The sequence below is a fragment of the Selaginella moellendorffii genome, unplaced genomic scaffold, assembly GCF_000143415.4.
Source record: "Selaginella moellendorffii unplaced genomic scaffold, v1.0 SELMOscaffold_2, whole genome shotgun sequence".
In the NCBI taxonomy this organism is placed as follows: Eukaryota; Viridiplantae; Streptophyta; class Lycopodiopsida; order Selaginellales; family Selaginellaceae; genus Selaginella; species Selaginella moellendorffii.
The window spans coordinates 1,227,878-1,489,991 of record NW_003314263.1 but is presented as its reverse complement, the minus strand read 5'-3'; the positions used below and the strand labels follow the sequence as shown (position 1 = coordinate 1,489,991).

The 262,114-nt window shown below is 44.2% G+C and overlaps 49 protein-coding genes, 4 long non-coding RNA genes, 1 other non-coding gene and 3 pseudogenes across 84 annotated transcripts; 30 read left to right on the top strand and 27 right to left on the bottom strand.

Moving 5' to 3' along the window:
* Positions 1-7: 7 nt before the first annotated feature.
* On the bottom strand, positions 8-570 carry LOC112342529. Its single transcript, XR_002991003.1, has 2 exons — positions 426-570; positions 8-328 (listed from the first exon to the last, which is right to left on the bottom strand). It is a non-coding gene; the product is annotated as an uncharacterized LOC112342529 (long non-coding RNA).
* Positions 571-5,414: 4,844 nt separating this feature from the next.
* LOC112342515 (pentatricopeptide repeat-containing protein At2g34400-like) lies at positions 5,415-8,024 on the top strand. 3 transcript variants are annotated; one of them, XM_024664487.1, is made up of 4 exons: positions 5,415-6,222; positions 6,283-6,456; positions 6,511-6,564; positions 6,630-6,734. In XM_024664487.1, the coding sequence occupies exons 1-4, from the start codon at positions 5,439-5,441 to the stop codon at positions 6,728-6,730; spliced, it is 1,113 nt and encodes a 370-aa protein (XP_024520255.1). In that variant the 5' UTR covers positions 5,415-5,438; the 3' UTR covers positions 6,731-6,734. The 3 variants fall into 3 exon arrangements, with proteins under 3 accessions (XP_024520255.1, XP_024520247.1, XP_024520243.1); XM_024664479.1 differs by having other exon boundaries at positions 6,283-6,564; XM_024664475.1 differs by lacking the exon at positions 5,415-6,222 and having other exon boundaries at positions 6,398-6,564; positions 6,630-8,024.
* A 2,225-nt stretch (positions 8,025-10,249) lies between these two features.
* Positions 10,250-20,179, bottom strand: LOC112351683 (pentatricopeptide repeat-containing protein At3g06920-like). Of its 4 annotated transcripts, none has more exons than XR_002994245.1 (3): positions 11,090-13,071; positions 10,821-11,018; positions 10,250-10,722 (listed from the first exon to the last, which is right to left on the bottom strand). XR_002994245.1 is itself a non-coding variant. In XM_024690032.1 (3 exons), the coding sequence occupies exons 1-2, from the start codon at positions 19,875-19,877 to the stop codon at positions 11,113-11,115; spliced, it is 1,560 nt and encodes a 519-aa protein (XP_024545800.1). In that variant the 5' UTR covers positions 19,878-20,179; the 3' UTR covers positions 10,258-11,018; positions 11,090-11,112. The 4 variants fall into 4 exon arrangements, 2 of the variants coding, with proteins under 2 accessions (XP_024545800.1, XP_024545791.1); XR_002994246.1 differs by having other exon boundaries at positions 10,915-11,018; XM_024690032.1 differs by adding an exon at positions 19,814-20,179 and having other exon boundaries at positions 10,258-11,018; positions 11,090-12,608.
* On the bottom strand, positions 13,145-13,218 carry TRNAI-AAU. Its single transcript has one exon. It is a non-coding gene; the product is annotated as a tRNA-Ile (tRNA).
* Positions 20,180-20,310: 131 nt separating the features above from the next.
* Positions 20,311-21,090, top strand: LOC112351694. Of its 2 annotated transcripts, XM_024690045.1 has the most exons (4): positions 20,311-20,490; positions 20,585-20,707; positions 20,855-20,891; positions 20,957-21,090. In XM_024690045.1, exons 1-4 carry the CDS (start codon positions 20,376-20,378, stop codon positions 20,976-20,978), a joined length of 297 nt encoding a protein of 98 aa, XP_024545813.1. In that variant the 5' UTR covers positions 20,311-20,375; the 3' UTR covers positions 20,979-21,090. The 2 variants fall into 2 exon arrangements, with proteins under 2 accessions (XP_024545813.1, XP_024545807.1); XM_024690039.1 differs by having other exon boundaries at positions 20,585-20,891.
* A 3,001-nt stretch (positions 21,091-24,091) lies between these two features.
* LOC9660932 lies at positions 24,092-27,107 on the top strand (annotated as a pseudogene).
* A 1,542-nt stretch (positions 27,108-28,649) lies between these two features.
* On the bottom strand, positions 28,650-30,357 carry LOC9662016 (shikimate O-hydroxycinnamoyltransferase). 3 transcript variants are annotated; one of them, XM_024661744.1, is made up of 4 exons: positions 29,908-30,357; positions 29,118-29,855; positions 28,876-29,025; positions 28,650-28,809 (listed from the first exon to the last, which is right to left on the bottom strand). In XM_024661744.1, exons 1-3 carry the CDS (start codon positions 30,343-30,345, stop codon positions 28,918-28,920), a joined length of 1,284 nt encoding a protein of 427 aa, XP_024517512.1. In that variant the 5' UTR covers positions 30,346-30,357; the 3' UTR covers positions 28,650-28,809; positions 28,876-28,917. The 3 variants fall into 3 exon arrangements, with proteins under 3 accessions (XP_024517512.1, XP_024517507.1, XP_024517517.1); XM_024661739.1 differs by having other exon boundaries at positions 28,650-29,025; XM_024661749.1 differs by having other exon boundaries at positions 28,650-29,025; positions 29,118-29,840.
* Positions 30,358-56,420: 26,063 nt separating this feature from the next.
* LOC9660931 (carotenoid 9,10(9',10')-cleavage dioxygenase 1) lies at positions 56,421-59,107 on the top strand. Its single transcript, XM_002962831.2, has 14 exons — positions 56,421-56,751; positions 56,814-56,884; positions 56,943-56,957; positions 57,028-57,139; positions 57,199-57,298; positions 57,349-57,411; positions 57,472-57,582; positions 57,651-57,835; positions 57,906-58,041; positions 58,102-58,204; positions 58,266-58,370; positions 58,421-58,675; positions 58,734-58,845; positions 58,908-59,107. Exons 1-14 carry the CDS (start codon positions 56,494-56,496, stop codon positions 58,929-58,931), a joined length of 1,650 nt encoding a protein of 549 aa, XP_002962877.1. The 5' UTR covers positions 56,421-56,493; the 3' UTR covers positions 58,932-59,107.
* A 163-nt stretch (positions 59,108-59,270) lies between these two features.
* On the bottom strand, positions 59,271-61,086 carry LOC9662015 (dynein assembly factor 1, axonemal). Its single transcript, XM_024689565.1, has 11 exons — positions 60,998-61,086; positions 60,889-60,937; positions 60,772-60,838; positions 60,658-60,719; positions 60,508-60,579; positions 60,353-60,451; positions 60,230-60,295; positions 60,083-60,184; positions 59,954-60,031; positions 59,829-59,895; positions 59,271-59,775 (listed from the first exon to the last, which is right to left on the bottom strand). Exons 1-11 carry the CDS (start codon positions 61,051-61,053, stop codon positions 59,309-59,311), a joined length of 1,185 nt encoding a protein of 394 aa, XP_024545333.1. The 5' UTR covers positions 61,054-61,086; the 3' UTR covers positions 59,271-59,308.
* Positions 61,087-61,183: 97 nt separating this feature from the next.
* LOC9662014 (protein FIZZY-RELATED 2) lies at positions 61,184-63,400 on the top strand. Of its 2 annotated transcripts, none has more exons than XM_002962830.2 (10): positions 61,184-61,876; positions 61,935-62,057; positions 62,117-62,221; positions 62,272-62,451; positions 62,519-62,581; positions 62,632-62,826; positions 62,876-62,977; positions 63,025-63,087; positions 63,146-63,214; positions 63,269-63,400. In XM_002962830.2, the coding sequence occupies exons 1-10, from the start codon at positions 61,256-61,258 to the stop codon at positions 63,320-63,322; spliced, it is 1,575 nt and encodes a 524-aa protein (XP_002962876.2). In that variant the 5' UTR covers positions 61,184-61,255; the 3' UTR covers positions 63,323-63,400. The 2 variants fall into 2 exon arrangements, with proteins under 2 accessions (XP_002962876.2, XP_024545322.1); XM_024689554.1 differs by having other exon boundaries at positions 63,266-63,400.
* Positions 63,401-66,803: 3,403 nt separating this feature from the next.
* Positions 66,804-68,272, top strand: LOC9660930 (transmembrane protein 45A). The gene is made up of 2 exons (XM_002962829.2): positions 66,804-67,861; positions 68,015-68,272. Exons 1-2 carry the CDS (start codon positions 66,931-66,933, stop codon positions 68,113-68,115), a joined length of 1,032 nt encoding a protein of 343 aa, XP_002962875.2. The 5' UTR covers positions 66,804-66,930; the 3' UTR covers positions 68,116-68,272.
* Positions 68,273-73,365: 5,093 nt separating this feature from the next.
* LOC112351185 lies at positions 73,366-74,532 on the top strand. Of its 2 annotated transcripts, none has more exons than XM_024688553.1 (2): positions 73,366-73,997; positions 74,060-74,532. In XM_024688553.1, the coding sequence occupies exons 1-2, from the start codon at positions 73,607-73,609 to the stop codon at positions 74,332-74,334; spliced, it is 666 nt and encodes a 221-aa protein (XP_024544321.1). In that variant the 5' UTR covers positions 73,366-73,606; the 3' UTR covers positions 74,335-74,532. The 2 variants fall into 2 exon arrangements, with proteins under 2 accessions (XP_024544321.1, XP_024544323.1); XM_024688555.1 differs by having other exon boundaries at positions 73,372-73,997; positions 74,063-74,532.
* LOC9662013 (protein WHAT'S THIS FACTOR 1 homolog) lies at positions 73,989-76,140 on the bottom strand. 6 transcript variants are annotated; one of them, XM_024688545.1, is made up of 4 exons: positions 74,751-76,140; positions 74,561-74,629; positions 74,137-74,517; positions 73,989-74,077 (listed from the first exon to the last, which is right to left on the bottom strand). In XM_024688545.1, the coding sequence occupies exon 1, from the start codon at positions 76,107-76,109 to the stop codon at positions 74,760-74,762; it is 1,350 nt and encodes a 449-aa protein (XP_024544313.1). In that variant the 5' UTR covers positions 76,110-76,140; the 3' UTR covers positions 73,989-74,077; positions 74,137-74,517; positions 74,561-74,629; positions 74,751-74,759. The 6 variants fall into 6 exon arrangements, with proteins under 6 accessions (XP_024544313.1, XP_024544299.1, XP_024544295.1 ...); XM_024688531.1 differs by having other exon boundaries at positions 73,993-74,077; positions 74,137-74,308; positions 74,370-76,140; XM_024688527.1 differs by having other exon boundaries at positions 73,993-74,077; positions 74,561-76,140.
* Positions 76,141-76,303: 163 nt separating this feature from the next.
* LOC9662012 (pentatricopeptide repeat-containing protein At4g02750) lies at positions 76,304-78,595 on the top strand. The gene has a single exon (XM_024660327.1). The coding sequence runs from the start codon at positions 76,304-76,306 to the stop codon at positions 78,593-78,595; it is 2,292 nt and encodes a 763-aa protein (XP_024516095.1).
* A 151-nt stretch (positions 78,596-78,746) lies between these two features.
* On the top strand, positions 78,747-80,154 carry LOC9662011 (dnaJ homolog subfamily B member 6). 2 transcript variants are annotated; one of them, XM_024688573.1, is made up of 7 exons: positions 78,747-79,105; positions 79,167-79,245; positions 79,294-79,358; positions 79,417-79,470; positions 79,551-79,757; positions 79,829-79,903; positions 79,988-80,154. In XM_024688573.1, exons 1-7 carry the CDS (start codon positions 79,010-79,012, stop codon positions 80,000-80,002), a joined length of 591 nt encoding a protein of 196 aa, XP_024544341.1. In that variant the 5' UTR covers positions 78,747-79,009; the 3' UTR covers positions 80,003-80,154. The 2 variants fall into 2 exon arrangements, with proteins under 2 accessions (XP_024544341.1, XP_002962873.2); XM_002962827.2 differs by having other exon boundaries at positions 79,417-79,487; positions 79,556-79,757.
* Positions 80,155-80,203: 49 nt separating this feature from the next.
* Positions 80,204-81,058, top strand: LOC112351186. The gene is made up of 2 exons (XM_024688561.1): positions 80,204-80,873; positions 80,939-81,058. The coding sequence occupies exons 1-2, from the start codon at positions 80,306-80,308 to the stop codon at positions 80,983-80,985; spliced, it is 615 nt and encodes a 204-aa protein (XP_024544329.1). The 5' UTR covers positions 80,204-80,305; the 3' UTR covers positions 80,986-81,058.
* On the top strand, positions 81,054-81,422 carry LOC9660928 (uncharacterized protein At4g33100). The gene has a single exon (XM_002962826.2). It carries the CDS (start codon positions 81,074-81,076, stop codon positions 81,332-81,334), a length of 261 nt encoding a protein of 86 aa, XP_002962872.2. The 5' UTR covers positions 81,054-81,073; the 3' UTR covers positions 81,335-81,422.
* A 108-nt stretch (positions 81,423-81,530) lies between these two features.
* LOC9660927 (serine/threonine-protein kinase D6PK) lies at positions 81,531-83,730 on the bottom strand. The gene is made up of 2 exons (XM_002962412.2): positions 82,568-83,730; positions 81,531-82,504 (listed from the first exon to the last, which is right to left on the bottom strand). Exons 1-2 carry the CDS (start codon positions 83,224-83,226, stop codon positions 81,655-81,657), a joined length of 1,509 nt encoding a protein of 502 aa, XP_002962458.2. The 5' UTR covers positions 83,227-83,730; the 3' UTR covers positions 81,531-81,654.
* LOC112351194 lies at positions 83,557-84,049 on the top strand. The gene is made up of 2 exons (XR_002994037.1): positions 83,557-83,668; positions 83,747-84,049. It is a non-coding gene; the product is annotated as an uncharacterized LOC112351194 (long non-coding RNA).
* A 14,169-nt stretch (positions 84,050-98,218) lies between these two features.
* On the bottom strand, positions 98,219-99,445 carry LOC9660924 (glycerol-3-phosphate dehydrogenase SDP6, mitochondrial). Its single transcript, XM_002962409.2, has 3 exons — positions 99,255-99,445; positions 98,415-99,053; positions 98,219-98,350 (listed from the first exon to the last, which is right to left on the bottom strand). Exons 2-3 carry the CDS (start codon positions 98,997-98,999, stop codon positions 98,258-98,260), a joined length of 678 nt encoding a protein of 225 aa, XP_002962455.2. The 5' UTR covers positions 99,000-99,053; positions 99,255-99,445; the 3' UTR covers positions 98,219-98,257.
* Positions 99,446-99,527: 82 nt separating this feature from the next.
* LOC9662010 lies at positions 99,528-101,007 on the bottom strand. Its single transcript, XM_002962408.2, has 2 exons — positions 99,929-101,007; positions 99,528-99,841 (listed from the first exon to the last, which is right to left on the bottom strand). Exons 1-2 carry the CDS (start codon positions 100,928-100,930, stop codon positions 99,572-99,574), a joined length of 1,272 nt encoding a protein of 423 aa, XP_002962454.1. The 5' UTR covers positions 100,931-101,007; the 3' UTR covers positions 99,528-99,571.
* A 1,304-nt stretch (positions 101,008-102,311) lies between these two features.
* On the top strand, positions 102,312-103,995 carry LOC9662009 (annotated as a pseudogene).
* A 3,331-nt stretch (positions 103,996-107,326) lies between these two features.
* On the top strand, positions 107,327-107,457 carry LOC112342588 (annotated as a pseudogene).
* Positions 107,458-111,969: 4,512 nt separating this feature from the next.
* Positions 111,970-112,920, top strand: LOC9660921 (calcium/calmodulin-dependent protein kinase type 1G). The gene has a single exon (XM_002962823.2). The coding sequence runs from the start codon at positions 111,970-111,972 to the stop codon at positions 112,918-112,920; it is 951 nt and encodes a 316-aa protein (XP_002962869.2).
* A 178-nt stretch (positions 112,921-113,098) lies between these two features.
* Positions 113,099-118,796, bottom strand: LOC9662006 (putative calcium-transporting ATPase 11, plasma membrane-type). 3 transcript variants are annotated; one of them, XM_024659628.1, is made up of 31 exons: positions 118,219-118,796; positions 117,926-118,158; positions 117,789-117,878; positions 117,654-117,723; positions 117,520-117,590; positions 117,378-117,461; positions 117,249-117,326; positions 117,116-117,190; positions 116,897-117,063; positions 116,731-116,843; positions 116,619-116,674; positions 116,527-116,569; positions 116,388-116,455; positions 116,259-116,339; positions 116,154-116,207; positions 116,034-116,096; positions 115,889-115,984; positions 115,725-115,838; positions 115,434-115,673; positions 115,240-115,386; positions 115,073-115,189; positions 114,914-115,012; positions 114,720-114,857; positions 114,563-114,663; positions 114,458-114,503; positions 114,329-114,403; positions 114,164-114,265; positions 114,002-114,109; positions 113,859-113,950; positions 113,680-113,798; positions 113,099-113,606 (listed from the first exon to the last, which is right to left on the bottom strand). In XM_024659628.1, the coding sequence occupies exons 1-31, from the start codon at positions 118,310-118,312 to the stop codon at positions 113,266-113,268; spliced, it is 3,375 nt and encodes a 1,124-aa protein (XP_024515396.1). In that variant the 5' UTR covers positions 118,313-118,796; the 3' UTR covers positions 113,099-113,265. The 3 variants fall into 3 exon arrangements, with proteins under 3 accessions (XP_024515396.1, XP_024515391.1, XP_024515399.1); XM_024659623.1 differs by having other exon boundaries at positions 116,259-116,455; XM_024659631.1 differs by lacking the exon at positions 118,219-118,796 and having other exon boundaries at positions 116,259-116,455; positions 117,789-117,817; positions 117,926-117,948.
* A 40-nt stretch (positions 118,797-118,836) lies between these two features.
* On the top strand, positions 118,837-120,476 carry LOC9660815 (ALA-interacting subunit 1). Its single transcript, XM_002962822.2, has 7 exons — positions 118,837-118,973; positions 119,032-119,090; positions 119,144-119,341; positions 119,393-119,463; positions 119,524-119,854; positions 119,940-120,229; positions 120,298-120,476. Exons 1-7 carry the CDS (start codon positions 118,910-118,912, stop codon positions 120,359-120,361), a joined length of 1,077 nt encoding a protein of 358 aa, XP_002962868.1. The 5' UTR covers positions 118,837-118,909; the 3' UTR covers positions 120,362-120,476.
* On the bottom strand, positions 120,407-122,576 carry LOC9662005 (NADPH:adrenodoxin oxidoreductase, mitochondrial). The gene is made up of 12 exons (XM_024663030.1): positions 122,410-122,576; positions 122,247-122,351; positions 122,020-122,187; positions 121,850-121,966; positions 121,679-121,788; positions 121,544-121,617; positions 121,433-121,494; positions 121,191-121,380; positions 121,087-121,141; positions 120,970-121,037; positions 120,771-120,910; positions 120,407-120,722 (listed from the first exon to the last, which is right to left on the bottom strand). The coding sequence occupies exons 1-12, from the start codon at positions 122,563-122,565 to the stop codon at positions 120,483-120,485; spliced, it is 1,485 nt and encodes a 494-aa protein (XP_024518798.1). The 5' UTR covers positions 122,566-122,576; the 3' UTR covers positions 120,407-120,482.
* A 10-nt stretch (positions 122,577-122,586) lies between these two features.
* On the top strand, positions 122,587-122,997 carry LOC9662004 (mitochondrial import inner membrane translocase subunit TIM23-1). Its single transcript, XM_002962821.2, has one exon. The coding sequence runs from the start codon at positions 122,587-122,589 to the stop codon at positions 122,995-122,997; it is 411 nt and encodes a 136-aa protein (XP_002962867.2).
* A 14-nt stretch (positions 122,998-123,011) lies between these two features.
* On the top strand, positions 123,012-124,433 carry LOC9662003 (inosine-5'-monophosphate dehydrogenase). Its single transcript, XM_002962820.2, has 4 exons — positions 123,012-123,698; positions 123,750-123,929; positions 123,991-124,248; positions 124,307-124,433. Exons 1-4 carry the CDS (start codon positions 123,039-123,041, stop codon positions 124,376-124,378), a joined length of 1,170 nt encoding a protein of 389 aa, XP_002962866.1. The 5' UTR covers positions 123,012-123,038; the 3' UTR covers positions 124,379-124,433.
* Positions 124,250-124,880, bottom strand: LOC112341985. Its single transcript, XM_024663061.1, has 2 exons — positions 124,594-124,880; positions 124,250-124,534 (listed from the first exon to the last, which is right to left on the bottom strand). Exons 1-2 carry the CDS (start codon positions 124,694-124,696, stop codon positions 124,392-124,394), a joined length of 246 nt encoding a protein of 81 aa, XP_024518829.1. The 5' UTR covers positions 124,697-124,880; the 3' UTR covers positions 124,250-124,391.
* A 1,384-nt stretch (positions 124,881-126,264) lies between these two features.
* On the top strand, positions 126,265-129,851 carry LOC9660814 (probable WRKY transcription factor 14). Of its 3 annotated transcripts, none has more exons than XM_024663025.1 (4): positions 126,265-126,463; positions 127,468-128,200; positions 128,366-128,503; positions 128,709-129,851. In XM_024663025.1, the coding sequence occupies exons 2-4, from the start codon at positions 127,488-127,490 to the stop codon at positions 129,541-129,543; spliced, it is 1,686 nt and encodes a 561-aa protein (XP_024518793.1). In that variant the 5' UTR covers positions 126,265-126,463; positions 127,468-127,487; the 3' UTR covers positions 129,544-129,851. The 3 variants fall into 3 exon arrangements, with proteins under 3 accessions (XP_024518793.1, XP_024518789.1, XP_002962865.2); XM_024663021.1 differs by having other exon boundaries at positions 126,985-128,200; XM_002962819.2 differs by having other exon boundaries at positions 126,265-128,200.
* Positions 129,852-130,372: 521 nt separating this feature from the next.
* LOC9660813 (ribosome biogenesis protein BOP1 homolog) lies at positions 130,373-134,130 on the bottom strand. Of its 3 annotated transcripts, XM_024662991.1 has the most exons (18): positions 133,740-134,130; positions 133,536-133,690; positions 133,363-133,480; positions 133,215-133,316; positions 133,011-133,170; positions 132,853-132,961; positions 132,697-132,799; positions 132,499-132,649; positions 132,317-132,449; positions 132,153-132,256; positions 132,032-132,099; positions 131,918-131,978; positions 131,627-131,854; positions 131,492-131,576; positions 131,274-131,440; positions 131,066-131,216; positions 130,818-130,958; positions 130,373-130,718 (listed from the first exon to the last, which is right to left on the bottom strand). In XM_024662991.1, the coding sequence occupies exons 1-16, from the start codon at positions 134,082-134,084 to the stop codon at positions 131,131-131,133; spliced, it is 2,175 nt and encodes a 724-aa protein (XP_024518759.1). In that variant the 5' UTR covers positions 134,085-134,130; the 3' UTR covers positions 130,373-130,718; positions 130,818-130,958; positions 131,066-131,130. The 3 variants fall into 3 exon arrangements, with proteins under 3 accessions (XP_024518759.1, XP_024518752.1, XP_024518747.1); XM_024662984.1 differs by having other exon boundaries at positions 130,814-130,958; positions 131,066-131,440; XM_024662979.1 differs by having other exon boundaries at positions 131,066-131,440.
* Positions 134,098-135,316, bottom strand: LOC9662002 (oligoribonuclease). The gene is made up of 7 exons (XM_002962402.2): positions 135,097-135,316; positions 134,977-135,053; positions 134,830-134,911; positions 134,700-134,755; positions 134,555-134,641; positions 134,397-134,487; positions 134,098-134,294 (listed from the first exon to the last, which is right to left on the bottom strand). Exons 1-7 carry the CDS (start codon positions 135,299-135,301, stop codon positions 134,182-134,184), a joined length of 711 nt encoding a protein of 236 aa, XP_002962448.1. The 5' UTR covers positions 135,302-135,316; the 3' UTR covers positions 134,098-134,181.
* A 25-nt stretch (positions 135,317-135,341) lies between these two features.
* LOC9660812 (SART-1 family protein DOT2) lies at positions 135,342-140,844 on the top strand. 6 transcript variants are annotated; one of them, XR_002990779.1, is made up of 20 exons: positions 135,342-135,808; positions 135,859-135,910; positions 135,973-136,086; positions 136,133-136,229; positions 136,276-136,342; positions 136,394-136,453; positions 136,510-136,984; positions 137,041-137,393; positions 137,453-137,673; positions 137,734-137,818; positions 137,872-138,003; positions 138,060-138,180; positions 138,236-138,385; positions 138,448-138,502; positions 139,117-139,188; positions 139,254-139,423; positions 139,480-139,532; positions 139,647-139,863; positions 139,945-140,390; positions 140,444-140,844. XR_002990779.1 is itself a non-coding variant. In XM_002962818.2 (11 exons), exons 1-11 carry the CDS (start codon positions 135,383-135,385, stop codon positions 137,947-137,949), a joined length of 2,028 nt encoding a protein of 675 aa, XP_002962864.1. In that variant the 5' UTR covers positions 135,342-135,382; the 3' UTR covers positions 137,950-138,042. The 6 variants fall into 6 exon arrangements, 1 of the variants encoding a protein (XP_002962864.1); XR_002990778.1 differs by having other exon boundaries at positions 138,060-138,385; positions 139,945-140,061; positions 140,122-140,390; XR_002990775.1 differs by having other exon boundaries at positions 138,060-138,385.
* LOC112351623 (G-type lectin S-receptor-like serine/threonine-protein kinase At2g19130) lies at positions 138,109-140,640 on the bottom strand. Its single transcript, XM_024689845.1, has one exon. It carries the CDS (start codon positions 140,638-140,640, stop codon positions 138,109-138,111), a length of 2,532 nt encoding a protein of 843 aa, XP_024545613.1.
* A 2,383-nt stretch (positions 140,845-143,227) lies between the features above and the next one.
* Positions 143,228-144,411, bottom strand: LOC112351621 (putative receptor protein kinase ZmPK1). The gene is made up of 2 exons (XM_024689838.1): positions 143,438-144,411; positions 143,228-143,351 (listed from the first exon to the last, which is right to left on the bottom strand). The coding sequence occupies exons 1-2, from the start codon at positions 144,409-144,411 to the stop codon at positions 143,228-143,230; spliced, it is 1,098 nt and encodes a 365-aa protein (XP_024545606.1).
* Positions 144,412-147,579: 3,168 nt separating this feature from the next.
* Positions 147,580-149,934, bottom strand: LOC9660808 (long chain base biosynthesis protein 1b). The gene is made up of 12 exons (XM_002962398.2): positions 149,849-149,934; positions 149,665-149,759; positions 149,510-149,601; positions 149,315-149,408; positions 149,177-149,249; positions 148,978-149,110; positions 148,745-148,925; positions 148,554-148,694; positions 148,402-148,497; positions 148,206-148,347; positions 148,007-148,134; positions 147,580-147,935 (listed from the first exon to the last, which is right to left on the bottom strand). Exons 1-12 carry the CDS (start codon positions 149,916-149,918, stop codon positions 147,771-147,773), a joined length of 1,410 nt encoding a protein of 469 aa, XP_002962444.1. The 5' UTR covers positions 149,919-149,934; the 3' UTR covers positions 147,580-147,770.
* A 4,712-nt stretch (positions 149,935-154,646) lies between these two features.
* Positions 154,647-157,667, bottom strand: LOC112351620 (G-type lectin S-receptor-like serine/threonine-protein kinase At1g34300). Its single transcript, XM_024689832.1, has 3 exons — positions 157,542-157,667; positions 157,245-157,311; positions 154,647-156,997 (listed from the first exon to the last, which is right to left on the bottom strand). Exons 1-3 carry the CDS (start codon positions 157,665-157,667, stop codon positions 154,647-154,649), a joined length of 2,544 nt encoding a protein of 847 aa, XP_024545600.1.
* Positions 157,668-158,649: 982 nt separating this feature from the next.
* Positions 158,650-161,912, bottom strand: LOC112342545 (G-type lectin S-receptor-like serine/threonine-protein kinase SD2-5). 2 transcript variants are annotated; one of them, XM_024664560.1, is made up of 2 exons: positions 161,114-161,912; positions 158,650-161,056 (listed from the first exon to the last, which is right to left on the bottom strand). In XM_024664560.1, the coding sequence occupies exons 1-2, from the start codon at positions 161,117-161,119 to the stop codon at positions 158,681-158,683; spliced, it is 2,382 nt and encodes a 793-aa protein (XP_024520328.1). In that variant the 5' UTR covers positions 161,120-161,912; the 3' UTR covers positions 158,650-158,680. The 2 variants fall into 2 exon arrangements, with proteins under 2 accessions (XP_024520328.1, XP_024520323.1); XM_024664555.1 differs by having other exon boundaries at positions 158,650-161,273; positions 161,339-161,912.
* An 89-nt stretch (positions 161,913-162,001) lies between these two features.
* LOC9662000 (phosphoglycerate mutase-like protein) lies at positions 162,002-163,449 on the top strand. Its single transcript, XM_002962817.2, has 8 exons — positions 162,002-162,286; positions 162,354-162,433; positions 162,481-162,649; positions 162,719-162,793; positions 162,859-162,947; positions 162,999-163,100; positions 163,157-163,192; positions 163,249-163,449. Exons 1-8 carry the CDS (start codon positions 162,005-162,007, stop codon positions 163,295-163,297), a joined length of 882 nt encoding a protein of 293 aa, XP_002962863.1. The 5' UTR covers positions 162,002-162,004; the 3' UTR covers positions 163,298-163,449.
* An 8,572-nt stretch (positions 163,450-172,021) lies between these two features.
* Positions 172,022-172,789, top strand: LOC112351619 (pentatricopeptide repeat-containing protein At1g31430-like). Its single transcript, XM_024689820.1, has one exon. The coding sequence runs from the start codon at positions 172,022-172,024 to the stop codon at positions 172,787-172,789; it is 768 nt and encodes a 255-aa protein (XP_024545588.1).
* Positions 172,790-178,330: 5,541 nt separating this feature from the next.
* LOC9660806 lies at positions 178,331-180,043 on the top strand. The gene has a single exon (XM_002962816.2). It carries the CDS (start codon positions 178,331-178,333, stop codon positions 180,026-180,028), a length of 1,698 nt encoding a protein of 565 aa, XP_002962862.1. The 3' UTR covers positions 180,029-180,043.
* Positions 180,044-182,792: 2,749 nt separating this feature from the next.
* LOC9661999 (phosphoglycerate mutase-like protein) lies at positions 182,793-184,233 on the bottom strand. The gene is made up of 8 exons (XM_002962395.2): positions 183,910-184,233; positions 183,767-183,846; positions 183,551-183,719; positions 183,407-183,481; positions 183,253-183,341; positions 183,100-183,201; positions 183,008-183,043; positions 182,793-182,951 (listed from the first exon to the last, which is right to left on the bottom strand). The coding sequence occupies exons 1-8, from the start codon at positions 184,189-184,191 to the stop codon at positions 182,903-182,905; spliced, it is 882 nt and encodes a 293-aa protein (XP_002962441.2). The 5' UTR covers positions 184,192-184,233; the 3' UTR covers positions 182,793-182,902.
* A 15,180-nt stretch (positions 184,234-199,413) lies between these two features.
* LOC9660804 (phosphoglycerate mutase-like protein) lies at positions 199,414-201,040 on the top strand. Of its 2 annotated transcripts, XM_024664218.1 has the most exons (9): positions 199,414-199,732; positions 199,796-199,875; positions 199,923-200,091; positions 200,161-200,235; positions 200,301-200,389; positions 200,441-200,542; positions 200,599-200,634; positions 200,691-200,750; positions 200,809-201,040. In XM_024664218.1, exons 1-8 carry the CDS (start codon positions 199,451-199,453, stop codon positions 200,737-200,739), a joined length of 882 nt encoding a protein of 293 aa, XP_024519986.1. In that variant the 5' UTR covers positions 199,414-199,450; the 3' UTR covers positions 200,740-200,750; positions 200,809-201,040. The 2 variants fall into 2 exon arrangements, with proteins under 2 accessions (XP_024519986.1, XP_002962860.2); XM_002962814.2 differs by having other exon boundaries at positions 199,415-199,732; positions 200,691-200,978.
* A 23,449-nt stretch (positions 201,041-224,489) lies between these two features.
* LOC9661997 (phosphoglycerate mutase-like protein) lies at positions 224,490-226,119 on the bottom strand. The gene is made up of 9 exons (XM_002962392.2): positions 225,798-226,119; positions 225,655-225,734; positions 225,439-225,607; positions 225,295-225,369; positions 225,141-225,229; positions 224,988-225,089; positions 224,896-224,931; positions 224,780-224,839; positions 224,490-224,721 (listed from the first exon to the last, which is right to left on the bottom strand). The coding sequence occupies exons 1-8, from the start codon at positions 226,077-226,079 to the stop codon at positions 224,791-224,793; spliced, it is 882 nt and encodes a 293-aa protein (XP_002962438.2). The 5' UTR covers positions 226,080-226,119; the 3' UTR covers positions 224,490-224,721; positions 224,780-224,790.
* Positions 226,120-228,777: 2,658 nt separating this feature from the next.
* On the top strand, positions 228,778-229,830 carry LOC9660802 (ylmG homolog protein 1-2, chloroplastic). The gene has a single exon (XM_002962812.2). It carries the CDS (start codon positions 228,865-228,867, stop codon positions 229,474-229,476), a length of 612 nt encoding a protein of 203 aa, XP_002962858.1. The 5' UTR covers positions 228,778-228,864; the 3' UTR covers positions 229,477-229,830.
* Positions 229,831-229,995: 165 nt separating this feature from the next.
* On the top strand, positions 229,996-230,986 carry LOC112340761. The gene is made up of 4 exons (XR_002990265.1): positions 229,996-230,118; positions 230,437-230,557; positions 230,624-230,763; positions 230,840-230,986. It is a non-coding gene; the product is annotated as an uncharacterized LOC112340761 (long non-coding RNA).
* On the bottom strand, positions 230,249-231,963 carry LOC9660801 (LOB domain-containing protein 15). The gene is made up of 4 exons (XM_002962391.2): positions 231,701-231,963; positions 231,521-231,566; positions 230,992-231,298; positions 230,249-230,728 (listed from the first exon to the last, which is right to left on the bottom strand). The coding sequence occupies exons 1-4, from the start codon at positions 231,786-231,788 to the stop codon at positions 230,411-230,413; spliced, it is 759 nt and encodes a 252-aa protein (XP_002962437.2). The 5' UTR covers positions 231,789-231,963; the 3' UTR covers positions 230,249-230,410.
* On the top strand, positions 231,234-231,507 carry LOC112340764. Its single transcript, XR_002990266.1, has 2 exons — positions 231,234-231,332; positions 231,384-231,507. It is a non-coding gene; the product is annotated as an uncharacterized LOC112340764 (long non-coding RNA).
* A 71-nt stretch (positions 231,964-232,034) lies between the features above and the next one.
* Positions 232,035-235,355, top strand: LOC112340752 (pentatricopeptide repeat-containing protein At2g35030, mitochondrial-like). The gene is made up of 3 exons (XM_024659677.1): positions 232,035-232,143; positions 232,199-232,344; positions 232,452-235,355. The coding sequence occupies exon 3, from the start codon at positions 233,733-233,735 to the stop codon at positions 235,251-235,253; it is 1,521 nt and encodes a 506-aa protein (XP_024515445.1). The 5' UTR covers positions 232,035-232,143; positions 232,199-232,344; positions 232,452-233,732; the 3' UTR covers positions 235,254-235,355.
* On the bottom strand, positions 235,274-236,202 carry LOC9660800 (ras-related protein Rab-21). Its single transcript, XM_024659711.1, has 6 exons — positions 236,166-236,202; positions 236,060-236,119; positions 235,935-235,995; positions 235,682-235,850; positions 235,536-235,624; positions 235,274-235,479 (listed from the first exon to the last, which is right to left on the bottom strand). Exons 4-6 carry the CDS (start codon positions 235,825-235,827, stop codon positions 235,346-235,348), a joined length of 369 nt encoding a protein of 122 aa, XP_024515479.1. The 5' UTR covers positions 235,828-235,850; positions 235,935-235,995; positions 236,060-236,119; positions 236,166-236,202; the 3' UTR covers positions 235,274-235,345.
* LOC9660799 (TIP41-like protein) lies at positions 236,080-237,901 on the bottom strand. Its single transcript, XM_002962389.2, has 10 exons — positions 237,743-237,901; positions 237,488-237,673; positions 237,333-237,414; positions 237,138-237,251; positions 237,017-237,076; positions 236,921-236,962; positions 236,731-236,865; positions 236,566-236,658; positions 236,278-236,506; positions 236,080-236,196 (listed from the first exon to the last, which is right to left on the bottom strand). Exons 1-9 carry the CDS (start codon positions 237,898-237,900, stop codon positions 236,444-236,446), a joined length of 933 nt encoding a protein of 310 aa, XP_002962435.2. The 5' UTR covers position 237,901; the 3' UTR covers positions 236,080-236,196; positions 236,278-236,443.
* Positions 237,902-237,923: 22 nt separating this feature from the next.
* On the bottom strand, positions 237,924-241,477 carry LOC9661995 (protein ACTIVITY OF BC1 COMPLEX KINASE 8, chloroplastic). The gene is made up of 20 exons (XM_002962388.2): positions 240,942-241,477; positions 240,741-240,876; positions 240,512-240,678; positions 240,340-240,460; positions 240,184-240,284; positions 240,026-240,124; positions 239,852-239,962; positions 239,716-239,795; positions 239,591-239,660; positions 239,440-239,513; positions 239,314-239,383; positions 239,173-239,261; positions 238,991-239,115; positions 238,863-238,943; positions 238,751-238,811; positions 238,639-238,693; positions 238,488-238,586; positions 238,343-238,432; positions 238,222-238,281; positions 237,924-238,157 (listed from the first exon to the last, which is right to left on the bottom strand). The coding sequence occupies exons 1-20, from the start codon at positions 241,383-241,385 to the stop codon at positions 238,041-238,043; spliced, it is 2,250 nt and encodes a 749-aa protein (XP_002962434.2). The 5' UTR covers positions 241,386-241,477; the 3' UTR covers positions 237,924-238,040.
* Positions 241,478-241,517: 40 nt separating this feature from the next.
* LOC112351614 (pentatricopeptide repeat-containing protein At4g02750-like) lies at positions 241,518-243,497 on the bottom strand. Its single transcript, XM_024689785.1, has one exon. It carries the CDS (start codon positions 243,495-243,497, stop codon positions 241,518-241,520), a length of 1,980 nt encoding a protein of 659 aa, XP_024545553.1.
* Positions 243,498-243,894: 397 nt separating this feature from the next.
* Positions 243,895-247,393, top strand: LOC9660798. The gene is made up of 3 exons (XM_002962811.2): positions 243,895-244,065; positions 244,748-245,516; positions 245,578-247,393. The coding sequence occupies exons 2-3, from the start codon at positions 244,761-244,763 to the stop codon at positions 247,234-247,236; spliced, it is 2,415 nt and encodes an 804-aa protein (XP_002962857.1). The 5' UTR covers positions 243,895-244,065; positions 244,748-244,760; the 3' UTR covers positions 247,237-247,393.
* LOC9661994 (J domain-containing protein spf31) lies at positions 247,314-248,719 on the bottom strand. Of its 2 annotated transcripts, XR_002990259.1 has the most exons (10): positions 248,585-248,719; positions 248,430-248,520; positions 248,304-248,364; positions 248,165-248,242; positions 248,040-248,113; positions 247,870-247,983; positions 247,703-247,810; positions 247,614-247,652; positions 247,424-247,563; positions 247,314-247,370 (listed from the first exon to the last, which is right to left on the bottom strand). XR_002990259.1 is itself a non-coding variant. In XM_002962387.2 (9 exons), the coding sequence occupies exons 1-9, from the start codon at positions 248,659-248,661 to the stop codon at positions 247,483-247,485; spliced, it is 723 nt and encodes a 240-aa protein (XP_002962433.2). In that variant the 5' UTR covers positions 248,662-248,719; the 3' UTR covers positions 247,318-247,482. The 2 variants fall into 2 exon arrangements, 1 of the variants encoding a protein (XP_002962433.2); XM_002962387.2 differs by having other exon boundaries at positions 247,318-247,563.
* Positions 248,697-252,702, top strand: LOC9660797 (coatomer subunit beta'-1). The gene is made up of 21 exons (XM_024659662.1): positions 248,697-248,804; positions 248,876-248,896; positions 248,942-249,003; positions 249,055-249,146; positions 249,264-249,589; positions 249,642-249,922; positions 249,975-250,043; positions 250,097-250,313; positions 250,375-250,563; positions 250,615-250,755; positions 250,831-250,905; positions 250,957-251,133; positions 251,183-251,274; positions 251,328-251,444; positions 251,489-251,603; positions 251,658-251,729; positions 251,777-251,973; positions 252,020-252,113; positions 252,167-252,273; positions 252,330-252,450; positions 252,498-252,702. The coding sequence occupies exons 1-21, from the start codon at positions 248,802-248,804 to the stop codon at positions 252,612-252,614; spliced, it is 2,685 nt and encodes an 894-aa protein (XP_024515430.1). The 5' UTR covers positions 248,697-248,801; the 3' UTR covers positions 252,615-252,702.
* The last annotated feature ends 9,412 nt before the right edge of the window (positions 252,703-262,114 follow it).

The following is a 262,114-nucleotide window of genomic DNA, read 5'->3' as shown; positions in this document are numbered from 1 at the left end:
CTTATCCTTGCTGTCACAACTCATCACCAAATGATATTATTCATGACATTGCAAGCTATATATTTATGCCAGGAGTCAGTGAAACTGGCAAGAGATCATCCGAGATATCAAGATGTTGAAAATGACTCATCCGATATCAAGACGCTGCCAATGCCTTCGAGACCCTGAACACACATTTTGCTTGAGGCAAGAACCTCTTCACTTTTGCCTTCACAACCTGCATCTGAGAAAAATGTGGCCTTCCATTCCGGATTGTAGTAAAACCTGTACGAAACAGCATCTCCGGGTACCTCAGCGCATTGGCGATCCCATACAACAGTAAAAGATCCTGTACACCACTTTCCCTTGTACAAGTTTAGTTGGCTCGCATTGGCTTGTATCAATGCACATGCGATCACAACCATGATGAGTGACATTTTGAGTACCTTCATGCCGCTTCTTGACTATCCTGTTAGCTCTTCTCAATTGTAGGGTTCTAGAAAACGTTTTCCACTGCTTTCTATAGCAAATTCGAGAACTTTGCGTGCACCTCGTGGGACCTTATCATCTTACATCCTTGCGTGCACCTCGTGGGACCTCCTTGCGTGCACCTCGTGGGAGAGTTTTCCATCTTATCATCTTACATCACCACTCATAATATTCTTTTTAAAACCTTGCGTGTACCTTGCGTGGGAGAGCTTTTTCAGGTTTATTTTGTATATATTCAATGTAAATATAATAAAGATCCTTTTCATAGTATTTAAGCATTAAGGCTCTAAATCTTGGGACAATGGCTCTCATGAGGCTAGTGAGAAGGAGGATGAGCCACCTTGATGAGGAGGTTAGTTAGAAGTGGGCAAGGAGGTTGATGATAAGATTGTGGTTGCACTAGTTTGAGGCAAAGGCATTGAGTGCTGAGATAGAGAGGCATTGCCAAAGAAGGCAATGCCAAGGAGCAATGTTGTGTGTGGTGTAGAGTGCGAGGGTAGAGGCCTTGTGTTTTGGATGCTGCCAATAGAGGCACTAGACAGTGTTGCATTTGCTATCTAGAGGCACTAAGCAGAGCACTAGATACTAACAGAGGCACCAAAGATTGCTAGATGGTGTTGACAAGCTGAGATAACACATGTATTGCATTGGGTGTTCGTATTGTCTAGAGGCAATGCCAGAGAGTAACAAGGCCTGGGGAGTGTAAGGCTCTGTTGAGGTTTGACACTACTAACAGAGACAGGTGAAGGGTGAGTGAGGTGTCTAGGTATTGGGTGGAGGTGTCGGGCACTAGGAGAATGAGGCAGTGCTAGGTGACCAAGGGCATTATGATTCTTGGGTAGGATCTAAAAGTGTTGGCCAAAGAAGAGAGCCTTGTGAGTATAGTGAGATGATGGAGAGATGGTGCAAAGAGCTATTGAGAGCTACACATAAGAGTACTGTCATTTGGTGTAGGCTCATTTTAGGGCAAACATAAGACAAAGGTTTCTTTTCAAGATCCTTGCTCTTGCTTCAATTGGTGTGAATCATAGTGGCATAATCCAAGGCTTCAATATGAGGTAAAGCACCTTGAGAGGGAGCAGTGGAGCAATTAAAGGATGAGAGGGAGACTTCCAATTTTAGGATCTCACTGTGGAGTAGAGGCACAAGTGTGGAGGAAAGGCTGTGCACTAGAAGGCTGGAGTCACTAGCCAGAGATGCTGGAGCAAAGGCATCAAGTGGCACTATGTGTATTCACTAGCTTGGAGAGCTATTATGGCTCAAGATTGGATCAAGGTTTGATCTAGGATAGCAGGAAGAAGAGGTGTGGTCACTAGAGGGTCATGAGTCACGACCCTTGGTTTGTCTCTTTGTTCTAGGTATTTAGTGCAATATATAAAAGATTATCCTTAACCCATCAATTATCACTCATTCTTTTCAACAATTGTGATGTGGAGCCTTCTTCCTTAATTCTTGTAGAGATTCAAAGCCAACTTTCCTTCACTAGTCTTGGAATAACCTAGACTTATATCCCTCCATGAGAGCTAGTCATTGCATTGGATGGCCAGGAAAACTCTACTAGTGTCTTCTATGCTCCCACATTGAGTATAACGAGACTGTTAGTGACTTAAGCATGTAATAGATCATGGGTCATTGATTGAGTAGCTAGAGTATGTATGGTTTTGCTTCTCGACAAACTTGCCACCTTCAACACTTTGCTATTGATAAAAGTGTTTGCTTCACTCTATGCTAAGCATATACAAGCCTTGAGTACAGTGAGAAATGTTATGTTGTTTGGAGCACAAATACCTTCTTCTTGCATCCTAGCAAAAAGATCTAGAGCTTTCTCGCCTTCACCCTCTGCATGGCTGAGAATTATAATGTTCCAGGTAACCAGCAAGCGAGAAGCAAACAGCCCCATTTGGAGTTGAGTGCATTTGCAATGAAGAGTTGCATTTCTTGAGCGTTTCTAGTTGTTTGAGCATGAAGTATCCTTCCTCTTTGCTGCCTTGTCCGAGGTGATTTGGTAACTTTCAGTGCTGTGATAAATCTCAAGTGCCCAAAAATATAATTTTCATTTTATATATGGCTTGTGGTTTGCTTAAGCAAACGTGGATGGTAGTGAATATACCTAAAATATGCTTGGATACTCTACGATATTCTACCATCTAACGGTTATTATTCATTTACATTAATTTTGTATTTATAATTTATAAACATGTTTATAATTTATAAGCATTTTTAAACCTTTTCTAGTATATTCCTTTTTATTCTATCATTTAATGGTTGATATGCAATAAGATTAATCTTGTGTTTATAAATTACAAGTCTGTTTATAATTATAAACTTTATTTGATCAATTTGATTAAGAATAACACTACAATTAAGCAAACCAAACATTGCTACATGCAATGCATAGCAATTTATTGATATAGTCTAATTTTCATGTAGTTTTTAATATCTATAACATTTGATTCTGTCAAGCCTATTATGCAACTAAACAAAAATTTGTTCTTAATATAGATATTCTGAAATTAAAACTTAATGTGGTTTTTAAATGTAGATAACATATGATTTTCTCAAGAATTATTCTGAAATTAGAACACAATATAGTTTTTAATATAAATAATATGATGCATTATATATAGTAAAAAAATGGAATATATGTTTTAATGTAGATAAACTGGAACATAATATTTTTTAATATGGATGATATCTAATTCTCTTAAGAATATTTATGAAACTGGAAAGATAAAGGCTGTGGCTTATTAGATCTTATATAAAACTAACACATAATAGTTTTTTTAATATAGTTGACATATGATTCTCTTAAGCATTATCATAAAATTAAAACACAATTTGGTTTAATATAGATAACGTGTCTTGTATTGTAATCAGCAGCCAAAATAGAAAACAGAAAATAGTTTTAAAATTTAACAGAAAAATATGGCAAAATTATATTAATAAACTATACTTAATCTCTCTTCTTATTCTTACTATAATTTTCAATTGTAATAGAGTTTTTTAAATTGTTCATGTTAAAGTGTTATGCAGTTTATTATATACCAAAGTTACACTAATTCAATTCAATCATAATTACACTACAGGTTATACAGACACTATATACCAATTATTTAGTTCAAATAAATATGTGTTTAGTTTATTAAAATAATTCATCTTTATATGTAGATATTTGTGGTAAAAAATTTGGCAGGGACCAATCCCAACCTCCCCCCTAGCACATAAAGGGCCCATACAGTGATAAAGTGGGTTTGGAGCTGATATGAAACGGGTAGCAAAGTCATAATTTGTGAGATTCACTCCATATTTCACTCTGCCTAGTCCATTAATATAATTGATGTCACTTTCACTAGGATGGCATATTCTGTCCTTATCGAACCAGTTGCCACAGATGAGTTGCTAAGAATTCGTAGTTTTTTTATTTCAAGAAGTATTTTTATTCACAAATGAAAAATGTATATTCAACTTGTCCAACCAGAACATCTACTTTAAAAGTTATATTTCTGTTTTTGGAGCTTAAAAATAAATCAGTTTATAATACATTCCTATAGTTAACAATCCATTATCCAAATAAACAAATCCTTCTTGAAAATAAATATTGCATTCATTCTATATAAAATTATAAGCCTCAACTGTATCTTTGGGTAATATGATTTAGGAGCAAAAGCCACATCTATGTTATGGCTCTAATGCCAAATCTTAAATCTAATATTTAAAATCAACCCCTTATTGTAAATGTTCACATTTATTCCAGATATTTATAAACCATTAAATATTATTAGGAAGATTTTAGATTTTATCAAGCAAAATATTAGCAGAACATTTAATTTTAGGTGGAATATACATGTGAATGTTAGTTAAATCATATTACCCAAGGAGTTTGAGGCTTTTAATAGATAACAGATTGTTGTCGATCAAAATATATGATCAACAACATTTTTTATTAAGCCATGAAAGCAAACAACAGGATAAATTACCACATAGCTTTTATAGTGTAAGTCCCAGATGGGTAAGTTGCAATACACATTTCTCTGAAGTCTATGAAAGCAGTTGCTGTAATTAAAAATGGCTTCACTGCCAATTAAAAACTACAAAAGTATATATGTACAATGTAAATCATCAGTAACACATTGTCCTTGATATAGCCAGTAGTTTTGATGGATTTTCTTGGTCTCATGAGAAGAGTGTACTGCCACAACATTCGTATCACTATTCTTTACCGATGTTTAGAAATTATGGCACAATTCTTCAACAGAATTGTGAGGCACTGGAAGAAAATAAACAATGTATGCAAAGTAGACCCCTCTTCGCGATCTCTACACGTGGATGAAAGAGCCAACAATGCTAGAAGGTGTGAAACCAAAGTACGATGAAGTTAACATGAAATGAGTGTTTCTTAACTTTTACTATCGTACTTAGAATTGTTAAACTTTAGCGTGCTTCATTTCGAATCTTCAAATTTAAATGCGCGATCACTGCTAGCGGCCAAGGTATGCGCGCAGGGAGATTAGGATGGATGTTCTCACCGACGCAAAGACGTGGCTGCCATCCAAACGACCCAACTTTTCCTGGATCTTCTCGGTCAAGGCTAAGGGAAAGAATCCTAGTTCTTTAGCTTTCTTTCAGTGAATGGGAAGTTCTTCGTAAGGAGAGAGTGACATGAAGCTACTCGAGAGAACCATGGCGATCCACGCTCGAGCTGCAAAGGCCTTGGACAACGCAGTACTCTCGTCTGGCAACTTGGATGCTGCGAGAGATTCTCGACGAGTTTTCGATGCGGTTCTGGATTCGCTGGAGCAGCACGACATCGTTTCCTGGACAGGGATCATCACAGGCTATGCTCACGAGAGCAAAGATGGAGAAGAAACTTTGCTTCTGCGATCAAAGCTTGCAAGACTCTCAGCTTGTGAAATGGAAGTTTGATAAGATCTTAGATAAACCCTAGGAAAAATCCAGGTAACAAGCGCTCGATGCGCGGGGCTGGAGAATCAGTGCGCCCGCTCCCTACCCCGGCACGGAATCGTAGCGAGGACAGGGTAGCGCTGAGGATTTACCTTGACACCCAGCGATCGGGAGCCCGGCCGGGCGTGGCTGCCATTGTCGCGGCGCTCAAATGCTGCGGCAGCGCCAAAGATCTCCACAATGGCAGGATGATTCACAGGGATGCGATCCAGGGCGCCGCGGCTTCCAATCTCTTCGTGGCCACGACGCTGGTTCACATGTATGCTCGATGCGGCAGCCTGGGCGAGGCATTCCAGGTTTTCGAGGGGATGGATCGCAGCAAGAACGTAGTGGCGTGGAATTGTATCATTCTGGGATGCGTGGACCGGGGCGAGGATGAATTGGCTCTAGAAGTCTATGGACGCCTCTTCTCCGGCGAACAAGGCCATGGCACCGCTGTCCCAAATCACGTAACGTTCCTGGCAGCGCTCAAGGCGTGCACCAGCCTCGCGAAGAAGAATCATCGAGGCAAGCTAGCTCTTGAGAGAAACTTCCCAGTTCCATGCGAGTTCTTGAGGAGAGGAAGGGAGATCCACGCTTGGGTTGCCAGGCTCGATAGAGAGGTACACATTTACGTTGCGAATGCTTTGATTGATATGTATGCGACGTGCAGGAGCATGGTGGACGCGAGCATTGTTTTCGAGAGAATGGAGGAACTTAGTGTCGTCTCGTGGACCGAGATGATACTGGGATTTGCGGACGCCAGGGATGAGGAGCTAGCTCTCGAGTTCCACTCGCGAATGCAACACGAAGGTATTGCTCCAGACTCGATCACCTTTGTCGCTGCGCTCAAAGCTTGTGTTGGTCTGGCAGAGAAGGAAATCGCCTCGGACAGGTCTGTGAAGATGGAGGCGCTGCGAAGAGGAAGAATCCTTCACGCTCAAGCGGCTAGACACGCTCAAGAAATGCACGTCTTCGTTGCAAACGCGCTCGTGGATTTGTACTCCAAATGCGGCTGCTTGCTTCTCGCTCGCGGGGTGTTTGAAGGTATGAGCAGTCTCGATCTGGTCACCTGGAACTCTATTATTCTCGGCTATGCAGAGGGTGGCGAAGGCGAGAAAGCTCTGGAGCTGTTTGCTAGGATGCGAGAAGAAGGTACCTGTGCTCCAAACCACGTAACCTTTCTCGCAGCACTCAAGGCTTGTGTGTGCTTGGCGCAGAGCGAAGCAGGCACTCTTGTCAACGGGAAAGTGGTGAAGGTGGCGAGCTTGTCAAGAAGCAAAGCCATACACACTCTAGCTACTCAATCAACGAGCCATGATCTACACACTTTCGTCGGAAACTGTCTCGTGCATGCTTATGCTCAGTGTGGGAGCATGGAAGACGCTAGCAGAGTTTTCTCAGCCATCCATCACAAGGACCAGCTCTCGTGGAGTGAGATGATTCTGGGCTATGCTGAGACCGGTGAAGGAAAGCTGGCTTTGGATCTCTACACAAGAATGAAAGAAGAAGGCTGTCCGGTGAATCACGTCACTATACTCGCAGCACTCAAGGCCTGCGTGAGCGTGGCAGAGGGGGACGAGAACAACAGGGCACAGTGCTTGGAGAAAGGCCGGGGCATTCACTTCGATGCTGCCACAACCAGAAACGAACAGCAGATCTTCGTAGCGAGCGCTTTAGTCGACATGTACGCGAGGTGTGGAAGCTTGGCCGAGGCTCGCGGTGTCTTTGAGAAGATGGTGCAGCGAAACACAGTGTCGTGGAACTCTCTCATTCTGGGAAGCACGGAGAATGGCCAGGCCGACGCAGCTCTCGAGCTCTACTCTCGAATGAAACGGGAAGGCTTCACTCCGGATGCTATAACTTACGTCGCGGTGCTCAAGGCTTGCGGAAGCTTGGGAGCTCTAGAGGTCGGCAGGAAAGTGGAGGCAGAGATTTCCAGTGCCGCCATCTGCGAGAAGGATACGATGGTATGCAACAGCTTGGTGGATTTCTACGGGAAGTGTGGAAGCATGGCGGACGCTCGCAGAGTTTTCGAGTGGATCGGAGGCAACAGAAGAGACATCGTTTCCTGGAACGCTCTCATCGATGGGTATAGCCGGCAGGGTGATAGCAAGCAGGCGTTTGAAGCGTTCGATAGGCTTTGCAGCGGTGAAACTCCAATCCGGCCGAATGGAGTGACGTTCCTGGCGATGTTAGTGCTGTGTAGCCACGCTGGCCTGGTTGATCGAGCCAAGGATTACTTCCAGTCCATGGTTTTGGAGCACGGGGTTGCTCCAGACGTGAAGCACTTCACTTGTTTGGTGGATTTGCTAGGAAGAGCTGATCGACTGGACGAGGCAGTGGCTATGGCGAAGAGCATTCCTTGCAAGGCGAACGATCCACTGTGGACGAGCATTCTTAGCTCGTCATGGAAGTGGAAGAATGCATCGACTGGAACCATTGCTTTCCAAGCCATGAAAAATGTAGAGACCAGTCCTTCGGCCTTCGTGTTGATATCAGACATTTACAAGGAACAGAAGAGATGACAAAATAAAAGTAAACGGTCAACAGTCAATGATTCAGGAATTTGTGAACGGCAAAAGTTTGAATGGAAGAGCTCTAATATTTGAAAAGGTGAAATCCATTGGCTTGGCAGCAATAGTATCACTCCAAGGATGGAGCACTACAGCACACTTTAGGCCGCATTATTCTTCTCAACGAAGCAATTTCCATATAATATTATAAGCCTCAATTATGTCATCCAAAATATTTGGGTAATACGATTCAATAGTAAAAGCCACAACTATGTTGTGGTTGAAAATAAATCATCTAATGCCAATATTCTTTTGACGGAAAAATTCTAAAATCTGATATTTAAAATCACAAACCGCTTGTCGTGTGAAATACTGACTTGTATATCCTGTAATACAACCTTTCATGAATTCAGAGCTCATTCCAGATACTTTATTAACCATTAAACAAACTGTTACTATGAATAATTTTGTTATCATTTTTAACACTAAATTCCAGCCTTGCAATATAATATATAAATAGTATTGTTAAGAATACAATTTTGTGACAAATATTGAATTACTACGAATGTAATCTTTACTTTCATGGGGGATTTGTTTCTTTAGATAATGGATTATTAACTATAGGAATATATTATAATAAACCTTGGCATATTGATTTATTATTAAGCTCAAAAAGCAGAAAATATGATAAATTACAACATAGCTTTTACAGTATATGCTCTGGCTGGACAAGTTGCAACATACATTACTCATTTGTAAATAAAAATACTTGTTGAAATTAAGAATTGCTTGACTACTAACTGAAAAGGTTAATTTTCTTGTTTTATCTGACCATCAATCATATTTCCATTAGTGCCATCTCCAGAGCTTCGTAGCACATACCTAAAATAATACCAATTTTTGTTAAGATAATAATTTAGCCAAGAGTTTACAAGAAAAACATTAATACCAAGTCTAATGAAGAAAAACCAGCTCCTTTGCCAACCTTTTGTAAGACATTGACACGCACAAAACATTTCCCTATAAGCCCTTGCATAGTCAAGAATCATTTCGAACTTAAAATTCAAGGTAGAAATAATTCAACTCGGCGAGCTTTTCAACTAAACTGCTAGCGAGCAAAGCAAGTCAACAAGACCAAATGAGTGTATTTCATTGCTTTCTCAATTTTATGTATAGATCGCCTTGTTTCTTCCCAGAACGCTGAAAGAAGCTCGATGATCGGGCTTGGTGGCTGTGATGATCGCAGTCCAGGAAATGATGTGCTGCTCCATTGAATCGAGTTGTCTAGACGTCCACACTTGGCATACAAATCCATCATCCAGTCGTGATCAATTGTGTGATGCGTGTGGACCAAGAGCCGCTAGGAAAACCAGACTCATGGATTTTAATCGCATCGAAAACTCGTCGAGAATCTCTGAGACTCTGCAGCTCGAGCGTGTTCTCTCGAGTAGATGCCATCCTCTCCTTGAAGAACATGACCTAAAACCTTTAATCTCATATATTAGGGTTCTTCCATGGGCTTGATAGTTTAGGGTTCTTGGCGGCGCACCATCGTACTGATTGCAATGCGCGATAAGCGATCCGATCCGCATTGTATGAGTGTGGTGCGACAAGACTGGCGATGGCTCCTTTCTTTCTGCCTTGGCAGCCACCCCTCCAACGCAGATCTGGAGCCCTCACCATAGATTCAAAGCAATGCTTTTTATGTGAGTCGCGATCTTCTCTTCCTTATCAGAGGAATCACATCATTCTCTCGCGGAGAAATTTGTGGCTCTTGATGGAGAGCTCAGGAACCACTGTAGATTCTCTCGATTCCTTTTCTATTCATCGATGCATTGTTTGTTTCGTCTTCCTTGTGTAGAAGATAAGACTCATCATTTTCGTCGCGATTGCTGGCTCCACTGCCGTGATGGATTCCAGCGCTGCGAGCTTGTACCGTGCGGCCCTCGGGCCCTTGGGAGCTCTCGCGATCTTGGCCTACGTTTTGATGATCCTCTACCTTGGGCTTCGTCGAGAGAGAAGCCATGCTTGCTCCTCCATCGCCATGGTCGTGTAGAGAAGGAACTTCGGGGGCGCTGGACGATTCAGTTCTCGGTGACTTTGGTGGATCCAATCGGAGCAGCTCGCTGAAGCAAAAACACTGGAGAGAATGTGAAAGATCCAAACGATGTTCTGATGGTGATGAATATAATGAACTTCTGCTACTGGATGTTTCAAACTTTTCTGAGATTTTGTGACACTGCATAGCAACAAAATCGTTAGATCCAAGATCTAAGCGAAAGTTTGGATCCACCAATCAGAACTTCAGTCAAAGAACTCGAGTATTTGGAAATTTTTCGTTTCAAGCTTAGATCACATAGATTTTTGCGAAGAGCAAACTTTCACAAGACGAAGGAATAGATTTGGATCCTTCTTTGCGAAGAGCAAACTTTGACAAGACAATGAAGTTTTTTTCTTTCATCTGTCTAGAATGCTGAGGACGAGCCAATCCGAGACACTGGGAGATAGTTGTCTTGTAACGCTTGGATCATCTCTGGTTCTTCCTTCTCGATCACTGATATTCCCTGTCTTGTCCTTGTCTCGTTGGGCGAAAGGAGCTCCTTGCAATGATGCTTCCAGCTTTGGATCCCGCAGATTCATCCCAGGATCATGAGCAACAACATCGTCCCACAGCCGTGCCAGAAATCCCATCTCGGATGAACCAGATTGGCCAAAACTTGATTTTTCACACCTTCGCCAGACGAGCACTGGAGCTCAAAAGTGGACTTGTCTCGAGGCTTGAGACGATCGAAAGGGTCTGCAAGAGAGAGAACTAAAGATGTCAAGCTGGAAGGAATCAAACAGCACTAGCGAGGGACGAGGAGAGCTCGGAAAATGAGAGTGGTGAGTTTTCACCTGGCTCCACGACTTTATAGATAGCGTGGCTGCTTTGCTCAGCCGCCAGCGACAGTGGAGGCAGCCGCACTTTCGAGAGAATATTATCCCATACCTGCATTATTGTCGTCGTGTGGGAGATATTCCACGCACAAACTTCGCTCTCCACAGATCAATGCTTCGGATCACTCACAGCAGTGCAAAGTTCTCTCAAAGCCACTGCACAAAACAAAACAAAACAATCAAATCGAGCGAAGTGAAAGGATAAGCATATATAAAGTTCCACTCACATCTTGTCCCAAGTTTTTGCGTCTCACATGTAGATATCTTCCAGCCTCCGTCCATCCTTTTGCAAGACTTTCACCAGAACCTTCCCTTCGATCCCCTTGCCTTTCCCAAACGGTAAAAGCTTTTGCTGCGAAAGCTTGTCGAGGTACGTCCCTGCTGCCTCAAACTTCCCCTTCTCCTTGAGCTTCGTCATGGCTTCCGTGACGGTGCTCGCGTTCATCTTCTCGTCCCTGCTGAGGATCTGCATGAGCAGCTTGTAAGTGATCGCATCAGCCTGGTAGCCTTTGTCCATCATCTCCACAAAGAGCTGATACGCCTCGCCGATCGATCCCGCTCGCACCAGCGCCTCGATCATGCCGTTGTAGCTGCGAGTATCCGGAACACATCCGTTCTGCTTCATGAGGTCGAAGATCTGCTTGCTGCCGTCGGTGGTGCGCAGCTTGAGGATGAAAAGGTTGTAAGTATCCGCCGGCAACTTCTTCCCCGTGCTCAGCACCGACTGAAACAGCTTCCTCGCCAGATCAAGCCTCTCCCTGTCCATAAGTCCCTTGACGAGAGAGTATATGATCTTCTCGTCGAAATCGCAGTCCGGAAGCTTGGGAAGCTCCTTGATGAAGCTCCACACCATCTCGATCTTGCACTTCTTGTAGCTGCTCTCCACCACCGGCAGACAGTCCGCGGGAGAAGCATAGCCGGACTTGATCATCTCCCGGAAGAGCGAGCAAGCCTGCTCGCTTCTCTCGGTGATCACGAGCTCCGTGAGTATGGGAATGCAAGTCGAGGAAACCGGCTTGAGTTTAGCCTCCAGCATCTTCTTGTACTGTGTCAGTGCCACGCCTAGCTTCCCTGCCAGGACCAAGTTCCTCACCAGCGGGTTGTAAACCTCGGCTGAAGGAGTTTCCATCTCTTCCAGCACCTGGATAGCTATGTCCTCTCTACCCGCCTTGCTCAAGCTCTCCACCAAGCTCGCGTAAGCAGCCACGCTCGGCTGGTGCTCCACATCTTTCATCTCCTGGAAAACTTCATACGCGCTCTCGGCGGCGCCAAACCGGCAAACCTTAGCGATGAGAATCTCGTACGTGAGAGCGTTCATCTTCCTCATCATCGTCATCCTCTTGTGTACCATATCGAACTGTAAGTTCCGGCCCGCGTTGAGGAGTAATCGCAAGATACAGTTGAAAGTCGAGGTCTTGGGATACTTCACCCCGAGCTCCTCCATCTTCAAGAAGAGCTTGAGAGCGTCACCGGCCCTGTCCAGCCTCCCGTAAGCCAGCATCACCGTCACAACCATGGAGTCCTCCACGGGAATCCCCCACTTTGGCATCTGGTCGAGGAGCCACTCCATCTCCTCCGGCTTGTCGGTCGAGCTTAGAACCTCGAAGAGCAGCGTAAACATGGAGGAATCCAGACGGATGTGTCGCCTGGCTCTCACCCACATGAAGAAACTAAACACCACCGGCGAATCCTTGGCTCGTTTGATGATCTCTGGGACGTGGTGAGCCTTGACTTGATCACCCAGAACTGCGAGCTTGGTGTAGAGCTGCCGCCACGGCGTTTCTTTCACGACCGCAGTCGCGTACTCGATGAGCTCCTCCTCAGATCCAAAGGGCGGTAGGAGCGGGATCTCCTGGACGATTGGCTCCAGGGACTCCGGCTTGCTATCACTCACCGTTGTTGTTCTTGTTGTAGTCTCGATTTTCGCGAATTGCAAATCCAGTAGATCCAATTCACTCACCTCCTCCTTGTCCTCCTTCTCCTTGCCCGCCTTTGTGGCCTCTCCATCTTCCCTCGCCTTGCCTGGAGCCTTGGTCTTCATCGCATTCTGATCGAAGAGGCTGCTGAAATCGTCGGCCAGGCCCCTGACGATGATGCTGCTGCTCGAAGGCCTGAAAATGCGGCTGGAAGATACCGCATTGCCGGATCCATGGAGCGCTCTTGCGACCGCCCTGGCGATCTGGAATCCGACCCTCATCTCGCAAGAACCCTAGAAAAACCCTCGCATTTAAAAAGAAAAACAAAGCCCTAAGACATTAAGGCATAAAGAAAAAAATGATTAGTGGCCCACACAGGTCTCGAACCTGTGACCTTCGCGTTATTAGCACGACGCTCTGACCAACTGAGCTAGAAGGCCAGTTATAAAACCTCTTCTGCTGGAGCTTTATGATTCGAGATCCCGCCAGGTGCATTAGGTTCTCATGTGAAGAATTAAGGAAAAGAGTTTAGGAATTTATGAAGAAATGGCTAATACTTCATTGCTCATGTAGTGAATAGTTGAAACAAAGTAAAATTAAGTAGAAGTTAATACAATAGAAGTGGATCTTGGCAAGTTAAAAATTAATCAAGCTAAACTAACAAATTGGCAAAGGAAAATTTATAACTTATATAGTGCCCTAAAGTTCTATTTCTCCTTTAACTCTAACATAAGCACCCAATATCATACTTGGCTACATATACTATGAGAAGACTTTACACTTTATGGCATTATATGAGAACACTATAATATAATCATCCATTAATATCCCTAAGCCTGGCCCAAAAAAAAGGAGCTCCATTCCAAAATATGGATTGTTGGTGCTGGAAGTGTAGGAGGTAGGGGTGGCTGTTGATTTTTTGTTGTTGAGTTAGTACAAGTGATATAATAGAAACTTAATGCACTCCTCCTGATTATAAGGGAAATGGATCACCTCTAGCTAAATTGAAATGAGTCACTCTACTCAAATCTCTTGTCTTGGCATCTGCATTTGAGCTAGAAGACTTGCTCACCAAAAGTGCTATATAATATTCTAGTTCACGGTGAAGTTAAAAAAACTTCCCAAGTCACTAAGGACTAGTCTTTGTGAAAAAGGCCAAGTCAAAACTAAATTACTGCAAATGCTAGACTGTGGAATAAGCTTAAACAGAAAGAAATTACCAGAATAGGTAAAACAAAACACTCTCTGAAAAACTCTATACTCACTCAAAGTAAGGATATGTAGTAATTTTTAAATCTTCTCCACTCAACACAAAGAAATGGGTTGAGAACATGAGAGATACTCCAATACAACACTTATAAATTAAGACATGAAACTTAGAACATAAACTTGTGACATAAGAAAAGAAAATCTCCCTAAAATACCCTCATATGCACCAAGTCATGAGTTTGAGTAAAATTTACCTTGTATCACTTCTAAATGTTGGAATTTGATGAAACTTGATGCAAATAAAACATTTAGGCATACTCTTGGCTTCTCTAGAAATAAATCTCAAAAAACACTCTAATTTTCTTGCAAAAAAATATTGAAAGACAAGAGAATCAACCTACGAACCAAAAGCTGGCTAGGAATTCAGTTACCACTTGTTAACCCTTCACTCTTTTATGTGAAATGGTGATCTTTTTCTTTTGTTCTAAAGTGCTACATAGAGAGAGAGAGAGAGAGAGAGAGAGAGAGAGAGAGAGAGAGAGAGAGAGAGAGAGAGAGAGAGAGAGAGAGAGAATATTCTAAGGATCAGAATTCCCAGCATACAGCCAAGGTAAGCCAGGAGCTGAAGGATGGAGAAGAGTGAAGAATCTTGTTGGAAGAAGGACCTAGGGACATGAAGGCTTCAGCATGACATAATCAACTGAACCTAAAGGAGATTATAAGTGGGACTGAGGTGAGTCCATTACAAGGACCAGGCATCAAGGAAGCTCATCAACATCAAGAGGAGGCAAAAGGAGTAAGCAGCAGAGGCAATGAAGTTAAGAAGACTTGAGACTAGAGCCTTTTGGAGGAGGTGGAAAGTGACAGAAGGGGAATTCAAGGGAACCTAGCATCATCAGTAACCAAGAAGGAAGTCTCGATAGCTAAAAAAGAACTAGAACATGTGAAGGAAGTTGTGATAGTAGAGGATGCTGAAAACAAGGATGGAAAGGTTGAAGAAATGCAGGTATGATGAAGGTGCAAAAGAATTTTGCATCCTAGAGGTGGTTAAGGCAGTATAGTTGTACTGGAGAAATGCTAGAAATAGTTGAAGTGTCATTTGATCCATGTGGCATATGGTGATATCTTAAGCTGGGATATGGCAAGCATCATAAATATCAGAAGGATCTCAGCTTTGGAGGATAAAAAGGAAGCTGGAAAGACAATTGTGACCCTTTGGTTTTAGAAACAAGTTTGCATCTTTGTTAGAAAGAGGAGAGTGTTCTTTGAGAGGAATCTCTTTGTAACTGGCAAACTGCACTCCAGCAATGTTCCCAAGCTTATAACAGCAATTTAAGTGTGTTCAAAGAAGTTCTGGAGTGTCTAGAGAGGATTCTAAGCTTGTCCCATCTTTCTAGTATTGCAGAGAGGGGATATTGAACGTTCTGGAAGTCCTAAGAGAATTCTCTACAGAGTTGGATTGATTGGGAGCAAGTCCTGATGCAAGAAAGAGCTTGTCACCTTCTTGGGCAAGTTGGATTTGAGAATCTTGGTGTGCATTGCAAATAGCTGCAAACCAACAGTGTTCCTAGGCACATTTGAGAACAAAGTTGTGTGTGGGAGAGAGATAGAGGCTGTTTCTGTCATGACTGAGAAGCTAGGAGTAAGAAGGATTCACTGAAGAATTTATGTGCAATATCTCCTTAGTGTTGTGAGCTGGTGGGCAGTAATCTTCCTGCAACAAGGCCTTTAGAGCTGAAATTGGCAAGTTCCATGAGCTCAGGAGCAGCCAGGGCAAGAGGAAACACAAATGAAGAGAAAGAAACAGCCCAAGCCAGTCACATGGATGAATTCCATTGTGCTTATGTGGATTAGAACCAACTTGGACTGTTGGCACCCACCCTAGGCAGTACATCGAGGTTGATCTTGGTCATTTAAAGCTTTCAAACGGATGTCACAGGAAGTTTATGCTGTCCATCTCGATGTTTTAGACATGGACGTAAGCATCTGGAATTTTGTTCTTTTATATATTCTTACTGATAGATTTCAGGAGTAAACATGGTAGTCAGAATTGATGGTAAGCTCAAGGTTTACATGTGATCCTTTGCAGAATCTTTTTCAGAAAGTACCTGAAGTGCAAGTTGATGTCCAGGTATAGTTTTCTGGCATTGTGCTTGTGCTTACTTTGAGGTTGTTAAGTGCTAACTTTATCTGGTCATTATCGATTGAGCTTCAACGAATATAAAACGAACCCCTGGAGCTCCTTAACCATTCTTGTGATTACTTCACCAAATTTTAGGTTATTATATGCAGAGCTGGAACTATTTAAAGGTATAGAACTTGAATCTCCTCTCGGTTTCATTTCATTCATTCATTCACTAGCTATTTACAAGGTCTTGTGGCACCCACCAAGAACCATGAGACTAACAGATTATAGTAAACTGTTTTGATGATCTCATGAGCTGTTTATTTGCTGAACTCCTCCAGGTCTTCTGCCACTGAGCCTTCCATTCGAGGCAATTCGAGGTAATTCTACAAAACGTTTCCTTGATTGCTTATACCGACAATTGGTTCTGAAACTAGGTGCACCCTGGTTATCGTTTCGCATGAAAACTGGAAACACAAAGCTCTGGGATCTCCGGCCTGGCACGAATGCGGAGATGAGTGGCTCTATTGCTGATATCGGCCAGCCTTCCCAAAGCGAACATCTTAAGTCTGTAACTTGGCTAAAGATGCTAGTGATGGACTTGCGAATAAAGCCTCACGCTCAAAGTATTGTTGACCTTGGTGGTGAATTTTCTCTTGCAAGTTGTTTTTGTGGATCGGCTGTAGCATCAGCTGACAATCTTTGCAGCTCGCTCATGTCATCCTCCTTGTGAAGTACTTCCAGAGAAAGCTCACTTCCTCCTTCTGGAATCACACAAGCCTTTTGAGAAAATGCTTGGATGGTAGTCACTTTTTTGCATCATATCCAAAGCCATCTTCGGAGCTCCACTCTCCCACGAACAACCAAACACCCAGGGCATTTAATTTTAGGAAATTCAGATAACCCGCATTGTATGTATGAGTGTGGTGCTTGGTTCCTTTCCTTTCTCTCTGCCTTGGAATTCCTCTCTCCAACGCAGATCTGGAGCCCTCACCATAGATCCAAAACAATGCCTTATTTCGTTTTGTGAATCTCGCGATCTTCTCTTCCTTTCCAGGATGCCCATCACGTCCTCGTAGTGGAGGGGAATCATATAAGATGGGACTTATATGATAAGAATCATATAAGATGTCCTGTTCCATCCATTCTCTCGCGGAGAACTTTGTGGCTCTTGCGGCGATGGAGGGCTCAGGAACCACTGTAGGTCCTCGCGATTCCTTTTCTATCCATCGATGCGTTGTTTCTTCCTTTGTGTGTTGATGATGAGATTAGTGGCGTGGGCGATTGGCATTTGCGTCGCATTTGCTGGCGGCTATTTCGTCTCCACAGCCGTGATGGATTCCAGCGCTGCGAGCTTGTACCGTGCGGCGCTCGGGCCCTTGGGAGCTCTCGCGATCTTGGCCTACGTTTTGATGATCCTCTACCTTGGGCTTCGTCTGGAGAGGGAAGCCATGCTCTTGCTCCTCCACTTCCAGGAGGAGGGATCCATCGCCATGGCAGTGTAGAGAAGGAATTCTCGAGGGCGCTGGCATTCAATTCAATTCTCGGCGACTTTCATGAATCCAGTCCAATTCAAAGCGTTCGCTGTCTGGATTCACAGGTCGCTGAAAGAAAGAGATCAAGGTAAGTAAGAACACTGGAGAGAATGTGAAAGACCAAACGATGTTCTCTGAGATGGTGGCGATGAATATAAAGAACTTCCGCTACTGATGGTTGAAATTTCCTGGCGGAACAAAATCATTAGATCCAAGATCGAATCGAAAGTTTGGATCCACCAATCAGAACTTCAGTTTAGAAAATTTTTCTTTTCAAGCTTAGATCACGTAGATTTTGCGAAGAGCAGGACTTTCACAAGACAAAGATCTTTCTTTGCAAAGAGCAAACTTTGAGAAGCTTTCTTGTTTTTATCTGTCTAGAATGCTGAGAACGAGCCAATCCGAGACACTGGGAGATAATTGTCTTGTAATGCTAGGATCTCCGGTTCTTCGTTCTCGATCACTCGTATTCCCTGACTTGTCTTTCTCTCGTTGGGCGAAAGGAGCTCCTTGCGATGATCCTTCAAGCTTTGGATCCCGCAGATTCATCCCAGGATCATGCCCAGAAACAACATCGTCCCACAACCTTGCCAGAAATCCCATCTCGGATCAACCAGATCGGCCAAAGCTTGATCTTTCAAAGACGGACGAGCTAGAGAAGCACTGGAACAGCAAAGTGGACTTTTCTCGAGGCTGGGGAACAGAGACGATCGATTGAAAGCGGTCTGCAAGAAAGATGTCAAGCTGGAAGGAATCAAATAGCACTGAGAGCTCTGAAAATGAGAGTGGCGAGTTATCACCTGGCTCCACGACTTTATATATAGCGTGGCCGCTTTGCGCAGCCGCCAGCGACAGTGGAGGCAGCCGCACTTTCGAGAGAATATTATCCCATACCTGCATTATTGTCGTCGTGTGGGAGATATTCCACACACCGCTCTCCAAACTTCTCTCTCCACAAATCAATGCTTCAGATCACTCACAGCAGTGAAAAGTTCTCTCAAAGCTACTGCACAAAACAAAACAGAACTATCAAATCGAGAGCGCAGTGAAACGAAAAACTCAAGCTTTTGCGAGTAGAACGAAACATGTAGAGATCTTCCAGCCTCCATCCATCCTTTTGGAAGACTTTCACCAGAACCTTCCCTTCGATCCCTTGCCTTTCCCAGACGGCAAAAGTTTTTGCTACGAAAGCTTGTCGAGGCACGTCCCTGCTCCCTCAAACTTTCCCTTCTCCTTGAGCTTCGTCATGGCTTCCGTGACGGTGCTCGCGTTCATCTTCCCGTCCCTGTTGAGGATCTGCACGATTATGTAAGTGATAGCCTGGTAGCCTTTGTCCATCATCTCCACAGAGAGCTGATAGGCCTCGCCGATCGATCCCGCTCGCACCAGCGAGCTGCGCGTGTCTGGAACGCCATCCGTTCTGCTTCATGAGATCAAAGGTCTGCTCGCTGCCGTCAGTCGTGCGCAGCTTGAGGATGAAAAGGTTGTAAGTATCCGCTGGCAACTTCTTCCCCGTGCTCATCACCAATTGAAACAGCTTCCTAGCCAGATCATAAGTCTCTTGACGAGAGAGTATATGATCTTCTCGTCGAAATCGCAGTCCGGAAGCTTGGGAAGCTCCTTGATGAAGCTCCACACCATCTCGATCTTGCACTTCTTGTAGCTGCTCTCCACCACCGGCAGACAGTCCGCGGGAGAAGCATAGCCGGATTTGATCATCTCCCGGAAGAGCGAGCAAGCCTGCTCGCCCGGCAGATCTTGGCGATGAGAATCTCGTACATGAGAGCGTTCATCTTCCTCATCATCGTCATCCTCTTGTGTACCATATCAAACTGTAAGTCGCACATACAGTTGAAAGTCAAGGTCTTCGGATACTTCACCCCGAGCTCCTCCATCTTCAAGAAGAGCTTGAGAGCGTCCCCGGCCCTGTCCAGCCTCCTGTAAGCATGCATCACCGTCACAACAATGGGGAATCCACTTTGGCATCTGGTCGAGCATCTCCTCCGGCTTGTCGGTGGAGCTTAGAACCTCGAAGAGCAGCGTAAAACATGGAGGAATCCAGACGGATGTGTCACCTGGCTCTCACCCACATGAAGAAACTAAACACCACTGGCGAATCCCTGGCTCGTTTGATGATCTCTGGGACGTGGTGAGCCTTGACTAGAACTGCGAGCTTGGTGTAGAGCTGCCGCCACGGCGTTTCTTTCATGACCGCTGTCACGTACTCCATGAGCTCCTCGTCAGATCCAAAGGGCGGTAGGAGCGGGATCTCCTGGACGATTGGCTCCAGGGACTCCGGCTTGCTATTGTTGTTCTTGTTGTAGTCTCGATTTTCGCGAATTGCAAATCCAGTAGATCCAATTCACTCACCTCCTCCTTGTCCTCCTTCTCCTTGCCCGCCTTTGTGGCCTCTCCATCTTCCCTCGCCTTGCCTGGAGCCTTGGTCTTCATCGCATTCTGATCGAAATCGTCGGCCACGCCCCTGACGATGATGCCGCTGTTTGAAGGCCTGAGAATGCGGCTGGAAGATATTGTCCATGGAGTTCGTAAAGAACCCTAGAAAATTTAAAAAGGAGAAAATCAAACGAGATCGCGCCAGGTGTCCAAAGCTTACAGCGCTTACGTGTCGTTCGATGATTGTGACCTAACTGGGCGATAAAACAGCGTCGTAACATTTCGATTCGCGAAGAAGAGGGAAGAAATAGAAGAGAGAGAGAGAGAGAGAGAGATGGGGAGTTGGAGGCGCATTTGGGAGGACGATGGATGTGCGAGGAGTAGCAGCAACGCTGCAGATCGGCACAGGGCGGTGATGGAGCTCGACACCGATGGCGTCTTCGTCAATGGTAGGGCTTTGGGCGGACGCGCGAGCGTGAAGTTTTGGGGATTTTGTTTTTCTTGTTCTTGGTTCGCAATGTGTGATGTTTGATCATCCGCCAGATGATCCGCTGAGGAGGATCAGAGTGGAGGCGTCTGGTAATGGGAGGCAAGATCGGCCGGTTACCAAGAAGATCACGCTGGTTACCAAGCGCAAGGCTGAAATTACCGTTTCCTCTTCCCCAGGTAGGTTTGTTCCTCTCTCGCCACGCCACGATTCAGCCCATGGGGTGTGCTCTCTGTCTCTCTCTCTTCTGCAATATGTTGACATCACCTCTTACATTGATTTTTTGTTTTCTTTCGAGACATTGAGTTTTCCCTCTTGATTTGCAGGATCTGGAGATCAAATTGCGCTTAGCGCTGCTGATATGTGAGTTGTTTGAATCCTGAGAACTTTGTTTCTCTTCTTACTGGTTTTTGTTGTTTTGGTTATAGGATGGGTATTTGCTCCTGTTAGACACAGCATAGCTATTGATCTTGTATATAAAAATAGTGGATTGCTTGGTGATAGATTTTTTATTCATTAGTGTCAACTTCATCAAATGAAGAATAATTAATTTACTTCTTAATCCAAAGAGAAAAAGAACTAAAGAAAATGTGAACATTATAAAATTTATTTTTTGGTTTGCTTAAGCAAAACCTAGAATATGCTTGAATAATTTATCATGCTATATCTGTTAGTTATAATTTATAAACTATCCTAAACACTTTCTAGTATATTCTTATTTATTCTAATGGTTGATATGCAATAAGCTTAATCTTGATTTATAAATTATAAACATGTTTACAATTATTGATCAATTAGATTTCTAAAATACTAGATAAAAATGATGTTACTATTAAGCAACCCAAGCATTGCTGCATGCAATGCGCAGTAAATTATTATTAAATTTAATATTATTTTTATATACATTTGTATTTATAGATAAATAGATGGATAACTAGCACTTAGCCCAGCATATGCTGTCCTATTAGTAAATACTGTTTTGAATGTTGTAGTTATAATACAAACTTTTCAAGGCTTTTTTTATTTATTCATTAAACTTATATTAAGAATTTGTTTCAGTGCTACAAACAATGCATGGAGGATTTAATATAAAACCTCCTTATATATTGTGTTGATGGTGAAAGTAGAAGGACTTAAGGGAATAACTATCTTTTGGAATGATGTGTTTTTTACTTTAATGCCTAGTTCTGCTAGTGATTTGCATCTTGATAAAAGCCATATAAAGTTGGTTATAGCTGAAAACTGGATGTGGCAAATATATTCCAACTTGGTCAAATGTTTGGCCTTGACATTTAGAGATTGTAAAGCAATACCCTAAATGCATTAGAAATTGTCTTCTAGACATTTTAAATGGAATTTCTAAAGTGATTCAAGGGATAAAAGCTTATGTACCTTTGAATTGGCCTAATATAATTTCACAATCTAGAATTGTTGGTAAGGAATGTTTAAGTATGAGGTGTGTACCATTACATAGTCTAGTTGATGGACATATATTCCTTAATAAAATAAGGATAATACCTTCTTTAAGTAAGAGTTTATGTGGTGGAAGACTAGAAAGGAATTTAGGAATTCAATTGAAAAATCTTCTACGTGTTCAATATCAACAAAGTCAACACTTTCATAAATATGTATGTCACTAGGTAAGGAAGAGAATATAACATTATTAATGGGAAAAATATCATCATTAAGTGGGGTAAGTATAACTTTATTAAATGCAACATAGGGGTTTGAAATAACAATAGAGGACATTATTATCTATGTGTAAGGTAATATAATAGATTTTGAAGGCAAATTGGGTAAATTTATATAATTATTACCATTTTCAATCCAAAGAAGCCAATCAGCCAATAAAGAGTTGTTTTCAATTAGTCTCATATTCCTTTTTAGTAAAAGTGTTATAAAAAATTTCTATAACCTATTTATTTTTACTGAATTTGAAATAATCAAATAATCAATAGTGTGGAATAATCAATAGTGTTTATCTAAAGTCACCACTTGTAATAATAACAATTCCTCCAAAAGGTAATTCATTTTTGTAATGCTAAATTAATGGCAAAAAATGCATGTGTGTGAACTATACTAATTTCATCCCATATTAATACATCTGCATTTTTAATTTTTTGGCTTGCTTCACTATTATCTATAATAGCAAAAGCTGACCATTATGCAATAAAATGCTTGTAATATCTATCCAGACCATACTAATTACATTTTTGTTTAAAAGTTGAAATATATATATATATATATATATATATATATATATATATATATATATATAAGAGTGTGAGAAAAATTTTACTAGTACCACTAGGACCATCGATGAAAATATATCAATTTTGCTCGATTGGGTTGTTAATTATGCTAAGGATATCATTAAATATAATTTGTTATTCATCATTAAACTGAAATAGAGATTGCTTGAAGGTTTTCAAGGATGAAGTGGACATGCATCTATTGACAAAACATGTATTATGAACAACTGGTAAACATCAAGAAAGACATATCCTAAAGAAGTTGTTTCCATATATGGATGAGATAGAGTGTAGTTGCTTTTGTATATGGTCCCAAGACGTATTGTGAGGAATTTTCAAAACAATAATTGAGGGTGCAATCTTTAACACATTTTTATCTTTAGTTCTTTGGAGATGGTAGAAAATATGACATAGCATATCCCTATCAAACCATGACAATTTGAGCTCATGATAGACATGGTCCATATCACCTAGCACATGCACTTGCTTTTGAAGTTTACCCAAAAAATCCAGTTAGAATATTATAAATATCTTATAAGTGTTTTTAGCTTCAAGATCATCAACAATGAATATGATGTATGTAGTGTTAGGCATTTGATCCACACTAATGATTGCCACAACAACTATTGCAGAAGTATAAGCAAAATATCCTTTACAAACTAACTTAGTGGAACAATGTTTGATAACTTAACAAAGCTAAACACTGGAGGAGCCTTCTCTAGCCATGCTTGAATATGTGTGGCCATAAAAATTATCTACTGAGAGACAATGGAGTCCCAAATGATATTTCAGATTCTTAGCTCTAACCTTGTAGTGTTGAATACACAGCCAATAGATGGCTTAAAAAGGTGGCTGTATTTATCAGTAGCATTGGCTGCCATCGAAGCTGTTACATGGTGTATATTGTAGTTGTCAGTGAAATTGATATTAAAAAACCTCGATGTTAATGTTATATTTGTTGAGTGGACCTCATATTGGAAATCATACCTACCGTACTGAGATAATACATAGATAAGAAGTGGCTCACCACCCGAATGAAACTGTAAATCTACAATATAAATACATGCATATTTTGTTTCCTCAGAGGAAGCAATTATATTCCAAACACTAGGATCTAGGATGCTATATAATTTGCGCTTATCTAAAAAATCCCGTTACAAACCCATTACTTCAAGAAATGCTCAAATCCTAGAAAAGAAAGTGATTAGATTCTACCTTATCAAAATAAACACAAACCTGGTTCATTGCTCTCTCCACCCATGTTTACATCACCTAGAACTTGTTGCTGCTACTGCAAGACATCATCTAGTGATGACTGGTAATTGTAGTCTATATGGTCTTGAGACCCTACATTAGGATCGCTTGCTGCCACTGCCATTGAAGAGACAAATCTTGAATGAAGCAATTGATTAACTTTGGGTTAATCACAGTTGTTGGCCCAAAGCCCTACTTAATTTTTGTCATGTCATTGGGCATATGCAAAACTTGAAATTGCTTTTTTTCGCAACAAGATAGATGATAAGTGCAATCATGGTTAACACTTTACATGCAACACTTGTCACAATGCCTTCCTCTCTTGCCCCATGTAGTTTGGCTGCCTCCCAACACAGCAAACATCAACACTCCCTCCATCAGCACCCCATTCTCTGCTTGGACATGTGATCCCAACTTGCTTGCTTGCACCGCACAGGATTGGGAAATACCCCTCATCTTTCTTTTGTGGGATGCAGCTTTTGCAGCTCATTATGCAATTGTTGAATTCATCCACCACGTTGTTAAAAAATGTCTTCACATTTGACTTGAAAGTATTCTTGAATCGCAATGATTGATCAATCCAAAAGAAGTTTTACATAAAATTTCGAGACTTACCTAGCACTTGGTCTCATCAAGTCAATTGTTACAAGTTTGCAAGCATGAAGGATCTGCAATGAGCTCCAATCTAGAGGAAAAAAAAAACCTCATCTTTCTTGAAGGACAAAAAGAGAATAAAATTACTAGCATTCTTTCAGAAGACAGGAGCATGTCTTGAGAGCATTGGCTGCAAGTGCAGGAGTTGCAAGAAAAATCATAACCGCAGCTGTGTGTGTTCTCCAGTTCAAATGGTTTCCTAGCAAAAGTTCCCTCTTCTCAAAGGATTTCTTGATGATGGGCTCTCCGCATTGCTTCCTGAAAAGCTCCTGGCGATCCTAGGAGACGATCTTGAGAAGTATAACCTTTTCTTTGGCTGCTTGATCCCTGATCTTTCTACAGCCCTCTTGCTCGAACAATGCAGCTACCGACCTGGAGGAGCGCAAAATGCCCTTGCATTCATTGCCAAAACGGATAAAAAGAAAAAGAGAGAAAGATACCTGGTCACCACATCTAGAACTCTTCCAAACTGGCACACTGTCACGAAATCCAGCACTTGCCCGAAGATCTTAAACATCTCCATGCCGAAGATCCTGTCACCAATGGCTGCCACAGGTGCAATTGGCCTGTGCTCTTATTGGCTTGATAACGGAGGTTTGCAGCAGCTCCAGCAGCTCCAGAATTGTGTAGGTCGCAAGGATTGACTGCATCCATCGAGATTTTGGTAGATTTCCCAGGAAGGCTGTGCTCGTGAGAGCTTGCTCCATTGGTGGAGGAGGAGGAGACGCTCGTCTTCCTCCCAGTCACAGGGCCAAGGCTGCGAGCTTGGCAGCTCTAGAACAGCTCCGAAATGCCGGCACCGACAGTAAGTTTAGCTTTCCTTTTTTTTTTCTCGTTCTTCCATGGGTCGATTGGATTGAGCTGATAAGATTGGATTGGATTGTGTTCTTGGCAGGATATACTAGCGAGAAGAGGATTGAGCGTCCACACAGCTTTGGTGGAGCTACGTTAGAAGTTGGCCGTTCCAGAGGCGGAATGGCCACGCGCAATCGGCAAGCTCGTTGCTCACAACCATATAGAGGAGGCGGCGGTTCTAAGTACGTGTAATCGCATGGAGATTTACGTGGTGGCTCTCTCGTGGTGTTAAGGAGGTGAGCTCTCAAGTTCTTGGTGCTAGAGTCTTAAAAACTTCCTTTTGTATTGGTAGACTAGTGGAGTTCCTCTGGAAGAACACCGGCAGCATTTGTTCATACTACGCGACCGAGACGCGACACAGCATTTGTTCAAGGTGTGTGCTGGGCGAGGGGCAGATTCTCGCGCAAGTCAAGCAGGTGTTCAAGGTCGGGCAGGGTGCCAACGGATTCGGCAGGAACTTGAATGGGCTCTTCAAGCAGGTGATCACGGCTGGCAAGAGAGTCCGGACGGAGACGAGCATTGCGGCCAGGGCGGTGTCGGTGAGCTCTGCGGTGGTGGAGCTAACAGCGATGAAAGTTGCGAGCTATGGAGGGCTCTCCGCGGCTCAAGTCGTGATCGTCGGTGCCGGGAAGATGTCCAAGCTGCTCGTCAAGCACCTCATCTCCAAAGGCTGCACCAAGATGGTGGTGGTCGACAGGACGCAGCAGCACGTGAGCGAGCTCCAGGCCGAGTTTCCAGACTCCACGGTCGAATACCAGTCTCTGGACGAGATGATGAGATGTGCCGGGGAGGCCGACGTTGTCTTCACGAGCACAGCGTCAGACCAGCCACTCTTCTACAAAGGTGACGCTGAGAAGATCCCGGCTGCTCCTTTGGGAACCAGGTTCTTCATCGATATCTCGGTCCCTCGAACGTTGCAGCCTGTGTTGCTGAGGTCCCCGGAGTCAGGCTCTACAATGTGGACGACTTGAAAGAGGTGGTGACCGCCAACCAGGAAGAGAGGAGGAGGAAGGCCATGAAGGCCCAGACCATTATCGAGGAGGAGCTCCGGAGCTTCGAGGCGTGGAGGGAGCTTACGCGGAGAGGATCCGGACCAGCAAGCTGGAGAAGTGCCTGGCGAAGATGGGAGGCGACGAGTTGTCCAAGAAGAACAGGAAGCTCATCGAGGACCTCAGCGGGGGAATCGTCAACAAGCTGCTCCACGGGCCCATGCAAAACTTGAGAAGCGATGGCAGTGAGGCCAGGACGGTGAACGAGACACTGGAAAACATGCACGCTCTAAAGAGGATGTTTGATCTCAAAGCTGAGCTTGGTGGTCCCCTGGAGCTCAGATCCGCCAAGCAGCCCCCACCAGCAGCACCACCTTCCAGCTGACCACCACAGAAAATCCGTTCGCTACGGATGATCGAACGATCTCGGAAAGGTTTGTCTCTTCTTCTTTATGTTTTTGAGAGCTGAGCTGACGGAATAACACGGCACTGATACCAGTGCCTTGGATTACTCCTGGAAATTGTAAGAAAACATTCATATGAAATCAAACGCGGCACATTGTCAGTGTCCAAATCCAATCATACATACTTCTCATACAAGAAATGACCTGTTCTCAATTGTAGCTATAGTCTTTTAAGGTCCGGCTTGGAGCTCGTTTTGGAATAAGTTCTTCATCGCAAGTCTCAGGGACAAGTCGGCTTCTTCCAGCCTCACGTTTGGGAGACGGCCAACGCCTACTTGTTCCCAGCTCCTCCGGAGTCCACCTGGAGGAAGTTGACCGTGCTCGTGCTCAGTGTATCCAATAATAAAGATGACAATACTAACGAAAAACCCTTAAAAGGAGTCCTCAAAAAATATTATTATAATACAAAACAATATAAAGAATGTGAATATATGTTTAATTGATATTGTTTTTGTATGTCATAAGGTATAATTAAAAAAGGAATATGTAATATATGATAATAAGAATATTTGTACATTTTATTTATCAATATACAAACTCGAAGTGAGCATAGGTTTTTTAATCAATTTTTGGATTCTTAGTATCAGGAAATCTACAGAAATTTATAAATACCAACAATATTGTTGCAGTGGATCATCTAACTACACTATATATACTGCATAAGTGAAAGACGCATGAAGAACTTTTGTGTCAAACAAAATTGTTTTTATGTGGAGTCATAAATAACTTTGAGAAATATAATTAACCATAATATTAATTTGGATTATAAATTCCAAAGGGTTCCTCCATGGCTCATTGTGCATTTGTCAAGTGATTGTTGTATTTATGCAGTTAATAATAAATGTTTTTGAGGGTCATGCAGTGCCTAATTGGAAGTATGAGACCACAATGCAATTGATGCAAATGAAATGCCTATCCTTCAAATTTTAATGCATGAGAATATCATACTAATTAAAAGTATCATGAAAATCAATCAGAATAATAATTTGCTATGCATTGCATATAGCACTGCTTGGTTGTAGTGCTTATTATTTATTAATCCAATTGATCAATTAAAAGTTTATAACTAAAATTATATGGTAGAATAAACTAGAATATATTTAAAAAATTAGAATAAATTATAAATTATAAATAAAAAATTAATCTAAATGAACAACAACCACTAGATAGTAGAATATCCCAGAATATTCAAATATGCTTAAGCAAACCAAAAATATATAATATGTTACGAACCAAAAACATGCCAAGATTGGAGGGATGTAACATATTATTGCATTAGCAGCAGGCCACTCACTACTGGACTTCATGCCTTTGTGATGAGCTCCTTGCTATGCTTGGAGCCACACCGTAAACGAAGACTTAGAGATAGGATGGTCCTATGCCCTCATGGCAGAAGGAAAGCTTCTTGTTTGTACTATCAGCTGAGATGCAATACAGCATTTGTTTAAGGCTCTATCAAAAGTAAACATGTGGGCCCGCCCACAGCGGAACTTGAATGGCCTCTTGGTAAGAGAATCTGAATGGAGATTGGAGTGACCTTGCCGATGGTGGAGCTAGTGAGTTGGGCGGTTCAGATCTTGATTGTTGGCGCCAGAAAAATGTCCAGGCTGCTCGTAAAGACCTCCTGCACAAAGATGGTGGTCATCACACCACCAGCCTGCCAGATATTTTAATCCCTGCGACCTAAGCTTGTGAGTACCCAAACAAGGACCCAGTTGATGCAATTCCAGGGAGCGAAGAACACACGAGAAAGTCCAAGCTATTCCCATTTTTTGTCGCATCACTTCCACCTAGCTCTCCAAGCTCCTCCCAGCTTCGACCACCCCATGTACAAAGTTATAAACGTGGCACATCGTCAGTGTCCAATCCAAATACGTACCTCTTAGTCTGTTGTTCTCAATCGTTGTAGTAGCTATAGTCTTTAAGATCGGGCTGGAACCTTCGAAAGAGCTCGTTTCGGAACAAGTTCTTCATCGCAAGTCTCTTCATGTAGATGGGAACAAGTCGGTTTCTTCCACCTTCTGGAGCTGGGAACAAGTAGGCGTGGCCGTCTCCCAAGAGTGGTTGGAACGTGAAGGAGTTGTGAATAGGCCTTCCCCATCCAAAGTCCACATGGAAGATCGGGAAGTTGACCATACTCGTGCTCTGCACGTCGGCTCCAGAGTAGAAGTCGCAGGCAAAACCGATGTCTCTGTCGTTCTTCTGAAGCTCAATCTCCATCCAGTCTATCACCGACTTGAGATACTCCGTCGTTGTGGCTAAGAGGTCGTCGTAGATGAGTTTTGCAGCGTAGGAGACGTGCTTGTTCTTGATGTCCCCGGCTTTCGCTGCTAATGACGAAAGATGAGCCGTGTTTCCAAAGAAGCCGCGAGGAAGAGGTGGTTGCCAGCGCTGTCTGCAGCTTATCGGGTAGACATACCGAGTTGTGGTGTCGTCCGGGAGCTCTCTGGCTTCGGTCATCACCTTCCAGGTGAATGCCGCCATTGCAACGAAGCTGGAGGCTTCGACTTTCCAAGGACCGGTTCTGACCTCCTGGATGATTTCGTCCACCTGTTGAGCTGTGAACCTGAAGGTGATAGCTTGGAATGGCAATGGAGCTCCTTCCTCAAAGATCTGATAGTTGCTGCTGAGAGACCCTTCAACCTTTGGAACTGAAATGTAGTCCTTAATGGGAACACTCACCGCTGGTGGATCTCTGGCTTTCATCAGGTGATTTGCAAACACTGGCGGAGTTGACACTGGAAGATGCATATGAAGTTCCGACCATGATTTCACAAACTCCATCGCAGCCCAGCCATCGTGAATTGCATGGGCCATACTAAATCCCAGAGCGATCCCTCCGCACTTGAAGAGGGTAGCCTGGAAAGAAAATCAGCGAGCTTTACAAGAAGCTTTGAGTCTGTTAATTTACCTGAGTTCGTATGAGTGGAGCGGTGTTGTAGTCCGCTATGATTGTATCTTCAAATGTCAGCTTGGCTTCTATTGTGCAATCCTTGATGTCTTCCCAGTCATCGAATCTTGCCTCGGTAACTGCCTCGCGAAAAATAACTCCCTTGTCATTCAGCTCGACTTCGAACCTGTTATTCTCGTTCTTCACCAGCCTCCCCGCGAGAGCTGGATAGTAAATCAATAACCTCGACAATGAGTCCTTCAATCCTTTGAAAAAAGCATCCTGGTCTTGAATCAAATGACCCGAAGCTGGCTTGAAGTACCACACCGTGTTCATGTACCACTGGCCTGTAAACACTTGATCTAAATTCGAAAGAAAACGTCGTTCCTGAATTGGTGTTGGAGATGCCGGGACGATAACAGAGGTGGACTTCAGATCGACTCCCCACAGAGCTCCCATTCTCTTGGCTATCTCTTGAATTCGCAAAAGGGTTGAATCACGTGTGGGAGTGAACAAAACCGTCCGCACACGCCACGTGAGCGATCCAGACACCGCCACGGATCGTCACGGTAAACCCATACATTTAACCATGTATCAACCGTCATAATAATAACACAACATTTCATAATACAACATGGTATCGGAGCGGCGAACGATCTAATGGCAAGAGGACAGTGGCAGAGGAAGAATCAAAGGGGCCAGGAACCCTTGGCTCAAGAGCGCGCGAGGGCTTTGGCAGTGCTGGCGCGGGTGGAGTGGAAGATCCGTGCCCTTGTTGCGGCCGAGTTTTTCACGATTCCGTCCTTTCTAAATTCCCTTTTAATCTATTCTTAGATTAATAGTAGAATGTCTTCTACTAACGCAGCAGGAAATTCTTGGGACTCTGGGGGCTGTGGGAGAAACTTCTCCAAAAGTTCATGGGACAGAATTTCTCGACTTGGAAAACAAAAGTACAGCTGGCCAAGGATTGCTGGCTTATAGTGGATGGAATGACTCAACGTCCGGCTGCTGCAGATGTAACCCAACGGCTCAACTGGGACTCCAAGAATTGAAAAGCACTCTTTGTCATCGGGTTAGGTCTTGGGGATAAATTCATTCATCTCTTTGATCATACCAAAACAACCCAAAAAAAAGATAAAAATGATGGATAAAAAAGATAGAGATTTTGTTGCTCTAGCTTCCATGGATGTTGTGATTGTGGCGGTCGCGGGTGCTTGTGTTGTAACCACCCCTAAGTTACTGCCACTCCATTGTAAACCCTAGGGTAGGTTAAATCCATTACTCTAACATGCCTTAATATACCCTTGAGCTTGATGTTGACCATGTGGTCAAAGTTGGTGCCTAACAATTTTTCTCCCTAAAAAAGTCCTTGTTCTAAGGACTAGTTGTATCGGTGATTATCTTTTCTAGGGAACCCTGCTCATGCTCCTGGTCCTTCTATAGCCATATACATCAAGGAAGCATTGGGCTTGTCACTTTGAGATAGTACATCTTTCAATTGGCTGACATAAAATATTAAATGAATTTTCACCCTAGTTAGCAAGTGCATCCTATAAGCTGCTTTACCAATGTGCTCTAGCACTTTATATGAACCAGCATATCGATGGGAAAGTTCATCACTCTTCCTTGTCCGTAAAGGCACCAAGGTGTTCTACTGCTCACTTGACAAAAAGATTATTCGCACAAATATGAGATCACCCACCTTATATTCCCGGAATTGGCAATGCTCATTAGTAAACTTCTCTACTTTATCCTAAGTTGCTTGCAAATTCCGTTTGCACACCACCAAAATCTCATCAAGTTCTGTGGCTAGATCAGTTGCCTTAGAATCAAGTTTATCTTGAACATCTTTACTCAAATGCAATCTCAACTCCACCACTATTTGGGAATGCCTTCCAAATATGACAAAGTAAGGACTTAGCTTGGTTCCACTGTGTTGGCTATTGTTGTAAGCAAATTGCACTAATAGAAGATATAGATCCCACTATCTTTGCCTTTAACCATTGCTACAATGTAGCATATCCTCCACCATCTAATTCACACGATCGGTTTGCCCATCCGTCTAAGGATGATCTCCACTCAAGAGTTCAAAGTCACTTGTATAGCCTTTGCAAAGCTCTTCCAAAATCCACTGGTGAACTTTGAATCTTGATCATTAATGATGTCCTTTGGCAAACCAAAATCAAGAAAAACCTTCTCCAAGTAAATTGCAGCCAAGTCTAAGGCAATGATAGTCTTCCGAAAAGCCAACAACCACACATACTTCGTCAACCGAGGAATAGGTAAAGGTTGCAAAAGTCCCCTTGGCTTCTCCCGTAGCACCTTAACCTGTTGACAGAGCTCATATGATTTACAATACTTGAGGATATTAGCCTTTATATTTTTCCAATAAAAATTGCGCTTAATCAACTCATATGTCTTCTTCCCCCCAAAATGACCGGCCTCTGAACAATCATGATAGTGGAATAAAACTTGAGTAATTAACGCATCCACCCGTGGCAAATATACATGGCCATTGTAGTAGAGAATCCTATCCACCAATGAGAAAGGGGCTTCCATTTGGTCTCGCAAAGAGGCCACCTCAGCATCCTGAGCCTGAGCACGCTCAACCAACTGCTCAAACTCGCTGACCACCTTACTCAAATGATGACAAAATTGTGTTTGTAACATTGTCACATGATGAACACGAGATAAAGCATTTGCCACCACATTTAATTTTCCCAGACGATGCTCAATAGGAAACTCCCCAAACTCTATGAGTTCGACCATTCAACGAGCTTGCTTAGTGTTCAACTCCTTCTATGTGAAAAGATACACAAGTGGTTTATGATCTGTCAACACCACGAACACTGCACCATAAAGATAGTGCTACCACGTCCGTAAAGCATGAACAATAAAAAGTAACTCTTGCTTATATGTGGAATAGTGTTGTTCAATGGAATTCAAAGTTTGACTCTTATATGCAATAGGCTGTCCCTCTTGCATGAGAACTCCTCCCAGTGCATAACCACTCGCATCGTATGTCACCTTGTAAGGTTTCGATGGATCAGCAATGCAAAGCACTAGAATCTCACTCAACAATCGTTTAAGCACCACAAAACTCTCCTCTTGTGGCTTCTTCCACTTGAATGGCACATTCTTGCGTAACAACCGTGTCAAAGGAATAACCACCTCCGTCAGTAGTAACTAGCCATACCAAGAAAACTACACAACTCGGCTACTATAATTGGTGTAGGTCAATTTTCCACCATAACCACCTTTCTTGGATCCATCTTGACACCCTTAGATGTTATAATATGGCTTAGATATTCTATCTCCAACTTTGCAAATTCACATTTGCTCTTCTTTGAATAAAGTTTGCTGTCTTGGAGTAACAAAAGAACTTTATGCAAATGCATTTTATGCTCCTCTATATTCTTGCTGAAAACAAAAATATTGTCCAAGAAAATCTCCATAAACTCATGAAGATAACGCCTAAATACCTTCGTCATCAACCGAGTGAATGTGGTTGTCAAACCAAATGGCATAACTGTAAATTCAAAATGCCCAAAGCTTGTGTTGAATGCTGTCTTGGAGATGTAAGTGACTAAAATTTCCATTCTACTTTAGTCACTTAACCACACCTCTAACCACTTGGAGGAGTCTCACTCACAACCTCTATAAGTCCTATTTCGGACTTGGGGACTTGGTAGCCCCAAGAATGGCATCTGTGTCACTCAACCATTGCACTTGGTCCAAGTGCTTCACGTGTTTGGTCCCAAGATTAACACTCCAAGGTACCACCACATATTAGCCTGTTACGGTAAGGCCATGCCCATTCACCTTGGTCACACCGGTGGTCTAACACCACCTACATCACAGTCTTGACTCTCAAAGACTAGGCCATCCATCCAGGAGTGACCATCCAAGGTCCACTCCTTAGCATCTTTAAGATGCCCACAGACATGGGGAATTGCCTTCCCCAATATCCCTTTTATAGTCCCCATTAAGTCTCTTTTCTATCCATGGCTGAGTTTGCCTACATTGCCACTGAGACAAAGCCCACAGGCCAGACCACTAAGTCCCACTATCCTCTCGGACTTTCTCACCACATGACCGCATCATTGGTCACCAAATTAGAGGATTGCTCCTTTTCCATTCTACAGTCTAGGACTTTAGGACAACATTTCGGAACACCATGGCCTTACGCGAGCCTCATGGGTACTCTCCCCGCTTTCCACCTTTGGGTGCTCTAGCCATGGGCTTAGAGCAAGGTTCCGTTGAGCCATGCCAGGTATCCAAGTAGGTAGTGCCACCCACACTTGGATTGGGAGCATTGACCATTCGATTTCCCGGGGGAACTAGAGCCGGCTCTTGAACACTTCACTAAGCTACCCCGCTTGTCGGTCCGTATTCACTCTAATTTTGGACTTCTCAGTGGTTATCCCATCACCCAACACCTGGGTACAGCCTTCCTAGGACAAACTAGCCTTTCCTAGCTAAACTGGCTTTACTGGAGTTCTCCCTCTACTATACTTTTGGAGCTCACCAAACCCCCTAGGGTTTGGGAGACAAATGCTTTGGGTTTTCACCCTCTCAGACTCAAACTCAAACTCGGACTTGGACTCAAACTCGGACTCGGACTTGGACTCGGGCTTGGGCTCGGTCTCGGCCTTGGCCTTAGTCTCGGTCTCTGTCCCGGTCTCGGTCTCGGTCTCGGTCTCGGTCTTGATCTCGATTTCGGACTCCATCTTGGACTCCATCTTGGACTCCATCTCGGGTCCATCTCAGACTCCATCTCGAACTCCATCTCGAGTCCATCTCGGACTCCATCTCGGGTCCATCTCGGACTCCATCTCGGGTCCCTTTTCTAGAGACTCTCTTATGGCTCGCTTCATGCTCGTTCCTTGAGCACTCCGTTGGGAGTTCCACTCCCGCTCTCAACCTTTCAAGTCGGAACTTTTAGTCCAAACGTGTTATGCTCATTTGACTTTCGCTTCGGCCACTACCACGTGGCACCCTTTCGGCTCCACTTTGGGGCCTAGGGATTTTGTGTCTCACAAAAGATAGATGCATCATCCATTGCAATCTGATTATATTCATTCCTCAACTCAATCTTGGTAAACACTTGTGCTTCACCAAGCTTGTCTAGGATATCATCCATACGTGGCATTGGCATCTTATCCTTCATTATTTTCTTGCTTAAGGCATGGTAGTCAATACACATCCACATTAAACTGTCCTTTTTCACAAGCAAGACCGGAGCACCAAATGGAGACTTACTTGGCTGAATAAATTTAAACTCAAGTAACTCCTTGACTTGTCGTTGAACTTCTTGCTCCTCCACATAACTTAACTGAAATGGATGTTAGTAAATTGGCCATGTCCCCAGCTCTAATGTAATCCCATGCTCCACACCTCGTAATGGAGGCAACCTATAAGGGGAAAAATATCAGAAAACTCGTCAAGTATATCCCATACTGCTGCTTCTCCCCCACATGTGCTTTAGTCCCCCAAGTCACGAACAAATAGCAAGTAACTCAAAAGTGTTTTTCTATTATAACAAGCCTGGTTCAAAGATGTAGTCGAGAGCATAACAACTAAATGTTAAACTCCTTCTCCAAACCACACATCTTTAATGCCACCGTACTCCAGCAAGACACGTTTAATACTCCACTGTATCTCTGGATCCATCTTCACCAACCATGGCATCCCAAGAATGAAATCCACATGATGGATATCTGCAAGATAAAAAGTCTCTATAAGTGTGGGTTTGCTAACCAACACTTCTAGCCCCTCGACACAAGCATCAAAATGTTGAGCAAAGGTAGCTGCACCTTCCACTGTGTATGGAAGAACTCCTCATATGACCAAGCCATACTCTACAACTGTCAAGACCCCTGACAAGATCAAGATTGGAAAATGCAAAAAGACAAAGAGAAAAGCTAGTGGAAACAAAGAAGAGGCCTTAGACTGGCGTTGATTCAAATTGTGGAGAAATGGAACAAGGCTAACCTATATATACTATAGGTTGATGAAGCTCCACCACTCTTGGATCGAGGACGGCCTAAATATAGCTAAGGTCGAGGAGGCGCCACATCATCATCAGGAATGTGGCTCGAGACTCAGGAATCGGGAAGTTTCTCGAGAGTCAGGAATAGGAAAGTGTCTCGAGAGTCAAGAATAGGGAAGTGTCTCGAGAGTCAGGAATGTGGTCTGCAGGTCAGGAATCCGGCGAGAGTCAGGAATGTGGCAAGAATTGGGGGATTCTTGACAGCACCCCCTCCTCAAGAACAAGTGGAATGAGGATGTGAACGAGAATGAAGAGGAGGATGAGATGAGCGGCAAGGGATGGGAGATGGAGAAAAAGAATGAGGACTAGGACGAGAAGGATAGCGGTGGTGGAAAACCTGAACAAGGTTAGGAGAATGAAGCAGGTTGTCTGCAGGTTCCCAAGTGCGTTCCTCAGGTCCGTAACCCTTCCAGTCCACCAGATAGTAGAGTTTAGACCGTGAAATCTTGGAATCAAGGATGTCCTGAACCTCGTACTCAGACCCATCCTTGAGCTGCACTGGTGGAGGCGGAGGAATGACCCGATTTGGAATAGGACTGGGAATATAAGGCTCAAGGAGAGAGGAGTGAAAAACAGGGTGAATTTGATATGAGGAGGGAAGTGCAAGGCGATAAGTGACAGGATTAATGATGGCAGTGATAGGGAAAGGACCAAGGCGTTTGAAATCGAGTTTTGGACAGGGCCTGGTGGTGGAGATATTTCGCCTGAGGAGCCAGACTTTATCCCCGATATTGTAAGGGGGACAATCCTGACGATGGACATTGGCAAATGTTTTATGAAATTCCTGAGCACGATGGAGGTGGAAGGAGATGGAGTTGTGGATTTCCTGGAGGTTGGAGATAAATGCCTCAGAGTGGGGATTTGAACGAGAGGATTCAGATGGAGAAGGAAGTGAGAGATTGAATCGGGGATTTCGGCCAGAGTTCGCAAAGAAGGGGGAAACTCGAAGAGAGGAGTGAACAGAGTTGTTATAGGAGAACTCAGCAAGGGGAAGGATATCGAACCAGTTATCCTGATGATAGTTGATGAAGCACCTCAAGAATTGTTCCAACGTCTGAATCGTTCGCTCGGACTGCCCATCAGTTTGAGGATGATATGCCGAAGAGAGGTTGGCCTTCACTCCAAGCAGCTGCAAAAACTGTTGCCAGAAATGAGAGATGAACTGAGGCCCCCGATCCGAAACCACATCTGTAGGAATTCCATGAAGTCGGAAAATTTCCCTGAATACCAGTTTTGCCATGTTCTCGCCCGAAAACTCCTTGGTACATGGCAAGAAGTGCGCCATCTTTGTGAAGCGATCCACCACGACTAAAATGCTGTTGAAACCTCCAGAACTCGGAAGATCACTCAAGAAATCCATGGAGATGGATTCCCAAGGACCTGAAGGGACCGGAAGGGAACGAAGCAAACCTGAAGGAAGGTGGCGAGGTACCTTATTCCGGGCACAAGTGTCACAGGAGGTAACAAAAGCTTTGATGTAGTCGTCCATGTGAGGCCACCAAAAGTCCCGTGCAACTAGCTCATAGGTTTTCGCAATGCCGAAGTGACCAGCAGTCGGGCTATCGTGGCACGCTATCAGGACCAACCTTCGAGCATCACCTTTAGAAACGTAAAGCTGCTCCCCACGGTACAATAAGCCATCTAAGAACTCGAACTCGTCAAATCGCCGGCAGTCGGGAGTCACTGGGTGTCCAGCTTGAAGATGGGGGAAAATGTCGCTAGCGAGATCATCGGATTGAAGATCGTTTCTGATTGCATCCATCAAGGAGGAGTCTTGAGGGGCCAGGGAAATTGCCATAACTTGAAGCCGATCAGGACCGAGGATAACTTGATCCTGTTGATCGAAGGCAGGATTACCAGGCCTGAGACTGAGATAGGAGCACCTTGAAAGAGCATCAGGAAGGCCTTGAAACTTTCCAGGTCTGTACTTGATAACAAAGTCAAACTGACTCAGGAATTGTGCCCACCTTGCTTGACGACGGCTTAAAACTCGGGAAGTGGCAAAGTACTCGAGATTTTTGTGATCCGTCCAGACTGTTGTTTGATGGCTTGCCCCCTCCAAGAAACGGTGCCACTCTCCAAAGGAATCCACGATGGCAAGGAGCTCCTTGTCGTGGATTTCATAATTGATCTCCGCAGGCTGGAATTTCCGAGAATGGAAAGCGACTGGATGAAGTTCGTGATCCGCTCCAAGTTGAGACAGCACAGCACCAATGGCAAAGTCGGAGGCGTCAGCCTCGATGAAGAAAGGTTGTGAGGAATCAGCATGGATCAAGACAGGAGCAGAACTGAAGGCCGCCTTGAGTGTGTCGAAGGCCTGCTAGGCAGCAGCAGACCAAGAGAAGGGAACATCCTTGCGAGTGATATGTGTGAGAGGAAGGACAATGTCAGAGTAGTGATCAATGAATTTGCGGTAGAAGTTGGCGAAGCCAAGGAAAACCTGAACGTCCGACATTGATTGTGGAGGCTCCCATTCGAGAATAGTCTTGACTTTGGCAGGATCCATCGTGATACCCTCAGGAGTGACAATGTACCCAAGGAACTCCACAGACTGCTGATCAAAGGAACATTTCTCAAGCTTCGCGTATAGGCCGTGTTCTCGCAGCTTTGCTAACACCTTGCGAACATGTTCGTCATGCTCCTCCTGAGTTTTTGAGTAGATGAGGATGTCATCGAGATAGACGATCACCATCTGATCAAGAAACTCCCAAAAGACGTCATTCGCCATGTGTTGGAAAACTGTTGGAGCATTTGTCAAGCCAAATGGCATGACAGTGTACTCGAAGTGGCCATAGCGGGTTCGGAATGCAGTCTTCCATTCATCACCAGGCCGGATCCGGATCAGGTTGTATGCTCCACGGAGGTCGATCTTGGTGAAGAAGCGGGCACCGCCGAGGCGTTCCAACAGGTCCGAGATCAGGGGCAGCGGATAACGGTTCCGAACAGTCACCTTGTTCAAACCTTGGTAGTCGATGACTAGCCGCAAGCTCCCATCCTTCTTCTTGACAAAGAAGACAGGCACTCCAGCCGGGGACTACGAATGCTGAATGTAGCCCGAGGCAAGGTTCTCATCCACATACTCTTTGATGCCCTTAAGCTCGGACGGGGATAACCCATAGATAGGCCCCCACGGAGGTGACGCTCCTTCCTATAAATCAATGGGACAATCATAAGGCCGATGAATAGGCAGTACACTAGCTTTTTTCTTGTCAAACACATCCCCAAAATCATGATACTTCTCAGGAAGACTGACAGAAGAAACATGCAAAGCAAAAAGAAAAAGAGGTTCTTCATGAAGGAGTTCTTTCATAGTGATTGTGGAGATAGGAGGAGGCATACGACTAAATGGAATGATGAGACGAGGATAAGGTCCAGTGTAAGATGGAAGAGAGGAAAAAGAAGAGGGTGAAAACTTTATAGAGTCAGGAATAAAACCCCGATTTGAGTTTAGGGAACTTTTCCTGATTCGGACTCGATGAACAGTAGGGGAAGCCGTGGGAGAGATGAGCTGTAATCCCTTCAAACAGATCTGAGGCTGATGTAGTTGGAACCAAGGAAGACCAAGCACCACAGAGGAGGACTTGCTGTTGATGATGTTGAAGGCGATATCGGTGATGGTGGACCCGATGTGTACTCGAACGGGCAACGTTTCCCTAAGTCCAGAAGATGGAGACACAAAATGCCCGCCGATGCCTTCAACCCTCAAATCCCGTATGGTAGGAGAAAGAGGAACGTGATGTCAGGCAGCAAAGTCCGTGTCCATGAAGCAGGAAGTTGCACCCGAGTCCAGTAATGCCAGAGCCTTGAGTCCTGATTGTCCGGTGAAAGAAAGGAGACATGGGACGCGAAAGTTGTGGGAATTGGTGGTGGCTTTGATGAAAGGTGGTGAGGAGCTTGATAAAGAAGAAAAGTGATTTTTATTTGGGGAGTCCAAACAGACAGCTCCTACTCTGTTTGGACAGGGTCGTTTCCCGACTGCAATAGAGGTGGACTTTGAGGCAGAGTGAACTCGAGCAGTCGAGGAGGCTTCTTGGGACATACAGCTGCTTTGTGATTAGGATCAGCACAATAGAGGCAAAGATTATGAGATATTCGACGTTGCTTCTCAGCAGGACTCAACTTCCCTCTAATGAGTTGGGGAGTACCAGAAATATCCATTGGAACCGGAGCAGTAGGTTCAGGAGTATGCCCCGAAGACTCAAGCTGGGATTCTTGAGTCTGGGACGGAAAAACAGCGGCGCGGCGACTTTCCTGACGACGTTCAAAGAGACAATTGTCACATCGAACAGCTTTGTTGATGGCATCTGACAGGTCCTTGGGATCCTCCATGGTGAGCAACAAATCCTTGACACCGTTGTTGAGGCCGAAACGAAATTGGTCAATCAGGGCCCGCTCATCCCACAGAGTGTCCAAAGCAAGGAGTTGGAACTCTACAGCGTAGATCGAGGCAAGACGAGACCCCTGAGAGAGACGTCTCATCTTTGTGGTAGCAGCCCAAACCCGATCCGTCTCGCCAAAACATGCTTCGAGCTTCTCTTTGAACAATTGAAGATCCATCAGCTCTGGAACCACGACCCCTTTCATGCTCTTCTCCAGAAGAGGAGAAAACCATGACAAAGCTGCACCTTCGAGCAACGTCTCAATCGCGCCGATTTGAGACTCGGGAGTAGGGTACTGCCGATGTTGAAGTGCGAAGAACAACTCCATCTGGTTCAGGAATCCGTGAAGCTCCGAACGCTTGCCTGAAAATTTTGCCGGGAAGCTCACCTTCGGTTCAGGAACTTTGCTGGATCCTTGAGCCGAAAGTGAAGCAAGCTCCTGCTGCATGCGAAGAAGGGTCGCTTTCAGCTCGGTATTCTCAGACTGGATTTTTGCAAGGACTTCAGCAAAGAAATCAGGATGGCTTGGAGACTCCATTGGCAAGAAGAAAGGAAAAAGGGGGAAAAAAAGGCAAAGGTAATCAAACAATCAAAACGAGCTAAATCAAAAAACGAAAAAACACAATCTGAATCAAACTGTCAAGACCCCTAACAAGATCAAGATTGGAAAATGCAAAAAGACAAAGAGAAAAGCTAGTGGAAACAAAGAAGAGGCCTTAGACTGGCGTTGATTCAGATTGTGGAGAAATGGAACAAGGCTAACCTATATATACTATAGGTTGATAAAGCTCCACCACTCTTGGATCGAGGACGGCCTAAATATAGCTAAGGTCGAGGAGGCGCCACATCATCATCAGGAATGTGGCTCGAGACTCAGGAATCGGGAAGTTTCTCGAGAGTCAGGAATAGGAAAGTGTCTCGAGAGTCAAGAATAGGGAAGTGTCTCGAGAGTCAGGAATGTGGTCTGTAGGTCAGGAATCCGGCGAGAGTCAGGAATGTGGCAAGAATTGGGGGATTCCTGACAACAACAAACTTTGCTGAAACAAAGTTGTCATTGCTCCCACTATCCAGTAAAATCTGCACTAGATTGCTACAAAAAGCTGATTCACAAGTATCCTCAAGTTTCATCTTGTTCCACACACAGTTGAGTTGACGAGCAATAATCAAAAGTCTTTTCCTCTAACTGGAATGGTCATTCTCATCATCCTCATCCTCATGTTGCAAAGTTTGCAACTTTTTAGTATCTAACTTACCATGAGTAGAAGATTGGCCATTCTTCTTGCCCTGCTACTTAGTCTTCAGATGTGGACAATCAGCCTTGTAGTGTTCAAGTTTACTGCAATGATGACAACTTTGTTTATAATTCTTCACAAAGAACTTCTGCTTCTTGGACCCCTTTGCATCCAAAGTAATCACTGCCGACTTCAACTTGTGATGTTTGTTCCCATCATTGTGGATATCCCTTACACAAATCTTTGCTGCCAAAGCTGCCAATGCTAAGGTGGTGCTAACACAAAAGTTCTTCATGATGAGAATGCAATCTGATGACACCATAGCCACTTACATTGGAAAGTTTAAAGCAATGATCACTGAGCTAAAGGACGCGGAAGCAGCAATCACCATTGATCAAGCTAAGGCATTCCTTCTGAGCTCTGTCTCCCCTGATCTCCAACCTTTCGCATTGATGCTCTTAGCTGTGCTTGGAAAGGACTTGGACTCGCTCTACTCGGACCTGATGTAGTGCACATGGTTTTTACCCTTTATCCTACGGTGATTTACCATAGGATAACACCATGAAATGGAACCTAAACCCTCTTTGTGCCACGTGACAGATGCCACATGTCCAAAGGACAGTCTTGTGGAACCCGAGGTTCAGGGCCTTGGGCCACTGAACGAAGGAACAGTGCCAAACTCCCAAGCATAGAGCCAAGGAGTGAAGAACCGAACCACGGAGCAACTCCTAAGTATACAGCCCAAAGAGCAAAGGGACAGGAGCCTGGAGTGACTTAGAACAGTCCTGGAGCAACCAGCATCCCAATGCCAGGACCAGCATGCAAAACGGAGCCAAACGGAGTCTGGCGCTATTTCAGCATACCGGTAGCCTAACGTGAGGATATGGGTACTCCACCAACTAGCATGGAATGGAACTTGGGCTTAAACCCAAGCCAGACGCAGAACAAGGATAGGCACGCAAGCGGGAGCTAGACTATACCTTAAGTTGGTTGGCCATGCCCGACCTACCCACTATCCCTACTATACATTTGGAACCCCCCACAGCCCCCCCCTTGAGGAACACACGCTTTGGGCTTTCACCCCAAGCCTCCTTTAGTATCAAGAGTTAGTCTCTGGGACAAGCTCGAAACTTACTAAATATGGAATGTCCTTAGATTGCGAATTTGGACACGGGACGAACACCATTGTGTTCAAGACGATCTCTACATTCCATAGATATGGCAAATGAGCAAATCTGGACACTTTCCATAAATAGCATTTAGGACAAATTGAGACTAACACAAAGGGCATGATAGCGAGGGTGTTTGGCAGACACGGTAAGCTATCATCTAGCGATATTGAGGGACCAATCTCAATATCGCGGGTTGATACTAGCAAGTGCAAGCCAATGACAGGAGTTTCTCAAACCAAGCCGAGTATGCTCAGCAAGAAACACATAGGGTCCTACCTTATGTTTATCCGATCTAAGTACACGGTCATTGACCAGTTTCTCAACTAGCTCAAGTGGGAAATTGATAACGGGTCCAGCAATACCGACCTTTTGCCATCGTGGCAGTAAGGAAAGAATATCCGAAAGGATTAGCTGATGGGTAACTTTTGATACCCGAAGTCACATTCGCGACAGAGGAAGAACACAAGCAGAACAAGCAGAGACAAAAGGCACCCTCTCAGGCTGCTCGGTGGAGCAGGCCTTGATCATGGGAAAGCAATCAGGTGGGAAGAGATGAGATGGCCCTGTTCGAGGACAAAAGAGCCCTTTTTGCAGCCCTGGATTTGCAACCAATAAAAAACGCAAGGGCCCATGTAACTACTGCGGCAAAGATGGCCATGTGGAGCGTGAATGCCAGATCAAGAAAGCCGCAGAGAAAGCTCGCGCTAAAAGAAGCTCTTCTTCATGCCACGATGTTGATGATGACGCTCGCTGCATCTTCATCCATTATGTCCGAAGCCGAAGTGCTCTAGATTGGATTCTGGAGCCTCGATGCACCTCACACCATTGAAGAGAGCCTTTCACAAGTACCGGCCACTGGAGCAGGAGAAGCAAGTCTTTGTAGGAGACAAACGCCCCTTAACTGTGGAAGGACAAGGAACAGTCATCATAAAGTTGGAGAGTGGGGTTGAGAAGCTCGTGAACCAGGTCTACTACGTACCAGAAGCAGGACAGACAGTGTTCTCAATTGGTGTAGCAGCAGATCAAGGCTTCTCAACACTCTTCAATGTAGATGGGTGCACCATCTTTGATGAGACTGGCCATCTAGTAGCTTTTGGTAGACGAGCTAAGACTCTCTACAAGCTCAATGCTCAGTTGCTCCTCTCAACTCACGAGCAGGGGCATTTTCTTGCAATTCGCCTCAGCTCCTGGGCTGCCAACTCTCTCTAGCTCTGGCATGCTTGGCTAAGGCATGCTAATTCTCATGGCATTCAGCTACTTGTTAGCCACAAGCTTTCTGATGATTTTACCCTCACCGATGCCGGTCAACTGGGAGTATGTGAGACGTGTCAACTGGGGAAGCAGCCATGACTACCCTTTCCATGCAGAAATCCAGAAGATGGTGCCTCAGGATTTCTTTAGCTGGTACACATGGATGTGTACCATGTGCTTAGTCACAAGCGGTACTTCATTTCGTTCATTGACAACTACTCACGCTATGCGGTGGCTGTTCTCATGGCACACAAGGGAGAGGTCTACCATCACTTCCAGGTCTACAAAAGCTGGGCAGAAAATGCCACTGGCTGTGTGTACCTAAGGGTGTTTGGTTGCATAGCCTACGCCCACATTCCCGATGTTCAGCAGCGGAAGCTGGATCCCAAAAGCGAGAAATGCATCTTCATGGGCTATCATACCCAGGTAAAAGCCTATCAACTCTAGGACATAGACCATACTTGAGCTCACTAGTTGAAGAGTTGAGCTCAATTTTCAATTGTAATTTAGTATAAACATTATAAATTTTAAAATTTTAAGGTTATCGCAAACCTAATTTATTATATAAATAAAAATGTTCTAAAGAACACTTTTTGTTCTAATAATTTAAACATTTACTACATGCAATGATAGGGACATTTGTTAGTAAAATAAAATGTTTGCAAAAAGAGTATTCTTGTCACTTCTTTAATTTTGTACTCTATGTTTTCTGGCTAGTAAATATCAGGTTTGTCAGAATTAAAAAATTATTAAATTTGAAATAAGATTCTATGTAAAGCCATATAACCGTTTGAAAGGAAAAAAAAATAACCGTTTATGTAAGCTTATTGCATATAAAAGAAAGACTTGGTTCTTTTTAGAATACATTCTTGAGGGGTTTGTCATAGCATACTGTCTAGAATTTATAGATCTTCATTCACACTATAACTGCCATCACAGGAAATTGGTGGTGAGCCAAGATATGGTGTTTGATGAAACTCATCTTTATCGAGATACCCTGAGACTCCCTCCTGTTTCTCCACCATCTCTAGTGGATCTTTTTGAGATTTTGGACGATGTTCCACATCTCCACCCAGCACCAGACAATCCAGCTGCTACAAAGCCAGGAGTTGTTGAAGGAGCACCAGAAGGAGGCTATACAGTTTAGTGCTTTAGGTACTTAGCCTATTCCAATATAATGCTTCATAACTTGTGTGTAAGAAGATTTCAAACAACCATTTTCAAAATCCTTTTGCTATTTTAGTAGGTACTGGCACTGTAGAAAAAATTTTACTTCAGTTTAATGATGAACAATAAATTATATATAATAATATCCTCAACACAATTAACAACTCAACCAAGTAAAATCAATATATTTTCATTGATGGTTCTAGTGGTACTAGTAAAACTTTTCTTCTTAACACTCTTATACATACATTTTAACTTCTAAACAAAAATATAATTAATATGGCTTAGACAGGTATTACAAGCATTTTACTGCTTAATAGTTAGACATCATATATGACTTTTAAACTTTATGTTCCAATAAATGAAACTTCTACTTCTACTATTATATATAATAGTGAAGCAGGCCAAAAAATAAAAAATGCAGATGTATTAATATGGGATAAAATTAATATAGTTCACACACATGCATTTTCTACTATTAATTTAGCATTAAAAAATATTTTAAAAATGAATTACCTTTTAGAGGAATAATTATTATTACAAGTGGTGACTTTAGATAAACATTACTAATTATTCCACATAGTCATCAAGCACAAATTATTTCAAATTTAGTAAAAATGAATAGGTTATAGAAATTTTTTAGAACACTTCTACTAAAAAGGAATATAAGACTAATTGAAAACAACTCTTTATAGGCTGATTGGCTTCTTCAAATTGGAATTGGTAATAATTACATAAATTTACCAATTTGCCTTTAGAATTTATTATATTACTTTACACACAAGTAATTATATCCTATATTGTTAATTTTGTTTTTCCATCTTTACAGAATATTTCAGACTCCTACATTACATCTAATAAAGTCATACTTACCCCACTTAATGATGATACTTTTCCCATTAATAATGCTATAGTCTTTTCCTTACCTAGTGACATACATATTTATGAAAGTGTTGACTTTGTTGATGAACACCCAAAAGATTTTCCAATTGAATTCCTAAATTCCATTACTCCTTCTAGTCTTCCACCACATAAACTCCTACTTAAAGAATGTATTATCCTTATTCTATTAAGGGATATATGTCCATCAACTGAACTATATAATGCTGTATGCTTCATACTTAAACATGCCTTACCAACAGTTCTAGACTATGAAATTATATTAGGCTAATTTAAAGGTACAGGAGTTTTCATCCCTCGAATCACACTCACAACTTCAGACACAAAAATTACATTTAAAATATCTAGAAGACAATTTCCAATGCATTTAAGGTATTGTTTTACAATCTCTAAATATCAAGGCCAAACATTTTACTAAGTTGGATTACACTTGCCACATTCAGTTTTCACCCATAGTCAACTTTATGTGGCTTTATCAAGATGCACATCTCCAATAGGACTGGGCATTAAAGTAGAAAACACATCACTCCAAGGATAATTATTCCCTTTAAGTCCTTCTACTTTCACCATCAACACAGTATATAAAAAGGTTTTATATTAAATCCTCCATGCATTGTTTGTAGTGCTAAAACAAATTCTTTATTTTGTAATAGGACAATATATGCTGGGCAAGTGCTAGTAAATGGATAATTATTTGTCAAGGAACAATTCATATTACTTAAATTTTAAAAATCATATATTTATTAAAATAAATATTATTTATAGAAAAATATAGATGTATAACAGCATTGTATAAATAATATATGCCTATAACTATGTTTTTGTTGTTGTGTTGTGATACAACTGTATTAATAATTTTTATAGTGAACTCTAAGAACATAACTTATGGTTGACATTAGTGAGTTTTGTGTGAGAGATATAACCTGGGGTAAATGCCTTATTAGTACAAAATCTAGTAACCAGTTTAACCAATCAATGTATCTTTCAAGTAGCACAAGATCATTCTAGAGCTGTTTGTGTTCCCAGTTGGTGTGGCAATGAGCTTTTAGGATGAGCAAGTCCTAAACTTCTTCTCTACAAGTTGTTTCAAAGTCTACCACCAAAAAATCCATATCAACTAAAATGCCTTTAGCCAAGATGAGAATGCTATGAAAAATGCCCATTGGTAAGATCGAGGACCACAGCTGTGCTCCCAAACATTTGCAGCCATCTTTGATGAGATGATACTTGGCCCAAACCCACTATCTGTCAATGCCTCCACCAGTTTGGAACTTACAAGGGTAATCGGGATGGTGAAAGCTCATGGATCTAAGAGTGTATATGCTTTCATGATTTGGACTGGTGTGTTTAGAAAGGTGTTTAGAAGGGGTGTCAGGCCTAGAAATGGCTAAATGCTCCAATTGCCATGCAAAACTAGAACACTTTGTCAAAAGCTGGTAGAAGAGTGATGGTAACTAGAGCTATCACTAGTTGCTATAAAACAAACACTAGCATAGCTAAAGATGGTTGAACACCATAGGATGAAATGCCAGCAAAATGTGGTGTATGTGAATGCTAGAGGAGAAGACATGGTGGAGGATTTGCTTTGCACTGTAAATGCCAAAGGGAATAGTAACCTTTGTTTGACTACAAGTTGAGGCATTAGTGTAGGTTCTTCTCCTCCAAAATCTTGCTTAGCAACAAAAATTATGTTGATCCTTAATGCTTTTCCTTTTACTTAACAATGAATGTGTGTTAGTTGTTGCTGGTACCTGTCTTGTTTAGGGATGCTGGTACTGTCAGCAAATGGCCATTCCTGGACATACTATGTATGGAGGATGGAGCTTGGGATGCAACTTATGTCATGTGTGGTGACATCACAATGAGAGCAATGTTGACAAGGACAAAAGCTCCTATACTCTATTACCTACAAACAACTTGCCTCCAACTCCTCCATAAGATTGTCCTGCATTTGTTGTTATTGCTAGATGATCTCCTTGTAACTAGCAAGTTTTAATAGTGCTTTCTTGTCGCGAATGTGACTTCGGGTATTGAAAGTTACCTGTCAACCAGTCCTTACGGACACTCTTTCCTTACTGCCACGATGGCAGGAGGTCGGTATTGCTGGGCTTGTTATCAGTCTCTGCCTAAGTTAGTTGAGAAACTGGTCATCACATGTGCACTTAGACCGGAAGGGCACTAAGGAAGGAAATCCTAAGTTGTCATTTAGTCAAGCAGACTTGACACGGTGATGAGAAACTCATGATATTGACTTGCACTTGCTAGTGTTGGGAACCCCCGCGATATTGAGCTTGGTCCCTCAATATCGCTAGATGATAGCTTACCGTGTCTGCCAAACACCCTCGCTATCATGCCCTTTGTGTTAGTCTCATTTCGGTCCCAAATGTTATTTATGGAAAGTGTCTAGATTTGCTCCTTTGGCATATCTACGGAATGTAGAAATCAGCCTGAACACAATGGTGTTCGTCCCGTGTCCAAATTCACATTCTAAGGACATTCCATATTTAGTAAGTTTCAAGCTTGTCCTAGAGACTAACTCCTAATACTAAAGGAGGCTTGGGATGAAAGCCCAAAGCGTGTGTTCCTCAAGGGGGGGAGGGGGGGCTGTGGGGGGTTCCAAATGTATAGTAGGGATAGTGGGTAGGTCGGGCATGGCTGACCAACCTGAGGCATAGTCTAGCTCCCGCTTGCGTGCCTGTCCTTGTTCTGCGTCCGGCTTGGGTCTAAGCCCAAGTTCCATTCCATGCTAGCTGGTGGAGTACCCATATCCTCACGTTAGGCCACCGGTATGCTGAAATAGCGCCAAACTCCGTTTGGCTCCGTTTTGCGTGCTGGTCCTGGCATTGGGATGCTGGTTGCTCCAGGACTGTTCCAAGTCGCTCCGGGCCCCTGTCCTTTCACTCCTTGGGCTGTATGCTCGAGAGTTGCTCCGTGGTTCGGTTCCATCACTCCTTGGCTCCACGCTTAGGAGTTTGGCACCGTTCATTCGTTCAGTGGCCCAAGGCCCTGAACCTCGAGTTCCTATGGACACGTGGCATGGACACGTAGCATGTGACACGTGGCATCTGTCACGTGGCACAAAGAGGGTTTAGGTTCCGCTTCGTGGTGTTATCCTATGGTAAATCACCATAGGATAAAGGTCAAAACCACGTGCGCTACATTTGGTATCAGAGAATGAGTCTCAGCGAGTACTATTCAATGAGATTGGGCAACTAGTCTCGTTGCATACGCAGAGATGAAAACGATGATCCGAGTGGGTACACATTTGGGTGCTAAGACTTCGCATTCGTTCCTTGGGTATGGTTTTTGTTACCTTTTTGTACCTTATGATGTTAGCTTGCATTTGGGCTCATAGGATGGTTTGTGAGATGTTCCATTTGCACGAGTTTATGCTTGGGCTCATGAGAGAGGCATATTAGCAACACACTTTGAGTTGGCAGGATTAATGTTAGCCTATCGATGGTTCTATTGATTCTATGAGTTGTTCCTTGTACCATAGGTTAAAGCAAATCTCCCTGGGTTTGCTATGAGTGGCAAATAGGCTGGTCCGTAGCTGTTTAGCGCGGCACTAGTGGATCCTTCCTAGGCATGATTACAAGTGGATCAATCAAGACTGTAGGGAATAGTTTATTGGTTCAAGTAATCATTGCCGTGCTCTCTCATAAACTTTTCTTCGATTGAACTGAAGACAGTGCAAAAGCAAGCTTGAGGTTTAGTCAAAGATGAGACCGAAAAGAGAGTTGTCAGGGATGGAGGATCAAATACGTAAATCATCTTCTCTTTTGGAGAAATGATTCGCAACGAGGTGTTAACTCATTGCTTGTATTCACATCATGCAATCAAGAGTCCCTATCTTGATGCATGTTGGAGATGGTGGTCTTACAATGGTGAGTTGTGGGATGGATAGTGGTGAAGTGCTATACCATTTTGTCTAAGCTTGCTATTGGAAAACTTGGGTTGCAATGCTCAATTCTTTTCCGGGGAACCTTGCTATTGCTCCTTGAGTAGCTTGGTGTTGGATTAGTGTTGAGTTTGGTCGGAAAGAGAGTGGCATGAGCTTGTCCGTGTTGTGAACAAAAGTTAGTGGTGTTGGGTGTCGTAAACCTCTATTGGTGGAGTGTGGCATTTATGTTGCATTTTGTCGAATCGAGTTGGCATTTGATACTCACATAAACGTTTGAAGTAATGACATAGGCATTGCTCATTGCGTTACTCAATTGATGATCAAGTCATTGTGATGCTTATATCATATCCATGTGATAAAGAGTAATGCGTTTACGAAGTTGCTTGGGTAAATGATGATCAACCCCAAAGTGGTTGATGGAGAAGCTAGTCTACTTGCACAAAGTAGCAGTGTAGTAGCTTTGACTGGATTCTCTATAGCGGTCCATTATGCTAAGCTTAAGTTGGTACCTTGTTTCCTTAAGTTTGCCCACTAAGGTGTTAGAAAAGGGTTGTAGCATTCATTTGCTATAGCTTGTCGGTTGATCCGTTAGCACTTGGAGTAGATTGTTGGATGGAGAAGATGTGGAGTTGGGGCATTGACATCACTAACACTTGTGTTAGTGGAAGTGGCATTGTTATTTCAAGTGATGAGGAATTTTCCTTGGATCTCGATTTTTTTCATGTCATTTTTCTTGTTAATGTTTTTGCTTCACATTGGATCTTGAAGGTGATTGAAGAAAAGTGTTAGTGCAAAATGGATATCCGAAGATGTGGTCTTCGTGATCAAGCCTTGAATGTTCATTTTGCACTTTGCAGATGTCGACGTTGGATATCGGTTAGATGGGCAAAGATGTTCGAGGCTTAAGCATATTATGGGTCATGAGAATTGGTGTTGAAGTGAACCTATATGAAGTTTTTGGTAGGAGGAAGTTGGTTGAGTCTTGAAAGTTTGCAATCCTGGACTAAGAGTTATTCTTTCTCTAGGATGGAAATTTTCCACAAATTTTCTTAGGCTTTTCCAATGGCTGATCTGTTGATCACTTTGCCCGAAAACCATTCCATTTTTGTAAGCCAGTACAAACTAGTGAAGGGTTGGAGTTGACTTCGGTTAGCTTAGACCTTGATAGGTAGTTTGTATAATGCGGCCCGAAAGGGATGCTGACTTTTGGGGCTAAAGCAATTGAGTTGGATAGAGTCTGGAATTGGTGTAGGAAAGTGGCCGTTGCGCTTTTCTAAGAAGGGTGACCCTTGTACCTTTCTTTTGTAGTGTTATGCTTGGTGGTAAGTTGCACCTTGCATTACGTTAGACTCTATGAGAGTAGTGAGCTCTCACTGATCTTGACTTGGTCTTGGTAGCCCTGTGCCTTGGCTGAGGATGGTGATGTCCAACTTAGTTGTTTGAGGTTGAGATGTTGGTACCCGTATTATAGCTTTGTCTATGAGGAGGTTGTGTACCAATATGAGTCCATCTCATGGTCTTCACTTTAGTTTCGACAGAGTGTTGATCATGCATAGCTAGCCTCTTCAAGGCATGCTCAGAGGTATTGGCTAAATGTTTTAGTGAGCTTATTGCGGTTGAGTTGGATTCGAGTGGTCATTTAGTTTGTGCTTGTCTATGAACTTTTATCTCGTACCTGGGGTATTATGTTCATGTTGGACAAGTATGTAACTCGATGACATGAGTTAGTGTTCAGGTCTTGTGAAGGCAAGTTGAGGAGTGATTGTTAGTTGCTTTGCGACTAGTGATTACTTGTAGACTTCGTCAAAGACTGTTGACACTTTCTTTGCTCGGTGATGATTTCGCAGTGATGGGTTTGCTTTACCTAGTGGTGTTCCGGAGGATTGTGTCGTTAGACTTACATGAGTTTTGGCATGTTGACTCTACCTCTGTTGATATCATTTGGTTACATTTAGTCCATAGTGTTGAATTTCATTGAGTCTTGGACGTGGTGAATCACTCCTTGATGATGTGTTATCTGTAACTGAGTATTGTTGGAGGATTGGTCTCGGATACTGACTAAGGTATCTTCGACCTTGGTTAGCTTGGTTGCTAGAGAGCTTTGGGTGGTGATTCATTTGTGCTTTCTTCTAGCTTTGTTCTAGTGTTGATAGCATTGAAGTGATACCTTGTCGTTGACATTGTTGATATTGAGATCTGAGTGAAATGAGATATCCTTCCAAGGATTGATATTGAGTTTCATTAGTCTTGATGAATATAGTGTTGATGATTTGGCTATAGCTTTGTGTTGTTGGCATTCATGCATTTGCTAGTTAGCAACTGTGTTGACGTTCAAACAAACTGCGTGGCAAGTTGAGTTAGTTGTGTTCTAGACGAGATTATTTAGTAGAGGGTTGAGCTTTAGCTTTTCCTTGAAAAGTGATTTAGTCGTGGACTATGCTAACTTTACGAGATGATGTGTTAGTGATTGATATTGACGTGATTGAATCCTTGTTGGGTTTGAATTAAGATATATCAATCATTGATGATTCGTCTTGCACTTGTTACGAAGTGAGTTACGTCTTTTTCTAGATGGATTCATGGAGGATCGTTTGATGATCACTTGTTAAGCATAACTTCATTGTGCTTAGCTTTTGGATTGATGCAGAAATGCTCTTCATTAGTTTTGGCATTATGAAGTTTGGCTTATGGATGTGTTGAAGAAGACATTGTGGGTTGCACCATGATTTCTTCTTTAGCATTGAAGTTAGCTTCTATGAGACTCGTGATCATTATTAAGCAAGACTTGGCTATAGGCTTCTTCGAGCTTTGGTTCTTTGAGTTTTATACTCATTGTTCCATTTTGTTAGAAGTTGTTGGGGAAGGCATTTTGGCTCATTAGCTTCGATGTTGAAGTTAGTATTTGCATCTAGCAATCATTGGTGATGATTGACTATCATCTAGGATAATTGATTATCCATGTCAAAAAGTTTTGCTTGATTATTGTTGGTATAGAATGGTTTGCCGTTCTTCGGGATGGTGGATTCCTTTTTAGACGATGATTATGCATCTCTTTATTGATGGAATGATTGATGATCTTTCATGATGGTTAGTTGTTCTCTTTGATAGCTTATGGCTTTTCGCAATACCACATATTCTTTGTGGTTTGCTCTGGATTGGTCTCTTGGGCTTGAGACATCAGTAGGATGTTGCTAACACTTGCTTAGGCAACTTGAGTTCCTTGGTGTTGTTGGCTGGGATTTATTCGGATTGGCTAGTGTGATAGTTGGCATGAATCAGTGTTTGTTGGTCTTACCGCATTCATTCTGTTTTGTTGATTATTGCTCGAGTTAGTTCTGATCGGTTGGGATGTTATTTCCTTCGGGTGATACATTCGCGAGCTTTGTGCTTGTCAGTCAATGATACTTTGTGTTCTTTGAGTTATCTCTAGTAAATTGTTGGCTTACTGTCTGCTATCTTCGGTAGTTAAGTTTTATCATTGAGTTTACTTGATGATATACTTGCTATTGAATTTTGTTGGATGGTGAATCCTATGTTTTCTAATGATAGTGATCTTAGTGGTTCCTATACTGTAATAATAGTTTATCGGATGATAACTTACTTGGAATACTTTTGTGTTCTAATCTAAGCTTTATTCACTGATAATTAAATCTCTAAAATATCATTGTCTATGACTTTGATATTGTCCATCTATTGATCTTTGAGTTTGGGCTAGTAATGGGCAAACTGGCTTCGGCACTTCGTGTGCATGGTGAAATCTCTAGTCATGGGGTAGCTACTGTCGACTGGTCACATAACCCGCCTCTTTGTCGATGTTCCTTATTCCGTTGAAAGGGCGTGACCGTGTAAACAACTCTAACTGCCTATTTACAGTAGTCTATCTAAACCTTACCGACGGGTTTGGTTTCTTTGCTTAAGAGGGTAGGGGCCTCTAGCTTCTCTCTCTATGTTCCTGCGGGCAGGGGCATATCACACTTTTGTAGCTGGGTGACACCCAGAGCAGCAAGGGTGGCTAACTCCGTTGGTCATTTCATTGTCGGCGACGGCCGGAAGGTGTCTGAGCTGGCAGCGCATCCGCGTTAGACAAAGAGGTTACCCCCTAACTCATTTAAGTTGGTGCATTTCTCACATAGTGTGAGTACCGTGAACTTTTTATGGAGTTGTTTCCTTGGCGGTATTCTAGACTCGAGTATGCATCGACGAGGACGTCGATCTTCCCCAAGGGGGGGAGAGTGTCGCGAATGTGACTTCAGGTATCGAAAGTTACCTGTCGATTAGTCCTTATGGACACTCTTTCCTTACTGCCACGATGGCAGAAGGTCGGTATTGTTGGGCTTGTTATCAGTCTCTGCCTAAGTTAGTTGAGAAACTGGTCATCACATGTGCACTTAGACCGGAAGGGCACTAAGGAAGGAAATCCTAAGTTGTCATTTAGTCAAGCAGACTTGACACGGTGATGAGAAACTCATGATATTGACTTGCACTTGCTAGTGTTGGGAACCCCCGCGATATTGAGCTTGGTCCCTCAATATCGCTAGATGATAGCTTACCGTGTCTGCCAAACACCCTCGCTATCATGCCCTTTGTGTTAGTCTCATTTCGGTCCCAAATGCTATTTATGGAAAGTGTCTAGATTTGCTCATTTGGCATATCTACGGAATGTAGAGATCGGCCTGAACACAATGGTGTTCGTCCCGTGTCCAAATTCACATTCTAAGGACATTCCATATTTAGTAAGTTTCAAGGTTGTCCTAGAGACTAACTCCTGATACTAAGGGAGGCTTGGGGTGAAAGCCCAAAGCGTGTGTTCCTCAAGGGGGGGGGGGGGGGCTGTGGGGGGTTCCAAATGTATAGTAGGGATAGTGGGTAGGTCGGGCATGGCCGACCAACCTGAGGCATCGTCTAGCTCCCGCTTGCGTGCCTGTCCTTGTTCTGCGTCTGGCTTGGGTCTAAACCCAAGTTCCATTCCATGCTAGCTGGTGGAGTACCCATATCCTCACGTTAGGCCACCGGTATGCTAAAATAGCGCCAGACTCCGTTTGGCTCCGTTTTGCGTGCTGGTCCTGGCATTGGGATGCTGGTTGCTCCAGGACTGTTCCAAGTCGCTTCGGGCCCCTGTCCCTTCACTCCTTGGGCTGTATGCTCGAGAGTTGCTCCGTGGTTCGGTTCCATCACTCCTTGGCTCCACGCTTAGGAGTTTGGCACCGTTCGTTCGTTCAGTGGCCCAAGGCCCTGAACCTCGGGTTCCTATGGACATGTGGCATGGACACGTAGCATGTGACACGTGGCATCTGTCACGTGGCACAAAAAGGGTTTAGGTTCCGCTTCGTGGTGTTATCCTATGGTAAATCACCATAGGATAAAGGGTCAAAACCACGTGCACTACATTTCTAGATCATTGGTCGTTGCCAGTGGATATTGTTGGAAGAGCAAAAACATGGGCTACTGAGTAAGAAACACTCTCCAGTGATGGGCAAAAAACTTCTTCCACTCTTTCAGCCCTTGAGCCCTTTCAAGCACAAAGCATCAATTAAATCCACAAAGTAAATGCATTGTAACTTTTGCAATACCTCACCATAGAACACACTTGAGTTTTTATAGAACTTGCTCAAAGATGTGGAAGGACTTGACAAACTCCCCCACTTGGAAGCACTCGATGTGGCCGATAATCAGGCATGCAAAGATTCTTTTTCTTCAATAGAGGCAGTGAAGATTCACGAGGCAATCCAGACCTTTGATCTTCAGTATTATTGCAAAGAAATCCTCTCAGAATTAAAGAGAAATAGATACCAATCCAGTGTACTCTTCGAGGCCTTTAATCTCGACTATACCCTGGAAGCAAAGACGCAAACTAAACAGTGGAAATTGCCCCTACAAGAACCTCGTTAAGCTCAGGCTGGCATACCTAGCTTCCACAAACACAAAGAGAAAATTCCACTGAGAAATGTATTGCTCCTTGGTCGGATCGAAGAACTTACAGCCGCTTCTCTTGACACAGCTTCTTCAACCACGCCCCTAAAATGTGATATTTGGCTTTCTTTCGCGCCGTAGGTCAGGGCGAACTGGCGGGCTGGGCCCGGATCTGAAGATTGCGAGGATTTCTTCGAGAAAGTCAAGGTATTGGAGGCCCAGTCATCGCGATCGCGATCTCCGGCTTCAATGCGGGGAGTGCTGCTGCGATGGCATCCAGTCCCAAGGTGAATCGAACCCGAGTCATTGAATTTCGGAAAAATCTCGAAAAGGACCAAAGTAGCAAGGTCGAAGCTTAGGATATTTTCGATTAAGTGCAATGTACACCAAGACCTCATCAGCAATAGAAAAATCCAAGTGCTGTCGTCCCCGTTCTCATCTCTTGTTGTTGATGTTACGTTTTTAAAACTTATTTTGGCGGGAGTGTTTGCGCTACTCATCCAACGGTGGCAAATCCGGCCACGCGGTGATTCCACAGCCACAGTCACTGGCTTCGAATCTACAAGCGTCCAAATGGACGGCCACTAACTAGTTGGAAGGCCGTGGTTCTTTGCGGCAGGAAAGAAAAAATTTGGGAGGGATGGGAACCGAGAGGCTGCGCAAGGAGAGCCAAGATAAGTTCCTGGGCAGCTTGCCCCTTGGCGTCCGGATCGTCCAGCCAAGAACGCCGGGCATAGGAGCCAGGATTGCTGCCAAGCTTTGCGATGGGATCGAGGCTTTGCTCGTCCAGTTGTTTAGCGGCGCTTCCAGCAAATCCAACCTGTTTCTTCAAGAGAACTTCGCGCCGGTTGGAGAGTCTGGGCCATTGGCGGACTTGCCAGTAACTGGCGCTCTCCCGGTAAGCTTTGTTAATGGATTTGTCTTCGCATTGTCTTGATTTTTTCGTTCTTTTCTTTACAGGAATGCTTGAATGGAGAATTCGTGCGCACTGGACCAAATCCGAGATTCGAGCCTACAGCAGGCTACCACTGGTATGAATGTTTTTTTTTTCGTTTTTTCTTCTCCATTTTATCCCCATCTTACTTGTAGGTTCGACGGAGATGGGTATTTACGTTTTCCTCTTAGTTCTATCATGCGTTGGCTTACACGTATCTTTGTTCTTTGTTTCAACCAGAATGCTGCATGGTCTGCGAATCAAGGACGGGAAAGCAAACTATGTCTCTCGCTACGTGAAGACCTCCAAGTTAAAACAAGAGGAATTCTATGGCACTCCAACTTTCCTGAAGGTGTGTATGGTTTTTCTTCCTTGGTTCTTGGTTTTGTTGAAGCTGAAATCCCTTTGAAGGTGGGAGACTTGAAAGGAATACTTGGGATTTTCTTAGCGAATGTTTTTCGGCTGCGAGTTGCTCTCGGTGTTGTGGACGCAGAGTATGGCATGGGAACTGGTAAAACGAAGACTTTTTTTTTTAATTTCATTTAATCGTGTTCTCCGCAGCCAATACAGCCATGGTGTATCACAACAAGAAACTTTTAGCACTATTAGAGGCTGACAAACCATGTAAGCTCGTTTCCTCTTTGTTTTTATCTTTGTAGGAAACATTATTTTTGTTTTTGTCAGATGCTATTCGAATGCTCGAAGATGGGAACCTTGAGACAATTGGCGTGCTTGACTATGACAAAAGATTGTCTCACGCTGTTACTGCTCATCCCAAAGTTGACCCTGTGACAGGTTAGTTCTTTCATTCTAAAATATGAGCTAAAGTCAAGCTTTTCTTCTTCTTTTTTACTTTTCTTCAGGCGAGATGTTTTTCTTCTGTTACCAACAGCAAACACCATACGTAATCTATCGCGTCATTTCGAAAGATGGAACTTTGCATGATCCGGTAAGCATCAACATCCCCGACCCCGTGATGATGCACGACTTCGCAATCACGGAGAACTACGCAGTTTTCATGGATCTTCCAATGACTTTTAAACCAAAGGTGGGACAATCACACACACAAACAGTCTCTCATCTTTCGTATTTATTTATATATTTATTCTGGTTTACAGAACATGGGTGAAGGAAAAATGATAATCTCGTTTGACAGCACGAAGAAGTCCCGCTTTGGAGTGCTGCCTCGCTATGCTCTCAGCGACAGCCAGATGCGCTGGTTTCATCTTCCAAGTTGTTATATTTTCCACACAGGTTAGAATTCTCACAGTTTTCTCTAAATGTTCTAACATTGGACCTGTTGATTCTAAGCAGCAAATGCGTGGGAAGACGGGGACGAAGTAGTTCTCGTTGCTTGCCGCATGCCAAAGTTCGACATGGAGCTCATGAAAGACACTAACGATCATGTTCTCGAGCTGTAAGTTCTTTTCTTTTTCAAGTCTCTACTTCTCTTTTCCTCACAAAATCCTTGGACACAGCTACGAATTTCGGTTCAACATGAAGAGCGGTGCTGCTTTGCAGCGTCCACTGTCAAAGGGACCAGCGGTGGAGTTTCCTCGCATCAACGAAAACTACATAGGAAGGTTATAGGCTCTCTTGAGAGTTTGCATCCATAAATCTCGTACTTTCACAGGAAGCAACGTTACGTGTATGCTGCCGTTTTCCACGATCAAGTGAGGATCAAAGGAGTGGCGAAGTTTGATCTCCACAAGGATCCCGAGCTCTCCAGGGATGGTGGTAATCCCGTTGGGAGCAATGTGGTCGGGGAGTTCATGTATGGAGGTCGCCGGTTTGGCTCCGAGGCGGTGTTTGTTCCAAAGAGCTCGGACAAGGACGCGGATGAAGACGATGGCTACGTCATCTCTTTTGTTTACGACGAAGGGGCGGGGTAAGATGAGAGTTCATCTTCGTGTGCTCAAGCTTTTTCATGTTTTTTTTTCTTCCAGAAAATCGGAGGCAGTCGTGATTGATGCCAAGACAATGGCAGCCGATCCAGTTGCTGTGGTCTCGATCCCTGTAAGGATTCCTTATGGTTTCCATTCGATTTTTGTGAATGAGGTGAGATTGAGTTTCCTCATTGGTTTTCTCGTCCTAATTCCTTTTTTATTTCCCGAGTTTAGGACCAGCTAGAGAACCAAGCATGAATATTGTTGAGAAACTTATAATTGATCACAAAAAAATACATATACTTGGCAAACGCGATGGTGGATTCTGAATTATTATTATATAAATTGTAAACAACTTATGTTTTGTAGAGAGATCGAAAAGACATTGGTTTGAGTTCCAAACCAGTCCCTGGAATACGAAAGACACTCAATCAGGATCTTGTATAAACGTCTCATGAAGGATGCATTTCCCAAGATTTTGCAAGAAAAACACTAATAAGATTACCAAGAACTAAGAGGAAGAAATCTGAGCTCCTTTTGCAAAGAGAAACTTCGCAACGCTTCCAAAATTTAAAAGATGACACACACTTCCCAGAGGACGAAAATTTTCTTCAACCATTGTTTAGAAAAAATTGTTAAGTAGAGTCGTCTATATTAGTTGCTATTTCCCAGAGACTCTTGTAACCTTTGGTTCCCCAGAGCATAGGCCTTGCGACGTTCTTGTCTTGGGCCACTCGCTCCAAAACGCGCTCCTGGAGCTCCTTCTTAAACTTCCTCTCCTTGTCAGCGCACTCGAGCCGCTCTATAATCCATTCCTCGGACAAGTTCTTCTCGCGCGCAGCAAGCTCCGCGGCTAGCTCCTCCTCCACCGCTACAAGCTCGGCGGCTCTCTTCTCCTCCCTCGCTGCTAGCTCGGCTCTCCGCTGCTCTTGGATCTCTTGTCTCCTCTTTGCTTCCTCTCTCGCAGCAATCTCGGCTCGGCACTGCTCTTCTCTTGCCGCTGCCTCGGCTCGCTCCTCTTGAGCTCTTTCTGCCGCTTCTCTTTGCTTTCGCTCGTTCTCGGCCAGCTCGGCCGTCGCTTCCTCGATCATGGCTTCGAATGCTGCTCTAGAGATGGCTAAAGAACCATCCATCCTTCCAAAACGGTGGCAGTACCTTGACGATGGATCTCTCTCTGATGGGCTTCTTCCTTGCGTATAGTTTCCCGCATTGATGTCTCCTCCTGATCAGCACAAAATGGTTTTTCGTTCGTAGATTTTGATCAGCACCATGGATCTTACCTCGTTTCCACCTTCTGCCCATGCTCTTGCCAAGCGACGCTCGTGCTCAGAGACAGGAGATTCATCCAGGTACGTAAGCTGCGAACTTAAAATCGAAATCTCGCTCTCTAGTGTGAAGGAAAAGTATACCGTGGGCATTTGGACGAGGCAAAGCTTCCGGTAATATGGTATCGTTGATACAATCGGATTTCCAGACATTTTCAAGAGGGTGAGACGAAGCGATTGAATTATCTGAAACCGAGTGATTAGAAAAGACAAGCTTGTATTTTCTTTCACCTGGAGAGACTCTTCGTTGTCAAGTTTGTTCCTGGAGATGTCGAGTGACTGCAAGCTCTTGCATTTCTAGCGAAAGAAAGGACGAGCGAGATTATGTTTTCGAGTGGTTTGTGTGGTCTTTACTGTGAGATGCGCGACGTCCTCCTCCAGGCAAAGCATGTTTCCGGAAAGATTAAGTTGACGCAAGCACTGGCAGCAAGAGAGTCCTTTCAAGCACTTGATCTGCAAAGCAGTGATTAAACTCACAAAGCAAACGAAGAAAAAGAATCCTTGCGTGCCTGATTATCTGCCAGATCGAGTGCTTCCAAGCGGGGGAGTTTATCAAGTCCTTCCACATCTTCGAGCAAGTTCTACAAAAAAAAAAAATTCTCTAGCGTTCTATCGTGAGGTGGTTTCTTACTAGAACTGCGAAAATTATAACGCTCTACCTGGTTTAAATAGAGGCAGCGAAGATTCATGAGGCAATCCAGACCTTTGATCTTCAGTATTGCTGCAAAGAAATCCTCTCAGAATAAAAGAGAAGAAAGAAAGAAGATAGATACCATTCGACTCGAGGTGGAGAGTTTTTAATCCAGTGTACTCTTCGAGGCCTTTAATCTCGACTATGCCCTGGAACAAAGACGTGAAAGCTGTACAAGCAGTGGAAAATGCCTCATTACCCTGTGATGGAGATGAAGAACCTCGTTAAGCTCTGGAAGACTCGCATACCTAGATTCCACACACAAAGAGGGAATCCATGAGAAGAATCCTTGCGATCGAAGATCTTACAGCCGCTTCTCCCGACACAGCTTCTTCAAGCCCGCCGGGCTCATATCAAAGCTCATTTCTTGCTTTTCCCCCCTTTTGGCCCAGGAACCCTAAAATGTGATATTTGGAGAATATTCTTTCTCCGCCACGTCAAAATTATAGCGCGAAAGCCACGTCACTAGCGTTCTTCGCCCCCGTAGGGTTAGGGCGAGCGAAGAGTAAGGGAGGAGCTGGCGCCGCGGGCGCGCCCACAGCGGAGGTGAGACCGCCGGGATCTACATGAAGAGGATCCGTATGGACTCGGAGATGGAAGATTGCGAGGATTTCTCCGAGGAAATCAAGGGATTGGAGGCGGAGTCACCCAGGGCCAAGATCGCGGCGAGGCGATCCCTCGTCTTCTCCAGCTCCGGCTTCAATGCGGGCAAGGTGGAGAGCGCCGCGGCGGTGGCGTCCAGTCCCAAGGTGAATAGAATCACATATAGTGATCGCTTCATCCCCAGCAGGTCGAGCTCCAACCTCACAGGCTTTGCGCTGCTCGATAAGTCGCCCTCTTCCAACGTGAGTAATGTCTCTCACGGCAGCGAGACTAGAGAGGACAGCGCCGCTGCTTACTCGATGCTACTCCGGACGGAGCTCTTTGGCAGCGATCCCGGGGGGCCTATGGTGCCAAACACGCCCGAGAAGCTCTTGGGGGGATCATCCAGGGACTCTGCGAGAACTCCGATGAGCCCGACCAGGAACCTGTTCAGATTTAAGAACGAGCACCGTGGCGGTGCTGGAGCTTGCGCGTCACCCGAGTCACCATTTTCTCTCTCGCCGGTTGGCCTGGATGTTGCTCTTGCTGGAACGGTCACTAGCCCGCGAAAGGCTCCGCGGAAGATCGCCAGGTCTCCTTACAAGGTGGGAGCTTTTTGGGGGAGTTCGCTTGGTTTGATGCTTGGATTTTTCCTCTTTCCAGGTGCTGGACGCGCCTGCTCTTCAAGACGACTTTTACTTAAACTTGGTGGATTGGTCGTCGCTCAATGTTTTAGCTGTGGGACTTGGACCGTGCGTCTATCTCTGGAGCGCATGCACTAGCAAGGTAAAGTTTCAGGCTTTCTCCCACTCCTATCTTGAAGCTTTGTTTTCTTTCTTGTACAGGTTACGAAGCTTTGTGACTTAAGTCCCAACGATGGTGTTTGCTCGGTTGGATGGACGCAACGCGGAACGTATCTAGCAGTAGGAACGAACCTCGGTGAAGTTCAGGTATGGCTTGAATGCTATCTTGTCTTTTTTAAGTTCTGTTTTCTTTCCAGATTTGGGACGCGACACGGTGCAAAAGGGTCAGGACGATGGGAGGTCACCGAACAAGAGTCGGAACCTTGGCTTGGAGCTCAAACGTCCTCTCGTCTGGCAGTCGTGATAGGAACATATTGCAACGAGATATACGAGCCCCGGAGGATTTTGTCAACAGGCTTGTTGGGCATAAGTCTGAGGTGTGACAGATCTTTCTTCTAAAACATGCTTGCTATGATTTCTCTCAATGGTTCCTGTGTTGCCCAGGTTTGCGGTCTCAAGTGGTCTTATGATGACCGTGAGCTTGCGTCTGGTGGTAATGATAATCAGGTTTGGATCCCATGTGATTGTATTGTTTTACTCTCTTCTTGTTTTTCCAGCTTTTTGTTTGGAATCAACTATCTACTCAACCAGTTCTCAAGTTTAGCGAGCACACCGCTGCAGTAAAAGCCATTGCTTGGTCGCCGCATCAGCATGGCTTGCTTGCTTCTGGTGGCGGTACCGCGGATAGATGTATAAGATTTTGGAACACGGGGACGAGTACACATTTAAGCTGTGTTGACACTGGTAGTCAGGTATGATTTGTTATTTGTTTTCTCGTTTCTAGTGCTCTTCTTTTCACAGGTTTGCAACTTGGTATGGTCAAAAAATGTAAATGAACTTGTTAGCACCCACGGGTATTCGCAGAATCAGATTATAGTGTGGAGATACCCGGCCATGTCAAAAGTAAGTTGGTGTTCTTCTGTGACTTTTTAATGTGTTCTTTGCTCCAGCTTTCTACTCTCACGGGACACTCCTACAGAGTTCTATATCTTGCTATTTCTCCCGATGGCCAGGTACGCGGCTGCAGCGAATTTTTTCAAGCTGACTGTGTTTCTTCCTTCACCTTCGTAGACAATTGTCACCGGAGCGGGGGACGAGACATTACGGTTTTGGAATGTTTTTCCTTGTCCAAAGTCTCAGGTACATCAATTGATCTTGATTGAAACGGCTGATTGAGAGTTCTTGTTGCAGCAGAGCGCTGTTCGAAATACAGGAATTTGGTCCTTGGGACGAACTCACATACGGTAGCTGGTGTTTTTATTGCCAAAATTTTGGTAGTGTAAGTATTGTATGTATTTCTTCAAGAAAAAGACGTTTTATTTATCACACTATCTATAAAATGCTAGGGGTTAGTATGGATATGCTTTCAGGTATATTCCTAGATATATTCATCTTCCAACGCTCCAAATACTCTTCCAAAGCTTGTTATATTGTAAGTAACAAAGTATTTGGTAATACTTTTCCTCTTTTTTAATAGAATTTACGGAACGCTCCAAATATTCTTTTTTCTATATTATAAAAAAAAGTTGCCCAATATCTTCCACACATAATGAGGTTGGATTCTAAAGGCCTTTATTGTAAATATTGTATGACCATAAGATGTTATAGAATTTATCATAAACCACTAGATTGCCATCCACTTGCATTCTTAAGAAATAATTTGTTATTTTAGAACTTTTTTTTATCCTAAATCATGGTATTTATTTTATAAAATACAAGATTACAATTTAATTGCATATGTAAAGAATAATTTTGATGGGTGGATATAAATGCTAAAGTAGTATAAATGCTAAAACTGAAAATTCATAAGGCTTCTAATACATGTATATCTCCAAATGAGTTTACTGGCTCTTCAATATAAAAGACATTGCTATTTTCATTCTCTTCAACTGCATAAAAAATACTAAATCTTCCTAAAATATACTTTAAAATTCCGAAAGATAGTATCTCAATATCATTTTGATAAACCTTTTTGAATTGATGTAGATGATGGTCTTAATGCCGTTCCCATATCTGGAACAGAGTAATCAGGAACTGTATTACAAAGTAATTGATAACGTTCTAGAAGTGGACGATTTAAAGAAGTTAAGAAAATTATAAATCCATTATTAATATATGTAATTGTAATTGCAGCATAGGGTCTTAGTACTAATTATATTAATTGCAGATTCTATTGATTCTATAACTAAATCTCTTACTTGTGGTGAAAGATTTCTAGGATTATCTCTTGTTATTTATACAGCTAAGACTTCACTGATATAAATTATAATATCTAAGCAAACCTTCACTTTAAATATTTTAATTTTATAGAAAATTAAAAATATTATTTTCTTTATACTTTATTATAGAATATCCAAATATTATTACCTTTGTATTGTTTAAATTGTCATTATATAAATAAACTATATTATGTAGATCCTCTCAAATTCATCATTTAGAGCTTTCCTGTGGTCTTGGGCCATCCAGTGCTGGAGTGTCTTCGACCTTGTATGTGGATTGTGATGGTTACCACGTGCAAAAGACCCCAAAAATATGTATTATTACTACTACTATTATTATTATACAGATAATACCTAGATAAGCTTATAATGTCATTAGTTGCTAAAAAAATTCTATTTTGGTATAGCTAACCTTTTTGCATGTTCTATAGATTTCAGAATTATTTCTATTTGTATTAAAAAAAATGTGCATATTCATCTATATGTTGTTTTGAAACGCACCTTTGACTCAGCAGAAGGCATCGACACATTCTATGACAGAATGGTTTAGCTCACACTACCAACTTTTATTTCGTGGTGGATGACATCCATGGGGATGCCTGGAAGCTGTGAGTAATCCCATGCCATGAGTAGATCCAAAGCTTGCCTTGCCCGGCTAATGATTCAGAATACTTGGCCATCATATCAGCCTTCAGCTTGCGAAATACCAAGGATTCTACCATGTAAAGTGTGTCAGGAATTCACAGCTCGTTGTTTGCCAACATTCTGGGAGGTTCATAAGCAACATATACATGATCTCTAGCAGCAGGTTATTGAGCTTTGTTGGCACTTTGATCAGGTCAAATTTATTAGTGTCTCCCAGGAAGAGAATTTTTGGGCAGATAACTTATCTTATGAAGCAATCACTTCAATGAGGAAGGCACAAGCTCAGATTTCTGCAATGACTATGGAGGATATGGAAGTTATGGTGGATCCTCCAACCCATTATCATGAGCCTGATTTCCAAGTTTTTCTCTGCAGTAGCATTGATTCAATCTATATTAGTAGTTCCCTTTCGGACAGGTTGCTCTCTCTTCTTCTTAGTTATCATGATGTCTTTGCAAGACGAGTAACATTTTTCTCCTAAGGATCGAGAACCCAAACACCAATCCCAGCTTGCTAAAAGCACGGACACCAAGCTCTATCAAAGAAGGCTGTATAGAAAGGAGTAGTGGCATCCTTGAATAATGGTGCTAAGCTTGGACTTCATCTAAAGGCTCCTCAAGCTTTGTTTTTGTCTCTATGAAAAAGTTGGTTTAGAAGCTATGTTAGGCATTTATCCATCTTGCTAGTCATCCATTTCAAAATATTTCTTGATCAAAGGCAAAGGAGGTCTTATCCAACAATAGAAGCTCCACTGGACTATCACCAAACTCTTGGGCTATTGAAGTGGATAAGATGAGGTACTAGGGGTAAAAGTTAGTGATTTTGGACTTTTGGTTCCAGCCTCAAAATATTTTGGAATGGTGTACATAGTGTTAATATATGAAGTTGGACCTTTGCCTTTGCTAGAAGATGGACTTACCTCGAGACTCTTTTGCTGTAGAAGTTGCTGGTAGCTATCTTGAGTCTTAACCATAGCATTGTTATCTAGAGGCTGCTTGCTGTTGTGGATGAGCTGGCCACTACTTAGGATGAGAATCCAACATCTCTCACTTCTATGTCTGTGGACTTTACAATGAGTGCAAAATGGGGATGGCTCAGCATCTCTGAAGTGTAAGGCCTTCACCTCCTTGAGGATCTTGTCTTGCATCTGCTGCTACTGTTGAACAAACTCTCGATCTGTAAAAGCTTTGTCTTGTGCTGGAGGCAACTTATCCTCCATCTTTAAAGCTTTCACTCAATTCACTGAGACAATCTGAGTTGGTTGAGCGATGCTGACTTGAAGGATCTTGGACTGGAGGCAGGTTAAGCTCTGTTAACATGCCCACTCAACCTACTCAACATACTGAAAAAGATGTTGATAAATAACATACTTCCACTTTTGCCACCTTGTGCTGGAAAGTTGGCTTCAAAATGACCTGGATGACCAAAATTGAAGAATTTCCTTCAGATGGTGGAGAAAATGGATAGGAGCAACCATTAGGGGAGGTTGGCTCAGAGGAAATTGAACTAGAGGGACTTGGATTGGAAGAACTTGAGGTGGATGAGTTGTGCGAGTGTAATCCACAAAATGAGTCTTGCAATCCTTCATGCAACTGCATATATGGATATGTATAGGAAAATGGCCTTTGGTTTGTGGTCATGTCTGAATAGGCATGACGCAACTCATAAAAGAGTTTAATTACATATTACAGGATTCAGACTTGAATACCAATAAAAACATCTAGATCTAGCATCCATGCTTTGATCCAATCACAAACATAAAGCTTTGATGGATCTAGATCATGCTAAAAAACAAAAGAAAACGTAACTAGAATTTGTCATAGATCTTTTGATCTGTCCACATATGCCACAGATTATGACTCAGCTGAAAAGTGTTGACAATCCAATTAAAATGTGTAGTAAATTTTTGATAATTCTATATTAAGGAAAACTAAAGATTGGCAATAAAACAACACATTTTCACTTGAAACCTTGACGAGTTCTTTCGACCAAATGGGGATTGGATTGCCCTCGCACATCGATCAGGGCCTCCTGTTTGGCTCGCTGGGCCTGTGGCATCTCTCTAACACGCTGGTAAGCTTCGCCAAATCCCCCAATGCCTTCAAGCGCCGGACGTGGTTCCCCCTCCCAATCCCATCGCTCCCAGCCGCGCTGCGATGCCTGGAGCTCTGGATCCTCCTCCTCGCCGTGCTCATCTTCCTCGCCACGCAAATCTCCCACATCACCGGCGACCTCCGCCGCGGCCACATCCCATCCGCGCACCTCCAGCGCCTCCAGCACATCACATTTGGGATGTTCTTCCTGGCCTACACGATCACCGGCCTGGCGAGCGAGATCTCCGGCCGCCTCCCCCTGCCCGATGGCGCGCTCCATGGCATCTTCGCGCTAGGGTTCCTGATGGAGCTCTTCGTCTTCCACTTGGGCCATCACCCGGGCGACACACTGGAGAGCTTTGTCCACATGCTCATGCAAGTCGTACTGGCGGGGCTGGTTTTGGCCATGGCGCTGGAGATCGCGCATCCGTACAGCTTCCTCGCCTCCACCGTCCGATGCATGCTCCTGGCGCTCAAGGGCTCGTGGTTCTTCCACATTGGCTTGCTCCTCAATTACCCTAGATTCCTGCCGCTCGGCTGTGGCGCGCACCCGGGCGGGGGATTCCCGGTGTGCGCGAGCGCCGACCTCCTGCGGGCCAAATCGATCCAGGTGCTGGTGTTCGGATGGCACGCGCTGGGGATTCTCGTGGCGACCATCGCTGGGTATGCGTTTCTTGTGGGTTTCCATGGCGGAGGCGTGGCGATGGAGCGCTACCAGCGCATTGGGTCGCGGCCTGGGGTGTTACACACCATCGAGGAGCTGGAGATCAAGAGCGAGGAGGTTGCTACTCCTGCTCCGCGGAGCTTGTCGCGGAGGAGGAGCTACAAAGGTATGGCTACTCCATGAGCGAGAGAACTAGGCGCTAGAATCGCTTGAGGGAGGAGAATTTGTTCATTCTCAGTACTGAAGCTAGTGGAGGTGGCGATGATAATGTTGGCTATCGATCCTTTACATATACTGATGCCCTGATGCCCTGATGCAGAACGCCCTGATGCAAAACGAAAAAAAGAATCTTCTCATCCTTCGTGGCCACCTGTTTGGGCATGCCCCTTTGCTACAGACGTCATGCAAACGTACGTGTAGGGTGACCGAGAGAGCGCGATGGACTACGCAGCGCCCCCCAAACCTGAGGAAAACCATCAGCAGGAGATCTTGTTAGAACACGGGAGACACGAAGAACAATCTAAGCCCATTTATATCACTCTTATTGAAAATGATTAATTTTTCTGGTTTTAATTTAGCGGTAAAAAGAGCAGAAGTCGTGACCGTTGATTTTAAAAACGAGAAATGTTTTTAGGGCTACTTTCTAGCCAAGCATTTGTATGAAGTTCCACTTTCCTGGGCCTTCTTCACTGATTTGCTGAGTCGAGCAGCGTTAGCGTATAGCTCTTCGTTGCCAAACAGCTCGCGCACCGCTCCTTCGACGGCCTCCCTGAGCAACTTCTTATCCTTGTCCTCTGGAATGTCCAAAGGCGATCTTCCAGCGATCCACTGCAAACCGCCGGATTCCAAGTTGGTCTCCCATGATTGGTTTCCCGATCATTGGAACTGCAGCTGAGATGCTTTCCAAGGCGGAGTTCCAGCCAGAGTGAGTGAAACACCCGCCAACTGACGAGTGAAGTAAGACTTTTCTCTGAGCAGCCCAAGGTACGATCATTCCTTTCATCTCACGATTCCCAAGATCTGACTTTGGGCTCTTGTAGCGATCCAGGAACGCGGGCAGAAAAGGAGAAGGATCGCCCGGAACAACATCGGTACGGAACGCTAGCAGGAAGCTCTTGCCGCTCGCCTCGATCCCGAGAAGGATCTCTTCGAGCTCGGACGATGGGAGCTGCAGGCAGGAGGGAGCCGAAGGACGCAAAGAGGACAGATTGGGGTAACTTGATCCTGTCCAGCCACTCCAAGCACTCGGACGTAGCGCCGGAGTCCTGCCACTGCAGTGGAGACAAAGCGACCGGTGGTCCCGCGAGATGGATTGGGAGCTTGTGGATTTCGAGCGCGGTACCGTAGGCCTCTTCTTCGAGCTCGTGGCACGAGTTGACGAGGATGAGCTTGGCCTCTTTGGCTCGCGACATGCATCGCAGGAGCGCGTCCCACTAGCACTGGAGAGCGTCTGGAAACTGCGGGAACCGGGGGATTTCCGATCTGTGAGATTTCTATGACGGTTCTTTCTCTCTTTCTCCGCAAAAAACCAAAGATTGAATGGAGTGTCTTGAAAGCTGGGTACCCAGGCAGCTGGATCAACTTGACATCGAGATCATTGTCGTTGGTTTCTGTTCAACTCACCAGATCGAGCAGGGAAGAAGAAACTTACTAGTGAAAGGACTGTATATCTTCTGGGAGATGAGCCGTGGCATTTGGAGAATGATCCCACACTCCAGGAACACGGTGATGAAGAGAACCACTCTGGGAACTCCCAGCTTGTTTGCGAGATCCTGGCCAAATCCAAAATCCGACAGAAGAAACGAAATTGGAGTGCTGCTCGACTCGAGAGGTCTGGTCGGCAAGCTTTGCGGTGTCACGGCCTAACCGCTGGATCGGAGGCCAGGAGAAAGGAATCGATTCCACAGTGAAGGCTACCTCGGCGCTGAGATCTCCCCCGGCCAGATCTTGACCACTGTCTCGACCGCGTCTTGGTTGATGCGGAGCGTGATCCGTGCGAGCTTGCAGCAGAGGTTTAGCATGGGAGTGATATGGCCGGCGAGCAGGAATGGAAGAATGAGAATGTTCTTCATTTCTGCTGCGTCTGGAAGGCAGCTGAGAGCAGACCACCACCATGCCAAGTGGAGCGGGCTTCCTAGTCAGCTTCGTTTGAATCGTTTCTGTCCAATTTTGTAACCTCAAACACAAGGACCCCATAAAAAACTCTCAGGAATGGATTCTTTATAGCTGCAAAGTTGGAGGTGCGATGGAGTGGGCTTCCTACTTAGCCATGTTTGAATCAATTTTGTAACCTCAATATTTCTCTTCAATTTTGTAACACAAGGATCCCACAAAAAAACTCACACGAATGGATTCTTTATAGTTGACATTGGAAAACTGACTATCATCCATCAAGAATACATGCAATATGAAAATTTTATTCAGAGTTCTGAAAATATTAGATTCATTGTAAACTTTAATTTTTTGAAATTTATAATGTTTGTATTTTATTACAATTAAAAATTGAGCTCAAGAATGGTTTGTGCTTCTAATACATACGGTTTTTACTCTATACCTTTTATGGAGCAAAATTTAATCCTCGGACACGTGTGTTAAAGATAATGGAATGGGATTTGAGTTTCAAAACATTAGGCCACTGAATGAAGGAATAAAGATAAACACTTAAACATGTAACCAAAAAGTGAAGGAATAAGAGCATAAGTAATATAGAAATAAACTTAGGGCATTTAATATCCCAATGTCAAATAAAACAGAGTTAAATAAAGCCAAATAAAATGATGGTATAACATAAGGATATTAATACTCCACTAATTAGTATGGTATGGAACTTGGGCTTAAATTATATGTAAAACAATAACAAATACATCTAGTAGGGAGTTAAACTTTCATTATCCTTACTATACATCTAGAACCCCTTATAAACTATTTTGTTCAAGACAATATTTATATTCTGTAGATATGCTTAATTAAAATATTTAAATGCTTTCCATAAATAGTTAATAAAACCAAACATAAGACATAATAACAAGAGTGTCTTGGTGGACATGATAAGTTATCATTTAAAAACTATTGAGGGACTAAACTCAATATTGCAAGGGTTTTTATCTAGTGTAAGATAAAGCAAAAAAGAATTAAGTATAAACTCCTAAATTTGGACTTCTTAGAAAATCATTTAGTTTAGTATATTTAACCCTTAATATCCCAAAATCCTTAATCAATTGGAGAAAGGGGTGCATTTTTGTTTATAAACCTTTTCTTTTATATATTTGAACTTTAACGGATCATCTTTTGAGTCATTCTTTTTTATTACTCACACTATAGAATCAAATTATAAACCACTTGGGGACATAAGGATAACCTATATGAAAGACATTTAATAGGCTTGACATCACTCCTTCTAGCTCTTATTGTCCAGATTTTACCTATCATTTTATTCTATGACATTAGAGTAGAATTGAGAAACATGGAGTGGAGGAGGTGCCATTTATTACATAAGTAGATCTAATATTAAAGATTGAAATGATTATCACTCATAAGGCAATTTTTCATATCAATTGGGCAATTTAAAGAATTAGTGCCAAGAGCAATATATATTACTCTAGAATGATTGGGAGTCGAAGTCAATATTTCATATTTATGTGCTTAAGCTTGAGTTTTTCAGCAATGCCATGCTTCTAGGGCTATCAAGATTTAAGGGTAAAGGGCCACTAATCAAATTGGATTTACTATTGTGGGATAGATGTTCTCATCTCAATTATTTTGAAGATAAATTCCATGCTAAAGGAGTGGTTAGTTAAGTGAAGTTATAATCTTTTGAAAGAGGAAATTGAAAGTCTAGAGAAAGTAGGTTTCAAATTGAATGCTTTCTCAAATGTTGTTGTTAATATTCTTATACCACTGATATCAACATTAGACTGATATATATGACCAACTAGAAATGAGAAGGTTATATAATATAAGTTTTCCATTTCAAAGGATGCTATAAGGATTGCCTATTGAATATGATGGTCAATCTTAGAATTTTGGTTCAATTCTTATATAAAAATATAATAGATATGCTTATAAGTTTTTCTTCTATTCTCCCTCTATATGAAATCTGGATAGGTATAAGATGGATTTTTGCAAATTTGGACAATATAACTAACACTTTTTGACAACTCAATCACAATAATGAACTCCTTAACCATAACATTGATGTAATTTATCCTTGTGACTATGCACTTCAACTCTTTTACTAATTTGATCTTCTCTTCTATTGTGGAGCTTTAGAAGTGTTTTTAGATTGTTTTTTGTGTTTGGATCTATATTTATATTTATATTTTATTAGTCAAATTTATTTGAAAATATAGATTAAATCAGAATGAAAAAAATCTTAATTCAGGATGAACCAATCTTTTTTCTATGTTTAAGAAGTTGTGACCTTAGCTTGTGAGCTCAAAACTTAGCTTCTGACCAAAGCTACTTTATAAAAAAACTTTTGAGATGAAGTTTATATATATTTTATAAAGAAGATCTAAAAGAAATTTGAGCATGCTACCATACAACTCACTCCTTGGCCACAATCTCTTTTCAAGGGCTAAAAGATAATGAATATAATTGTAACATATGTGATTATGAAATAAGATTTAGATATATTGTCATTGTGGATTTTTAGAACTAAATAGGAATAAAATAGCCATTAAAGGCTCTCTCATTAAATAATTACCCTTTTTCCAATTAGCTTAAAGGAGAAAAATAAGATACATTAGTAGAGATGAAATTTTTTATCCTTCTTTGGAAACACAAACTTATATAGTTTTGAATCTAAATTCTTTTAGCTCAAAATTTTTTCTAAAGGTAGGAGGGCAACTCAATATGCAAAATCTCGCACAAAATTGTGTAGGGATTGGAATATATAAAATTTGGCCATATGGTCCTTCAGATGCATCAAAAGCAAAGATGCCTTAGTTTGAAAGAGTGAAGGAGAAGCAAAGCATGTAAGAATAAAAAATTCAATCAATTAACTTGTTCGGTTTTGAGAGGCAAATTGACTCTGCAGTGGAATTGGGAGGAGCACCAAAATGTTACATACTAATCAAGTGTCTAACTTGATCAATTACTTCTTCTATTGAGTCTCAAAATAGACTAGCAGCCAGTCCAGTGCCTGTAACTTCAAAAGGGCTTTACATCAGGTCATACATCAAGTATTTGGCTGCAAACCACTTGAAATTTTCTTCATTTGGACAAAACTGTTGAGTTGCCATCTATAGGAGCTTATATCTGATTGACTACTTCCATATCTGTATCATGGGTTTAGACACCAAGTGGAGCCAGATAAATCAAGTAACAGTCCTTCCGATTTGCAAGCATAGCCAACACAAGTTTCCACTACTGACAAAGAAGGGTGTCATTTTGTTTTGTCCTCTATGTATTTTCAAGCTTGCCAGACATATCCATAGTTGGTATGCATCTGTCAACTCATACCATTGGCTCTCAATATCAGAATCTTTACTTGTTCTTATGAAAGAGGTCCCGAACTTGCTAACTTTGTTGTATCTCACTGTCCTATGGCTGTTGCTTAGGTTCTCAAACAAGCCAAACCACAAGTTAAAACTTCAAAGTGAACCTTGAAGATTACATTAGCTCCTTTGCTCTGTTCTGCCTGAATAAGTGGAGAAGATGTGTTGAAGTTTTAACTATCTGAACAATTGCCTTCCCTTTCTCAATGCAGTCTTTGATGAAGTCTAGAGTGCCCCATGATTTGAGGACAAGGTTCAATGCATGGCACTGACAGGGTACACTCCAAATTCCCCACTGCATCTTGAGCATTGGAAACATTATCCATCACCATGAAGAAAGGTTGGATCCAGAGCGAACTTATCTCCTATAACTCTCGTTTGTGGAGTATGAAACGGCAACAGTCCATTGACAGATGGGCGGCATCGCGAGCTCAGTGTGCAGATTCACCACTGCTGGAGTGGAGAGGAGATGGAGCTGTGCCATGGATTGGAGGAGACAGATCTATCCTTTCTTATTGCATGAGTTCCTTTTCCGTGTCGATTTGGCAGCAGGAACCATTGCTCTAGGGCTTCTTGCTCGATTCTTCCAGCACCACCTCCACCGTCCGATCCTGGCTTCCACATTGGCTTGCTTCTCAATTGCCCTAGATCGGGCCGCTGGTGTTTCGATTGCACGCGCTGGGGATTCTCATCGCGACCGTCGCTGGGTAATTCCATGGCGGCGATGGAGCGCTACCAGGCCTGGGCGACTGAACACCATCGAGAAGAGCGAGGAGGTTGCTACTCTTGGTCCGCGGAACAAAGGTAAACTAGATTCTGTATTGGGTGATTTTTACAAGAAACTTTGCTACATTTCTTCGTTTCAGCAGGAACAGACTTCCAATCTGCCAGAAAGAATCGAGAGATCAGAGATGGGTTTGACAGAGAAAAGAAAGAAACTTACAGTGATTCGAAAGTAGGCATGGACGCTGCGGATTCTTCCATCTTCTGTAGGACGTCTCGCCAGGACGGGAGAGACAGCGACGAGCTCATTGGCGTGTTCTTCCTGACCAGGATGATCTTCCGGGAAACATTCTCCTTGGGAACTTCCACATTTCTTTCTTTCGCAGCCATCTCTGGCGATACCAAGAAAACCAATTAGCAATCTGGAGAGAGAGAGAGAGAGAGAGAGCTTACCATCACCAGCTTGCTTGGCTCGGGGCCGATCAAGCACACCATCCCAAAACTTTCCCATAAGCCCAACCATTGTCCGCTACTTTGCTTGTGAGCGACGCGATTCTTCTTCGCCGGATGCTTTGCTTAGATCCTGGAACTCGAATGCAAACTATATGGCGCTCAAGAGAGAAGAAAGTCCATTAAATACATACGTGTAAGTGGCGGCTGCGGCCGTGAGTAAACTCGCGGCTTTCATGGCGGCTGGAAAAGTGGGGCCGCAACTACAAGGATAAGAAGAAGAATGCGGTTAGCCACCACAAATTTATATTATCATTCTCTAAGAAAACTCTCGGATAATCTGGAAAGGTTATAGGATCGCTTGACTGCATACCATGGACGTACCTTTAGTGCTTACCAAGGCTCCACTTTGGGTCTCAAGGCGATCATAACTTCTCTCCTCCTCCGGCGCTCCTCGAGGAACTCCCTCGTCTCGGGCGACATATCCTCGTCGTCGGACCAGCTGCCATCGTCGTCTTCGCTGCCGCTCTCGCTCTCGTCGAGCACTTTCATCGCGCTCTTGTCGATCTTAACAAGCGCTGCCAGCTTCTCCTTTGCGAGCACCAGCGGATCCTTCTCCAGGAGCTGGGAGTTCTCGTTGTACGCTTCCCTCAAGAACACCGAGTCGCGCTGGCCCTTGAAGGAGACGTAGAAGATCTCGGGGTGCCGGATGAGCATCCCTCGCAGCCTCTGCGAGAACTTGAAGTCGGACCGGAAGTGCGTGAGGTGATCCACCAGCGTCTTCTTCTCGAGAGTGAGGTGCAGGAGCTCTTGCACCAGCGCCACGGCGCGCTTCTCGGCCTGCTTGGACGCTGGATTCAAGTCCCTCGAATCGTCGTACGGGGATAGGAGAGGCACCTGCTGGAACTTGAGGAGCTTCTCCTTCTCCTTCCGGGGAAGCTTGTAGCCTCTAGGAAGTGTCAGCCTGGGAAACTTTGGAACTCTTCCGCTCACTGTGATCTCCTCGTAGTCTTCCTGCGGTGTCGCCTCCAGCTTCTTCTGCTCGAACGTCACGGCCAGCTCGGGATCCCACTTGTTAACTTCCAGCGCTGGTCCCATGGCGGTTTCAACCAGCTTAAAGTACTCGGGATACTTGGCCGGGAACTGCGTGTGGAAACCATCGGACAAGCCCAAGTCGTGCCGGAGATGGATGATCTTCGACACCAGGATCTTTCTATCCACGGACATCATCAAGAACTTCCGGAGCCTGAAGACCGCGGAATCCTCTAGCTGTTTTCTAAGTTCCATCTCTTCCTTGTACTGAGCCTCGGCGCTGGCGGTAAGCCTACAGTACATACACCCAGCTCCCTCCTCGAAGATGATAAACACCCCCGGAAACTTGCGAAGCAGTGACACGAACCTCCTCTTGGCTTGCAAGCCAATGTAGTGCCTGTATCGCCCAAGATCTCGCAGGGACATCACCTTCCCAGGCTGCTTTACCAGGATGTTCTTCACCTTGTTCACCACTTTCACCTTTTTTTCTCGCTCCACTACCTTGTCCAGGACGTAGTCTTTGGTCCGCTTCACTGTGGCCGTCACAACGGGGAGCCTCTGGACGTGGCGATGAGTGGAAGGAATCGCGATGAAATTCCTGCGGTTCCCGCCAGCGCCGGAGAAGAATGTGGAGCTGGAGCTTGCTCGGAGCTGCTGCTTCTTGCTGTTGAGAAACAGCGTGGATTCTAGCGGCAGCGCCACAGCCAGCATTCTTTCTTTCTTGTTCTTGAGTCTTTCTTGTGTCGATGATGGGAAATCTCCCGAAATCTCCCAGCGAGAAACGATTACCTCACTATGACGACGCTGGAATCCTGGATTGAGGTCGAGGACGCGTGGATTCTTTCGCGATGGAGCGCGCGCCTTCGACCATGGCGCAAGAACCCTAAGCCCTGGAAGAAAATATTATGCGAGAATATGGAATCGTGTGTCTCATAAGAAGCTGTGTTAGTGCCGCGGATTTGCCCAAGCTCCGATCGCTCCACGCGAAGATCCTCCACAGCGATGCGCTCCGCGGCGATCGATTCGTCGCCAACGCGCTCATCCACGCCTACGCCAAATGCGGCCGCGTCGACGAGTGCCAGTGTGTGTTCGACGCGATCCAGGAGCCGAATTCCTTCTCCTGGAACGCGATCGTCACGGCCTATGCGCACAATGGATTCGTGGATGCCGCGAGAGTAATCCTCCCGCGAGCTCCTCGCCAGAGCCTCGTCGCGTGGAATGTGGTGATCTGCGCCTACGCCAGGGCCGGGAGGATCGATCTGGCGAGGGAAGTCTTCGAGAAGATGGAAGATCGCGACGGCGTGACTTGGAACACGATGCTGGCCGCGCACGCCCGGACTGGAGACCTCGCGAGCTCCGAGACCATCTTCGCGAGAATCCCTGCCAAGGACGCCTCGTCGTGGAGCAGCCTGATCAACGCATACATCGGCGCTGGCGATCTGGCCCGCGCGATCGAGGCGTTTGAGCGAATGTCGGCGTTGGATCTCATCTCCTCCACCGCGATGCTGCGAGCGCTCTCCAATTCCAGCGATCTCGCCGGATCCAAGGGACTGTTCGATCGAATGGAGCAGCGAGACGTCGTCTCCTTCAACACGATGATCAACGCCTTTGCCGAGAGAGGGCATCTGGAAGATTCGATTGCCGTGTTTGTGATGATGCCTTCCTGGAACGTAGTCTCTTGGAATTGCCTCTTGCTAGGGCTTTCGCAGGGAGGATTTTACCAAGATGCGTGGAATCGTTTCGAATTTTTACCGCAGCGAACGGAAGTTACTTGGAATACCATGGTATCGGCATTTGCCCAGGCTGGAGAATTCTTAAGGTGTAAATTGGCCTTTACAAGAATGCCTTACTGGGATTCTATAACTTTTACCACGATGATTAGGGCCCATGGCCAGCTGGCGTCCGTGCAAGAATCTAGAAAGCTCTTTGACCAGATGGAGATACGAGATGCCTTTGCCTGGCATATGCTTTTGCATGTCTATGCCCAGTCTGGGCATCTTGAAGATGCTAAAAGCATATACGCCCAGATGCCAGAGCACGGGCTGATGCCTAGAATCTTTATGCTGCAGGCGTTTGGAGATTCCGGGAATGTTCGGGATGCCGAGGAGATATTCCATGCCATCCCCGAGCACAACCAGGTGACATGGAACATTCTTCTCAACGCATATGCCCAGAGCGGGGATATTCCTAGTGCAAAGGCGATGTTTGAGAGAATGCCAGAGAAAGATCCCGTGTCGAGCAATAGCCTCGTCGCAGCCTACTGCCAATTAGGGCTGCTGGAAGACGCAAAAGAGCTCTTTGATAAAACCCCCGACAGGAGCGAGCTCCCTTGGTCCTCGCTGATCAGCGGATATTCCAAGGCAGGAAGAGTAAAAGATGCGAAGATTCTCTTCCAGTTGATTCCATTCCGGAATCTCGTCACCTGGAACTCAATGCTGGCCGTGTATAGCCAGAATAATTTCATGAGCGATGCTAGATTCGTTTTTGATACCATGCCCCAGAGGGACTGTGTGACGTGGACCTCTATGATTGTGGGATATGCCCAAGACGGGCATATTAAGCACGCGAAGGAATCTTTTGAACTCATGTCCGTTCACGATAGAATATCCTGGGTATCGATGATCCAGGGATATGCTCGGTTTGGGCATATGGCCGAGAGCCGGGAACTCTTTCACGCGCTTCCACTCTGCGATGTTTCGCTGTGGAATCTTATAATCACCGCGCATGCCCACTCCGGGCATCACGAGAGCGCGATCGAGCTGTTTGGGCGGATGCTGCTCGAGGGCCTGGCATCGAATTCGATAAGTTTTTTGGGAATTCTCACGGGATTCAGCCACTCGGGTTTGATGGCAGTCGCCAGGGATTTCTTCTTGTCGATGAGATTGGATCACGGGATCGAGCCGGCTGGGGATCACTACTGCTGTTTTGTAGATCTTTTGGGGCGATTGAAACTCCTGGACGAGGCCGAGGAGCTCGTCAATTCCATCCCCACGCCGGTGGATCGCGTGGTGGCGTGGAATTCCTTGCTGGGCGCTTGCAAGGCTCACGGCGATACCGAGCGCGCGACACGCATTGGGCAGGACGTCCTGGGATCGAATCCCACCTCGCCCGGTTCGTACGTCCTAGTATCGGATATTTACAGGGGAATGGGACCCGTCCGTACGCCTGGCGCCGACGGCTGCGATTGGGGAATCTAGGGAAGGTTCGTCATCCGGATTTGAAAATGGACGGTGGATCCTGCCACCATGCCGCCACCGCGCGCGGTGTTTGCGCGCCACCACGGTGGACAAAGATGACATGCTGGCATCATTTTCTTTCTTCTAGAGGCTTCCAACAGCTGCGCGATGCATCATCGCGAAGAGATGGGCGCCAAAAACCCTGGCGGGATAGGGTTGGAGGTTCTCGACGAGGTCGATCGGCTGTTCCAGCTAGCCGGCGCGACAAGGGCGTGTGGATTGGCACGGCTGGAGCATTTGCACTGGCGCGGCGCCTGGCAGCGTGATTTCTAAGTTGCTTTCTCGGATTTTCGGTGGATCTAGAGTCTCGATTGTAGAGTTTCGGTGTAAGATACTATCTACAGGTAAGAACTAGCGGACATAGATAGGTAGATTATGGAGAAGAGGAAAGAGGATCCCTACACTGTTCTTGGTGTCCAAAAGTCGAGTTCTAGCTCGGAAATTCGCTCCGCTTATCGGAAGCTCGCCATGGTATGTGGAATTTTTGTGACCATCTAACTGATTTTGCTCTTTTTCTTTGGATGAATCGCAGAAATGGCATCCAGATAAGCAACACTCTTTAGAGGATCAAGCAAAAGCGAAGTTCCAGGGCATTCAAGAAGCTTATTCAGGTAAGGGCTTCAGAAGATTGGCTTGCTCAATGGACGATATGATCGCAGTGCTATCCGACGACAAAAAAAGAGTTCTTTATGATTCGGGACTTTATGACGAGGGAGATGACGAGGTGAGTTAACGTTGTTTGTTTGTACACGGCTCAATGCGGTCTCTTTTTTTTAAACCAGGGAATGCAAGGCTTTATGAGCGAGATGGTTGCGATGATGTCTACTAGCTCCAAGGTACACACGAACGAGCTGTGAGTTTTTGGTCCAGTTTTACAACGAAGTTGACACCTGTTTGTGCTTTTGTGCTGAATCAGAGTAGCATGAACGAGCTCAAGGATATGTTCGATCAAATGGTCGACAGTTACACACCGCAAAGCTCAAGCTCGGGTTCCGATCCACGTAGCATGTTTGGTGCGCAAGCGTACTCGTCGTCAAGCTGCTCCAATGCGACTTCATTCTACTGCGAGCCTGTTGAGCCGTTCTTCAAGAGTTTTAGCAGCAGCCAAAACTTTTGCATTGGAGTAAGTGTTGCAGCAAATGTTCTAATCTGACGCTTTCCTAACTTGAATGTTTGTTTTTCACTTTTGCGCAGCATCAGGAAGGCGAGTCCGCAAGGCAGAAGCTGCACAAGAAGGGTCACCGGCGACGAAAATGTCCATATGATCAGGTATTTTTGCTCGTGAAGAAAGTCAAACGTGTATTTTACTTTGCTTCTAATCAAACTCACGAGTTGTTCGTGTGACTTATGCAGGGTACTCGCGCCTAGTTGACTTATCAGGTTGATAATTTGTATGAACGCGACGTGGCTGAATCCCAAACGCCGGATGGCTGGGCAATCCGGCTAGAACACGTCGCTGCCACATGTTCTAACGGCAGGGCCGCCGTCGCACATTCTTTGAAGAAAACTTTCTTTTCTCACATCCCGGTTTGCTTTCTATATCAATTTTTCTCGATTTGATGAGCTAGTTGGTTCTTGCAGACGAACAAAGCAAAAGAAAAAAAAAAACGTTCATCTCTCGTCCAGAGGCTCACTTTGCTCCGCTACCGCTACACAGAAGCGCTGGAGAGAATGGCTTCGGGAGGGAACCAACGGGAAGAAGAAGGCGTTGCCAAAGATGGAACGGAGGCCGGCACGAAAGGAGGTGAGCATGGAGGTGAGCATTTGGATTTAGAGGCGGAGCCGCTCAACGTGAGGATTCGACATTCTCTCGAGGACACCTTCAACCAGTCGGTGCAAGCCGTGAAGGACGCAGTGATCGGTGCCGAGGTGGACGACTCTGGTGACAACGAGAAGCAGCAGACCCGGCAGGATTTACCAAAGGAACCCGACTCCAAATCGCTGCTCCAGTCGGTGGAAGACTCCTTCAACCAGTCGGTGCAAGCCGTGAAGGACGCAGTGATCGGTGCCGACGTGGACGACGTTGAGAAGCAGCAGCCACAGCAGGATCTACCAAAGGGGCCCGACTCCAAAACGATGCTCCAGTCGGTGGAAGACACCATCGCCCACTCGGTCCAGTCGGTGGAAGAGACGATCGTTCAGTCGGTCCAGACGGTGAAAGAGGCTGTGAATGCCGCTGCCGAGGCCGCCGCTGCTCCAGCTTCCTCGGATGATCTCAGGAGGAAAAACGCCGTGACAGGTTCGTGTGAGTTCTTCGTTTCGTTTGTTCTTGGTCGAGATCTTTGGTGGTTTTGATCGTTCCAGTGGAAGACGAGGCGGCCATTTTGGTCCATTCTGTAGTCCAGGACTAGGATAAAAACGAAGAAGCAATGCTTTGATATGATAGAAGTTCCTTGTTTGTAAATACGATGGCATTTCTCGTTCCATATTTTAGGGCTAATGGCGAGGCCGCTAGAATCGTCGACGCCCTCGCGGCGATCATCTGGCGATCCATGCAAGGCGGCGCGGAGCGCCTACGATCGATGCTTCAATCGGTGGTATCTTGAGACGTACGTGAAGAAGATGGAGCCGTGGAAGAAGGAGGATTGCGGCGCCGAGTGGGAGGAGTATCAGGCGTGCTTCACCAAGCGGCTGGAGGGGACGAAGATCGAGCAGCTTGTGAAGAAGGAGCGCGATGCGTTGATGCGGCAAAGCGAGTGAGTGATCGATCCATCCAGCATTTCTTTTGGTTCTTGAGCGATCCAGGGTTTAAGTTTCGCATTGCAAGGGCGAGAGTTTTCTTTTGGTTCTTTGTTTTGAGACTTACAAAGCAAGGGTCCAGGGTTTTGCTTGCATGAGAGAAGTGATAGATGAGCATTCGACACGATTTTTTTAATTTTCTTGGTCTTCGCATTCGTTTTTTTTCCTTCGAGCTCGATCTAAGTTTTTCTTATGTCAGTGCGTGAGAGCCGGTCGGTTTCCATCCCTTTTTTTTTCTCTTTGAGCTCGGATTCTAGTTTTTCGTATTTCACACAAAGGTGTTAGAAGCAGTCAAAGCTAGGATCTTTAGCAGCGTCTTGAGGACTTTGTTCTTGAGCTTGGTTTAGTGTAGTGCTCTTGATGAAAGGCTTTGGTACGAGGGGAGGCTGTGACCAGCGGATGAGAGGCCAGTTGATGTCCTCGAAGAAGTGATGCGTTTTGATATCCGCAGCTCCTCTCCCGAAACCAAGCCTCCTTTTGGGGTCCTTGACGAGCAGGCTCTTGATAAGATCCTTTGCAAAGAGGCTGACTTCCACGTCGGATGGGAACAGCAAGCTTTTGGAGAAAGCGTTCATGAGCGTCGCATCGTTGTTGGTGCCTTTGAAGGGGGTGTGGCCGTAGAGAAGCTCGTAGATGAAGATTCCCAAGGTCCACCAGTCTACAGCGCCGCCGTGACCACCACCAGCGATGATCTCCGGTGCCAAGTACTCGTGAGTTCCAACGAAAGACATGGAGCGGAGGTGGGCTGGCTCGACGTTGAGCTGCGGCAGTGATGAGGTACTTCTCTTCAAGTTGCTGCTTTCTGGTTGTTTCCTTGGAGCTGGAAGTGATCCGTGTCTTTTCAGGAACTTTGGTGATGCGAGAGAGGCAGGGACGCAGGAAGGTGTCGCTCGATTCGGAGAAGGATTGGCACAGGATAGAAACGGTGACATGCTCGGGGATCTCAAGCCGTAAAGGCGATGAGGCTTGAGCATGCTTGGAGCGGCATCGAATTCGAGAGACAAGTCGAAGTCTGTGAGCATGATGTGGCCGTCATCTCTTACCAGCACGTTTTCGGGCTTGAGATCTCGGTACACAACTCCCATCATGTGCAAGTACTCGAGCGCCAGGAGCACCTCTGCCGCGTAGAACCTGTGACAGAAAAATCATCAAGCTCAGGGAAAGAGTGTGGAGAAACTTTCGAAGCAGACCAACCTGACAGTCTCCTCGTCGAAACGCTTCTTCGGCTGCCGCTGCCTGAGCTTGTGGAGGTCTCCACCGGGACAAAAATCCATGACGAAGCAGGCGTGCTCGGAGGTCTCGAACGAGCCGTAGAGAGTCGGGAGGAAAGGATGGTCCAGCATTTCCAGGATCCGCCTCTCGGTGGCGATCCTGGACAGCTTGTTCCGCTTCACCAGGTGCTCCTTGTCCATGATCTTCACGGCGAAGCGGTAGCTGCTGCTGCTGTTGACGAGCTCCGCCAGGAAAACGATGCCGATGTCTCCGCCCCCGACTCGCTGCATCAGCTTGAAGTGGCTTATGTCGAGGTTGCCGTCCGGGGACTTCAGAGCCTGGACATAATCCCACGCGGTGTCGTTGGACTTGTGCGGTTTGGTGATCGGGCTTCCGCAAGGGGAGCCGATTGACGGAGAGGGAGATGGAGATGGAGATGGGATCCTGTCGCTGCTGCTACGCTCCGCGTCCGAGGAGGGATACACCGCCGAAGAGCATCCCTTCTGCAAGTTGATGTGGAGCAAGTTCAAGGCGCTGGAAACGCTTTGAGTGTCCGTGGCAGCGGCAGCGGCAGCAGCATAGTCGAGAGGAGACGAGAAGCTGACACTCTTCTTGAGCCTGCGCCGCGGAAGAACTATCATGATGTTTTGGAGAAGAGAGAGACTACAACTTAGCGCCAACACCGAGAGCAAGCTGCCGCTCTTATACCAGTCGGAGATATGGACGACTTGAAAATCTGGAGATCTGGGATCTATGTCCTTGGAGCTCTGTTCTGGGACGCAAGAGCGTGTCGCAGCGAGATCCGGCACTCGAGGTATGCACGCAACCACAAAAAGTTCCGTTTTTACCTGTTTGCTTGTGAATTATGAAGGCGAGCGAGGTACTAGCTTAAGTACACCGGTGGACGGGATTTTCGCGCTCCTGCTGCTGTGTGCTTGCTTGAAGTCAGACGTGTCCTCCATCGCTGGCAATCGAATCGGATAGAGATCCAGAAAGAGGAGCCCAGGAATGAGAGAGGCAGGGGGATGAACAGTGGCTTTTTAGCTCGCTATGATCTAATGCATCGTGATCTCAGCCAAAATGGTAAGCTTCTCGCTCTTTTTTATTCGTTTCTTCTTTCACAGTTTTGAGAGTTCTTCCAAACGCTTTTGTCTCTTACAGGGAGCAAGGGAATCGGTGGCATTATGTAGTCTTCTTCCTCCATTCCGGGGAGTGTGTATTTTACGGACGAGATAGTGAATCCCGCAGTACCGCATCACGGGGCGTAGGATTGGAACGCGCTTTTGACGAACTTGGATTCTTCCACCGGTAAAAATGCAGAGGATTGCGCGAAAGGCTTGATTTTCTTCTTTCTTTTCCCCAAGCAAGCACGATTTTCGCCCCTCACGCAAGAAGTGAGTTTTAAAAACAAAGGATCTCCTTTGGCAAGTTGCTGGTGTCAAAAGAATCCATAGAGTTTGTAAACTTGTAGTGCGGAAAATCCAAACGTGGCGACAAAGGCCGGGTCAAGCAAAAAGAAAAGTAAGAGGTGTTTATTAGGAAGAGGCTGGCTAGCTACAAGAACCTGTTCAACAAAACTGTGCTTTCAATGCATTATGATGTGGCATTTTAGTATGATCAAACAACAAAAACAATATATAGTAGTAATTTCTTTTAAAAGCTTTGCTTTCTAACCTTTAAAAAGCACTACCTCACTAGTAGTGCTTCCAAATGTTGTGATCCTCGGGGACTTTCCAACTCACCTTCTTTATTTGACGAATTTAACTCCTATCGTGAAAGTCCTTGACCTAGGTAGCCTTCTTCTTGGCTAGCCAAATGAAGCATTCTGAAAATCGGTGATGTATATGCAAAACGTCTGGTTGCTAAACTCCTGCATGTACTCAGATCTTAATGGATTTGGTCTATGAGTTTACACAAGACCTTAGATCTTAGCTAAGAAGATAGGAGCACAAATATGTCTCCTGGTAGATATCCATACGTACCTACAGCTGATGATAATTGGTCTCCAGATCCATAATAGCAACATCAAAACAATAGCAAGGGATACAGAAGAGAAAGATGAACCAAAGAACATAAAATCATTGTTCATGGATGGGTTTTTGCTCAAGCTAAAACATTTTAGGCATCAGTAATAGTACGAGTTTCAAATCACAAAGAACCTTTGTTATTTTATGGGTGAGATGATATAAAAATTTAACCTCCCTAGTGAACACATCTTTGTTTGCATTTTCAATAGGAATAGCCAGGAAACACTCTTAATGTATAAATTTCTATTTATTTGAATGAATATTTCACTCAATTCCAACATTTACTTTTATTTAAAAATATATAAGAGTAAGCGTTTCCTCACTTGTCTTTAAACTAGCATATAAAGATAGAAACAAAGATAATATAACAAATAATTCATTAATTTTCATACTAAATTTGATTCTTAAATGTAAATTAAATTATTAGGCTTTAGATTTAAAGCTTTACAATAATAAAACTAATATAACGTATATTTATAATTTAGGATATTTCAAATTGAGCATCTCACATCTTGCCAAGAAAGCCTTTTACTTATTCCTTTAGAATTAGAAAATTTTAAAGTTCTTAAATTACATCATTTATAATCATAGATAATAATAAATAAAAAAGGATGGGATAATCTTATAAATGGAATTCACAACCTGAATTTACACTCAAAAACACTTATAAAAATAAATTAATATATATACGTACTTAATAAAGTTTTTCACCTTTAATTTTCTCTGAACCAATATTGCAAGAAAACACCTTGATTTTTTTAAAGTTTTCCTTTTACTAAAACTACATCAATACTATCAATTTTCATAAACGGTTGAAAGTATAATTAATTTTGTTTATTTGTCAGTATGTTAAATTATATTATTCTCTATATGTAATAATATTTAAACTTATAGTATATATTTTATATTTTCTCAACAACACTATTACTAACTGAAATAAAAGTCTTTTAGTAATAATTATATGTCATAATGTATAAATCTCTAATATATTAGATTTGTTCTTTAACAATCATATGGATATTGCTGTACTACAACAATGAAAACCAGAATGAAAAAATAAAGAAAGCTATACAGCATAGTTGTCTATACACTCAAGCTTTGACACTTGTTATGTTGTCTCCAATTACCATCCTGACCTGTAATATGGTTTTTATAAGCCAAGAATGCATGCACAACACTGCCAGCAATTTGACACTTCTGAACAGCTTCAGGAACACATAGTCTGCATGGATCCTTGATTCCAACGATAGCTATACAAGTGAGGTCCAATAGTCAAATGCTTCTTAGGAGGCCGTGCAAGAAACTCATTCTGAGGAAGCTCCTTACAAGCCAGACACAGCGTTTGCAAGTTGGCATTTGCAAAGGTCTCAATAATTTCTTGTAGCTCTTGCAACTGGGGAAAATAAGATCAGCATAGCGGCATCACCATTACAAACTTTTTCAGGGGTCAAAGGGCTGACATCCCCTTGTTCATCCATAAAGTTTGAACATTGAGCCAATACAACTTCTGAAGCACCTTTCCAATGAATCCATGCTTTTCCATCTTCTGTCTGCAAAGCAACTACTGATACTGCAATATTTATCTACTTTGCAATCACTGCCATGCGCTTTTTGGTTAAATTGAATGCATCAACTTCTGTTACTGTTGCACTTCTCTTTACTTGAAATTCGCACTGAGCTGCTAACAAAGCACTTAAGAAAGGTAAGTCGGGAGACTAGATTACCCTGCAAGAACAGCCACTTCCGTCCAGTTATTTCTGGAGGGGCGCTCTACAAAAGAAAATCAGTAAGTGAGAGAACAGGAATATTGACAATAAACGTACCTCATGCATTTCAACACTTGAAAGCAAATAGCTTTGAACAAAAGCTCTAGAGTTTGTAAACTTGTAGCACAACAAATCCAAACATGGCAACAAAGGCCGGGTCAAGCAAAAACAAAAAAGTAAGAAATATTTATTAGGAAGAGGCTCGCTAGCTACAAGAACTTGTTCAATAAAAGTGTGCTTTCAATGCATTATGATGTGGCATTTTAATATGATCACACTCTAAACTTTGCATTTAAAAAGCACCTCCTCACTGGTACTTCAGGGGACTTTCCAACTCACCTTCTTTTAAGGTGTATTTAACAAATTTTAACTCCTATTGTGAAAGTCCTTGACTTAGGTAGCTTTCCTTTTGGCTAGCTAAATGAAAATTGGTGATGTATAGGTAAAACATCTAGTTGCAAGGTACACTCTTAAGATCAGTAGTGTGAGAAAAAAGGTATATATTTGGCATAGTCATCTTGTTTAATGAATAATAATTAATGCAATAGTGATTACTCACATTCAACTTTATCATAAAATAAGGTTTACATGCCCAAGGACTCTAAGACTTTCAAATAATATTATTCTCTAACATTTCTGTGATATTAGCGTAAAAAAAGTTAATATCCTTTAGTAACTAATGTTGAACAAAAACCTTAATTGGATAAACATCCTTAGTTGGAATAAGATGATGTATTTTAATTTTGGTCCTAGATGATAAAATCAAAGTTGAAGAGATTAACATATTCTTTCTTAAGTGAGTCTACTGTTATGACACAAAAACTATCAAAGGGATCTGAATAAATATTACTATTAAGCAAGCACAATAATTTATTATAAATTCTAAATATATTTATATTAAATAATATGCTAGAATATCTAAGCATAATTACACATAGGTTTGCTCAAAAGTAACATTCAGCATTGTTTACATATCGTTACTTAATAATTATAACAATTTTAACTATTAATATAAAAGATTAAAAATAGTAATTTAATCTTTTAAAATCCTTTTTAAGTCAAACATTACCTTGCATTCTATAAGATATAAGTAATATATTTAGGATTTACAGAGAAATTTTTTTATTTTCTTAAAAAGTCAAACAATTATATAAGATTTACATGGTCCTTTATATAAGTGCAACATTATTTTTTATAAATATTTCTTTATCCACTCATGGTCGAGGACCTTTTCCAGAGTAAACCTCCTTCTGGGATCCAATTCCGTCATGCCTTGGATAAGCTGCCTTGCAGAATGGGATGGAATGCTATCCCAATCCATGGAATTGTGATGGAAGTTCCTTGTACTTCGATCTCTCTTATGTGCATTCTTAAATACCACCTTCAAATCCAGATTTGGGAACGGACAAGTTGCTGTGAGACAAGTGTAAAGCAGCATCCCTAAACCCCACACATCGCTGGCTGTGATATAATGCCCATTGAGCATCGCTTCGAGGGACATATAATCCCACGTCCCAACCCCACGCTCGTTCCACGGATCCTCCATCCAGCAAGCCATCCCAAAGTTGGACAGCTTTGGGACATAGAACTTCCCAGGTCGCAGGTACTTCAGCAAAACATTTGTGGGCTTCAGATCGGAGTGGATGATCTCATTGTCATGAACCCTCTTTAGCATCTTGGCGAGAGCGATGACAATCTTTGCAGCTTCTTGCTCATCAAGCTGCCCCTTGTACTTGATCCGGTCCTGAAGGCTGCAATTGCACAGCTCAAGAACAAGGTGGTACACCTCCCCGTACTGATTGGGCTCTTCTCATATGATGTGCTCGAAGTGGACGAGCCCCTGCTAATCCAAACCCTTGAGTGACACCTTTAGCATAGCCATCACTCAGGCTTCAAACAACCCATCAGGCCCATGGACTATGGACTGTCTTGATCGCAAAAAGCTTCCCATCACTCCTTTGGAATGCCTTGTACACCGTCACTTGCCCTTCACCCCCAATCGACTTCTCTAGTTTATATTTCTCTACCAGCACTGGGTATTCCTCATAGAGTTTTTCATTCAAGATTGAGTATTGATTAAAGTACATAATTCCTCATTTAGGCTTCTTGTGCACATCATTTTCCAAGTTATGCTCACACTCTCACTTACCATCTTGAATGAGCTTTTAAGGCTTGTTTGTAAAGGTGGAATCTTCATTTAGACATCTTTTATTTTTTAAGGTATCATGTTTAAGTGATAACATTTAGGTGTTGTTCCTCCACCATCTTCTGTCACCTGGAAACGATCAAGAGCGAAATCAAACTAGAAAACTACTCGCTGCCAGCGGCGCTCAAGGTATGCGCTAGAACAAAGGATCTAGCACGGGGCAGGGAGATCCATCATGCGCCCTCCAAGAGGAAAAAAACATCTACATCACCAGTGCTCTCGTGGCCATGTACGCGAAATGTGGCTACCTGGAAGAAGCCGCAAGGATTTTCCAGGGGATGGAGCAGCGAGACGTGGTTTGCTGGACTGCACTCATTGCGGGCTACGTCCAGAATGGAGCTCCGGAGATGGCACTGGATTTGTTCTCGCAGATGGAAAGCGGCCCCACTCTCCTGGCCATGTACAACGTGTTGCCACCAGAGGAAGATGCAAGCGCTGGAGAATCACCGAGAGCAGCTCCACCAACAATGGGAGGATGAAGTTGCTCGAGAGAACCATGGCGATCCACGCTCGAGATGCCAAGATCTCGGATAGCATGCTCTCGGGGTACGCTTGTTTGGCAAATTGTCTCGTGGATGCCTACACCAAGCATGAGAGACTCTCGTCGAGTTTGATTCGATGGAGCGGCATGACATCGTTTCCTGGACATTGCTGGAAGACAGTTCTTCCACTTGATCAAGAGCCATCGGACACGCTCCATGCCCTCCCCACGAACTGCAATTACAAGGACAAAGATGGTGATCTCGATTGACAAGGCCCTCGCGGAGTCAGAGACTCAAGAACCGACTCCACAAACTTCCGAAACTCGTGACGATGAGAGGAAAGATGGTAGCATTTTTACGTCTGACAAGCCACTCCCGAACAAGTGGAAGAACTGTCTTCCAGCAAGGTGTTTGATTCGATGGAGCAGCACGACATCGTTTCCTAGACATCGATCATCACAGGCTATGCTCACGAGAGCCAAGATGGAGACGAAGCTTTCTTTCTCTTCTCTTTCATACAAGAACAAGGATTTCAACCCGATCGTTTAGTTTGTCTGGCCGCTATCAAGGCTTGTAGCGTAATCGCCAAGAAGAAACAAAGCAAGAGATAGAATTTAGACGTAGAATCTCTCAAGAAAGCAATGGAAGTCCACTAGAGAGATCCAACGCTTGCTAGCAGTCTGGATATGTATGCCAAGTGTGGAAGCTTGATCCTGGACGCTCGCCGGGTATTTGATAAGATCTTAGATTGCGACATAGTCTTGTGGAACTCTTTCCTTTTTGGATGTGTTTACATTGGTGAGGACGAGCTTGCGTTGGAATGCTATGTGGCCATGGAAGTTGCTCCAAACTCTCAAACCTTTCTTGCGTGGTTGCAAGCTTGCAAGAACTTGGGAGATTTGAAGCTTAGTAAGCTCTTCCACAGACAGATTCTCCAGCAGGGACTGGAAGGGAGTCCTGTGGCGATTTCCCTGCTCGACTTCTACTGTAAATGCGGGAGCGTCGAGGTTGCCGAGCTTGTGTTTGAGAGCTCCATTGTGTCTCCCAACAGTGTGGCATGGAATACTTTGATTGCAGGACATGGCACTCGAGGAGACGCCATCATTGTGTTCCAAGTGTTTTGGAATTTGGACCATGTGAGTGCAAGGCGTGGATCCGGACAGCATCACCTTTGTGGAGATTTTCTCGGCGTCCAGTCACGCTGGGATTCTGGATCGAGGACGGGAGTTCTTGGATGGAATGTGGTCCAAGTTTGGGGTGGCTGCTCACATCAAGCACTTCCACTGCATGATCGATGTTCTTGGCCGTGCCAGTAATGTCGAGGATGCCATTGCTCTATCGAGGAGAATGCCATTCCAGCCAAATAACGTGACATGGACCACATGCATGGAGGGAAAGATACACTTGAAAAAAAAACTTTGGAGGAGTCGCGCAAAACAATCTTTGAAGGGTGATCCCTGTTGGAACTTGGTTTAGCGGTTACCAGCGAGATTACACAGTTGCTGAGCTTGAGAGCGAGGTTGGTGTTGTCAACAAGCTCTCGCCAAGCTCTCACATTGGATGTTTGCCACAAAGGTTTCGCAAAGCCACCACAGATTGCTGTCATTGTATCTCGGGCACCCGTGACTTCAGTAAGCACAAGAGCTTTGCAACTGAAAAGAAACCATACTTTTGGAAAACCGGCATAGTCTCCTGGCTCGGTAAAGTTTAAGGTAACTCCACTTTTCGCTGTGATTGGGACCTGGAGAAAAGAAAGTGATGGAAAGATTGACAACGTCAGGAAGCAGGGCCTTTTTTAAGCGATTTCTATGTGGGGCGCAACATCTGCTTGGCCACCCAGGACTACAATATTACCTAGTCTGCAGCGAAGAAAAAAGAGAAAGATCTCAAGAACAACAAGGTTGTTCTTACTTACGTGCAAGATCTAGCAATTCCCTACTTGTCCACAAATCATACAGTTGCATCCTATGACAACATTGTATCTAATCTACATGCAAAGAAGCCAAGCTTAAGAAAAGAAAAAGTTTCACTTCGTGTTATCCCCAATGACTGTGTCACACTAGCTCATGATCCATCTAGGGCAAAAGAGACTGAAGAAGAACAAGCCACTTTTGTTACTGATGGACAAGACATTCACATTGCTTCCAATCTTTATACACAATTCAAAATTGGTGTGCTTGGTTTGCTTGTTATTATTTATATTATTGTAAATCAGTGCTTATCTAACTCTAGAACTCAGCTTGTATAGCTCCACACTAAAAGGTGAATAAGCAATAATGAGTAATTTTATTTTTCCTATACTTACATGTATGAGTTTACAATTTAAACTTTAGACAAATATATTTAAAATTTATAAATAAAAAAGATTAATTTAAATGAATAGCAACTTAGCTGGTAGAATATCATAGAATATCTAAAAATATTTTTGCAAACAAAAAATTAAATAAATATATGAACTTAGTTTATAATTTTTTTAAAACACTTCCTAGTATATTCTAGTTTATTCTAACATCTTGTGTTTCTAAATTATAAACATTATAAACTCTCATTTGGTTAATTAAACAGAAGTGAGAAGAATGGAAAAAATATAAGAAAGTATAAAAAAAAGGGAGAAGCCTCAAAATCACATTTAGCATAATTGTGTTACAATTAATTCATACCAAGGATGAGGTCAAAAGTTTAACTTAACATCATCTCCAATGATTGAAGTTCAAGATCGAGATCTCTCACATGCACAATTAGGTCTATTTCATCCCATGAATATGTATATGTACAACTGTTACCATAAAGAATGAAAATTACCTCTATTACATGACACAATTATAGATAACAACATATGGCAATAGGTTGAGCAATAGAAAATAAATTCAAACCTATATCAATCAATATGGAGAGAATAATAAGAGACCTTTTGTTATAAAAATAAGTGTAAAAAGTAAATATTTGGTACCAAATAAACCCTTTGATGGTATTCTCGAAAGGATGGAAGGGTTACTAACTTATTCGCTCAAGTAGCATTTATAACTTGTGTGACTCTTTGTTTTTCGAAAGAATCTCTATGTTAAAACTTTCCACTACAGTACCATCAATAGAATATTGTTGACACTAATGCCTCCATTCAGAAAATGGAAGATATCAATTTAAAAAATGCCAACATGTGAGACACAAAATCCCTAGACCCCAAAGGGGAGCCGAAAGGGTGCCATGTGGCAATGGCAAAAGCAAAAGCCAAATGAGTGTAACACATTTAGACTAAAATCTCTGATTTAAAAAGTCAAAAGTGGGAGTGGAACTCCCAATGAAGTGCTCGAGGAATGAGCATGAAGTGAACAATAAGTGAGTCTCTAGAAAAGGGATACAAAAAGACTAACACATGACACGTGGAGGAATCCGAGATGGAATCCAAGATGGAGTTTGAGATGGAGTCCAAGATGAAGTCCGAGATGGACCCAAGATGGACCCGAAATGGAATCCGAGATAGAGTCTGAAATGGACCCAAGATAGAGTCTGAGATGGAGTTCGAGATGAAATCCAAGATGGACCCGAGATGGAGCCCAAGTGTAACCTCCTGAGTTTGGACTTCCCAGGAGGTCACCCAACCCAGTATTATTCAAACCCAAAGACGTTTAACCCCAAATATCCCAAGATCCTTAACTAATTGGAAAAAGGGGTGCATTCTTGTTCATGGGTCCTTTCCCTCTATATTTGAACCCCAACGGATCGTCTCTCAAGTCATTCCCTTTGGTTGCTTACACCGAGATGGACCTAAGATGGGCCCAAGATAGAGTTCGAGATGGACCCGAGATGGAGTCCGAAATGGAACTGGGACCAAGACCGAGTCCGAGTCTGAGACTGAGACCAAGACCAAGACCGAGACCGAGATGGAGATTGAGACTGAGACCGAGTCCGAGTCTGAGACCGAGACCGAGACCGAGACTGAGACCGAGATGGAGATCAAGACTGAGACCGAGTCCAAGTTTGAGACTGAGACCAAGACCGAGACCGAGTCTGAGTTTGAGTCTGAGTCCGAGTCCGAGTCCAAATACTAATATAGGCAGTTGGGTGAAAGCCCAAAGCAATTGTCCCCTAGGGGGGGGGGAGCTGTTGGGGGTTTCAAAAGTATAATAGAGAGAGTGTGGGGATTGGAACTTAGTGGAACCAATTGGGCCAAGAAAGGCTAAATTGGCCTAGGAAGGTTGTACCTAGTTGTTGGGTGATGAACTAACCACTAGGAAGTCCAAGATTAAAGTGAATATAGACTGACAAATGGGGTAGTTTAGTGAAGCCAGCTTTAATTCCCCTGGGAGATCGAATGGTCAATGCTCCTAGTCCAAGTGTGGGTGGCACTACCTACTTGGATATCTGCCATGGCTCAATGGAACTTCGCTCTAAGCCTATGGCTAGAGCATCCAAAAGTAGAAGGCAGGAAGAGTACCTAGGAAACTTGCATATGGCCATAGTGTTCCAAAATGTTATCCCAAAGTCTTAGATTGTGGAAAGGAAGAGGAGTAGTCTTCTAAAGTGGTGACCAAAGATACAGACACATAATGAGGAAGTCCCAGTGGATAGTGGGATTTGGTGGTTAAGCCTGCAAGCCTTGATTTAGTGGCAATATTGGCAAACACAGGTATGAACAGAAAGGGACTTGGTGGGGACCGGAAAATAGATATTGGGGAAGGCTATTCCCCTCTCTACAGGCATCCTAAGGATAGTAAGGAGTGGAACTGAGATGATCACTTATGGATGAATGGTTTAGTCTTTGAGAAATGGGACTGTGATGCAAGTGGTGTTAAACCACCGGTATGACCAAGGTGAATAGGCATGGCCTTAGCGTAACGGGCTGATATATCAATGGTACCTTGGGGTGTCGGTCATGGGATCAGACACGTGGAGCATTTGAACCAAATGTAATGGTTGAGCGGCATAGATGTTATTCTTGGGGCTAGCAAGTCCTTAAGGCCAGAATAAAACTTACGAAGGTTGTGAGTGAAATTACTCCAAGTGGTCGGATTTGTGGTTAAGTGACTAAAGTAAAATGGAAAAATTAATCCCTTACACAACAATACTGATATATATAGCTAACTTTATCATATGCCTAATAATAGATATCATGGCTATGACTATATCCTCACTTTTTGTCTCTGAACACAAGCAGTAACAGTACTTCCATTGCAATAGAACCACCTCCTACATGAAGTGGAGTTGAATGATATGTAGCAAAAAGTGGAAGAGGTGATATTTTCTAGCATTAAGTCAATTGAAGAGCATTATAAAAGGTGACTAGAGTAAGTGAATGCACAACTCACACAAGATCTTGACGAAATACTAGCCATAACATTTATAATATTCACTCTTATATAATATATTTAGCTTTACATGAAGTAAGAAGCTCCAAAAGTAAATGCTAAATTGCATCACTAACTTAGATAGCCTTTGACAAAGATGACACAATTGTTAGAATGCATCATCACAATTGTCACCATATCCAAATGCACATTTGGAGATATTTGAGAGAATGCTCTAATTCACACGAGTGGTTGCAACTACTATAATGTCATCCTTTGGAGACACATAAGAATACCAAACATTATCCCAAAAATAATAAATAACAATCACCATAAAGTGATCAAATTAATAATACACATCATCCTTAAGATTCTAATAGAAGAACTCCAAGTGAACGCAAGGATTGGTAATAAGAGCAAGAGTTGTACCATGCATAATGAATGTTACTATCAACTGAGTTTAGTTATTTAATTGCAATTGCATAGCATTTAGCAATTGCACCAACTATTGTTCTAAATTCAAAGAAAGAGGAGGTTGTTGCTTTGCCATGAAGATAAATGAAAAGTAAAAAATATAAGGGAAGAAATTAAAAAAGTTACAAATGAGATCTAAACAATGCAAAAGTTAGATTTAAATCAAAATCTTAAATTCAAACACTTTTCAAGGATAATTAAAACTTGCCCCTCACCTTCATCAATGTGAATTCATGGAATATAGAATTGGAATATATATATATATATATGTCCACCACTTTTTTCTTGTTGCCCTTTATTAATTAGCTCAAACACCTTTAACTTATATATAAAAGTGAGTGGTCCGGATTGAAATCAATTCAACAGCTATCAAAATCCCACTGTACTAATATTAATATATGATATTGTAGTTAAGTTAATAAATATTTAGAAGTAACATACTTATTTAATAACTATAAATATAAAATTAAAAATATTAAGTTTAAATATTGTCATCCGGTCCCTAAGCAAATCCATTGTGCCACTCCTTGGCCAGCACTGGCTGTGATTTGGCATAGGACACAATTGCAATGCCCTCGATCAAAGCTCCCCACGCCGCACTGTGCCTCAGCATCTGCTTAGCCACCCCATCACTGCTGGCGATGGATGGATCGATTGATCTGATCTCGGTGGCACTGTCACTGCCCAAGAGCAACACCGCCTTAGCTAAACATAGTGAAATTTTGGGATGCAAAAAGGTAGAGTAAAGTTTTAAGGCTTACACAAAACTAAGAATATTCTTAAAGCATTTTATTTTAAATTTTAATAGTCAATACTAGTAAATTCTTTTTTTCCTGGTCTGTGGTACTTAACTGAAAAGCATAAAACTTTGTTACTATAGGTTACCTAACTTCCCTCAAATTATGATCACAGCCATGGCAGCTTTGGAGCCTTGGCTGGAACAACTTCAAATGCGATCAGATAGTAATTCTTGATTGCAGGCCCAGTAGCCTTAGTGGTGATGTTGTAAGCCGTGCCTTTGACTGGCTTGAACGAACTATACTCATCATAATAAACCCTCATGTTGGTGCTGAACTTGTCAAAATTGGTGCTCCAGGCACTTCCCTCTGTGTTGGAATAGTACATCTTCACCCACGGGAAAGACACAATGGGGGATTCCCGCCTGCTGAGGTTGAACTGAAGCTCCTGCAAACCTCCAGGTTACCAACTTTTAGTTGATGAATCAAAGTTTACGTACCCGAGGATTGGAAAGGCTGCTTAGGGTCACCAACACCTGCCAAGAGTCGAGGTCGTCGTGATCAACCATGTAGTACGCCCGGAATTTCATCTCCACGTTGTCCTCCTCGAACGCAAAGCGCGCTACACGAATCTCATGCTCAGGCTTGGTGTAGATGTGGAGTGCCGGACGACCACTGACGAACACCTGCGGCATCGCATAGTAGTTCCTCCCGTCACCGACCCTGCGCCGGAAGTTCAGCTGATAGTGCGCCTTGGTATCCACAAAATCGCAATTCGGATACTCCTTGTGGGTGGTCGCGATCAGGCAAGCTGCACCGTTGTGCCATTCCGTGTGGAAGTTCATCACGCCTGCAGAGATCTTGAAGAGGCTCTTGGCGACGTTGGCCATCCTGGGGTACTTCCATTCGCCCCCTTCCCTCACCAGCTTGGAGAGAGCGTCGAACATGACTTGGTTGAGCGAGGATCTGATCCAATCATTGATGTCTCTCTGGAAATCGGCCACTTCCAGGGTGGTGTAGCCGCAATCCTTGGCGCTTTGGATCATCTCGCGGAGCAGCGTTGTGTACAATGCTAGTGTGGATCCGTAAGAGAGGAGTGTGTGCTTCATGTTGCTGGGATGCGAGAAGAGATTGAGCATTTGGAGGAGTTGGGCCTTGCACTGCTCGAATCGCACCACGATATTGTGCGTGCCGACCGAGTTATTGGCCTGGAAGGCCGCGACGGAGACGTAGTAGTCCTGGCCCAGCTGGGAGATGGTGGCATTCGCAGCTCTTGCTTGATCCGCAATGTTTTCAGCCAGAGCTTGCTCGATCTTCTTACCCACCGCCTCGAACAGCGAATCCATGGCGGCTTGTTTCTGCTGCGCGGTGCGGGGTGCAAGCGCTATGCTCCACAACTGCCCGAACATGGCCTGCGCGAAGGAGCCCACAACTGGGACCATCTTCGGGCCTAGCGAAATGCCCTTCTCGAACCCATCCAGGAGTGCCTGCTCAACAATAGAACCTGCCATCTTTCCTTGAAAGAATGAAAGGATTCGAAGCTCTGGAGCAAGATGAAGGCAAGAGAAGCTGGATGAACTGAAAAAAAGGTGGAGCACTCCCTTATATTTGTGCAGCTCCGCGGCTTGGCTTTTAAAGCATACAAGGAGGATATGCTTTCCACAACTTTGTTGATCGATGTTTTATCAGATACTTACGTGGTCCACAGCGACCAAAACAAGTTTGCGAACAATAACACAACTTGGGAGGACATCACATCCAGTTGAGAGGCACGGCTGACACAAGTTACAAGTTGTGTTTGCACATATGCACGTTTCACTGTGTCACTGATTTCTCGGTATGGATCTGATTCGGAATTTTTAAGATCAGCTATCCTGCACACAGCTTCATTTGCGTCTACGTCCTTGACCAGTCCCAGTACAAGGTGGTAAGCGTGGAACTGGCAGTGGCGGCGGCGAAATCGAGCTGTGCAACGAGGATATGGAAAGGACAGCAGAAGCAACTACACCACAAGTTCTTGCTCTTCTAAGCAAGAACAAGATCAAACAACAGCTAGAGGCTTCTTCAATGTGGATGCAGAGAGCAGCAGTCAGTAAATCAGATCTCTCAAAGTAAACTCCCAAGTACGTTTTTTCCTTTGAAGAATCATGGTAATGTCTCAGATTATACAAAACCGAATCTATGTACAGACTCAGCCTCTCCACTTGCATGGAGGCCAAAAACTGGAGCAAAACCAGACAAGATTCCACTCTGAAAACAAGAAGAAAAAGAAAAAGAAAAGCATACAACCATCTCCCAGTATCTGCAAGAACATATACTTAAGAAACGAGAAACGCTAAAATCCTGCAACATACCTTCTTTATCCGCATTCGATGGTGTCTCGAGCAAAGCAGCAGCACCGAGCTGTCTGGCTCCAAGGAGCACGGATTCACGCAGTGAGTGGATCAAATGTGATAGACGCTTTTGTAAAGACGGACAGCACGAACGGTGCTTCCTGGTGTGGAGCGAACGTTGTTGGAACAACTGTGTAACCCCTTGGATCAGGTTCCAGCACCATCTCTCTCTTAAGTTGACGAAATCTGTGCCCCCAACAGGCTTTAATAGTCTTTTCTATGACCCAAAAGTAAAACTTACCTTCTGTAGGTCGTCCGCTTGTCACCGGTGATTGTCACCATGCCGTGAGGCTCCACGCAGCTTACGTGATCTCTGGAGATGCTTGACGTGTCTCCATTCGCGGACGGATCGGCCTAATGCCGCCCCACGCGGACATAATATCAGAGCGGCGGACCTGAGAGGAAAGAAAAAGTTAGAACAGACCAAAAGAAAGAAAGATCAACTTGTTGTTCCTTTACCTTGACACAAACGTAGTCACTGATGGCGTCCAAGATGAACTGGATCTCCTCTTCCTTCAGCTCCGGAAGCATGGTGATAGGGGAAATAGAATCAGTGGTGCCAGCCACCGTTCTTCCCAGCCATGGCAGCATAAACACCACCCGGCCATCTTTCGTCTTGGGAACAATGAGCCCCATAGACTCGGGCGAGTAGTAGTCGGGAAGAACGACGTGAACGCCACTGCTGGGAGCGATCATCGGCTTGGACTCCTTGTCCGCAAATCTTCTCAGCTCGTCCACAAAAGGTCCCCCGGCATTCACCACGACCTTTGCATGGACGTCAAATTCCGTGCCACTAAGTTTATCCCGGACTCGAGCACCCACAACTTGGCCAGTGGATTCATCCTTGATGATCGCGGTTGCCTCGGCGTGGTTGAGCACCGCTGCTCCCGCCAGCGCCGTCGTGCAAGCCAGAGAAACGTTGACGCGAGCATCGTCCATTTGGCCATCGTAGTAGACCACCGTGCCTTTGAGCATCTTTCCATCGCCCGCTGTCTTTGCAACCGTCGGGAAGAACTCGAAGGACTCGACGGAGGTGTGGAGCATTCTGGATGAGCTGCGCTCGCTCGTCCAGTGCGTACTTCTCGAGATATCTCACACCTGGAGCAAGTTGGAACAACGAGAGAAATGTAAGAACTTTTGACTGGTCGATCCATCGAAAGAAAGCCCATCATCCAGACATCCCAGAGACAAACAATCCAAAAAAAAAAATGTTTGATCGATCCAGGAAAGCCCGAGATACCCAAACAAAGATCTTGACCACTTACTACTTTAAAGAAAGAGAGAGAAACTAGAACTCACCTCCATGGATGAGCTTGGTCGACACGCGAAATCGTCCCTGTAACACGGAGGCTACGAGCAGCGGCGTCCAATGCGACTCCACAGCCGGTGGCGCCATCCCAGACTACCAGGAGATCAAGAGGGCTTGCCGGGCTGGTGCTGCGCAGCCAATCGCGGCGGCACTGTCCAATGCACAGCTGCCATCCTCATTCCCCCGCTCCTTGGCCAGCACTGGCTGCGCTTTGGAGTAGGACACGAGAGCCCTGTCGTTCAAGCCCTTCGTAAGTCTGAGAATGTTCTTAAGGCAATTTTATTTTAGTAGATTCTTAATCTTCATATCACAGCCATGGCAGCTTTGGAGCCTTCGCGGGCACAACTTCAAATGCGATCAAGTAGTAATTCTTGGTTGCAGGCCCAGCAGCCTTAGTGGTGATGTGGTAAGACCTGCTTTTTAATGGCTTAAACGAACTGTACTCGTCATAATAGACGCTCATGTTGGTCCTAAACTTGTCAAACTGGGTGGCCAGAGGATTTCCGGGGTAGTACATCTTCACCCATGGGAAGGATACAATGGAGGATTGACGCTTATTGAGGTTGAACTGAAGCTCCTGCAAGCAAGAAACCAACTTCAGTTTTACCATCTGTGTCCAGAATCTTGAAACATTGAGCAAGTTGATGAATCAAAGTTTACGTACCACAGGTTTGAAACCGCTGCCCACGGTCACCAACACTTGCCAAGAGTCGAAGTCGTCATGATCAACCATGTAGTACGCCCGGAATTTCATTTCCACGTTGTCCTCCTCGAACGCGAAGCGCGCTACATGAATCTCCTGCTCAAGCTTGGTGTAGATATGGAGTGCCGGACGACCACTGACGAACACCTGCGGCATCTCGTGATAGTTCCACCCGTCACCGGGCCTGCGCCGGAAGTTCAGCTGGTAGTGCGCCTTGGTATCCACAAAGTCGCAATCCGAATACACCTGGTGGTTGTTCGCGATCAGGCAAGCTGCACCGTTGTGCCATTCAGTGTGGAAGTTCATCAAGCCTGCAGAGATCTCGAAGAGGCTCTTGGCGACGTTGGCCATACCGGGGTACTTAAATTCGCCCCCTTCCCTTACCAGCTTGGAGAGAGCATCGAACATGACTTGGTTGAGCGAGAATCTGATCCAATCATTGATGTCTCTCTGGAAAGCGGCCACTTCCGAGGCGGTGAAGCCGCAAACCTTGGCGCTTAGGATCATCTCGCGGAGCAGCGTTGTGTACAATGTGAGCGCGGATCCGTAAGAGAGGAGTGTATGCTTCATGTAGCTGGGCTGCGAGAAGAGATTGAGCATTTGGAGGAGTTGGGCCTTGCACTGCTCGAATCGCACCACGATGTTGCGCGTGCCGACCGAGTTATTGGCCTGGAAGGCCGCGACGGAGACGTAGTAGTCCTGGCCCAGCTGGGAGATGGTGGCATTCGCAGCTCTTGCTTGATCCGCAATGTTTTTAGCCAGAGCTTGCTCGATCATCTTCTCCACCGCCTCGAACAGCGAATCCATGGCGGCTTGTTTCTGCTGCGCGGTGCGGGGTGCAAGCGCTATGCTCCACAACTGCCCGAATATGGCCTGCGCGAAGGAGCCCACAACTGGGATCATCTTCAGGCCCAGCGAAATGCCCTTCTCGAACCCATCCAGGAGTGCCTGCTCAACATCCATCTTTCCTTGAAAGAATGAAAGGACTCGAAGCTCTGGAGCAAGATGAAGGCAAGAGAAGCTGGATGAACTGAAAGCAAGGTGGAACACTCTGTTATATTTGTGGAGCTCAGCGGATTGGCTTTTAAAGCATGAGGATCTGTCAATACACATACCTAAGTGATCAACAAACATGGCATCTAATCTAGCATTAGACCAAATGAATGTAAATTAAAACCTTGTCACTCTTTTGGTCATCTAGTTTTCAACAGCAAAAAACAACATGGGAGGACATCACATCTTATCCTTTTGCAGAGCACAGGTGACACAAGTTACACGTTTTATTTGCTGCGCAGGATAGCTGGCTGGACAGAGAAATTTTGCCACATAGCATCAGTACACAGCGTCTATTACTTTACCAGCAGGGCATAAATTTGAAATGCACCTTCAATTGAAAGAATAAAAACAAATTGCCTGGTAAATTTTATTTTAAGGCTAACCTGCAAAACAAAGATTTTGACAATTCTTCTTGTGGCTTTTGCTGGGCAGTGGGGCGGAATGTACCCTAACAATGTCATTTGAAGAGCATTTCAATTTAGATTCTTTTATTCTGGAGAAAAAAGTTGAGTTAGTTAAATTAGTTTAGGTCTTCTTTAGGATTGTCTCTCTCTCTAAGTGAATTTTATGTTCTTGCAATGAATAGTTCTCTTGTTCTAGAACCATTTTCTATCTGCCATTTGGTTTTGAGTGTTTGTCTTAGCACTTCAATGTCACTGAGAGAGCTGGATCCCACTTATGAATGCTTACTATAAGTTCTATTCCATGTTTTGACTACATAAAAAAGAAAAGGTGGGACAATTGGCATTCAAACTTGCTTGCTATGCATTGGATTTGATATAAAAATGAGTATAATTTGCAAAGGGTAAAGGATATGCACAAGAGAGAATCTTTTATATGATTATTAAGTAAGATGTGGTTAAAAAAATAACCCTTTGACAATTACCTCCCTATAGGATGGCTGCCATTGGCTAAATCTAATGGTCCTAAAGGTTGAGTGTTGTAACATTTGTTATGGGATGGGATATGGATATATTGTTACTATGAATTTTTAAAACTTTAGAGGATAAATGAGAATAAAACAATTATACCTCTATTCCAATTGAAAGAGATAAAGTATGTTATATATGGTATTAGGTTTGATTCTAGCAAACCAAACATTGTTGCATGCAACATAGAACAAATTAGCAATGCTTGGTTTGCTTAATAGTAGTATTATTCTTACTAATTAATTCAAAATAAAAAATATTTATAATTTATAAACACAAGATTAATATGGTAAAATAAAAAGAATATACTAGAAAGTGTTTAAATTTTTTTATAAATTATAAATATAAAATTAATCTAAATGAATAACAACCATTACTACTATACAGGTTTACTTCAGCAAACCAAAAATGTAATTAAATATAGTGACAATTTACTTTTGAGCAAACCCAATATGTAATATGTCATATCCAATGTATGTATATTCTAGCATAAATTATTAGGCTTATCTTCGTGAATCATTATTGCAGTTCCTGATGTCAATCACTCTGGATGGAATTCTTGTAGCTCCTGCCATGGAGAGAAGGATGCTGAGCGTTGCTACCTTGTTCTTCCATCGGTAGTGTGAGTATATCACAGCTTCTAAGTTTTGTTCGTGAGCTAAGTTCTTTGGTCTTTCAGTTCTTCTCGAATTTACATTGTGAACACTCTGAAAGATCCGAAAGCTCCAGTGCTTCACAAAGTGATCGAGGCGGAGGATATGTACGAAAAAACTGGGCTCGCGTTTCCTCACACCGTGCCTGCCTTGCTTCTGACGAGATTATGATCTCGTGCCTTGGAGACAAAGAAGGACGAGCAGAAGGAGCTGGATTTTTGCTCTTGAATGGAGAATTCAACATCAAAGGAAGGTAAGTCCTTGTGAGTTCTTGTCGTTCACGTAGATCCCTTTTTTTTTTTGGTCACTGTTGAGCTTTGGATCTTACGACTTAGATGGGAAAAACAAGGACACAGTCCCTCTTTTGGCTACGACTTTTGGTATCAACCTCGTCACAAAATGATGATCAGTGGGCGCCCTCTGCGTTTACCAAAGGTTTTGATTTGGGAGATCTTTCCAAGGCCTGTACGGGAGAGAACTCTTTGTGTACGACTGGCCGGGCGGAACTTTGAAGCAAACCATCGATCTCGGCGACACTGGATTGATCCCACTTGAGGTAGCGCCTTTTTCATTTTCTCTCTTTTTCCCTGGAGTTTTGTTGGTGTAGATTCAATTTCTACACAATCCAGAAAAGGATACTGGCTATGTAACCTGTGCTCTAAGCAGTACTTTGGTCCGGTTCTTCAAGAAAGATGATAGCACTTGGGATCACGAAGTAAGCTTGAATAGATCGTGGAGTTCTAACTCTCTCTCTCGTTTTTTGATCTTAAGGTGGTGGCAGACTGTTTTGCCGCTCACTCAAGGTGAAGAACTGGATCTTACCCGAGATGCCTGGCTTGATCATGGACCTTCTCATCTCCCTGGATGATCGCTTCCTCTACTTTGTGAATTGACTTCACGGCGATTTGAGGCAGTACAACATCGATGATCCATCCAGGTCGGAAGTATTGATTTGGTTGCGTGTTGCTAACCGGGCAGCTCTGGCTGGGAGGCTTGGTTTCCAAAGGCAGCAAAGTTGTGGCGGTCGAGAGCTCTACCGGAGAAGACTGGCAATCCAGCGTTCCTCCAGTCCAGGTAAGTGAAGTTCTCTCTATCCGATCGAGTTCGAACGAGAAAACTTTGGTGTTTCCAGGGGAAGAAACTGAGAGGAGGCCCAAATGCTGCAGCTCAGCCTCGATGGCAAGCATCTCTACGTGACAAACTCGCTGTTTAGCTCCTGGGACAATCAGTTCTATCCGAGCCTCGCGAGCGAAGGCTCTCACATTCTCCAGGTGGAATGCAACACCGAGAAAGGAGGCGTAGCTCTCAATCACGATTTCTTCGTCGATTTCGGCGAGGAGCCAAACCGTGGCGCACGAGATGCGCTTGCACCTCCGATATCTGGGTCTAAAAATTTGGTCTTCAAATTTTAGGGCTCTTGCCATTGTGCGACGCGTGGCAGACGCCAAGTGTCATACAAGTGGCAAGAGTCATTCGACAAGGAAATAATTTTCTAGGGCTTTTTAGACGGGTAAGTCATTCGAAATTTCGCTCATTCCGATCGGAATGCCAAAGAATCCCTGGCATGGCCCCGATCTAGAAACGAAAACGCCAAGAATGGAAAGAAGAGGATCGAGAAGAAGAGGAACGCGAAGAAGATCGAGCGATCTAGAAATCTAGACCAGATGGAGAGAAACTAAGGAGAGATTATATAAGCGGTGTAGAGAAACGATCCCATCGATCGTATGTAGACAACGCATCGCCACGCAAGAGGACAAGAAATCGATCGGTCGCTGTGCGCCGCGGCCAGCATGCAGCGGCAGCGAGCACGAAGCGATGGCCAGCTCCCTCTTCTTGGCGGAGATGGTGAACGATTTCATAGAGGAGTGCCGCTTGAGCGGTTGCTGTAACGGCGATTCCCTCTCCAGTTAATGCCAGTACCAAATCGCAAGATCTCGCCGACGAGCTGCGAGATTTCCTTCTGCATCGGGTAAGCAAGCACAGATCGATCGATCGGAAATTTCCAGAGATTTTCTTGCAGTGGAAACTCGCCGCCGACGTCGAGCGATACAAAGATCGTGCCGGGAAGATCGTGACGCCCGGTTTAAGGAATCTCCAACGGTCTGTTACAAACTATTTCTATCCTTCTCACAGCGTGATTTTCTCCTCTCTTCCAGGAGAGTACGCCTACATTGACGTCCTCCTCGACACCGGCTCCAAGCGAGCGATCATCGACACAGATTTTAGCTCCCAGTTCGTGATCGCGCGCCCCAGCGACGAATACCAAGCGATCCTCGCCGAGATCCCGCCAGTGTTCGTGGGCACCGAGGACGAGCTCCACAAATTCCTCCACCTCATCTCCCTCGCGGTGAAACGCTCGCTCAAGGCGCAAAGTCTCAGGCTCCCTCCCCGGCGGAGACCCGACTACCTCACCGCGAAGTGGTTCTCGCCATACCGGAGAACAACCAATCCTCTTCCAGCCGACGATGCTCCGTTCGTCACGCTGCGTAGAGGAGCGCCGACGGTGGCGCCTCCGCCCTGGAAGACGACATTGCCTTTGCCCGTGGCGTGGCCAACAGAGCAATCACTTCCGTCCATTCGTGATGCCATCTGGACCGCTGAAATTTTGGCGCGGTTCATTTTGCTATGCCAACTTTCCTTTGTGACCAAACCTCTTTTAGAATCTAGAAAATCTAAGAAATTTTTAGTATCCTCCAAGAGTATAAAACCGGAGTTTATCTTTGTGAAGTGCTCAACAATGGCCGCCGAAGTTCTTCCACTCCACTTGGGTGGGAAGAATCGGGCGTGGACAAGCTGCCCGGCATTTACATCTGATCCATAGAGGAGCACCCAAATGCCGTTCATCGCGAGGAAAGCTTCCCAGTCTTGGATCTTGGCGCCGCCTTGAATTCGAGCGAGGCTCGAATTCAGCGCTTGTCCCGTAAATCCGTGAAGCTTGCGTGAAATGGGGCTTCTTCCAGGTGTGCTATTGTTCTTGCTGGCTGTTGGGTGTCCCAAAATCTCTTTGATCCATCACTGGGTCTATGAATTGATCGAGAATTTTGTGATCTTCTCCATACAGGTGATCAATCACGGTGTTCCCCATTTTTTGGTGGATGAAATGCAATCGGTGGCTCGCGAATTCCACGCTCTCCCAAACGAGGAGAAAATGCGCTACTTCTCCACAGACACCGAGTCCCCAATGAGGTATGAAACCACCTTCAATGTTACACAAGACAAGGTCTTTAGCTGGAGAGATTACCTCCGCCATAGCTGCCTCCCACTGGCCGAGATGCAAGATCTCTGGCCTGACAAGCCAGCATCTTACAGGTATAAATACCTTCTCGCCATCCTCCCTTAACATCTCTGGTAAATGATCATCTTATAGGAAAGTTTACTCCACTCGCGTTCGCAACCTCAAAGTTCCTCCTGGAGCTCATCTCCGAGAGCTTGGATCTTCTAAAGGATTACATCGACAAGGCATTCAATGGCTGCTCGCAAGTCATGGTTCTATCCCGCTTGCCCCGAGCCCGATCTGGTGCTGGGAATCGCCCCACACTCGGACCCCGGATCGATGCTTCTCCAAGATCACGTCGAGGGTCTCCAGGTGATGCACGATGACGAGTGGTACTCCGTGAAGCCCATACCTTACTCGTTCGTGGTCAATCTGGGCGACCAGACCCAGGTCAGCGTCTCGTTTACTAATGTTGACTGACTAGTCAAAGTTAATGTTTTCTTTCAGATTTTGAGCAATGACAAGTATAAGAGTCCCGAGCACAGGGCTGTGGTTAATAGCAGTGAAGATCGAATGTCCATTCCCGTAGCAATGGGGAGAGTTTAGTGCGCCCAGCGAGCAAATTGGTGGAGGGCTCTCTAGTGTTTAAGCCTATGTTTTATAAGGATTATATGACGGCTTTGCAAGCTGGGGGACTTGCTCTTGGACACTGAGGAATTAATTTGATTTTGAGAAAGAGTTAATTATCATGGAGCTCCACATGAGGAACTGAGAGGGGAAGGCGCTTTTGTGAGTCATGAAAATCATCTCTTCAAAATATGGGCACTGCTCTTTTAAATATATCATCGACAATTGATGTGATGAAAATCGTTTAACGCTATGGGGATCTTCCGCCATGAAAGCCCCTCCGGGTGATCTTCGAGGCCTAGGTGCATTTGGAGGATGCCAGGCTGATGTTATCATCTCTCCCTCGAGCAAAGTCGTCGTGGTGGATCAGATGATGGCGGCCTACGCCCGCTATGGCAAGGGGGCGGGAGCGAGAAACTGGATGCCGCACAAAAAGGCACTGGGGTGGAGCCTGCTGCTCATTGCATACGCGAGAATCGGGCCAGAGCGTCCCAGCCTCGGATTCCATCACTGCCAGCGTCTTCTTGCCCAGTTTATCAAGGCCGCCAACTTGATGCCCCACGGCATGGTGGCGGAGGCCGTACAGCGTTAGACAATTTGATGACTGTTGAAGCATGCAACACCCTGATCCTGGTGTATACCCAGAACGGGTATCTGGTTCAGGCAAAGGAGCATCCGTGAACAACCGTGCCGGATCAGGTGGTCCTCTTGGCTGTTCTTAACACATTCTCGGTAGGACGCCACGGGGACAGTCCCGGATTATGGCAGAGTGTGGAGCACTACTCCGCAATGCTGATGAGACGATTGAAGCTGTGATCTCGACGGCGACCACTTGACACGTGGCTAGGTCTTTGACCAAAGGATATGCTGCACCAAGCAATAACTTACTTAGACGGGGTTTATTAGTGATCATGAAGGCCAATGGGCCTTCCCATTGCACTTCGGCTTGGCCTTCCTAAAGTGGAAGAGTGGACGTCGTAATTTGAGGGCTCACGTACGCGCGGCCCTCTCCAAATTCTAAGACTCATATGATGGATAAGCGCTAGGGAACGATAATGGGAAGTACGCGTGACTACCAAGACTGATATATCTCCAGCGGCCTCCGTCTCAGCCACATCGATGCCTTGGACCAGATTGAAGACTACAAGGCAAAGCGAGCGAGCGGCTGAGAGAATGAAACGAGAGCTCACTGACGTCTTCCAGGTAGTCATTGTAGTCTCTGAGGGACGCGAAATTGTCCTCGCGCTTGTTGTAGCTGGCACGCACAAGCGATTGACAAAAATGGAGGAGAGATTTGCGATGCTTACATGCTGCATCTCCTTGTTCACACCTGAAGTTTTGCACATTCTCAGTTCTTCTCTTCCCGCGAAGTGATAACAAGCATTTTGTGATCATTGAGGATTTGATAGAATGAATTGAAGAGATTTGAGAATTGATAGAATGATTTCAATTCATGAAACAACAAAAAATATTACAAGTTCGCTCCTTCAAGACAAAAAGGAAAAAATCTTGAATCTTGCAAATCCATGTCACAGCATTGACAATCTGGCTGAAGCAGCAAAGTATGGAACAATTATTGCTTGTTCTTGTTTTCTCTCTTTGATCTTCTCTTCTGGGACTTGGGCATTCTTCTTGGGCTTGATCGTGCTGGTCTTGTTGCTGCTACTCCTCCATCCAAAACAGCCCATGCGCTTGTTAGGACTGAGTTCCTGTTGATTGCCCTTCAACTCCACAGCATGAACTTGAGCCATGGGTTTCCAATCACAAAATAGACAATTGACATTGAAGAATTTGTGCCTGGAGCCTGGAATTATATTTTCTACACTGTGTCGCTACGAGTTCCAGACACTGTTTTATATCCTGGCTTTCCACGAGGCTTTCCTTGCACACCAAGCAAGAGACTCGGCATGCAAATTATGTGTCCTGGAATGTTTTGGGATGTGATGTTATTCTTGACCAGAACATATCTTGAAAGTTTCAAAGGGCAAAATTATCACGTGCAGCAAGTAAGTTCTAATTGGAATTTTAATGTGTTTGAAAAGATTAACGTCCAGTATTCAATCGAGATATCTTAAATTTCCATGCTTTTGGGAGGATCACATCCCTCACACGAAATGGACTACCAAAATTTAGAACAGATTCAGATATTCATGATGACAAATTTTGTTGTCATTACAAAAAATAAAGCCTATTATAGGAGTGGAAGTCTAGGCAAAGCAGAGAAGTGCCAATTGCATCGTTATTCTTTTTCACTGGTTCACTGCTACTTTTCATAGTCTTGCTCAAATTGCTTGCTACTTCTTTCAATTTCCATTGTCTCATTGCAACCTCTTGTTGCTCTTCCGTGTTTCCACCTTGAACTCCTGCTACCATTCCAAAATAAATGATTGTTTTGTATCTGAAAAGAGTCAAAGTCAGTAGACAACACCAAACTACATAAGAAAACCTTTGCTTTGACAATGTGTGCCAGTGCGTCTTTGAGGCAGTCAGCAGCGATTCCTCCATAAGCTCAAACAAGTCCTCCAGTTCCAAGCCTCATTCCACCAAAGCACCTGGATTTCCAATTAGCTTTTGTTCTTTCGTTTGGAAAAACGATGATAGGTACCTCGTGACAACGACCATAACTCCATCGACACCAGAATTTTCTATGGCAGCATAGATTGGCCGTCCTTCTGTTCCTCCAGGCTCCATCATCGCTAAAACGATAGCACTCTTTGATCTAAGTGGAAAGAAAATGAAACAGTCAAGCAAGGAAAGAAGAAGGTGAAATAAAATAACCACCTTGTAAGTCTAGCAATTGTGAGTTGTCCGTGAATCCAAGACCTTGCAAACAAAAGAATGAGTTAAGATCACAATTTTCTTCTTTGCAAAACTAGACCTCAGAGAGAAATGCCAATGGCTTTGTTCATCGTCCACTGTCCAGAGTGGCCATGGTGATGAACTTACTTCGTTTGATCCGGCACTGCGAAGAAACCCTGGTTAGATTAAGCTATTAAGCTTTAGATTTAAAAACTTTTAAATAATAAAACTAATATAATGTATTTCTTAGGATTTATTATATTTTATATTGAACATTTCACAGCCTTTTATTTATTCCTTTAGAACAACAAAATTCTAAAGTTCTTAAACTACATCATTTATAATTACAGATAATAAAAAATCTAAAAGGATGGGATAGTCTTAGAAATGGAATTGCATAAGATGAAAAAAAAATCCTCTCCAAAGGTTTATGTTTTTTGTTCATTTATTTTAAATTTATCTACACTTAAAAAAGACTTATAAAAAATACTAAAGTAATAAATATAAACATTTAACAGATTTTTTCACCTCCTATATACCCTAGTCAATATTGCATAAAAACATGTTGATATTTTTAAAGTTTTCTGTGTTTAAAACCAAATCAATACTATCAATTTGCATAAACTGTTGAAATTATTATTAATTTATTTTAGTAAATTAATAAATACTTCGAAATAGTGTTGTTGAAAACATTTTAAATTATTAAATATTATATTATAGCATATTCTTTAATCTAAACATATTTAGAGTATATAAACATTCCTAAACACCAAGTAAATTTCGTTTAAATAAATATATAAACTTATATTTCTAAAGTTTAAGTATGTTGGCTCGTAAATTTGTATATATACTCTTTTATCTAATATCTTGTTTGAGAAAAATATAAAATATAAAATTACTCATTATTTTTTGTTATCCTTTTGATATATAGTTATATTGTAGTGCATGTGATCATGGGATAAGATTTAAATATACTGTCACCATGAATCTTTGGAACTTTAGGGGATAAATAGGGATAAAATAACCACTAAAAACTCTTTTATTAAGCAATTGCCTTTTTTCCAATTTGTTTAAGGGGAGAAAAATAAGTGTATTATATATGGTATCTGAGTAAATAACACGGGTTCAACTCTTTTAAATTCAAATTATGTATTGAGCATAGATGTATATGTTCTTATTGTGAGACATGATTTGTTGCTTCACATAGAATAATTAATTTATATAATAGAATTGCCCTTCATCTACACCATCAATGTGAATGCATAGAATATGAAAATGGAATATAGTATATATTTACTTAGTAAATATAAATTAAAATTTAAAAATTATAACTTTAAATTTGTCATAAAATCTTGTTTAGGAATTGGATAAATAAAAATACTCATCAGTCCTCATTGACTTGTACCAAATTTTCCAAGAACTTACTTATTATAATATATAAATAATAAAAGCTATACAACTCAAAGCAATTTGTTTTTCTTAGGAATTGCAGGTAAAGATTGTAGATATCAGCCAATTCGTCCATTGACCCTGAGAGGTAACAAAAGTGGCATGTTCTTCTTCTGAAGTCTCATTTGCCCTAGACAGATTATCAGCTGGTGTGACAAACTTGGTCCAGGTTTGAGAAACTTTTTCTTTCCTTAAGTATTGCATACTTACATGTAGGTTGGACATCTTGTCAATCTTTCCATCCAAGTCCAAATCACAGTGAAAAGTGGAGTTATGGAAAATGATGTCATGCTGTTCCATCAAATCAAACACCCTATGAGCATCTTCTAGACTTTCACACTTGGCATACAAGTCCACCATCACGTTTGCCAAGTGTAAATGTTTCCTCGCTTCCAACTTGAAGCCACGAGATGCATGAGAGTGAATCGCCATGGCTCGTTCCAAGCTCTTGATCTTCACAGCCAACGACGCATCAATCTCCTCTCGCACAGCCAAACTAGAGCAAGCTTTGACAGCCGCAAGAAAACTCAAGCTATCCGTATTGATTATAGTAGCTTCCACCTGCGAGAAGAGCTCCAGAGCCAAATCTTCCTGCCAGTTTTGAGCATATCCCATAACATCGTCCAGGAAACAACGTCGGGGTTCTCAATCCCATCGAAAACTTGCCGAGAGTCTCTCATGCTTTCCACACTTGGCATAGGCATCCACAAGACAAAGTTGCCAAACGAGCGTACCGCGAGAGCATGCTATCCGAGCTCTTGGCAGGTCTGGATTGCCATGGTTCTCTCGAGAAACTTCATCCTCCCTGCGAAGAACTTCCCATTATCGTTCCCTGCTCGTTCTCTCTCGTCCAGAATCACGCAAGCCTTGAGAAGGGCCTGGAGAGCGCTGGCCGCTTGGATCTGCGAGAACAAATCCAGTGCCATCTCCGGAGCTCCATTCTGGACGTAGCCTGCGATGAGCGCAGTCCAGAAAACCACATCTCACTGCTCCATCCCCTGGAAAATCCTCTCCAAGCAGCCACATTTTGCGTACATGCTGGCGATGTAGATGTTTTTTTCCTCTCCAAACCTCTTGGAGGCGGCACGATGGATCTCCCTCCCGACCCTTTGTTCTAGCGCATACCTTGAGCGCCGCTAGCAGCGAGTGTATGGACTCTGATCGCACGGAGCTCCATTCCACTAAATGTTATCATTTAAACATGATACCTTCAAAAATAAAAGTGCTTAAATGAAGATTCCACCTTTACAAACAAGCCCTAAGAGCTCATTCGAGATGGTTAAGCGAGAGTGCGAATATAACTTAGAGAGTGATGTGCATAAAAAACTTAGGCAAGGGATGGAATACCACTCGGTCTTGGATGAAAAGCTTTGTGAGGAATACCCAGCGCTGGTAGAGAAATATAGACTAGAGAAGTCGATTGGGGGTGGAGGGCAAGCGACGGTGTACAAGGCATTCCGAAGGAGTGATGGGAAGCTGTTTGCGATCAAGACAGTCCATGGGCCCGATGGGCTGTTTGAAGCTCGAGTGATGGCTATGCTAGAGGTGTCACTCAAGGGTTTGGATGAGCAGGGGCTCGTCCACTTCGAGCACATCATACGAGAAGAGCCCAATCAGTACGGGGAGGTGTACCACCTTGTTCTTGAGCTGTGCAATTGCAGCCTTCAAGACCGGATCAAGTACAAGGGGCAGCTTGATGAGGAAGAATCTGCAAAGATCGTCATAGCTCTCGCCAAGATGCTAAAGAGGGTTCATGACAACGAGATCATCCACTGCGATGTGAAGCCCGCGAATGTTTTGCTGAAGTACCCGCGACCTGGGAAGTTCTATGTCCCAAAGGTGTCCGACTTTGGGATGGCTTGCTGGATGGAGGATCCGTGGAACGAGCGTGGGGTTGGGACGTGGGATTATATGTCCCCCGAAACAATGCTCGATGGGCGCTATATCACAGCCAGCGATGTGTGGGGCTTAGGGATGCTGCTTTACACTTGTCTCACGGCAACTTGCCCGTTCCCAAATATGGATTTGGAGGTGGTATTCAAGAATGCACGCAAGAGAGATCGAAGTACAAGGAATTTCCATCACAATTCCATGGATTGGGATGGCATTCCATCCTATTCTGCAAGGCAGCTTATCCAAGGCATGACGGAATTGGATCCCGGAAGGAGGTTTACTCTGGAAAAGGTCCTCGACCATGAGTGGATAAAGAAATATTTAAAAACATAATGTTGCTATTATATAAAGGACCATGTAAATCTTATATAATGCAAAGCTAATTAAAAAGAAATTAAGAAGATTGCTCTACTTAAGCTAAACAATATCTTTTATCTTTGTTAATAATAGTTATAATTATTTCTTGATAGACATGTAAACATTCTCAATGTAACTGAGAAAAAAAAAAACCTTTAGTAATAATTCTACTTATGTGTAAATCTAGATTTGTTGAAAGTTACTCTTTTTTCTACTTTAACAACCATATGGATATTGCTGTACTACAACAGTGAGGAACTAGAAAGAGAAAAAAAAGAAAGCTGTACAGCAAAGTTGTCTATACGCTCAAACTCACGAAACTCAGGACGTGGGAGCCTCCTCCGCCCATGCCTGACTGTTCCTCCGCAGTGGCGCTTGCTCCGTCGCAGCGCCGGGCTCGGGAGGACTGCCCAGCACTTTCGTCAAAACGCCTCCCTCGGTGGTGGAGGCCGTGGTCACCGTGGGAGCGCTCAGCGCACCCGTAAGCGACTCTTTCCTCCGCTCCGCCGAAGGCCGTCTCGCCAGATCCGAGAGCCGCCGAGGAGGCCCCGCGGGCACGCCTTGCGCATCGATCCCGGCCGTGTCATAAAACTTTTTTGGAGCGGGAGGGGCTCCCGTGGTGGCGCTGGGAGGCCGGTTGAACATAATTCCCTTGATGGATCCTGCTCACGAGAAGAAAGAAAAAACCAAAGACGCTCAGGCCCAGAGAGAAGAGCGAATGGTCACTCAACTTACTTCCACTGCGCGTGAGGAGCTTTTGTTTCCTGTGCTTCTTTCGCCGCCAGAAGATGAGGTACTCGCTGAATGGCCTGTCGGGGATGGGTATTAGCTTGACAAGGGCTGCCAGCGGCAAACTGCAGCAAGCAACGCAAAAGTCTCACGAAGGGAGTCCTTGGCTTCCCGGAGATACTCACCTTATGGCACCTAGAATAATGCACAAAATCCAATGGTTCCACTCGAGGTGAACTGTGCTAACTATAGTTCCACCGTACTCAACGAGCAGCGCCTGTTGAAAGAAGAGGCATGAGTAAAGGCAATGGAGGAAAAGGAGACAAACCTGAACGATGGCTGTAAACAAAATGACACCCATGAACAAACGATTGCTTGTAAAACCCTTGAAAACGTTAAGTTTTTCAGGATTCCTAGCGTTCATCTCGTTAAAAACCTGCGAAACCTGTGTCAGAAACAACACGAAAAGGGATGGAAAATAGCCTCTTACCTGGCAAAAAACGAAGGCGTTAAAAATGATACAAACCAATTTCTCGTGAGCTACACCCTCGGGCTTAGCATGCGCACTGCGTGGTGGAGGCGGTGGTGCATTCTATCAGAAAAAATTAAAAAACGTTAATTACGGAGTAAAAAGTATGTGGTGACCAGAAATTACAGGATCGTCCTTCAGGTTGAGTATTTCAATCCCCTTGAACTTCAAAACTAAGAGCAAACCTAGCTGATAAATGCTCTGGAAGTAAAGTCAAGTCAGAGAAAGATTTGCAGGAAAAGCATATAACCATACCTGACCTAGAAGATTGCGCCACATGATATTGTTAATCAGCGGTGCTCTAAGAAAAACATCGAAGATCAGCGAAAACAATTTTCTGTTCCAAAAATGGTATCATACTCTTTTGAAATCGGAGGCCTATACATGACTGCGTCATTAGGAGGTTCAGTTGCCAATGCAAGAGCCCCTAATGTGTCCATGATCAGGTTCACCCATAGCAGCTGGAATAAAGCTTTGGTAAGTACAGACAATGAGGCATTTCTAGCATCTCACTCACTTGAACGGCTGTCAAAGGAGCTGCACCCTCGGACAGCGCCGATATGAAGTTTAGCATCAAGGCCACAGCATTGACAGTGCACTGGAACTGCACGAATTTTTGAATATTCGCATAAACAGCGCGCCCCCATCTCACGACCTGTTCAAACGAGGGCCGACTTCAGTTAGAACGAAGGGAAGTCTTACAATCTTTACCTTCACTATCGATGCAAAATCGTCGTCCATAATAATAATGTCCGAGCTTTCTTTTGCAACTTCTGTACCAGCAATTCCCATTGAAAGCCCAATGGATGCCTAGTGGCAAATGCCTGTTAGCTCAAACAAACAAACATGTGAGTGTCCCAAGCAGAGTACCTCATGAAGAGCAGGAGCATCATTGGTTCCATCCCCTGTCACTGCTACAATCTCCCCCATTTCCAGTAATCTCTTGACCATAGTATGCTTATCTGTTGGAGATGACCGTGCCATGACCTGGTGAAATTCTGGATTTTGTCAACTGAACGTTGAGCACAACAACTTACTTGTATCGCCGGAAGAATTTCGTATTGTTCGTCTGGCGACATGTTTCTAAAATCCTTGCCCTCAATCGCAGTTCCGTTTGTCAAAATTCCGCACTCTACAGCGATGGCTTTGGCAGTTGTTATGTTGTCTCCAGTTACCATCCTGACCTGTAATATGGTTTTTTCCTAAGCCGGGAATGCATGCACAACCATACCTTAATGCCAGCAATTTGACACTTGTGAACAGCTTCAGGAACACCAGGTCTGCATGGATCCTTGATTCCAACGATAGCTATACAAGTCAGGCCATCTTCTGGGATTGGAGGTCCAATAGTCGAATGCTTCTTAGGAGGCCGTGCAAGAAACTCATTCTGAGGAAACTCCTTACACGCCAGACACAACGTTCGCAAGGCGGCATTTGCAAAGGTGTCGATAATTTCTTGCAGCTCTTGCAACTGGAGAAATAAGATCAGCACAGGGGCATTGGAAACAACACCATTACAAACCTTTTCAGGCGTCAAAGGGCTGACATTCCCTTGCTCATCCATGAAGTTTGAACATTGAGCCAATACAACTTCTGAAGCACCTTTCCAATGAATCCATGCTTTTCCATCTTCTGTCTGCAAAGAAACTATTGAGACTGCAATTTTTTTTATTCTACGCAACTAACCTTCGCAATCACCGCCATGCGCTTTTTGGTTGAATTGAACGCATCAACTTCTGTTACTGTTGCGCTTTTCTTTACTCGATCGAAATTCGCACCGAGCTGTTAACAAAGCAGTTAAGAAAGGTAAGTCGGAGAGTAGATTATGCACCTTTACACCCCATCCAAGAACAGCCACTTCCGTAGGGGTCCCAGTTATTTCTGGAGGAGCGCCCTACAAAAGAAAATCAGTAACTAAGTGAGAGAGCAGGAATATTGACAATAAACATACCTCATGCGTTTCAACGCTTGCATTCGTATTTAAGCAAATAGCTTCAAACAAAAGCTGCCAGAAAGAAGTAAAAACTGAAAGATCTACAAACCAGAGTTGCCATACCTTACGCACACCTTCACTGATATTCTCAAGATCAGTTGGCTCCCTTAATTTGCCACACACCCATGATCTGATGACAGTCATCTGTAGAAAACAAAGCCAAAATCCATATAGGAAACCTTGAAAACAAACCATATTCATTGTCAATGTGCCAGTTTTGTCACTACAGATAGCAGTTGCAGAGCCCATAGTTTCGCAAGCTGACAAATGTCGGACCTAGAATCAAAAGAAAAATTCTAAATCGATCACAAAAAGTGCATGAATTCATTACCAGTGCACGGTCGGTCATCATCTTCTTCATAGAATAAGCAAGCCTGAAAAATAAATGTAAGAAATAAAAGCAACATGGAATTGTTAGCTCACGTCAAGGTGACTGCAAGCGGAAGACCTTCGGGGACAGCTACGACCACAATCGTCACCTGTAAAAGTCGATAACTATGAAAACGTCCTATGAAAAACATTAGCCATTTTATACCTTGATAATCTGTATTATGCATTTCAATAAAACTTACTGCAACAGCAAAGTATTCAACTATTTGTCGACCATCCTCCGAGCTGAAGTGTTTCAAATTTGTCTGGCATAGAAATCTGCACGCTACTCGGTGAGAAACGATCGGAAACACTCGAAAAACGGATCTTACCGTATCACGCAAACAATAAAACACACAACCGCAACGGATAAGCCCACTTTCCCGATTATTGTTGCTAAATTGTTCAGTCGGACTTGAAGGGGAGTTTCCTCGTCATTGTCTTCACTGAGTGTGGCCATAACTCTTCCCCATTCAGTTCGCATTCCAACGGCAGTGACCTGTGATTGGTAAAATGATTATGACGGAAATATGATAGCTCAAGGTACACACCAGCATTGTCCCAAAACCGTCAAGCACTTTGGTGCCTGACATTAAAAATGGTTTTTCCTCTTCATCTTTTGGAAGCTGGTAGACGAGAATCAGATGGAAAGAGTGAAATTTTAGCTCGAAGAGCAATACTAACAGGGTCACTTTCGCCAGTCATGCTTGATTCGTCAACAATCAAAGAATGCCCAACATATACGAGTCCATCGGCTGGAATCTGCAAGCGAGCAAAAAATACTACAGCAGCACAAAGTAAGCTTGCACGAACCTGGTCACCGATTGCAAGATGAACCATGTCACCAACTACAAGCTCAAAAATCGACACTTTAGTCCTGTGACCACCCCTTGTCACCTACACAAGGCGCACGGCAAATTTCAGCAACATGACGAGCCCCCAGTCACTCACTCACATTTATATAAATCTTCCTTTTCTCGGCACTGAGCTTTTGAAACTGGTTGGCTTGATTATAATCACTTAAAGCTGCAGTGACAGAAATCTTCTTTAAGATTTAAGTACACAACAGAACCAAAAATAAAAACTCACAAGCTACCATGACGCAAACAACAATAGCAAAACAAATGCCTCCACCGTCATACCACCCTTCGCTGGGTTTCTACATCCAAAAAATAAAAACTGAATCAGAACCTTTAGATTTCTTTAGTTTGTTTCAAGACTTGCCTCGGTTGTCAGCCCAACAGCCAAGGACACTATGGCGCACAAAATCAATATCATCAGCGTTTCATCTTGCAAAGCTTCCCAAACATACATCTGGAATGGAACAAGCTCTAGAAAAACGAAGGAGAGAACAAGCTTACATAAAATGGCGTTCTTTTCTTGAGCGGGTATGTGTTTGGACCGAAAGCATCTCTCCTGGCTTTGATATCCACCGGGGTGGCATCAATGCCCTTTTGCGGATCGATCTTCAGTGCGCGCGCAATGCCATCAAAACCATCGTATGCCTCCAACTCCTCCGTGTTGCCCTCCCATTTGGCAATCTCCGCAGGCGTGATGCCAAAACCGGCTGTTCTCGCAGTGATGGGAGGAGGAGCTGAGCACCAAAAACACCAAAGAGACTTAGATGAGAATGGCCAGAAAGAAAGCCACTTACGCTCATCGTCGGGCCCGATAAACTCCGAAGGTCGGGGCAACTTGAGCGCAGCTCTTTCTCGCACGTTTTGCGCAGAATCATGATCGAAAAGCATTTTGCGAGCATCAGCTCAGCTCAGCGCGATCTTTCTCCTCATGCTTCCCTTCCCCGCGCGAGAAAACCCTAAGCCTCCTCCAAAACCCTAAAATGCGGCAGCGTCCCGGCCCCTAGCATCCCACCATAGCCTGCTCTCGATCGGCAATGCTGCTGGAGCGCTCGGCGATGTGGATCCCGAAATTTCACCACCGGATCACTGGCGCCACGGGAATCCCAGCCGACGGCAGCTCTGCGCCATCGATCGGAGAATCCGCGCTTCTCCCTCCCTGTCTTGCCCTAAATTCTAGAAAACCTAGCTGCGAGGGAAGAGTAGAAAGGAGCAAAGTGAGGATGATATGGCGGATGATGCAAAGGCGCGCGCAAGCACCTGTTGGCGGTTAAGTTCCCCACCACGAGAAAATCAGATTGAGGGCTGACGTGGCAGCTCAGTCTCCAGCGACGGCCGCGATCGTGCCACGTGTAGACCGCGTTTTTAATCTACTTTTATTCGGTCAAGAGGAATATAGTGTGATTTAGGGTTCTTCGCATTCGCAGCGCGTTGTGCGAGCTGCGATTCCATTCCACTCCGGCTGCTGATAGATTCGAGGCGCGCGCGATGAGCAACGATGCGGCGAGCAGCTCCGCTGGCGCCTCCGCCAAGCCATCACGCAAGCCGAAATGTAAGGGGATTTCTTCTCGTTGCTGGAGTTCTTAGATCGGGATTTTCGGGTTTTGTAGATTCTAAGTTTACACAGCAAGAGCTTCCCGCTTGCAAGCCTCTCTTGACCCCTGGCTGGGTATGTGTTGTCCTGGATCGATCGATTTTGGTTTGATGGTTTCTCTCGCGCAGGTAATCGCCATTTTGATGCTCGTCGGCGCCATTTTTATTCCCATTGGAGCCATTGCGTTGCTTGCGTCCAACAGCGTCGTGGAGATCGTCGAGCAGTACGAAACCTCTTGTCTTCCTGCTAATATCACAACTAAGGAGGCAAGGATACGATATATCCAGGACGATACTACTGAAAAATCCTGTCCGATGACACTCACTGTGAGTTCTTCCAGTCGTTGACAAGTTCTTTGTTAAAGCTGCGTTTTCCAGGTTCCAAAGAAGATGAACAACCCCGTCTATGTGTACTATCAGCTCGATCACTACTATCAAAACCACCGAAGGTATCGTTTCAAACTTTTTTTTCTTCTTCTTTGATGATCCAATCCAATTGCTCGTTCCAGGTATGTGAAGAGTAGAAGTGACAAGCAGCTCTTGGATGGAGCTAGCACCTCCAACAGCGATCTGGATAGCTGCAAGCCGCTAAAGCAGTTTAACAACACGCCTATCATCCCGTGTGGCCTCATCGCGTGGAGTCTTTTCAACGACACTTACTTATTCAGCCGCCAGAACAGTGCGCCAATCCCCGTCAACAAGCGCGGCATCTCCTGGAAGAGTGACCGTGATCACAAGTTTGGGAGCACGGTATTTCCCTCCAACTTTCCCAACAATCTAAACAGGAACGAGAGCAGCAGCGCGTTCATCGGAGGAGCTGCACTAAACGTCTCACAGCCAGTGAGTGAATACTTTGACAAGCTTTTAGCTTTGAAGGCACCTCTAAGCCCTCGTTGTTTATTTTGTGCGTTTCTTTTCTCACCAGTTAAGCGAGGCCGAGGACTTGATCGTGTGGATGAGATCCGCGGCGTTACCAACGTTTCGAAAGCTGTGGGGAAAAATCGAGACAGATCTCCAGGCCGGAGAGATTATAAGCGTAAACATTACGAACGTTTATAACACTTACGAGTTTGGCGGCAAGAAGAAGCTCGTCCTCTCTACGGCAAGCTGGCTCGGTGGCAAGAACAACTTCTTGGGGATTGCTTATCTCACAGTCGGTGTTCTCTGCATCTTTCTCGCGATCGTCTTCTTCCTCATTCACTACAAGACTCCCAGGTAAGCATCCAAACTTCAAAGTTTCTTACTTGAAAGTTTTTTCCTCCTGCTAACGCCATACCTTTCAGGCCTCTTGGAGATACCTCCTACTTGTCCTGGAACAGGAAAGGTAACGTTAATGGCCTCTCATAGAGAACGAGCTTTTTGTTTCTTTGGAATGCCTTATTATATCTTCCATGCTGTAAATCGACCTTGTATTGAAGAGAAACAAAGAATGGTTATCGCAAAATAAGCGAAGTTCTGAGAAGGAATTTTACTCTTTTTCCTTGGCCAAACCAATTGCGAGTGCTTCGTCAATGCCAACGATCTTCTCCCGCGGCTTGCCTTTGACAGCGCCTTTCTCCATCTCGGTCTCGTTCAATCTCTCCCAGCCTTCAAACGTTATGTAGCGCTTGTTTTTCTCGCTTAGAATGGATTCCAGCCCAACGCTTCCGGGAACTTCCTTTAGGTTGCTCACTACTGCTCTGTTCACGTCCTCTTCAATGCTCGTCACCTGGAATGTAGTTCATAAGCTTCCCATGAGAGAAATTAACTTTCATACCACTTCCTGTGCGCAAACTTCGTTCGTTCCAATGATTCCAGTCGGGCCACGCTTGAGCCATCCCGCCACGTACAGCCCACGCTCAGTCTCATTCGTAGCATCGCTTGAGCGCACGCGTCCGAAGTAATTCGGCACCACGCCTGCGAAAGTTACAGACCAGTCGCTTTAAAAGTGGTAAACAAAAAAACGCTTTTCTAACCTTTCTTATGGTCGAAAGGCAAATCAGGCACAGGTAGAGACTTGTATCCAATGCTTTTCAGCACCAGCCTGACGAATTTTAAGTGATCAGTATGGAACTTAAAGGTAACAGGCATACCCGCAATCCAGCTCCTCGAACTCTCCAGTTCCTACAAGCTTTCGCGGATGGCTTCCTGCTAGAAAAGTTTTAAGCATGCGTCTGGAAACATTGCAGCTACTTGCCTTCTAGACGTGTTTTCTGGAGATGAACTCCTCTAACATGGATGCCATCTTCGGCAGCCAACAATGATACCGGTGCTCTGAAGAACACAAATTGCAGCTGCTTATCTCTTCCAGCGCACTTGGTAAATGTCGCGCTTTTGCAAAACAGATCGAAAACACGCTTGTGTATTCTACTACTTTGCAGCTCTTCCTTCAGACATGATGTGTCAGAAAAAACGGAAAGAAAGAGTAAGTTCACGTACCAAGTCGCAATCGGTTGTTTGCAAGTCAGCCTCGTTGATGACGATTTCCACACCTTTCAACCCTGTGGAAGATTTCAGCCGTCATACATATCAGAAGTCTATAAAACCAACCAAGAATTTCTCTCAGCTCCTTGGCCGTGCAAGCTGCCTGCACTGGACCACGCCTACCAACAACGTATACTTTTCTAAGCGTTCCTGCCAAACAGTTCTAATCACCGAAGCCAAAGAAAAAGGGATGAAAGAAACCTGATGCGGCTCGTTCGCAGTGCCTTCACGGCATGCTCGGCAATGTCTGTGCTTGACAGTTCGCTGGGAGAACGAAGTAAGATTCGTGCAACGTCAAGGGCTACGTTTCCCTGGACACGATCAGGCATTCTCTTTAGAAAGCAAAACAAAAGAAAACTTGAAGATCAAAACCTGGCCAAGGACCACAGCAGTTTCCACATCGTTCAGATTGATCGGCAAGTCCTTCCCATCTGGGTGTCCATTATACCACCAGACAAATTGTCTTGCAGAAAAAACTCCTTCCAAGTCCTGTTCCAACGTTAAATTAAAACGAGAAAAAAAAGGAAAGAAAGAACACAAACCTCTCCAGGAATTCCGAGCCTGTGATCGCTCTCAGCTCCATATGCAAGAACTACTACATGATAGTTTTTTCGAAGTTCTTCCAGAGAAACATCCGTTCCCAGGCACACATTACCGAAAAATCGGCATCTTTCGTCCTCTGCCGTGCGGGAAAACTGATTGATCACAACCTGTGGTTCCACGCCACACAAAGCTGAGAACAACACAAACTCGAGACAAGTCTCTTTACCTTTGTTTCCGGATGGTCTGGAGCAACCCCCGATCGCACTAGACCAAACGGCGCTGGCAAGCGCTCCAATATATCCACCCTCGCGAAATCAAAACGCTTGAGAAGCTGCGAAAATGCCGAGCGATTGTCGCTTTCTTGCGCAAACCTTGAGAACCGATCAAACCTTTTTCGCGACATAGAATCCCGCCGGACCGCTCCCCACGACGCAAACGTGCAGAGGCATTCCAAAATCGTCGCTACCAGTGCACAGATCGCGTGATCGGCCAGGGAACCGGAGGCCAAGACGCGACGCTCGTCGCGCCATAGCCAAAACCTTCATTAAACCCTAAAATAAAGAACAATGGAGAGGGATTTTCTAGACGATCTCGTGTTCTTCTCTGGCGCTGGATTTCTCACTGGAGCGTTTGTCGGCGGCGCTACGGCTGTGATGGATTGCTTGCGGTTCGGCGACGCCAGCGACACTCTCAAGCTCCGGATCAATCAAATTCTCAACATGGCCGGGCACAGGGGACGCAAGGCCGGCGCTTCTCTGGGCACTGTAGGGTTCGTCTATGCCTCTCTCCACAATGGCTTGGTTTGCGCGCGGGGAAGGGACGATCCGGCCAGCTTCATCGCCGCGACCGCTGGAACAGGCGCCATTTTCAGATCCGCCGCTGGAATCCGCCCCGCGAGCGTCGCTGGAGCCTCTGGTGGATTGATCGCTGCCGCGATTCTTGTCGGCCGGGAGTTCCTGATAAACCCTAAATCTTGACAATTTTTAGGGTTTATAGCATAAACCCTAGTTTTTCTTCCATGGAGGTCAATGGCAATGCGGGCGAGGAGGACGGCTATGGCGCCGCGCGCTTGTTCAATCAGGGATTCTCCTACACCTACGACGACATCATCTGCCTGCCGCGCTACATCGATTTCCCGGCCGACGCCGTCGATCTCTCGTCGCAGCTCACGCGAAATATCCGAGTCGCGGCGCCCTGCCTCTCCTCCCCGATGGACACCGTCACGGAATCCTCCATGGCGGTGGCGATGGCGCGCGCCGGCGGCATCGGCTTCATCCATTACAACAGCTCGCCAGCGGAGCAAGCATCCCTGGTGAGAGCCGCCAAGAGCGCGAGCTTAGAGGTAGGATCCACGCCATCTCTGGGAAAAGATGGGCGTGTTTTGGTCGGCGCTGCCATAGGGACGAGGGAAGCCGACAAGGAGAGGCTCAAGCTCCTCGTGGAAGCCGGGGTGGACGTGGTTATCCTGGATAGCTCGCAGGGGGACTCGATCTATCAGAGGGAGATGCTTGGCTACGCGAAAAAATGGTTCCCGGAGGTGGACGTGATCGCTGGCAATGTGGTGACGATGCAGCAAGCCCGGAATCTGATCGAGGCCGGTGCCGACGCTCTCAGAGTTGGAATGGGATCGGGTTCTATATGCACAACTCAAGAAGTTTGTGCTGTTGGAAGAGGACAGGTAGTTTTTTCTAGCTTTGTCTCGTGTAGAGATTGATCTTGGTTTCTCTAGGCAACAGCGGTGTATAAGACCTCGTCCATCGCTCGAAAGTTTGGAATTCCTGTGATAGCTGACGGAGGGATTTCCAACTCCGGACATATTGTCAAGGCTCTCACTCTCGGCGCTTCGACCGTGATGATGGGAAGCTTTCTCGCTGGAACCGAAGAAGCTCCCGGCGACTACTTCGACAGGGTAAAGCATTTTCTTCTCCCGTCTTTTAAGTTTAAGTTTTCCCTCGAAACTGTTCTTCCAGGATGGACAGCGTCTCAAAGTTTACCGAGGAATGGGATCTCTGGAAGCCATGGCTAAAGGGAGCGATGCTCGCTACCTCGGTGAGAAAGCCAAGATGAAGATCGCGCAAGGTGTCTCGGGGACTGTCGCGGACAAGGGCTCCGTCTTGCGGCTGATTCCATACACTATGCAAGCCGTGAAGCAAGGATTCCAAGACCTGGGAGTTAAGTCCGTGAAAGAAGCACACAAGGCTTTATACGACGGACACATAAGGCTAGAGGTACTTAACAAACAAAATTCGATTTTTCGATACTAAACCATTGCTTCTCATCAACCAGGTTCGATCAGGAGCTGCCCAAGTCGAGGGCGGTGTTCACGGCCTCGTTTCTTATGAGAAGAAACGCTTCTAGTGCTGTTAGCTGCTTAATCGTTTCCTTGGATGCTAAGCATCGTTTGGAGTTCTTTTATCCTTTGCAGGCCATCGCTGATGAGGTAGCGGATTGCTGCTGGGTCTGTCACTGCGCGATTCTTCTCCATCTCCGCTCGAATGGTGTTCTTGAGCTCATCTAAAGGAAGAACCAAAAAAAAAAGGATCGATTGGAAGCTTTTAAGCGATGGTAAGTACCTCGAGAAGAGCTTGGTGCCCGTTTTGTCAATCTCAGGCCACTCCTATACACGGCTATGGCGCGGGACCGAAGAATGAACGCTCTAAAGTCGAGTGACCCCATTTTAAAGGGTTCTTGGGGGATATTCTGTCCAAAGAGCTATTTGGTAGCAGAATATTCTTAGGTTTGGATATTCTGTCCAAACCCGAATATTGCTTCCTGCTTGCCAGGTCAAATCCTCTTAGAAGTTGCCAAGACCACTGTCTTTATCACAATTCTAATCTAATGCAAATCGCTCGAGTGTTACTGTCAACATTAGAAACTAGACGAAGTATACTATCTATACGTTTGATCCTAATTTCGATGAGATTGACAAAGAGAAGATGTGGGGCGTGATCCATTTGCAGCTGTGGTAGTTAAAAGCTTCACGTGTACACAATGCCGGGATCCATCCCAGGAAACCATTAAACATTTGGAGATCATGAGCACTCCTCAGTCACACCAGGAAATGTTTGATCTTGGTCCATGCCAGCTCCAGCTATGATCGATCCCACTTTTATGTGTGTTGCACGACGATGCCACCACCATAAATTTCCCCGAAAACTTGGTCGTGATGAGCTCCCATTGCTCCCTCAAAACAAATCCAACGTCTTCAAAGACTTTGGTCCCCAAGGAGAGAGTAAACAATGTATCCTTGAAACGCGAACCATCCGTACGCTACGTTTCGCGTGAGCCCTAATTCATACGGAAGGAATCTCCAAAAAAGAAAAGAAAAGAAAGGTACGGACAGAAAGGCCTCCAAAACAAACCACCCCACTCCACTTCCACAACTCAGTGGCTGTACGGCGGGGGGCGTGGACCACGGTGGAATCCCGGGGGTTTTGACATCCGACAGGGGGTATTTGACTTTGGGCGCGCTTTCCGCGTGGCAACGCCTGGAGCGCGTTGACATTGAGTGCGCGCGGCCTTTACCGTACTCCCGTACGGCGGCCGACAATTATGAATCATGGCCATCATGATGCCCATGATGACATCATCCGCATGGGTATAAGCATCAAGCATGCATGGTGAGAGATGCCAGGGAATCTCGGATGGCTATCTATGGCACATGCATGGCCCCCATGGCCCGAACGTGCGCACATTTAATGCACCAAGTCAGACCTTCTCCATATTTTACCTAACCGTCCGCCATTTTGTTTTCACGGGGAGTTACCAACGGGTATATACTTTCGCGGTAAAGGTAAGTTCATACTTCTAAAGAAAGTAACGCCGGACATAAAAGGCCCGCGAATCGATGGTTCATTGTCTCTTGAAACTGTGCGGTAGGATTATCATCTTTTGATCTTGTAAATAGATCTTGTCCATGTCACAAAGAAGACGCAACTATCAAAACATAGTTAGATCAATATAGATCGTTTGGGTCATCTAATTTGGATGAAACTTCTTGGGTAGAGAAAATGTGCTCCATCGTGCTTGGTCTTGCTCATGTGGATCATTCAATGACAATTCTAAATTCCAAAACAAACGAACGTGGTCTAGCCAAAAGCTGACCGCAAATTAGGGTTTCACACGCAACTGAGATGACACCACCCATACATCATCATCATACACATACATGTAGGCATACGGCATAATCTACAGGAACCATGGTCCTACTACTCTTGTTTTCCATGTATTTATTTGAATGGAAGCCCAGTTCTCATCTCTTCTTTTCCTCCTGGAGATGAACACCTGTTGATGGATAGAATTCACAACTTGGGCTGATAAAAAGGCCCTTGTTGAGCTTGAATTCTCTTGGAAAAACTAGGAAAATTACCTTCTCTTCGGCAAAAAGGAGAGAATTTTTGGGAAATCAGATCAAATGCTGGGCAACACAGTTCACACACTTAGGTATTCACAGCTTTCTCAATCTCTCTCACACCCACACAAACACACTTAGTTTCACTGCTTTCTTCTCACACAACCAACGCACACAAGTAGCCACCATGATATACTTGCAGTACTTTGTGTGTGTGTGTGTAAATCCTCCTCTTTCCATGAGCTAGTTTGACAAAAGTGGGGGTTCCAAAAGAGTCAGGATCATCAGCGGGGCTAACGGAGCTCCGGGAAGAAAAAAGAGTGAAGAATTTGGAAGAAAGATGTGAAGCTTTTTTGGGTCGCAATAGTCTTGCTTGATCAGTGAAAGATCTGATCGCCGGCTTGTTTGCTGCCGGATCTCTCTCTCTCTCTCTCTCTCTCTCTCTCTCTCTCTCTCGATTTTTTCGTCGGAGGAGCGGGACTCTTGGGCTCCCACTTTTCCATCGAGCGATTTGATCGTCTCGATCGGGAGTGTCTCAATCCATCCTTTCTCTACCTTTTATTCTTTCGCGATATTCCACACCAGGAATCTAAACTTTCTTCCTTGCTGCCAGTGCTGGAAGAGATCATGGACACGACTATTAAGTCGGCTGGGCTGTGAGGTTTTTTCTTTCTATCTCTCCTGCTGGAATGCTTGCCTCGTTGTCTCTTGGGTGCCAATATGGATTCTTCCGCTAGAGGCGCGGCATTGCTTCTCGCGAGCTACTGCTACTACGCAAGAACAGCTCCACGGTAACAAGTCTTTACTTTTTTCACCAGGTTTCCACCGCCAAGGTGGGATTTTGAGCAGTGATCCGGCGACCCATTGCCGAAATCTCCCGACCAATCTACCAGTTAAACGGGGAAAAAAAGAGAGAGCGAAAAAGTCGCGGTGTTCTTCCGTGAAGAAAGTTTCTTCTTGCTGTTCTTCTTGGAGTTCTTCCAGTCCTTTTTTTTAGCTTTTTTTTCCTCGCTCCCTCCTTTCCTATGATCTTCTGGTTCAGTTCTTAGAGCGAGCTCTCTCCTCATGTGTCAAACTGTTTCCGGGGTTTTGCAAGTTGTGGAGACGCGGAGTAGAATGCAGCAGCAGCACGATGGGGATTTAGGAGCCATTGTTCGCAGCGCCGGGATTTGCAGCAACGCCACCATCGCCGACTCGCCTTCCAGATCTTGCTCCTCGTCGTCGCAGCAGAATTTGCCAGCCATTGGCGCGGAGAGATTGAATAGTTCGTCATCGTCTCCTCCACCACCACCAGTGGCAGCAGTAGGATCGACAGCAAGTTTTCCAGAGGCTAGGATGGGAGCTGGAGGATTCCTGGAGCTCATCAGCGGGAATTTGGTCCCGGCAGCCGATTTGAGCGATTTCCACCACCACCACCACCACCCGGCTCCCTCGAGCTTGTTCCATGGCGGTGGTGGCGGTGGTGGTGGCGGTAGCGCTTCCACCAGCGGCGGCCTCGTCAAGCGCGAGCCTTTGGAGGTGCCAGATTTCGATACCATCTTCTCGAACAGCCGCTCGCTCACCTTCCTGGACGATCTCAAGGCCGACTTCCAGCGGTCGTCTGCGTGCTCGTCGCCAGCGGGGGCGGTGAAGAACGAGTTTGGGAGCTTGGATTTGACGGACGTGAATGTGCCGGCGTCGAGCTTCGACTGCGCGTCGCCGGCCAGCCCGACCATGGCTCCCTCGGCGGGCAAGGATTCATCGCTCGCCACTGCCGACAACAGTAACAGCAACGCAGCTAGCAACAACAGCACTAGCAATTCTTCCAAGCATCAGGGATCCAAGCGCAGGTAAGCGACAACTTTGCATAGATTTCCTTGTCGGTGAGTTTGAGATCTTTTCCTTTCTTGTTGCCTTGTTCTTAACTTCGATGATCGTATGCTTGTGAGATCCGAGAGTTTTGTCAGTTCTTCTTGGGTGATTGATCTCTGATGGCTGGTTCTTGTCTGTGGCAGCCGGAAAATGCAGCAAAAGCGGATCGTGTGCGTTCCCGTGGCTGGCGGCGGCAAGCCGACCGGAGAAGTTCTTCCCTCAGATATGTGGGCGTGGAGAAAGTACGGGCAGAAACCCATCAAAGGATCTCCGTATCCCAGGTATGTGATCATCCTCTCCTCTTCTCTCCCACTTTTTTTCCTGCGAGCTCCTCAAAGATCTTCATATCCATATCTATCTATCAACTGCATGGCATCGTGGGTCTGTCAGAATTTCCCTGCCCCCCATCCCCGCGCGCATTGGGTCTCGTGGGTCTCGCTCGGATTTCGCAATGCTCACGCTGGTTTCTCGTGCTTTTGCTTCCAGGGGATACTACAGATGCAGTAGCTCCAAAGGCTGCTCCGCGAGAAAGCAAGTCGAGCGGAGCCGCAACGACCCGACAATGCTGATCATCACCTACACCTCCGAGCACAACCATCCCTGGCCGGCCCATCGAAACTCCCTGGCTGGAACAACGAGGATCCGTCCCATGGCAGCAGCAGCAGCAGCAGCAGCAGCCGCCGCCGCCGCCGCCGCAGCAACGGCAGCCGCGGCGTCAGGATCAACCACAGCTTCCTCGCCAACTCGGCAGCAAGATTCAAACAATCAGCCACAGCAGGAGAGTCGACCCGGTTCGTCGTCCATGCAGGAGATGCAACAAGCCCATCAAACGGACCCTGCAGCAAATGCCGCGACCGGGCATCTGGAGAACCCGTTCGTTTCCATCGTCAACTTGCCGGATCCAATGCAGGTTGATCACCACCACCCGCAGCAGCAGCCGCACCACCAGCAGCAGCGCCAAGTTCCCAGCCGAGCGCTCCTCCACCACCAGCACCTCCTGGCGGACATCGGATTCGACACAAACACGTCCCGGTCGAGCTCCCAGGACGAGGATTTCTTCTCCGAGCTGGAGGAGCTGCCGGAGCTGTCGTCCATTCTGGAGAAGGGATTCCTCGAGTACAAATCGGATGACGAAGGTGGTGGTGGTGGTGGCGGTGGCGGAGGTGGCGATGGCGGCGGCGGCGGTCCTGGGAACAGTGATCCTTCTCCTGGTGGTCCAAAGAGCAGCGTGGATCCTTTCAACTTGTTTAGCTGGTCGTCTGGATCGAATCAAAACCATCGAGGACAGCAACAGCAGCAGCAGCATCACCATCATCAATGAGATATCGTCGCGCGTCGCGCAGCTCACAGCCGCCGCCGCCGCCGAATCGAATGAATCGATCGCACACGATTTAGATGAACAGCTCTTCCAGAGAATCGAGTGTTCTATTTTGTAAAAAGAGCGAACTTGCCCGGAACAAAGGAAGGAAAAAACATAGAGAGAGAGAGAGAGAGAGAGAGAATGATGTTGTCTTCTACCATTCCATTCTTCCCCCCATTGTTGCTTTCACACACACACACACACACAGCAATCCTTTACAGAATGATTCAAGCCATAGCTTTTCCAGAACTGGAGATTCTGAAGTTAAAGAATGAACATTAAACCAAATAGTTCTTCCAAGTTCATCGCCAGGAATTTGGTTTGATTTGTTTGATCTGGCTGCGTACGGCCGCAACTTGGCATCATCGGTACGGAGACTCTTTGTTTTTGGTGCTTGCTGGTCCAGCTCCATTGCAATGATGAGTTGAGTGACACTCACAGTGGAACCCAAGCACTGTTGTTTAGTCTTTATTAACGTGTTCTTTGCTTAGCTCTCTCTTTCACTGGGAAGATCTGGAAGACAAGGAAAGCAAAAAAAAACTAGCACCGTAAGAAGCGCTTGGAAGTTTCCATACCTCGCAGTCTCGCTCGACTTGGTCCTCCCTCAATTCTGGTCATCAAGGAAGTAAAAACACAAAGGAATCGAAAGCGAAAGTGCGAGAGAGAGAGAGAGAGAGAAACCAAAGCTCTCACCTTCACACTCACTAGTAAGCAATCAAGCCAACATTGGCCTCGAAAGAAAGAAAAAAGAAAAGAAAAGAAAAGAGTAGTGAAAAACACGGGCACCACGTACGCAAAGAAAACTGCTCGTCTGTTTGCAAGCGGGGTGCCGCCTGTAGAGCATGTCCCCAATAAAACTCTTTAAAAAAAACACAAGAGAGAGAGAGAGAGAGAGAGAACTGGGTCGTGAAAACGAAAGAGTCGAAAGCAAAGCGAAACACAAACAGGCCTTGTGAGCTGTAGCGAAGTCTTGTTGCGTTGCTCGTAGTTTTTGTAGTAGTGTAGTAGCACAGCAGCAGCAGCAGCAGCAGCAGCAGCAGTAGAAAACGAAAACGGCCACGTGCAATAATGCCCCCCCGCAAAGTCAAAACGCTGCCCGCGTGGTCCCCAGATTCTGCGCCGTTGTCAGCGTATGACTTCCAAACATAACAGCGGCAAGCACCAAAAAAGTCAGCCCCAACTTGCATCAGCAAATAAAAAGAAAGGAGCGGAAAACGAGTAGAAAACTCACTCACTCTCAATCCTTTTCCCGCTTGTCCAGTTTAATCGTTTCATCGGCGCGAAACAAAACACCACCACCTCCGTCTGCTGCTGCTGCTGCTGTTGCCGCTCCCATTCGAGACTTACGAACACTGACCGATTTTTTCTGCTCCATCCTGCAAGGTCACGTTCTCGGGATTAGCAAACCCGTGGACGAAGCAAGAAAAACAAAGTTGGAAAAGCGTTCCCCCCAGTGCCAGAGATCCTGCTCCGATTGACGTACCGATCTCGTTCTCTGGCGGTTGCTTTCGGTTTTCATGGGTTGATCGATCTGCCTTCCCTACCACTTCAGTTGCAGAAGAGTTTTATAACTGAGTCTGCTCCGGCCGTGAAAAGCCACGGCTGCGTTGGATGGAACTTGATGTCCGATACACCTGGAGATGTGGCGGGGTAAGACTGGAGCATGCTGCTTCCTGAGGGGGATCTCTCACCTTTCTGGTGGCCGTGGAGGATCTTCAATGGAACGATCAAGGGGTTCTGCATGAGATCGGAGTATACCATGCCGTGGAAGACATGCGTTGACAAATCGTCTGAGCATGATGCAAACAGCGGGTATGACTTGTGAAAAGCTACCGCATTGATGTCTTCCTTATGATTCCTAATGTGGAATTTTGTCAGAAATCTGTAAGAGATAACCCAACTACCTTACTTGATGGTTTTGTAAGGTTTCACTGAGAGGTCCATGTCGAACCAGCACAGCTTTGCACCCTTGCTTCCGAGAATTAAATTGTCCCCTGCCAGTGACAGACTTCAAAGCCTGCAAGATTACTCTTTCAAAGCCTACCTCCCGAGTGTAAAGCCATCGACGAAATTTCCTGAAGACCAGTGATCAGCTTCTTCGACAGCTCCTGCTTCGCAAGGTTGTATACACGGACATGCATTTTCGTTGCCACAAACATAAACGGCCTTGCTGGATGGAAAAGCACATCAGCAACACGGCCATGATGCTTGCGGAAAGGGTTTTGACTTTGCTGCTTTGATAGTTGATGTACCAAAACAGCTCTGTTGTTGCGTTTGCTAGCGTTAAGTTCAACAGAAAAGAAAGAAAATAAATAAATAAAAGTAAAAAGGATATCATCTGGAGAAACTGAGACAAAATAATCGCCTTTATTGTGCCATGAAACCCGCACAACGTTCTGTTAAAGAAATAAAATAGTTAATTCATAAACATCAATCAAAATATCAGAACCTGCTGATGAGACAGTTGGATGCCGCGAAGCTTGTCGTGCCTTTTCCAGCCGATCAATGGAGTATTTTCTACTCAGAAGAATAATGAGAAGAGAATAAAACAGTTAAAAAGAAGGGCTCACCCGTAGGTTCCGAAGTACTCGGCTGGACAGCTAACAGCTTGGCAATATTCAATTGGACTTCTTCATCTCCAACTTCTGGATCAAGTAACACCACGTCGTTGCTCCTAAAAGAAAGATAATCAGGACAAAACGAATACGAATGTAAGATGAACTATTGAACTTACACTGCGATCGCGACAACAGGTAACGCTGGATTCGGGTTCCAGGCAACACAAAACACGCTGCCACCCATGTCCCAAACCTTTTTACACCTTCCGGTTTGCACCTCCCAGACTCTAACAGTTCCATCCCGCGATCCTGACATAGAGCTCTGATCGAAACACTTCCATCATCAAAAAACACAAACCTGATAATAGCCACTCTCCAGTAGGATCCGCACTGATGGACGAAACGGCACCCGTATGCCCTTTGTATTCTAGAAAGCACGTTGTTGGATAAGGCTGCAAATCTTTTGGTTTGGGAAGTTTTGGAAGAAGGGAATCCGGATCGATATTCAACTGCAAGGAAAGTATTACAGGCTGACGAATGAAAATATGCACTTTACCCGTTTTTTGCGTGTTCGGGGGCACAGATATAAATCCAAGCAACGCTCAAATATTTCCTTGATAAACTCAGCATAAGCAGGAACATGACGAAGACTATCGAACCTGTAATAAAAAATCCACGATTGACAACATTAGCAATAAAAAAGAGTGCTTACTTCTTTGGAATAAATTTTGGTCGATCCTCTTCATACATAAGCTGATAAGAATTAATTTCCTCTTCAGATGGGATATACTCGACTGGGGGATTGTATGACTCTTCGTGACCTGAAAATACAAAGCATCAACAACCGCTACAACATCATGTGACGAGCACCTGGAAGCTTGGCCTTTGGTGCTGGGATGTAGGCAAGACCGTTGGCTGTTTTCTCGTTAACTTTCAGGTCATCTCCCCACATTAAATAAAATCGAGGTTTCTCTTTCGGTTTGTCCAATTTAATCCATCCTTTTCTCAAAGCACGAACGAGTTTGACAACCTGCAACGGAAACGAGTGACCATAAAGAACCAAGCTGGGCATACCTTTTTAGCTTCCCATTTGGAGGGAATAAAGCGACGTTTAGGCTCAGGAGCATTTGACAATGGATGGCCTTTTCCGTCCCAGTCGAACCAATCCACATAAGGCTGAGAGACAAAATCGTGAAGACGTGAGCGAGTAATCCATTTGTACCTGATATGCATCAACTTCCGCGTGTGGTAGCTTCCCCTGGCGAATTCTCGAGATCATACCCATCTCTTCTTTCGTAAGTTCGACATATTCATCGTTATACTCGTCATAGACTTTATGCCTGTGAAAGAAAAACCATGAACTAAGACCTCACCCGAGCTAAACGTTTACCTTACCAGTCCTTTGGATCATCACTACGATCGAGAAAAGAATCCAGTTGATCCTTCCGTGCTTGCTTCTTCAGCTTGCGGCCAGCTCTATCGTAGCCAATGTGTTCCTCGTCTTTGTAAAACTCTAAGGGAATTTCTCCGACAGTGTTCCGTGGAGGAGCCTGTGGTAAACTAAAAATGAAAGGATCCAATTTTTTTTAAGAGACTGACCTCGTCTTCGGAAGAATCGCTCTCGTCGGCGGCTTCGCGATCATCAGATTCTTCATCACCGTCAGCTCCAGCATTGCCGTTTCCAATGTAATCCAGTAGCGCCTCGCGAATTTCCTCGTGATTCGCCGAGTCGTTGGCCTCCACATTCCCATCCGCAGCCCCGTCCTCCTCATCGGAATCTTCATCCTCTTCATCTTCATCGTCAAAATCTCCCTCTTCTTCATCCAAATCTGCCTCTTCCTCACCAGAATCTGCCTCTTCCTCCTCAAAATCACTGGAATACGCTCCATCGTCTTGATCATCGCCCGAGAGAACCTGGAGCGCATCGTCGTCGGACGCTGCCATTGCGGGAAGAACACGCCCAAACCCTAGCTAGGGTTTTACAATTAACCCTTTACAATTATTAACCCTAATAACCAGGATTTTTAAAATTACATACTGGTTAGCGCTTGTCTTTAAAAATCGTCCTTTTGAAATACTCGAGCTCTTTGATGCTCTCCCTGATATCATCCAGCGCTCGGTGGCTCTTTGCTTTCTTTGGAGCCCTTTCGGCGTCTAGAAGAGTTTGGCAAAAAAAAAAACAAAAGGAAAAACAACAGAGATTTCTGGTAGAAAAAAAGTAAAAAGGTTTTTTTTTTTTTCTTATCACGCACGAACCTCGAGGGTACCAGCGTTTGCACAGCGATTTGATCGAGCTCACGTCGACGATTACGTGGGAGAGATGCGCTGCTAGCGTCGGCATGTACTTCTAGACGAAGAAGAAAAATGGAAGCCTTGTTAAGATCATCTGGAAGTTTTGGGATTGATTCACTCACTCGGAGGAAGTTTAGATCGTTGTAGACCGAATTCCCGGCGAGCTGTGCGTAGCCAGCGATCGTGTACTTCTGGACGAACTTGAGAACCTGGATGACAGACAATGATCTTCAGGGAATCGCAGAAAAAACTTTGGTTGGTTTTTACCAGCATTTCAGCGTGTGCCTCGGTTACTTTGCTATTTTGCACCCTTTCAGTAAGTCCTGGAAGAGAGAAAAAACTAAGAGATTTCATAGAGAGAAAGATAAGAGATTTCATAGAAGCCGAAGAACACTACCACTAGCTGCATGGTGTGTTTGACACCACTCTCCCATGCCTTTCAAAATCTCGTCGGATTGATGGATCACCAAATTCGGTCCCTGGAAGAACCGTTTTTATTTTTTTCAAGCACTGATCACGACGACGAATTCGCAAAAGAAGTTACCTCAATGCTCTTTGTTAGCTTGCCATCAGTGATGATACACGCAATCTCCAAAATCCTATCCTTGCAAACATCCAATCCTACAAAGAGAGACTGCCAAATCGATCGCTTCTAGCCTCTTACCAGTCATTTCGAGATCAATCCACACAAGAGGCCGGCTCACGAACTCCCCGGCGATTGTAGCGAGCGAGGAGCCATTCTTTCTCCCCGCATCGCCGAGCGGGAGAGGAATTCGAGAGCTGCTACTGCCGCCGCCGCCACCGCCGAGCTGACCGAGATCGTCCTCATCGTCAATGAGAGTGAGCGCGGAGAAGAGATTCTCCGTCATGGGTTCCCACGCATTGACAATGTAGCCCTATTTAGGGTTTTAGGTGTTTATTCGGATATTCCGTGCTAGGGCAAAACTCCAATGGAGCGCAGCAAGCGAAGCGAGAAGGAGAAGAGCAGCAGTAGGTCGCGGCGAGAGCGCGATAGGTCTAGGGATGGCGACGCCGCCGATCATCGCGAGGAGAGCGGTAGAAGGGAGAAGAAAGAGCGAGATCACGATCGGAATAAGGAGAATTCGAAGGATAAGGAGAAGGAGAGGGATCGGGAGAGGGATAGGGATGATCGGCGCAGGGACAGGGATGCCGCCGAGGCGGGGGAGCACAAATCCAGAAGGGATAAGGAGAAAGAGAGGGAGAAGGGGGAGGATTTCGACGGCGATGAGCAGGAGAAAGAGGTAGCGGCGACGAAGGAGATTGAGGAATGGGTGAGGAAGTCGAGAAAGATCGAAAAGATTGAGAAGGTCAGGGCCAAGAAGGCAGTGCCGGCAATTCGATCGATCGCTCAACAGGTAGAGACGAAATTTCGAGCACTAGTTTTATTGGTTTTCTTTTATTGCAGGATGAAGAGGTCGTGGATGAAGAAGATGACGAGGAGAGTGCGTATAAATCAAGTAAGTGCTTCCTTTTCCTCGCATTTGTTTAACGTGCTTGTTTTCTTCCTCCTGTTCTTCAGAGGATCTAGCAGGAATGAAGATTCGACATGGACTGGAGAAGATAATAGAAGGTGGTGAGGTAGTTCTTACTCTGAAAGACAGCAACATCCTCGCTGAAGGAGATATAAACGAAGGTACGTTGTTCTCGTAGAGTCCATGATGTTTACATGGCAATTTCAGATGCTGATGAATTGGAGAATGTGAATCTCACTGAGCAGACTGTGCGGAGCAATGCATATCGTGATGCCAAGAAAAAAAAGGGGACTTACGAAGACAAGTAAGAAGTTAAGCAACATGGGCATGGAATAACATTTCTTTTGCAGGTTTCAAAACGACATCAATACTGTGAAATCGCTGTTACCTCAATATGACGATGCTCCAAAGGACGAGGTACTTAATCCTTTTGCTTTATCTGCCATATATGAACTTGGATCTGTGTAGGGAATCCAACTTGACGATTTGGGTGGAGTCAATGAGGAGAGCCAGAAGCGTTTGGAGGAGGTAACCCTCTCCTGTTTTCTTACACCACTGAAGTTCACTGATGTTTTCGATGTCAGGTCCGACTAAAGTTGCAAGGCGCAGCGCTGAAAATGCAATCGTTGCTGGGACCAGAAAACCAGGCATCTGATTTCTATACCAAGGAAGAGATGATGAAGTTTAAGAAGCCGAGAAAACAAAAGAAATTGAGGAAAAAAGACATGCTGGACGTCGATGCGCTTGAAGCCGAAGCAAAAGCTGCCGGTTTAGGTGCTGATGATCTCGGTTCAAGAGCAAATAATTCGAAGCCCAAACAAGAAGCTGAGGCGGAGGAAGAAGACGAGTTGTACAGTCGTTTGCAGAAGTCGCGTGAATTGGCCATTAGGCAGCGCATACAGTCTACGCTCGGGCCTCAAGGAATAGCTGCTCGTTTGAAACTGGAGGCTGCCGACGAAGAACAATCAATGGATGTGGATAGTAAGACTTCAGTGGCCGAGAAAACCGTCGTTATCACGGAGACGGAGGAGTTCTGCTTGAGCCTACAACCTGATGAAGGTAATCATCCTGTTCATCATCCTCTTCCTTGCTGCTAACTATTGTATGGTTTCCAGTTATCAGTCGAAGAGCTGCAACGAATGATGCCTTCGGAGATGATGAGGTGGATGGACAATCTGCGATGGAAATCCATCAAGAAGATGGGCGAACTGACACAAAGGTGAACGACGTCGTCGAAAATGAAGACGATGATGTCTTCGACGAATTGCCAATCAAAGAAGTATCCGTCGGGAAAGGATTAGCGGGTGCCTTGAGTCTCCTCAAAGAAAGGGGGAGCCTGAAGGAATCAGTGGAATGGGGTGGCAGAAACATGGACAAGAAGGCGAGCAAACTTGTCGGTGTTTTGGACGATGACAAAACCTATGAAAGGGATATCCAGTTAGATCGGCGAGACGAGTATGGCCGAACGGTACGTATGTGACTGTTACGTAATTTCCGACCCTCATCTCTGTGTCTTGCCCTGTGCAGTTGACTCCCAAAGAAGCCTTTCGCCTAGTCTCGCACAAATTTCATGGAAAAAATCCTGGAAAGAGAAAGCAAGAAAAGAAGATGAAGCAGCACGAGGAGGAGCTAAAGCAGAAGCAGATGGCAGCCGGTGACACGCCTCTGAGGTCTATGGAGAAAATGCGTGAAGTACAAATGAAGACGAGCACCCCCTACATTGTTATGAGCGGGCACATAAAGCCGGGGTATGTATTTTCTTTGTTTGTTCTTCCCGGGGATCCAGTGTTTCAATTTGCTAATTACAGGCAAACGAGTGATCCAAGGAGTGGTTTTGCAACCGTAGAGAAGGAACCGATTGGCAGCCTTACACCAATGCTTGGTGACAAAAAGGTGAGATAGAAACCTTTTGTGATTTTTAAGTGACTCACGTTCGCGTCTCGCAGGTGGAACATTTCCTGGGAATAAAACGCCCGGCCGGTGACATGGGGCCTCCGCTTTCAAAGAAAAAGGCCAGGACGTAGATCACATCTGGTTAGTTTCGTACAGGCTCTTCAGAAATGAAAGAAGTCTTGAAGGTGTGTCTTTTTACTATAAATCTACCTCGATGTGACGAATTTTTTGTTAAGTTTAGGATGGTATGTCCTTGAGACATTCTCCTTTACATTCCAGATGAGCTTGTATCATTTTGCTGATCTTCTCTCCGTGAGGAGAGGGAGGCATCCCCGCGCCACTCTCGGCCGTGTCATTTGCTGGTTTATCATTTCCATCAAGATGTTGAGAGATAAGCTCGTGTCGACTTTGTTGCAGGCCTCGGGAGGAGGCAGTGGTGGATCCGAGACTTCGGCCGAGCCTTCGAGCATCTTTACGACGTCAACCATTGCAGGCCGCTGCCTGGGATCCGGCTGAATGCACCACACTCCGATGCGAAGCAGCTTCTCGACTTGGACCTTTCTTGAGGTATCGTCCATTTCTTGCTGCAGCTTTTTATCTAACATCTGCACCATTTTCCCCGTTCGAAGGTTGTTAACGATCCATGTGGCCAGGAACCTTGGGCTTGTCCCGCAAGACACACAGGTATGAAGAGCTTGCAGTCCTGTAGCTACCTCCAAAACAACGATCCCAAAGCTGTAAACGTCGAGCTTGTCGCTTACTCTCAGCTGCAACCATTCTGGAGCCATGTATCCGGGTGTTCCTCTCACCATTGTCATGACGTTGCTCATTTCCCCTTTTTCTACCATTCTGGACAGTCCGAAGTCTGCTATCTTCACGCCAAAGTTCTCGTCAAGCAGTATGTTTTGAGGCTTGATGTCCAAGTGAAGCACTCTAGTGGTGCATTCGTCGTGGAGATAGGAGATCCCTTTAGCAATGTCGACAATGATTGCAAACCTTGTGTCCCAGCCTAGCTTTTCCTGCGAGTAGATCCATTTGTCTAGCGACCCGTTTGCAACGTACTCATAAACCAGGAAGTAGCACGCCGAGTGAGAGCAGAAGCCTTTGAGTTGTACCAGGTTTTTGTGATTTATGCTTCCAATAACTCTGACTTCCGCCTTGAACTGCTTGTGACCCTGGTTTGAATTCTCGATGCGCTTGACAGCAACCTTGAATCCATCCTGAAGTACTCCTTCGTATACTACACCGAATCCTCCGCTTCCAATTTTGTTACTAAAACCTTTGGTGGCTGTGTATAGCTCCGAGTACGTGAAATCACGCAGGCCGTCCTCAGCAGATCCAGATGGAAACGACTGCCCGTAGTGCTTGAGGTACGAGTTTATCTGTTTCTTCCAGATGACGATTGCGACGATAATTATCCCGATCGTTGTCGCAGAGAGTACCACCACAATCACTGGCTTGGCCCTTTTATGCGTAGACAAGTATTGAGGAAAGCTGCGCGAGAACGGAAGTTTAGCATGATGCACCTTAAGAGACAGTGACAACGCTGGACTGGCTGGGTTGTGCGTTCTGTTTAGAGCAAAGACTTCGCTCATCTGGAAACAGGTACTCGTTTTCTCGTCGATCAATACCGCCTTACACGTACAGTTGTTGATGCACAGGGCCCTGCACTTTACTGGAGTAACGTTGTGGATGGTGTATAAGTACCCAAAAGGTGCGTGATCGTTGTAGTAGTAGTTTCTGGCTTCTACCATCTCGTGTTGTGAGAAATCATATTTGCCACATTCTTGAGGCTGCTCATCAAACTTGCATATTTTTTTGTCCCCAGATATGCTGGCTCGCATGGAGCTGTTCTCCTCCTCGAGCTCTAGACAGTCGCATTGATCTTCCCTGGGAAGCCAAGCAGGTCCACACGACGGAGGCAAGGTTTTTGCCGTGAACAGGGCGTTCAGACTGGTGGTGTTGCTGGTGTTACTGCTGTATGACTGGGAGGTAAATCGGAGCCCTCCATCCGGATACAGCTTGAGCAACTGGTAGCCGGAAAGGTCAGTCACTGGGCTAAACGTCACTGTGCTAAACGTTGGAGTGTAATAGTCGACAGGATCGTAACCTTTGCGAATCTGCAGGTTGCTGTTGGAGAGGACGACAGTAGATATATCTTTACTGTCAGAGCTCCAAAGCTCTCCATATGCCGGGAGCGTGGAGTACAAAACTACCGAGGAGAGTTTTACCTCAAGAGAGAAGTATCCTGGTTCCTTGTTCTCGTTCGTCTTTGTTGCCACTAACTTCATCCCTGGTTTTAGGATCTGGCCAGGGAGCAACGCGTCGGTGGGATGATCAAAGCTCTGCCACAGCAAAGAACCACTGTCCGTCTGGATGACGAGATTTCCAGAGCTCTCGAGGGTCATCATCTGCGCTCCAGCGTTTGCTGTCCCCGTCGACCACACAAAGCTGCCATCAAAGTCGCGCAGCACCAAGTCGCCATCGATCGTGAAGTTGAGATAGGCACCGAGACGAACAGGCCTTGGAGTAGCTCTCCACACCACTGTCGCGCCTTGGGACTGGCTATCAGGTGAGTCGATCGGCATGGAGATGGACAAGTAATAGAGTGGATCGTTCTTGCAGGAGACGAGAACGCAAGGTGTGCTAAACCCGAGCGTCATGGGCTTCGCGAGAAAGCCGATCGGACCCTTGATAACTATGTTGGAGAGGTAGCCGATCCTCCAGATCGTGTTGGGCATCGCATAGACATCGTGTGGAGTGGCACGAAGTAAAGAGAACGAGAGGAGCAAGACGATGAAGATGAAGAGAAAAGGCTGCATTAGGTGCTTGAAGACAACGAGCAAGCCTGGGAAAGAGGTGATTGCAAGGGATGGGTTGTAAGGTAGCGTGAAATCGATCGGCTCTAGCGCATCGTGGTCTCAGGAGGACAAGAATGGTTTCGTTCTTCTCGAGGCTGTAACGTTGTCCCCGAGAGTCTGACCGCGAGAGTATAAGCCCTAAAGGGCGCCAAAAGCATTTTTAAAGTGCCCTAAATTTTGCCAAGCCACATACACAGTTTAGATTTTACTATAATTTCATAAAGTTTGAAGAATGCTGTCATTTCTCTGTAAAAATCACCTGACGTCTCAGGACCTTAGCCCTCAAAATTTATGGAAAATATTATAAGAGTTATAACTCTACGTGGATTAATAAAATGGCATCTATAGACCTCTTATGACATGAGAGCATATATCTCCAATAGTTGCGTTGAAGGGAGATCAACCAAGTGGAAGAATGGACAACCTAGCCTTTGCATCTGCCACTTACCAAGGAGATGACACGCCTAGAGAGGTACTCATCTGCGCCAAAAAAGCCCCATAATATTACTCCTGGATGAGAACTTTCGAGTGGAGATCTTCGACTTTGGGCTCTCGTGGCAAGGCGAGCTTCAAGCTGTGGACAAGATGATCATCCAGGATACATGGCTCCGGAGTGGCTCCAGTTCCAGATGAGCGACCAGCTTGACACCTACAGCTTTGGAGTGGTGGTGCTCGAGATGGTCACTGGCATGCCCGCTTGCTCTCCTTGCGGATCGAAGCTCCTGGCTGCAGTAGTAGATCATGGACAAGAGGATGAGCTTTTCTTCGCAGCAAAACCAGGACCTGTGTTTCGAGAAGATGGAAAAGCTGCTTGGAATTGGATTGTGGTGTGTCCGGAGTGATCCCGCCCAGAGACCATCGATGGGATATCTCTCGAAAATGCTGGAGGGATCGCTAGAAACAGTGGACGCTCCTCCAATCCTTCCCAAATCTCGCGCCGTCGGGAAGGAGGAGGCCATCGACGTGAGATCGTGAGGCCATCGACGTGAGATCGTGTTCTTTGAGTGAGTTCATGTAGATCAACGGTTGTAGTTCAAATAAGAAAGCGCGCCATATGATCGACGGTTAGGATTCTTTCTTTGAGATGGTTGTTACTGATCTAGGGTTTTAGTCGCCTGTGGTAGAGCGCCCGGATCGGCCATCGCTCGTGGAAGAGGCGCGATCGCATCGCGAGGTGAATGATCTATGCCTGGATCTCTACAGACGAGGAATGCATCCTCTCGCCTCCTTCGGCTTCCTCGCGCCCTGGTTTATCATATCCATGAGGATGTTTAGCGGCAAGCTCGTGTCTGATGTTCCTTTCTTGCAGGCCTGGTCCGGCGGTGGCACTGGCGGATCCATCACTGGCGTCGCTCCTTCCAGCATTTTCACCACTTCCACCATGCGAGGCCGCTGCCTTGGATCCGGCTGGATGCACCACATTCCAATCTTGAGCAGCCGCTCGGCCTGGCTCCTTCTCGAGGTACTCTCGTAGATTTCCTTTCGTAGCTTTGCATCCACCATCTCCACCATCTCTCCCGCTCGTAGCTTCATGTATCCCCATGCCGCTAGAAACCTTGGGCTAGTCTCGCAAGAGACGCAAGTGTGGAGCGCTTGCAGCCCCGTTGCTACCTCCAGAGCAACGATTCCAAAGCTGTAGACGTCCAGTTTGTCGCTCACTCTCAGCTGGAGCCACTCCGGGGCCATGTATCCGGGTGTTCCTCGGATCATGGTCATGACGGTGCTCATCTCTCCCTGTTCCACCATCCTCGAGAGTCCAAAGTCTGCGATCTTCACCCCAAAGCTCTCGTCCAGGAGGATGTTTTGCGGCTTGATGTCCAAGTGGAGGACTTTGGTGCTGCACTCCTCGTGGAGATAGGCCAGGCCTCTCGCGATGTCTTCCACTACCCGGAACCTTGTGTCCCAGTCCAGTGCTGCTGCTGCTGCCTTTGCTTTGAAAATCCATCTGTCTAGCGATCCATTCGCGATGTATTCGTAGACCAGGAAGTAGCAGGGTCTCTGAGAGCAAAAGCCTTTGAGTCGTACCAGGTTCTTGTGGTGGATGCTCCCTATGACTTTCACTTCCACTTTGAATTGCCTGCGTCCTTGGTTTGAGTTTTCTAGACGCTTAACCGCGACTCTTGATCCGTCCGGAAGAACCCCCTCGTACACCGAGCCGAATCCTCCGCTTCCTATTTTCTTACTGAAACCTTTTGTTGCTTCGTGCAGCTCCGGATACGTGAAAACCCGAGGCACTTCTACAGCACCAGAAGGGAATGACTGGCGGAATTCATCCAGGTACGAGTGGAGTATCCTTCTCCAGATCACGACCGCAAAAGTAACGATTATAATGGCTGGTAGAACGACTGCCGCCACGACGATCACTGGCCTGATTCTCCTACTTGGAGCCTTTCGAAAGCCATTAAAAGTTCCGAGAGCCACTTTGGAATGAGAGTGCGATTTGAAGGCCACCATAAAGCTCGAGTTGGCTGCGTTCGGTGTTCTGTAGAGCGTATCTATGTCTGCCATTTGGAAACAGGTACTCGTGTCTCCGTGACTCAATGACGCCTTACATGTACAGTTGTTGATGCACAGGGTCTTGCAAGCCTCTCGAGTGATGTTGTGGATTCCACCGCTCGAAAGATTCGCTGGTGCGTAGTAGTAGAAGTCTTTGGCTTCCAGCATCTGGTATTCTGATGGATCATATTCTAAGCCACCACTGCATTCTGCAGGTTCTTTGTCGATCTTACATCTTCCCTTGTCGCCGGAGGAAACATACTGCATGGAGTTGTTTCCATTCTTCAACTCTGGACAGGAGCACCCGGTGTTTTTGGGAAGCCAGTTTGTACCACACGTCGGAGGCAAGCTTTTCTCCTTGAAACTTGGATTGAGAATAATCATTTCCTTCGTCCTTGATTGTCCAGTGAGAAGACGAAGCTCCCCCTTGGGATAAATCTTAAGCAGCTGGAACCCTGTGGCATCCGTGACTGGACTAAACGCTTGGGAGGACCAAAGAACTGTGCCGTTTTGGCCGTAAATCTTTAGGCTGCTTGCGGAGAGAAGGACGTGGGATATCTCGACCTTGCTGGATCCGGAGCTCCAAAGCTCTCCATACACGGGACTAGCCGAGTACAAGACTACCGAGAACCGATCGACCTCGAGGGAGAAGTATCCTTCCTGCGTGTTCTCGCTTGAGACACTCGCGACTAATTTCATTCCTGGTTTCAACTGCTGCTGAGGGAACAAGGCGTCCGTGGGATGATCGAAGCTCTGCCACACCAAAGTCCCATTCCGGGTGCGAAGGACGAGATTCCCAGGAGCTTCCAGCGCGAGGATCTGTGCTCCAGAGCCAGCCGTTCCCGTGCACCACACCAAGCTTCCATCGCGATCACTCAATTCCAAGTTTCCATCTTCGGTGAAGTTAAGGTACGCACCTTGATGAACTAGTTTCTCTGTAGCTCTCCACACCACTGTTGCAGGCGTTATGACCTGCGCTTTCTCGTCGTTTGGCTGGGCTACCAAGTAGGCGGACAGAGAATACAAGACAGCCCAGGTCATGGAACGCGAGGTAAAGCCAAACGCTGCTTGGATCTCGCCATCTTTTTGTAGTTCCAGGACGTTGCGAGTGATGGGCCTACTGAGTTCCAAGCTGTAGCCCGCCTCGACCGAAGACTGTGAGGAGACGAGGAGAGGGATGGTTACCAGCTGGAGGCCGATGGCGAAGAAGAAGAACTTGGAACAGTGGTCGGGCATCGCTGATGGAAATGGCGGAAGCTTTGCAGATCTCCCCTTTTCTTCGCGTTTGATGATTCTTACGAGACGGACGGAGGGATTTTCCAAGGACCATTCTTTTTTCGTTACGTGCATTTCAAGGGAGTTCGTTCGTCCTGGTGATCTCGTGAGGAACTATGCTAATAGCTGAGTCTCTTATGTGCAATATTTGTTTTCTTTCTTTCTTTCTTTCTTTATTCTTGATGTTTTCAAGGTCAGCCAGCTGTCTTTTAAAATGTCTAAGTTGACCATGGTTGACTATAGTGTGTGCTTAGTCAATTCTACTGTCAAAGATGGTAATTTCATCTCAGGAGAACAAAATCGAGTCTTTCCTGTGAGCACAAGAGAAGTTCCAAGCGGCGCTTCCCACCCAAAGAAGTACGGCAGCATCGCAAACGTGGGAGGACTACGCGAGGCAAATCGCCTCGTCTCCTCCGGCTCCACAAAGCTTCGATCCCTCTTCGCGACCGTCTTTCGCCTGCCAGAAAGCGATGATCAAGAACGCGCATCCAGCTCCATGTTCGTCCCCGGATTCTCTGGAGAAATCTCTCGCTGCCCAGGAATCGTTGTTTCAAGTTTCGACACAGGCTCGCGGTCAATCGTGGTGGCAATGAGATGACCAAGGCTGAGCCGGAGAGGGATGTACCGATTGGTCCCAATCCCCTCCATAACAGGATGGACAAGACAAGTTTCCCATGACAGGATCTTTGTATCCTTCTGTTCAAAGTTTGGCAGGATGGGGCGTCTTACCATTTTGATAGATATCATCGGCAAGGAAGGAAGTACATTTTTCGCCAGAGAACACATACTGCATGGAGTTTCTTATTCTTCAACTCTGGACAGGAGCACTTATGTCGCAGGCATGTTTTCCTCTTTGAAGCTTGAACAGCTCTTAGCCCCAAGGTGGCATTCTTTCTATATTGTGACAAACGTTGCTCTTTCGAATCGCTTATGACTACCAAAGCAGCCACTCAAGTCCGTCCACAAGCACGTCGTCACGTCAAACTCGAGCATCAGCGGCTTCCCGCAGCAAATCACCCATATCTTGTCCTCCTCGTTGCTGCAAAACAAAAACTCGGACTTTGGATCCGACACTTCCCCAAGCTCCCACGAAGACCCGGGCATCCACTGCTCCGTCCCCTCCCAATCGAGGGTGCACACCACGACCTTATCCCCAGGGACAAAAACACCGCATACCTGTTCTCGCAACTGAAGACCGCGCCCTTCGAGCCCTCATGCAGATCAGGATCGTTGTTCCCAGCTATGGAGTCTCCTATCTGTCCTGAGGCATCCTGCGAGAGCCAATACTGGTGGACAGTAGGTTACGCCATAGAATGGCAGCTTCGACACTGGAAAGCTGCAGTGGCATTCGTGAGAGTCCAACGGGCGCATCCAGATACATAACAAAATATCATAGTAAAGGATGTGCTTGGTTGCAGTGTTGGAAACCGCAAGCACGAACCGATCCCCTGTCCAGAAAGGCGTTGACTCATCGAGAGCCATTCCCCAAAACTGGAGATCAGCCGAGATACCGACGATCCAAGAATCGCGTGGCCTCGTCTCGCACTCTTCATACATTACCAGGAAGCACTTGCTGTGGAGCTTGGCGTGCAGCGCCTGCAAACGCTGCGCGTTGGGAAGACATCAAAGCAACAATAATTCTACTAGAACACCAGCCAGAGTCGAGTGCAGAGCGGTGGAAGAGGAAGATTTTCTGGTATTCTAATTAATGTCCGGTTGGAGCCGCGCATGATCAAAGATCATGTGAAAGAGACGAGGACGAAAACATTGGACTTCAAGGCATGCTGCTCTGAGATATGGCATCTCTGCGAACATTTGGAGACCAATGGAGATCCTTAAAGGTATTTGATACTTGTACCTTGGGTTGAAATCCTGCAGGAGGCTCTACTATGCCAACATGGAGAAAAAAATACCTCTCAGCTTCGTTTATAGATTCTTTTATCGGCAACGGAGGACCTATAAAAGGATCTTACTGCTTTTCTGAAATACAAACTGAAATAGCTTGGAGAAAATCACAGATATTCGTTGAGCATTGTCAACTTTTGGGAGCCCTAACCCTCCAAACCCTAAAAGCTCTGTCCAGCTCACACGAGTTCACGAGTTTGCGCTTGAATATTAACTGTGACCTTCAAATTAGAGCGACTGCTCTTTTCTTCTCATGCGCTTTCTGATGATCATGGCTGGAGAAAGAATGGTCGCGACTGTCAGTATCGTCTAAATGTTGCTTCTGGGCGCTTCCATTGCGACCGCTTCCACCGCTGGTGCGTCTCTCAACTTGGTCCCAAGGCAAGTCTTTCAATGATTTCTCTCTTTTCTCTCTTCGAACCAGCAATGGCTTTGCTTGTTTATTACGACTTTGCAGGAGCCAGGAGTGCCCAGAAAGCTGTTTCAAGCCGGCGAGCTTGTCGATCTTAAATCAGGGGAGAGGCTCTATCATCGCTTACCTTGAGCACAAGAGAAGTTCCAAGCGAAAGCAGTACCACGGCAGCATCGCAAAGGCGTGCGGGGACTACGCGATGCAAATCGCCTCGTCTCCGGCTCCGGAAAGCGTGGGTTCCCTTTTCGCCACCGCATCTTGCCAGAAAACGATGATCAGGAACGGGCATCCAGCTCCATCTTCGTCCCCGGATTCTCTGGATGAATCCCTCGCTGCCCGGCCAGACGAGGTCCCGTCGAGTGGTCGGAATCCCATCCATAACAGGATGGACCCCTTCCCATGACAGGATCTTTCTATTCTTCTGTTTTAGACTGAAGTGATTCATCCACGATTCATCTTAGATAAAATGAGATTGCCGAGTTGAGCTTCGTCTTACCATTTTGATGGCGAAAAGAGATGTTACATTTTTCCTTAGTCGCAGGCAAGGTTTTCTCCTTGAAGCTTGGATTGAGAATAAACTCCCATTGTCCAGTGAGCTCCCCACTGGGAGAAATCTTGAGCGTCTGGAGACCGTGACTAAAGAACCGTTCCGCTTGGGCTGTAAATCAAGTTTCTGCTGTTGACCATCTGCGGAACCATTTGCCAAATTGCCGTCTCCATGTTTGAGAAAATACTTTTGCTTTAGTTTCTACATAGCGGACGAGAATTCACTTTGAAGAACTCCTGGAGTGCGGCTTCAAGCTACAAGTGAATTTTGGTTAACGGGAAATTGTTTTATTCAAGTTCTTTATGCCTTCGTGTTTTCTTGCCCATTTAGAGATGTCTCGCAAAATGGCGTTGCGACAAAGCAAACGTCTGCTGACCACATTGACTAGATAGTCAATACAAATTTTGGCTTTTGCAGTGATACTTGCAAAGTTTACCATGTCAGTTGGTTATTTGATTATTGTTTCTTTGAGGTCATAACTTTCTTCAATACCGCAGTCGCAGAAATTATATCCGACTCGGTGTGCCCAGCCGAGATGCACACTCGGATACCAGCAGGGAGCGCGCAGTTATCCAAAGCAGTGCGTTTCTGGACGGACATAAGGACCGAGTGCTCTAACATCTACACAAGAGGAGATGGTTTAGCTTAGCTCCTCAAGCAAGGAAAGGGAACGAAGAAAAAGATTTCTATACCTCGTCCACGATGGCTTGTAAATAGGCAGCGTCCGCGTGAAACGATCCTAGCGAGGGTCTCAAGTGGAGAAGAACAACCGGGGAGCGTGTGTCGCTGCCTATCCTTATGCCGGAGACGTCCGACAAGCCTGTCAAGAAGAAAATCGTGGACAGTAAGATCAGTAAGATCCTTGTGGAAAGAAGAGCTACAGAGGCTTACACTTGTGGAAAAGAGCGATGTTGTTATGTAGTCTGGCGAGGACACTTGGATCGTCCTCGAGCAGCTCTATGGCTGAAATGGACGCGGTCGCGAGGAACGGTGGTAATGACGCCGAGAAGCAGTACCCTGCTCCGCTAAGGCGCTGTTTGTCATGTTTCGGTTGTCCGCATTAATAGAAGCAAAAACATAAAGATACCTGATGATCGACAACTTTTGCACTGCCAGTACAGAATCCCCCGGCCGAAGCGAATGCCGTGCCCATCGCAGCTGTTATAATATCGATCTTTTCAATCTGGGAGAGACGACTGACTGGTAAGCACAATCAAAGTCCGCCGAGGAAAAGCATACCGGAATGTTGAAATGCTCAGAAATGCCTCGTCCTGATTTTCCAAGCACTCCAATAGAGTTACTTTCATCAACGAGTAACCGGAAGAGATACTTCTCCTTCAGGCGTACAATCTCGCCCAACGGTGCCACTTTACCCGAGTTCTGTAGAGCAAATTATCGCAAAATCATCCGACACGAACCAAAAACCTTACTTGGTAAATAGCCTCCACAACGATGAAACGACGATTCAAGGGCTTCTTCTTTCGCTCGTCTTCTTTTCGAACTTCTTTCAAACGGGTTTCCAGGGACCCCATATCATTGTGTCTGAAATACTTGATGGTGCTTCGAGAAAGATGCAGGCCATTCTGGATCCCCCAGCTCACACCGTCGTCACTGCACCACAGAAAACTTTAGAGAAAAGCATCCCACGACATGGACCACTTACGCTATAATTATATCCCCGCGCTTGCAAAACGCAGGAATACAACTCGCAGCAGTTGCGAGGCCATAGGAGTAAAGAATTGACTCGGACGTTCCTAAGAAACTGGAAATTTTTGTCTCCAAGTCTAGGTGCACATCTACACAAAAACACAAACATAATAAGCAACCTTGGACATATAGAGCAAGGTAAATTTCACACTGACCAATGGTGCCATAAAAACCACGCGGACCGCATGCTCCAACGCCATACTTCAGCAAAGTAGCGTTGCAGGATTCCTACAAGTCACACAGTGAAAACAGAAGTAAACATAATACACTTTTGCTTTCTCATTTTGCCATACCTTGATCCTTTCATCGCCAACGAATCCCAGATAGTTGGCTGTGGAGAGATTTATAACTTTCCTGCCATTTATTTGCACAGTTGGACCTGCTGCACTGAACCATGAAGGCATTTAGTTTGGTTCCATTCGGCAAATCGTGTATAAAGAAGAAGAAAGACACAGAAAAAAAAATTCTAGTTTTGCGAAGATGAGTACCTCTCTAGAACCGGATATGGCGGTGTCATCTCTTTGGTAACTGGCGGATGCAAAGGCTCTGGAGTCCATTCTTCCACAAGTTGGTCGATTTCCTTCACCAAAACATTAGTACCGTAGAAAAATAAAAAATAAAAAATCAAGCCTTCTTCTCTTACTTTCTCCGACAATGGCCTGCTTGCCGGCTGATAGCTCTTTTGGAAAAGAAGGAATACGATCACCACAGCAAGTACGACTTCGACGATCAAATGTCCTGTTCAAAGACAGCCATTGCGAATCATAGCTGAAAAACAAGTACCATGACTAAATCTAATCGCCAGAAACACAGATCTGTGCTCATACCTCCAAATCGAACTCCAAAAACCACAGCATCCCCCAATTGCGCCTCCCAAAGCGACTGCCACACCTCCATCGTCGCCCAACCCCTAACAAAAGCCCTAATGTCTCCAAATAAAATTCACCCGTCTATCGCAGCCGTCTATCTCAGAAAATAATCCTAGCGGTCGATCATGTGGCGCGCGCGTCCTTATTTGAATTACGGCCGGTGATCTACATGAACTCTCACAATGCCACTCAAAGAACACGATTTCACGTCCTCCTTCCCAGCGCGAGTTTTGTGAGGGATTGGAGGAGCGTCCACTGTTTCCAAGGATCCCGCCAGCATTTTCGTGACATATTCCATCGATGGTCTCTGGCCGGGATCACTCTGGACGCACCACAATCCAAGTCTCAGCATCTTCTCCATCTTCTTGAAACACGGCTCCTGGTTTTGCTGCGACGAAAAGCTCACTCTCTTGTCCATGTCGTTTCAATATAACACCAAATACTTTACCATAATCTTGTTGCAACAATATAACTAAATGTATCACAATGAAATTCAAAGGGTTTATCAAAATATAAAATCCTAAGAATAATAATCATTGTCTTTCACTTTACAAAAGCATGCTAGCAAGCTAGTGTCTAATGAAATGGTATATTACCTTCGTTAACTCAATCAACATAAGGGCAATACTTGCAAAATTGCAAAACAAATTGCAATAGTATCTTACTAAGCTACAAAAAGAATAAATATTTGATATAGTGATTGAAACTTCCTAAGATTTCATCACTTTTACTTTCTTTGGATCCATTTCAATTACACCACCACTAACCATATGCCTAAAAAAGTTCATATGCAATTTATAAAAAATGCACTTACACTCCTTTATAATTTGTTTTCTTGTACCTTTTAAAACATTAACTCTAAGTGTTTCAAATAATCCTCTAACATTCAACTAAAGATTATGATATTGTCAATATATAGAATAACAAATGTGTCTAAATAATCTCTAAATATTTTATCCATCATCATACTAAAAGTAGCCATAGTATTATATAGCTTGAATGGCATAATCAATAACTCATTGGATCCATAACAAGCCTTAAATATTGTCTTTTCCACATCTCAATCTACCATCCATATCTGATAATACCCAAATTATGTGAAATATTTGGCATTTAAGAGTTAGTCGAACAAGTCATTAATGTGAGGTAATGGATAACTAGTTTTTACTATGATCTTATTGAAAGCTTAATAATTGATATACACCCTCATAATACCATACTTTTTCATAACAAAAATGACTAGTCTCTACAAGGCAATTTGCTTAGTTAAATATAACCTTTGTTAAGAAGTTCCATAAGTTGCTTCTTGAGTTTAGCCATCTCCTTGATGTTCACGCGGTATAGAGCTTATATGTGTGGGAAGATATTTTGATTCCTCGTCATTAACTCTATAATTTTACTTGGTATAGGATTAACCCCATCACTTATCCAAATTTTATCACCATCACTCTCAACATTCATCACTTCAACCTAAAAGGATTTTTGTAATATACTTGTAAAATTCTAAGGATTTATGTCTTACATCTTTATAATTGAAACAATGACACATATTAAGAGTATACTTTGTAAGTTGTTGTTACTTGAGCCCATCAAAAGGAGAAATAGAAGGCTTAAGATCATAAGAAAATAATGGTGGTTGCCAACTATCACTCTTATTAATTATTGTTTGTGAACCTTTGAAATAGAACTTTCCTTCCACTTTGTGTTTTTGTTCACCTTGTTTATTTTAAAAGTTTTAATTCTTATCCACAATATATGTCTATTAATACTATTCCATGAGTGAGTGATTAAATGCAACTTATTGTGCTACTTCTTTGCATTCCAAAAATATCTTTGGTTTAAGAAAGTGAACTTAAACCTTTTAAGAAATAACTCCAAACATCTTCATCACTTATATTTGCAATGATAATACATTTCTGAGCAAATGCATTAATATAGTGTAAAATGTCCCCACATTGTTTTAACCATTGCGGCTCTATGCAAAGTCTAAGACCAAGATTATCTGGTAAGTATTCCTTGCAGTTATAAGATCATATCTTCATCTAACTTTTAATCTACCTTTTTTTAGTGTATATCTAACACCACTAAGTTTTAGCATAATTGGTGAAAAAGGATTACACACTTGTAACTTTTATATGATTATCTATAGCTGCTTCTATGAAATAATTTTTCATATTGTATATCCAATATTCCAAAACCTAATAGTTTTGCATGCCTTTGTTTTGGGGCCTTAAACTTTAAAACTCATATAATTGAGGATCCTTAAAACTTGATGAGGTAGGTTTAGCTTTTTTAGTGGCTTCTTTTTGTTTTCCTTCTTTAATTTATGAATTTACTTTTGCACATTTTCAATCTAATATTTTTAGTCATATGCTATGGTGTAAATTTTGACCTAAGCTATTTCTCTTTAGACTCAACCTTAACATCTTTTACAGCATCTCCACCAAGAGCTTCCTCCTTTTTATTTGCTCGCCTAGAGGTTTCAAATTTCTTAGCATGGTTTCGTTTTGCCATCTCACTAATTACATATATGCTTGTATCAATAAAGGCATATATACAATATTCTTATTGAATGGTTCAATCCAATTAATTTTACATATGTCACTTTGAATCTATTAGGAAAGTCTCTATGTATACAACTAAAGTCAAAAAGTTCTGACAAAATTTAGATAAAAATCGCTGAGACATTTTCTCTTATATTAAATATAGCACACTTAAATTTAGAATTGAATTCCATGCTACAAAATAAGGGTCTAGTATAAACTTAAAAATCCTCTACAAACACTTACTCCCTATATTTAAAGTCAGATGCAAAATAAAGAGTGATATAGCCTAATAGGAAATAAACTAATATTTCAAGTGGTCAACCATGCTTTCAACCATTATCTTTATTATCTTTATTATACATTTTGAATGCCCCCCCCCCCCCCCCCCCCCCGCGCGCTGGATATATAAACAACACTATAATGTTCAAGACTCTATTCCATATATATGCCTCACTAATAGACCTAGACATTTATCATAAACAGCACATAGGACTAAAATGGAATTAACAGACACAATAAACTAGCATATAATGATATTAAAAGATTAAGCTCAATATGCAAGGTTTTTGCCAAAGACAATAGAGCAAAAGAAACTAATAAATTGGTAAAGTCACATTTATAATATATAACACCTATTTGCTTAGTGTGGATGAGCTCCATTTTGCCTAGTGCCAATAGTAGCAATTGTGACAGCAGGCCAGTGCAACCAAGTGTCATATTTCTCTATGTCTTGCAATACATGGCTCATATATTATCTTAGAGGGTGTTATTATTGGGATTTTCAATGATAATTTTGGTGATGTGCAGTTTGAGACATCATGCAAAGTTTCTCTGGGTGGAAAAATGTCATTGTCATTACATTTGCCCAGTGGGGAGATTGTACTAGGGCAAGTGCCACTAAATAAATTGAGTGTCAAGCCTTCCATGAGGGTAACTTTTGAAGCCCTTCATCTTTCCTTGGGCGTTGTGAGATTGCTGCCACTGATTAAACAGCTAGGAGACCTCTCTCTCATGATCTCTCATGAGTTTCTTTAGATAATGGAGGAGAGAATGGGAGATTTAACTATTAATGCTCTTTATTTCCTGGCAAATGGTGTTTTGTGGTGAGTGGGGCATGTGATGATGCCTAATATGCTCGTCAAAGGCATATTTATTACCAGTCTTAAAATGTACATAAACATTGCTGGCATTTGCCAAAATAGTGGCATGTCTTACTCTTCCATACAGCCATGTGATGCTCTTGCAGGCCACTTCTCCACCTGCAAATTGCTAAAACCTTGGAGGATGAAAGGTAGAGAGGTTCTTACCTTTGTTTCAACAGTTAACCTCTTCGGGCATCTATTCTGGACTATGCTTGTTTAAGACACTTGTTTTTCATGGAACGGCATAACATGAGCCTATTTATCCAAACTTTGGCAGGTTACTTCTCTGTTTAGAGGCCACTAGAGGCTCTTATCTTGGGAGAATTGGTTGTATTGCTTGCTATTGTGGCATTTACACAAATAATACTTTCTGCTTTGTTTTCTGAGTATTTATACTAGCACTTTCTCTGTATTTAGTTCTTAACTTTTTAGCTTTTTTTATGAGAGCTTAACATAAGCACAAGCATTTATGCCAAATATGCTTCATTGTTGATGTTTATGGCCAAATGTGGGAGGATATAAATCACCCTAGGACAAGACAAGGCTGTTCAAATAAAGTATCACTTTTGATGTATAGGCCTGAGAGTGGGTGGAAAGCTCTATTGCAACTACATCACCATATGTTTGGCCTTAGAATGCCAATACTATAATTCTGTAGTAGTGTTTTTAGTCTCTCTACATGTCTTTTTCTCTTCGCTTTTACTCTCATCATCCAGAGAGCAAACACTTGCAAGCCATTTTACATCCCCCAACTCAAACTCTCATTACAGAACCACAAAAAACGTTATCAAACAAATCCCATGACCCTTACGCTAGTATTAAATCCCCCTCGCATGCGCATAGGAGTCAATTCAGACGAATTGATTCTACACAAATCTACACAAAAACACAACCCTTGATATGTTAAAGAAAGTAAATTTAACACTGACCAACGGTGCCATAAAAACGATGCGGGCATCCTTCGGTACAATGAAAGTTGAAGTTCACCCTCTCACGTCGATCATGTGCCGCGCGCTTTCTTGTTTGAATTACAGCCGTTGATGTACATGAACTCTCACAAAAAGGACACTATGTCATGTCGATGGCCTCCTTCCCGGCTCGAAAATAAGGAGGGATTGGAGGAGCGTCAACCGTTTCCAAGGATCCCTCCAGCATGTTTGTGACGTATCCCATTGATGGTCTCTGTCCAGGATCACTCTGGACGCACCACAATCCAATTCTCAGCAGCTTTTCCATTTTCTTGAAACATTGATGCGAAGAAAAGCTCATCCTCTTGTCCATGATCTCCGCAACTTGCTTGTTTCGAGACATCTCGAGAACTCCTCCAGCCAGGAACTTCGATCCGCAAGGAGAGGAAGCGGGCTTGCCAGTGACCATCTCCAGCACCACCACTCCAAAGCTGAAGGTGTCGAGCTTGTCGCTCACCTGGGATTGAAGCCACTCCGGAGCCATGTATCCCGGGGTGCCCCGGATGATCATCTCGTCCATCGCTTGAAGCTCGCCTTGCCTCGAGAGCCCAAAGTCAGAGATCTTGGCTCGAAATTTCTCGTCCAGGAGTATGTTCTGGGGCTTGATGTCCAAGTGTAGCACCCTCGTCCGGCATCCGTCGTGGAGGTAGGACAGTCCCCGAGCGATGTCGAGAGCGATCGAGTATCTGGCATCGCAGTCCAGGAACTTGTCGTCATCAAACAGCCAGCGGTCGAGAGAACCATTGGCGACGAACTCGTAGACGAGCAAGTTCGGGCAGCAAAATCCCCGGAGCCGCACCAAGTTCTTGTGGTGGATGCTGATGATGGCCACCACCTCGGCTTCAAACAGCTTGTGCACTTGCTTGGAGTCGCTCACGCGCTTCACGGCCACCCGGCTCCCGTCCGCAAGAACACCTTCGAAGACCGACCCGAATCCCCCGCTCCCGATCTCCCTGCTAAGCTTCTCGGTCGCCACCTCCAGCTCGTGCAGGGAGAAGGGCCGAGGCAGCTCGGACGACAAAGCCTGGCCCTGGTCCACAGCATCGCTTCTCGCTCTCTTCGAGTAGAAAGTGATGAACATCACCGTTGCCGTTGCCATCCCCAAGAGCAGCACGAACACGCCGATGACGATGGCTTGGACGTTGGAGCTCCAGCCGCCGGTATGGTGTCTGACTTGAGGCTTGACGATTATTTCTGGAGCGGATGGCCTCTTCTTTTCAACCTTGAGAAACGCTTTGAACGACGGCGTCGTGTTGTAGCTGCTGCCGAGCAACGTGTAGAACTCGGTCACCCGGAAGCACGTCGTGGACGAGTTGCTGGAGACGAACGCTGCCTTGCAAGCACAGTCCTTCAAGCACGAGCTCACGCACGACTCTTCCTCGTTGGCTGCCATGAACCGCAGCGGCGCATAGTTGTAGAAGCCAGATGCTTGGAGCATGACGTGCTTGGACGAGATATACAGTCCGTCGCACGGGCCCTCCGGCTCCCAAGGCTGGCACCCTTTTGAAGCATCAGCGGGATCAACCTGCTGGAAGTATGATCTCTCGCCTTGCAGCAGCGGACAGCCACATTTTCTGTTTTCCACGTCGAAGACGCTCTTCTTCCCGCAAGCCCCAATGCTTACAGCCTCTAAGTCATTGAAGAGCAAAGCGTTGAGATTCACCGACGCCATCTTGGGCTGGTTGTCGAAGCGCAAACTCCCATCGGCGTGTATCCTCAGCACCTCGAGCGCTGTCGAGTCGGTACAAAAAGGTGGCGTCGTCAAGAAGGGCTCCCAGTCTGTCATGTATATCTTCAGCTGGCAGCCAGAGTCGAGAGACATCTTGATCACGTTGAGGCTACTCGGATTGCTCCACACTTTGTAGATTTGAGGTGACACCGGCGCCTCGGCTGTCATCACTATTCCCGAAGTCCCCACCTCGAGCGTGAAGTAGCCTTGGAATCCCTCTGCCTCTTGGACGCTGTTAGAAACCATGCCCATTCCTGACTTCAGCCCTTGCTGCAGCAGCAGCGAATCGGTCGGGTTCCAGAAGCTCTGCCAGGCAGGGCTAGCATAGTGTATCTTGTTGAGCACCAAGTTACCCGATGACTCTAGCCTCATTTCTAGGACTCCTTTCCTGGCGGTGCCTGTCGACCACACCAGACTCTTCCCTTGGCCATCTCTGTATAGCACCAAGTTTCCATCTGCGGTCAAGCTGAGCATACCACCTTCAGAAACCGGCACGCCTGCTCGCCATACCACCTGTGCGCTCTGGTTGGAGCTCGGATCCTGGAAGAAGACCGAGAAGTAGTATCGGGGCCTGGGGCAGTGGTCGCAAGTGGGGAGAAAGCCGGCGAAAACTGGGAACTGTGCATCGGGCACCGAGAGGACAATGCCCGACCAGGAGCCGTCGAGTATCCATGTCGAGTTGAGAGGCGCTGCGGCTTGATCCTGCGTAAACGATGGAGTAACTGCACGAATCATCAGGAGAATCATGAAAGAGCAAACCGCCATGAGTTGTAAAGTTGCTGAGCAGATACTTTCTTTCGAGCACCTTCAGACAAGGGAGAAGCATCGGTGCTTCAGTCGCGTGATGGAAACATTTCTTTACAACCGAGGCATATAATTCGGATTCCAAAGAGCGCAGAGACTAGCATTTGGCTCGGTATGAAGATTTATATGCTTGTGAAGAAATAGTTATTGGATCATGAAGATTACTTGTTTCACAAAGGAACCCGAAGTTCCAGGGAATGAAGTTCATCGGGCTAAAGTAATACATAGAAAGCTGCTCAGGCCAAAAGAATACATGAGACAAAGATATTTACCTTTTATGTGTTTCTGAAAAGTGTGAAGATATGTTTGAAACCAAGTTACCAACAGGCACACAAAGCTATGAAGGGAAGTACCTTGCCGTCGCTTTCAGAAACCTTGATCGGTGGATCGACAATAGAGAGAAAACATGAGTAAGATTTCCTATTCCAATCAACCAAGAGAAAGGCGGATTATTCATAATACCTCATCCACGATGGTTTGTAAACAAGCAGCGTCAGCGTGAAACGATCCTAGCGAGATTCTGAGGTGAAGAAGAACAATCGGGAGCTTGCGTCGCTGCATGCTGGAGACGTCCGGCAAGCCTGTCATGGAAAATAAAATCCCTGTGGAAAGAAAAGTGCTGCGCCGGCGAACTTGGATCCTCCTCGATCGCGCTGCTCTAGCTAGGAACGGAGGTAACGACGGCCAAAAGCATTATGCTAGGATTGTCCCGCATAAATAGAAAAAGGTACCTAATGATCGAAAACTCTTACAGACGTGCCCATTGCAGTCCTTTCAATCAGGCAGAAACCACTGACTGGTAAGCACAATCAAAGACTGCTGAGAAAATCTTTTCATCAATGAGTGAGTACGAGGAAAAAATTCCCCTCATACAATCTTGTGCAAAGGTGCCAATTTAATTATCAACACAAACCATAAAGCTCCAATATCAAATACTTGATGGTGCTTCAAGAAAGCTGCAGGCCATTTTCGACCCCTCCTCATCACTTAACTACAGAAAACGTTAGAAAGCAAATCCACTTACGCTATGATTAAATCCCCATCGCTTGCAAAAAAACATAAGATTCGATTCAAGAAACTGGCAAGGTAAGTCTTACACAAAAACACAAAACCTACGCTTTTCATTTCCTGACCGACAAATCCCAGATAGTTGGCCGTCGAGAGATTTATAACTTCTTAACCTGGTCCAACTTCCACGGTTGGACCTGCTTTAGTTTTCAGCAAATCATGTATGGAAGGAAAAATAAATAGTTTTTGCAAAGAATGCGACAAGTTGGTCGATTTCCTTCAACCAAACATTAGTATTCCGCTGATAGCTCTTTTCGAAGGAAGGAATACAACCACCACACCGACGGCCATCTGAAAAAAAAAAAAAAGAATTCCAACCGCCCAATGCCAGATCCGTTGGCACCTACGCTCATACAACCAAAAACTCCGCAGATGGACTCCATCGTCAAACAAATGCCGCGCGCTTGTCATCACTTCCCAATGGATTTCCTGCCGCGCCATAAATCCAAATGGCGAGATTATGCCACTACCGGATTGCACCAAGTTCGAGAGCATACAGCCGTCGATAATATGGCGCGCGCTTCCCATTTGAATTACAGCCGTTGATCTACATGAACTCTCACAATGTCACTCAAAGAGCACGATCTCATGTCGATTGCCTCCTCCTTCCCGGCGCGAGATTTGGGAGGGATTGGAGGAGCGTCCACTGTTTCCAAGGATCCCTCCAGCATTTTCGTGACATATCCCATCGATGGTCTCTGGCCGGGATCACTCTGGACGCACCACAATCCAATTCTCAGCAGCTTCTCCATCTTCTTGAAACATTGTGAAGAAAAGTTCATCCTCTTGTCCATGATCTCCACTACTGGCCTTTTTTGAGACATCTCAAGAACTCCTCCAGCCAGGAACTTCGATCCGCAAGGAGAGCACGCAGGCTTGCCAGTGACCATCTCCAGCACCACCACTCCAAAGCTGTAAGTGTCGAGCTTGTCACTAATCTGGAAGTGGAGCCACTCCGGAGCCATGTATCCCGGAGTCCCCCGGATGACCATCTCGTCCACCGCTTGAAGCTCGCCTTGCCGCGAGAGCCCAAAGTCGGAGATCTTTGCTCGAAATTTCTCGTCCAGCAGTATGTTCTGCGGCTTGATGTCCAAGTGTAGCACCCTCGTCCGGCATCCGTCGTGGAGGTAGGACAGTCCCCGAGCGATGTCGAGAGCGATCGAGTATCTGGCATCGCAGTCCAGGAACTTGTCGTCATCAAACAGCCAGCGGTCGAGAGAACCATTGGCGACGAACTCGTAGACGAGCAAGTTCGGGCAGCAAAATCCCCGGAGCCGCACCAAGTTCTTGTGGTGGATGCTGATGATGGCCACCACCTCGGCTTCAAACAACTTGTGGACTTGCTTGGAGTCGCTCACGCGCTTCACGGCCACCCGGCTCCCGTCCGCAAGAACACCTTCGAAGACCGATCCGAATCCCCCGCTCCCGATCTCCCTGCTAAACTTCTCGGTCGCCACCTCCAGCTCGTGCAGCGAGAAGGGCCGAGGTAGCTCGGACGACAAAGCCTGGCCCTGGTCCACAGCGTCGCTAGCTCTCTTCCAGTAGAAAGTGATGAACGTCACCATTGCCGTCGCCATCGCCAAGAGCAGCATGAAGACGCCAATGAGGATGGCTTGGACGTTGGAGCTCCAGCCGCCGGTAGGGGGTCTGACTTGAGGCTTGACGATTATCTCTGGAGCGGATGGTCTCTTCTTTTCAACCTTGAGAAACGCTTTGAACGACGGCGTTGTGTTGTAGCTGCTGCCGCGCAGCGTGTAGAACTCGGTCACTCGGAAGCACGTCGCGGACGAGTTGCTAGAGACAAACGCCGCCTTGCAAGCGCAGTCCTCCAAGCAGGAGCTCACGCACGAGTCTCCCTCGTTGGCTGCCATGAATCGCAGCGGCGCGTAGTTGTAGAAGCCAGCCGCTTGGAGCATGACGTGGTTTGACGAGTTATACAGTCCGTCACACGGGTCCTCCGGCTCCCAAGGCTGGCACCCTTTGGAAGCATCGGCCGGATCAAGCTGCTGGAAGTATGATCTCTCGCCTTGTAGCAGCGGACAGCCACACTTCCTGGTTTCCACGTCGAAGACGCTCTTCTTCCCGCAAGCCCCGATGCTTACAGCCTCTACGTCATCGAAGAGCAACGCGTTGAGATACACCGAGGCTTTTTCGGGCTGGTTGTCATAGCGCAATGTCCCGTCGGGGTGTATCCTCAGCACCTCCAGCGTTGTCGAGTCGATACAAAAAGATGGCGTCGACCAGCAGGGCTGCCCGTCTGTGGTGTAGATCTTGAGCTGGCAGCCAGACTCGAGAGACATGTCACCCACGTCGAGGCTACTCGGATTTCTCCACAGTTTGTAGATTTGAGGCGCCACCGGCGCCTGGGCGGTCATCACTATTTCCGAGACTCTCACCTCGAGCGTGAAGTAGCCTTGGAACCCCTCCGCCTCTTGGACGCTGTTAGAAACCATGCTCGTTCCTGACTCTAGATTTTGCGTCGGCAGCAGCGCGTCGGTCGGGTTCCGGAAGCTCTGCCAGGCGGTGCCATCATATTTGGCCTTGTTGAGCAGCAAGTTGCCGGTATAGTCTAGCCTCATTTCTAGGACTCCTTTCCTGGCGGTGCCTGTCGACCACACTGGACTCTTCGCATGGCCATCTCTGTATAGCACCAAGTTTCCATCTGCGGTCAAGCTGAGCATACCACCTTCGGAAATCGGGAGGCCTGCTCGCCATACAACCTGCGTGCTCTGGTTGGAGCTCGGATCCTGGAAGAAGACCGAGAAGTAATACCGGGGCCTGGGGCAGTGGTCGCAAGTGGGGAGAAAGCCGGCGAAAACTGGGAACTTTGCATCGGGCACTGAGAGGACAATGCGCGACGAGGAGCCGTCGAGTATCCATGTCGAGTTGAGGGGCGCTGCGCCTTGATCCTGCGTAAACGATGGAGTAACGGCACCAATCATCAGGAGAATCACGAAAGAGCAAACCGCCATGGGACGTGAAAAGCGTGCTGAGCAGATACTTTCTTTCTTTCGGGCGCCCCCGGACAAGGGACGAGCATCGGTGCTTCAGTCGCGCTATGAAATATTTCTTCACGACCGAGGCATATAGTTTGGATGTAAATGAGCGCAGCAAGTACCACTTGGCCTGGCATGTGGAGCTCGTTAGCTGTCCCAAAGAAGACATCAGTACTGTAAGATCTATATGCTTACCTCGTCTGTGGAAAGAAATAGTTCTCAAGCACCCAAACGCATTAGGGATCCCCGCAAAAACCAGTGGAAACGTAAGTTCCAGCTATAATAATTGCCACAAGTTCCTCAGCTCACCAGGCAAAAAGAGTGCGTGAGTGAGACATAGAGACGTAGCTGTTTCTCAAGAGAGTAAAAAGCTATTAAAATTGTTGGTACCAACAGGCACACAAATCTACAAAGTACCTCACCATACCTCGCAGATGCCTTGATAACAAAGCTTGTGCGAAGCTCCAAATTACAGTAAATCCGCTGGAAAAGCTAAACAAAGACATCCGAAGGATGAAAATCCATCTAAACACCCTCCACGATATTGTGATGGATTTTCATCGCTCTAATGTCCTTGCGAACTATCCCAGTCACATTGCCCTAAAACACTTCACCTTACGGAATAGAATCAATGCCAGAACAACAAAAGCTCTCTAGCATACCTTGCATGATCACGGCAGTATCTCGTCGGCTCACCATTGCCACATCGAATCCCAAGCTTATCCCCATCGCGCCATCGCCATAGCCATCGCCCCCGAATCGGGGCAATGGCAAAATATCAAACCTAGATTGGCAATTTAAAATTGGCGCCACGGAAAGAGCTAAAATAGTGGACGTTTTTTAGGGTTCTTCGAGAAAAGGATGGATTCGAAGGTGCTACACCTTGTGCGCCATGGCCAAGCCTTCCACAACGTCCAGGGTGAGATTCTACTGCAAATGAGGAGCTCCTGGAAGATTTTCCTGGACGGGAGATGGCGGCGCCTCACGCTCAAGCACTTTTTGAGGGCTTTTCGATGCCTGTGGCTTCTCTTGTGCTGTATCGTTTCCCCAGCGCCTCCTCGTCCCTCCTCATCCCCAGCTGCTGTGATGCCCATTTACTACGAGCACGCCGACGCGAGCCTCACGGCTACTGGCTGGGAACAAGTAAGTCACCATTTCGATTTTCCTTTCCTCCATTCATTTGGTAAATGATTGATCGCTCTCCTTCAAGGCTGAGTTTCTTCACAGGGAATTCAGGATTTCCGGATTGAGAGATCGAGTGGAGCTTGTTGTGGTATCGCCCTTGACTCGGTAGTGTGATTTCTCCTCTCGAGAACTCTTCTAAGTTTGCCTTCCAGGACGCTCCAAACTGCATCTGGGATTTTTGGAGGAGGGAATTTCACTGATACCACTGATCAACTAGCAGCTCCTCTGATGGTAGACAACGTTGGACGGTGTCCACGACCAGCCATCTCCAGTGCAAACTCCCCTCCTTTCGTAGCACTGGAGCTTTGCAGGGAGAAATTGGTATGTTGGCTCTCCCATATTTTTTCTCTCTGTCAATGTAGCTAGTTGACGCAAAGTTTTGATGAACAGGGTACCATGCCATGCGATCAGAGGAGTCCCAGGAGCAAATCCGAAATTCAGTTTCCAGGGATTGACTTTTCGAACGTAAGGATGATTCGACTTGATCGAGTTGTGTGACTTGATCCAACTCTGTTTCTCTTCTCTATCAGATCGAACAGGACCAGGACGAGCTGTGGAAGCCTGACAGAAGAGAACTAGAAGAGGAGCTCGACAAAAGGGCGAGAGCTTTTCTAGAATGGTACGTGGGCAGTCTGCAAAAGCTGTTGTAAGTTTCTGATCAAGCTTGCAGGCTATGGAGTCGTGGAGAGGAGGAGATTGCCGTCGTCTCCCACGCAGGCTTTCTGACCAACCTTGTGACAAAGTTTGGCGACGAAGCTGTGAACAAGACAGTGTAAGTGGCGTGTTTGGATGCTAGATTTGCTTGGTACTTACACTTGTGCGATTTAGGTTTGCGAACTGTGAGCTTCGTAGCGTGAGATTGAGGTGAGTCATCGTGTTTTTGTTCTCGAGACCTTAGATCTTGGCGTTTTTTTGCTCAGGAAAATAGTCACGGGCTCGGACTACGCGTTTGAGTTGACTGCAGCGTGAATTAAGTGAGCCATGGATTCTGAAAGAGTTCTTTTGCTAACTTCAAGCTAGAAGCAATTTTAGATCTTAAAACGTATCTATATTTAGCTAGGGAAAAGTTAATTTATGATGATATATCTAGGCAGAAAATAATTTAAAATATATTTAAGGGAGAGTATAATGTAAAAATAATTAAATAATTTGTAAACATGTTTATAATTTATAAACATTGTAAGATTCAATTGATTTGTTTGACTCTGAAACAATAGTTGGTGCAATTGCTTGATGTTATGTGATTGCAATTGAACAACCAAACTTAGTTGATGGCAGCATTCACAGTACATGGTATAGCTTCTCTTGCTCTTAATACTAATCTTTGAGTTTAGCCGAAGTTCTTTTGTGGGAATCTTAGGGATGATATGTATCATTAGTTTGATCACTTCACAATGATTGCCATATATCATTTTTGGGATGATGCTTGATGTTTACGTGAGTTTTCACGTGTCTCCAAGGGATGGTGCTCAAGTGGTACAATAGTTTGAGTGTAGCCACTCGCGAGAATTGAAGTGTTCTTTCGGATGTCTTTAAATGCACATTTAGACATGCTGACGATAGTGATGATGCCTTCTAACAATTGCATCATTTTCGTCAAGGGCCATTTGAGCCAATAATGCAATTTGGCATTCGTTTTCAAAGCCTCTTACTTCGTGTGAAGCCAAATATATTGGAGCAGATCAAGCTCGGAATTGTAGCACATATGGTTTTGACCATTTATCCTATGGTGATTTACCATAGGACAACACCTTAAAACGGAACCTAATGCCATATAACACATACCACGTGCCACGTATCCAAGGACAATGGTGTGGAACTTGAGTTTTAGAGCTTTGGGCCATTGAATGAAGGTACGGAGCTAAACTCCTAAGCATAGAGCCAAGGAGCGGCAAAACTGGACTATAGAGCAACTTTCAAACATACAACCTAAGGAGTGAAGGGATAGGAGCATGGAGTGACTTGGAACAGCCTTAGAGCAACCAACACCCCAATGCCAGGACTAACACGCAAAACGGAGCTAAACAGAGTTTGTATAAGCAACCAAAGGGAACGACTTGAGAGACGATCTATGGGGTTCAAATATAGAGGGAAAGGGCCCTTGAACAAAAGTGCACCCCCTTTTCCAAACAGTTAAAGGTCTTGGGATACTTGGGATTAAGTGTCATTGGGTTTGAATAGTACTAAGTTGGGTGACTTCCCGGGAAGTCCAAACTCAAGCGTTTACAATTTGGCACTATTTCGGCATACTAGTGGCCTAACGCAAGAACATGGATACTCCACCAACTAACATGGTGTGGAACTTGGGCTTAGACCCAAGCCAGACGCAAAACAAAGATAGGCATGCAAATGGAAGCTAAACTATGCTTCAGGTTGGTCGACCATGCCCGACCTACCCACTATTCCTATTATACATTTAAAACCCCCTATAACCCCCCCCCCCCCCCCTAAGGAACACATGTTTTGGGCTTTCACCCCAAATCTACCTTAGTACCAAGAGTTAGTCTTTAGGACAAACTCAAAACTTACTAAATATAGAATGTCCTTAGATTTCGATATAAAATGAACACCATTATGTTTAAGATAATCTCTACATTCCATAGATATGCCAAATGAGCAAATCTAAACACTTTCCATAAATAACATTTGGGACGAAATGAGACTAACACAAAGGGCATGATAGCGAGGGTGTTTGACAAACATAGTATGCTATCATCTAGCAATATTGAGGGACCAAGCTCAATATTGTAGGGGTTCCCAACATTAGCAAGTGCAAGTCAATATTATGAGTTTCTGTAGTGCATGTGATCATGGAATGAGATTTGGATATATTGTCACCGTGGATCTTTAGAACCTTAGGGGATAAATGGGGATAAAATAGCCACTAAGGGCTTTCTTATCAAGCAATTGCCCCTTTTCCAGTTGGCTTAAGGGGAGAGAGATAGGGTGCACTACATGTGGTATGAGCAAATAGCATGGGTTCAATTCCCATTGATTAGTGGCTACTTAAAAAAAATATAATATACCCTTGAGCAAGGTATATTCCTACCCCTAAAAATTTGAAATCGTACGAATTGGGCATCCATACGTACATCCTTCCTCTTGTGTGGAGTATCCACGGACGAAGGTATCCACTGTGGGACTATGGTACGGTGGATGACTAGTTGCCTCACATGGAATAGCTGGTTTACACAATAGAAGGATTGGATACCTTCGTGGGATTACGGTACGGGTGGATGACTAGTTGCCTCATATGGAATAGCTAGTTTACACAATGGAAGGATTGGTAAATTTAGTGCGTACGAGTTGCCTCACATGGACACAAAAGGAGTATCCACGGACGAAGGTATCCACCGTGGGACTACGGTACGGGTGGATGACTAGTTGCCTTACATGGAATAACTGGTTTACACAATGGAAGGATTGGTAAATTCAGTGCGTACGCCATGGACACAAGAGGAGTATCCATGGACGAAGGTATCCACCGTGGGACTACGGTACGGGTGGATGACTAGTTGCCTCACATGGAATAGCTGGTTTACACAATGGAAGGATTGGTAAATTCAGTGCGTACGCCATGGACACAAGAGGAGTATCCATGGACGAAGGTATCCACCGTGGGACTACGGTACGGGTGGATGACTAGTTGCCTCACATGGAATAGCTGGTTTACACAATGGAAAGATTGGTAGATTTAGTGCATACAGGTGGATGACTAGTTGCCTCACATGGAATAGCTGGTTTACACAATGGAAAGATTGGTAGATTTAGTGCATACAGGTGGATGACTAGTTGCCTCACATGGAATAATTGGTTTACATAATAGAAAGATTGGTAGATTTAGTGCGTGGGACTACAGTACGGGTGGATGAATAGTTGCCTCACATGGAATAGCAAGTGCTAGTTCCCCTTAACTCAGTAGAGGTTATTAATCAATAGTCAATAAGGACATTGACATCTCTAAAGGGGGGTGAGTGTAGTGCACGTGATCATGGGATAAGATTTGGATATACGGTCACTATGGATCCTTAGAACCTTGGGGGAATGGGGATAAAATAGCCATTAAGGGCTCTCTCATCAAGCAATTGCCCCTTTTTCCAGTTGGCTTAAGGGGAGAGAGATAGGGTGCGCTACATGTCAACTGGCTTAGGCGGAAACTAATAACAGGTCCAGCAATACCGACCTCCTATTGTCGTGGTAGTAAGGAAAGAATATCCAAAAGGATTGGCCGACATATAACTTTCGATACCTAAAGTCACATTCGCGACAATTTCTCATCAACGTGTCAAGTTTGCTTGACAAATGACAACTTAGGATTTCTTTCCTTAGTGCCTTTCTGGTCTAAGTGCACATGTGATGACCATTTTTTCAACTAGCTTAGGCAGAGATTAATAAAGGGTCCAGCAATACCGACCTCCTACCATCGCGGCAGTAAGAAAAGAATATCCGAAAGGACTAACCAATAGATAACTTTCGATACCCGAAGTCACATCTGCCATACTCTCCCCCCCTAGGGAAGATTGACGTCCTTGTCGATACATACTCGAGTCTAGACCACCGGCAAAAAAATAGCCCTAGAAAAAGTTCACGGTGACCACATTATATGAAAAATGCACCAACTTAAATGAGTTAAGATAGCCTCTTTGCCTAATGCGGATGCACTACTAACTTAAACACCTTCTAGCCGTCGCCGGCAAGGAAATGACCAACGAAGTTAGCCACCCTTGCTACTCTAAGTGTCATCTAGCTTACAAAAGTGTGATATGCCCTACCTATAGGGACATAGAGAGAGAAGCCAGAGGCTCTAACCCTCATGAGCAAAAATACCAAACCTATAAATAAGGTTTAGATAGACTACTGTAAATAAGTAGTTAGAGTTGTTTACATGGTCACGCCCTTTAAATGTATAGAGAGGCGGTGATGTGACCAGTTGACAGTAGCTACCCCATAACTAGAGATTTCACCATGCACACGAAGTGCCAAAGCCAGTTTGCGTATACTGGCCCAAACTCAAAGATTGTGAGATGGACAATATCAAAGTCAAAGACAATGATAGCTTAGAGTCTTAATTACCAGTGAATAAATCTTAGATTAGAACATAAAAGTATTCTAAGTTATCATCCGATAAACTAAAATTATAATATAGGAGCCACCAAAATCATCATTTTTGGAAACATAGGATTCACCATCTAACAAAATTCAATAGCTATTGTATCATTAAAGATACTTAATGACAAAACTTAACTATCAAAGATTGAAGATAGAATGCCAAAAAACTTATAAAAGATAACTCAAAGAACACAAAGTATTATCGACTGACAAGCAAAATGCTTGCGAATGTATCACCCAAAGGAAATAACATCCCAATCTATTAGAACTAACTTGAACAATAATCAATAGAACAGAATGAATGCGGTAAGACTAACAAACACTTATTCATGCCAACTATCACACACCAATCTAAATAGATCCCAGTCAACAATACGAAGGAACTCAAGTTCTTTAAACAAGTGTTAACAACATCCTACTAATGTCTCAAACCCAAAAGACCAATCCAAAGCAAACTACAAAAAATATGTGATAACGCAAAAAGCCAAAAGCCATTAAAAAGAACCACTAACTATCATGAAAAATCATCAATTATCCCATCAAAAAGAGATATGTATAATTATCGTCAAAGAAGGAATCTACCATCCTGAAGAATAGCGAATCATTATATATTAACAACAATCAAGCAAAACCTTTTAACAAGGATAATCAATTATCCTAGATGACAGTCAATCATCATCAATGATTGTTAGATGCAAATACAAACTTCATCGAAACTAATGAGCTAAAATGCCTTCCCCCAACAATTTCTAACAAATGGAACAATGAGTATAAAAACTTAAAAAAAACCAAGAGCTTCAAGAAGCTTATAGCCAAGTCTTACCTAACAATGATTATAAGTTTTGTATGAACTAACTTCAATGCAAAAGAAGAAATCATAGTACAACCCATAATATTTTCCTCAACACATCCATAAACTAAACTTTATAATGCTAAAGCTAATGAAGAGCATGTTTGTATCAATCCAAAAGCTAATCACAATGGAGCTATACTTAATAAATGATCACTAAATGATCCTTCATGAATCCATTTATAGCAAGACATAACTCACTTTATAACAAGTATAAGAAGAGTCATCAATGATTGATATATCCCAACTCAAATCCAACAAGGATTTAATCACTTCAATATCAATCACTAACTCTTTCACTCGTAAGGCTAGCATAGTCCACGACTAAATCACTTTTCAAAGAAAGCCAAAGCTCAACCCTTACTAAATAATCTTGTCTAGAACACAGCTAACTCAAACTTGCCACTCAGCTTGTTTGAACATCAATACAGTTGCTAACAAGCAATTGTACAAATGTTAATAACATAAAGCTACAACCAAATCATCAACACTATCTTCATCAAGACTAATAAAATTTAATATCAATCATAAGGAGAGACATCTCATTTCACTTGAATCTCATATCAATATTGTCAATGACAAGATGTCACTTCAATGCCATCAACATTGGAATAAAGCTAGAAGAAAGCAAGAGTGAATCACCACTCAAAACTCTTTAGCAACTAAGCTAACTGAAGTCAAAGATACCTTAGTCAATATCTAAGATCAATCCTCCAACAATACTCAGTTACAGATAACACATCATCAAGGAGTGATCCACCACATCCAAGACTTTATGAAATCCAACATTACGGACTAAACGTAACTAAATAATATCGACAGAGGTAGAGTTGACATGCAAACATAGAAAACCCATGTAAGTTTAACAACACGATCCTCTGCAACACCATCCAATAAAACAAGCCCATCATTGTTAAATCATCATCGAGAGAAGTAAGTGTCAAATAGTCCTTGACAAAGTCTATAAGCAATCATTAGTTGCTAAGCAACTAACAATCACTCTTCAACTTGCCATCACAAGACCCAACACTAAACTCATATCATCAAGTCATATACTCATCCAACATGAACGTAATACCTTAAGTATGAGATAAAGGTTCATGGACAAGTATAAACTAAATGACCACTTGAATCCAACTCAACCGCAATAAGTTTATTAATGCATTTAGCCACTAGCTCTAAGCATGTCTTGAAGAGGTTAGCTATGCATGATCAACACTTAGTGGAAACCAAAATGAAGACCATGAGATGAACTCATTGTAAGCAACTAATTTTTCCATTCTACTTTAGTCACTTATCCACACCTCCGACCACTTGGAGGAGTCTCATTCACAACCTCCATAAGTCCCATTCAGGACTTGGGGCTTGCTAGCCCCGAGAATGGCATCCATGCCACTCAACCTTTGCACTTGGTCCAAGTGCTCCACGTGTCCGATCCCATGACCGACACCCAAAGGTACCACTGACATCTCGGCCCATTACGCTAAGGCCATGCCCATTCACCTTTGCTGCGCAAATGGTCCAATACCACTTGCATCACCATCCCGTCTCTCCAAGACTGGGCCATCTGTCTACGAGGGGTCATCCTAGATCCACTCCTTAGCATCCTTAGGATGCCCACAGACCTGGGGAATCGCCTTCCCCAAAGTCCCTTTGTCAGTTCCTATCAAGTCCCTTTCTGCCCCTGGCCGTGTTTGCCAACACTGCCACTGGATCGAGGCCCACAGGCCCGACCACTAAGTCCCACGGTCCTCTGGGACTTCCTCACCACACGACTGTGTCCTTGGTCACTACCCCAGAGGACTGCTCCTCTTCCTTTCCACAGTCTGGGCCTTTGGGACGACATTTCGGAACACCGTGGCCTTACGCGAGCCACCTGGGTACTCTCCCCACCTATCGCCTTTAGGTGCTCTAGCCATGGGCTTAGAGCGAGGTTCCGTTGAGCCACGCCTGGTATCCAAGTAGGTAGTGCCACCCACACTTGGATTGGGAGCATCGGCCAGTCGATCTCCCGGGGGAACTAGAGCCGGCTCTTGAACACTTCACCAAGCTACCCCGCTTGTTGGTCCGTATTCACTCTAGTCTTGGACTTCCCAGTGGTCAATTCATCACCCAACACTGGGTCTGGCCTTCTTGGGCCAAACTGACCTTTCCTGGCCAAACTGGCTCCACTGCAGTCCTCCCCCTACTATACTTTTGGGGCTCACCAAACCCCTCAGGGTCTGGGAGATGAACGCTTTGGGCTTTCACCCTCTCAGACTCGAACTCGGACTCAGACTCGGACTCGGACTCGGGCTCGGGCTCGGTCTCGGCCTCGGCCTCGGTCTCGTTCTCGGTCCCGATCTCGGTCTCGGTCTCGGTCTCGGTCCCGGTCTCGGTCTCGACTTCGGACTCCATCTCGGACTCCATCTCGGACTCCATCTCGGACTCCATCTCAGACTCCATCTCGGGTCCATCTCGGACTCCATCTCGGGTCCATCTCGGGTCCACCTCAGACTCCATCTCGGGTCCATCTCGGACTCCACTTCGGACTCCAACTCGAGTCCATCTCGGACTCCACTTCGGACTCCAACTCGGGTCCATCTCGGACTCCACTTTGGACTCCAACTCGGGTCCATCTCGGACTCCACTTCGGACTCCAACTCGGGTCCATCTCGGACTCCACTTCGGACTCCAACTCGGGTCCCTTTTTGGAACCTCGCTTTTTTCTCGCTTTGTGCTCGTTCCTTGAGCACTTCTTTGGGAGTTCCACTCCCGCTCTTGACTTTTCAAGTCGGAGCTTTTGGTCCAAACGTGTTACACTTGTTTGGCTCTCGCTTCAGCCACTACCACGTGGCACCCTTTCCGGCTCCACTTTGGGGCCTAGGGATTTTGTGTCTCACACTCATATCAGTACACAACCTCCTCATAGACAAAATTATAGTATGGATACCAACATCTCAACCTCAAATAATTAAGTTGAACATCACCATCCTTAACTAAGGCACAGAGCCACCAAGACCAAATCAAGATTAGTGAGAGCTTATTATTCTCATAGAGTTTAACAAAGTGTAAGGTGCAACTTACCACCAAGCATAATACTACAAAAGAAAGACGCAATGGTCACCTTTCTAGAAAAGTGCAATAGCATGGAAGCGTTGTTGAGGCTTGGAAGATTTTCGACAGGATTTCCTCTCCTAATACAGTTTGTTGGAACTGCATCATTCTGGGATATGTCAACAATGGAAAGAGCAAGTTGGCTCTGGAGATTTTCGATCGTATGGGAAATTCTGCTGCTCGGGATGCTAGGACTTATGTTGCTGTGCTCTCAGCTTGCACTTCTTTAGCAGCAGAAGCTTGAGGTGGTGACTGCAGCAGATGGTTTGACAAGGGAAAAATCATTCATGCACAGGCTTGTTTTGATTCTTTCGTTGGAAACACTTTGATCGATCTCTACGGACATTGCGGTGCGATGAAGCTGGCTCGGATGCGAGAACTCTAGTTGCAGCACTGACGGGCTGTGCTGCTTTGGCTGTTGAACAGAGAGGAAACTCCAGGAGATGGTTAGAAAAGGGAGAAGAAATCTATCGGCAAGCACTGGAAAAGAACTGCTCCGACAACTCCTTCGTGCAGAATGCGCTGATTGATCTTTATGCGAGGTGCGGCTGCATGGTAATGCGGTTTCATGGACGATTCTTCTGCAAGGTTACGTTGACAACGGCGAGAGTGCGCTCGCTCTGAGGCTTTTTGACGGTATGAGTTCGACAATCCCCAACGCTAGAACTTTCGTTGCTCCACTGACTGCTTGCACTTCGTTAGCAGCGAGGGCTGTGGGAAGCTGCAACTGGCTGAAAAGAGGAAAGTCGATTCATTCCCGGGTGAGACGTCACGGGCCTGCTGCATTTTGCCAAGCTTGGCATACATATCCACCAGCGTGTTCTGGACGAAAATGTTGTCGCAGCAGCTGCTTGTCACTCGACAAGATGAGCAGCTGCAGCGTGGTTTTCTGGACTGCTCTGATGCAAGGATACGTTGATAACGGGAAGAGCGAAGTCGCACTGAAACTGTTCGAAGGCATGGCCGAAGAAGCTGAAGCTCCTCCGGCTGCTAGAACTTTCGTCACTGCAATCACAGCCTGCACTGCTTTGGCAGCCGAGCAGAAATGCTTGAATCACTGGTTAGAGAAAGGCAAGAGGATTCATCTTCAAGCAGTGAGGAACAGATGCTGGGACGTTTACGTGGAGACTGTAGTGGTGAATCTCCTCGCCAAGTGTGGCAGTATGGCGGAAGCTCAAGAAGTTTTTGACAAGATGGTGAAGCGGAACGTTGTTTCATGGACGTGCTTGATACAGGGATATGTCGACAATGGGAAGAACAAACGAGCTCTGGAGGTGGTGTGTGAGATGGATCTGAACGGGGTGACAATGAACTCTGCGACATTTGTAGCTGCACTCACGGCCTGCGGAAGTTTGATGGCTGCTGGTGAAAGAAAAGCGGAGCAAGAACAATGGATTTCACTTTAACACGCACCTTGATTCATGTATGGCTGTATATATATACAACTTCAATCAAATCGGAAATCACCAGAGATCTGATCGCTATTCGGACTGTTTCTGATATAAATTGTCTTGCTTGTTGTGTTCATCATTATTCTTACACTCCCCCTTCAAGTTGAGGGCGCTTGACACTCCAAGTTGATTCCTCAGCTTGATGAATGTGAACTCTGAAAGTGGCTTGGTTAGAAGGTCTGCCAACTGATACTGTGAAGGAATGTATTCCAGATGAAGATCTCCGGCTGCTACACGTTCTTGAATGAAGTGATGCTGCACATCTATATGTTTTGTACGAGCATGAAACACAGGATTTTTTGACATGGCGATTGCACTTCTGCTGTCGCAATGTAGAATGGTCGCATCTGATTGTTGTTGATTGAGTTCTCCAAGTAATCGAAGAAGCCAGATGATCTCCCTTACTGCTGTATTGGCAGCTACGTACTCTGCTTCTACACTGGAAAGAGCAACCATCATTTGCTTCTTACTTCCCCATGAAACCGCAGCACCAGCAATTACACAGCAAATTCCAGAGGTTGAATGTCGTGTATTCAAGTTGCCAGCCCAATCTACATCGCAATAAGCTTGAAGAACAAGTTTGGACTGACCTGAGCATTTGTAAACCAATCCATGAGCAGCTTGTCCTTTCAAATACCTCAAAACTCTTTTTGCCATTTGCCAATGACAAAAACTTGGAAACTGCATGTATCGGCTGAGGAGACCAACGGCAAAGCAGATGTCGGGGCAAGTCATGTTGATGAGATAGAGTAGTCCTCCAACAAGCAATCGGTAGACCGAGGGCTAATCAAATAAATCATCCATCTTACTTCTGAACTTGATGCCAGTGATGATTGGTGTAGCCACAGATTTGCAACTTGTCATGTTGAACTGGTTGAGAAGCTTCTTCACATATTGGCGTTGTGTGAGGATGATTGTCCTGTCTGCTTCATCCCTGTCAACTTCCATCCTAACAGCTGCCACACAGCTCCTAAATCCTTCATCACAAACCTGTTCATGAGTTTGATCTTCACATCCTTCAAAACAGTGTCATTGTTGTTGACAATCAAATAGTCATCCACATAAACTGCCATCACAACAAAGTGATCACCCTGCTGAAGAAGATATAGATTTCCATCGCTGTTCAACCTCTGCATAATGAGACCCATAAGAAAAGAATTCAAATATTCATACCACTGATGGGAAGCCTGCTTAAGGCCATAAAGAGCCTTGCAAAGCTTGCAGACGAGTTCAGAGCGCTGTGATCCAAAAAGCTCAAAGCCTGGGGGTTGCTGCATAAATATCTCCTCCTTCAAGTTCCCATTAAGAAAGGCTGTTTCATGCTTGTCTACTTCACAATTGGTGAGAACATCTCATCAAAATCCACTCCAAGAATTTGTGAATATCCTTGAGCAACAAGTCTTGCCTTGTAACACTAAACTGATCATTTCTGTGAAGCTTGAACACCCAATGCGATCTGACAACTTCACATCCTTCAGGAGCTTCCACCAAGTCATAAGTCTGGTTCTCATCAAGAGAATTCAAATCATCTTGCATTGCTGAAATCCACTTATCTGCATCAGGACCTTGAATCCCCTGCTTAAAGTTGACTAGTTCAGAAGCTATTTCTATTGCTGCAAAAGACCACTGCTTGGGATGAGGTGCTTTGCTTGATCATCCAGATGATGTTCACCCATAGTTCTCCATGTTGAATGGTAGATCATGTGTGAGCTTGTCGACTTCTCCAGTTTGTGCACGATGAGCAGCATCGCCCTGTTCTTCAGGAAGAAAAGATCCAGAGACTGGTGTTGGATGATTGTCAGCTGAAGGAGATGAGGGATAGATGATTGTTAGATCATCGTCATCTTCATCAACGTCTTCAACACCATCCCAACTCCATTTCACATTTTGATCCGAGCTTCCTTCGCAATCTTTATAGTGTTCCTTCATCAAAACGAACGTCAGTGCTTACAAAAATTTGATGATTACCAGGCTGGTACAGGCAATATCCTTTTGAATTGGAGTCGTATCCAACAAGAAATGCCAGCTTGCTTCTGCTCTCCAACTTACCGAGATGCTCATCAACCCTTTTTGCAAAGCTTAAACAACCAAAACACCTGAGATGCACCACTGATTGTCTTTGACCAGTCCAAAGCTCTTTTGGGATCTTGTTGGGATTGCGAGAATGAGGGAGGAGGTTTTGAACGTGCACAGCTGATCCAACTGCTTCAGCCTAGAGGAATTTTGATAGTCCTGATTCTTGAGGGAAGCACCAAACTGTGTTCATGATTGTCTTGTTCTTGCGCTCAGAGACTCCATTCTGTTGAGGGGTATGAGAGCAAGAGCGTTGATGAAGAATTCCTCGTTCAACACAGAACTGCTGAAAGGACTTGTTGATGTATTCCCCTCCTGAATCAGTACATAAACAACCAACCCTTTGACCAGTTTTCACTTCGGCTTCTGCTACAAATTGCTTGAATTTGCTGAAGACTTCATCTTTGTGACAAAGGAAGAAGACGTCCATGTGCCTGGAGAAATCATCAGTAAACATCATAAAACACTTTGCACCATTCTGAGCAAACAGTCGCATGGGTCCATAAATATCTGAGTGAACGAGCTGCAAGGGACGAGTGCTTCTGATCACAGCAGGTTTGAAAGTACAATGGGTTTGCTTACCAAGAATGCAAGTGTGACATTTCACTGAACTTTGAAGAATGTGGTTGTTAAAGCCATCCACAAGCTCCTGCTTCTGCATACGCCTGATGAGAGGGGGATTGGCATGTGCAAGTCGAGCATGCTAGAGAGAACTATCTACAGTCATGCACATCTCAGGAGCGTTCAAATTTTTTCCAGAAGCTATCTCCTTCTCAAACATATCTAGGAAAATGTAGTAATGGACGACCATTTGCAAGACCTTGACATTGATGTTTGGAGAAATTCACATCCAAACCTTCATCCATAAACCTGGCTATAGAAACCAGATTCTTCACTATCTTTGGAACATACCACGCATTCTTCAAGAGTAGAGACTTTCTTCCCAGTGGAACTCGCACATCCCTAGTTGCGCGAACAGGTAAAATGCTTCCATCTCCCATACGAATGCACTTCACTTTCGCAGCACGCAACTGCATAAAGTTCAACCATCTTTGCATTAGGTGTCTCTCTGAACCTAGTTTTTCAGAAACGTTTGAAATTACTATCTCAGATGATGCTGCAAGTTCCTATATTTCCCCTTCGTGAGCATTTACTGCGAGCCCTATGTTCATGTGCTGCAGCCAAGCTGCAACTGGGCAATCCTTGGAGTAGTGTCCTGGCATCCCACAGGTCCAGCATTCCTGTTTGTTCTTGCCCACAAAATAATCTCAAACTGCTGCTTCTTTACCAGAATTCCTTGAATTGTGCTGCTGCTTCTGCGGATTTCCCCTAAACCTGCGACCTCTGCCATCCTCCTCTTCCGTGGCCTCCTCTGCCTTGATGATTTCCAGCCCACAGAGCTGAATCAATCCCTGACTGATCGCTTGATGCAAAAACATTTGATGTAGATTGTGAGATTAAAACATGAGAAGGCCTCTGATCAAAGTCCACAATCAAACCTCTCGCAGCCAGCTCTGAGCATAAAGTTTGCTCAGCTTGTTCAAAGTTGAGTGACATCATGTGAACGGTAGGGACAAAAGAACTAAAAGAAAAATCTTGTATGCCCTCGCAAAGCACCAAAACTTTCTTGTTTTCGTTGAATGCCACTAAACTGCCTTCAAGCTCCATCCACAGGTCTTGCATCTTGGCGAGGAACTCTTCAAAGTTCTCGCCTGGATGAAAATGGGTCTCACGAATGCAAGTCTCGACCATGCTAATCTTGGAGAGGGAAAGAACAGCATACTTGTTGTGAAAATGAGCCCAAATCTCACAAGCACTCTTATGACGCAAACGCATCATAAGGGCATCTGCAAGCTTAGAAAGAATCAATTCTTTTGCTCGAGATTCCTTCTTCTCCAGCACAGCCTGTTCCCAGGATCAAGCTGTTGTCGAGCTGCTGCAATAGAGGCACGAATTGCCTCTTCATCCACGACTTCTCCTTCCACCGAAGTTGAAGCTCCCAACGCAGCAGGGGTTCGTCGCATATGGGCATCTGCAGTGATTGTCGATGGTGAAACGATTTCCCAGAGTTCTTCCATCTGCAGCACACGCATCACTTTCTCGGACCAGGTGTTGAACCCTCTCCTCCCATCAAAGGCAGTGACTCCCTGTAGCAAGATCAATCCAACTTTGCTGCAGCTCATGATGTGAGACACAAAGAAAGGAGAAGAAAGAATTCAGAAACTGATCTCTAATACCATGAAAGAAAAGCAGAGCAAGAACAACAGATTTCACTTCAACAGCTGGAACTGGTAAGTTCTTCCACAGGGAGATTCAGAGCTGCGGGCTGGAAGAGGATGTTCCGGTGGCAACTTGCTTGGTGGATTTTTACGGGAGATGTGGAAGCATGGAAGCTGCGAAGATGGTTTTCAACTCGATATCTGCGAGGGATTTGTGCAGCTGGAATGCGCTTCTGAGTGGCTACAGCCAAATGGGGGATTGGAAGCAGAGTTTGGAGATGTTTGAGCGTATGAAGGAGAAGTCAGGAGTCGTCCCCAACGAGATCACGCTCACTCATCTTCTTTCGGCTTGCAATCATGGGGCTGACTTGCAAAGGCAAGGATTTCCTGGAGGAGATGCAGAACAAATACGGAGTGATTCCCAACATCATCCACTACAACTGCATTGTGGATCTTCTGGGGCGGGCGAATTTCCTGAGCGAGGCGCTGAGATTGGTGAATTAGATGCCGATCGAGCCTGACTTGGACTGCGATTCTTGGGGCGTGTCACAACTTCACAAGTGGAAGAATGTGGAGGTGGGGAAGATCGCGTAAGAGAGATTGGTGGAGCTGGATGAGAAGGATCCGACGGCTTACGTGCTACATCTTTGGAAGCGTGAGAATGGTGGAAGAACGCGATCGGGTGGTTTGTGGGTGATGGTGATTGTGGACACGAGCGTGTCGGAGCTTGATGCCGTTCTTGAGAAGCAAGGGGAGGCGAGGGGAGGCCGTTGTTGATCCTGTTTGTGGGAGAGATTGTGCCGTCGCTTGGACGCAGCTGGTGCCCAGCTGAAATTTGATTGATTGAATGATTGAATGATTCTGGGATGGATTGAATCAGATTGTGTGCGAGGTGAATCTGTGATCTACGAGGAATTGAGAAGCCGACGACATTGGTGAGAGTGAATGTGGGCGACAAAACGGCATGGCGAGTTTCTGATCATCCTTTGAGGATTGATTCACGGCGTCCACGCTCGTCCGCTGGGAAAGTGGTAAGGTTAGGGATCGATTGGAAGATTACGAGGCTCACTTGCCAGACAAATTCCGTCAGCTTGTAGCTAGCTCGATAAACTAAACGCATCTCACAATTCTGTTATGATTGTGCCTTAAGTCCTAAACTGAAGTTTTATGTAAACTATGTACACCGGGTTCTAGAAGCTAGGAAATGGCGTCTGCAGCGGCGGCTGGGGCAGTCGCAGCGGTGGCTGTTCCGATTGAGCCGTATGCGATCTATGGTAGGGAGGTTGCTGCTGCAGAGGTGGAAAATGGCGTGTTGGACGTACCTTCGGGATTTTTGGGCGATGAATCTTTGCATCCGCTGTGGGTTCATCCAAACTACGACCTTCTGGAGGAGTACATTCAACTGATTATGGCCTCCGGAACAGGTACTCCTGTAGATGCAAACAAGGACACAGCACCCAAGAGGCGGAAACGGGTACGGAGGTTCAGTTTTCACCTTGTGGGGACGCCTGGGATTGGGAAGAGCTACTTTGGACATTACTGGTTGTACAAGCAAGCCAAGCTCAAGAACAAGGTGGTGTGGAGGACCAAAGGCGACAATCCACTCTATCTGTGTTACGACTTCTCCTTGGAGGATCCCCTGGTTTCGGTGTCACTCGCCTATGTGATTCCACCGGCCTGGGTTATGAAGAGCATCTGGCTGATAATCGACGGTGAATCCAGGGGTGTAGCAGGGCATTACGGCCCTCTCCTTCAGTGCGTCTCCCCAGGCAGGCGTGGCTATCACGAGTGTTCCAAGGACACAGGCATCCTTTGTCACCTTGAAGCTTGGAGCTTGGAAGATTTGAAGGCTTGCAGAGATGAGCTGCAGTTGGAATTCAGTGACCGTGACATCGAGCAGCGCTATGAGATCTGCGGGGGCCTGCCGCGTTTAATCTTGGATGAGCAGATGTCTCTGGCCAAGTTGAAAAGTGAAATGGACAACGCGGCGTCAAGTGCTAGTGACTGGAAGGCAGTAATCGGGCATGCAGCTGGGGACGGGGAGAAACGTGCGGACTTGTCAGACTATCTGCTGCATTATAAGCTTCCTAACGTGGTGGATTTGAACGAGAGGTACTGTTACAGGGTGACAAAGAAGGAGCTGTGCTTTGGCTCGGAGTATATTGAGCAGAGGGTGTGCGATCTTTACGAAGAACAAGGTTTTGAAGCAGTCAAGGATTTCTTCGACTTCTGTCAGGAAATTCCTTCTGCCCAGTCGTTAGCAGGCAAGGTTCTCGAGAGGCACTTCCACAAGACGGTCAGAAGTGGAGGTGGAGAGTTCAAGATGAGGCCACTCAATGGCCCAAGCTCAAGCTGCTCTCCATCTATTTCTCTTAAGCCACAGCATTTTAGGCGGTTGCGACGCTGGGAAATCACAAGCGACATCCCGGTTGATGAGAGGGGCACCAGTTCGGGGCGGAGGAAGAAAAAGCAGGTGGACAAAGCTGGTTTCAATATCTACATGGACACAGCTAGCACAGAGGATGCAAGGCGACCAGGGGCCGAGGTAGCCACTGGCCTAGCAAGCCTCCCAGAGGCTTGTTTTGTGGAGCCGTATTCTGCTACTCAGAAGGCCTTCGACTCACTATTCACTCCCGACATCATCTTCCAGGATACCGTCTCCCGGAATCATAAACTCTTCTGGTCGGCAATATGGGAGGTGGTGCAAGAGTATGATATATGGCATGAGAAGAAGCAGCTGCCCATCCCAAGGCTCTACAAGCTCATCTTCGTGGTTCCTGACTCCAAGTTCGACACCTACAGCCTTCAAGAGTATAAGAAAGATGATGGCGACACGTACCAGCAGGCGCTACCGGCGATGTCTCGAGTTCAGCAGTTTGTCATGGCTTTCCCATGGAAGTAGACACGCAAAGTTCGCTTTTGGTTTTTTTTTTTTTTTTCCTTCTCTTTTTTACTTCTAGTTTTGTGTGTTGAGCTCTTGGAGTTTGCTATTGGTGGACGTTGGTTTTATGATTCTGAGAAATCATAACCTCGAGCTATAATGTTTGTTCAAGTGAAAGGAGATAACACTTCGCTCACTTCGGTTTGTCTGCGGATGATGTCTTTGAGGCCAACATGAACGTCACAAGTGATCCGGACAGACTCTTCCCTGGCGATCGGATATACATAGCAGGATGCAAGAAATGCTTGGTTCGTTATGTTAAGCTCAGGACGTTCAAAGCTCGAACTTACACATCAGCTGTGAATCGACTACGAGGTGAGCCTGCGTAAGAAATTCGAACGATAAGGGCAGGAAGAAAAACATTACTTCACACCTGATGCATAGTGTAGGCTGGAATCACTTGGCAAGAGGTCCTGAAGCGGAATCCGGAATGAGTCCGACATTTCTTTGAGCTTGGGCCGAAGTTTTCTAAATATTATTTTGCTAAACACCAAAACCTTCAAGTCTAAAAACGTAAGTTTCAATTTTCGTGTGTGCAGAATATTCTGGGAATTTTAGTCCTCATTAGCTCTAAAAAAGCATATTTTTTCAATTTCAATGTTTCTGTGCTGTGATTTTGTTCATCAAATAAATTCAGAGTATGTGGTACCCTAAACCAACAGGTTTTGCATGGTAATGCTATTTTTTTGGACTGTCCATCTGATCAAGTTTTTTTGCCACTCCATTATTACATCCATTTCGCCTTACTTATTAGGGTTAGATGTTCCATTTGGATTCACTATACTCGACAATCTATATCATTCATCCTCACTTTAGTAGTTAAATCTTACAAGATTTGGTGAAGATCTCAAATTTTCTTATGGGTATGTATAAAATCTAAGCTCTGAGTTTATTTGCAAGTTCTACTGAAATCTTTATGAATCAGCCAGAGTCCATGAGCTTGACACCAAAGACAGAGATTGCTGGAAACACAGGCCCAATTCCGAGTTCATAGTAAGGATCATACGTTTCATCAAAGGCCTCATGAGGTTTCAAAATACTTCGCTGGGAGATTCTATCTCTTGTAGCTTCAGAGGGGTCTTCTGATTTCCCAAACCTGACGTGCAGATTCTAATCAGAGATCTGGAGCAGCTCCAGCTCCACCAGCTACACATTTTTTTCAGCGTCAAAGGAGAGGTGCCTGACTTGCTCGGTGGACTCCATTGACTCCATGGATACCACGCTTCCAGCTCCTGCAATCTCGCATTGTGCTTCATCCTTGCAATGTTTCACTCCCACATTAGGACTGACTGATTGAACAAGGAGAATATTCTACTTGTAGTTTGGCAGGATTTGTAATTTGAATTTTACATTCGGGCTTAGTTGATTGTAAATTTCGGATTCAAAAGAGTTATAATAAATCATTGGTAGCCTATATGAATTTGTAAATGATTCATTCTTGTTACGGATATGTGTCTCAAATGCCCGGCTGGATCGTTATTGTATTAACATAGTTTCTCTAAAAGACACCTAACTAATTATAGTTTGGTGACATGGCAGGAGTCCTCGTTCACTTAATACTTACTTAGTAATACTGGTAATACTAAGGAGCTGCCTTCAAAATATAATTGTAGTCTGAGCTGATGTGGCAGGAGTCCTGCCACATCAGCATGTCACTCCCAGGCCCCTCACAATCTGGAAGCCCCAGTCGTGTGATCCACAGGAAGAGCGTGGGGGGTGTATAGGAAGTAACGGAGGGTATAGGCCTTTGGAAACCAAAAAAAGAGACCTCCTTTTCTGGAAACTGAAAGTGGAATTAGAAGCCTCTGTTGAATAATTGTAGTCTGGAAGGGAGACTGAGTCTTCCTTGGAAACAAATTGTAATATGGGAAGTTGTGGAGAACAATTTTGCTTAAATGAGTTTCATATGAACAAAAGACATGGACCAGGCAGGGTGTGGAGAGCAGCTCTGGCTAAGTGAAGACTTTGTTACCAAATCCCTAAAGTGGGAGGTGGCAACCAAGGAGTTGGTTAGACTATACCGTGAATCTAGGTGAGGTGTGTGGGAAGAGCTGTGATGTCCCTGATAGACCCGATTATCTGATTGTTAACACCTAGGCAATGAAGACACATTGAGGATGGAAACCCGATGCAGACCTTGTTGTATAAGGTTCCCACTTCATGCTCGCTCGGTAGGGAGTTAGCTCTAGCTGCTCATGGTTAGGAAATGTTACGTCATGAGGCCTTCAGTTGGGTGATTTTTTCGGAACCAGTGTCGTGGTTAATACCAAGTTCGTAAGTTGGATTGTCCAGTAGGCTCCAAGGTTATCGTGTGTTCCTAGGATGTGACCCCATGATGGCTCTAGTACAAGGTCTGGACTTAGCATGGTGGCGAGGCCTTAGAGTCGCCTGGGGCTAGATTGACTGGACCAAGCGGCTGGTTGTTACAATTCTTCTGGGTTCATAAAGCAGCTCAATCTAATCTGCAAATGGTCAAGATGTGATGTCTTTTCTTAAAATCAAACTGGTCACTATTCATATCAAGCCAAAAATGTTAGTAGATGCATGTACTATTGATTGGGCAATATGTAGAATGAAATTCAACTTGTCAAAAAAAGTTTAGTCAAATCCATAATATATTAGATTAAATTCCAGAGAATAGAATCTGATGCTTAATAAGGTACTCCAATGATGAATTCGACATTTTTTATAGATTTTTAATATGCAAAAGGTAAATTATTCATGCTTAAATACTGCAACGTTCAAGTTATTTTAATTAATAATCGAATCTGCGAGCTTCTAGCTTGAAGTCAGCAAAAGAACTCTTTCAGAATCCATGGCTCACTTTGGATGGATTCACGCTGCAGTCAACTCAAATGCGTAGTCCGAGCCCGTGACTATTTTCCTGAGCAAAAAAACGCCAAGATCTAAGGTCTCGAGAACAAAACTACGATGACTCACCTCAATCTCACGCTACGAAGCTCACAGTTCGCAAACCTAAATCGCACAAGTGTAAGTACCAAGCAAATCTAGCATCCAAACACGCCGCTTACACTGTCTTGTTCACAGCTTCGTCGCCAAACTTTGTCACAAGGTTGGTCAGAAAGCCTGCGTGGGAGACGACGGCAATCTCCTCCTCTCCACGACTCCATAGCCTGCAAGCTTGATCAGAAACTTACAACAGCTTTCGCAGACTGCCCACGTACCATTCTAGAAAAGCTCTCGCCCTTTTGTCGAGCTCCTCTTCTAGTTCTCTTCTGTCAGGCTTCCACAGCTCGTCCTGGTCCTGTTCGATCTGATAGAGAAGAGAAACAGAGTTGGATCAAGTCACACAACTCGATCGAGTCGAATGATCCTTACGTTCGAAAAGCCAATCCCTGGAAACTGAATTTCGGATTTGCTCCTGGGACTCCTCTGATCGCATGGCATGGTACCCTGTTCATCAAAACTTCGCGTCAACTAGCTACATTGACAGAGAGAAAAAATATGGGAGAGCCAACATACCAATTTCTCCCTGCAAAGCTCCAGTGCTACGAAAGGAGGGGAGTTTGCACTGGAGATGGCTGGTCGTGGACACCGTCCAACGTTGTCTACCATCAGAGGAGCTGCTAGTTGATCAGTGGTATCAGTGAAATTCCCTCCTCCAAAGATCCCAGATGCAGTTTGGAGCGTCCTGGAAGGCAAACTTAGAAGAGTTCTCGAGAGGAGAAATCACACTACCGAGTCAAGGGCGACACCACAACAAGCTCCACTCGGTCTCTCAATCCGGAAATCCTGAATTCCCTGTGAAGAAACTCAGCCTTGAAGGAGAGCGATCGATCATTTACCAAATGAATGGAGCAAAGGGAAAGGAAAGGACTTACTTGTTCCCATCCAGTAGCCGTGAGGCTCGCGTCGGCGTGCTCGTAGTAAATGGGCATCACAGCAGCTGGGGAGGAGGAGGGACGAGGAGGCGCTGGGGAAACGATGCAGCACAAGAGAAGCCACAGGCATCGAAAAGCCCTCAAGATGTGCTTGAGCGTGAGGCGCCGCCATCTCCCGTCCAGGAAAATCTTCCAGGAGCTCCTCATTTGCAGTAGAATCTCACCTTGGACGTTGTGGAAGGCCTGGCCATGGCGCACAAGGTGTAGCACCTTGGAATCCATCCCTCTCTCTCGCGAAGAACCCTAAAAACGTCCACTAATTTTAGCATTGGCCCATTTCCGTACGTTTGGGGTTTTGGCGCTAACTTGTACCATCCATCGTTTGAAATTTGGGTTTTATTTTGCATGCCTTGGTTGCGGAGCGATGGCGCTGGCGATGGTTTGCGCGATGGCGATCGTCTGCGTCGCGATTGCGCCATTCTTGCTCAGCGTCGCATTCGACGCGGCAATGGCCAGGGAGCCTACGCGATACTGTCATGATCCATCGTCTCGGGCGAGGTATGCAAGCTTTCTTGCCGATTCTCTCTCGATTCATGGTGATTATGCATTCTCGACGCTTGTCTCTCCAGAGATTTCGTGTTTCCTGTCCCGATTGCAAGCTTTCTAGTGCTTTCTCGTTTCCTAGACCCCGAGCTGTCCCGATTCATGGTTTCTACTTTGTTTCTCCACAGACTTCTTGCTTCTTATCCCGATTGCAAGCTTTCCAGTGGTTTCTTGCTTCTTATCCCGGTCCTAACGCGGATTCTCGAGATTTAACTCGTCGAGATTGCAAGCTTTCCCGTGATTTCTTATGCCGATCCTATGCGGATTCGTTTCTATGCTGATTGCAGTGGCAACGTCACGGCTGTGTTCCCCAAACAGATCCGCGCGATGAAGCGCCTTCAGAAGAATATCGTGAACGAGAACTCTACCAGCGTACATTTGGTTTGATTTGGAACTTCACTCACTGCTCACTGCTCACGTAAACTTTCGTTTTCAGACTCCCCCACCGCAGTGGCTTCCCGTTCTCACGAAGTACCTTACGCACCAAGTTCCTGGGGACAAGCCAGAGTACTCGTTCGGGGGCATCGATGGATTCGTCAACGTTCTCTTTCCCACACAGTTTCGCACTCTACGGGAAGTTCATGGCTTCAAGGATGACAAGGAGTTTGTTGAAACGTTGAACACCGCACGCCCGAGGACGATGGCCAGCTCTAGGAGTGGAGCGAAGTTTTTCACCACTGCCAGCGAGCGAGTCATCGTGAAGCTGGTTTCTCACCGTGATATGAGTGCGCTGCGACGAATAGCAGAAGATTACTTCCTGTACACCCAGCAGCTGGAGACATCGTTCGCGATAATACTGGGCGCTTACGAGGTATAAACACTTGAAAAAGTTCGAAAGCACTTCTCATATTGCTTTTCGTGTCATAGATCTGGCCCGCACCGATGACCTTCAGCGAGAGCGAACGTTTGAACGTCCTTGTCATTGAGGCCACAGATCCTCCCAGGAGCTTTCTTCAAGCCACAACGATACACCATGATCTCAAGGGGTTCATCAAGTACAGTGTTCCAGAGAGCGATGCCTATTTCACAACGCCTTTGCTGCTGACAAGTTTCTCTCACCGCATGCTGTTTTGTTTGATTGAGCGGGACACGCACTTCCTCCAGGTAAGCTGGAAAACATCCTTGCTTGATTCATTTACGACTGTTTTGCTTGTTTTGCTTGTTTTTTTTTTGCAGAGACAGGGCCTCACGGATTATTCGGTTCTAGTCTTCCAGACCGATGAGGAGCACATCTTTGTTTCCGTAATCGACTACCTTACCACGTTTTCTCGGAGGAATGCCTACAGACACATTCGAATCAACTTTCGGATCATCCGAGGTCTTGTGATGGATTGGATTCGGGAGCTCCTTGGATGCGTCATGACGGAGGAGGACATCAGGAAGCGTGTTCTTGAACACTGTATCATCCATCCACGCAACTACCGCGCCAGGCTTCTGCAAGCTTTGGGGAGGTACTTTCCTTTGTAGCTATGTGTTCCCCTTGGTAACTAGGAACCAGGAAACTTCACGAGATCTTCAGGTAACATAAAAGTTAAATCTCTGTCTCACGTCGCCAGCTTGTTTCTACGAGGAACTGGAACTTACGTTTCGTTCCTAAACTATTTTTTCGACAAGGTTAGCAACAGTATTCGAGTTCCTCATGCCAAGCCAAATGCGTTGGTCGTCATTGCGCGACCGAAAAAGTATCTGCTCACTCTACGCAGAATCTAGCAAAGCGCCCCTCACTCGACATGGATACTCGACTGCTCCTCCTCGGGCATTGTCCTCTGGGCCTCCCGTTAAAACTCGTTCTCATTTGAGTCTCCGTGAGGTCGCGTCATGATCCCTCGCCTGCTCCAGGTCCGCCAGGATCTCGCCTTCAAAGAGAGGGCAATTCTCCCTCCCCAAGGATTTTGCTGGATGGTGCTTGAGCAAAGCGGGATCATCCATGGGAAGCTTTGGCTGGGGGGTGGGGAGTGATGTGATGAGCAACTAGATCACTGTTCGGGAAGTGGAGTGGCCGCGGTAGGGAAATTGGAAGCGGCAGGGGCTGTGGTGGCAGCGGTGGGCGGGCGACAAGGAAATGAACTCCATCCCTGAGCGACCAGAAGATGATCAGGTGATCCGGGCGGAGGGCGTGCCGAACACGTTTTCATACTTTGAAATCTTTTTTGGTTCGGCCACGCTGTCTGGCCACATCATCACATCCTTTTTGCCACGAGGGCCTCCACGTTGCAAATGAGAGTCCCTGCCACATCAGGGAATATTCATGAGATATTCTTTTAATAATACAAAATACTTCTATTTAGAACAACATAATATTTAATTAAGAATGCAAAGGACTTTCATTATTTTAACCACATCTCATTTTGCAGGGATGAGCTTGTTTCTTTGATAAAGCTGCTTATATAATCATTATGTCTATAGAATCCATTTTATACTGATTGAAATACAAGTAGATCAAATGTTTGCATATGGCTTTTGCTTAAGCCTTTCTGAAAGTTTGGATGCGCACAAAAAGGTTCCATTCCTATGGTTACTTTGTAATTACTCTTTTTGTTATTTAGAAGTACTTCTTCCTTATCTTCACTGTTGTATGTGTTGACATTTTCAATGTGTGCATGCATGATAAGTGAGTTGTGCAATGTATGAAAATACAGCATAAAGACTTTCCTTAGTTAAACTCAAATTCCATTTCGTGTAGTTGGAATCTTTTTGTCAGAGATAGGGTTCATTATGGGTGGAGTCTTGTTGTTAGATAAAGGAGTGTCTGTTCATAAGAAAATTAATTATTAGTATCAGAAAATGTTAGCTTACTTGCTGGAGGTGTCAAATTTCCATGCAAGGCAAACATATGAACAAATTCCTCATTTACTAAAATGGGTTCCATTGGCATTTGCAATTGTGTTAGAGGATATTGTTCATCTAAAGCTCTTAGCATAAGCCTTATTGTATTGAGATCGTGAAGCTTTACTAAAGTAATCTTTACACCTTTTATAACTAACCATTTTTCTAGTGCATCACCAAATGCAACAATATCTGTACCTTAACTGTGGAGGATGCTATTACTGTAAAACCAAAATGTTTTGAGTGTTCTATTATCCTTATATATTCTAAAACTTGTGATATATGGTGCCAATGTATTCCTTAGAAGTTCTTTCCCACATTTTCTTTTCTCGCATTCCAAGTAAAAATAGCATATAACCTTCCTATTTTCTACACAATGTAAAGCCCAACATGTCAGGAATCCCCCAATTCTTGCCACATTCCTGACTCTCGCCGGATTCCTGACCTGCAGACCACATTCCTGACTCTCGAGACACTTCTCTATTCCTGACTCTCGAGACACTTCCCGATTCCTGAGTCTCGAGACACTTCCCTATTCCTGACTCTCGAGACACTTCCCGATTCCTGAGTCTCGAGACACTTCCCGATTCCTGAGTCTCGAGCCACATTCCTGATGATGATGTGGCGCCTCCTCGACCTCAGCTGTATTTAGGCCGTCCTCGATCCAAGAGTGGTGGAGCTTCATCAACCTATAGTATATATAGGTTAGCCTTGTTCCCTTTCTCCACAATCTGAATCAACACCAGTCTAAGGCCTCTTCTTTGTTTTCACTAGCTTTTTCTCTTTGTCTTTAGCATTTTCCAGTCTTGATCTTGTTGGGGGTCTTGACAGTTTGATTCAGATTGTGTTTTTTGCTTTTCTTTTAGCTCGTTTTGATTATTTGATTGCCTTTGTCTTTTTTCCCCTTTTCTTTTCTTTCTTCTTGCCAATGGAGTCTCCAAGCCATCCTGATTTCTTTGCCGAAGTCCTTGCAAAAATTCAGTCTGAGAATACCGAGCTGAAGGCGACCCTTCTTCGCATGCAGCAAGAGCTTGCTTCACTTTCGGCTCAAGGATCCAGCAAAGTTCCTGAACTGAAGGTGAGTTTCCCGGCGAAATTTTCAGGCAAGCGTTCGGAGCTTCGTGGATTTTTGAACCAAATGGAGCTGATCTTTGCACTTCAACATCGGCGGTACCCCACTCCCGAGTCTCAAATCGGCGCGATTGGGACGTTGCTCGAGGGTGTAGCTTTGTCATGGTTTTCTCCTCTTCTAGAGAAGAGCATGAAAGGGGTCGTGGTTCCGGAGCTGATGGATCTTCAATTGTTCAAAGAGAAGCTCGAAGCATGTTTTGGCGAGACGGATCGGGTTCGGGCTGCTACCACAAAGATGAGACGTCTCTCTCAGGGGTCTCGTCCTGCCTCGATCTACGCTGCAGAGTTCTAACTCCTTGCCTTGGACACTCAGTGGGATGAGCGGGCCTTGATTGACCAATTTCGTTTCGGCCTCAACAACGGTGTCAAGGATTTGTTGCTCACCATGGAGGATCCCAAGGACCTGTCGGACGCCATCAACAAAGCTGTTCGATGTGACAATCGTCTCTTTGAACGTCGTCAGGAAAGTCGTCGCGCCGCTGTTTTTCCGTCCCAGACTCAGGAATCCCAGCTTGAGTCTTCGGGGCATAGTCCTGAACCTACTGCTCCAGTCCCGATGGATATTTCTGGTACTCCCCGACTCATTAGAGGGAAGTTGAGTCCTGCTGAGAGGCAACGTCGAATATCTCATAATCTTTGCCTCTACTGTGCTGATCCTAATCACAAAGCAGCTATGTGTCCCAGGAAGCCTCCCCGATTGCTCGAGTTCACTCTGCCTCAAAGTCCACTTCTGTTGCAGTCGGGAAACGACCCTGTCCAAACAGAGTAGGAGCTGTCTGTTTGGACTCCCCAAATAAAAATCACTTTTCTTCCTTATCAAGCTCCTCACCACCTTTCATCAAAGCCACCACCAATTCCCGCAACTTCCGCGTCCCATGTCTCCTTTCTTTCACCGGACAATCAGGACTCAAGGCTTTGGCGCTACTGGACTCGGGTGCAACTTCCTGCTTCATGGACACGGACTTTGCTGCCCGACATCACGTTCCTCTTTCTCCTACCATACGGGATCTGAGGGTTGAAGGCATCGGCGGGCATTTTGTGTCTCCATCTTCTGGACTTAGGGAAACGTTGCCCATTCGAGTACACATCGGGTCCACCGTCACTGATATTGCCTTCAACATCATCAACAGCAAGTCCTCCTCTGTGGTGCTCGGTCTTCCTTGGTTCCAACTACATCAGCCTCAGATTTGTTGGAAGGACTTACAGCTCATCTCTCCCCCATCACCATCTCCCACGGCTTCCCCTGGTGTTAATCGAGTCCGAATCAGGAAAAGTTCCCTAAACTCAAGTCGGGGTTCTGTTCCTGACTCTACGAAGTTTTCATCCTCTTCTTTTTCCTCTCTTCCATCTTACACTGGACAGTATCCTCGTCTCGTCATTCCATTTAGTCGTACCCCTTCTCCTATCTCCACAATCACTATGAAAGAACTCCTTCATGAAGAACCTCTTTTTCTTTTTGCTTTGCATGTTTCTCCTGTCAGTCTTCCTGAGAAGTATCATGATTTTGGGGATGTGTTTGACAAGAAAAAAGCTAGTGTATTGCCTGTTCATCGGCCTTATGATTGTCCCATTGATTTACAGGAAGGAGCGTCACCTCCGTGGGGGCCTATCTACGGGTTATCTCCGTCCGAGCTTAAGGCCCTCAAAGAGTACGTGGATGAGAACCTTGCCTCGGGCTACATTCAGCATTCGCAGTCCCCGGCTGGAGCGCCTGTCTTCTTTGTCAAGAAGAAGGATGGGAGCTTGCGGTTAGTCATCGACTACCGAGGTTTGAACAAGGTGACTGTTCGGAACCGTTATCCGCTGCCCCTGATCTCGGACTTGTTGGAACGCCTCGGCGGTGCCCGCTTCTTCACCAAGATTGACCTCCGTGGAGCATACAACCTGATCCGGATCCGGCCTGGTGATGAATGGAAGACTGCGTTCCGAACCCGCTATGGCCACTTCGAGTACACTGTCATGCCATTTGGCTTGACAAATGCTCCAGCGGTTTTCCAACACATGGCGAACAACGTTTTTCGGGAGTTTCTTGATCAGATGGTGATCGTCTACCTCAATGACATCCTCATCTACTCAAAAACTCAGGAGGAGCATGACGAACATGTTCGCAAGGTGCTAGCGAAGCTGTGAGAACACGGTCTATACGCGAAGCTTGAGAAATGTTCCTTTGATCAGCAGTCTGTGGAGTTCCTTGGGTACATTGTCACTCCTGAGGGTATCACAATGGATCCTGCTAAAGTCAAGACTATTCTCGAATGGGAGCCTCCACAATCAATGTCGGACGTTCAGGTTTTCCTTGGCTTCGCCAACTTCTACCGCAAATTCATTGATCACTACTCTGACATTGTCCTTCCTCTCACACATCTCACTCGCAAGGATGTTCCCTTCTCTTGGTCTGCTGCTGCCCAGCATGCCTTTGACACACTCAAGGCGGCCTTCAGTTCTGCTCCTGTCTTGATCCATGCTAATTCCTCACAACCTTTCTTCATCGAGGCTGACGCCTCCGACTTTGCCATTGGTGCTGTACTGTCTCAACTTGGAGCGGATCACGAACTTCATCCGGTCGCTTTCCATTCTCGGAAATTCCAGCCTGCGGAGATCAATTACGAAATCCACGACAAGGAGCTCCTTGCCATCGTGGATTCCTTTGGAGAGTGGCGCCGTTTCTTGGAGGGGGCGAGCCATCAAACAACAGTCTGGACGGATCACAAAAATCTCGAGTACTTTGCCACTTCCCGAGTTTTAAGCCGTCGTCAAGCAAGGTGGGCACAATTCCTGAGTCGGTTTGACTTTGTTATCAAGTACAGACCTGGAAAGTTTCAAGGCCTTCCTGATGCTCTTTCAAGGCGCTCCTATCTCAGTCTCAAGCCTGGTAATCCTGCCTTCGATCAACAGGATCAAGTTATCCTCGGTCCTGATCGGCTTCAAGTTATGGCAATTTCCCTGGCCCCTCAGGACTCCTCCTTGATGGATGCAATCAGAAACAATCTTCAATCCAATGATCTCGCTAGCGACATTTTCCCCCATCTTCAGGCTGGACACCCAGTGACTCCCGACTGCCGGCGATTTGACGAGTTCGAGTTCTTAGATGGCTTATTGTACCGTGGGGAGCAGCTTTACGTTCCGGAAGGTGATACTCGAAGGTTGGTCCTGATGGCGTGCCACGATAGCCCGACTGCTGGTCACTTCGGCATTGCGAAAACCTATGAGCTAGTTGCACGGGACTTTTGGTGGCCTCACATGGATGACTACATCAAAGCTTTTGTTACCTCCTGTGACACTTGTGCCCGAAATAAGGTACCTCGCCACCTTCCTTCAGGTTTGCTTCGTTCCCTTTCGGTCCCTTCAGGTCCTTGGGAATCCATCTCCATGGATTTCTTGAGTGATCTTCCGAGTTCTAGAGGCTTCAACAGCATTTTAGTCGTGGTGGATCGCTTCACAAAGATGGCGCACTTCTTGCCATGTACCAAGGAGTTTTCGGGCGAGGACATGGCAAAACTGGTATTCAGGGAAATTTTCCGACTTCATGGGATTCCTACAGATGTGGTTTCGGATCGGGGGCCTTAGTTCATCTCTCATTTCTGGCAACGGTTTTTGCAGCTGCTTGGAGTGAAGGCCAACCTCTCTTCGGCATATCATCCTCAAACTGATGGGCAGTCCGAGCGAACGATTCAGACGTTGGAACAATTCTTGAGGTGCTTCATCAACTATCATCAGGATAACTGGTTCGATATCCTTCCCCTTGCTGAGTTCTCCTATAACAACTCTGTTCACTCCTCTCTTCGAGTTTCCCCCTTCTTTGCGAACTCTGGCCGAAATCCCCGATTCAATCTCTCACTTCCTTCTCCATCTGAATCCTCTCGTTCAAATCCCCGCTCTGAGGCATTTGTCTCCAACCTCCAGGAAATCCACAACTCCATCTCCTTCCACCTCCATTGTGCTCAGGAATCTCATAAAACATTTGCCAATGTCCATCGTCAGGATTGTCCCCCTTAAAATATCGGGGATAAAGTCTGGCTCCTCAGGCGAAATATCTCCACCACCAGGCCCTGTCCAAAACTCGATTTCAAACGCCTTGGTCCTTTCCCTATCACTGCCATCATTAATCCTGTCACTTATCGCCTTGCACTTCCCTCCTCATATCAAATTCACCCCGTTTTTCACTCCTCTCTCCTTGAGCCTTATATTCCCAGTCCTATTCCAAATCGGGTCATTCCTCCGCCTCCACCAGTGTAGCTCGAGGATGGGTCTGAGTACGAGGTTCAGGACATCCTTGATTCCAAGATTTCACGGTCTAAACTCTACTATCTGGTGGACTGGAAGGGTTACGGACCTGAGGAACGCACTTGGGAACCTGCGGACAACCTGCTTCATTCTCCTGACCTTGTTCAGGACTTCCACCGCCGCTATCCTTCTCGTCCCAGTCCTCATTTTTTTTCTCCCTCTCCCATCCCTCGCCGCTCATCTCATCCTCCTCTTCGTTCTCGTTCACATCCTCGTTCCACTCGTTCTTGAGGAGGGGGTGCTATCAGGAATCCCCCAATTCTTGCCACATTCCTGACTCTCGCCGGATTCCTGACCTGCAGACCACATTCCTGACTCTCGAGACACTTCCCTATTCCTGACTCTCGAGACACTTCCCGATTCCTGAGTCTCGAGACACTTCCCTATTCCTGACTCTCGAGACACTTCCCGATTCCTGAGTCTCGAGACACTTCCCGATTCCTGAGTCTCGAGCCACATTCCTGATGATGATGTGGCGCCTCCTCGACCTCAGCTGTATTTAGGCCGTCCTCGATCCAAGAGTGGTGGAGCTTCATCAACCTATAGTATATATAGGTTAGCCTTGTTCCCTTTCTCCACAATCTGAATCAACACCAGTCTAAGGCCTCTTCTTTGTTTTCACTAGCTTTTTCTCTTTGTCTTTAGCATTTTCCAGTCTTGATCTTGTTGGGGGTCTTGACACAACAAAGTCATGAAGTTCACTACTCATATATGTCGTTATGGTTATTTTGTGTCATCAAAGTTCAAATTCTTTCTTAATGAAAAATCACAAATCGGCACATTATTGTTGATGAATTTTAGCATGTGTTATCATCAATGGCAACAATATATAAATCTGTTGCTTGACTCTTCTTGTAAGTTGTCTTGTAGTCTCCACTGTAGCCACTCTAATCTAACATGATACACTTTTGTTGAAATTTGTTATGTTTGCTACTCATTTTTTAACACTTTTTGGTGTATTATGTTTCCTTGTGTAAAACACCTACAATCTTGGACCCAATCCTATGTATCTTCCCTCTAAACATAATTTATATATAATGCACTAGAGTAGGGCTTCTAATAGGTTATCATAACATGCATTGGTAAAAAAAAATTTGTGGAACACTATTCAAGTCCAAACCTTAAAAAAGAAATTTCTCTATCTTGCCACCATGAAATCCACAAATAAAGGATTTTTTTGTCATTTTGAATTGTCTTTCTTTCTTACCACTGTTAGATCTTATTGAAATAAACTTATGCCTCTTCCTAACTCTCAACCTATTACCACTGTTGACACAAGTTAAAGTATTCTTGTTGATAGTCATGTGTAATGTAATTTTTTTTGTGCATTTAGAGACTTTACTGAAAGTGGAAAACATATAAGTCCTCTTTTTTTAGTTTTTTGTGGCCTCCAAAATATACTTTTTAAACAATATTCCAATTAGTGTCAACCTCATCAGCCATGAAACCATGAAAAGTAGGTACAAAACCTATTATGCGCTTGTACATGTTATTGAGAAGTATTTAAAACAAATGCTGAAACACACAATCCTCCACTTTAAACTCACATGTTGCAATAATCAATAACTTATGCAATTTATAAATGTTTTAATATGATTAATTTTTCATTTTTGAAGAAGTTTCTTTACTTAGTGGTCATATATATAAGTTCCTATTGTTGCCTATTCACGTACACAATAATTAAAGTTGAAATGTATCCAAGATTAGTTGAGAGTTTTTACTTTTTGCATTTGTCAACTAAGTCAACCACACTTTTTAGTCCTTTAGTGGACATCTTTATCACGTAGCAATGTTGGTTGTTGTCATTGTTTACTTGGAATAAAAAAAATAAACCTTGGAAAAAATAAATTTTTGCATATTTTGCAAGGAATTGAATGTTACTTATTTCATCATTGTTTTCTCTTTGAACTTTATACACCCAATGCTTTAGTTTGAAATTGTTACATTTGATTAGTGGAAAGAGTGTTTATTATCTTTGTCAAATTTGGTAAAGAGTTCTTCAGCAATAACTTCTTTTGTGATCATATGTATGATCAATCTAAGACTCTTGAATTTATTAGTCATTTTCCTTTACTATTACATATAACTTCTCTCACTCTCACTTACTCTTTTTTAGTAGAATGTTATTGTTATGGAAACTAATATAAATGGCATGGTGTCATCTAGATAGTAGTAGTACATTTTGCAATTGCAAGTTTACATACAACTTGAAAATTTTTTGCAATCTAAACATTTCAATAATCTTTAATCCCCCTTTCTCCTTCTTAAATCTTTAATCCCTTCTTTCTCCTTCTTTTGTTATTGAACTTTAGCTTTTTCAATTAGTGTTATAGCAATGATTTCAATCCAATCTTATCTATTATATGTTCCTATTGTTTGAAAGAAGATATAAAAGGATTTATCACATTCAATAATTCCAATACAATAGAATGCAAAAATATGTCTTGGGAAATTCTTGATCATTGTATTCTCTTCCCATGTTCAATAGTGATTGCTAAATTGATATTCCATCCTTTTATAATATTTTATTATGTTTTAAAATGATAGATTGTAAACCGTAATCAAATATTACATCTTAAAGCATTATACATTTTTTGTTTCCTTTATTAATGTTTTAAATTATCAAATTTTAATTGGATATATATAGGTAACTTTACTTAGCTAGATATTAGTAACTAAAGAGAACAACTTGAAAGATAATTTATAAAGTTTTAAATATAGAAGGAAAGGGCATTCATTTTCAATCAATAAAAGGTTTTGGGGATACTTTGGGCTAAGTATCTTTAAGTTGGAATACTACTAGGTTGGAATACTATTGGGTTGGATGACTTCCCAAGAAGTTTAAATTTATAAGCTTATAATATTATATATATTACTAATTACTTGGGCAATATGTTAGAAATCTATACATTATCTATTGAGAGCCATTTTAAAGGCACTATTAGTCATGGGATCACTTATATTCATTATGAAATTTGTTCTGTAACATTAATAGCTTACATTGATTCAAATTAGGCTTGTGCAACTAATGACTCTTGTTAATTTACAAGTGGCTTGTGTTTCCTTACAATTTCTTGTGTTGTCATTTAGTTTTCTAAGTGTCAATATTGCATAAAAACATCTTTTATAGAAGTAGAATATATAGTATAGCCACTCAAGAAATTATATGGTTTTTTAGACTACTTATTGACTTGGGACATCCTCCATCACTCCCCATGTTCTTATGTTATGATAATTAATCTACTATTGGTTTGGCTAAAGATCAAACTCTTCACTCAAAGTCTAAATATATTGACAAACATTATACTATGTTCCATTTAAAGTATGAAAGAAGAATATCATTATAGTATCAATTCTACACATGGTGGCTAAAATTTATACAAAGCTTTGTTTGCTACCTTTCCCTCTAAAACATTGTGAAAGTCTTGATTTTGCAATTGTAACTGTTTCCTAAGGCTAGTTAATAATTTAAGTGAGTAGTTACCTGGAAGTTGATTGTGTCTACATTTCTATAAACAAAGGGAGTTTATAGAAAATGTAATATAGTAGTTATTAGAGATTAGGAGATTAACTTATAATAATCTAAGTTAGTATTTTAGTACATATGAACTTAAGGTGTTAGAGTATATAATGATCTAGTCTTATCTAGACATGAATTCCCTATAAATTTATAAACACAAAAGTAATCTAAAACAATATGAACCAGATCATAGAATAAGATAGAATTTCTAGGTATATCCATTACCACCACTACAGGTTTGTGAGACAGTACAGCAAATTCTTTGAATAGAAAAATAATTGGTAGCAAAAAGTATCCATTCTAATATTGTTTTATTTATGCTAGTAATTGTTTTGCTTATTTTGAATATTGTTAGTTTTGTTTTCGCCTATGAGAAAGAAGCTAGGCGGTCCCCCATTGACTTTAAAAAGAATTGTTTAACTATATACTCCATTCTAACAATTATGTGGCTAAAATATGATTTAGATAATCTTATATTAGTTTTCTCTCAAAAACTATCATTCATCATTCAAGCTGGCCAAATGAACCTTCAAACTGTTGCTAGCAAGCTATAGCACTAGTCACACTATATCCCTACTAAGTGTGGTGCTCAAGTAACTCCAACTCTTTTGTGCTCCATACCACCTTGAAATGGCTTTCAATAACTTTTAAGACTAAAACTGCATGCGTGACTGTGTCAAGCAGCTGAAATCTGTGATTTAGTGAGGATGGAGATCACTTTATGAAACTTTGGTATTTTATTTCTTGTGATTTTCTTATTTCTTGTGAGTTTCCTATTCTGGAATTCATAAATTTAAACCATAGTTATTGTGATGCAGCCTCTAAGACGGCATTATACTTTCTGAAATTAGTTTTCATCGTGGAGGTTTTGATTAGTGTTTACAATCAGTTTTATGATAATAACTGGAAGTAAAGTAAATGCAAGAATATGATTAAAAATATTGAGACAAAAGCCATGGCAAAACCAAATAATGATACAACATAATTTCAATTTTTTATTTGCATTGCTACAACATTGGTGTTTTCAATGTTTCCAAATTCTTTTTATTGTTTACAGCTTCCATGTCTGCTGTGTCTAGATCCTGCATTAACGAAGACACTAATTATCAGGATAATCATATGCTTGGGCCTTTTTAGAAGAGGTGAGAAGCAGCAGCCACCGAGGATCATCTTGGAACCGCTCTTCATTCTGAGTGGAAGAAGCATGGCTGTCCAGACTAAGTATACTAGCATTTGGCTACGCGCTATAAAGTATTTCATTGCTCGACTGAAGGAATCGTCCCAACTCCTCGTTTATGTAAGATCTACATGCTAGCTCAAGGAGTACTCGTTAAGTTTCCATCTGTGAGACATCGAGACTTTTATTCTTGAAAAGCCTTGAAGATCACTTGTTCTAGCCACACAAAACTACAAAGGGAAGTACCTTGCCATACCTCTCAACAGTCTCGCTCGGTAGCTACAGGGGTGTATCACACAGTCCTCCTGCATTCTCTTCTTGATGATCTCCTCTGTAATGATGCATCCCATGCGCACGCGAATCCAATCCAGCAAACGGCGCTTGATTATCCTTAGATTGATTTGAGCATGGCCGTAGGCAGTCTTCCAGGAGTAAATCGACAAGTAATCAATCAGGGAAACAAAGATGTGCTCCTCATCGGTCTGGAACACCAACACCGAGTAATCCGTGAGCCCCTGTCTCTGCAAAACGCCAAACAATCGCAACATGAATCAAGCACGGATGTTTTCCAGCCAGATTACCTGGAGGAAGTACGTGTCCCGCTCGACAAGACAGAACAGCTTGCGGTGAGAGAAACTTGTGAGCGAGAATGGCGTGGTGAAGTATGCGTCACTGTCGGGCACCCAGAACTGTACAAACCCCTTGAGATCATGGTGCATCGTTGTGGCTTGAAGAAAGCTCCTGGGAGGATCTGTGGCTTCAATGACAAGGACGTTGGAAAGTTCGCTCTCGCCCTTCCTCGGTGCGGTCCAGATCTATGACACGAAAAGCAATATGAGAATTGCTCTCGAGGTGCTTATAAATTTACCTCGTACGCTCCCAGTATTATCGCGAACGATGTCTCCAGCTGCTGGGTGTACAGGAAGTAATCTTCTGCTATTCGTCGCAGCGCACTCATATCACGGTGAGAAACCAGCTTCACGATGACTCGCTCGCTGGCAGTGGTGAAAAACTTCGCTCCACTCCTAGAGCTGGCCATCGTCCTCGGGCGTGCGGTGTTCAACGTTTCAACAAACTCCTTGTCATCCTTGAAGCCATGAACTTCCCGTAGAGTGCGAAACTGTGTGGGAAAGAGAACGTTGACGAATCCATCGATGCCCCCGAACGAGTACTCTGGCTTGTCCCCAGGAACTTGGTGCGTAAGGTACTTCGTGAGAACGGGAAGCCACTGCGGTGGGGGAGTCTGAAAACGAAAGTTTACGTGAGCAGTGAGCAGTGAGTGAAGTTCCAAATCAAACCAAATGTACGCTGGTAGAGTTCTCGTTCACGATATTCTTCTGAAGGCGCTTCATCGCGCGGATCTGTTTGGGGAACACAGCCGTGACGTTGCCACTGCAATCAGCATAGAAACGAATCCGCATAGGATCGGCATAAGAAATCACGGGAAAGCTTGCAATCTCGACGAGTTAAATCTCGAGAATCCGCGTTAGGACCGGGATAAGAAGCAAGAAACCACTGGAAAGCTTGCAATCGGGATAAGAAGCAAGAAGTCTGTGGAGAAACAAAGTAGAAACCATGAATCGGGACAGCTCGGGGTCTAGGAAACGAGAAAGCACTAGAAAGCTTGCAATCGGGACAGGAAACACGAAATCTCTGGAGAGACAAGCGTCGAGAATGCATAATCACCATGAATCGAGAGAGAATCGGCAAGAAAGCTTGCATACCTCGCCCGAGACGATGGATCATGACAGTATCGCGTAGGCTCCCTGGCCATTGCCGCGTCGAATGCGACGCTGAGCAAGAATGGCGCAATCGCGACGCAGACGATCGCCATCGCGCAAACCATCGCCAGCGCCATCGCTCCGCAACCAAGGCATGCAAAATAAAACCCAAATTTCAAACGATGGATGGTACAAGTTAGCGCCAAAACCCCAAACGTACGGAAATGGGCCAATGCTAAAATTAGTGGACGTTTTTAGGGTTCTTCGCGAGAGAGAGGGATGGATTCCAAGGTGCTACACCTTGTGCGCCATGGCCAGGCCTTCCACAACGTCCAAGGTGAGATTCTACTGCAAATGAGGAGCTCCTGGAAGATTTTCCTGGACGGGAGATGGCGGCGCCTCACGCTCAAGCACATCTTGAGGGCTTTTCGATGCCTGTGGCTTCTCTTGTGCTGCATCGTTTCCCCAGCGCCTCCTCGTCCCTCCTCCTCCCCAGCTGCTGTGATGCCCATTTACTACGAGCACGCCGACGCGAGCCTCACGGCTACTGGATGGGAACAAGTAAGTCCTTTCCTTTCCCTTTGCTCCATTCATTTGGTAAATGATCGATCGCTCTCCTTCAAGGCTGAGTTTCTTCACAGGGAATTCAGGATTTCCGGATTGAGAGACCGAGTGGAGCTTGTTGTGGTGTCGCCCTTGACTCGGTAGTGTGATTTCTCCTCTCGAGAACTCTTCTAAGTTTGCCTTCCAGGACGCTCCAAACTGCATCTGGGATCTTTGGAGGAGGGAATTTCACTGATACCACTGATCAACTAGCAGCTCCTCTGATGGTAGACAACGTTGGACGGTGTCCACGACCAGCCATCTCCAGTGCAAACTCCCCTCCTTTCGTAGCACTGGAGCTTTGCAGGGAGAAATTGGTATGTTGGCTCTCCCATATTTTTTCTCTCTGTCAATGTAGCTAGTTGACGCGAAGTTTTGATGAACAGGGTACCATGCCATGCGATCAGAGGAGTCCCAGGAGCAAATCCGAAATTCAGTTTCCAGGGATTGGCTTTTCGAACGTAAGGATCATTCGACTCGATCGAGTTGTGTGACTTGATCCAACTCTGTTTCTCTTCTCTATCAGATCGAACAGGACCAGGACGAGCTGTGGAAGCCTGACAGAAGAGAACTAGAAGAGGAGCTCGACAAAAGGGCGAGAGCTTTTCTAGAATGGTACGTGGGCAGTCTGCGAAAGCTGTTGTAAGTTTCTGATCAAGCTTGCAGGCTATGGAGTCGTGGAGAGGAGGAGATTGCCGTCGTCTCCCACGCAGGCTTTCTGACCAACCTTGTGACAAAGTTTGGCAACGAAGCTGTGAACAAGACAGTGTAAGCGGCGTGTTTGGATGCTAGATTTGCTTGGTACTTACACTTGTGCGATTTAGGTTTGCGAACTGTGAGCTTCGTAGCGTGAGATTGAGGTGAGTCATCGTAGTTTTGTTCTCGAGACCTTAGATCTTGGCGTTTTTTTGCTCAGGAAAATAGTCACGGGCTCGGACTATGCATTTGAGTTGACCGCAGCGTGAATCCATCCAAAGTGAGCCATGGATTCTAAAAGAAAATCTTCTTTTCCTAACTTTATATTGAGAATCTAGCATCCTCGTCCCGCCAGGAAAATGCTCGGACTATGCATTTGAAGAGACTGCAGCGTGAATCCATCCAAAGCGAGCCATGGATTCTGAAAGAGTTCTTTTGCTAACTTCAAGCTAGAAGCTTGAAGTTATTATTCATGTAGTCAATCTTAAAACGTATCTATATTTAGCTAGGGCAAAGTTAATATAGCGGCAGAAAATAATTTAAAATAAATTTAAGGGAGGGGATATACCTTATCATGTAATAGGTAGAAAATAATTAAATAATTTACTATAACAACGATTGGTTTGTTTAATAGTATTGTTATTCCTACTTATTAATCTAATTGATCAAATAAAAATTTATAATTATAAAGATGTTTATAATTTATAAACACAAGATTAAGATGGTAGAATAAAAAATAATATACTAGAAAGTATTTAAGAAATTTTATAAATTATAAACATAAATACAAGATTAATCTTAATAAATAACAACTGTTAGATGGTAAAATATCCTAGAATATTCAAGAATATTCTAGGTATATTCACTACCATCCCAAAAGCTCTGTTGGGCCAAGATAAATAAATCTTCTTTTCTAATTTTAGAATGTTAGAAATTTTTATTGTATACAAGATTAAAATTATATAAACTTTGCTACTATTCATCTCTAGAGTAATGCACAATAATGCAATTAGAGAATAATGCATATGTTGGGGAAGTTAAAATCATTTTTCATCATCATGAAATTTAAATTTGAATTTGTTTTTATTGCCTTTCCAAAAAGGTACAAAACCCTAAACATATCCACAAGATTGGTGCCAACCTTTTAAAACAATTGAGTTTTCACAAAATCAAAGAATTATACCAAAGAATAATAGGTTTTATAACTGGTTTGGTGAAGTTATAATTTAATTGTGTACTGAGTTAACTTCTTTACTATCTGAATTGTAATGATGCCTTTAACATTCATAGTTTACTAAATAATAATAGAATTTCTATTATGTATACCCTTATTGTCGTAATCTATATGATTACATAGTGTGATAAAATTATTATAAAACTATTGATTTTATATCAAATTATAATATGCAGAAAGATATAGCATACCTAAAATAAATAAATCTTCTTTTCTAATTTTACAATTTTTAAATTTAAATTTTTATTGTATACAAAGTTAAATTTATCTAAACTTTTCTACTATTCATCTCCAAAGAAATGCACAATAATGCAAATAGATAATAATGCAAGTGTTCAGGAAGATAAGATCATTTGTTATCATCATTAAATTTGGATTTGATGTTTTTATTGCTTTTATAAAAATGTTCACAACCCTAAACACATCTACAGGATTGCTGCCATGCTTTAAAAGCAATTGAGTTATCACAAAAACAAAGAATCATAGACTACCAATAATAATAGGTTAGTTTGGAGAAATTATAATTTTAATTTATCTGAGCTGTAATGATGCATAGTTTACCAATATGATCTGAATTTCTTCTGGTTTTACATTTAGAAAACATACATAAGATGAATACATAACCAATTAGAAAAAAATGTGCATTCTTATTTAAAAACCTTTTCCCTTTATATTTGAACTTCTATATAATCATCTTTTGAATTGTTCTTTTTTGTTGCATATAACTCACTATACATTTTTGCAAATTCATGCCCTCATGAATAAAAGTTAATAACCATAACTTTCCTATAGCAAGGATCCATGCTCTGCTGGGAATGTATCTTGGTTGGCAAATTTATTATGGAACTTAAGATGGTTTAGAATATTTGTCATTTGGATATCATGCCATGAGAGATAGCAATGAGTAGTTTATTTCAAAGATAAACAATTATTAAATTTTCCATACATTCTATATATTTTATAGACCAGTTTTAAGTCATTTTAAAATTGTAGTGTGGAGTCAATTAAATATAAGTATGTAGCATCAAGTGTTTTTAATTTACATTTTGCTGTTAATTGTGTCAAACTTTTTTCTTTAGTTGTGTGTGTATAAAGGACCTAATACACCTAGCTTGGCTAGGTAATACACTAATTATAGTACTATAGCATATGGACCATCCATTCTTGTATATAAGTAGGGGTCTAAACCCCAATTAATATACCTATTTCTACATCCTGAGCACTCACAAGATAATTTTAAGGGAGAGGATATACCTTATCATAGAATAGGTAGAAAATAATTAAATAATTTACTATGGTTTGTTTAATAGTAATGTTACTCCTATAAAATTTATAATTATAAATATGTTTATATATTATAAACACAAGATTAATCTTATTGTATATCAACCATTAGATGGTAAAATAAAAAAGAATATACTAGAAAGTGCTGAAGAATGTTTATAAATTATAAATACAAGATTAATTTAAATGAATAACAACCAAAAATATATAAATATAAATTTGAAGGTATAAGGAATATACTTTATATAGTTTGGTATACATATTAATATGTGCGAGTATACTCTCTACAGGTTTCTCTTAAGCAAGTATACTCTCTACAGGTTTCTCTTAAGCAAACCAAAAATATATATTGAAGGTGTAAGGAATATACTTTATATGGTCTGGTATATATTAATTATGTGCAAACTGGATAAAGAGGTTCCTTTTCACATATCACAAAGACCTTTCCACACATGTCTAAATTTGCCTCTATAACCCATCTAAACATCTTGAACAACACCTTCAATATCTCTATCCCTTTATGTAGTTGGTTTAGTATGTAATGAACTTTGTAAGTTCTTCCTTGATTAACCACTCATGTGACTTCTTGCATCCTCTTTTAGATCTTATGTAAGGAACCAACTCTTTAAAATGTTTTAGGCTAAAAGATCTCTTGAAATCACAATCAAAACAATATAGAATTTATCTGATAAAACCGAGTCTAAAACCAAGTTTGAGACCGCATCCGAGTCCTCAAAATCCAAGATTGGGTCCAAGATTAAGTCCAAAATCAAGTCTAAGACCAAGTCCAAGATCAAATTGAAGGCCGAGTCCAAAGACTAATATAGGTTGTAGGGTGAAAGCTCGAAGTGATAATATCCTAAAGAAAAGAGGCACTATAAGGTGTTTTAAAAGTATAATAAAAATAGCAAAGATAAAGACTTAGTCTTGAAAGGAACTTTCTAGTGCCCCTCAAGAAAGTGCTTAAAAGTAACTACCACTCCTAAAAAAGAAACCAGCTTTAGTGCTCTCAACTTAAATGGAGTGGTGCCTCACTTGAGTACCATATGACTCAATTGTCCTCTCCCCTTCTAGGGGATTGAGAAATAGAGGTACCTATATTAGGTTATTATGCCATGGTGTTTCCTTTTGAGATTTTGAACTAGAAGATGCATATGAGGTTTAGGATTTAAAAAGTTTTATGAATAATTCTTGTTGTACCAAGGAATGTTAAGAACCTAGAGGTTTTGTATACTTGGTTACTTGTGTCTATGGGGAGTATAGCCAAACTTTAAGTTAAGTCTAATATGAAAAAGGGGAGAGAGTTTGGGAATCTGTAAAAAGATGTTAATACTTCATTGCTTGTATAATGAATAGTTGAATTTAAGTAAGACCGAGTAGAAGTTGGTACAATAGACAAAAACCTTAGTAAGGGAACTTAATTAAGATCAAGGTAAATGTGGTCAGATATACCTAGATCCCTTAGAGTTGGAAAATATTGGAGCCCAACAATTTCTCCTTTTTCAAAAACCCCAAATCCACACCATGTCATATCAGTAAATTTGATTTATATTTTAAAATTTTATTTTATGCATATTTTTTATGAATGTTAAATTATAATGATATTGTAAGTGTACTTAGCATATATAGCAAAAGTATGCAGAAAATATTTTATAGAACTTGACCTAAATATAATATTAATTTAAGAAATTTGATTATAAATCTATGGAATTAAACATAAAAAATATCATGGTGAAAATTTTTAGGGATTTCCTTCATAGTGGTTTTAGTGTTCTTGAAGTGTTATTACAATTAGTTAGTGAATTTGACTAGTACATTACTGACACTAAATATTATAATGAAATTCTTATCAATTATTTTGATAGGTGTAATTACATTTTGTACATTGCTAATTAATTTTCTTATTTATTTTTCCTTTATTTCTTCATATTTCAAATGACAAAAGTTTTGGAGAAAACCTTATTATTATGATTAAAACTTCAATAGACTAAATGCAAGAGGTATATTTTTTAACATTTTAAATAAATACACATGAAAGAAAAGGAATGTATAATACAAATCCATGAATTCATGTTAGGATTAAAACTTTTCTTTGAAGAAAATTAGGGTTTGTGATTTCTTTGTAGTTGCATCAACCAGCACATTGCACTTATAGTAACAACATATCATACCTTCATTCTCTCCCATAATATAGATATATAGATAAATGGAGTCAAATCATACTAAGTATTAATGTTTTTAAATAATTTGAGAACATAAAATTACTCATAAATGTTCTTCATGTAACCAATTAATAGTTTTAAAATTACTTTCAGCATTAATTAGTAATTTAAGAAAGTTAATCAATACAATAATCACTTCTATTAATATTAATAGTATTACTTTAGTTTTTGTTAAATATTATTAACTTTAACTTAATAGTACTTCTCAATATTATAAATATACTTAGATATAAAATATTAAACTTTTAGTTATAAATATGAACCTCACACATTACTAAACATATTCTATGAATGATAATATATTTATATTAATCCAATAACATTTTCAATATATAATATAAAAGCCTAATTTCTTTTGTATTTTCATTTTAAAAATTTGTATCAAGCTTATCATTTGTGAGTAAAGTGTTATTTTTCATTTTATCCTCTCTACTTTATCATTCTCTTGTATTATAAAATAGATTGCTGAAACCTAGATTTTAAAAAAGATAAAAATAAAAATTATAAAACTAATTTTAGCATACTTCTATGTACATGAATTATTTTATATTGCAAGAACCACTTCTTCCTTCTAAGTGTAAGAAGATTTTGGTTTTATTAAATACAATACAATACAATTATCAAGATATAATTTAAAATATAAAACTGTAGTGTTTACACTCACAAAACATATTTTCATAATAACATTTTAAAAAAACCATATTGAAAATACTAATCTTGAAGACTCAGAAATATAATTTTGATGGTTTATTTTTGTCAATTTATTGAAGCGGTTGAATTTAGTGCCATAATCAATACTCTGTTCCCTTACACAACATTCCTTATACGGCCTTGATTTTGTTTGTAGGAAAATCTGAGATTCCAGATCAATTTGTCTCTACAGAAAAACAACCTTGCTGCTAGAAAAAAATAAAACAAACCAGTAGGGAAATAATAGTTCTTAGCTTCATTAATGCATTGTGTAAAGACAGGAAATCAAAATCAACAATTGATTTTATTATTTGTCTATTTTGTAATATAAACACCAGCAAAATGACTGTCAGACTTGAGTGTAGAAACTTGTCTGGTTGGCTCTTTTGTGCTCATTTGTGTGAGTCTCAAAGAGAGGGAAGTGAGTTTAGAGGTCACTGCACTTTTCTTCTGTCATGCCACATCCATAGAGAGACAAAATTTATGTGGAGATTCAGCAGCCAGACAGGCAAATGAAAGGTACCTTTAAGACACCAACATGGAGGGCATTTTTTGAATAAACAAGAAACAGCTGCAAACTGAATCGTCTTCGTCTATCAACCTTGAGGCATGACTGAATCACCTACATAATGTAGGAAAGACATTGGAAAGGAGACAGGGGCTTGTTAGCCAGGAGACTTTATTGTATGTGCAATGATGGCCAGTTGATAATCTTGTTGGGGATAGGTTCAATGTACTTAGTTTAGCCCTCCAAAACACTCTTGCAAGTTAAGCAAAAACCCAAGTTTCCCATACGAAGATCACACCGAGCACTGAGCAAAGTTAAATTATTATATTATATATAATTAACATTCTTTCTGTATATTTTTTTAATATAGAGAGAGTGCTAAAAATGAATTAAGATTATTATTTTTATATAAATTTACAGCATCATACCAATGTTATTGAGGCTAAAATCTTTCAATGAAAGGTAAGGTTTTACCCTGACATTAAGTTATTGATGATACATAATCTTTTTTTTTCCAAAACCATAATATATTAGAAAATTTCAGAATGGTCCATAGATTAATTTAATAATAGTAAAAGTTTTAAGTGTTAATGCATCACATTTTTTTAGATGGTAGCCTTTTGTATTGTGTCTAATGTTGTCTCAATCATATTTTTACCTATACGTTATTATATTTATTTATATGCTTCCGCCTCCAACAATGAGGCCGTATTTGTCTGCCAGTTTCACCGCTTCTCCCTGCGACGAGTGCTTCGTTTGAGCACGAGGAGGCTATAATCTAAAAAGAGATTTACCTGCAGCGTCATGTAGTGACCACCACGCTTCAGCACGTTACCTCCAAGTGCTTCTGTGGTCTCCACACCGATTGTGTCAAGTACAGCATCGAATCGCCAGGTAAGTTGCTCTCTTGTGTTCTGGAAGCGTAGACGTTATTTGCACAAATTATTAGTGTAAAAAGAAGTATTCTAAATTATGATATCAAATCTTAGACTATATCTGAGCTAAGTAACAACTCAATATGATTAGATTCATAGATGAATGTGTAATAAGTATCATAAGATTATTGATAAAAGTATAACTAATTTACAAGATAAAATGGCTGGAGCTATTCAACTCTTCTATTTTAAGTTATAAAGTATATCATTTTCTATAATCACTAATTTATTTACATTTAACTTTATATTATATCTTTTATTGTGACTACTATATAACATCTTTGTACAACAAAATTATGTTTCATTTTAATAATTTAGTATCAAGTCAATCAAATACTCTTTATTCTATACAACAAGACCTTTATAGAACAAAGAGTATTTGATTGATTCGACACTAAATTATTAAAATTAAACATAATTTTGTTGTAAAAAGATGTTATATAGTAGTCATAATAAAATATATACTATAAAGTTAAAAGTAGATATAATAAAAAAATAGAAATAAAAATAAAAGAAGATATAATAAAAATTAGATTAGAAATAAAATAATCTTGAAAACTAAAAATGATTTGGAAATTTATTCTTACTTATTAAAGTACTAATATTTTGATATATCCACAAATATTTCTATCCTCAAATTAGTAAAAGCTAAATTAATTTCCATTATTAATAATAATATGTATTTCAAAAGAGTAGCAAATCCATTATCTGGTTTTTAATTATTAACCTTTTACAAGCCTAATATTAAATTCTTATATTTTAATAGTCACATTCAATACCTGAGGTTTGCATTATTATTAAACCCAATACAAGTTTAAATAATGGTTTATATGGACTTTTCAATAAAAGTGATTTAGGCTAAAATGTAATAGAGCAGCTCCTAATTAAATATCCATTTTGATAAAAATAATGGTGAAAATAATAAACCATGCTTTATCAAAATTATAATTAGGTAATATCATGCTAGTAAGCTATATATGGAAGGTATGATTTCACAAGCTTTAAGAAATTTTAAAACTTTTAACAATGTTCTACAAGATTGTCTCTAGCCAAAAGATTCAAAATCACATATTGCTAAAAATCTATGAAAGTTAAATTTATAAATACATTAGTTATAAATTATTCAATATTACTTATTATTCAGAAATTATATAGAAAATAACATGATTATAAACATACTTATATCTACCACATTAATAATTTTATAATAATAGTATTATATTTTGTATATGATACTTTATTTAGTGTTATATAATAACTTATCAATATATAGTAAAACATAAGTTCATTTTGTTTTGTATAACATTATTGTATCAAGCTTATCATTTGTGAATAAATTGTTATTATTGAATTTTATCGTCTCTACTTCTTCATTCTCTTGTATTATAAATTAGATTGTTGAAACTTAAATTTTAACGAATTTAAAATAATTATAAAATTAGATCTAACATATTACAATATTCATAAATATATGTTATATATGTTCTTGACATACAATTTTATACCATTATCAACATATAATAAAAAATATAAAAACTCTTTTTAAAAGGAAAACTATCACCTGAGAAACATATGGGACCTATAAAAAACAGGGACATAAGAAGCCATCCTAAAAGTATTTGCCTCCTAAAAATGTTTTAATGTAAAATTGAAAGTGAAAGGGTTCAAAAGATTCAAAATACATAAGAAAAAATTTTGAATCTGTATATATCTCACATCAAAATATGCTCTTATTGTTGTAACATAGAAAACTTACATATGGCTTGTAATCAACATTTTCTGAATAATAAATATTCTACATAGCTTATTTCTGAGTTATACTGCTGCTCTGAGTATTGATTGATTTATTCTTATAGTTATGCCAACTTTTTTATTATGGAGTATAGTGTGCTCAACTGATACACTATTACTTTTTATTTTAATTTAATAGCTATATATTTTTTGTTTAGGATTATTTATGCTAAGGGGTATTAAGTTTTTGTAGTGTTTTTATACAAGGGTCGTGGTGTCTTCGAGGTGTCTTCAAGGTACCTTAGATTATCAACATCAACCAACATTTGTGCTTGCTTCAGCCACCAAAAGAATGCAGTTTTAAATGTCTAAAAGAAGCTCTAGTGGGATAATCACAGTATCCTTTCATTAATTTCCACTATCTATAATTGCACAACTTCTTATAGTCCATATTGTGTTATATCATTTATCTTCAAAATCCACCATGATGATCTTGAAGCAGTTGATAGCCTATAATGTGGCAAAGTATAACTGGCTCATCTTCCTTTGTTTTAATTTAAATCTCTAGCTATACATTTATCTATAATTATATTTATATATGTACTAATTAATTATAGACCACCATTTAAATTTGCAAGTTTTATTCACTACAAAATCTATAATAGCATATGCATTCAAAGCTCATATAATATTATTTGATAATAATGATACATACAAATCCAAACAAAGTTTTCTTACCATAAATCCTTTCATTCACTGAATTTGAGCATACTGGATTAGATACATATGAGTCTTTAATTGTCTGTGTTGAAATTTAAAAAATTTTAAAGTCATAATAATGTTTGAAAACACTCAACACAACATAAATAATAAGTTAAGCTTCCTCTTATTAAAAGCTTGATTTTAGCAACAGATTGCTTTATAGCCAAAATTATAGTCATTTTACTCGTGAACAATGTTGCAGCTTTCGACTTTGACAGCTGCAACATTGTTCACGAGTAAAATGACTCCCGATACATCTTATGCGTCTTCAAAGATGAATACAATCAAAAGCGTTAAATGCAAAACGCAAACCTTGTAGCATGTAGGGAACTGAGATGGCTCAAAGCTGGACAACCTAAGCTGTCAAGTTTCCCTCGGCACGACAGCTTTCCCCTCAGAGACAAATATTTTTACAGCTTACTTCTCCCTGTAGCATATCCTTCATAATAGTTTGATCTGAAGCCACAAATCAGAAAGCTCTCTTATCTCATCGCATTCTGCAAAAAAGTATCAGTCAAGATAACATATGGTGAACTTGTATGATGTATATCCTATTTTGGCTCTTAGCTATTATATATATTTACTTTCAAGCAGCGAAGCCTTTGGCCTTGAGAATGCCCACTACAGGAGCTTGGATCTCCAAAATGCATTTGGAGTGATGCCTTCCGCAAGAAGAAGAAAAGAAAGAAATTGCTAAAAAAAAGAATGGAAAATCTTTACCATTTGGTCATGTCAATTCTGGTGCCCTTGCCAATTGCCCTCCGCAAGTTTGATCTTGCAATGCTTGCATGGCGACCTACCGGATTTCACATACTCAACGACAAAGCCCGCCATCCAAGCATTACATTATATTATAGACTAAATATCTTGTGAAAAATATAAATAACTATATCAAGGACCTAAAGATTCCATTTGCTGCTGCTACTGCTCCATACTTCCTTGGAGATTGCCTTCCTTGTATAATTTCCTATGCTCTACTCTAACAGCTAAGAAGACCTCCCCTAGTGCGCACATGTTTCCTTCGGAAGCTTGTTTTTGTTACTTACCAAAAGGACAAGAAGAGGCTCATAGAAAAGAAAAACAAAAAAAAAAACAATACGAGGCCAAGTGAGCAATGAGGCCGTGGTTGTGAAGTGGAGGTGATAGGCTCTGTAGAAGTGGAAGATCGCTTCCTGTGGTTTTTAAGGCTGCAGAACTTAAGCCTCTAGTTGGAGACGTGATTCTGACTTTCGAACTCTCTTGGGTGGTCAGCTTTATAAATCTGTGAAACAAAGAGCTAAACTTCCACTTTGGAGGAACAATAAAACTGGAAAAACAGGAACTTTAATGAACAGGAAAGCATGAGAGTGAGGCACTCACTACTTAGCACGTCGCTTGGATTAGCTCGTTGAGCTGGGTGTGAAGATATTTGGAATTCACCAGTGGACATCTTGAGCAGAGGCTGCCAGAGCAATGGTAGTCGGGTCTTTGGCAACTGAAGAGCTCAATCAATCTCTTTGGCTGAAGTTACTCTAGACTATTTTTCAGTGACTCCTTGATATCGATATATCAATAAGGTCTTTTGCTGGAAGGATCTCCTCAAGATCTTTGCGGACACAGAGAGGGGTGCTGCTCGGCTGTGATGTGTTACCACCACCACATTCTGCATAAACCCTAGCCTAAACCATTCCAGCCACTCTGGTCTCTGGGACAAAGGATCCAGCTCCCAATCCGTGCTGGAGTCCATTCCATCCTCTTCTGTGACAATTGCCTAGACTCAACAATCATTGTATTAAAACCACGACGTGTCTAATGGCCTCACTCTTGTTGAGACCCATTCTGATGAGTGCATCCAACAAGCTAATCTGATCTATTGTGGATGCAACAGCACAAGGAACTCCCGCTGAATAAAGAGCTGCCAGCCATTCTCGTGGGCCAGCACTTGCAAAGCAAGCACGGTGTTCTCATTCCATTTCATGGCAAACTGTGAACCATGGATAGCTCTTCATAGTATATTTCTGATGGCCGATTCATCAATCACCATATATCATTGCCATACTCCGCCCAAGCTAGCTGGGAAAACAAAGTTACATTTCACTCTAACCTCTTCAGACATTTTTCATTCTACCCACCCTTTCCAGGTCATGCTTGGAGGTACTACAAACGATCAATCGCCGCTTCTCCTTATCCGGATCATCTCCAATAATTTTTTCTGCAAAAATGGTGAAAACAAAAAATCAATATAAAAAAGAGACCTACGATGTCCCAGTCTCTGCACCATTCCTGGGACTTTGTCACCACCAGAGTTGCTTTGCAGTAGGCTCTTGGACGTTCCACTACAGCTGTGAACAGTGTAGGGGAATGAGTTGAGTCGAGTCGGGAGTGGACTTGTACGCATCCATGGCTGCAACGCTTGAAAGCTGATGCCAGTCGGCACTCATGGCAAGAGCTAAAATGAAAGGGACCTCAATAGTAGTGATCTTGTCCAAGAGGGTGCCAAGAGCAGGTCAAGAGTGATCGGCAGCCTGTTATTGCAGCCTGGGAATCTTGTGAGCCAGATTGTGCACAAGAACTACCAATTCAAGGCTTTTATATGGATCTATTACTTCAGTTGCTCTTCTTCGTATGACAGTGTGAGACACAAAATCCCTAGGCCCCAAAGTGGAGCCGGAAAGGGTGCCACGTGGTAGTGGCCGAAGTGAAAGCCCAAACGAGTGTAACACGTTTGGACTAAAAGCTCTGACTTGGAAGGTCGAGAGCAGGAGTGGAACTCCCAACAAAGTGCTCAAGGAGCGAGCACGAAGCGAGCAATAAGCAAGGCTCCAAAAAGGGACCCAAAAAGGACTAACATATAACACGTGGAAGTGTCCGAGATGGAGTCCGAGACGGACCCTAGTTGGAGTCCGAGATGGACCCGAAGTGGAGTCCGAGATGGACCCGAAGTGGAGTCCGATATGGAGTCCGAGATGGACCCGAAGTGGAGTCCGATATGGAGTCCGAGATGGACCCGAAGATGGAGTCCGAGGTGGACCGAGACGGAGTCCAAGATGGACCCGAGATGGAGTCCGAGATGGACCCGAGATGGAGTCCGAGATGGACCCGAGATGGAGTCCGAGATGGAGTCCGAGGTGGACCAAGACGGAGTCCGAGATGGACCCGAGATGGAGTCCGAGATGGAGTCCGAGATGGACCCGAGATAGAGTCCGAGATGGAGTCCGAGGTGGACCGAGACGGAGTCCGAGATGGACCCGAGATGGAGTCTGAGATGGACCGAGACGGAGTCCGAGATGGAGTCCGAGATGGGCCAAGACGGAGTCCGAGAAGGACCCGAGATAGAGTCCGAGGTCGAGACCGAGACCGGGACCGAGACCGAGACCGAGACCGAGACCGGGACCGAGACCGGGACCGAGACCGAGACCGAGGCCAAGGCTGAGACCGAGCCCGAATCCGAGTTCGAGTCCGAGTCCGAGTCCGAGTCCGAGTCCGAGTTCGAGTCTGAGAGGGTGAAAGCCCAAAGCGTTCGTCTCCCAGACCCTGGGGGGTTTGGTGAGCTCCAAAAGTATAGTAAGGGGGGAGGACTGCAGTGGAGCCAGTTTGGCCAGGAAAGGTCAGTTTGGCCCAGGAAGGCCAGACCCAGTGTTGGGTGATGAACTGACCACTGGGAAGTCCAAGACTAGAGTGAATACGGACCGACAAGCGGGGTGGCTTGGTGAAGTGTTCAAGAGCCGGCTCTAGTTCCCCCGGGAGATCGACTGGCCGATGCTCCCAGTCCAAGTGTGGGTGGCACTACCTACTTGGATACCAGGCGTGGCTCAATGGAACCTCGTTCTAAGCCCATGGCTAGAGCACCTAAAGGCGAAAGGCAGGGAGAGTACCCAGGTGGCTTGCGTAAGGCCACGGTGTTCCAAAATGTTGTCCCAAAGGCCTAGATTGTGGAAAGGAAGAGGAGCAGTCCTCTGGGGTAGTGACCAAGGACACAGTCGTGTGGTGAGGAAGTCCCAGAGGACCATGGGACTTAGTGGTCGGGCCTGTGGGCCTCGATCCAGTGGCGGTGTTAGCAAACACGGCCAGGGGCAGAAAGGGACTTGGTAGGAACTGACAAAGGGACTTTGGGGAAGGCGATTCCCTAGGTCTGTGGGCATCCTAAGGATGCTAAGGAGTGGATCTAGGATGACCACTCGTGGACAGAGGGCCCAGTCTTGGAGAGACGGGATGGTGATGCAAGTGGTATTGGACCACTAGTGCAGCAAAGGTGGGCATGGCCTTAGCGTAACGGGCCGAGATGTCAGTGGTACCTTTGGGTGTCGGTCTTGGGACCGGACACGTGGAGCACTTGGACCAGGTGCAAGTGTTGAGTGGCATGGATGCCATTCTTGGGGCTAGCAAGTCCCAAGTCCTGAATTGGACTGATGGAGGTTGTGAATGAGACTCCTCCAAGTGGTCGAAGGTGTGGTTAAGTGACTAAAGTAGAATGGAAAATTTAGTCGCTTACAACTTGGTATCAGAGCTGTTCCTTAGTCCGACTTTTATTGGTGCTCAAGTATATCACCATTGATATTGGCATCGGAAGGTCCTAGGAGTGGGCCTATCCTTGAGGAGTAGCACGGCGAGAGGACATGGCTCTCCACTCGAGTTCATGCATGAACTTGGGCGCGATGTGGTGGATAGAATAGGGACCAGTAATGGAACGACTTTGGGATCTTGGGAACAGTATATGGTTATCCTCATATAGTTGAGGTTAGTGCTCATGAATGTGAGACTTGAAGTGATGACCATGGGAGGTCAAATACGGAAGAGGACTCAAGTCTTTGAAATGGTAGCCGGGGCTACCTTTAATAAATGCTGGAACAACCCAAGGAGTTGGGGGGTGTACTTAGAGACGAGTTGGTATTCTCATCACATGGACAAGTAGTCCTAAGGGGCAAAGGTTGCCCCAGAGAACAAAATCAAGTGTCAGAGTAACACTTGTGAAAATAGTCCTTGTGAGTAGGACGTGAATGCAAGAAGTGTATTCCAGTGAGCAAGTGCCCCACAAGTAAGACCTTACGGGTCTGTGGATTAACCAAGTCCAAAAAGCTGGATGACTCCAATAGAGTCAAGGAATAATCCTAAAGGATTGATAGAAGCATTTGGACTGAGGTGTGTGGTACCCCACGAAGGATGGGGGGGATCATAAAATCCAAGGATGAGAACAGAGGGTATCTCATCGATGGCAAAATGTGCCATGCTAAAGTCGTGGGAAGGGTGTTCCCAAAAGAAAACAACTTTGAAACAAAGTTGTGTGTGACCTCTATGGTGTAATGCTAACAGATGGTTGGCATGAAAAAGAGTGGTATTGGTCTTGGAAAAGACATAGACACAAAGAAGAAGTGTCATAAAGGTAGGCTCGTGGAGCCGATGGTGTGGAGACACCAAATGTGCCAAGGTGTGATACCTTGAGGCTATGTTGGTGGGTTCATGAGAACCCCTTGCCAAAGGAATCCCAATGGAAATGGGAATGGCATAGCCTAAGTTGCAGAGCATGCGGTTGGAGTGTGGTGACCCAGATAATGATGGAGGTGTGGAAGCACCAGCAATGAGTTGTAGGACTTGACAACTATGAGGCAACTAAGCAAGAGGTGCAAAATAATTGGTTAAACGGGTAGAAGGTAGCTACCCAAGCCTTCTTAATGGCATAAGGAAGTTGGATATACCCTTACGGGGGATAAGTTGCTTATGTTGCGATATAGTAAGTCAATGTCATGAAAGGAAATACTCATTGTCAAGGAAGCCATCATTGGACACCCGAACACTTTAGAACACCAGGAGGTGGTGTTTGATGTCGCGAGGGCAATAGATAAGGCCCAAGGGAATAAGTCCCTAGCAAATGATGGATAGAAGGTGCTATCCAAATGTCCAAGGTGGCGGAGACAGGAGAAGACTGTCTACTCGAATTGGACAAAGCCAAAAATGGAATTTTGGCAAGGCTAGCGATGGGCATGTAAAGGCCCATAAGCAACAATGTAATCTTGGTGTGTGGGATTATAGGGTGAGCATACCTGGATTGAGGAACCACTCCCTAGGCTATCGAGTAGGTTCATCCCTAAGAATACTTGCTAAGGCATGATAGAAAGTGCAAAGATATCCTCCTGGTCTGGAGGAGAATGACTAAAGGAAACGTGTGAAGCCAAAAGCAAGAAGTAAAGGGGTAGAACCGAACCATAGGAATCGAAGAGCATAACCAAGGTTGGTTATGCCAGCTGGGAGTGGAGAATCAAGTGGGGGCTCGAGGGTGTTGCCGCTAGCAACCGTGATGCCATGGAGAGTCTAAAATATGGAATTATCCATGTTAGACTATATGGTAATTGGAAAGTTTGCAAAAAGGGAGGCCTTAGCAAGCTAAAGGACAGAGTTCCTTCAAGGTTCCCAAAGATGATTCTAGGTAGCTTAGTACCTAGAAAGGCCAAGCATAAATGGTTCAAGGAATGCGCGAAATCAGAGTGGCGCAACAGAAGCGTGGTCTTGAAGCTTGCCATGAGGCAAGGCTATCAAGGTTAGGGAAGTAGTTCCCGAGTGTTCAAAGAGAGGGCTTTGAATGAAAGTCGATGATCAAGGGCTTTCAAGCTTGTGTAGGAACCATGTTACAGTGGTCGGAGGGCTTGCCAAAGTGAGATTGGCAAGTCAGGGGAACAAATACCCTAGTTGAAGGTGATAACTTCAAAAGGGGTGGGCCATGAGGCCAAGTATGGAGGAGTCCATGCATGATCACAGACTTGTCAAGTGAGAGGACTTGGCAGTGTGGAGGAACTAGGTTCCTAAGCTGTGATCTGTAGCGTGCTTTAAGTATAAGTTGGTGCACCGGCATGGGGAGTCACGCTAGGCATCTTGGGTGATGCCGTCCGTAGATGCATATACGGAGGTTGGGTTCGAGTCCCGACTCTCTAGTGCTTGGGTTCGAGTCCCAATTCACTAGGGCGTGGTGATGGTTTGGAATATGAGGACACTCATTTTTCGGTGGTCATGGACTCTCAGTGTGGAGACTGGTTTGGGCACACCGCCAAGCGAGGGATGCCTCAGAGTCGTGATGCACGGTTAGATTGCTTAGAGTGAAAGCTCGGCATATCTAACTTGAACATTTTGGTGCAAAAGGCACCAAGGACGTGGTGAATGAGATGGGGACACCCAGTCTCAGTTGCTATGGATCCTTGGCCGGAAGGGCTAGCTTGGGCGCACCGCCAAGTGTGGGGGATGCCCCCGGGGTCATAGTCAACAACTTAGTAAGGTCTGGAAGACCTAGTCCCTATTGGTAGACCTATTAAGGGGTCAAGATGAGATCACTAGTTGATCTTGTGGTTGAACACGGACAAGGTCTTTGTTTGGGTTAAAGGATATGATTCCTAGTTCAAAGTGTTGATTTGAACTACTGATAATGGTGTGGCTTGGTCAAGGTGACCAAGTGGGAAGAGCACCTATGGGAAATGAGCTATGTCACGGCTATGGCATAGTAAGTCCGAGGAAAGTGGCCTCTATGAAAGATCCAAGGGAGGGTCTCAAAAGTTGGGCCATGGATAAAGCCCATAGCAGGAAATGCTAAAGTGACGTACTAGGGGTGAGCACCCTTTGGACTTGGCAAAGTAAAGTCTTTGCTATGGAATCAAGAGGATACCTCGAGAATGGAGGTAATGATCCGATGTTGTTAGGTACAACAATCAAGGATAGGAGCAAAAGACTAATGGCTAAGAAAAGAGCCATGGGAATCATGGGAAAGAAACCAAATGGCAAAGTTAAGCCAAGAACACTAACGTGTTGGGTGCTAACGGATTGTGGGAAGGGAAGTGGACTTCCAAGGATAGATTCCCAAGTGCTCCGATTTGGCGAAGAAAAAGCTCCAAGTGAGGAGCGGCAAAGTAGCCAAAAGATAGGGCCGTGGACAGCCCTAGCACAAATAATAATAAATGGAACGTAATGCCAATGGTGGCACAAAAATAGAAAAGAGGATGAGGGTGCCCTCGAGTAGAGAACTTCTTAGGAGAGGAAGTGGAGTTGCACAAAATGTGCAAGGCAAGGTGTCGGAGACACCTAGGAAATTGACTTCAAGAAGTCAAAAGTAAACGTTCCAAAGTGCAAAGGTAGATCAATGGAATCGGTGACTACTCAAGAATGAGTAGTGGAATTGAGTTAGAGAGGGTGTCTCTAACAGGTTTAGCGAGAACTGAACCAATAAAAAGGAGCAACCCACCCTAGGTGGTCAAGTGAGTCTCTAAGTTGGAGAGACTATCCTCCTTATAGGATGGGCAAGGCATGGGGAGCCTTTGGTGTCAAACCATTGACAAATATGGAGAAGGCATAGTGAGCCTTCAATTTCAAACCATTGACAAATGTTGGCTAGGTGCCAAGGATGGAAATGGTAACACATGCGGGTGTTACTTTATAAAATGGTTTACCGTTCGATGAGGACATTGAGCTTCGTCTATGGGTGGTGGAGTTGTGAGACACAAAATCCCTAGGCCCCAAAGTGGAGCCAGAAAGGGTGCCACGTGGTAGTGGCCGAAGCGAAAGCCCAAACGAGTGTAACACATTTGGACTAAAAGCTCTGACTTGGAAGGTCGAGAGCAGGAGTGGAACTCCCAACAAAGTGCTCAAGGAGCGAGCAATAAGCAAGGCTCCAAAAAGGGACCCAAAAAGGACCAACATATGACACGTGGAAGTGTCCGAGATGGAGTCCGAGACGGACCCTAGTTGGAGTCCGAGATGGACCTGAAGTGGAGTCCGATATGGAGTCCGAAGTGGAGTCCGATATGGAGTCCGAGATGGACCCGAAGTGGAGTCCGAGGTGGACCGAGACGGAGTCCGAGATGGACCCGAGATGGAGTCCGAGATGGAGTCCGAGATGGAGTCCGAGATGGAGTCCGAGGTGGACCAAGACGGAGTCCGAGATGGACCCGAGATGGAGTCCGAGATGGAGTCCGAGATGGACCCGAGATGGAGTCCGAGATGGAGTTCGAGGTGGACCGAGACGGAGTCCGAGATGGACCCGAGATGGAGTCTGAGATGGACCGAGACGGAGTCCGAGATGAAGTCCGAGATGGGCCGAGACGGAGTCCGAGAAGGACCCGAGATGGAGTCCGAGGTCGAGACCGAGACCGGGACCGAGACCGAGACCGAGACCGGGACTGAGACCGGGACCGAGACCGGGACCGAGACTGAGACCGAGGCCAAGGCTGAGACCGAGCCCGAGTCCGAGTCCGATTCCGAGTCCGAGTCCGAGTCCGAGTCCGAGTCCGAGTCCGAGTTCGAGTCTGAGAGGGTGAAAGCCCAAAGCGTTCGTCTCCCAGACCCTGGGGGGTTTGGTGAGCTCCAAAAGTATAGTAAGGGGGGAGGACTGCAGTGGAGCCAGTTTGGCCAGGAAAGGCCAGTTTGGCCCAGGAAGGCCAGACCCAGTGTTGGGTGATGAACTGACCACTGGGAAGTCCAAGACTAGAGTGAATACGGACCGACAAGCGGGGTGGCTTGGTGAAGTGTTCAAGAGCCGGCTCTAGTTCCCCCGGGAGATCGACTGGCCGATGCTCCCAGTCCAAGTGTGGGTGGCACTACCTACTTGGATACCAGGCGTGGCTCAATGGAACCTCGCTCTAAGCCCATGGCTAGAGCACCTAAAGGCGAAAGGCAGGGAGAGTACCCAGGTGGCTTGCGTAAGGCCACGGTGTTCCAAAATGTTGTCCCAAAGGCCTAGATTGTGGAAAGGAAGAGGAGCAGTCCTCTGGGGTAGTGACCAAGGACACAGTCGTGTGGTGAGGAAGTCCCAGAGGACCATGGGACTTAGTGGTCGGGCCTGTGGGCCTCGATCCAGTGGCGGTGTTGGCAAACACGGCCAGGGGCAGAAAGGGACTTGGTAGGAACTGACAAAGGGACTTTGGGGAAGGCGATTCCCTAGGTCTGTGGGCATCCTAAGGATGCTAAGGAGTGGATCTAGGATGACCACTCGTGGACAGAGGGCCCAGTCTTGGAGAGACGGGATGGTGATGCAAGTGGTATTGGACCACTAGTGCAGCAAAGGTGGGCATGGCCTTAGCGTAACGGGCCGAGATGTCAGTGGTACCTTTGGGTGTCGGTCTTGGGACCGGACACGTGGAGCACTTGGACCAGGTGCAAGTGTTGAGTGGCATGGATGCCATTCTTGGGGCTAGCAAGTCCCAAGTCCTGAATTGGACTGATGGAGGTTGTGAATGAGACTCCTCCAAGTGGTCGAAGGTGTGGTTAAGTGACTAAAGTAGAATGGAAAATTTAGTCGCTTACAGACAGGTCCTATATGGAACCAATTGGTAAACCAAGCAAAGCTGAGTAAGGAAGAAAATTTTACCTGCAAGTTAATACATACTGCATCTATGTATCCTACACCACATGAAATGCTTTCATGACACTCAATGTTTGGAAAAACATCATTGATATCAGTGTTCATGCTATGCCACCACCCTAATATAGGTTGTGGGGTACAAGCCTGAAGTGATAATATCCTAAAGAAAGGGGGCACTATGGGGTGTGGAGACTAAAAGATCCCTCAAAATCATGATAAAAACCATATAGAATTTATTAGATGAAACCAAGGTTAAGACCAAGTTTGAGACTACGTTCGAGACTCTAATCCGAGATTGGGTCCAAGACCAAGTTTAAAATCAAGTTTGAGACTAAGTCAGAGTCCAAATATTAATATAGGTTGTGGGGTAAAAGCCCAAAGTGATAATATCCTAAAGAAAGGGGGCATTGCAAGATGTTCCAAAAATATAATAAAGATAGTGAAGATAGTCTTTAAAGGAACTCTCTAGTGCCCCTTAAAAAAGTGCTTCCCACTCCCACTCTAGTAGCAAATTTAAATATCCTTGTAATCAACTTGTTGAGTTTAGCCTACTTTACTTGGCTTAAGATTTGAGCCTCCTTAAAAACAAGAGAATAACCCAAAAAATAAATGTAGTCTAAGCTCCTTTACAAGAACTTATTTAATCTACAGCTAAGTGAAATGAAAAATTGAAAAAAATGAAAGAAGCTTACCTATGCCATTGTAGTGCATATGATTATGGGATGAAATTTAAATATATTGTCATTGTAGATCCTTAAAACCTTGGGGAATAAATAGGGCCATTAAAAGATTTTTTATTAAGCAATTGCCTCTTTTCCAATTAGCTTAAGGGGAGAGATAAGATGCATTATATATGGTATTGGAGTGAGCCCGATTCCCATTAATTAGTGGCTATTTAAAATATAATATACCCTTGAACAAGATATATTTTTACCCCTAAAAATTGAATTCATATGGAATATAATGGAAGGATCAATTATGGGACTTCGGTACAAAATACAATGGAAGGATCAATCAATCTTTCTATTCTGGTATTAGTAAATGGAGTGAGAAGAATTTGGTGCTTGTGTACAAGAGTTTGGAGAGACTTCAATCTTGTTTTGGAAAGGTTAATGTGATCTTTACTTGTAAGGTAAAATGTTTTAATATAAATCATTAACAAAATGTAAACCACAAATTTTCCTTTTCCAATTTCCCAAACTCTCTCCCAATTTCCTTTCCTAGAGTAAACTAAACTTAAAGTTCAACTACACTCCCCATAGACACAAACAACTAAGAACACCAAATTTTCAAGTTTTTGACATCCATTAGTACAATAAGATTTATTCATAAAACCTTTTCAATCTCAAATCTCATATGCATTTTTTAGTTTAAGATCCCAAGGGGAAACATTGTGGCTTAATAGCATGGTATGGGTACCCTTATTATTCAATCCCCTAGAAAGGGGCAAAGACCAATGAGCCATATGGTACTCAAATGAGGCACCATTCCACCTAAGTTATGAGCAATGTAGTTGGTTTCCCTTTTGGGAATAAGACTTACTCTTAAGCACTTTTTTGAGGGGCACTAGAGAGTTCATTTCAAAGCTAAGTCTTTATCTTCACTATTTTTATTATACTTTTGGAACATCTATAATGCCCCCTTTCACTCTATAACATATATTAGTATTTAGACTCAATCTTGGATTTAATTTTGGACTTGATCTTGGACCCGATCTCAAGTCTCAGGGTTTCAGACATAGTCTTCAACTCAGTCCTAAACTTGGTTTCATCTAGCAAATTCTTTATCATTTTGATCATGATTTCGAGGGATCATTTAGTTTACAATATCTCAAGGAGTTGATTCTTTACATAGGATCTAAAAGAGGATGCAAAAGGTCACAGAAATGGTTGATCAAGGAAGAGCTTGCAAAATTCACTTTATTAGGATCTTATGTTTTATACCCTAAGCTAACTACATAAAGGGATGGAGAGATTGAAGGTGTTGTTCAAAAGGATAATCATGTTTAGATGGGTTGTAGACAGATTTGATGGAAGTGAGGTGAGATATGTGTGGAAAGGTCTTTGTGATATTTGAAAAGGAACTTTTTTATCTAGTTCGCACATATTAATATATATACCAAACTATACAAAGTATATTCCTTATACCTTCAAATTTATATTTATATAGTTTTGGTTGTTATTCATTTAAATTAATCTTGTATTTATAATTTATAAACATTCTTCAGCACTTTCTAGTATATTCTTTTTTATTTTACCATCTAATGGTTGATATGCAATAAGATTAATCTTGTGTTTATAATATATAAACATATTTATAATTATAAATTTTATAGGAATAACATTACTATTAAACAAACCAATCATTGTTACATGTAAAGCATAGTAAATTATTTAATTATTTTCTACCTATTCCATGATAAGGTATATCCTCTCCCTTAAAATTATCTTGTGAGTGCTCAGGATGTAGAAATAGGTATATTAATTGGGGTTTAGACCCCTACTTATATACAAGAATGGATGGTCCATATGCTATAGTACTATAATTAGTGTATTACCTAGCCAAGCTAGGTGTATTAGGTCCTTTATACACACACAACTAAAGAAAAAAGTTTGACACAATTAACAGCAAAATGTAAATTAAAAACACTTGATGCTACATACTTATATTTAATTGACTCCACACTACAATTTTAAAATGACTTAAAACTGGTCTATAAAATATATAGAATGTATGGAAAATTTAATAATTGTTTATCTTTGAAATAAACTACTCATTGCTATCTCTCATGGCATGATATCCAAATGACAAATATTCTAAACCATCTTAAGTTCCATAATAAATTTGCCAACCAAGATACATTCCCAGCAGAGCATGGATCCTTGCTATAGGAAAGTTATGGTTATTAACTTTTATTCATGAGGGCATGAATTTGCAAAAATGTATAGTGAGTTATATGCAACAAAAAAGAACAATTCAAAAGATGATTATATAGAAGTTCAAATATAAAGGGAAAAGGTTTTTAAATAAGAATGCACATTTTTTTCTAATTGGTTATGTATTCATCTTATGTATGTTTTCTAAATGTAAAACCAGAAGAAATTCAGATCATATTAGTAAACTATGCATCATTACAGTTCAGATAAATTAAAATTATAATTTCTCCAAACTAACCTATTATTATTGGTAGTCTATGATTCTTTGTTTTTGTGATAACTCAATTGCTTTTAAAGCATGGCAGCAATCCTGTAGATGTGTTTAGGGTTGTGAACATTTTTATAAAAGCAATAAAAACATCAAATCCAAATTTAATGATGATAACAAATGATCTTATCTTCCTGAACACTTGCATTATTATCTATTTGCATTATTGTGCATTTATTTGGAGATGAATAGTAGAAAATTTTAGATAAATTTAACTTTGTATACAATAAAAATTAAAATTTAAAAATTGTAAAATTAGAAAAGAAGATTTATTTATTTTAGGTATGCTATATCTTTCTGCATATTATAATTTGATATAAAATCAATAGTTTTATAATAATTTTATCACACTATGTAATCATATAGATTACGACAATAAGGGTATACATAATAGAAATTCTATTATTATTTAGTAAACTATGAATGTTAAAGGCATCATTACAATTCAGATAGTAAAGAAGTTAACTCAGTACACAATTAAATTATAACTTCACCAAACCAGTTATAAAACCTATTATTCTTTGGTATAATTCTTTGATTTTGTGAAAACTCAATTGTTTTAAAAGGTTGGCACCAATCTTGTGGATATGTTTAGGGTTTTGTACCTTTTTGGAAAGGCAATAAAAACAAATTCAAATTTAAATTTCATGATGATGAAAAATGATTTTAACTTCCCCAACATATGCATTATTCTCTAATTGCATTATTGTGCATTACTCTAGAGATGAATAGTAGCAAAGTTTATATAATTTTAATCTTGTATACAATAAAAATTTCTAACATTCTAAAATTAGAAAAGAAGATTTATTTATCTTGGCCCAACAGAGCTTTTGGGATGGTAGTGAATATACCTAGAATATTCTTGAATATTCTAGGATATTTTACCATCTAACAGTTGTTATTTATTAAGATTAATCTTGTATTTATGTTTATAATTTATAAAATTTCTTAAATACTTTCTAGTATATTATTTTTTATTCTACCATCTTAATCTTGTGTTTATAAATTATAAACATCTTTATAATTATAAATTTTTATTTGATCAATTAGATTAATAAGTAGGAATAACAATACTATTAAACAAACCAATCGTTGTTATAGTAAATTATTTAATTATTTTCTACCTATTACATGATAAGGTATATCCCCTCCCTTAAATTTATTTTAAATTATTTTCTGCCGCTATATTAACTTTGCCCTAGCTAAATATAGATACGTTTTAAGATTGACTACATGAATAATAACTTCAAGCTTCTAGCTTGAAGTTAGCAAAAGAACTCTTTCAGAATCCATGGCTCGCTTTGGATGGATTCACGCTGCAGTCTCTTCAAATGCATAGTCCGAGCATTTTCCTGGCGGGACGAGGATGCTAGATTCTCAATATAAAGTTAGGAAAAGAAGATTTTCTTTTAGAATCCATGGCTCACTTTGGATGGATTCACGCTGCGGTCAACTCAAATGCATAGTCCGAGCCCGTGACTATTTTCCTGAGCAAAAAAACGCCAAGATCTAAGGTCTCGAGAACAAAACTACGATGACTCACCTCAATCTCACGCTACGAAGCTCACAGTTCGCAAACCTAAATCGCACAAGTGTAAGTACCAAGCAAATCTAGCATCCAAACACGCCGCTTACACTGTCTTGTTCACAGCTTCGTTGCCAAACTTTGTCACAAGGTTGGTCAGAAAGCCTGCGTGGGAGACGACGGCAATCTCCTCCTCTCCACGACTCCATAGCCTGCAAGCTTGATCAGAAACTTACAACAGCTTTCGCAGACTGCCCACGTACCATTCTAGAAAAGCTCTCGCCCTTTTGTCGAGCTCCTCTTCTAGTTCTCTTCTGTCAGGCTTCCACAGCTCGTCCTGGTCCTGTTCGATCTGATAGAGAAGAGAAACAGAGTTGGATCAAGTCACACAACTCGATCGAGTCGAATGATCCTTACGTTCGAAAAGCCAATCCCTGGAAACTGAATTTCGGATTTGCTCCTGGGACTCCTCTGATCGCATGGCATGGTACCCTGTTCATCAAAACTTCGCGTCAACTAGCTACATTGACAGAGAGAAAAAATATGGGAGAGCCAACATACCAATTTCTCCCTGCAAAGCTCCAGTGCTACGAAAGGAGGGGAGTTTGCACTGGAGATGGCTGGTCGTGGACACCGTCCAACGTTGTCTACCATCAGAGGAGCTGCTAGTTGATCAGTGGTATCAGTGAAATTCCCTCCTCCAAAGATCCCAGATGCAGTTTGGAGCGTCCTGGAAGGCAAACTTAGAAGAGTTCTCGAGAGGAGAAATCACACTACCGAGTCAAGGGCGACACCACAACAAGCTCCACTCGGTCTCTCAATCCGGAAATCCTGAATTCCCTGTGAAGAAACTCAGCCTTGAAGGAGAGCGATCGATCATTTACCAAATGAATGGAGCAAAGGGAAAGGAAAGGACTTACTTGTTCCCATCCAGTAGCCGTGAGGCTCGCGTCGGCGTGCTCGTAGTAAATGGGCATCACAGCAGCTGGGGAGGAGGAGGGACGAGGAGGCGCTGGGGAAACGATGCAGCACAAGAGAAGCCACAGGCATCGAAAAGCCCTCAAGATGTGCTTGAGCGTGAGGCGCCGCCATCTCCCGTCCAGGAAAATCTTCCAGGAGCTCCTCATTTGCAGTAGAATCTCACCTTGGACGTTGTGGAAGGCCTGGCCATGGCGCACAAGGTGTAGCACCTTGGAATCCATCCCTCTCTCTCGCGAAGAACCCTAAAAACGTCCACTAATTTTAGCATTGGCCCATTTCCGTACGTTTGGGGTTTTGGCGCTAACTTGTACCATCCATCGTTTGAAATTTGGGTTTTATTTTGCATGCCTTGGTTGCGGAGCGATGGCGCTGGCGATGGTTTGCGCGATGGCGATCGTCTGCGTCGCGATTGCGCCATTCTTGCTCAGCGTCGCATTCGACGCGGCAATGGCCAGGGAGCCTACGCGATACTGTCATGATCCATCGTCTCGGGCGAGGTATGCAAGCTTTCTTGCCGATTCTCTCTCGATTCATGGTGATTATGCATTCTCGACGCTTGTCTCTCCAGAGATTTCGTGTTTCCTGTCCCGATTGCAAGCTTTCTAGTGCTTTCTCGTTTCCTAGACCCCGAGCTGTCCCGATTCATGGTTTCTACTTTGTTTCTCCACAGACTTCTTGCTTCTTATCCCGATTGCAAGCTTTCCAGTGGTTTCTTGCTTCTTATCCCGGTCCTAACGCGGATTCTCGAGATTTAACTCGTCGAGATTGCAAGCTTTCCCGTGATTTCTTATGCCGATCCTATGCGGATTCGTTTCTATGCTGATTGCAGTGGCAACGTCACGGCTGTGTTCCCCAAACAGATCCGCGCGATGAAGCGCCTTCAGAAGAATATCGTGAACGAGAACTCTACCAGCGTACATTTGGTTTGATTTGGAACTTCACTCACTGCTCACTGCTCACGTAAACTTTCGTTTTCAGACTCCCCCACCGCAGTGGCTTCCCGTTCTCACGAAGTACCTTACGCACCAAGTTCCTGGGGACAAGCCAGAGTACTCGTTCGGGGGCATCGATGGATTCGTCAACGTTCTCTTTCCCACACAGTTTCGCACTCTACGGGAAGTTCATGGCTTCAAGGATGACAAGGAGTTTGTTGAAACGTTGAACACCGCACGCCCGAGGACGATGGCCAGCTCTAGGAGTGGAGCGAAGTTTTTCACCACTGCCAGCGAGCGAGTCATCGTGAAGCTGGTTTCTCACCGTGATATGAGTGCGCTGCGACGAATAGCAGAAGATTACTTCCTGTACACCCAGCAGCTGGAGACATCGTTCGCGATAATACTGGGCGCTTACGAGGTATAAACACTTGAAAAAGTTCGAAAGCACTTCTCATATTGCTTTTCGTGTCATAGATCTGGCCCGCACCGATGACCTTCAGCGAGAGCGAACGTTTGAACGTCCTTGTCATTGAGGCCACAGATCCTCCCAGGAGCTTTCTTCAAGCCACAACGATACACCATGATCTCAAGGGGTTCATCAAGTACAGTGTTCCAGAGAGCGATGCCTATTTCACAACGCCTTTGCTGCTGACAAGTTTCTCTCACCGCATGCTGTTTTGTTTGATTGAGCGGGACACGCACTTCCTCCAGGTAAGCTGGAAAACATCCTTGCTTGATTCATTTACGACTGTTTTGCTTGTTTTGCTTGTTTTTTTTTTGCAGAGACAGGGCCTCACGGATTATTCGGTTCTAGTCTTCCAGACCGATGAGGAGCACATCTTTGTTTCCGTAATCGACTACCTTACCACGTTTTCTCGGAGGAATGCCTACAGACACATTCGAATCAACTTTCGGATCATCCGAGGTCTTGTGATGGATTGGATTCGGGAGCTCCTTGGATGCGTCATGACGGAGGAGGACATCAGGAAGCGTGTTCTTGAACACTGTATCATCCATCCACGCAACTACCGCGCCAGGCTTCTGCAAGCTTTGGGGAGGTACTTTCCTTTGTAGCTTTGTGTTCCCCTTGGTAACTAGGAACCAGGAAACTTCACGAGATCTTCAGGTAACATAAAAGTTAAATCTCTGTCTCACGTCGCCAGCTTGTTTCTACGAGGAACTGGAACTTACGTTTCGTTCCTAAACTATTTTTTCGACAAGGTTAGCAACAGTACTGATGTCTTTGACAGCTAGCGAGCTCCTCAAGCCAAACGCGTTGGTGAAGTATCTGCTCAGCAAACTTTTCAGCTCCACTCCACGCAGAATCTAGACGCAACACCCCTCAACTCGACATGGATACTCGACTGCTCCTCCTCGGGCATTGTCCTCTCGGTAGCCACCTGCAAGCACTGTCTCAAGCACTCTCTCCCAGGACCAGAGCGCGCAGGTTGTATGCCGTGGTATGCTCAGCTTGACCGCAGAGGGAAACTTGGCGCTCTACAGAGATGACCAAGCGGAGAGTCCAGGCTAGAAATGCAACTTGGTGGTAAAGTATGCTGGCTCCGCCTGGCAGAGCTTCCAGAACCCGAGCGATTGCGCTGCTGCCGCTGCAAAGTTTGTAAGTGATTCCATTCCTTTGGTTTTAAAGGGAGCCATGGATTTTAAAATTTCTGAATTTCTATGCTAAAAGATGAAAGCCAACTTAAGGGGACATTAACAAAGTTCAAGGATATTTGATAGGTATTGGTGTTTATTTCTTTCCGAGGCACATAGTTTGCATGCAAACGAAGACTTAGTTATCCTAAAGCAAATAATCAAAACTAAAACATCCACAGCCCAATAAACGTGGCACAAGATACCCAAAGAGACATCCCATCTTTAGCATCAACCATATGACTTCTTGCTTTATTTTGCCCGACAAAACAAAATAGAAAATAAAAAATAAAAGAAAAAGTGGATTCATGTTTTAAGAATATCTTCAAATTTTTTATTTATCAAAATGTCTTAGTGTCTTTATGCCTTAAAATTTAAATTGCCCATTTTCGAAGCATATTCGATTAGGTCAAAAGCAATGGCGATGGCGTCGGCATCCTCCCTCCGCATCCAGGTAGCCTCCCCAGTCCCTCCACAGCTCCAATGGAACAGGCGCCGGCCACACATAATCCCAGCGGCACTCTCTCCAGCGGCAGCGGCAGCGGCAGCATCATCGCTCCTCCACACAGCTCCTCCACCGACACCGCTCGCATTCTTGCCAGTGCTCCTCAAATCCATGGCTCACGCCACCAGCTCGGCTCTCCAAAGCCTCGCCGCCAGCAGCAGCAGCGCCATTAGCAGCAGTAACGCGGCGGCGGTGCCATTCTTTTTGGCGACCAAGGGCGGCCCTCTCTTCTTCGCGTCCATGTCCACAGTCTCTACGCCACTCACAGTGGTGGCGTCGGGCATGGCCAAGTGGCTGGAGCTCTACAGCGCGGTGATGATGATCCGGGTGCTACTCAGCTGGTTTCCAAACATCCCTTGGGAGAAGCAGCCCTTCATGGCGATCAGGGATATGTGTGATCCATACCTCAATCTCTTCCGCAACATCATCCCGCCAGTGTTTAACGCGCTCGACTTGAGTCCCTTGCTGGCTTTCATGGTTCTGGGAACCATGTCCAGCATCTTAAACTCCGCTGCTCAGACTTAGAGAGTCTCGATCGAGGGGGGAGAGGGGAGTGAAAAAAAAGAGAGAGAGAGCGAGAGCTAGAGGAAGAGGAAGAAGAAGAGGATTGGAGCTTCCATAGCCAAGTTCTATACTTTCTTCTTTGGTATAGGGAGCTCGAAAGTTTTCCTTTCTACTATTTTTTTTATTTTGTAGCTTCGTACTATACCTCGTTTTTTTTTTCTCTCGTTTTTTTCTTGGGTCTTTGCGGGAGAGCGTCGTTTTTCTTTCTTTACTTATGGCTTGATAGTGTTGACAGGATGGTGTTAAGAGTTTCTCATGGAGAAACTTCTCGCGAGCCTTTCTTTGATAAGAAAGAAGTAAACTATGTTTTGTCTATCGTTTTTTTTTTTGTTTGCTTGCTTTGTTTATGCTGATGATCGTGGTTATATGACGTGTTTATGTGTTGTTTAATTCTTCATCACTGGTGCAGCTATCAACAGGTCAAAGTGTGACAAACGCGCGCCTTCAGCTACAGTGCTCGTGGACGCATTGGTGGGTATAGTTATATTTCTTTAAGTGTTTTCTTTGCTTTCGCTGTACTTCTTTAAGAGTTCCTGACGAGGACATTTGATGCACAGATGACTGCGTGCCGGATCATGGCCAGGCGCATCAAGCTTTAAAAAGGTGAGCTACGCTCTCTCTCTCTCTCTCTCTCTCTTCCGGATTTTAATAAGCAGCAAAGTCGTGTGAAGTGAAACAAACGATGCCTTTCTCCTTTCTCTCTCGTTTGCACTTTTGCCTGGTTTCTTGTTGATCCTCTTAATGTCTTCTTGCATTTTATGGAGAGTCTCCCTCGGGAGAAAGTGAGAAAGGCCTTATTTTTCCTGATATACAAAAAAATCGAGCATCTTAAAGGAAGAAAATTTACTCTGATCTGTGTCTCTGTGGCTTTGTTCTTGTTGTTCATGGGCTTGTCTCACCAGTAGCGTTCCTTGACGTCAGGATTGTCCACACTGCCGCTCGTTCCTACGACATAGTCTGCCGACGAGCTTCCGGGGTTTGTCCGTGTGGGAAGCCCGGTAGTGACCAAGGTGACCGCGGCTACGGCGTTTTCGTGCACCTGGTATCTCATAATCTGTTCTCTCATGGCATTAACTTCCGCTTGGAGTGACTGAGCTTGCTGCTGCAGTGCAGATATCGTCCCCGTGCAGCCATACACTGGGTCTCTGATCCGAGCGTTTGCCTCGTACACCAGGCTGTTGGCAACGTCCGATCGCTGGGCCTCTGGAACTTCCTGCAAGAACCACACCAGTGACAAGCTCATCAAAGGTTAGAACTTGGAACTTTTAGTGTAACTTATGTTAGCAGGCATCATCTAACTCTGAGCTCCTTTTTGTCCCCACAGTCTGTCTTTTCAGCAATCTAGCAACCATCAAAACGACAAGACGCATCTCAGAAAGCACACTCCGAAAGAGAAAAGAGTACCACTTAGAAAGACAATGGAATAGTGGTGCTCGGATTGCCACGGGAAGAGAAGAGGGATGATTGATCACGTACCGAGAGCATCTTGGAGACGTTGCTGGCGCCGAAAACTTTGTGGACGGCGGCAAACTTTTGAGGCTCGTGTGGCGAGAAGTATGGTGCAAAGGGACACTCTTGAGCGCACCTCCGGCGGAGAAGCTTACATGCAGCACAGGGCGTGATCGTGTTTAGAGGGCCCTGCGACCCCAGCATGCTACTCCTGCCTCGACCGATATCCTGCTGCTGGCTGCTAGTACTGCCGTGGTGGTGATAGCGCTGTAACTCTTGCAGTCTCGGCTTTTGGCGCTGGGGATCTCTTCCTCCGACGTTGCTGATGTTCTCCCTGGAGCACGGCAGTTTAGATCACCATCTCTCGGGTAAAGCTGCTTTCTCTCTCCTGTTCTCTAACTTCTCTCGGGATCTCTCAGGATCTCGCAGCAAAAGAAGAACTTGGAGAGAACTTGGGGAGAGGAAAGCTGTAAGGCTACTCTTGCAAAGTTTGTTCTCTCTCCTCCGCTTTGCAACGAGAAAAGGAAGAGCTACGCTGCTGGATCGAGCGACTTACCACTCTTTTGACATCCAGACATGGGCCCTCTTTGCGATCACAGTCCCTGCACATCCAGAGAGGCGCCGGTGGTGAGAAAAACACGAAATTTGGAGAATTTCTTTTGAAGCACTTCGCAATCAATCGCTTCGTAAGTTCCTGCTGGGAGGGAGAATGAACATGTGAGAAGGAAGTAAGTACCTTTATCAATTCTTTGTAACTGATGCTCCCCTTTACTACAGTGCTTGACGAATTCTTCGCGGAGACTGTGCCTTGCAGTGCAGTGCATTCCTGTCCCGGTGGAGCTTCATCTGTTTTACCAATCCCGCTCCGGATCCTTGCCGAGGTAAAGATCATCAATATATCCTTTTCAGGTAAGAGAGGCGCTTTCGATCTTCCTGCTTCCCAAGCTTCGAGGCTCTTACAGCGAAGAGATGGGAAAACTAGAACTGGATGAAGTATTTGCGGGCAGGTGGGGGGGGGGGGGGGGAGGAATATATACGAGGAGCGGCGATCTAGCAGCAGCGCCGCTCGAGAGAACTCTCTCGCTTTCTCGCTCCTGGAGCTAGATATCCAGACACTGGCTCATCGGAGTCGGCAGCGCCGGTGGGGAAGTGTGCGTGAGGAAGCAAAGTACACAAGAAGTAAAGCACTGCCAAGCTGTTCTAGTTGACCCTCTTGGCTCCTCTCTGCGGACAGGCACAGCGAAGATGGAAAAACCGGAGAGAAGGAGGAGAAGAAGAAAAATATTCTTTACTGGGAATTAAGAAAGTGAAGAAAACTTGGAGATGGGTTGACAATGAGGAGGATAGGCTGCCACTACGCATTTGCTCCACATCGTTAAGGTATTTATGTTGTATATTTCTTAGCACGCATCCCAGCGATGTGGTATTTGTTTAGTATTTCTCTCTTTCGCTTTGGGAGTGACTTGTAAATTGGTTTATGGCCGCAGGAGGGAAGGAGTGGAAAAAAAATAACCAGGGAAGAAAGGTTGGACAGTGGACATGGGCGTGATTTTTACTTGGGAGTTGACCTTTGGAGATGGAGGCCAAGCGAAGCCAGTGTGATGCTGATGCTTCCAGGGTGTGGCGAATGCACGACTGGGACGAAATAATCTATGGACTTTACAAGGTTCCTCTCACATGGTGGAGCTTTGGTTGCGCGTTAGCGAAACATACGCGAGCATCTCACATGGAAACAAACAACACACAAATGGAGACGAGAGAAAAGAGTGGAAGAAGAAGGATTTTGGGATCTGGACGATGAGATGAGCAAACACGCCGAGGAATCTCTTTCCAGGAAAGAAACGAGAGGTATGGATACACCGAAAGATTTGGGGGTATAGATCATGCTTACACCACCTTTCAGCTGGAACCATTCTAAAAAAGAGATTTCCGGGAAGCATTCTAAAGATATGAGAATTTTGAGGATGAGTGCTTGATCCATTCCATGGCCGAGTTGAAAAGAGCGTTTGTCCTTTTTTGTTTTGAGAAGTTCCAGGGCACACGGTTGCTCGAGACTTCGTGCACAAAGATGAAACCTTGGAAGTCATTCGACTAGACAAGCTCTAGACAGGCTACAAGCTTGTCTTGAAGATTCCCAGTTCTAGGGAGCAAGCAACAAGAGTGATTGAGTGTACTGCTGGAATCGATAAGGGAGTTTGCATTGTTGATCGAACGAGTTCTTGGAATTCTTCAAAGGTGGGCCTCCAATATACTCCTGCAAGATTTTATTTTATCTTATTTTATTTTATAGTTTATTTAATACTCTTTTTTTCTCCAAGAACAAGTCTCCCCCCCGCTCTCTCTCACACACACGGAATAGTTTAAAACCAGATCGATCGATCGATCGATCACGTAGAAAAGATGGCGCTTGATTATCATGACTGGTGTGAGTTTCATGACCTTCATGCTTTCGGTGAAGCCAATCAAGTCGTCCAAGAAGATAAGAGATGGAGTTTGAAAAAAAAGAAGATCCAAGATGGAGTTAACACCTCTTCGTCAAGCAAAAACCCTGTCAACTTTCTCAAGCTCGCAAAGCCGTACGGAAAGAAATAGGGGTCTATACCGCGGCTAGATAGAGGGTGACACCACATAAGAATGGCCACACGCAATGTTTCCAGATTCTAGGCCTACCTCGATCTACCTCGATCGGTACAAAAACGTTCGGGTCAAGTACGCAAGGCATAAGATCATGCAAGTAAAACGAGGGACCGTACGATGAAGTTGACGCGATGCCATCTTTGGAACTATGCTACGATCAAGATTGGTTCGCGGAAAAGCTGCGGTCCTGCGCCGAATCACGAGATCTGTCGCAGGGCCGCCGGATCCACGCTCAGATCATCGCCTCCGGCCAGCCCACGAACAGGTTCCTCGCCAACCTTGCCATCGACATGTACGGCAAATGCGGCAGCCTGGGCGACGCTCGCGCGGTGTTTGACTCCCTCCGCCACCGCAACATCTTCACCTGGAACATCATGGCCGCTGCCTACGCCATCAACGGCCAGCTCGAGCAAGCGCGGGAGATCTTTGAAACAATGCCGCAGCGCAACGTTGTCTCGTGGAACACCATGCTCACTGCATATGCCCAGAACGGGCATCTTGTTCTCGCCGAGAAACTCTTCCACCAAATGCCCAAGAAGAACCAGGTCTCCTGGAACGCGTTAATCTCCGCCTACGCAGAACTCGGGGAAGTCTGCAAAGCCCGCCACCTTTTCGAGGCCATGCCCGATAAGAATGTAGTCTCCTGGACAGCCATGCTCGCCGCATTTGCCGAGAGGGGGCATCTTGACGAAGCGAGAGATTTCTTCGTCCGGATACCAAACAAGAACGTCGTCTCCTGGACGACCATGATCCTGGCCTACGTGAAAAACGACCGCTTGTCAGAAGCCCGGGAGATGTTCGATCGAATGCCGCTTAAGAACGTCGTCACCTGGACCACCATGATTGGAGCTTACGGCCGGAGCTCGCATTCGAAGCAAGCTCTTCGTCTCTTCCAGCTCATGGACCTGGACGGGATCCAACCCAACGCCGTAACTTTGATCGCTCTAGCCGATGCCTGTGCGGCGTCCCCGACTCCATCCCTGGCCAAGCTCGTCGATAGCATCGTCCAGGACACCCCTCATCGATCGGATCTTATGGTGGTCACTGCGCTCGTCAACTTGCATGGAAGATCCGGCTGCGTGGACGAAGCTCGGGGCCTGTTTGATCGCATCTCTTGCCGGGACTTGGTCCTCTGGACGGCCATCATCACCGCCTATGCTCACAACGGCCTCCGGGACCAAGCGCTGGAGCTCTTCCAAGAGATGGAGCTTCAAGGCCTGGAACCAAACGAGATCACGTACATCAACGTTCTGGCTGGAGCGGCTTACGCTGGACTGGTCGAGGACGCTTGCTCGTTCTTCGCCTCCATGGTTGGCGACTACAGCATCGCACCGCTGCTGGATCACTATATCGGAATGGCTCACGTACTGGGGCGAGCGGGGCGGCTGGCCCAGGCCCAGGAACTTATCGAGTCAATGCCTTTCATCGCTGATTATGTTGCCTGGATGACGCTGCTCAGTGCCTGCGAGACGCATCTGGATGCCGAGAGAGGTATCCTGGCTGCTGAGAAGGCCTCGGAGCTCAATCCAGAGACGTCTTCGCCGTACGTCGTTCTGGCAAATATCCACGCAGCCACCGGGGACGAGAAGCTTGCTAGAGCACTGGAGGCGCGTAGGAGACGTGCTACCTCTGTGAAAACGGATGATGGATAAGTAGAGCGCGAGAATTTACATGGAAAAAAAAATCCCTGGGAATTTGTAAACACTGGCCTGACCTGTTTGTACAAACCAACAATTTTACCGTGTCAAGAACAACATCTCGACGGAGGAGGGGGAGGGGGCTGATCATCCACAATGACCACGCTTTTTCTCTGAGAGAAAGCCGGCGTGCTGCCATTGCTCGAGGCGGCAGTGCTTTTTCTTCTTTGTTCCAGGCAACCTGCCAAGGAACAAACAGTGAGAGAACGAAAACAAGCAAACTTCTAAAGATCTTACGTGTCGCGATGTCCATGAAGGCCTCGTCTATGCCAGTGTTTAGCTTTGCAGAGGTCACGAAATGGTTTGCTCCAATCGAGGCAGCGTATCTAGAAGCAATCCAACCGAGTGAACACTATCAACTAGGAAACGAAACACTGTCGTACCTCTCAGAATCCTGGAGATCAACTTGTCGCAACTTGTCCATATCGCTCTTGTTGCCAGCAATTGTCAAGACAATGTTCTTGTTGGACGCCATCTTCCGGAGCTCCTTCACCCAATTCTTCACACGAGTAAAGCTATCTCTATCCATTATGTCATAGACTAGCAATGCACCTACAAAGGAAAAAAAAAAACCAAGAACAAAAACCAAGACACTGTAGTTCTCGTACTGGAAAGAGAAAAAAAACTTGTACTCACCATCAGCATCGCGATAGTAAATAGGACCAAGCGCATGAAAGCGTTCCTGGCCTGCTGTGTCCTGGAAGAGAGAAAAAAAATTTTATTTCCACCATCACTCAAATCGTAGCAGCGAAGAACTTTACCCAGATCGATAGCGTTGCTACAGCGCCATCGACGCTCAAGCGCTTGGTCAAGTAGGAAGCCTGTATCGTAGCACTTTGACTATCGGAGAACTGATTATTCACATACCGCAGGACGAGAGACGTCTTCCCGACTCTACCTGGAGAAGAAATTCCACCACGAAATCGCATTAGCGCCAGCTGAATTCGTCACAAAACGCTCAAGAGAAGGAAGAACTCACCGTCTCCGAGAAGAACTACCTTGAAGGGAGATCCTCCGCCTCCTCCAGGCCTCATTTCACTGCCAAAACCTGATAATCCGGAAGAACACCTGCGAATTCTCCCCCAATCCGATCGATCGGACCCCGCGCTATCGCTCTCCTTCTCTCTCGCTCCTCTGGCGCGCTACTAGGGCTTCTCTGTCCCCCTCTCATCCTGGCCGTTTAATTCTATGGCGGAAAATCGTGGTCGCTGGTACACGTTTTAAACGAGCTCTATTAAATGGTTGCTTCTATTTTCCTGTGGAGTACCTTGTGAAGTTTCTCATGGTGGTGGTCGCGAATTGGCAATCGATCTCCCACAATGTTGGGGTCTTGATACAGCGATGGTTCTAACTGGCCTTTCTGGAAAAACGAAGGAATTCCAGAAGAGAAAGGATCAGTGAAAGCTTGGAAAGTTTTTCCAGATCGATCTACCAGTAAGAGTGCGCGAAAGGTTTCTTCCCTTTGAGATCGCTCGCGGATTATATCCGGGAATTCTCGAGGGTCGCTTTGGAAGCCGGAGTACATGCGTGTGTCGCGAAGTCTCATCAAAACTCCATCCACACGGAGCTGCAAAGATATGGCGTCAGTAACTTTCGAGAAGAACAAGTATGTAAAGCGATACCCAGAATCGAAGCAGCAAAAACCAGCAATTCGGCATTACTCTCTGTAACGAGGCAGCCAAAGTTAGAATCGATCCAAAGGAACGAAGAGGCATTACCACTTTCACGGAGAGAAACGAGATACCATTGTCTGAAAGCTCGTCCTCGTATAGAATCACCTGGAAGAACAAGAAAAAAACTATGGTGAGCTCTTAAGAACAGAGAAACCAGACGAAAGACCTCGTCGTAAAACAAGATCGGATCCTTCACTTGTAGCCGGATAAGATCGATTCGAGTGTCACAACTTTTCCACTCCAAAGTCGCCAAACTTGACTCCTTATCAGCTTGTTCTTGCTGTGAAAGAAGTGAAAGAAGTAAGAAATAGCAAGAAAAACTTGTGATTCCCTCCATTCAAAAGATGTGAAAGATTTTTACCTCAAGAACAAGGCGCTCGCTTCCACAGTAAGGCGTCGTGAACGTATAGTCGTAGTCCATGATCAGCTGCTCGTTTGGATTGCTTCACAGAACAATCGAGAAAGAAATCTAAGAACCAGGAAAAAAAAAGCAAGAGGAAGAATGCGATTCCATACCATCGCATTTTCCATTTTGCCGCGGCTGGAACCTCCACCGGCGGCAGGTTCTCCCTCTTCCACCCCGCAAGAGCATCGAAAGCATTGAAAGAAATCGCGATCCCGCTCGCTTCGTGCACTAGCTCCAGCTCGTTGCCTCCAAACACCATCTCGGGCAAATGCCGGGTGCCCAGCTTCGCCTCCCACCTAGCGCCATAAAAACCCTCCCAAAATCTCTCAAGAACAACAAAGAAGAAATCCAATGCCCTCCCAAACCTCTCGATCTGCTCGGCGTTGAGAATGGCGCGCTTGGTGGATCGAATGCGCCAGCCGGCGACGCGGATCCCGCGCACCTGGGGAGGATCGCAGATGAGCTCCGCGCCCGACGATTCCATCGCCGCCTTGAGCCGAGCGGCGTCTTCATCGCTGCCCATAGGTACCCTATAATCAAAGCCTAGCCTCAAATTTTCTTCTTTGGAAGGTTATATAGGAAAGAATGCTACTCTTTTCTTCACAGCTCTCTTGCCAAGGTGAAAGGAGTGCCAAAAAATTGCTCTTTGCGTCTTTCTTTCTATTACACTGTGCCAGTGATGAGCTTTTCTTGCTTGTCCAGTCTCTTCACCTTGAAAAGTCCAACCAGAAGCTTCAATCCAAACAAGGCGCTACAAAAAAATGCGGCTGTGCCTTGGACCTGACAACGATCGCCCATGTTGGAGCAGAGAAAACAAAGGAAGATATCTGTAGAAAGTACGTACTCTCATTGCGTTTATGTACAGCAGAGTTCCCAGATTTAAGAATGTGCCAGCGAAAACGGCCTGCAACAGAGGAAAAAAAAAGATTTTTCTTCGCTTCTTGTTTGTTTGTTTCTGTAGGTACCTGAGCTATGTTTTGTTGTACAGCTGAAACTCGTTTGAAGGACCTCTCGGATTCCAGAGTTCGCACACGGAGTTTCAAATCGCCTTGTTCCTGAGAAGAGAGAGGCAAGAAAGAAGTTTTCCCTCAAACTTAACAGTGTCTTTACCAATCTCTCGATCACATCTGCGAGCTTTGCAACTCTATCTGGTTGCCTGAAGAGATTGTTGAATGCTTCAGCTTGTCGTTGCCATCGCTTTTTAAAGTCCTGACAAGAAACACCCATTTGCACACGAAATGCGAATAAAAAAACAACTTACCCGGATCACAACATCGTAACCAACTTCACGAAATCTTAGAATCTCCAAAGCGTACCTGCGAAGAACAAAAACCTGGTGAGGCAGAAAGAAAAAGAAAGCTATCTTCACTTACGGCTTTGCAATCTCGGATATGTCAAAGTAAGGATCCAGACCTTTTCCAATGCCGTCTAGAACTGAAACCAAAAAGCTTACGACATGGAAATCACGGACAAAGGCAGTCTTACCCGAGAAAGCTCGAACTACAAACGTAAACGTTGCTGGGAAACGGAATGGCTGGTCCGAAGAGATAGATAGTAGATCCTCACCTAAAATGGAGTTTGAGCATACCGAGTTACTCACAAAACTGTAGTACCTATGGCCGCCAGCCTGAGTTTCTTCTTGTCCTCCCTTTCCCCTTTAGACAGCCTCTTGTAGCCGGATTCCTCACTCTCGGCAAGAGCTTTCTGTTCTTTTTGTGCTGCTAGACGGTCTTGGAAACTGGAATCCAAGAGACGAAGTTAAGTTTCTGTGTGTGCGACTGAAAGTAAGTTGAACCTTTTCAGGAAGAACTGTGCTGTTCGTCTAACTGCGGTCATGTCACCAGTCGGTACGAGCACTCCCATTTGCACCATTGCTTCAAGCACCTGAGAAAAATCAACATGACAAGCAAGAACATACACAAAAGGAAACGAATACCTTGTCAGCATCTTTTTCGTAGACTCCATAGAAAGCTTCTAAAAGTCCTTCCCTGATGTTGGAACTAATGCTGGAAACACATACGAGGAACCGTTAGATAAAGAGTTAAGCATGCTATTGCTTTACCTTCCCATCATACCAAAATCATAAAAGATCAAGCGTCCACCGTTGAAATCGTCCACAGCAATATTTCCTGGATGCTAGAACATGAATGAAACAAGGAACAAGGAGGAAATGAAAAGGTCTCCAGAAAACTCAAGAGAAAAAAAGGGCTTACAGGGTCTGCGTGGAAAAACCCGTGACGAAGAATCTGCTCCAGATAAGACTCCACACAGTATCTCGCAAGCCTGAACAACACCAGATAGTTGAGCTTTGCCTTGGACAAAAGGCTGTGAAACAAACCTTTGACGATCAACTCCAAGTCTATCCAAGGCTTTGATTTTGTTGATTTTGATTCCTGGTACGTATTCCATGGTAAGTACCTATTATCGAAGGCAATGCATCGCAACCCGGACGATAAAAATCACAAACTTGGCACCTGTGGTGTAGTGTACTTCCAGTAGATCCTTGGAACTTTAACGTAGCTCAGATCCTTGAAATTTGCCGCAAAGCGCTCGGCATTGGCTGCTTCTCTGTTGTAGTCGATTTCCTGGAAGAGAGCTATTACTGAACATCATACATCAAAACTTCCCTCTTCGTTTGAAAAAATCACCTGATAGAGCACATTGGCACACTCATCGTAAATGGCAACCCAATCCCTCTTCGCGCCATCAGACTTTGGATCAATCTTTTGTAAGTTCTCTGCGATTACCTGCCAGTGAAGAAAAGGTGACAGTTCGAGCAAAAAAGAAAAGTAAAGCAAAGACTTACTCTCAGGTTTTTCAAATCGATGTCAAAGAGCGCTTTCAAGCCTGGACGCTGGATTTTGATCACAACTTGCTCTCCGTTTAGAACAGCTCGATGAACTTGGCCTTAACGAATAAACAGAACAACGACTTTATAACCAACACGAACATAAATTCATACCAAGGCTTGCTGCGGCAATGGGATCACGATCGAACTTCTCGAAAACCTGGTCCACGGAGCAACCGAGTTCTTCCTCCAAAATACTCACGGCGGCTTCCGACTCAAAAGGAGGAACTTGATCCTGCGATCGACGGTGTCATTGATCCAAAAGTGAGAATTCACAGTAGAGAACCTGAAGCTCAGCGAGTTCGTCGACGTATTCTTTCGGAAGAATGTCGCTTCGCGTGGAAAACTGTTGTCCAATCTTGATGAAAGTCGGTCCCAATCTCAGCAGTCCTTCCTTTAGCCATTTCGCAAGACGCTTTCGTCTTTCCATCTTTTTTTCCTCCGTTATCCCTCCTGAGGAAAATTATAAACACTACTTCTTCCCAAGGCGAGTTCTGGAACTATAAAAATCCCACCTTTGTACATGAACTTCCGCCCAAGGAGCCACTGCTTGAAAAGAAACGAGAAAACGAAGGCCCATATCTCCAATGATCTTTGCAAAGTCGAATAAGCTTTGAAGCGATTCCATCGGCCACCGGGAGTGACTGAAACCTTCATCGGATAAGAACAGTATAAACCTCAACAAATGAATGGCTAGAAAAATCAGATTTTGTTACCTTGACATTGTCTTGGATCTCCTTTCGAAACCAAGGCTCGTCTTGCTCAAGCTCCTCCTCAAGAATACTGGTGGATTTAAATTCCTCGAGCTCGCGAACCGCCATCGTTGCTACTGCTACTCCATTGCCGCTAACTTCACCATCCAATCCACTCGCCATTTCTTTCTCTCTGCGTGAAGAACTCGCGCCATTAGCCACATTCTCCCTCCGAGTCTCATCATCCTCGAGCTCCAGCGTCAAAACGCTTCCATTTCCATGATCTCTCGTCACTCCCGTGAAAGCCAGCTGACCCCTCTTGAGATTTCTCCGGTAGAGCTGGTGATGCATGTCCCCAAATCCCACTGCCCACAATCTCTTTCTCGGCGGTGGAGATGGTCTCACCAGTGACGCCATCGCCCCAGCTTCCCAAGAACACGAGGAGCTACACACGGAAGCCATAGCCATCTCCCGTGTGAAGCTCTCTTTTGCCCTCGCTATAGCAGCTTTTGGAGAGAATTCCCACTGCCAATGAGCTACTGCCAAGTGTCTGGCTCAAAATCCCCCACCATTCCGCACTTTTGCCCTAAAAATCCAAGATCATCGATGCCGCGAGCACATATTCGCGATCAAGAGATAGGGCGCCGGCGCTGCCGGATCCAATCGCGCTACATTCTCCGCGGCTTGAGCCCCGCGCTGGAGATTATTGATGCTCGTGCAAGCGCCCAGCAGTGATTTCCAGTCCGGCGCGCCCGGATTGAATGGCATGGCGATCAAGAGCTCACGAGCGTCGTCCAGGCGCCCGGATCTTCCCAGCAAACCCACCATTGCGTTGAATGCCTGCTTGCTGGGCGCCGCGTGGAAATCCACTGCCATGGAGCGAAAGAGAGCGATGCCCGAATCTAGGTCGCCGCTGTGGGTGTGGCCGACGAGAAGGCAAACGAACGCCGGGTCTCGCGGTTCGATTCCCTCCACCGCCATTTTGGTGAAGACTAGCCGGGCGTGTTCTTCTTGCCCATTGTAGGCAAATGCCGCGACTAGAACATCCCAGGAGGTTTGATCCCACTGCGGCAATTTGGAGAAGAATCGATCAGTGTCATCGAGACGGCCATTTCGCGAGATCGCCGCTAGCATCGCGTTCCAGGACGCGAGATCTCGCCAGGGCAACCAATCGAAGAGAAATTTTGCTCGTCCTAAATGCCCAACCTGGGCATATGCTGTGAAGAGGATTGTTCTAGAGATCAGGTCTGGAAAGGGCATTGAGAAGAACAAGCCTTCTACTTCCTCAATGTGACCCTTCATGGAATATGCCATTAGAATGGTGTTCCAGGAAATGGAATCCTTCTCACGCATGGCATCGAAGATGCTTCTTGTTTCTTCCAGATTCCCTTTCTCGGCATAGCTTGCGAGCATCACGTTCCAAGTTCCAAGTCCCCTCTCGGGCATCGAATCGAAGAGTTTTGTGGCTTCTTCGATTTGGTTGTTGCTAGCGAAAGCATCGATCATCGCCGTGAAGGAAATCACGTCCTTCTCCGGCATTCGATTGAAGAACCCTTTTGCTCGATCAAAATCCCCGCTCTTGGCATACGCCGCTAGCATCGCATTCCACGAGACGCGATCGTGCCTTTGCATCGATTCGCGAAAGATCCTCTCGGCGTTTTCTACGTCCCCTGCGGCGCCTAGCGCTGACATGATTGTGTTCTCAGACGCAATGTTGTGCTCGGGCATGAATTCCTGGAAGATCCTCATCGTTTCCAGCAAATCGCCCCTGGACGCATACGCCGCGAGGAGCGCGTTCCACGAGACAATGTCTCGCTGGGGCATGGAATCAAACACCCTCTTCGCGTTTTCCAGGCGATCACAGTGAGCAATCGCCGAGAGAAATCCATTCCAGGAGATAGAATCCCACTCGGGCATCTGGTAGATCCAGAGAGTCTCTAGATCCGCGACGCAATCCCTCGCTAGGGCAGAGATGAGACACCCCCAAGAGGTGAGATCTCTAAGAGGCATCTCTTCAAACGTTTTCCTGGCCTGGAGAATATGCCCAGAGTGGGCATATGCCGAGATCATCGCGTTCCACGAAACAAGGTCCTTCTCGGGCATCTGGGAGAATATCCCCTCGGCGAGTGGGATATGCCCTCTCCGGGCATACATGGTCAGCACCGACGTCCACGTCATCAAGTTTCTCTCGGGCATTGCGTCGAAAATATTCCAAGCATCGCCGAGGGATCCCTGGTGGGCATATGCGGCCAGGATGGAATTCCACGCGACGATGTTCTTGGTGGGCATGGCGTCGAATATGCCGCGGGCCTCGTGGATATGCCCGTTTTGGGCATATGCCGAGAGCATCATCACCCAGGAGAACTCATCCTTGTTCGCAATAGAATCAAAGAGAGAAATCGCATCGTCGATGCTACCGCATTTGCCATAAGCTTCAATGAGGAGGTTGGAGAGGTAAGTGCTGCTGTGGTTGTGGGATTTGCCAACAATTTGGAAAATTTTAGATTGGGCGAACTTGATCTGTGGCTTTGTCTTGCAAGACCGGATGAGCTCCACACACTGGTGAAAGTTGCCCTCCATAGACGATCAAATACTTATCAAAATCAAATCGATTAAACATTGATTGGGTTGGAAAGTGGATATGTTTGAAACATTCTTGCTGTGACGCAACCGCGGCCACATTGGACATTATTTTGCCACTTGGGACACATGTTTGCCAACTGTTTCTTAAAAAAAAAACATTTATTTGCATGAGCACCGCGTATATCAAATTTTCTCTTACGTGTTTTCGCTCAATGGCAAATTCACATGAACATACATTTCGGCCCAGTCGAAGCTGGCTGGCGGACTTTGGAAGTCAACTAAAAAAATAAAAGGAGGCAAAAAAGAGAATTAGGGTTTGTAGGGTGGGGCGTGGGTTATTAGCGCTAAGCAAGGTGGGGTTAATTAGCGTACCCTTTACAACACCAAAATACACACAAACTCACCCCATTTCATTCCATTCGTTTGTTCACGCCATTTCCTCCTCTTCGCGCTCGCGCCCGCCGCTCGGATCGCCCGCCGCGGCATCGCCGCTACCATCGCTGCCCGCTCCCTCGCTTCTCTCCTGCCGGCGCACACACACACGGCGCGAGCGCTGCGCTTCCAGGTATGGTTTCTCCAAACGCTCCCCTTCCCAGGGCACGAATTTCCAGAGCGTGTGAGAATGTTGGATCTAGGATGGAATGTGTAGCTAGGCCATGCCTTGTGGGGTTTTGACTGCAGCAAGATTGATGATGGATAGAGCTTGCGTTGCGTGCTTGCGCTTGATTAGATTCTCTCTTTTCTTTGGTTCTTTTTTGGTGTTTTGGTTTGTTCTTTGTGTGTCTTGTTCTTCGCTTCTTCTCCTCTTTGTGTCCTTGGATGAATCGATGCTGCGCTGCTGCCCCCATTCTCTCCAGCGCTTTGCGCGAGAGGTTCTCGCGTTTTCTTTGTTAGGTCACGAGCGTGCATGCCTTATCTCTCTTTGCTGGGCTACTGGGTCGTGATTTCGTGCGTCCATAGCAGCGTTGAATGGCTCGATAACAGTGCTTGCGCTGTGCTTATGCCGGCGATTTCATGGCTTGTAACGTAGTCTACATGCTCTCTTTCTTTAGGACCGTGCTTTATTAGCAAGTGTTATTTCTTTTTAATCAAGTTCTTCTTTCTCGGTATTTGCAAGGCTTGTTTTTCTTGCAGCTTTGTGGTACTCTTTTGTTCGTGAGTGTGTAGCTTTGCTCTCACTAGAGGCCCCTTTTTTTCTTCCAGGAGTTGTGCATACGATGGACTGATGTGTTTTTTTTTTCTTCCAGGAGTTGTGCATGAATGGACGATGAACTAAAGATGGAGCCTTGTACTTTTGACGACTCGGAGTCGTCTGGCTCGGGCTCCGGCTCGGGGTCTGACGACGACGATTGCACTCCGAGGATTGGAAGCGACTTCCAGGTGGACGAGCTCCCTCGCTGCACACACGACTTCTTTGCGGCTGAGAACGGGAACCACGTCACGGTGTTTTCGGCTGACGAGGAAGAGCTCGCGTTTGCTCTTGGAGGGATGGCGATCCCGATAACCAGCATCCGCATGAACAACGAGAAGAAGCAGGATCTCGGTCGGGACTGCGATGACCAGAACGAGGGCGAGCTGCCGGAGGATAAAAACGGGGGTGGTGATGGAAGGAGACGGAAAGGGAAGAAGAAGAGGAAAGGGAACTGGCTTACGTTTCGGAGAATGCGAGCCAAGAGCAGCCTCAGCGAGATGGAAGATGTTATAGTTCCGGGGGATGGCTTTGATGCGTGGGAGGAGAACGAGGAGGCTGCGTTCCTGCTGGGACTCTATCTCTTCGGGAAGGACTTCAACGCTTTGAAGAGATTCCTGGAGACGAGAATGCTCACGGACCTTCAGCACTACTATTACAGCATCTTTTACGGGACTCCGGCCTACAAGAGATGGGTGGCAGCACGGAACAACTGCAGCAAGAGAATCGTCAATGGTCGACACATTTTGGTTGGGCGGCGTCAGGAAGAACTTCTACGACGGCTTCTTCCAGAAGTTGAGGAGTGCTCAAGACCGGAACTATTCGAGGTAACTTTGTTTGTCGAGTTTTTCTCTCTCGATGCTATAACACCAAGCTTTTCCTCCCCAGACTATGGCTGGATTCAACAAAGGCGAGGTTTCTTTCGAGAGGTACGTGTCTCGGATAAAAGACATAGCAGGACTGGAGCTGTTCGTCGACTCGGTTGGCCTGGGGTGTGGGAAACGGGACTTGACGATGGGAAGTGTGGATTCAGTCCAGGCCACCAAGAAGTTTGAGTTACCTCCAGGCAAAGCTTTCTCGGACTACACAGGGACGGAAATGTTTAGAGCTCTCTCGGGTGGCTGCCGGTTGAGCAAGAGCCGAGCACAGGACTTGTTCTGGGAAGGAGTGTGGCCTCGGCTGCTTGCCAAGGACTGGAGCTCGGAACAAAGCGGGAAAGGGCCGCTGGTTTACATGGTCCCAGGCATCAAGCGCTACTCGAAACGCTCCTTGATCAAAGGCAAAGATTACTTCGACTCGATCAGCGAGGTGTTGAATCACGTAGCCACTGATGCGAGCTTGCTGGAACTTCCGGAGCTGGACAACGAGTTGATGGCCAAGAGCCAGAGCGAGATAAATAACAAGAGGGGTGTGAGCAGCAGCAGCAAAATGGACGATATCAACACTAATGGAGTCGTCAGCGAGCGCAAACGCAGGCCGACACTGTGGCTGAGCAAAGGAACGTCTCATGCTTTCGCGAAAGGTGACGACCAAGGTGACGAGGACAAGGACGGCGAGACCCCGAAAGAGAAGAAAGTTGACACGCCAAAGGAGAAGAAGGACGAACCGGCTGCCGAGAGAAACGACGATGGTGGCTTGATCACAACTTTCCTGGCGCTTCCAAAGCAGCTGCAGCAGCTCGAAGTGAATTGTCGGACTGGAAACACCGACGCTGGCGATCCGGAGCAGGGGAAGAACAGCGAAAGTAGAAGCGAATCGACGAGCGAGACGATGACAACCACGACCACTGCGACGCTTGTGTGTTCTTCTTCGGCACCTCGGTTTGATCTTAAGGCTCCGGCGGGTTCGTCCTGCGACTCTACCAGGTCCTCGATCGAAGAACAGACTTTAACGAGATGGAGGAGCGATTATCAGCACGTACTGCCGTCGAGAAAGAGAAGCTACGATATCTTCTCGGAGAGGATCAACAGCGCATCGAGCTTGCAGCTCCAAGGTGGAGTAGCAGCGGCGGTTGGCTTCTCGGCTCAACCAACGAGAACGAAGACTTTCTTCCTAGACAATATGATCAAGCACTACCTCGGCAACGGCAAGAGCGTGCGCTTATACGGACCAAGCACGATGTCAGCTCGAGCCAACGTCGCGGAAGCTCTTTACAAACGGTTTCAGGTGGCCTTCTACAGGAAGGAGATCATCAGCTTGGTGCTCGCAGTTCACCTCGACTGGCAGCAAAAGATGGCGAAGAGTATAGCGGACAACAGCGTCGACGAGCGAGACAGTCGCAAAAGTTCGAGCAAAGAAGAGCTCAAGCTCTACGAGCTCCCGGAAGCAGCGGCGGCGGGACAGGCCTCGTCGATTACATCTTCGGTGTCGTCTCAAGCACCACCATGCTGCTGCGTCCCGGGAGGACCCGTCGACAAGAACTTAAGCAGGATAGAGGCCGAGGAGATGATCCAGGAAGACGATGGAGATAAGGATGGATTCCAGCGAAAGCTCGTTGGAAGCAGCTGCTTGCGGTGCTCGTCAAGAGTGCAAGCTGGTGGTACGTAGTCGAGTGCTTGGTATTTTAGAGTAGAGAACAAAAAAAAAATCCTCTCCATCCCATTTGTACTTTAGAAATAGGCATAGACACGAGAAGAAGCAGCAAATTGTTGTGCTGCGACTTTGATTGCTCTTAATTTGAACTGCAAAAATCATTCTTTTCTTCTTTATCGCTGTGAAACGATGGTGGTCATACCTGTACAACATAGATCTTTCCAAGCCCGGGCAATCGAGAGCATGAAGTAACCAAGTTCTTCACTTCTTCACTGGACGTTGGACGTAAGACTTGTTTGGATCCTCGGTCTTTAGCTTCGGTGGCTTCAGCTGTCCCTTCGACTGCAAAAAAGTCAGTGTAACAAAGGTAGAATCAAGGCTTTGGCGATTACCTTCTTGCCTCCTTTCATAAAGTCTCTCCAGTTACTAACCTGGAAAGCAAGCAAACGATCAGATTCACACGACGAAAAGAGGTACTTACTCTATTCTCTCGCGTTTCTTCCCATTGTTGTTCGTCTTCTCGCTTGCGCTTCCACATCTCCCTAGCTTCCTCTTCCTCTTTTTTCAGTCTACCTTCTTCTTCCGATATCTGGATGAATCCAGCCGATGGTCAAAACAATGCGACTCAAAGTAGAGATTGCAGCTCACCCGCATTTGCATCTTCCGCCGCCGCCACTCCTGATCTGTCAGGATTGTGCGTACCCGTAGTTTCCAGTTTTGCTTGAACTCTTCCGAGTCCTCGTACATTGTCTCGTACTTGCTCTGGAAAGAAATGAATGAAAATAGTAAAAACAAAACTTTTGGTGATGGCTGCATACCTCATCGACCATCGACCTGAGTTTGGAAGCATTGTCCTTCTTTAGATGCTTCTTTCGCTCGTTTCTCAGCTCATCTTTTGAGACCACAACGTTAAAATGAAGAACACAGAGAAGATCCTACGTACCCCTTGCCATGTTTATTTGAGCCACGAGATAGTCTCGCTCTTGAGGATCCAGCAAGAGTTGCTGAGCTTTGGCCAAAGCTAGAACACATCAAAGAAACGATAAGTCAATGGAACAAATGGAGAGACCACAACAGCTTACCAGCGAATGCCTCCTTGGATTTTGGATGCTTACACTTATCCGGATGCACTAAAAGAGAAAGCTGTCAAAAATGTGGGGCAAAACTTTCAGCTCTAAAATTTCGCAGCTCGATCGACTGGCTCTCACCTTCCTATACTGCCTCCGAATCTCCTCTAGCGTCGCATCCACGGGAAGATTGAGATGCTCGAAAGGATTGAGCTTAAAACACGATAGAACCCTGGAAATTCCAATCCCATTCACTCAAAATCCAGTTTTGCCGATCCATCGGAGCCTACTCTTACCGATTCACCTCGTTGTCACGCTCCACCTCGCTCACCTCCGCGAAGAACTCCTTGAGCAATGCGTCATCGGCATCCATGGCACTGCCCAGCCCTAAAAACTCAAAGCCGCGCTATCGCTTAACGCTGTTAAAGGAGTAAGCGGTATATTCCCTTTTCGCGTGGTTCTGCTAGGGTTCTTGCGCCTTTGGATCTGCGAGGGCGGAGAGCACCGCCGGCAATGGTAAATCTCTCTCGATCTCCACCTCCATCAGCTGGATCTAACGAAATTCCTTGTTTTCCTTCGATGCGCAGCCTCTGTCCCTGGGAATCAAGGTACGTTGCGATGTTTTGTAGCTTTGCTGAGTCGATTTTCTCCAGCGCAAGCTTGCGCAACGATCAGAGCGCGTGAAATGTGTAGATCTCCATCCCACAGAGCCATGGTATGTAGCCATTCGACTAAGAGCGTGAATGATTTTCTATGCATTCGCCAGGATCCTCGCGAGTCTCTACACTGGAAGCATCTACATTTGGAATCATCAAACGCAGGGCGTGGTCAAAACATTCGAAGTCACAGAGCTTCCAGGTAACTTTTGGAGTAAATTTCTCTAAGTCCCTTGAGAGTATTTTTCCAAGTCTGTGTTGCTCCATCTCGATTTTTCTAAGTTTCTCTCTAAAAAATTGTGTGATCTCTTGCTTGTAGTCCGCTCGGCCAAGTTCATATCGCGAAAGCAGTGGATAGTCGCTGGTGCCGACGACATGTACATTCGAGTCTACAACTACAATACCATGGACAAGGTCAAGTCGTTTGAAGCGCACACGGACTACATCAGGTGCGTCGTCGTCCATCCGACACTGCCCTGCGTTTTGTCATCCTCGGATGACATGCTCATCAAGCTCTGGGACTGGGAGAAGGGGTGGACGTGTATCCAGATCTTCGAAGGCCACTCCCACTACGTGATGCAAGTCGCTCTCAACCCAAAGGATACTAACACCTTCGCCAGTGCCTCTTTGGATCGGACCATCAAGGTGCGTTCGTCGTTTAGAGGTGATTGTTTGACTTTTCTTCTTGTGCTTGTAGATATGGAACCTCGGATCTCCGGAGCCAAACTTCACACTGGATGCTCACGTTAAGGGCGTAAACTGTGTGGAGTATTTCACCGGCGGTGACAGGCCGTATCTTATCACGGGATCGGATGATCAGACAGCTAAAGTTTGGGACTACCAGACTAAGGCTTGCGTTCAGACGCTTGAGGGACATACGCATAATGTTTCCGCCGTGTGCTTTCACCCCGAGCTACCAATTATCATCACGGGATCAGAGGACGGCACGGTGCGGATCTGGCATACTACAACTTACAGGTGGCTGACGCGTTAAGCGTAACACACTTACCTCAACGTTTCCATTTTACAGACTTGAAAACACATTGAACTATGGGCTTGAACGTGTCTGGATGATTGGCTACTTAAAGGGATCAAACAGGTAAAGATCTGTGGTGTTTTTGTTCATGCGCATAACCAATTCAAAACTTCCAGGGTGGCTATTGCGTACGATGAAGGAACCATAATGATCAAAATTGGAAAGGAGGAACCTGTAGCCAGTATGGACAGCAGCGGGAAGATAATCTGGGCTAAGCATAACGAGATTCAAACTGTAAATATAAGAGCCGTGCCGACAGATTTTGAGGTGGTTGATGGAGAACGTTTGCCTTTAGCGGTCAAAGAGCTTGGTAGCTGTGATCTTTACCCACAAGTAAGTAGTTCTTTCGTTTTGCTTTCTGTGTATAGGACATTTTCTGATATAATGTGTGCAGAGCCTGAAACATAACCCAAATGGAAGATTTGTGGTGGTTTGTGGTGATGGCGAATATACAATTTACACCCCTGTTGCCTGGAGAAACAAGTCATTTGGATCTGCTCTTGAGTTCGTTTGGTCACAAGAAGGGGACTCTGCTGTGAGGGAGAGCACTTCCAAGATCAAGGTCTTCAATAAAGCGTTTCAGGTGGGTCGAATAACAATTTGACGTGTATGATATATCAGTTTTGTTTAACAGGAGAAAAAGAGCATGCGACCAGCCTTTTCAGCTGAAGGAATTTACGGTGGATGTCTTTTAGGAGTTCGCTCGAATGACTTCGTTTGCTTCTACGACTGGGCCGAATGCCGAATGATTCGTAGAATTGACGTTACAGTGAAGGTGTTTATTTTTTTCTTTGTTTTATTTATTCTTTCTCTCTTTTGTAATGCCCCACAATGTTTCCGAATTTTGCAGAACATCTTTTGGGCTGACAGCGGGGACCTGGTTGCCATTACAAGCGAAAAATCCTTCTACATCTTGAAATACAACGTTAGTTTCGAAAATCTCTATCAATTTATGCTTACTGTTGTTTGGATGCAGCATGATATTGTTTCCGAGTACCTTGACAGCGGGAAGCAGATTGACGAGCAAGGAGTCGAGGACGCATTTGAACTTTTGCATGAGATATCCGAGCGCGTGAGAACTGGCTTATGGGTAGGCGATTGTTTCATTTACAACAACTCGTCATGGAGACTGAACTACTGCGTTGGAGGAGAGGTCTGCTTTTGTATTGTCGTTTATATTTGTTTCACACTTCCTCTTCCAGGTAACTACTATGTATCACCTGGACAAGCCAATGTATTTGCTTGGCTATCTGGCAAATCAAAGCCGAGTGTATCTGATCGACAAGGAGTTCAAGTAAGTGTTTTCGACGATCATGAACGATGGCTAATCCTCCTGTGAAATTACAGTATTGTCAGCTACACGCTGTTACTTGGCCTGATCGAGTACAAAACACTCGTTCTACGTGGAGATATTGAGCGAGCGCAGGAAGTCTTGCCAACCATTCCGAGGGAGCACTTAAACAGGTAAACTTGGGCTGGTGTATAACACTCTCAATACTCCTATTCAGTGTTGCCCATTTCTTGGAGTCACGTGGTATGCTGGAGGACGCCCTTGAAGCGGCAACTGATCCGGATTATCGATTTGACCTTGCTGTGCAACTGGGCAAACTCGAAGTTGCAAAGGCATGTTAAGCTCTGTTATTTTCTTTTGTCGAATATTGAGGTGGTTTATCTCAGGCAATCGCTGAGGAAGCTCAAAGCGACTCAAAGTGGAAGCAACTTGGCGAGCTAGCTATGTCTTCCGGGAAGGTGGGAGAGGTTTGATACTACATGATCTGAAAAACGTCTTTTGGCAGCTCGATGTAGCGGAAGAATGCTTAAAGCATGCGACCGACTTCAGTGGCTTGCTCCTCCTTTATTCCTCTCTGGGAGATAAGGAAGGTTTGGAGAGCTTGTCAAGCTTGGCCAAGGATCAAGGGAAGAACAACGTTGCTTTCGTCTGCTTGTTTCTCCTTGGGCGACTGGAGGACTGCGTTCAACTCCTAATTGACAGGTATGCAATCTTCCATTCATTTCCAACTTCATGACTATGCTCGCAGCAACCGCATACCCGAAGCGGCATTCATGGCAAGAACATACTTGCCCAGTAAAGTAACCGAGATCGTAGGACTTTGGCGGAATGATTTGAAAAAGGTATCGCTACCAAAGTTGGCATCCTTCGTTTCATCCCGTCTTGTTCGTTGCAGGTCAATGCAAAAGCAGCAGAGTCTCTGGCCGACCCGACCGAGTACCCCAACTTGTTTCCAGACTGGGAGTGGGCATTGGCCGCGGAAGCCAAATGCGCGCAGGAAAGGTGAGCTTTGCCAAGAGTTTTGGAACCTCCGTAAAGTTCTACTTGTGCATACACAGGGCGGAGTTGCCACCTGCGAAGAGCTACCTGGAGTACCTGGAGAAGAGGAAAGTCGATATCATAGATGACTTGAAAGCGTCGAGTGGAAGCGAAGGTGTTTTGGTTGGAGACGGGCACCAGGTATGAGACGTCTTGTATTTGGGTGTTTTACTCATGAAGCTTGGCAGGAGGAGGAGGAAGAGTATGTGGAAGAGAACGAGGTCGGGGACGACTTTGTGGAGGCCGAGGCCGTAGTTGATAATGGTGGTGAAGTCCTCGTTGGCGAAGAAGAGGTAGCTGCATAATTTATATCTTTGGTGGAGGTTCATTCTTGTAGAATGGTGTAACTCTGGTGGAACACATGAATGGCAATTTATGTCATTGAGTTTTTGAGCTGCAGATGTCCTCCTGTCAGGTGATCGAAGAGTGGTTTTGATCTGATCCAGTTCCGAATGGATTCAGGTGAACTCCACTTTTCTTTTTCCTTGGTTTTCTTATATCTAAGTTGGTATCGTTCGTTTCAGCGCAGAGTCCGGGGTCGCGCAGAATGGAGTGAGTGTCGCAGGTGAGCTCTTTCCTCTCTTTGTGTGGAGAGTTCTTCCTTTTGGCTTCTTGCGATCAGTTTTTGATGGATAAATCAAATGCGGTGTAAATGAACTATAAGAAGCTAGGCTAAAGAAAAAATCTGTCGGTCAACGATTAAGGCTCGTGACTCGACAAACAAAAATGAAAGCAAATAAGAGCAAGCTCTGAAGAGACTAGAAAGCAATGTTCTGTGATAGAATCTGATCTTGCCATGGGTGAACTGTATGCTTTGGTTTATGTTTTATCCAATGTCTGTGATCAATTTATGACAAGACTAATCTTAATTACCAAACCTTACCAAACCTTGGTTCTCCCTTTAGATTCACCATGTTGAATATTCTTTCAGAATATTCCTGCCCCACTTGTCACCACGAGAATCGAACTGGGTTCTGATATCAATTTATTACAAGACTAATCTTAATTTTAAATTTATTAATTTGCATTAAGAAATTAAAGTAATCACAACATTTATATATAGTTTTAACAAGGATATGTATTTGATGACCATCTTGCCTTAATAAAAGGATTTCGAGAAAATACCATTTGATTAGATTCATATAAAACTAAATTACAATCATTTTGTAAAGATAAAAAACAAATCGATTTACCACAAAAAATATTTGGAGACCAAACAGCATTATGACCAAAAGAATATAAGACTATATTTCCATCTATCTGCATTTTAAATTCACAATTTTTATATTGATTTGATCCTACAAACCATTTTAATTTGTTCTTTACATATAAAGCTAAAATACAATTTAGATGTAAATATAATAAAGCTTTTTTATTTGGAGACATTATAAATTGTGAACCTCTCAAGTAATATGAAGGTAAAGTACTAAATAATGTTGTGAAATGAATTCTACAATCATTTAAATTATTAATTGTAAATTTATCAAAGGGCTTAGGTTGATGAAAGTTTGTTATAATATACTCAATTGCAAAATAATCATTTATAACAGTAATAAATGTTGCTCGAAAATTTCTTATTGCAGCACGATATATATCTAATAGATTACTTAAATGAAATCTAACATTATTTCCATGATCATATTCAATATCTTCATTATTTGCACTACATTGATCATAGTGTTTCCCAGATTTACTATATACCCACATCTGATTAATAACATTCAATGGGCCAACTCTATCATCTTGTATTGTAAATGGAAATTGCATACTTTGTCCTTTAGGTAATTCTTCTCCAGATATATTATTAATCATTAATTCCATTGCATATAAAATTAAATCAACACTCTCTTGAGTTATTGTATTTTCCCCCCCATGTTCAATTACTGAATCAATACTAATACAAAAAGAAAATAGAAATAAAATTAAAATTTTCATATATAAAATTCTTAATATATAAAAAGATAGTTAAGCTTATATAAAGTTATTAAATTACTATTACTTTTAATTTGTTAATATTATATGTCTATATAGTTTAATCATTTTTTAATTTTATTAAAGATATTTAAACTTTAAACTTTGGAAAAGAAATAAAATATTAAATTTAATGTAATCTTTAATACTTTGTTGTAATAAATTTCACATATTATATTTTATTTTGGTTTAGTGTCTAGAAACATATCTACTTTATATTTCCATAATTTATTAAAAATAGGATGCAAATACTACAACCATGTCATAAGCATGAAGAAATATTTAAACCAAAATAACACTTGATTTCATGTTTATTACAACAATATATATATATATATACAAATTTACAAAAGAAACAATTGATAGCTTGGCTATAGTTTCATTTTACCTCATGTATTTAAAAGTATTATTTATAAAGTATTGTTATTGTGGATCCTTAGAAAATTTTGGAATAATAACAGTAAATGCTATCATGATTAAAGGAGAAATATCATTTGAATTTCTTGCATATGACTTAATGGGAGAAAAATAAGGTGTAATAGTATTTTCAAATCTAGATATATATGTTTTAGAATTTAAACTCTATCTGCTATTTAAAAATCATGTTTTAATCTTATCATATAATCTTCCTTGTTATGTCAAGTGTATATTTTTACTTCCTTTACTTAACATCTAAATTATGTTTTACCAATTTTGGTGTTCAAACTCATGAGGGCTGATAAGAACTTAAAATTAATATTGGATATAAAACATAAGTAATTTTAATATAAAGTGAATAATTTACTATGCTATGCTCATAGGAATGCTGGTTTTCTTATTTAATGTAAATCTTTACTTTCTAACATTTTCTTATTAAAATTATAAGATACTAATTTGGACAGAAATTTAATATGTTATAAATTATTAATAAAATGAAATTAAAAAATCTCATATTACTTTTCAATGGTTTTTTAAATTTCCAGGACTAAAGATCAAAGTCAAAAGCAATGACAAACTTACATTAAGGCTATAGATGCCACATGGAGAAACAAAGAGGTTTCACAAGTGGAAGGATGTAGAGTGGCTCCTAGTGGTATGATATGTTAACAGTTTATAACTAGATCCATAAAGAACATTTAAATATTACAATATTCTAAACTGATTGTTCATTTCACAACTAAGTCTTGGTAACAGCTTAAAACACTTGAACAACTCTCTTCTTTTTATTGGAGCTCCATTTGAAGAATGATATACATCTCCATTATTAACATATCTAACGACACCATGTCTCCTATCCATCTAAAATGTAGTAATAAAATTATGCCTCTCACCTTTCGACAGTTTTAAATATTAATTCTAGTTATGCATTTTTAGTTTTCATCACGTCAAGCATCACATTATATCTAAGCTACTATCTAAGAAGTTTGGAATAAGTGATTTAAAGTTCTATGCCTCAATTTTGAAGGACCTTTTTTTTTTCTTTTGAAAGCTTTACTTTTGATCTACTTTTTTATAAGCAACCAAAGTGAATGATTTAAGAGATGATCTATAATGTTTAAACATAAAGGAAAATGATCCATGAACAAAAGGGCCCTTTTTTTTTTGAATTGGTTAGGGTCTTAAGATATTTAGGGTTAAGTGTTTTTGAGTATTTAAACCTCCCAGAAAGTCTAAATTTAGGAGATTACACTTTCATTTTGAAAGTTTAAGCAATATTTTAAGTTTTAAAAACAATTTTTTTATTTGATATAATCTTCAAGTACTTACTCAAGTGCACTCCTCTCTTTTCATTTCTTCTCAACTATAATATGATTGTAAAAAATTAAATTTTCCATTCTACTTTAGTCATTTAACCATACTTCCAACCACTTGGAGGAGTTTCACCCACAACCTCCATAAATCCTATTCTGGACTTAGGGCTTGCTAACTCTATACCACTCAACCTTTGCATTTGGTCTAAGTGCTCTATGTGTCTGATCCCATGACCAACACCCAAAAGTACTACTGACATATCAATCCATTACACTAAGGTTATGCATATTCACCTTTGTCACATGGTGATCTAACACCACCTACATCACAGTCCCATCTCTCAAAGATTAAGCTATCCATCCATGATTGATCATCTTAGATCCACTCTATAACATCCTTAAAATGCCCATAAACATGGGGAACAACCTTCCCCAATATCCTTTTTCCGGTCCCCACCAAGTCCCTTTTTGTCTATGGCCATATTTGCCAACACTGCCACTATATCGAGGCCCACAGGCCGGACCACTAAGTCCCACTATCCTTTGGACTTCCTCACTATATGATTGTATCCTTGGTCATTACACTAAAGGACGGCTCTTATTCCTTTTCACAATTTAGGACTTTGGGATAATATTTCGGAACACTGTGGCTCTACATGAGCCTCATGGGTACTCTCCTTATCTTCCGCCTTTAGGTGCTCTAGCCATAGGGCTAGAGCAAGATTCCATTAAGCCACGCCAAATATCCAAGTAAGTAGTGCCACCCACACTTGGACTAGGAGCATTGACCATTTGATTTCCTAGAGGAACTAGAGTTAGCTCTTGAACACTTCACAAAACTACCCCGCTTGTCAATTTGTATTCACTCTAGCGTTGGACTCTTTAGTGGATATATCATCACCCAATATGTGAGCATAGCTTTCCTGGGTCACACTGGCCTTTTCTGGCTAAATTGGCTCCACTAGGGTCAAGCCCCCACACTCTCCCCACCCCCTTGCTCCCCCCTCCTAGGGGATGATTGCTTTGGGCTTTCACCTAACAGCTTGTATTAGTATTCAAACTTGCCCCACCCCCTTGCTCCCCCCTCTTGGGGGACGATTGCTTTGGGCTTTCACCTAACATCTTGTATTAGTATTCACACTCAGACTCACACTCGGATTAGTACTTGGACTCGGACTTGGATTCGGACTTAGACTCGGATTCGAACTCGAACTCAGTCTCGGTCTCGGACTCGTTCTTGGTCTCGGTCTCGGTCTTGGTCTTGGTCTCAATCTTGGTCTCGGTCTCTGTTCCATCTCAGACTCCATCTTGGGTCCATCTTGGATTCATCTCGAACTCCATCTCAAGTCCATCTCAAGCTCCATCTCAAGTCCATCTCAGACTCCATCTCAGGTCCATTTTAGACTCCATCTTAGGTCCATCTCAGACTCCATTTCAGATCCATCTCGGACTCCATCTTAGGTCCATCTCGGACTCCATCTCAAGTCTATCTTAGACTCCATTTCGGACTCCATCTCGGACTCCATCTTGGGTCTATCTCGGACACTTCCACGTGTCATATGTTAGTCCTCTTGTGTCCTTTTTTTTTAGAGACTCACTTATTGCTCACTTCGTGCTCATTCCTTGAGCACTGCATTGGGAGTTCCACTCCCACTCTCAACTTTTCGAGTTAGAACTTTTAGTTCAAATGTGTTATACTCATTTGGTTTTTGTTTCAGCCACTACCATGTGGCACCCTATCAGTTCCTCTTTAGGGCCTAGGGATTTTGTGTCTCACAATGATTCTTAGATTTAACATGAGTTTTGATGGTTTCTTTTTACAAAGTTGTATAGCCTCTTGTTACAAAGACATTTTTTTTTCTAAACTCAATATAAAAAGAGCACTTCATTCTCTTATTTGGGTAAACATCAACTCTAAAAAGTTAAAGATAAACCAATTGCTAATCCTTTTTGAATTGTCAGGCATTCCCCCCACCCTCTTTGGCTTAGTTTAATGCCCTAAAAGAATTGCTAGCTGAAATAGAAAGAAAACTACCCAAAGTTGACTACTTGGTGTGCTTTTGGGTTTTCCCATCCTAAAATTTTTTGTTGCCAATTTTGTGAGAACCTAACTCCAAAATGAGAATTTAGCCTTATGTTTAGCTACTTCTATAAGTCTAAGGTTCAAAACCCATTAAAAACTTTTTTTTTTAACAACATTGCCTTTCTTGTGAAGGTTGATACTATTGAGCACCTTTCTTTTTGAAATTTTATTTTTTATCCCAACATATCTTTTGAAAGGTTTAATCAAAAGTTGCCATTCTATGAAAATTTAAACATCTTTAGAATGGTATGAATGCTGTTAAAGTCAAAGCATTCCAAATACTTATAAGGTTTAGTGTTGGCACATTTAGAGTACTAGCTTAGGGAGTGCTAATTGCAACAAAAGGAGAAATTAATTTGTGTCAACCCATCAATAAAACATAGGCATTTTTAGCAAATTCTTCCTTATTTTTGAGATTATTAATGCTATAATTTTGAGTATTTATCCTTTGCTAACTCTATATGAGAAGATCATTGAGATCAACATAAAAACATGCCATAAACAATGAATTGGAGGAAAAAATCAAAAGAATAAAGCATTGACATTTTTTCTTATTTGAAATCAAAGCATGAGCATCTTCCTAAGCTTAACAATCTAGCACCCCATGCTACTCATTTAGATTTAATTCCCACCTTATTGCAAGGCTTTAGTAAACATTAAGTATCTAGAAAGTACAAAATAAAATATATTTGCAATATAAACAGCCACCACATATATTTTTTATCTGAATCACACTCAATTTTGCAAAAAAACCACTAGCCTTCTACTCTTCTATTTCATTTTCTAAACTTAATTCCATCAATTTCCATAATTCTAGATCACTAATTGTTTTACAGCCTCATAAATGATAACACAAATATCCAATAAAAGTTGTACCATATATACTCACTTTTAATACCACACTCAATACAAAATTAATCTTCAAACAATTTGAAGCATTTGAGGAAAAGTGAGATTGATCTTTACAAACTTAATATTAGTTCTAAGAAATCTTGTGGTATTTGACACACATTAAATACAATGTGCCATATTAAGAGTAATTGGCACATTAATTACAATCTTTTCTAGTAGTTGTTATTTTTTTTTAATAGTACAGCTTAAAAGAAACCTTTTAGCTAGAAGTGAATACAGTTTATTTAAAAAAATAATTCACTTGTTATTAAGAGTATTTTTTCATTTATGAAATTATTATTTTGAAATACCTTAGTCTAATAGTTTTACGTAATTTTTTATTACTAATATGAATTTAAAAAAAGTGTATGACTATAATGCCTTATACTATTATTAACATAGTGGGATTCTGATTATCATTAGATTGGTTTTAATTCAAACCATTCACTCTTATATATAAATAATAGGTTTTGGGCTAATTGAATATGTATATTTTTATATTCCATACATTCATATTAGGGCAGTTTTGATTGTCCCTAATTTTATACTTTTGGTAAATCTAGCTTTAATATCATATAGATAGTTTTTATTTGTGCAACTTTGCCATTTCTTCTCTTTTATTTTTCTTTATTTTCATTCATCTTAATGATAAAGTAGCATACTCGTCATTTGGAATAACGTCCTCCTCCTCTGGCTTTTAAGTAGCAATTGATGCAATTGTTTGATGCTATATGGCTATACTTGAATAATTAAATTTAATTGATGGTGATATTTATAGTGTGTAGTGCATCTTCTTCTGCTTTTATTGCCAATCATCGCCTCCAACTAGATTTCTTCTATGGGAATCTTATGGATGGTATGTACCATTAATTCTATCACTTTATAGTTACACCACTACAATGCCATTTCTTAGAGATATGTGGAAAACTCATGCAAATATTGAGAATCATTCCAAAAATAATAAATAGTAATATGGTATAATGGTTTGAATGTAGCCACTTATGTGGATTGGAAACTCCCAGACATTTTCAAATATACATTGGACATACTAATAGTTATGACGATATCTTTAAGCAATTGCATTGTCTTTGTTTGGGGTTGTCTGAGTTAGTTATACAATTTGGTGTTTGCTTCTAAAGCCTTTTGTCAAATCAGAGTTAATCAAGTTCAGAATGTTTTGGCCAATGCTTTATTAAAATCTTATAAAATTGATGTATGCACTTGCCTGTTGGTGGTTCCAAATGTATAGTAGGGATAGTAGATATGCAAACATAGTTGACCAACCTGAAATATAGTTTAGCTCTTGCTTGTATGCCTATTCTTGTTCTGTGTCCAACTTGGGTCTACACCCAAGTTCTAAACCATGTTCACTGGTGGAATATTTATATCCTTGCGTTAGGCCACTGATATATTAAAATAGCACTACATTCTGTTTGGCTTTGTTTACATGCTAGTTTTAGCATTGGGATGTTAGATGCTCTAGGACTATTCCAAGTCATTCATTACTCCTATTTCTTTGATCCTTAGGTTGTATGCTCGAAAGTCACTCTATGCTTCGATTCCTTTGCTCATTAGCTCCATATTTAGGAGTTTGGCTCCATTTCTTCATTCAGTGGCCCAAGGCCCTGAAACTCGGGTTCCACTTGACTATCCTTGGACATGTGGCATATGGAGGGTTTAGGTTCTGTTTCATAGTTATTCTATAGTAAATCACTATAGGATAAAAGGTGAAAACCATGTGCGCTACAATACGACACAATTGTAGTCGGCAATATATAGCAACAAGTTAAGTAATAGAAAATAAAATTGAATCTATATTAACAAATATGGAAAAGATAATAAAGGACTTCTTATTATAAAAATAACCCTGAAAACTAAATACTTGATGAATTAATGCCAAGTGAACCAATTGATAGTACTTTTGAAAAGAAGATGGAAGGGTCACTAACTTATTCATGCAAAACCTTCATTACTTGTGCAACTCCTTTGTTAAAACCTTCTATTGCAACAATACTAATAAAACATTATTGATGTTAAGACCTCCACCTAAGAAATGGAGGATGTCAATCCAAAAGAAGCTGAGAACATTGATATATATTGCTAACAATAGTGAATATCATGACCACAACCACATATTTGCCCTTATCCTTAAACACATGTAGCAACATTAGCAATGTCAATCTCTATCAGAACATGAGCATCTCCTACCAACCTTCTGCTGTTGTGGTAGTCAAGAAAGAATATCTGAAAGGACTAGCCGACAGGTAACTTTCGATATCCACAATCACATTTGTGACACTCTCTCCCCCTTAGGGAAGATCGATGTCTTTGTTGATGCACACTCTAGTTTAGAACATTGCTAAGGAAATAACTCTAGAAAAAGTTCACGATGTTCACACTTTGTGAAAAATACACTAACATAAATGAGTGTACGTAACCTTTTCATTTAACGTAGATGCATTACAACTCAGACACTTTTCGGCAGTTGCTAACCAATTGTTTGCCACCCATGTTGCTCTAGGTCTCAACCAGTTTACAAAAGATGATATATCCCTGCCCACATGTGATATAAAGAAAGAAGCCAAAGGCCCTAACCCTCCTGAGCAAAGAAACTAAACTTATCAATAAGGTTTAAATAGACTACTGTAAATAGGTACTTAGAGTTGTTTACATGGCTACACCCTTTAACAAAATAAGGAACATTAGTAGAGAGGTGAGTGATATGACCAATTGACAGTAGCTACCCTATGATTAGAGATTTCACCATACACACAAAGTGCTAAAGTTAGTCTACCTATATTGGCCCAAATAGAAAAATTGAGATATGGACAATATTAAAGTTATAGACAATGATATCTTAAAAACTTAATTATCAGTGAATAAATCTTAGATTATGACACAAAAGTATTCTAAGTTAGCATCCGATAAACTAGTATTAGAGTACAGAAACTACTAAGATCATCTTAATTCGAAAATATAAGATTTACCATCCAACAAAATTTAATAACCAATGTATTATCTATATATATGTATTATGTGAGACACAAAATCCCTAGGCCCCAAAGTGGAGCCGGAAGGGCGCCACATGGTAGTGGCCAAAGCGAAAGCCAAATGAGCGTAACACGTTTGG

What these genes read in the sequence shown, in the direction of transcription:
- LOC9661995 (XM_002962388.2), bottom strand. Translation starts at nt 241,385, where the DNA reads ATGGCTATGGCTTCCGTGTGTAGCTCCTCGTGTTCTTGGGAAGCTGGG. An exon ending in GTGCCAATGTGCTCTATCAG is followed by an intron (nt 239,963 to 240,025) that starts GTGATTTTTTCA and finishes GCTCTCTTCCAG; the next exon opens with GAAATCGACTACAACAGAGA. An exon ending in TGTAGTTCGAGCTTTCTCGG is followed by an intron (nt 238,812 to 238,862) that starts GTAAGACTGCCT and finishes TTTTGGTTTCAG; the next exon opens with TTCTAGACGGCATTGGAAAA.
- LOC9661999 (XM_002962395.2), bottom strand. Translation starts at nt 184,191, where the DNA reads ATGGATTCCAAGGTGCTACACCTTGTGCGCCATGGCCAGGCCTTCCAC. An exon ending in AGCTTTGCAGGGAGAAATTG is followed by an intron (nt 183,482 to 183,550) that starts GTATGTTGGCTC and finishes TTTGATGAACAG; the next exon opens with GGTACCATGCCATGCGATCA. An exon ending in CTTCGTAGCGTGAGATTGAG is followed by an intron (nt 182,952 to 183,007) that starts GTGAGTCATCGT and finishes TTTTTTGCTCAG; the next exon opens with GAAAATAGTCACGGGCTCGG.
- LOC9662014 (XM_024689554.1), top strand. Translation starts at nt 61,256, where the DNA reads ATGAAGAGGATCCGTATGGACTCGGAGATGGAAGATTGCGAGGATTTC. An exon ending in TCGCCAGGTCTCCTTACAAG is followed by an intron (nt 61,877 to 61,934) that starts GTGGGAGCTTTT and finishes TCCTCTTTCCAG; the next exon opens with GTGCTGGACGCGCCTGCTCT. An exon ending in GATACCCGGCCATGTCAAAA is followed by an intron (nt 62,978 to 63,024) that starts GTAAGTTGGTGT and finishes TCTTTGCTCCAG; the next exon opens with CTTTCTACTCTCACGGGACA.
- LOC112351623 (XM_024689845.1), bottom strand. Translation starts at nt 140,640, where the DNA reads ATGCAGCCTTTTCTCTTCATCTTCATCGTCTTGCTCCTCTCGTTCTCT.
- LOC9661994 (XM_002962387.2), bottom strand. Translation starts at nt 248,661, where the DNA reads ATGGATGCCGATGACGCATTGCTCAAGGAGTTCTTCGCGGAGGTGAGC. An exon ending in TCAAATAAACATGGCAAGGG is followed by an intron (nt 248,114 to 248,164) that starts GTACGTAGGATC and finishes TGGTCTCAAAAG; the next exon opens with ATGAGCTGAGAAACGAGCGA. An exon ending in AAGAAACGCGAGAGAATAGA is followed by an intron (nt 247,653 to 247,702) that starts GTAAGTACCTCT and finishes CTTGCTTTCCAG; the next exon opens with GTTAGTAACTGGAGAGACTT.
- LOC9662012 (XM_024660327.1), top strand. Translation starts at nt 76,304, where the DNA reads ATGCGAGAATATGGAATCGTGTGTCTCATAAGAAGCTGTGTTAGTGCC.
- LOC112341985 (XM_024663061.1), bottom strand. Translation starts at nt 124,696, where the DNA reads ATGGGGTCACTCGACTTTAGAGCGTTCATTCTTCGGTCCCGCGCCATA. An exon ending in GGCACCAAGCTCTTCTCGAG is followed by an intron (nt 124,535 to 124,593) that starts GTACTTACCATC and finishes TTCTTCCTTTAG; the next exon opens with ATGAGCTCAAGAACACCATT.
- LOC9662011 (XM_002962827.2), top strand. Translation starts at nt 79,010, where the DNA reads ATGGAGAAGAGGAAAGAGGATCCCTACACTGTTCTTGGTGTCCAAAAG. An exon ending in CTTATCGGAAGCTCGCCATG is followed by an intron (nt 79,106 to 79,166) that starts GTATGTGGAATT and finishes GATGAATCGCAG; the next exon opens with AAATGGCATCCAGATAAGCA. An exon ending in ATGACGAGGGAGATGACGAG is followed by an intron (nt 79,359 to 79,416) that starts GTGAGTTAACGT and finishes TTTTTAAACCAG; the next exon opens with GGAATGCAAGGCTTTATGAG.
- LOC9662010 (XM_002962408.2), bottom strand. Translation starts at nt 100,930, where the DNA reads ATGGATGTTGAGCAGGCACTCCTGGATGGGTTCGAGAAGGGCATTTCG. An exon ending in GCAGCGGTTTCAAACCTGTG is followed by an intron (nt 99,842 to 99,928) that starts GTACGTAAACTT and finishes TCTTGCTTGCAG; the next exon opens with GAGCTTCAGTTCAACCTCAA.
- LOC9661997 (XM_002962392.2), bottom strand. Translation starts at nt 226,079, where the DNA reads ATGGATTCCAAGGTGCTACACCTTGTGCGCCATGGCCAGGCCTTCCAC. An exon ending in GTGGTGTCGCCCTTGACTCG is followed by an intron (nt 225,608 to 225,654) that starts GTAGTGTGATTT and finishes TTTGCCTTCCAG; the next exon opens with GACGCTCCAAACTGCATCTG. An exon ending in CTTCGTAGCGTGAGATTGAG is followed by an intron (nt 224,840 to 224,895) that starts GTGAGTCATCGT and finishes TTTTTTGCTCAG; the next exon opens with GAAAATAGTCACGGGCTCGG.
- LOC9660928 (XM_002962826.2), top strand. Translation starts at nt 81,074, where the DNA reads ATGGCGAGGCCGCTAGAATCGTCGACGCCCTCGCGGCGATCATCTGGC.
- LOC9662015 (XM_024689565.1), bottom strand. Translation starts at nt 61,053, where the DNA reads ATGAGCTTTGATATGAGCCCGGCGGGCTTGAAGAAGCTGTGTCGGGAG. An exon ending in ACAACGAAGAGTCTCTCCAG is followed by an intron (nt 60,185 to 60,229) that starts GTGAAAGAAAAT and finishes ACTCGGTTTCAG; the next exon opens with ATAATTCAATCGCTTCGTCT. An exon ending in GAGAGAGATCCATCGTCAAG is followed by an intron (nt 59,776 to 59,828) that starts GTACTGCCACCG and finishes TCTCTAGAGCAG; the next exon opens with CATTCGAAGCCATGATCGAG.
- LOC9662005 (XM_024663030.1), bottom strand. Translation starts at nt 122,565, where the DNA reads ATGAAGGTTTTGGCTATGGCGCGACGAGCGTCGCGTCTTGGCCTCCGG. An exon ending in CAGACCATCCGGAAACAAAG is followed by an intron (nt 122,188 to 122,246) that starts GTAAAGAGACTT and finishes GTGGAACCACAG; the next exon opens with GTTGTGATCAATCAGTTTTC. An exon ending in GCCTTTCGACCATAAGAAAG is followed by an intron (nt 120,911 to 120,969) that starts GTTAGAAAAGCG and finishes TAACTTTCGCAG; the next exon opens with GCGTGGTGCCGAATTACTTC.
- LOC9660800 (XM_024659711.1), bottom strand. Translation starts at nt 235,827, where the DNA reads ATGGATAGAGATAGCTTTACTCGTGTGAAGAATTGGGTGAAGGAGCTC. An exon ending in GATCTCCAGGATTCTGAGAG is followed by an intron (nt 235,625 to 235,681) that starts GTACGACAGTGT and finishes GATTGCTTCTAG; the next exon opens with ATACGCTGCCTCGATTGGAG. An exon ending in CTTCATGGACATCGCGACAC is followed by an intron (nt 235,480 to 235,535) that starts GTAAGATCTTTA and finishes GTTCCTTGGCAG; the next exon opens with GTTGCCTGGAACAAAGAAGA.
- LOC9660802 (XM_002962812.2), top strand. Translation starts at nt 228,865, where the DNA reads ATGGCGATGGCGTCGGCATCCTCCCTCCGCATCCAGGTAGCCTCCCCA.
- LOC112351694 (XM_024690039.1), top strand. Translation starts at nt 20,376, where the DNA reads ATGGGGAGTTGGAGGCGCATTTGGGAGGACGATGGATGTGCGAGGAGT. An exon ending in CGATGGCGTCTTCGTCAATG is followed by an intron (nt 20,491 to 20,584) that starts GTAGGGCTTTGG and finishes ATCATCCGCCAG; the next exon opens with ATGATCCGCTGAGGAGGATC.
- LOC9660812 (XM_002962818.2), top strand. Translation starts at nt 135,383, where the DNA reads ATGGAGCGCAGCAAGCGAAGCGAGAAGGAGAAGAGCAGCAGTAGGTCG. An exon ending in TTCGATCGATCGCTCAACAG is followed by an intron (nt 135,809 to 135,858) that starts GTAGAGACGAAA and finishes CTTTTATTGCAG; the next exon opens with GATGAAGAGGTCGTGGATGA. An exon ending in GGAGAGTGCGTATAAATCAA is followed by an intron (nt 135,911 to 135,972) that starts GTAAGTGCTTCC and finishes CCTGTTCTTCAG; the next exon opens with AGGATCTAGCAGGAATGAAG.
- LOC112351683 (XM_024690023.1), bottom strand. Translation starts at nt 13,059, where the DNA reads ATGAGGGTCGGATTCCAGATCGCCAGGGCGGTCGCAAGAGCGCTCCAT.
- LOC9662006 (XM_024659623.1), bottom strand. Translation starts at nt 118,312, where the DNA reads ATGCTTTTCGATCATGATTCTGCGCAAAACGTGCGAGAAAGAGCTGCG. An exon ending in TTTATTGTTTGCGTGATACG is followed by an intron (nt 116,844 to 116,896) that starts GTAAGATCCGTT and finishes AGTAGCGTGCAG; the next exon opens with ATTTCTATGCCAGACAAATT. An exon ending in GCATGGCGGTGATTGCGAAG is followed by an intron (nt 115,839 to 115,888) that starts GTTAGTTGCGTA and finishes GTTTCTTTGCAG; the next exon opens with ACAGAAGATGGAAAAGCATG.
- LOC9660813 (XM_024662984.1), bottom strand. Translation starts at nt 134,084, where the DNA reads ATGGCAGCGTCCGACGACGATGCGCTCCAGGTTCTCTCGGGCGATGAT. An exon ending in CGGAAGTTGATGCATATCAG is followed by an intron (nt 133,317 to 133,362) that starts GTACAAATGGAT and finishes TTTGTCTCTCAG; the next exon opens with CCTTATGTGGATTGGTTCGA. An exon ending in TGGAGAGTGGCTATTATCAG is followed by an intron (nt 132,450 to 132,498) that starts GTTTGTGTTTTT and finishes GCTCTATGTCAG; the next exon opens with GATCGCGGGATGGAACTGTT.
- LOC9662000 (XM_002962817.2), top strand. Translation starts at nt 162,005, where the DNA reads ATGGATTCGAAGGTGCTACACCTTGTGCGCCATGGCCAAGCCTTCCAC. An exon ending in GTGGTATCGCCCTTGACTCG is followed by an intron (nt 162,434 to 162,480) that starts GTAGTGTGATTT and finishes TTTGCCTTCCAG; the next exon opens with GACGCTCCAAACTGCATCTG. An exon ending in GAAGCTGTGAACAAGACAGT is followed by an intron (nt 163,101 to 163,156) that starts GTAAGTGGCGTG and finishes TGTGCGATTTAG; the next exon opens with GTTTGCGAACTGTGAGCTTC.
- LOC9660804 (XM_024664218.1), top strand. Translation starts at nt 199,451, where the DNA reads ATGGATTCCAAGGTGCTACACCTTGTGCGCCATGGCCAGGCCTTCCAC. An exon ending in CGGCTACTGGATGGGAACAA is followed by an intron (nt 199,733 to 199,795) that starts GTAAGTCCTTTC and finishes CTCTCCTTCAAG; the next exon opens with GCTGAGTTTCTTCACAGGGA. An exon ending in AGCTTTGCAGGGAGAAATTG is followed by an intron (nt 200,092 to 200,160) that starts GTATGTTGGCTC and finishes TTTGATGAACAG; the next exon opens with GGTACCATGCCATGCGATCA.
- LOC9660815 (XM_002962822.2), top strand. Translation starts at nt 118,910, where the DNA reads ATGAGCAACGATGCGGCGAGCAGCTCCGCTGGCGCCTCCGCCAAGCCA. An exon ending in CTCTCTTGACCCCTGGCTGG is followed by an intron (nt 119,091 to 119,143) that starts GTATGTGTTGTC and finishes TCTCTCGCGCAG; the next exon opens with GTAATCGCCATTTTGATGCT. An exon ending in CACTAAACGTCTCACAGCCA is followed by an intron (nt 119,855 to 119,939) that starts GTGAGTGAATAC and finishes TTTTCTCACCAG; the next exon opens with TTAAGCGAGGCCGAGGACTT.
- LOC9660927 (XM_002962412.2), bottom strand. Translation starts at nt 83,226, where the DNA reads ATGATAGTTCTTCCGCGGCGCAGGCTCAAGAAGAGTGTCAGCTTCTCG. An exon ending in TTCGACGAGGAGACTGTCAG is followed by an intron (nt 82,505 to 82,567) that starts GTTGGTCTGCTT and finishes TTTCTGTCACAG; the next exon opens with GTTCTACGCGGCAGAGGTGC.
- LOC9662016 (XM_024661739.1), bottom strand. Translation starts at nt 30,345, where the DNA reads ATGGGAGCTCTGTGGGGAGTCGATCTGAAGTCCACCTCTGTTATCGTC. An exon ending in CTCCACTCATACGAACTCAG is followed by an intron (nt 29,856 to 29,907) that starts GTAAATTAACAG and finishes TTTTCTTTCCAG; the next exon opens with GCTACCCTCTTCAAGTGCGG. An exon ending in CGAGTATGGTCAACTTCCCG is followed by an intron (nt 29,026 to 29,117) that starts ATCTTCCATGTG and finishes CTACTTGTTCCC; the next exon opens with AGCTCCAGAAGGTGGAAGAA.
- LOC9662002 (XM_002962402.2), bottom strand. Translation starts at nt 135,301, where the DNA reads ATGACGGAGAATCTCTTCTCCGCGCTCACTCTCATTGACGATGAGGAC. An exon ending in GATTGATCTCGAAATGACTG is followed by an intron (nt 135,054 to 135,096) that starts GTAAGAGGCTAG and finishes CTCTCTTTGTAG; the next exon opens with GATTGGATGTTTGCAAGGAT. An exon ending in AGCTAACAAAGAGCATTGAG is followed by an intron (nt 134,912 to 134,976) that starts GTAACTTCTTTT and finishes CGGTTCTTCCAG; the next exon opens with GGACCGAATTTGGTGATCCA.
- LOC9662004 (XM_002962821.2), top strand. Translation starts at nt 122,587, where the DNA reads ATGGAGAGGGATTTTCTAGACGATCTCGTGTTCTTCTCTGGCGCTGGA.
- LOC112342545 (XM_024664555.1), bottom strand. Translation starts at nt 161,119, where the DNA reads ATGGCGGTTTGCTCTTTCGTGATTCTCCTGATGATTGGTGCCGTTACT.
- LOC9660924 (XM_002962409.2), bottom strand. Translation starts at nt 98,999, where the DNA reads ATGCTCCACACCTCCGTCGAGTCCTTCGAGTTCTTCCCGACGGTTGCA. An exon ending in GTGACTACGTTTGTGTCAAG is followed by an intron (nt 98,351 to 98,414) that starts GTAAAGGAACAA and finishes CTTTCCTCTCAG; the next exon opens with GTCCGCCGCTCTGATATTAT.
- LOC9662003 (XM_002962820.2), top strand. Translation starts at nt 123,039, where the DNA reads ATGGAGGTCAATGGCAATGCGGGCGAGGAGGACGGCTATGGCGCCGCG. An exon ending in GTGCTGTTGGAAGAGGACAG is followed by an intron (nt 123,699 to 123,749) that starts GTAGTTTTTTCT and finishes TGGTTTCTCTAG; the next exon opens with GCAACAGCGGTGTATAAGAC. An exon ending in ACGGACACATAAGGCTAGAG is followed by an intron (nt 124,249 to 124,306) that starts GTACTTAACAAA and finishes CTCATCAACCAG; the next exon opens with GTTCGATCAGGAGCTGCCCA.
- LOC9660808 (XM_002962398.2), bottom strand. Translation starts at nt 149,918, where the DNA reads ATGGAGGTGTGGCAGTCGCTTTGGGAGGCGCAATTGGGGGATGCTGTG. An exon ending in GCAGGCCATTGTCGGAGAAA is followed by an intron (nt 149,602 to 149,664) that starts GTAAGAGAAGAA and finishes GTTTTGGTGAAG; the next exon opens with GAAATCGACCAACTTGTGGA. An exon ending in CATCGCTCTTTTCCACAAGT is followed by an intron (nt 148,135 to 148,205) that starts GTAAGCCTCTGT and finishes TCTTCTTGACAG; the next exon opens with GCTTGTCGGACGTCTCCGGC.
- LOC112342515 (XM_024664475.1), top strand. Translation starts at nt 6,505, where the DNA reads ATGCAGAGGGTGGCGAAGGCGAGAAAGCTCTGGAGCTGTTTGCTAGGA. An exon ending in TGCTAGGATGCGAGAAGAAG is followed by an intron (nt 6,565 to 6,629) that starts GTACCTGTGCTC and finishes TGCTTGGCGCAG; the next exon opens with AGCGAAGCAGGCACTCTTGT.
- LOC112340752 (XM_024659677.1), top strand. Translation starts at nt 233,733, where the DNA reads ATGCCATCTTTGGAACTATGCTACGATCAAGATTGGTTCGCGGAAAAG.
- LOC9660801 (XM_002962391.2), bottom strand. Translation starts at nt 231,788, where the DNA reads ATGCACTGCACTGCAAGGCACAGTCTCCGCGAAGAATTCGTCAAGCAC. An exon ending in GTTACAAAGAATTGATAAAG is followed by an intron (nt 231,567 to 231,700) that starts GTACTTACTTCC and finishes CTGGATGTGCAG; the next exon opens with GGACTGTGATCGCAAAGAGG. An exon ending in ACGTCTCCAAGATGCTCTCG is followed by an intron (nt 230,729 to 230,991) that starts GTACGTGATCAA and finishes TGGTTCTTGCAG; the next exon opens with GAAGTTCCAGAGGCCCAGCG.
- LOC9660806 (XM_002962816.2), top strand. Translation starts at nt 178,331, where the DNA reads ATGGCGTCTGCAGCGGCGGCTGGGGCAGTCGCAGCGGTGGCTGTTCCG.
- LOC112351185 (XM_024688553.1), top strand. Translation starts at nt 73,607, where the DNA reads ATGGGCGGCATCGCGAGCTCAGTGTGCAGATTCACCACTGCTGGAGTG. An exon ending in TCTTGGTCCGCGGAACAAAG is followed by an intron (nt 73,998 to 74,059) that starts GTAAACTAGATT and finishes TCTTCGTTTCAG; the next exon opens with CAGGAACAGACTTCCAATCT.
- LOC112351620 (XM_024689832.1), bottom strand. Translation starts at nt 157,667, where the DNA reads ATGACAGGCTTGCCGGACGTCTCCAGCATGCAGCGACGCAAGCTCCCG. An exon ending in TACAAACCATCGTGGATGAG is followed by an intron (nt 157,312 to 157,541) that starts GTATTATGAATA and finishes TGGCCTGAGCAG; the next exon opens with CTTTCTATGTATTACTTTAG. An exon ending in CGGGTTCCTTTGTGAAACAA is followed by an intron (nt 156,998 to 157,244) that starts GTAATCTTCATG and finishes TGATTCGTGCAG; the next exon opens with TTACTCCATCGTTTACGCAG.
- LOC112351621 (XM_024689838.1), bottom strand. Translation starts at nt 144,411, where the DNA reads ATGCCCGACCACTGTTCCAAGTTCTTCTTCTTCGCCATCGGCCTCCAG. An exon ending in AATGGAAACAACTCCATGCA is followed by an intron (nt 143,352 to 143,437) that starts GTATGTTTCCTC and finishes ATGATCCATCAG; the next exon opens with AATACCAGATGCTGGAAGCC.
- LOC9662013 (XM_024688545.1), bottom strand. Translation starts at nt 76,109, where the DNA reads ATGCTGGCTGTGGCGCTGCCGCTAGAATCCACGCTGTTTCTCAACAGC.
- LOC9660799 (XM_002962389.2), bottom strand. Translation starts at nt 237,900, where the DNA reads ATGGGCAGCGATGAAGACGCCGCTCGGCTCAAGGCGGCGATGGAATCG. An exon ending in AACGCCGAGCAGATCGAGAG is followed by an intron (nt 237,674 to 237,742) that starts GTTTGGGAGGGC and finishes TTATGGCGCTAG; the next exon opens with GTGGGAGGCGAAGCTGGGCA. An exon ending in GCGAGCGCCTTGTTCTTGAG is followed by an intron (nt 237,252 to 237,332) that starts GTAAAAATCTTT and finishes CTTCTTTCACAG; the next exon opens with CAAGAACAAGCTGATAAGGA.
- LOC9660814 (XM_024663021.1), top strand. Translation starts at nt 127,437, where the DNA reads ATGTGTCAAACTGTTTCCGGGGTTTTGCAAGTTGTGGAGACGCGGAGT. An exon ending in CATCAGGGATCCAAGCGCAG is followed by an intron (nt 128,201 to 128,365) that starts GTAAGCGACAAC and finishes TGTCTGTGGCAG; the next exon opens with CCGGAAAATGCAGCAAAAGC. An exon ending in AAAGGATCTCCGTATCCCAG is followed by an intron (nt 128,504 to 128,708) that starts GTATGTGATCAT and finishes TTTTGCTTCCAG; the next exon opens with GGGATACTACAGATGCAGTA.
- LOC9660798 (XM_002962811.2), top strand. Translation starts at nt 244,761, where the DNA reads ATGGACGATGAACTAAAGATGGAGCCTTGTACTTTTGACGACTCGGAG. An exon ending in CAAGACCGGAACTATTCGAG is followed by an intron (nt 245,517 to 245,577) that starts GTAACTTTGTTT and finishes TTTCCTCCCCAG; the next exon opens with ACTATGGCTGGATTCAACAA.
- LOC112351614 (XM_024689785.1), bottom strand. Translation starts at nt 243,497, where the DNA reads ATGGAGGGCAACTTTCACCAGTGTGTGGAGCTCATCCGGTCTTGCAAG.
- LOC112351186 (XM_024688561.1), top strand. Translation starts at nt 80,306, where the DNA reads ATGGCTTCGGGAGGGAACCAACGGGAAGAAGAAGGCGTTGCCAAAGAT. An exon ending in GAGGAAAAACGCCGTGACAG is followed by an intron (nt 80,874 to 80,938) that starts GTTCGTGTGAGT and finishes TGATCGTTCCAG; the next exon opens with TGGAAGACGAGGCGGCCATT.
- LOC9660921 (XM_002962823.2), top strand. Translation starts at nt 111,970, where the DNA reads ATGGTTAAGCGAGAGTGCGAATATAACTTAGAGAGTGATGTGCATAAA.
- LOC112351619 (XM_024689820.1), top strand. Translation starts at nt 172,022, where the DNA reads ATGAGTTCGACAATCCCCAACGCTAGAACTTTCGTTGCTCCACTGACT.
- LOC9660931 (XM_002962831.2), top strand. Translation starts at nt 56,494, where the DNA reads ATGGGAACCGAGAGGCTGCGCAAGGAGAGCCAAGATAAGTTCCTGGGC. An exon ending in CAAAGTTGACCCTGTGACAG is followed by an intron (nt 57,583 to 57,650) that starts GTTAGTTCTTTC and finishes ACTTTTCTTCAG; the next exon opens with GCGAGATGTTTTTCTTCTGT. An exon ending in ATTCGATTTTTGTGAATGAG is followed by an intron (nt 58,846 to 58,907) that starts GTGAGATTGAGT and finishes TCCCGAGTTTAG; the next exon opens with GACCAGCTAGAGAACCAAGC.
- LOC9660797 (XM_024659662.1), top strand. An exon ending in TGGCATACTACAACTTACAG is followed by an intron (nt 249,923 to 249,974) that starts GTGGCTGACGCG and finishes TCCATTTTACAG; the next exon opens with ACTTGAAAACACATTGAACT. An exon ending in CTGATCGACAAGGAGTTCAA is followed by an intron (nt 251,275 to 251,327) that starts GTAAGTGTTTTC and finishes GTGAAATTACAG; the next exon opens with TATTGTCAGCTACACGCTGT.
- LOC9660930 (XM_002962829.2), top strand. Translation starts at nt 66,931, where the DNA reads ATGGGGATTGGATTGCCCTCGCACATCGATCAGGGCCTCCTGTTTGGC. An exon ending in GCGGAGGAGGAGCTACAAAG is followed by an intron (nt 67,862 to 68,014) that starts GTATGGCTACTC and finishes GCCCTGATGCAG; the next exon opens with AACGCCCTGATGCAAAACGA.